The sequence below is a fragment of the Artemia franciscana genome, chromosome 4 (assembly GCF_032884065.1).
Source record: "Artemia franciscana chromosome 4, ASM3288406v1, whole genome shotgun sequence".
In the NCBI taxonomy this organism is placed as follows: domain Eukaryota; kingdom Metazoa; phylum Arthropoda; class Branchiopoda; order Anostraca; family Artemiidae; genus Artemia; species Artemia franciscana.
The window spans coordinates 44,206,251-44,494,608 of NC_088866.1; the positions used below are offsets into that span (position 1 = coordinate 44,206,251).

At 35.8% G+C, this 288,358-nt stretch overlaps 8 protein-coding genes and 2 pseudogenes across 16 annotated transcripts; 6 read left to right on the plus strand and 4 right to left on the minus strand.

Annotated features, from left to right (window-relative positions):
• Positions 1–8,767: 8,767 nt before the first annotated feature.
• Positions 8,768–16,731, plus strand: LOC136025775 (ankyrin repeat domain-containing protein 29-like). The gene is made up of 2 exons (XM_065701762.1): positions 8,768–8,874; positions 15,408–16,731. The coding sequence occupies exons 1-2, from the start codon at positions 8,768–8,770 to the stop codon at positions 16,729–16,731; spliced, it is 1,431 nt and encodes a 476-aa protein (XP_065557834.1).
• Positions 16,732–33,401: 16,670 nt separating this feature from the next.
• On the plus strand, positions 33,402–55,779 carry LOC136025660 (uncharacterized). Of its 2 annotated transcripts, none has more exons than XM_065701641.1 (2): positions 33,402–34,125; positions 55,514–55,779. In XM_065701641.1, the coding sequence occupies exons 1-2, from the start codon at positions 33,760–33,762 to the stop codon at positions 55,559–55,561; spliced, it is 414 nt and encodes a 137-aa protein (XP_065557713.1). In that variant the 5' UTR covers positions 33,402–33,759; the 3' UTR covers positions 55,562–55,779. The 2 variants fall into 2 exon arrangements, 1 of the variants encoding a protein (XP_065557713.1); XR_010617137.1 differs by lacking the exon at positions 33,402–34,125 and adding an exon at positions 37,914–38,096.
• Positions 55,780–66,979: 11,200 nt separating this feature from the next.
• LOC136026473 (protoporphyrinogen oxidase-like) lies at positions 66,980–151,948 on the plus strand. 8 transcript variants are annotated; one of them, XM_065703090.1, is made up of 10 exons: positions 66,980–67,047; positions 68,822–68,940; positions 88,427–88,605; positions 91,384–91,704; positions 108,893–108,997; positions 119,931–120,070; positions 126,408–131,149; positions 137,857–137,975; positions 142,341–142,501; positions 144,802–144,976. In XM_065703090.1, the coding sequence occupies exons 2-5, from the start codon at positions 68,876–68,878 to the stop codon at positions 108,913–108,915; spliced, it is 588 nt and encodes a 195-aa protein (XP_065559162.1). In that variant the 5' UTR covers positions 66,980–67,047; positions 68,822–68,875; the 3' UTR covers positions 108,916–108,997; positions 119,931–120,070; positions 126,408–131,149; positions 137,857–137,975; positions 142,341–142,501; positions 144,802–144,976. The 8 variants fall into 8 exon arrangements, 7 of the variants coding, with proteins under 7 accessions (XP_065559162.1, XP_065559160.1, XP_065559158.1 ...); XM_065703088.1 differs by lacking the exons at positions 66,980–67,047; positions 68,822–68,940 and adding exons at positions 77,664–77,809; positions 100,743–101,011; XM_065703086.1 differs by lacking the exons at positions 66,980–67,047; positions 68,822–68,940 and adding an exon at positions 77,664–77,809 and having other exon boundaries at positions 126,408–126,917; positions 130,895–131,149.
• Positions 151,949–177,691: 25,743 nt separating this feature from the next.
• On the minus strand, positions 177,692–210,704 carry LOC136026475 (helicase domino-like). The gene is made up of 3 exons (XM_065703092.1): positions 210,130–210,704; positions 192,936–194,288; positions 177,692–178,216 (listed from the first exon to the last, which is right to left on the minus strand). The coding sequence occupies exons 2-3, from the start codon at positions 194,253–194,255 to the stop codon at positions 177,698–177,700; spliced, it is 1,839 nt and encodes a 612-aa protein (XP_065559164.1). The 5' UTR covers positions 194,256–194,288; positions 210,130–210,704; the 3' UTR covers positions 177,692–177,697.
• Positions 210,705–225,217: 14,513 nt separating this feature from the next.
• Positions 225,218–258,334, minus strand: LOC136026476 (dentin sialophosphoprotein-like). The gene is made up of 3 exons (XM_065703093.1): positions 258,255–258,334; positions 234,226–235,897; positions 225,218–231,427 (listed from the first exon to the last, which is right to left on the minus strand). The coding sequence occupies exons 2-3, from the start codon at positions 234,562–234,564 to the stop codon at positions 231,008–231,010; spliced, it is 759 nt and encodes a 252-aa protein (XP_065559165.1). The 5' UTR covers positions 234,565–235,897; positions 258,255–258,334; the 3' UTR covers positions 225,218–231,007.
• An 11,413-nt stretch (positions 258,335–269,747) lies between these two features.
• Positions 269,748–274,736, minus strand: LOC136026477 (cyclin-dependent kinase 9-like; annotated as a pseudogene).
• LOC136025777 (cyclin-dependent kinase 9-like) lies at positions 271,004–271,432 on the plus strand. The gene has a single exon (XM_065701763.1). The coding sequence runs from the start codon at positions 271,004–271,006 to the stop codon at positions 271,430–271,432; it is 429 nt and encodes a 142-aa protein (XP_065557835.1).
• Positions 274,737–275,883: 1,147 nt separating the features above from the next.
• LOC136025778 (probable protein phosphatase CG10417) lies at positions 275,884–277,023 on the minus strand. Its single transcript, XM_065701764.1, has one exon. The coding sequence runs from the start codon at positions 277,021–277,023 to the stop codon at positions 275,884–275,886; it is 1,140 nt and encodes a 379-aa protein (XP_065557836.1).
• Positions 277,024–281,002: 3,979 nt separating this feature from the next.
• On the plus strand, positions 281,003–282,142 carry LOC136025779 (protein phosphatase 1G-like). Its single transcript, XM_065701766.1, has one exon. It carries the CDS (start codon positions 281,003–281,005, stop codon positions 282,140–282,142), a length of 1,140 nt encoding a protein of 379 aa, XP_065557838.1.
• Positions 282,143–283,210: 1,068 nt separating this feature from the next.
• LOC136026479 (cyclin-dependent kinase 9-like) lies at positions 283,211–284,705 on the plus strand (annotated as a pseudogene).
• The last annotated feature ends 3,653 nt before the right edge of the window (positions 284,706–288,358 follow it).

Here is a 288,358-nt window from a genome sequence, read left to right on the forward strand (position 1 = left end):
TTTTTTCTTAATACATTTAATACATCATTAATATTCTCCGATTCTATTTTCTTCAAGTGTTAAAGCCATGTATCGACCAAGAATAATGTCACCAAGAGCATCTGATTACTTCGAGATATCATTTAACTGGGTTCTTTACTCTAAAGCAATGTCTTCAAATTCTCTATGGTCAGAGTAGTAGAATTTAAAAGCAAAGTCTCAAACCACCTTATTTAAATTGTCTCTAAAAATTATAGGCATGTAAAAAATTAACTCTATTAGCAAAAATTCTGGAAAACTAATTGAAGCTCCAATGAACACCCTAATCAGTGAAAATACGGCTCCATAAAGCAATAATAGTCTGTTAGTCAGTACAGCTAGAATGATGTAGTACAATGGTGTAATCTGTTGCTTGCAGACGAAATGACGTCATTATAAATCAAAACAATTTAGAAGGGGGAAAACATCATAGGAGCTCAAAAGTCATGACGCCATGTTTCCTATAAATATCACATATAGGAAAAAAGTGTTTTATATGCGTTTGAGTTACAGAAGGAATGGCCAGAAAAAAAAACCAGTTGATAGATTTTTAAGTTCATCCAGCTTGAGGATTGTCTCATTGAAAGAGAAGAAAGAAGAAGACACAGAAAGGCAAATGGTAAGCACAAGTTTAATTGAAGTAGTACGTGAGGGAGACCTGAAAAGGGCAAAGGAGCAAATCATCACTTGTGGCAACCTTTGTCTTGGCTTTGCTTAATAAAGAATTAAGAGAGCAACACTTTGGTTTTGTTTCTTTGCTATCGGTTAAAAGCTGAAGTTGTCAGCCTATCGAAGCTTTTAAAATGTTATATTCAAAGAAGAACACGATCAGTAGTCACATGATCAAAGGCTATTCCTCAGCGTTGGAAAAACAACAATAACAAAAGAATATCGAAAGAAGGGACTAAATTGACTTTGCAGCCAGTTGAACTTCATCCTTTTCAATCGTAGACATGGTGACGGATCAAGATTTGGAACAATCTTCTATATATATATATATATATATATATACATATATATATATATATATATATATATATATATATATATATATATATATATATATATATATATATATATATATATCTTCTATATATATATATATATATATATATATATATATATATATATATATATATATATATATATATATATATATATATATATATATATATATATATATATATATATATTATATATATATATATATATATATATATATATATATATATATATATATATATATATATATATACTAGCTGTTGGGGTGGCGCTTCGCGCCACCCCAACACCTAGTTGGTGGGGCGCTTCGCGCCCCCCAAGCCCCCCCGCGCGCGTAAGTCGTTACGCGCCATATTAGTATATATATATATATATATATATATATATATATATATATATATATATATATATATATATATATATATATATATATATATACTAGCTGTTGGGGTGGCGCTTCGCGCCACCCCAACACCTAGTTGGTGGGGCGCTTCGCGCCCCCCAAGCCCCCCCGCGCGCGTAAGTCGTTACGCGCCATATTAGTTACGCGCCATTGTAGTTGTGTCCCTGTGTCCCACCTGTGAATATAGATAGATTTATATATGTGTTTCAAACTACGTAAAAATTGCGAATATACAACATTCTTGGCTTTCCCATTGTCTGCCCATATACAAAGCCGTATGTACTAATAATGACGTCATATGCAAACGCTCTTTTTACAAACAAACAAACATGCATACACACAACTCGTTTTTATATAGATAGATAGATAGATAGATACAATACAAATTAACTACGTAAAACTTGTGAATATGCAACAGTCTTCGCTGTCCCATTGTCTGTGCGTATAAATAGAATTTCAGGTTTACCGACCCTCAAAGATGCAACATACAATTGTACATTGGTAAAGCAATCTGTATTAAGATCTATACCGCATTTTTCTAGTGATTGCCCTTGAGCTTTGTTGATGGTGGTTGCAAATGCTAATCGAATTGGGAATTGCAATCTTTTAAATTGAAAAAGCAGATCCGTTGGAATCATGGGAATAAGAACAGCCTCACCCTCATAAGGCCCTGTCAAGATTGTGGCCTCTATTAGGTTTTCCATTGTTTTTTTTACGGCAAGTCGCGTGCCATTGCAAAGCTTTGGTGGTTTGATATTTCTTAAAAGTATTATTGGTACGCCTATTTTTAGTTGTAGCACGTGTGGTGGAAACCCGGAAGGATCTATGGAATTTAAAAATTCAGATGGATAATTAACCGCTTCATTTGGTTCCAAAATACAATTTAACTGCGTAAAACTTGCGAATATACAACATTCTTCGCTGTCCAATTGTCGCTGCATATAAATAGATCGTCAGGTTTACCGACCCTCGAACATGCAACGTACAATTGTCCATAGGAAAAACAATCAGTATTAAGATCTATACTACATTTTTCTATTGATTGACCTTGAGCTTTGTTGATGGTGATTGCAAATGCTAATCGAATTGGGAATTGCAATCTTTTAAATTGAAAAGGCAGATCCGTTGGAATCATGGGAATGCGAGGAATAAGAACAGCCTCACCCTCAAAAGGCCCTGTCAAGATTGTGGCCTCTATTAGGTTTTCCATTGTTTTTTTTACGGCAAGTCGAGTGCCATTGCAAAGCTTTGGTGGGTTTATATTTCTTAAAAGTATTATTGGTACGCCTATTTTTAGTTGTAGCACGTGTGGTGGAAACCCTGAAAGATCTATGGAATTTAAAAATTCAGATGGATAATTAACCGCTTCATTTGGTTCCAAAACTGTGTCGACTGACTTGTAAAGGACTGCCTGGTCTCGAATCTTGGTCAAAACAATATTGTTGATTTCGTGGACGTCTATATTTTTGGGTGCGAGAATCGCTCTTTCACTTAGCCATTTATTATTTTTATAATTTTTTAGAATATTCGGAAATACTTTTTCAATCAATTCATTTTTGGACGTCACTAAATTACAGAAATCAGCAGGTAGTTGTATACGTCCTGAAATTGAGTCTACTGGGAGCTTTCCGTTTCCCATTGCCAGCAATTGATCTGAAAATGTTTGACCAGAGTCATCGTTTTGCAATCGGACACGCATATTTGTAGTTAATTTTAATGTTTTTACGTGTGCCCATAAATTAGAATTTTTCAGGCAACCATTCATTTCGTCTGCAGGAGTTGATCTAGGTATTATAGGTAATGTTTGCCTGAAATCTCCCGCAAGCAATATTAAGGTGCTGCAAAAGGGTTTCGACTTCCCTCGCAAATCTTTCAAGCATTGATCCAGAGCCTCGAGCGATTTTTTGTGTGCCATTGTGCACTCATCCCAAATAATAAGTTTGCATTGCTGCAATACTTTACCCATCCCAGATGATTTGGAAATATTGCACGTGGGAGTTTCTGTAGAATGCAAATTCAGAGGCAATTTCAAAGCGGAATGAGCAGTTCTTCCACCAGGCAGCAATGTTGCGGCTATTCCGGACGACGCAATTGCCAACGCTATATCATTTTTTGATCGAATTGATGCCAGAATCAGTTTTATCACAAACGTTTTACCAGTACCTCCTGGCGCATCCAAAAATCATGACGTCAGCCGACACAGAAACATGACGTCACCTGACAACTAATTTCATGACGTCAGCCGACACAGAAACATGACGTCACCTGATCCACAGACAGACAGACAACTTATTTTTATATATATAGATAGATATATATATCTATATATATAAAAATAAGTTGTCTGTGTGTGGATCTGTGTGTGGATCAGGTGACGTCATGTTTGTCCGCATATGACGTCTGAATTATTTCACACTAATACAAAAGAAGAAAAAAACTAAAAAAGGTAAAAACTACAAAAAAAACTAAAAAGAAAAAAAAAACTAAAAAAGCTAAAAAACTAAAAAAAACTAAAAAAAAGGTAAAAATCTAGTAACTAAAAAAAAAACTGAAAAAAATAAAAAAAGGCAAAAACTACAAAAAAAATAAAAACTAATAAAAAAACTAAAAAAGCTAAAAAACTAAAAAAACTAAAAAAAAACTAAAAAAAGGTAAAAAACTAAAAAAAACTAAAAACTAAAAAAGAAAAAAACTAAAAAAAAGGAAAATCCTGAAAAATAAAAGAGAAAAAGAAAACTAAAAAAATATGAATAAATATATATAAAAATAAGTTGTTTGTGGGTTATGTCTGTCTGTCTGTCTGTCGAGTGACGTCGTGTTTGTCCGCATATGACGTCTGAATTATTTCACACTAATACAAAAGAAGAAAAAAAACTAAAAAAGGTAAAAACTACAAAAAAAACTAAAAAGAAAAAAAACTAAAAAAGCTAAAAAACTAAAAAAAACTAAAAAAAGGTAAAAAACTAAAAACTAAAAAAAAATGAAAAAACTAAAAAAAGGCAAAAACTAAAAAAAAACTAAAAAATAATAAAAAAACTAAAAAAGCTAAAAAACTAAAAAAACTAAAAAAACTAAAAAAAGGTAAAAAACAAAAAAAAACTAAAAACTAAAAAAGAAAAAACTAAAAAAAGGAAAAAACTGAAAAATAAGAGAAAAAGAAAACTAAAAAAATATTAATAAATATAAAAAATATAAATATAAATATAATATAAATTAGCAATCAACAAAGCACCGAGACACAAATGACGACCGGGACACAGGGAGTATAAATGATGACCAGGACATAAGTAAAAAAAAAAAAACTAAAAAAACTAAAAAAATGGTAAAAACTACAAAAAAAATAAAAACTAATAAAAAAACTAAAAAATCTAAAAACCTAAATAAACTAAAAAAGAAAAAAAAAGAAAAAAGGAAAAAAATAGAGGAGAAAAACAAAACTAAAAAACGAATGTATATACAGACCGGGACACCGGGATACAAATGACGACCGGGACACAGGGAATATAAATGACGACCGGGACACAGGGACACAACTACAATGGGGACGCCGGGGGGCACAGGGGGATATAAATGACGACCGGGACACCGGGACACAAGGAATATAAATGACGCCCGGGACACTCAAAGAGAAATCACAGACTGGAACACCGGGACACAAATGACGACCGGGACACAGGGAATATAAATGACGACCGGGACACAGGGACATAACTACAAAGGGGACGCCGGGGTGCACAGGGGGATATATAAATGACGATGGCGACTCAGGGAATGGTCGATTAGCAATCACCATCAACAAAGCTCAAGGGCAATCATTAGAATCATGAGGTATAGATCTGAATACGGATTGTTTTCCCATAGACCATTATATGTTGCATGTTCAAGAGTCGGTAAACCTGACAATCTATTTATATGCACAGACAATGGGACAGCAAAGAATGTTGTATATTCGCAAGTTTTACGTAGTTAAAAACATATATATATATATATATATATATATATATATATATATATATATATATATATATATATATATATATATACTAGCTGTTGGGGTGGCGCTTCGCGCCACCCCAACACCTAGTTGGTGGGGGTGCTTCGCGCCCCCCCAAGCCCCCCCGCGCGCGTAAGTCGTTACGCGCCATAATAGTTACGCGCCATTGTAGTTGTGTCCCTATGTCCCACCTGTGAATATAGATAGATATATATATATATGGTTTTAACTACGTAAAACTTGCGAATATACAACATTCTTTGCTGTCCCATTGTCTTTGCATATAAATAGATTGTCAGGTTATCCCCCTGTTTCCCCCGGTGTCCCCGTTGTAGTTGTGTCCCTGTGTCCCGGTCGTCATTTATATTCCCTGTGTCCCGCGTCCCGGTCATCATTTGTATCCCGGTGTCCCGGTCTGTATATACATTCGTTTTTTAGTTTTGTTTTTCTCCTTTATTTTTTTCCTTTTTTTTTCTTTTTTAGTTTATTTAGATTTTTAGATTTTTTAGTTTTTTTATTAGTTTTTAGTTTTTTTTTCTTTTTAGTTTTTTTGTAGTTTTTACCTTCTTTTTAGTTTTGTTAATTTTTTTTTTTACTTGTGTCCTGGTCGTCATTTATACTCCCTGTGTCCCGGTGCTTTGTTGATTGCTAATCGAACATTCCTTTTGTCCTGGTCGCTTTCTCTTTGAGTGTCGTCATTTATTTTTTTCTTTTTTAGTTCTTTTAGTTTTTACCTTTTTTAGTTTTTTTTTAGTTTTTAGTTTTTTTAGTTTTTTACCTTTTTTTAGTTTTTTTAGTTTTTTAGCTTTTTTATTTTTTTTATTAGTTTTTAGTTTTTTTGTAGTTTTTGCCTTTTTTTTTAGTTTTTTGTCCTGGTCGCTTTCTCTTTGAGTGTCGTCATTTATTAGTTTTTTCCTTTTTTTTTTAGTTTTTTATTGGTTTTTACCTTTATTTTAGCTTATTTTTCAGTTTTTTCCTTTTTTTTAGTTTTTTTTTATTTTTTATTTTTTTTAGTTTTTTACCTTTTTTTAGTTTTTTTAGTTTTTTTAGTTTTTTAGCTTTTTTACTTTTTTTATTAGTTTTTAGTTTTTTTTTGTAGTTTTTGCCTTTTTTTAGTTTTTTCAGTTTTTTTTTTTAGTTTTTTATTGGTTTTTACCTTTATAGTTTTTTTAGTTTTTTAGCTTTTTTATTTTTTTTATTAGTTTTTAGTTTTTTTTTGTAGTTTTTGCCTTTTTTTAGTTTTTTCAGTTTTGACGTCACCTAATCCAGTTTTTTCAGGTGACGTCACCTGACACATCCATCCACACATCCATCCACACAGGTGTGGATCATCCATCCACGCTAGGTGTTGGGGTGGCGCGAAGCGCCACCCCAACAGCTAGTATATATATATAAATAAGTTGTCTGTGTGTCAAGTGACGTCACTGTCCGCATATGAGGTCTGAATTATTTCATCACATACCAATTCAAAAACGAATGTATTCAAGCTGAAGTAGCTCCGTTATATAACTACCTGTGTTGGCGCAGTAGGTTTGACCTTAGCGTGGTAATACGGGACCCAGAGATCGAACCATGCTGCAGGAATGCACCACAGGGCCGAAGCAGGGACCTTGGTAGTCAAGAGGCGTTGTTAATCCGATACAAATACAAATACAGTAGTTCAGTTGGTAAAGCGTTATGTTCCAGGTTCTAGGTCCGAGAGGTTCCAGGTTCGAACCTTGGCTTTAGCGTTAATACAAAAGAAGAAAAAAACTAAAAAAGATAAAAACTACAAAAAAAAACTAAAAAGAAAATACTAAAAAAAACTAAAAAGCTAAAAACTAAAAACTAAAAAACAAAAAAAAAAACTAAAAAAAAACTAAAAAAAATGTAAAAACTACAAAAAAACTAAAAAGAAAAAAAAAACTAAAAACTAATAAAAAAACTAAAAAAACTACACTTAAAAAGAAAAAAAACTAAGAAAAGGAAAAAAACTGACAAATAAAGGAGAAAAAGAAAACTAAAAAAAATGAAAATAAAAAAAAATAAAAAAGGTAAATGTATTCAAGCCGAAGTAGCTGAGTTGGTAAAGCGTTATGTTCCAGGTTCTAGGTCCGAGAGGTTCCAGGTTCGGACCTTGTTTTTAACATTAATACAAAAGAAGAAAAAAAACTAAAAAAGAAAAAAAACTAAAAAAAAACTAAACAACAGGTAAAAACTAAAAACTAAAAAATTAAAAAACTAAAAAAAGGTAAAAACAGCAAAAAACTAAAAAGAAAAAAACAACTAAAAACTAATAAAAAAACTGAAAACTGAAAAAGAAAAAAAAAGCTAAAAAAAGGAAAAAAGCCGAAAAATAAAGGAGAAAAAGAAAAAAAAAAAAAGAAAAATAACAAAAACTAAATAAGGTAAAAACTACAAAAAATAAAAAGAAAAAAGAAAAAAAAGAAAGAGCTAAAAACTAGGTAAAAACCAAAAAAAAAACAAAAAGAAAAAAAGGAAAAAAACAAAAAAAAATATTTCATCATATACCAATTCAAAAACGAAGGGACACAAATGACGACTGGGACGTGTGTGTCGACTGACGTCATGTTTGTGTGTCGACTGACATCATGTTTGTCGACTATAAATGACGACTGGGACACAACTACAACGGGGACGCCGGGGCATAGGGGGATATATAAATGACGATGGGGACACAGGGAATGTTTGATTAGCAATCACCATCAACAAAGCTCAAGGGCAATCATTAGAATAATGAGGTATAGATCTGAATACGGATTGTTTTTCTCATGGACAATTATATGTTGCATGTTCAAGAGTCGGGAAACCTGACAATCTGTTTATATGTACAGACAATGGGACAGCGAAGAATGTTGTATATTCGCAAGTTTTAAGTAGTTAAAAACATGTATAAATATATCTATCTATATTCACAGGTGGGACACAGGGACACAACTACAATGGCGTGTAACGACTTATGCAACGGGGAGGGGAATGGGGGCGCGAAGCGCCCCCACCAACTAGATGTTTTGGGGTGGCGCGAAGCGCCACCCCAACAGCCAGTATCTAATATAATCTAGTTGGTATTATAAAGCTATACGTAACTTTTCAGGATCAAAATACCATAGATAACACTATTAATTATTACGAAACTGCCTCGTTGTTTTACCTTATCGTTTGTACCCGTTGAGTACACACTTAATTCTAGGTTACAGTGAGTATGGGTAGGCTACACAAACAAGCAAAAGTTACAAACCCCTCTTCACTAAAGATGATTGTAGCCTAAGAGACGATTATTACTTACAAGTCCTCTACATGTCTTACCACTGAAGCCAACTCGGTCTTCTCATCAAATACACTGAAAACAAATGATAGGTACACCAAATAGCAAAATTTGCAAATCCCTCACTGTCGAAGATGATTATGAGCTAACAGCTGACCTTTCATCACAAGTCCCCTACATGTCTCACAATTGGTATCGGCTTATTTTTGGTGTCACTGTGTACCCTACTACTGAAGTTGTCAACCCCTTGAAACTTTCAAACTGGTATATCTCAGGAAGGAATTTTTGTATAGAAAAATGGATGACATATACTTCGATCAGCTCATCAAGAGCTATCGATTGAAGTCGAAAAACATTATGTCTGTCTTAGTTCAAAAGTTGATTTTTTTTTGGCGAAGGCCAACTTTCTAACGTCACCACTTAGAGAGGAGCAAAGGATAAGCTCCAATTCCTTTAGCAATGACAGAACTTATAAAGTTTAAGAGGTACATCTGATAAAATTTCTCTACCTCAATCCCAAGTCCGAAAAAACAAATGATACACCTAGTGAAAATCACGGCAGCACTTTCGGACCCGTGGACAATGCCACTTTTTTGCTTCTGTAAAGTTTTTTATTTATCACTCAAAGTAGATATATTGGTTGTGGGGCCACGTTACTGCCGCATATATTTAACACTTATAGATTTTAGTCCATCTTCAATTTGAAACTGGTGCCTGCCTGCTAGAACGGAGCTTTCCACTCGTAAGCAGAAACATGGTTTGATTAGACAAAAGCTTGGCTCCACAAGTTCAGATACTCCTCTCTGACATAGGCTACATAATTCCACTACACTTCACACACCATAGGCTCTGGCTCGTGAACAAGCAAAAACCATCCTTTTTGGCCCCAGGCAAGAGTTCTGCGGAGCTATCCAAAATGTAATGCCATATTCATCAATCCGGCCTGAGGTCCACACTTTCCGTAAAAACCGCATAGTTTAGACTCTTACCCGTTTCCAGGAATAAGCCGACATCGGCGGCATAGAAAAAGAAAAACGGGAGAAAACCAAAGTGTTGCTCCCGCAACACAAAATTTTGATTGAAAATGTTAAAATCGATGTTTCAAAGAGAAGATACAGACTTCTGAAAAAATATAACAGGACAGCAGCAGATCTAGGGGAAGCATTGATCTTCTCCCCCCCCCCTGCAAAGATTTTTGTCATATCCTCATTTTTTTATTTTTTACAACCTTTTAATAAACTTGTCAATTCAGTCAATTATTGGTGCCCTTATCAAATTGCCCCTCCCCCATCCATCCTGAGATTATGCTGTAGATGTCCCTTTGCAACGGGACTCTCCGGATGGGAGAAGGAAAGTAAGACAAGGTTTGTTTTTAAGGTGGCTGAGGTAAGATAAACTTGTTGGAATCTGGTTTGTTTTGGTGAAGAAGGCTTGGATTTACCCCCTCCCCCTCACTTCAACTTTATTATCTTTAGGAAATCATCTCTTTACATCTCAATAGACTAGCTTTTCTGGTCTTAATTCTCCAGCACAGATCAGATTGGTTTTGATCAGGGGTTGGCCTAAAGGAGCTTTTCAGGGGTTAGACACTCAATTTTGAAAGGCTAGACTCACAGAAGAATACTTCTTACCATAATTAGAAACCTTGGCTTCAATTTAGTTGTCAAAAAAATGTTATCCTCACAAATGATTAATTTTTGCAAAGTTTCTAGGTTTAAAAACGAGAAATTGGAAAATGAGTACGTCATCTCCTCTTTTGTGCATTATGCTCTATGTACTACTCTTTTTTCCTGCAGAATAATCAGTGTTGAACTTATCATACAATTCATTTTTTTTTCAAATCTTTAAATCTCTGTGTATTTTTCCGTATTACAAAAATATAATTATCAGTTTACATTTGAAATTTCATCCCTAGAGACACGAAAAAACAGGGTTCCCAATTGACCCATTTCATAAAAGGTGCAATTTTCTCAACCCAAGAAAATCATTCTGATATTAAAGTTCCATATCTACGGTAATAAAATAAAAATGAGGCTCTTATACATGCCAAAAAGTGAATTGTTTTCATCAGGGATATGAGAAATTTTAAAGGAGCTGTTACTCGCCAAAATTTGGAGCAGGGAAACAATTAACTGAGAGTAGAAGAGATTGTAAGCAATTAGATACTGTAGTTTTTTATTTGAAAGTCCCTTTTCGTTGATCCAAGACATGTACGTCTTACCATGTAATGCTTGGTCATATGAAAAACTTGACATTCGCTTCCATGCAGATAAAAGAGAGGGATAGAGGGGAGAATTATTGAAAAAGTAGAGGATTCTTTTTAGGTTTTTTAAACTCTGGGTGTGTTCCAGGGACTTACTGTAGTAACCGAATGGTTACTATTTCCGTTCCTAACGGGAAAATGGTTACTGCCCAACCCGCTGGGAACGAGAATAGTTACTGCCGGCAGTAACCGCAGTAAGTGATTTTCTTACCGTGCTCAAAAGAATGGTTAGCGCAGTAAGTACATAATTCACCTTCTTCAATAAAAATCTCATTCAACAAAAAATAAATATGGACAAGAATGAAGTAATGGAATATCAAGTTATTTGCTTGGAAGAAGGTGGGACGGTGATTTTGCAAAAGAAAGAGGGATCTGAGCCAAGTTAGTAAATCACCATATTTTGGGATCAACATTAAAGGACACCCTGAGTAGTAGGCTATCTATTAGCAAGTAGGTTAAATCAATGAAAAACTTATTATTTAATTTAAAGATTTCCATGTTTTCTGGTATATCCAGGTATAATTATTACCTTAAATTGCCATTTGGAATCATTCTAAGGATTGACTTCTTCCAGGTAACATTGAGGCTCCATTAAATTGCCACATGGGAGCATTCTAAGCATTGACTTCTTTTAGGCTCTGTAAACAGGCCTAGGTGAAGTATTAAAGATAAGTTGAGGATTTATGGGCTGCCAAATCATTATTCTGAGACTGTCTTTAATCCTATTGAAGAAGTAGGCTAGGGTAGACTATTCAGAGTCTATTCCAAAGGATGGTAATTTTATCCAGTAAAATTCTAGTTGATTGACTTCTTGCTATCACTGAAAGGGGTTAGGTTAGGAAAATGAAACTTTCAGGGATGGGTCTACTGGCTAAAGTATGTCCTGGGAAGGTATTTCAAAGTACACATCTCTACTCATTCTTGCTCTAGAGGGCCCTGATCTTTGATGACCTTCAAAAATATATATAGCTGAAGTTACATGTTTCCCATTGATTCTGCCAATCTATCCCTCAACCTTTAACTCCCTGTTAATTGAAGCAACTGTGACAAAGCAAGAATGGGGGAAAAGGTAACAGGTGACAGAATACATTGGAACTACATCATTTTGGCTACATATTTGTACATTAGGCAGGTTGGAGGTAAATTATAGTATAGAGACGCATGCTTATCCCTTTGGTATGTAGGCTAAGTAGAAGGTCACTTGTACCTGATGCTGTCCGTGTTGTTTCTAGTTGAATGGGAAACATCCAAACAAAGTTTCCTTTGAAAAGGAAAGGTGAGATTGCTCAAAAGTAAGATTGAATTTGTCAAAGCTTGGAGGTTTGCCCCTTCAGTCTGTTTAAAGGAAAATGGCTTCATAATTGAAGCTTTGTTCATTTCAATCTTAAGGGTGACCTATATTTGTGACAATTAATTAAATGGTTGTAAAGGGATACGTTTGTTTATTCATTTGTCTTCTTTGTTTTCTAACAGTTTTTATTTAATCTTTAAATTGATATCCATTTCTTACAAATTTTTATTGATACCAGAGGTTCATTTGCAAGTTTTCACCTACTTTGTAATCCCTGGTCTCACAATTACATTTAAATTTACTGAAACTAGGAAACATAGAGCTACTATCTATTTAAAGAAAATCAATGGATATAAGTAGGTTTTATTGTATTTAAGCCCTAGGGCCTCGGCAATTAAAGACAAATTAAAGAAGATTAACTTTAAAATACTGGACATTAAATAAGCATGATAGTCACAAAGAAAAACAAATAACAAAATTATACTTCTGTGTCCAGTTGCCAACCTGAGCAACAGTCATAAATTTTTTTAATCTTGCAGAACATTCACCCCAATTACATTCACAAGCTATCTCTCATGACCCACACTCTTGTCCATACATCCATATTTCAGGGAAATAGAAGGACCATCATACTGGTATTCATCATTTTTACTTATATTTAATGGGTTTGAAAGAAAGTTTCTATGGCTAAGTCAGTAGGCCAGTAAAGGACCTGGTGGTCCTTTAGCCAGGTAGTGCAATAGGAAGCTAGGGACCAGCCAGCCTATGCTCTTGCATGCCCTTCCTCCTTACTGTCCCTAGATTTCCATCTGTACTCATTTAAAGTTGGGCCAGTTATAGCTGAGGATAGTTATATCACCAACCCCTATCCAAAACAAAATAAACTGACAATGCCAGGAATTAAACCTGTACCCCTTGGCAAAGCATTCCAGCCCAGAGCGCCTACCACTTAGCAAGGAACACAAATTTGACCAGAGAACAATAATAATTTAAAAAAAAGTAGAACATTGAAAAAAAACTTGCTATAGTTGTCCCACTACTATCCTGTAAATGCTATAGGCCCATTTTATTTAGACAAATCAATTTAAGACAGGTATCAACAAAACTCCATCAGGGATTGTATATGCTTAAGATACAATCAAGCTATTTGAATGCTTAGTTTTGTGATATTCTAGTCTTGAAATAATAAAAAAGAGAATAAGTATATGATCTATTTATTTTTCACCAGCTCATTTGAGCAAAATCATTTGTGACAGCCAAATGCCCATGGTTGGCTTAGAACCTCTCTAAATGCTCTGAAACAGAAGGAATACAAAAATTATACTAATCAGCATTAAACTGTCCCTTAAATTTAAACACGTGCATTTAATTCGAAAATGACGCTACTGCTAGTCAGCTTACTGTGCCGTTCCCACTGGCTCTACTGCAGTTAGAAATGGGCAGTTACCGCGCAGTAACTGCAGTTACTGAAAAACCGTCAGCTGGAACACACCCTCTATCTCACTTTAGAAATTTTAAAACTTTTATCTGTAATGAGATTCCAATATTCTCAATCTTCTTCTAATAATCATATGATTTGTAGGTTCTAATAATTCTATGGTTTGCATTTATCTTTTCTTTTTTTTAATTTTTGTCCAAACTTTTACATATAATGTCATATTTTCCAATATGACAATTAAAAAATTTTAAAAAATGTACATAATGTCAATTTTGATCTTGTGTATTAAATGAATATTTTGGCTAGTGATATGGTAAGTGAATAGTTAAATAAGCACCAAAGTGCACATTTAGAATGATTTGAATGTGGTATATGCAAGCAGATATAATCTTACTCAGGTTTCTTGAATATACATAAAATCATTCATAACGCTGAAAAGCCATTTTTATGTGGGGAATGGAACAGAGCATTTTCATTTAAGTTGACCTTAAGTAATAACGGACCAACCAGTTCTAGAACAAAAAAACTGATAGTTCATAGATTAGAATGTATACTTTTGTCAAACTAATCCTTTTTATTGACAAAAATATATTGATAAAGAATTATAACTGCCCTATACAAGCTAATCTCTGATATAAATCAGAGCTTTAACAATTAAGACTTTCAGAAATCTGAATAAGAGCCTTGAAATACACAAAGGAGCGATTGCATGTATATGGATGAGTTTTCAGGAAATTTTCTCCATTTTTACTTTCAATAGAGACCTTTGCAAGAATCCATAACTAAAAGACACAAGCGTTCATATTGCAAAAAACCACTTCTTTTTGTATATTTTTTCCTCATTATTAAGTTTTTTAAGCAATTAAGACACCTTAAACTATTTGATTATGGAAGGATAGTAAAAAAACAAAAAAACAATGAGATCTTTATAAATATTAATATATCGATTTTTCTTTTATAAGTATTTGCATTTTATAATGCATATAATTTTTCAAATTATATGCATTTGAAAAATTTGCTCTATTAGCAGAGATTCTGGAAAACTAATTTAAGCTCCAATGACCACCCTAATCTATGAAAATATGGCTGCATAAAGCAATAATATTCTGTTGGTCAGTGCAGTGAGATTGATGTAGTACAATGGTGTAATCTGTTACTTGCAGACGAAATGACGTCATTTTGAGTCAAAACAATTTAGAAGGGGGAAAACATCATAGGAGCTCAAAAGTCATGACATCATGTTTCCTATAAATATCACAGATAGGAACAAAGTGTTTTATATGCGTTTGAGTTACTGAAGGAAATGTTAAAAAAAAAACAGTTGATAGATTCTTACGTTCATCCAGCTTGAAGAATGTCCATTTTCTAAAAAGAGCAAAGGAGCTAATCATCACTTTTGGGCTATCTTACTCAAAAGAATGGTCAGATGGACATGCATTACTTTGTGAAGCTTTGATCAATAATCATATAGCTATTGCTAAATTACTTTTACATCACGACTGTAAAGAATTTTGAAACGTGTGCTGATACACCACTTCATTTGGCAGTTGTTTGTGGTGATATAGAAGTCATTAAGATGATTTTGGATAAAGGTGCTAGAATTAATGCAAAAAACAGACAAAAAGGTGGTATAAGTCCACTTGATTTAGCAGTTTCTACAAGATGCAAACAAATTGTTGATTGTCTTTTGAAACATGGGGCTGATATTGATATAAAAAAAATGATGGTAAAAGTCCACTTCATTTAGCAGCTTCTAGTGGACACACACAAATTGTTGATTGTTTGTTGAAGCATGGGTCTGATAGTGATGTGAAAAACAATGATGGTACAAGTCCACTTCATTTAGCAGCTTATAGAGGACACACACAAATTGTTGATTGTCTTTTGAAACACGGGGCTAATATTGACGAAAGAGAAAAAGATGGTACAAGTCCACTTCATTTAGCAGCTTCTAGTGGACACACACAAATTGTTGATTGTTTGTTGAAGCATGGGGCTGATAGTGATGCAAAAAATAATGATGGTACAAGTCCACTTCATTTAGCAGCTTATAGAGGACACACACAAATTGTTGATTGTCTTTTGAAACATGGGGCTAATATTGACGAAAGAGAAAAAGATGGTACAAGTCCACTTCATTTAGCAGCTTCTAGTGGACACACACAAATTGTTCATTGTCTTTTGAAACATGGGGCTGATATTGATGGAAAAAAAAACGGTAGAAGTCCACTTCATTTAGTAGCTTCTAGAAGACGCAAACAAATGATTGAATGCCTTTTGAAGCACGGGGCTAATATTGACGAAAGAGAAAAAGATGGTACAAGTCTGCTTCATTTAGCAGCTTCTAGAGGACACACACAAATTGTTGTTTGTCTTTTGAAACATGGGGCTGATATTGATATAAAAAAAAATGATGGTACAAGTCCACTTCATTTAGCAGCTTCTAGAGGACGTAAACAAATTGTTGACTACCTTTTGAAGCACGGGGCTAATATTGACGAAAGAGAAAAAGATGGTACAAGTCCGCTTCATTTAGCAGCTTCTAGAGGACACACACAAATTGTTGATTGTCTTTTGAGGCATGGGGCTGATATTGATGTAAAAAGCAATGATGGTACAAGTCCACTTCATTTAGCAGCTTCTATAGGAAGCAAACAAATTGTTGACTACCTTTTGAACCACGGGGCTAATATCGACGAAAGAAAAAATGATGGTACAAGTCCACTTCATTTAGCAGCTTCTGGAGGACACACACAAATTGTTGACTGTCTTTTGAATCGTGGGGCTCCTGCTAATGTAAGAAAAAATAATGGTGCAAGCCCTCTTCATAGAGCTGCTTCAGCAGGATGCTCGCAAAGTGTGAAATTATTGCTCAACTTTGGTGCGAGAGTTAATTCTAAAGACGAAAATGAAAGAACAGCCCTTCATTACGCTTGTTCAAATGGGAGGTCTGAAGCTGTTGAACTGCTTATGGAGTTTGGATCTGACATAGATATTATTTGCAAAGAGGGTTTTGATTACGGTATTAAATGTGTACGTGCACTTAGAAAATTATAGTACACAGATATCAGATATCCTAGATATCTTAGATATACTAGAACTATTATTCACCACATAATTAAAATGAAAGCGGCAAATTTATATATATGTGAAGAGAATCAGCACTGTCTTTGATATATGAGATATCTTTTGAGTATCTACAATATTTCAGAGCTTGCTGATGAAAGTTTCAGTGATTTTCAGTTTCAATGCGTGAGAGAGCTAAATATTATGAAGAGAAAGAAAATTCCTGACTCCAACACATCATTTCATGGAATTTTAGTAAAAGGAGAAAGCTCGTTTGCAGCATTTGTGAGGAATAAAAATTCAATGGAGTTTTTGAAAACAACAAACTATGAAATGGAATTTCCAATATATGCTAGCATACTAAGAAGTCATTTCAGAAAGGGTATGAAAAGGAATGACTTAGTTGAACTGGCTTGTAGAAGGTTTAATTATATCTTTAAGAACTTAACCGAGTTGCCGTATGTATGTATTGACAAAATATTTAGCCATCTAAGCAATGAAGACTTGGAAAATTTGAAAGATGTATTTGAGCCTCATTGGGTTAGTTAAGGAGGAATGTAAAAATTTACAGCTCCTGTTATAAATTTATGGATATAGCAATTGAACTATTATTTTAAGAGTTTAGTGGCAATTTCTGAAAAGTATTTCTGTAAAATAAAGGGACCAATGAAATTGTAAAATCAGCATATACTGCAAATTAATGTAGTTGAAAAAAATTTCCTTAATAATCGATATTATGTTTGTTTAATCTTGTATTGCAAATTATAGTAAATCTAAATGTCTTTGAAATAAACTGTTTTCTTTTTACCTGGAAGTTAGTTTCATACAAGATTTATTCCAGGGCGATTTCGCCACCATTGTTTTATAATACCGTGGTTGCACCCCACAAAAAGGCTAGAATTAATTTTAGAGTTTTGAACTCTTCTATTTTACATTACACTGATGATATCCTGAACCTAAGCATAACTGAATCTGTTGAGGATACTTTTTCTTTGCTTAGTAGGGAAGATGCCAAAATTGGTCAAACCTGGTCAATGATGCTTACATTTATAAAATTAAAGAGGTAATTTATCATCTTGTATTAAGCATATCGGTCTCCCAATAGGGAAAAGTATAAAAACAACAAAGACTCTCCTTATCTCTCATCTAAGCGAGAAACGTAGAAAAGTGTTTGGTATGCTAGTTTGCTGTAAAACTTGCTACAGCAGGTGCATTCTTGCCAGTGCATACAACGCATTTGTGATCTCTCATGTCCTCGCATTGACTCCATTTTGGAATATTTTTATGGCTACTGATAAAAAGACTATTAGATCAGCATGTTTTTCTTTGTGAAATTTCTCTTTTACATACCCATCCCTTCAAGCTAGAAGCGAAAGACTAGTGACAGCCTATGGGTTGACTGAGTCACTAATAGGAGCTGAGCAGCGTTTCGGTAACTATTTTTCTTGGTTTGATAAGACAAACAGCCTTTAACCTGCTATGTGTTTGTAGAAATCTTTGAATCAATGCTTGGTAGAATAGTTTTATTTGTGAGTGATTTTTTGGTTTTTATTTTTTAGTCTTCTTATCTACTCAATATCGAAAGCTTTTCTGTTTTTTGGATAATAAAGATATTGATTAATTGAGTATGAAATTCAGCTATTCAGAAAAGTGGTTGAAATTTAATATGTTGTAGACAGAACAATTACAAATTAATAATTTTCGTGAAATAAAAAGAAAGCTAGTGTGTGCATTAAAGCTGCCATAAATTGAATAAAAAAGACTGTATAAACATCTATTCATTTTAAATTCCTAAAACTTTTTAAGAAACCTGACAGACTATACCTTTACAGCAAAAGAGAAATACAACGGACTTTTTTATACCATAGCATGTTAAAAACTTTTGAGTTGCTCCCACAAAATTTGCAACTAGTATGCTGAATTGTCCTTGTGCTTGCCATTCCATTTTCGTAATATCTACAAGTAATTGTGCATTGATGATCACCCTGACCAATTAAGCTACGCTCATTGTTGAAAAATTTTAAATTAGTCTCCCTTTGCCAATTTCCCAATCTATCACCTTGATCGCAACTTTGCCATATTTTGTCTCAAATTTCTACATAGAAAAAAATTCTGCTGAAAATGTTAAAATCGATGTTTCAAAGAGCAGATACAGACTTCTGAAAAAATATAACAGGACAGCAGCAGATCTAGGGGAAGCGCTGATCCTCTCACCCTCCAAAATTTTTGTCATCTCCTCATTTTTTTCTATTTTTTACAACCTTTTAATAAACTTGTCAATTCGGTCGATTATTGGTGCCCTTATCAAATTGCCCCCCTCCCCCCTTCCGTCCTAAGATTATGCTCTCGATCTGCCTTTAAAACGGGACTGTCTGGATGGGAAAAGGAAAGTAAGACAAACTTTGTTTTTTAGTGTGGCTTGGGGAAGGGAAACTTATTGGAATCTGGTTTGTTTTGGTTAAGGATGAAGGTTTTGATTTACCCCCTCCCCCTCACTTCAACATTGTTATTTTTAGGAAATCATCTCTTTACATCTCCATAGACTAGCATTGCTAGTCTTAATTCTCCAGCACAGATCAGAATGGTTGTGATCAGGGGTTGGTGTAAAGGAGCTGTTCGGGGGGTTAGACACTCAATTTTGAGAGGTTAGACCCACAGATGAATACTTCTTACCATAATTAGGAGCCTTGGCTTCGATTTAGTTGTCAAAAAAAATGTTATCCTCAGTTTGCAAATATTACATTTAGTAAAATCGTATTTCTCTCCCTCCGGGGAACAGCGCATAAGGCTCTGTTTTGTTGATACGGATGACCTCTTTGTAAGAGATACAGTCCTGAAATTTAGTCGAGAACTTAACCTTACCTCAAATACACCCTATTACAGATTTTCAAACTAACCACACCCGTAAAATATCCTCATTATTATGAATAGAAAAAAATCCTCTTGAGAAACTAAAATAATAATTGGGCCGCAAGTTCTTTATCGAGTTTTCGATTGAAGGGACAAAATATTTTTGCATGGTGACATCAAGTGGGGGGGGGGGGGTAAAAATAGCAGCAAATGGGTGTGTGACATATTGAATAAGAATCGATTTTACTCCTAAGAAACTTAAAGATGCTATTCTTAATTAAAAAAATTATTAAGACCATGACTAATATGATTCGTTTAGATGATTTTAAGATATACACAATAGAAGCTATGAAGACCAGTATTTGCAGTATTAGAGATAAAATCTACGGAATGGACGACGGGGTAAAATCACTGTCCCAGAAACCTCCAAAAATAAGGGAGGTGTCTAAAAATAAGAGAAGTGTCTCTCTTATATTACAATGTAGTTTTTTTCTTCTTTTGCGCTAATGTCTTTAACATTTTTCGAGTTTTACTGTTGTTTTTTTTTTCAAAATTAGTGTTTAATTTTGTTTTAAAAAAATTGAGTTAGAATTTTTTCAAAAATAATGTTTAGAATTTATTTTTTTCAGTATTACTGTTCTTGTTTTTTATTTTCAAAAATTAATGTATGATTCTTTTTTTTTAGTTTTAGCATCTATTATTTTTTGGAATCGCAAAATTTATACAAGTTTTTTGGTTTTATCAGTTTGTTAGTGTTTGAGTTTTTGTTTTTATTCATATATACCTTTTTTAATTTCATGTATTTATAGCTGTTTGGATAACTTTTTAAGCAATAAAAATGTTTAAGCTTACCACTCCTTTTCATTGATAGTCAGTCCATAGGCCATGCACGACAGGGAAGACTTGAATTCTTAAAAATCTATATTCTATTATAACGAAAAGAGAAATCACCAATGCAACAGCACAAGCATATAAAAAAAAGAAAAAAGGAGATAGAAGGAGAAAAGGAAGACTGTTTTCCTAAATTAGTGATTAATATAGACCAGCACTTGAATGAGGCCTTAACCCTACTCGTCCATACAATCACATAGGTCAAACAGCATAGCCATACACAATCAACCATAAAGAATAATCCATGGACAGGCAGTCATGTCGTCAGTAAGTATAAGTCGTCATTTACCAAACAATAAAAACAGTAAAAAAAGAAGACAAATAATTTAGAGGCAACAACCCAACACAAGGGCTCATCAGGAGAATATACACTTGCCTATAGGGTTTCAAAACTTTAAATTCTCTACCCAGTCAAGTGTTGTGCCTACCACAGAATACCTATAGTATCCCCCTGTTAGGTATCACCCCAAAAATACATGCTTATGAAAAAAAAAAGCAAATATAGAACAACCATGTAACACCAAAACAAGCTTATCCTGTTAATATATTCCTCTGTTTAGCAGCAGTTGATAGTATTCTTTCACCATCTTATTCATCAACAGTGCAATAACTCACAGTAAATTTCCTCAAAATAAAGTTTATTAAACAGCTTCTCTAAACACGTCCCATTTCATTTTTTTATTTCCCTTTTGATTTTCCAATTCAATTATAGTACTATACCAGCTAGGTAAATGTTTCGCTCAAACCCTCAATATTTCTCAGAATCCAATTACCATGCTACTTCAAGCCCTTTGGGATACCTAATTATCAATCTATATACTCAAGATATAAATTTCATGCTCACAAGTTATATTTCTTAGAAAACAATAACTATTTTTTTACCATGCAAAAAGATAATTCAGACAGTAACATGGAACAGTTGAAAAAACATTGTCCCCTTATGGGAGTCCTCCCTAAATCAAAGCATAAGCTTAGAAAATTAAGTTTACAAAACATGGATCCAATTTCTATCAAAATTATTAGTTATCTAAGTAAAAATACTACTTGTTCCCGTATTAAGTTTTCAGAGTGTTTGAGGAAGAGCTGCCGTAAGCACAAACCTACCTGGAGAATCCTTAATTAGAGCAAATCCCCTAAACAAATAGCTTTCTGCAACTTTGAATAGACTTACTACTTTTTTCTTAAAGGATTAAAGGTGGAGAAGCGCCACCCCAACAGGTAGTATATATATATATATATATATATATATATATATATATATATATATATATATATATATATATATATATATATATATATATATATATAAATAAGTTGTTTGTTTGTGTGTCTGTTTGACTGACGTCATGTTTGTGTGTCGACTGATGTCATGTTTATCGACTGACCTCATTATAAGGATTGAGCTGTATGTCGTCATCAAGTTGTTTGTCGACTGACGTCATGTTTGTCAACTGATGAAATTACAGGCCGGGACACCGGGGCACAAATGACGACCGGGACACAGGGGCACAGGGAATATAAATGACGACCGGGACACTCAAAGAGAAATTACAGACTGGGACACCGGGACACAAATAACGACCGGGACACAGGGAATATAAATGACGACTGGGACACAGGACCACAACTACAACGGGGAAGCCAGGAGGGGGGGTAACAGGGGGATATATAAACCATGACGGGGACACAGGGAATGTTCAATTAGCAATCACCATCAACAAAGCTCAAGGCCAATCATTAGGATAATGAGGTATAGATCTGAATTCAGATTGTTTTTTTTCCATGGACAATTATATGTTGCAAGTTCAAGAGTTGGTAAACCAGACAATCTATGTATATGCACAGACAATGGGACAGCGAAGAATATTGTATATTCGCAAGTTTTATGTAGCTAAAACATGTATGGGGGGCGCCAAGCACCCCCACCAACTAAGTGTTGGGGTGGCGCGAAGCGCCACCCCAACAGTTAGTCTATATATATAAAAATAAGTTGTTTGTTTGTGTGTCTATTGACTGACGTCATGTTTTTGTGTCGACTGACGTCATTATAAGGATTGAGCTGTATGTCGTCATGAATTTGTTTGTCAACTGACGTCATGTTTGTCGACTGACGAAATTACAGACCGGGACACCGGGACACACATGACGACCGGAACATCAGGATACAGTGAATATAAATTACGACCGGGACACTCAAAGAGAAATTTCAGACTGGGACACCGGGACACAAATAACGACCGGGACACAGGGAATATAAATGACGACCAGGACACAGGGACACAAATACAACAGGGACGCCAGGGGAGAAGGGGGGATATATAAATGACGACTGGGACACAGGGAATGTTCGATTAGCAATCACCATCAACAAAGCTCAAGGGCAAACATGGTGTCATTATAAGATGACACTACAGACCGGGACACCAGGACACATATGACGACTGGGACACAGGGAGTATAAATGAAGACCGGGACACTCAAAGAGAAATTACAGACCGGGACACTAGGACACAAATGACGACCGGGACACAGAGAATATAAATGGACACAGGAAATATAAATGACGACCGGGAAACTCAAAGAGAAATTACAGACCGGGACACCAGACACAAATGACGACCAGGACACAAGGAATATAAATGACAACCGAGACACTCAAAGAGATATTACAGACTGGGACACCGGGACACAAATAACGACCGGGACACAGGGAATATAAATGACGACTGGGACAAAGGAACACAACTATAACGGGGACGCCGGGGGGCACAGGGGGATATATAGATGACGACGGGGACACAGGGAATGTTCGATTAGCAATCACCATCAACAAAGCTCAAGTGCAATCATTTGAATAATGAGGTATAGATGTGAATACGGATTGTTTTTCCCATGGAAAGTTATATGTTGCATGTTCAAGAGTCGGTAAACCTGACAATCTATTTATATGCACAGACAATAGGACAGAGAAGAATGTTGTATATTCGCAGGTTTTACGTAGTTAAAAACATGTATGCATCTATCTATATTCACAGGTGGGACACAGGGACACAACTACAATGGCGCTTAACTAATATGGCAAGTAAATACTCGGGAGCGCGGGGAGGATTGGGGGGGGGTGCAAAACGCCCACACAAACTAGGTGCTGGGGTGGCACGAACCGCCACCCCAGCAGCTTGACAATAAAGGTGAATATGAAACAACCCATTGATTATCTACTTCGATGGTGGTGCCGTTATGAAATTTTATTATTGCTGTTTTACCGCCATCTTCAGTAGATCTTCTTCTATATTGTGGGTAACCATCATTGCCAGCAATTGTGTTGGGTACTAAAAGTCGGGGATATTTCTTTTTATGCACCTTCCTTTGGCCATGCATGGTGATTTTTCATTCAGTGCACCGCAATGTCCTTGTATCAAATTTTTTATAACAATATCATATAAGCCCTTATCGACATTTTCATCAGGAATTTCAGCGGAAATCACATCGTTGATTTCATTAGAAGTAATTTTATCATGTAGCCAGATTAAAATATGTGCGTGTGGCAATCCTCGTTTTTGCCATTCCACTGAGTTCATCCAGCATCGCACTGACCCAAACACTTTAAGTTTTACTATGTAGTTTATCAGTGATTTCAACTTTTGCCGGAAGACACGGACCGTAATGTCATGTCTATGAACCGCCGATATTCCTTGAAGCAAAAGCTGCCGTATCTCATCCCAAGATTGGTTACATGTAAATGTAATAAATAAATCTGAACGACCATAGAAACGAACATATGCAATAGCATCTTGAGCATATTCAAGCATATGACGGGGACTGCCAGCATGTGACGAAGGTAAAATCGTTAATCTTCTAACGTTTGTGGTATTGCCGTCATTTACAACTGCATCTCGTAAATGAATGTATTGTTCAGAGTGGAGCTTGGTCTGATTCAGACGGATAAATAGCAAACGTTCTGATTCAATTTTTGCATACATATCAACGATGTATTGGTGAAACAATTGAAGGCATTTTAAAATATAATTGTCTTCATCCTTACGAATCATTAGTCTATAGGAATAATAATTCATTCCGCTGCATTTCTTATCCGTTTGTTTGTTAGTGGGTGGATCTTGCAATTTATTATCAAAGTGATAACCGTCGGCTCCATCCCAAAATAATCATAGGATATTGTAGGGCATCGTATCATCGATGAGTTTCAGCAATTCTTACCAACTGAGCGTTTCGCTTATGAATTATAGTATATCTAGGTAAAAACTGATCACCGACCATAACGATTGCCACTTCGTTGATAGCTGAAGCATTGTATCTACGCACATGTTGGCCAGTAGGCGTTTTGTCCGCGAGAATAACAATTTTTTGCGTATCAGAAGGCATAAAATCGATGGCTGTTTTGAACAGACGCACTAAATTATTATTTTTGCGGAAAAGATGATGCAATTGGGAAACGATAGTCCTTCCAACGTCGGGAGAAATTTCGCAACGTGCATTCAGTTCAGAATTTCTATCACTGATGAAGTACAGTTGTAAAAATTTATGATTCTTGCCTGAGAATGATAGAAGGGACCCTGCTCTATGATAAATTTGCCCTTTTACTTTTAAAGTAGGCATAAATTGATTTTGGTTTTTGATTTGGGCACCAAACAACGTCATTTGGAAACATGAGTTATATTTTCTGATGTTTAACAAAACGCTTAGATTCGGGCGTTGTTCCAGTAAGCAAAGTCTTCAATGGCTCTGGTGGTGCAGCCAGTTGAGGAAGTTTAACTTTTCCTGAGGTGCAACACATTCCCATTGTTTCACCATTAAATTTCAAGGCATTGCAATAGGGACAAATTTTAGACATAGTCTCGATTTGAACATATCTACTCAAGCTATAATCATCGACTGGGCTGTACCTGAATGCCAGGCGAAAATTTTCAGGCTTCTCTTGTGATTCCTCGGCACGCTTTATTTTGGTGATTTCTCTTTGAGACGCAAGCCTGTTTTCACGCTGTTGTTGTGATTCCTCGTTACACTTTCTTTTCATACTTTCTCTATTAGCCACAAGCCTGTTTTCACACTGTTGTTGTGATTCCTCGACACGCTTTCTTTTCTTACTTTCTCTATTAGCCGCATGCCTTTTGGCATAGACTCTTTGAGCAGCTTCCTCTGCTGTTTCTTCTGCCATTGTAGGTTCTTCTGTCATTTTAAGATCTATATTAAGAATTTCTCTTTGAAAGGCCTTCTTATATTCTTATAATGACGTCATATACAAAGCCTTTGACGTCATAACAAACATGAAGTCAGTCGACAAACAACTTCATGACGGCATAATGCTCAATCCTTATAATGACGTCAGTCGACAAACATGACGTCAGTCAACACACAAACAACTTATTTATATATATATAGTAGCTGTTGGGGTGGCACTTAAATGTATTCAAGCCGGAGTAGCTGAGTTGGTAAAGCGTCATGTTCCAGGTTCTAGGTCTGAGAGGTGCTAGGTTCGAACCTTGGCTTTAGGCGTAACTAATATGGCGCATAACGACTTACGCGCGCGGGGAGGCTTGGGGGGGGGGGCGCAAAGCGCCCCCACCAACTAGGTGTTGGAGTGGCGCGAAGCGCCACCCCAACAGCTAGTATATATATAAAATTAAGTTGTCTGTCTGTTATGTCTGTTACACTATGTCTGTTACGCCAGTTTATATCTTATCTATATATAAAAATAAGTTGTATATATTTTTGTGTTGAGGGTTTGCATATGACGTCTGAAAAATAAAGAAGAAAAAGCAAACTGAAACTAAAAATGTAGAAACTGGGAATTGCATAAATATTTCAATATATTTTGACAATAGATTAAAACAATTTGAAAACTTAAAACAGATACTTATAATTTTGAGGTTTATTATAAATTGTTGAGTTTTAGCATGCTTGGCACGTAAAATTTTTTTGAACTGTCAATGTTAGAATGAACACTGACAAATTGAAAAACATTGAAAAACATAGAATGTTACCAAAAAGGAAAACCAGGCTTGCGGTTCAAAGAGAAAGGGCCAGATTAGGGATTTGCTATTTCCGTCAACAAAGGCGTGTCGAGGAACTACCAGAGCAACGCGAAACCAGACTTGCTGCTGTAAGAGAAAGTAAAAAAAGAAGGCGTGTCGAGGAATCACAAGAGCAACGTGAAAACAGGCTTGCGGCTTCAAGAGATAATGCCAGATTAGGAATGTGCAATTTACGTCAACGAAGGCGTGTCGAGGAACTGCCATAGCACCGCGAAACCAGACTTGCTGCTGAAAGAGAAAGTAAAATAAAGAAGGCGTGCCGACGAATCACAAGAACAGCAAGAAAACAGGCTTGCGGCTGATAGAGAAAGTAAGAAAAGAAAGCGTGCCGAGGAATCACAAGAGCAACCTGAAAATTATCGCCTGGCATTCAGGTAAAGCCCAGTCGATGATTATAGTAGATGTGTTCAAGTCGGGACTATGTCTAAAATTTGCCCCTATTGCAAGGCCTTGAAATTCAATGGTGAAACAATGGGAATGTTTTGCGCCTCAGGAAAAGTTAAACTTCCTCTATTGGCTGCACCACCAGAGCCATTGAAGACTTTGCTTACTGGAACTACGTCAGAATCTAAGCATTTTTTATCACAGATCAGAAAATATAACTCATGTTTCCAAATGACGTCGTTTGGTGCCCAAATCGAAAATCCATATCAATTTATGCCTACTTTCAAAGTAAAAGGGCAAATTTATCATAAAGCAGGGTCCCTTCTACCATTCTCAGGCGAGAATCATAAATTTTTATAATTGTACTTCATCAGTGATAGAAATTCTGAATTGAATTCACGTTGCGAAATTTCACCCAACGTTGAAAGGACAATCGTTTTCCAATTGCAACATCTTTTCCACGAAAATAATAATTTAGTGCGTCTGTTCAAAACAGCCATCGATTTGATGCCTACTGATACGCATAAAATTGTTATTTCCGCTGACGAAATGCCTCCTGGCCAACATGTGCGTAGATACAATGCTCCAACTATCGACGAAGTGGCAATCGTTATGGTCGGTGATCAGTTTTTACCTCGAGATATTATTCTTCATAAGCGAAACACTCAGTTGGTAAGAATTTCTGAAACTCATCGATGCTACGATGCCCTACAATATCCTATCATTTTTTGGGATGGAGCCGACGGCTATCACTTTAATATTAAAATGATGAATCCAGCTACTAACAAAGAAATGAATAAGAAATGCAGTGCAATGCATTATTATTCCTATAGACTAATGATTCGGCAGGATGAAGACAATTATATTTTAAAATGCCGTCAATTGTTTCACCGATATGTCGTTGATATGTATGCGAAAATCGAATCAGAACGTTTGCTATATATCCACCTAAATCAGACCAAGCTCCGCTCTGAACAATACATTCATTTGTGAGATGCAGTTGTAAATGAGGGTAATACCAGAAACGTTGGAAGATTAACGATTTTACCTTCGTCATATGCTGGCAGTCCCCGTCATATGCATGAATATGCTCAAGATGCTATTGCGTATGTTCGTCTGTATGGTCGTCCAGATTTATTTTTTACATTTACATGTAATCAATCTTGGGACGAGATACAGCAGCTTTTACTTCAAGGACAATCGGCGGTTCATAGACATGACATTACGACCCGTGTCTTCCGGCAAAAGTTGAAATCACTGATAAACTACATAGTAAAACTTGAAGTGTTTGGGTCAGTGCGATGCTGGATGTACTCAGTAGAATGGCAAAAACGAGGTTTGCCACATGCACATACTCTAATCCGGCTACATAATAAAATTACTTCTAACGAAATTAATGATGTGATTTCTGCTGAAATACCTGATGAAAATGTCGATAAGGGGTATTATGATATTGTTGTAAAAAATATGATACATGGACCTTGCGGTGCATTGAACGAAAATTCACCATGCATGGCCAAAGGAAGGTGCACAAAGCAATATCCTCGACTTTTAGTATCCAACACATTTACTGGCAATGATGGTTACCCACAATATAGAAGAAGATCTACTGAAGATGGTGGTAAAACAGCAATAATAAAGAAGCGTAACGGTACCACCATCGAAGTAGATAACCAGTGGGTTGTTCCATATTCCCCATTATTATCAAAAACATTTAATACACACATAAACGTTGAATACTGTAACTCCATAAAGGCAATCAAATACATATGTAAATACGTCAACAAAGGCAGTGACATGGCAGTTTTTGGCTTGCAGTCCAAAATCAAAGATATCGACGAAATCGTACAATATCAGGCTGGAAGATACATAAGCAGTAATGATGCTGTTTGGCGAATTCTTTCATTTCTGATACATGAACTTAGTCCAGCTGCTGTTCACTTAGCGGTAAATTTACAGAATGGTCAACGTGTTTATTTCTCGGAAACCAACGTGCAACAAAGAGCCCTGAATCCACGAGATACAAAGTTAACTGCTTTCTTTTCGCTATGCAAAAATGATTCTTTTGCAAAAAAACTGCTGTATACTGAAGTGCCTTCGTATTACACGTGGAATCATAAAAATAAAGTATTTGAACGTCGAAAACAGAGTAAGTCAGTCGACGGCCAACCTACCACCTTCAAAGATACCACGATAGGAAGACTCTACACCGTTCACCCCAATCAACATGAATGCTTCTTTCTACGCCTGCTTTTGGTGAGTGTACCCGGTCCGACGTCCTTTGAGTATTTGAGAACTGTAAACGGTATTATACATGACACTTACCGTAGTACATGCCAAGCTCTGAATTTATTGGAGAATGAGCAACACTGGGATAAGTGCATCAATGACGCGTGCGAAACGTCAACTCCAAGTCAAATTCGTGCATTGTTTGGCATCATACTAACAACTTGCTCTCCATCAGCTCCTACAGAGCTATGGGAAAAATATAAATCAAAAATGTCCGAAGATATACTCCATCAAAAACGGTTGGAGACATCAGATATGACTTTTGATTTTACATCAGAAATTTATAACTACACTTTAGTTATTTTAGAAGATTTGTGCGTATGTATGGCAAACAAACCTCTTCAGGATTTGGGATAGCTTCACCTAATCGTACCGCTGCTGTTTCGACATGTGTAGAATTGGATCGTGAACAAAGTTACAGTACGAGTGATCTATTGTCGTATGTACAAAATAACATTTCCAAGTTAACGTCGGAACAAAAAGACATTTATGATACGATAATGCATTGTGTCGATAACAACGTTGGAGAAATTTTCTATTTGGATGCGCCAGGAGGTACTGGTGAAACGTTTGTGATAAAACTGATTCTAGCATCAATTCGATCAAAAATTATACAGCGTTGGCAATTGCGTCGTCCGGAATAGCCGCAACGCTGCTGCCTGGTGGAAGAACTGCTCATTCCGCTTTGAAATTGCCTTTGAATTTGCATTCTATAGAAACTCCCACATGCAATATTTCCAAATCATCTGGGATGGGTAAAGTATTGCAGCAATGCAAACTTATTATTTGGGACGAGTGCACAATGGCACATAAAAAGTCGCTCGAGGCTCCGGATCAATGTTTGAAAGATTTGCGAGGGAATTCGAAACCCTTTGGCAGCCCATTAATATTGCTTGCGGGAGATTTCAGGCAAACATTACCTATAATACCTAGATCAACCCCTGCAGACGAAATGAATGCTTGCCTGAAAAATTCTAATTTATGGGCACACGTAAAAACATTAAAATTAACTACAAATATGCGTGTCCGATTGCAAAACGACCGGGACACAGGGAAACAACAATAACGGAGACGCCGGGGGGCACAGGGGGATATATAAATGACGACGGGGACACAGGGAATGTTCGATTAGCAATCACTATCAACAAAGCTCAAGGGCAATCATTAGAATAATGAGGTATAGATCTGAATACAGAATGTTTTTCACATGGACAATTATATGTTGCATGTTCAAGAGTCGTAAACCTGACAATCTATTTAAATGCACAGACAATGGGACAGCCAAGAATTTTGTATATTTGCAAGTTTTACGTAGTTAAATATATATATATATATATATATATATATATATATATATATATATATATATATATATATATATATATATATATATAAATATATATATATATATATATATATATATATATATATATATATATAAATATATATATATATATATATATATATATATATATATATATATATATATATATGTATATATATACATATATATATATATATATATATATATATATATATATATATATATATATATATATATATATATATATATATATATATATATATATATATATATATATATATATATATATATATATATATATTCACTGGTGGGACACAGGGACACATCTACAATGGCGCGTAACGACTTACGCGCTCAGGGGGGCTTGGGGGGGGGCACCCCCACTAACTAGGTGTAGGGGTGTATATATATATATATATATATATATATATATATATATATATATATATATATATATATATATATATATATATATATATATATATATATATATATATATATACCTACAGTCTTTAAATATGTAATTGTGTATGTAACATAAATTTTCTGTTGAAAACAGATACATGTTCTTCTTTTTTAAATGGCACTAAGGGATTTTCTTGCCTAAAAACATGATATAGATATGTTATAAGTTCAAGGAAATTTGGTTAGCGCCTTATTCCTTTTAAAAAATATTTGATTGACGTCATGTTTATATACATTTCAAGATTATAAATTATACAATTTGTTCCCCAGGAGTGGTCGTTCCATTTTTAGTATTTATGATGCTTGAATATGACAGAAGATCACAAATGACCCAAAACGGCTGAAGATATATCAATGGATCAAGAAACAGCAAGAATCTACTTACTCTCTAAACAACCAAAATGTTTTGTGCATAACTTTTTCCTTGAAAACGGCTCCGCATTTTTCTTAATGGAATAAGCATATATCTCAGAATGATCGACATATTATCAAAACAAAACTACAAAGAATTTAAAAACGACTACTACTACTACTAATAACTCACTGCAGCACCAAGCCGCCTGAGGCCAACACAGCTACGCACGCTCCTCCTCCAACCCAATCTATTTAAAGCCTCCCTCTTTACACCCTCCCAGGAAGTTCCCATTTCCTTTAAATCCTTATTTATGACATCCTCCCAACCCAGACAAGGACGACCTGCTTTCCGTGTAGCCCCAGACGGTTGGCCAAAAAGGACAATCTTCGGTAATCTGTCATCCTTCATCCGTAGAACGTGGCCTAGCCATCTCAACCTTTCTTTCATTATAGCCCCAGAAAGCGGGATTGAACCACACTTTTCGTACAACCTACTGTTTGAAATACGGTCAGTCAGCCGGGTACCCAGAACAATCCGTAGGCAATTTCTCTGGAAAACATCTAGTAAATTTTCATCTGCTTTTCGGAGTGTCCATGCTTCAGAGCCATATAAATAATATCCTTAAGAATAATAAAAATAACATCAAAATAAAACCTACAAAGAAATTAAAAACCAGCTTACATAATAAATAATTTTGATATCCAGTAAAGAAGGATTTTTCTAGCCGAAATTCTGTAAATTTCAGGGCAGGTGACAAGAATTTGGGACACCATGGTAGAGAATCTACAAAACTCTGTTGAAACTGTAGACTCATCTTTGAAGTTGAATCTAAAGTTGTTGATTTCCTCCATTGTCTGAGCTTTGATCTTTGGAGGTTTTATCCGTCAAAATCCACAACTATTCCGGCACCAGTGTATGGCCTTTCTTTTCGGCAATCCATACCTCTTGTAAATTGTGAGGCAAAATTTGCTCGTTTTTGCCTCGGTGGCCCTCTTCAAACAAATAGACAGAGTAACAAATTTCAAACGATCTCGTTTAAATAATTACAGCGCAGCAAACAATAACGTAATAGTACTGAGTGTCAGGCTGTACAACCGTAAGATTGTTAAACAATCATCTCATTATATTGTTTGGGAACTTTTGTGCTGATGCTATATTGAAACCAAATCCTTTTAAACACATCATTTGAATAATCATGGTCAATACCCGCTCCAAAATGTGAGATCACAATAAAATAATATTCATTTCATGATAAAATCTATCAAGAAATTTATCAATAATCATGGTCAATACCCGCTCCAAAATTTGAGATCACAATAAAATAATATTCATTTCATGATAAAATCTATCAAGATTTTAGAAGTAGGATAAAAGTAGACAGGTATGCCTTATAATACGTAAAAATTGGATAATTAATAATTTAAATTGAAGAGGAATATCCAAATGAAAAACGGAGAAAATAGAAATAATTAAAAAACATCAACAACGAATTCCTGTATTGCTGTCTCTCTCAAATCTCTCCTGATATACAAGACATTAGAATTGTAGAATTATTAGTTTTACTTCCTCTGAAAAATAAGTGGCCAACTAATTAGTAGACGTAAGTTTGTGAACATATATTTCCATAAATATAGAATCATTTCATTCAAACGCCAAAAACACAACCTCACCTCAATTGTATTCTACTGCAAAAAAAAAAAAAAAAAAAAAAAAAAAAAAAAAAAAAAAAAAAAAAAAAAAAAAAAAAAAACTGTAAGGCTGTAGAAGCTTGATGAACATGAACCGGGCCTTTTATGTGAATATGATAAATGCTTATCGGATCAATTGTTTTGCGCAAATCGTATTAATAGGCGTGAAACTATATTAGAATAATAATGTGTTCATTAATAATTATTAATTATTTTTATAGTATTTAATTGGTTATTATTGATATATTTATTTATAGAGATATAGAATTGTGATGCATAACAAAGAACAATTAACCAATTTTTCTAGTGTTTTTCTTTGATTTTATCTACTATGAGTCATATCAAAATTTATTTTTTAGATGATGATCCCGGCTTGATATTGAAGGATCCCATACCAATAGTCTAAAAGGTGGCGTTGAGGCGTGGCTTTAATGTTTGCTTTGAGTTCATTCGTGAATCTGGACTGCACCATATAAGAAAATTTTTTACCAAGTGCACTGTTGGTGACTTGACTTCTGAAGGAGAAGGCAGAAGCAAGTCCGTAAGTGGTTTTTATGTAGATTCTGAAGTCTGTAAGGTGAAAAACAAAAACAAAATTGAAACCCACAAAATACTCTTTGTGGACTTCGAAAAGGTTTTTAATTCAGTAGATCATCTAACCCTGTGGAAAGAATTGTGGTTTTGTGGTATTCCCGAGAAGCTGATTCATGTCTAATAGTTGTCATGTACGAAGAGACGGAATGCTGTGTTAAAACATTGGACGGCAACACATGGTGCTTCAAGGTGATGTCTGGCGTCAGGCAAGGCTGTGTCCTGTCACCTCTCCTCTTCATCCTTGTTGTAGACTACATATTTAGACAGATAAATGGGCATGGAATCTTGATTGCAGGAAAACTTCTTCAGGACGTCAACATCGCCGACGATGTTGGGCTCATAGAAGCCGACAAACACAAGCTGCAGGTATTCCTGAAAAAAGCCGAAGAGAAAGCTGAACAATTCAGACAACATATCAACCCGCCAAAGACAAAAGCTATGTCTGTCTGTAGTTCACCCTTGGAAATCCAACTAGGAAGAGAGGGCATCAAACAGGTAAGAGACTTCAAGTACTTAGAGAGAGAGAGAGAGAGAGAGAGAGAGAGAGAGAGAGAGAGAGAGAGAGAGAGAGAGAGAGAGGCAGAGCTTGAATTTTGGAATTAAATATACTGGAAAAGTTGGCGTTATGGTGTACTTATGGAGGATTACTGTCATCAAATCTAAGTCATAGAGTTGCTTGTTAAATTTCTGAAGCAAGTTTCAACATTCGTTAGGTCATCAACCAAATTCCATTTTGAAGAAATTCTTCAGCCAGTCTTTTCAATCCTAACTAGATTAAATAAAAAAAACTAGTTTTTTTAACTGAAAGTAAGGAGCGACATTAAAACTTAAAACGAACAGAAATTACTCCGTATACGAAATGGGTTGTCCCCTCCGCAGTCCCTCGATCTTTACGCTAAAGTTTGACTCTTTGCCACAATTCTACTTTTTAAAACAATTAAAAACTTTAGCGTAAAGAGCGTGGGACTGCGGAGGGGACAACCCATTTCGTATACGGAGTAATTTCGGTTCGTTTTAAGTTTTAATGTCGCTCCTTACTTTCAGTTAAAAAAACTAGTTTTTTTTATTTAATTTCTGAACGTTTTTGAATTAATGCATGTTTGATATTGGCTCTCCGCACATAAATTATTGAAATGAAATTAGTATACTAATTTTTTTTTGGCTAAATGGCTTTCTCTTAGTTTTGATCAGACGATTTTGAGAAATAAGGGGTGGGGAAGGAGGCCTAGCTGCCCTCCAATTTTTCGGTTACTTAAAAAGGCTACTAGAACTTTTAATATTCAACGAACGTTTTTATTAGTAAAAAATATACGTAACTTAAGAATTAACTTACGTAACAAACTTTTATATTCTTATATTTTTATTCTGTGTACGAGGGGGTTTGTGCCCTCGTTAATACCTCGCTCTTTACACTAATTCGTAAGCTTTGTCCCAATTCTTTAAGAATGACCCCTGAATCAAAAAGGCCGTAGAATAAATAGTTGAAATCACTAAAAATATTTTAGCATAAAGAGCGAGGTATTATAAAGTATTTTTAGAACCCCTATAGTATTTTTATATTTAAAAAAAAAATAAAGTATTTTTAGAACCCCTCATATGCGTAATAATCTCTGTTCGTTTTAAATTTCAATGCTATTCCTTACTTTCATTTGAAAAAACGTTTTCATGTTTATTTTTTCATTGTTTTTTTTTATAGTAATGCTAGAAAATCCTGCGCCCTTTTCATTGAATTTTTCTTCCCCCATGACATATTCCTCAAAGGAAAGATCCTTTCCACAAAGCCCTCTCCCATCAACCCCACCCCCCAAACCAAAAAATCCCCATGAAAACGTCTGTACACTTCCCAATAACCATTACTATATGTAAACACTGGTCAAAGTTTGTAACTTGCAGCCCCTCCCTCAGGGATTGTGGGGGAGTAAGTAATTCCCAAAGACATAATTATTATGGTTTTCGACTATGCTGAACAAAATGGCTATCTTAAAATTTTAATCTGTTGACTCTTGGAAAAAAATGAGCATGGGAGGGGGCCTATTTGCCCTCCAATTTTTTGGTCACTTAAAAAGGGCACTAGAACTTTTCATTTCCGTTAGAATGAGCCCTCTCGCGACATTCTAGGACCACTTGGTCGATAAGATGACCCCTGGGAAAAAAACAAAAAAAAGACAAACAAACAAATAAACACGCACCCGTGATTTGTCTTTTGGCAAAAAATACAAAATTCCACATTTTTTAGATAGGAGCTTGAAATTTTTGCTATAGAGTTCTCTGATATACCGAATGCGATAGTGTGATTTTCGTTAAGATTCTATGACTTTTAGGGGATGTTTCCCCCTTTTTTCCAAAATAGGGCAAATGTTCTCAGGCTCGTAACTTTTGATGACAAAGACTAAATTAATTGAATCTTATATATTTAGAATCAGCGTAAAAATTCGATTCTTTTGATGTATCTTTTAGCATCAAAATTCCGCTTTTTAGAGTTTCGTTTACTATTGAGCCGGGTCGCCCCTTACTACAGTTCCTTACCACGAACTGTTTGAAAAGAAAATAATTCGGTATTTCGGGGCTTCTGACATTATTACTCCTTTGCGGAAGTTAGGCTCAAAATTGAAAAAGGATTATATTTTTTCTCTGGGCCCCTTCCACCTCTTAGTTCGTTTATTTTTCCGTTAGTTTTCACTTGTTTTCGCTTTATAGTTGTGTTATCTCTTAGCAGTTCTTTCGTTAGTTGAGTTATGGTTGTGGTATATATGCTTTATCGCTCGTATAGTTGTTTTATTTTCAAATTATACTCCATAATAGAGAGGCTCCGAACACCCAGCATTGTATATTAAGCTCTTAATTTGACGTTTTTTTCTAACGTGACCAGATTCGTCCTGCGCCCTTTTCATTGAATTTTTTCCCCCATGGCATATTTCTCCAAGGAAAGATCCTCCCACATAGCCCCCTCCCTCAACCCTACCCCCAAAACCAAAAAAAATCCCCCTGAAAACGTCTGTACACTTCCCAATAACCATTATTATATGTAAACACTGGTTGAAGTTTGTAACTTGCAACCCCTCCCCCAGGGACTGTGGGGGAGTAAACCATCCCCAAAAACATAGTTATTATGATTTTCGACTATGCTAAACAAAATGGCTATCTCAAAATTTTGATCCGTTGACTTTGGGAAAAAAATGAGCGTGGGAGGGGGCCTAGATGCCCTCCAATTTTTTGGTCACTTAAAAAGGGCACTAGAACTTTTCATTTGCGTTAGAATGAGCCCTCTTGCGATATTCTAGGACCACTTGGTCGATACAATGACCCCTGGGGAAAAAAAAAACAAAAAAAAAAAAACAAATAAACACGCACCCGTGATTTGTCTTCTGGCAAAAAATGCAAAATTCCACATTTTTGTAGATAGGAGCTTGAAACTTCTACAGTAGGGTTCTCTGATACGCTGAATCTGATGGTGTCATTTTCGTTAAGATCCTACGACTTTTAGGGGGTGTTTCCCCCTATTTTCCTAAATAAGGCAAATTTTCTCAGGCTCGTAACTGTTGATGGCTAAGACTAAACTTGATGAAACTTATATATTTAAAATCAGCATTAAAATGCGATTCTTTTGATGTAGCTATTGATATCAAAATTAATTTTTTTAGAGTTTTTGTTACTATTGAGCCGGATCGCTCCTTACTACAGTTCGTTACCACGAACTGTTTGAAAAGAGAAGGGAATCTAAGAGAGTATCTTGAGGTATTTCATTGTGGACAGAGAAAGCATTGAAATAATGATTCTGGTACTTGACTACCTCCCATCTATTTGATAAGAAAGAGGCAACCATTCTCAACTGAAAAGAATCAATATTGCAAATACTGACTATTTTCTCAACTAAGTTATTGTGATCAACAAAGTGAAATGCTTTTTGAAGGTCAATGGAAATAAAAGTTTAGCCAGTAACTCGGCTTGTCTAGGATTTTCCCGAAGTTTTTGATAAGAGAAACAAGCTAGTGGGAGTTAGAAATGAACTTCGTTTTCCCGAATGGGCTAAGGTCAGTAAGAGCTAGGATTTTTTCCTATAGCCAATCTTCAATGAATTCTTTTATATGGTTCTGAGAAAATATGAGTAAGAATAATAGTACGAGCATCCTCAATATGAAGCTCAACGTCTTTCTGTTTCAAAATGGTTGAAACCTTGTTTCCTTTGTGTTTGAAAACCACAACCTCGGAAATGTCACTGTAAAAGACAGATAAGCGGCTTAAAAGGAAGTCACTGAAAGCACTGATAAAAAGAAATAGGATATCCCAAGGCATACATTTGTTTTTCTTTGTTCTCCAATTGTTTTTTTCTATCTCTGTCGGAGAAAGAGAGGAAAAAGAAGAGGAATGATCATCTGTTGGTAATTGATAAGAAAATGTGGTAAGGCTCTGGATAATGGAAGCGAAGAATCTTTCAAGATTACTGGCAGTAATGTCAGGAGATGCGGGTAAGTCAAAGTCAAGCTGATCTAGCATCCAGCCACAGAGATTCATAGCCTTGAAACACCCTTTTTCGTTTATTAGTAAACAATTCTTTAACTTTATTTTTCTAGTGGGATCGAACAGATTTATAAATTTCTCTTTGTTTTTTTCTCAGTTAGCTTCATTAAGTTTACCATTTCTGAGAAGATCTATTTGCTTCTAATTAGTATTTTTTGGGTTTACTAAGAAGGTTCATTCACTGAAGTACTTTTTCAATCTTTTTTCTAGGAAACAAATTAGATATTTATCAGTTAGCTTGTTGCGGAAACTAGCAATTTCTCAATAAGATTTTTTAAATTGGAAATGTCAGTCCAAGCCATAGTATTCACCCACATACCCAAAGAAAGAAGGCCAGAATTTTGAAGAAGGCACTAAGAGCCATAAATTATTGAGAAAGAATGATTAAAATTTGAGTAGGGGGGTTAAAGAAGGGAAAGAGGATGATAACTCCCACCTAATGGGAGGAAAACTGAGGGTGGACTGCAAAAATTATACACCTTAGTTAGAATGATATCAAGGAAGGTGTTTCTCCTAGTAATTGGTATTTTTAATTTTGCTTTACTTTAAGGAAGGAGCAAATTAAATCTACCTTAAGGTCGTTTGCATCACCAATTGAAATATAGACCAGTACTTGGATACTTAGGAATAACGAATTCATAATTAGTCTGCAATTTCTGGATAAAAATATGTTTTGCATCAACACTTTGGTTTGGCGAGTAATAGGAGAAAGTTATTATATTAATATTAAACGGACGGGGGAATCCTTTTAGTCTGATACTTAACCAGAGGATTTGATCATATTCAAACGAACTAGGGATTCTAGTAATCTTGGAGCAAAGGTTGCTCTTAGTAAACCTTTTTCCCCAAGAAAAACGCCACCTAGTAGATGATGAAAAGGACAGAGTTTATCAAACTCTGAATAATTTGACAGACGATGTACTGTGTCTGCTGGGACTTCACTTGTGTATCAGCTGTAACATCAATCTAATTTATTCTAATAACCCCTAGAATTGGGTAAGCTTTTCAAAATTAAGACTTCTAGCATTTATAACTGAAAAATTAGGGATTTTAAAACAATTTGGGAAACGCGACAGTCGATGACTTGAGTAATTCCTAGGTAAGATTCTATTTTAATGTAACCGAACCCTGGAGAAGCAGGAGAAGATACGTACTTATCTTGGGGATTTAGAGGGCGGAAGAGGGAAAGGAATATAGAGGAAGTGTGATTTAGAAGCTGAAACTGTTATCCAGTTGACAGCAAGTGAGATCATATAGGATTTATAAAAGGACAATTTCCAAATGCAAAAGGTCTCAAACATGAGTCACATTAATAGGGTGGCTGTAATATAAGGAAGAAACGATCAAAAATGGGGTTTTTGAAGGCCAAACGATCATACCGAATATAAAAATACATAAAGCAAACATTTCGAAAGGATAACCGCCTTTCTTCAGTGCAAAAAAAAAATATTTAAGAAAAATACTCACAAATAGACAAAAAAAAAAATAACCAAAGAAAAACGTGGAGAGTCAATGCAAAAAAAAACTAATAAGAACCAATGAAAAAACCTTATTTTAAGATGAATATAATAAAATTAAAACCAACATTAGAATATTTTAAACCAAATACCTAACGACCATAAAGGGTGTCATCAACCTATATTTACGAATAGCACAAAAACAAAAAACTCTTGAACTGTCATCGAAGGATACTAGCGAACGACTTTCATTCACGCGTTTCATTAAGCGTGGCTAGCACTCATCACGCGTTTCTTTATATGAATGCGAAGGTGATTCAAGGTTTATTTCAGGGATGACTAAAGTAAAAGTTTTCATTTGAGAAAACTGAAATATGAGTAATTTTTTCTTAAATAACCGGTATCTCTGCTCAAAACTAGACCGAAATTTTGGTATTTATAGGCCTCAAAAGTCTCTCTGTAGTAAAAAAAAGAGTAAAGGATACGGTATTAGAATTTACAGTCCCTACCGGTGGTGCTGATCACCGTTTTTCGGCCCTTCAGCTAGGAAGTGCAATGGGGGGGGGGGGCGGCCATCCTGTGCTTTCGCACACCCTTCCTGTTTACCTTCCCCAGATTTCTCCAGGTACCCATTTAGAGCTGGGTTGACTCTGGCTAAGCTTACAGAGTCACACCACTGACCTCCGTCCCAAACTGAAGAATTGGGTACACCGGGATTCGAACCCGCGTCCTCTCAGACAAATTATCCCGAATCCACTACTCTCTGTAGTGCTGGACAATAACTTTGCAACATGAAATTAAGCTAGCTTGATGAAATAAAAATAGCATTGTCTGGGTGGTCATAAGTGTGTTCTGCAAAGGCAGAGTTAAAATTCTCCTTTTTTCCACTATTTAAGGATGTTCTCATTTCTCAATTGACATAAACTGTAAGCCTTTGATCAGTTCTCCCGATGTACTTAAGATCTTGAGAGCATGGAATTCTGTAAACCAGAGTTTTGCCTTCCGGTATAGGGTCTTTGGCATGATAAATTTGGAAACGGATGGTTTTACCGGGTCTATAGAGCAATTTTTATTTTTTGTTAGATCTTTTGAAATACGGTCTAAAACACGTTTTATACAGGGGAGACAAAGATGAACTGAATTTTTCATTTGATCTGTGTTTTTAGTGTCACTATTTGATAACTTATTAAAATGTTTTGTAATCACAGAATCTGTGAAACTAACTAGATAAGCATTCCCAAATGAAAGATCTCTAAGATGATTAAGCTTTGAATCCAGGACAATTGGTCAACAAACCTGCAAATAACTAGGGAAGTGACGACTCCTCATTTCACCGCAGGAGAATAATTAGAAGGATAAGAAGTAACGATCACTGTGTGTAGGTATTCTTTCGACCCCAAACTCATCACTTGTACCATTACGGTGCTCCAGGATATCCAAGAAAAAAGACGCCTTTGTACCTCTGATTCTTGAGTAAATTTTTGTTTTGAATTCAATTAGTTAAGCAAGTGAAGGATGGACCCCAGAGATTCTTCACCATGCTCCAACGAATAAAAAATATTATCTTTTTCTAAGTAGTACAAAATCTAATAAGTAGAACAAAAATTCAGGTATATGAGTACTTTGAAAAATAGTGCATTCTTCGAAATTTTCCATGAGGATAGAAGTTTCTATTGGTAAAAAGGGGCACCAATTGGAAGCTCATATTTTTATTTCTAAAAAGTGCTTCTATAATGGAATAAGAGGAAGTTCCGTTACAAAAGGCTGTAAGTGAAAGAGGTGTCTGATTCAAAAGTGTAGATTTTTCAGACATAGATGGGTTAGAATTAAGTTTTTCTTCCGAATTGAGTTCGGCATTTTGGGGATCACCAATGGTATTCATTGAATCTGCATCAAAACAGCCAATTCTTATGTTTAGTTTACTCAGAACTTGCTTTCCTTATAAACGAAATCAGCGGAATTTTTAATATAGGATTGTTGAGCCTGAATTAGTGGGCAAAATGCAACTTGAAATCCTGTGGTCAGGGGTTCGAGTCCTGCTGTGAAATTCTCCTGATATCTGCAATGTCTTGGGAGCAAAACCTAATCAAACAGTTCGTGGTAACGAACTGTAGTATAGAGCGACTCGGCTCAATAGTAACCAAAACTCTAAAAAATAGAATTTTGATATCAATAGCTACATTAAAAGAATCGTATTTTAATGCTGATTTCAAATATATAAGTTTCATCAAGTTTAGTTTTACCCATCAAAAGTTACGAGCCTGAGAAAATTTGCCTTATTTTGGAAAATAGGGGGAAACACCCCCTAAAAGTCATAGAATCTTAACAAAAATTACACCATCAGATTCAGCGTATCAGAGAAGCCTACTGTATAAGTTCCCTATCTACAAAAATGTGGAATTTTGTATTTTTTGCCAGAAGGCAGATCACGGATGCGTGTTTGTTTGTTTGTTTTTTTTTTTGTTTTTTCTTTTTGTTTTTGGTTTTTTTTTCCAGGGGTGATCGTATCGACCCAGTTATCTTAGAATATTGTGAGAGGGCTCATTCTAACGGAAATGAAAAGCTCTAGTACCCTTTTTAAGTGACCAAAAAATTGGAGGGCACCTAGGCCCTCTCCCACGCTAATTATTTTCCCAAACTCAACGGATCAAAATTCTGAGATAGCCATTTTATTCAACGTGGTCGAAAAACCTTATAATTATGTCCTTGGGGACGACTTACTCCTCCACAGTCCCCATGGGAGGGGCTACAAGTTACAAACTTTGACCAGTGCTTACATATAGTAATGTTTATTGGGAAGTGTACAGGCGTTTTCAGGAGGATTTTCTGGTTTGGGGGAGGGGTTGAGAAGAGGGGGATATGCTGGGGAGCTTTCCATCGAGAAATTTGTCATGGGGGAAGAAAATTTCCATGAAGGGAGTGCAGGATTTACTAGCATTACTTAAAAAAAAATGCAAAAATAAATGTGAAAAAGTTTTTTTAGCTGGAAGTAAGGAGCAGCATTAAAACTTAAAACGAAAAGAAATTATTACCCATATGAGGGCTCACCTCCTCCTAATACCTCGCTCTTTACGCTAAAGTATTTTTAGTCATGTCAACTATTTATTATACGGCTTTTGTGATTCAGGGGTTATTCTTAATGAATTGGGACAAAATCATATCTTTTACTAATAAAAAGATTCGTAAAAATAAAAAGTTCTAGTTGCCTTTTTAATTGACCAAAAATGGAGGGCAACAAGGGTTCCCCCCCCCCCGCTCTTTTCTTATCAAAATCATTTGATCAAAATTATGAGAAAGCCATTTAGCCAAAAAAAAAATGCAAATTTTGTTTTAATTATTCCTCTGCGGAGGGCCAAAATCAAAACATGCATTGATTCAAAAACGTTCAGAAATTAAATTAAAAAACACAAGTTTTTTCAACTGAAAGTAAGGAGCAACATTAAAACTTAAAACGAACAGAAATTACTTCGTATATGAAAGGGGCTGAGAGAAAGAGTCAAACTTTAGCGTAAAGAGCGTGGCGTTGATGAGGAAGCAGCCCCTTTCATATACGAAGTAATTTCTGTTCGTTTTAAGTTTTAATGTCGCTCCTTACTTTCAGTTGAAAAAACTAGTTTTTTTTTTATTTAATAGCTAAAAGGGTCAAGTTGAAGCTTTGACGGAGACTTAACTTTCGATTTTTGAATTGAAATCAACTTGGTGGACTGTGATAAAAAAGTTGAGACCCATGGCTGACTGGAGAAAAAACCAAGACAGATAGTTTGGCTCTCACGGCGAATCAATAATTTTTTTTTAAACATATGAAACATGATTACGAAATAATGAGCAGGAGACATGGGCTGGCACGTATGCAAAGGGTGGGAAAAGTTAACAAAAAGGAAACTAAATACCCTGGCACCTTTTTGTGAGCATTCACTTTCAGCCTTTGAAAAGTTAACAAAAAGTATAATGAAACTTTTTATTCTTAATGTTATCGAATCCCAACGGAAGTAGCTATGTAGACAGGGTGAGTTTTGTTAGGCTGGAAAATTCAAACTTATGCGTAGGTTATCTGATATGCCGATTGCATTTTTTCCTCGTTTCGTCGATGATAGCGCTATAATAGAGCATAATAAGGTCATAATAGGGCCCACTAATTTTGGCCTCGTTCCAGCTATTGATTTTGCCATTTGGGGTATACGTTCTGCCAAAAGCTTGCCAACTATGTATCCTCTTAATGCGAGCTTGGCGCGAAGCAAAGGTAAAATTGCGTCTTACGATCAATTGAACCCCGTTTATACCTATCTGCCCACAGCGCACGGATCCCCGGATGACTAAAAACTTAAGGAAGAACAATTATTCCTGAAAAAAAACTTGCTTGGCTTTAGTTTGAAGTATGGAGATGTTAAAAGTAGAATAGCCAAGGCTCAGGGTGTTTTTCACTTAAACAAAGTTTGGGAGAATAGGAAGACAAGTCCGTAAACCAAGATTATAATATTAAAAGCTACAGTAATGACAGTTGTCAAATATGGCTCTGAAGCATGGGCACTCCGTAAAGTGGATGAAGATTTGTTTGATGTTTTCCAGAAAAATTGCCTACAGATTGTACTGGGTACCGGGCTGGCTGACCGTATTTCAAACAGTAGGCTGTACAAAAAATGTGGTTCAATCCCACTTTCTCAGGCTATAACGAAAGAAAGTTTCAGATGAATAGGGCACGTTGTGCGGATGAAGGATGACAGATTACCGAAGATTGTACTTTTCAGCCAACCGTCTAAGGCAAAAGAAAAATCAGGTTTACATCGTTAGAGGTGGGAGTATGTCATAAGAAAGACTAAAAGGAAATGAGAGCTTCTTAATTTAGATCGATGGATTCTTTCGGAAAACCACCCCTTGTAGTCGTTCTGATGCATGCTTGCAGCTAATATCTCTGTGAGTATGATTATACGATTAAAATCTTAGGGGCTTCCGTGATGCTGTTCAGTTCCCAGGATAGTTTCCGTTTCCATAGTTCTGTTTCCAGTTTGAATTTCGCAGTGTAAACATTAGAGCTAGGGCTTGAAATGCCTTGAAGAACTTTTTGAAGAAAAATGTCTTAAAAAACGTTTTGAAACATCTTAAAATGTCTTGAATAGAAAATATTGATTCTTGTTAGATATTTTACTAGGTTTTTCTCTTTAGAGGAGTCTCTCTTAGGTTAGCTGCAGGTACCATCCAGTAGCTTAAGAAAGTTCCAGTTCAAAAACTGAACGGGATAGGGCAGCAGCCAGAACTGGAACCGGCTCACCATTTCAACCTGCATTTGCCATAACAATGCGCAAGTCGCAATGCCAAACTTTCATACTTTTTGGTGTCAACCTCCATACCCCGGTTTGTAATCATGGTATGTTGTACGTGAGATTTTTTGTGTGTTAAAGGTCAACTTAGCTTAAAAGTTCTGCTTCCACCTGAAAGCAGAGCAGGGAATTATGAAAGACATATCATCTAAACTTTGTTTCTTTTAATTGTTCCGATGGTGGGATAAAAACTTTTCTTTTGCTCTCAGCTTGTCTTTTGTCATTATGAAAGACATATCGCTGAACCCTTGTTTCTTTTAATTGTTCAGGTGATGGGACAAAAACTTTTTCTTTTACTCTCGGCTTGTGTTTTGTCATTATGAAAGACATAATCGCTGAACCCTTGTTTCTTTTAATTGTTCAGGGGATGGGACAAAAACTTGTTTTTCTTCCAACAGTTTATCTAGTCCAGGTTTTTGATGTGCAAGATATGGTAGGCATTGATGGCAACTTTTGTTTCTTTTAATTGTTCGGATGTTGGGAAAATCTCTTTTTCTTCAAACAATTTATCTAATCGACATTGTTGATTTTCAAAGTTATGGTAGGTTATCCATGTCAAAATCCACAGCCCAATCATCAGTGCTGTCATTTTCAATTTTTTTTTTTTTGGTTCCTTTTAGTTCGGCTTGTCTTTCGCCATCATGAAATGCTTATCGCCAAAGTTTCATTTTCTTAACACCATTAATATTGCATTAATAAGCATTGATAAGCATTGATATTGAATACTAGCTGTTGGTGTGGTGCTTCGCGCCACACCAACGCCTAGTTAGTGGGGGCACTTCGTGCCAAACAAGCCCCCCCCCCCCCCGCGTGTGTAAGTCATTACGTGCCATATTAGTTACGTGCCAATGTAGTCGTGTCACTGTGTCCAACCTGTGAATATATATATATCAAAAGAGCATATTCTAGGTAACAAGCAAAATAACAATATATATATATATATATATATATATATATATATATATATATATATATATATATATCTATATATATAAAAATAAGTTGTCTGTCTGTGGATGGATCAGGTGACGTCACCTGAAAAAACTGGATCAGGTGACGTCAAAACTGAAAAAACTAAAAAAGGCAAAAACTACAAAAAAAACTAAAAACTAATAAAAAAAATAAAAAAGCTAAAAAACTAAAAAAACTAAAAAAAGGCAAAAACTACAAAAAAACTAAAAACTAATAAAAAAGCTAAAAAACTAAAAAAACTAAAAAAAGGCAAAAACTACAAAAAAAACTAAAAACTAATAAAAAAAATAAAAAAGCTAAAAAACTAAAAAAACTAAAAAAACTAAAAAAAGGTAAAAAACTAAAAAAACTAAAAACTAAAAAAAACTAAAAAAAAAAGGAAAAAACTGAAAAATAAGCTAAAATAAAGGTAAAAACCAATAAAAAACTAAAAAAAAAAACTAAAAAAACTAAAAAAAGGCAAAAACTACAAAAAAAAACTAAAAACTAATAAAAAAAGTAAAAAAGCTAAAAAACTAAAAAAACTAAAAAAACTAAAAACAGGTAAAAAACTAAAAAAAATAAAGAATAAAAAAAAACTAAAAAAAAGGAAAAAACTGAAAAATAAGCTAAAATAAAGGTAAAAACCAATAAAAAACTAAAAAGAAAAAAAGGAAAAAACTAAAAAAAATTTTCATCTAAAAAACTAAAAAAAACTAAAAAAGGTAAAAACTAAAAGAACTAAAAAAGAAAAAAATAAATGACGAAACTCAAAGAGAAAGCGACCAGGACAAAAGGAATGTTCGATTAGCAATCAACAAAGCACCGGGACACAGGGAGTATAAATGACGACCAGGACATAAGTAAAAAAAAAAAACTATCTATATATATAAAAACAAGTTGTCTGTGGATCTGTGGATCGTGGATCAGGTGACGTCACCTGAAAAAACTGGATCAGGTGACGTCAAAACTGAAAAAACTAAAAAAAGGCAAAAACTACAAAAGAAACTAAAAACTAATAAAAAAAATAAAAAAGCTAAAAAACTAAAAAAACTAAAAAAAGGCAAAAACTACAAAAAAAAACTAAAAACTAATAAAAAAGCTAAAAAACTAAAAAAACTAAAAAAAAGGCAAAAACTACAAAAAAAACTAAAAACTTATAAAAAAAATAAAAAAGCTCAAAAACTAAAAAACTAAAAAAACTAAAAAAAGGTAAAAAACTAAAAAAACTAAAAACTAAAAAAAACTAAAAAAAAGGAAAAAACTGAAAAATAAGCTAAAATAAAGGTAAAAACCAATAAAAAACTAAAAAAAAACTGAAAAAACTAAAAAAAGGCAAAAACTACAAAAAAACTAAAAACTAATAAAAAAAGTAAAAAAGCTAAAAAACTAAAAAAACTAAAAAAACTAAAAAAACTAAAAAAAGGTAAAAAACTAAAAAAAATAAAAAATAAAAAAAAACTAAAAAAAAAGGAAAAAACTGAAAAATAAGCTAACATAAAGGTAAAAACCAATAAAAAACTAAAAAGAAAAAAAGGAAAAAACTAAAAAAAATTTTCATCTAAAAAACTAAAAAAAACTAAAAAAGGTAAAAACTAAAAGAACTAAAAAAGAAAAAAATAAATGACGACACTCAAAGAGAAAGCGACCAGGACAAAAGGAATGTTCGATTAGCAATCAACAAAGCACCGGGACACAGGGAGTATAAATGACGACCAGGACATAAGTAAAAAAAAAAATTAACAAAACTAAAAAGAAGGTAAAAACTACAAAAAAACTAAAAAGAAAAAAAAACTAAAAACTAATAAAAAAACTAAAAAATCTAAAAATCGAAATAAACTAAAAAAGAAAAAAAAAGGAAAAAAATAAAGGAGAAAAACAAAACTAAAAAACGAATGTATATACAGACCGGTACACCGGGATACAAATGACGACCGGGACACAGGGAATATAAATGACGACCGGGACACAGGGACACAACTACAACGGGGACACCGGGGGAAACAGGGGGATATAAATGACGACCGGGACAAAAAAACTAAAAAGAAAAAAAAACTAAAAACTAATAAAAAAACTAAAAAATCTAAAAATCTAAATAAGCTAAAAAAGAAAAAAAAAGGAAAAAAATAAAGGAGAAAAACAAAACTAAAAAACGAATGTATATACAGACCGGGACACCGGGATACAAATGACGACCGGGACACAGGGAATATAAATGACGACCGGGACACAGGGACACAACTACAACGGGGACACCGGGGGAAACAGGGGGATGTAAATGACGACCGGGACACCGGGACAGGGAATGGTCGATTAGCAATCACCATCAACAAAGCTCAAGGGCAATCATTAGAATCATGAGGTATAGATCTGAATAGAGATTGTTTTCCCATGGACCATTATATGTTGCATGTTCAAGAGTCGGTAAACCTGACAATCTATTTATATGCAAAGACAATGGGACAGCAAAGAATGTTGTATATTCGCAAGTTTTACGTAGTTAAAACCATATATATATATATATATATATATATATATATATATATATATATATATATATATATATATATATATATATATATATATATATATATATCTATATTCACAGGTGGGACATAGGGACACAACTACAATGGCGCGTAACTATTATGGCGCGTAACGACTTACGCGCGCGGGGGGGCTTGGGGGGGGCGCGAAGCGCCCCCACCAACTAGGTGTTGGGGTGGCGCGAAGCGCCACCCCAACAGCTAGTATATATATATATATATATATATATATATATATATATATATATATATATATATATATATATATATATATATATATATATATATATATATATATATATATATATATATATAAATATAAATATATATATACTAGCTGTTGGGGTGGCGCTTTTGAGATTGAGCAAAAGAATTCCCAAATTCGAGTTTGACGATCTTAATCGTATATTGCCCTAATTGTTTTTGTGTCCTAGGTACTATAAAACTTTTGAGCATTGTAATACCCACACCGATAGTTAAACTTGGTGCGAAAAAAAAACTACATTGCCGATTATTAGGTTCATAAATGTTATTTTATAAATGTTTTCTCCCATTGTAGGATTTAAACTAAAATTTCTCTTTGAATTAACTCTTTGAGCAGCTTCCTCGGCACGCTTTCTTTTGGTAGTTTCTCTTTGAGACGCAAGCCTTTTGCCATTAACTCTTTGAGCAGCTTCCTTGGCTGTTTCTTGTAGGTCTTAAAAAGGCCTAGTTTATATTTGAAGGCGTAGTTATCTAGAAATTAATAGATAGTTAATTTTCGAATTTTTACAGACAAGAAATGTTGTCAGAAAATTCACTAGTTTTTCTGATTTTATAGTCGTTTAAGATGGTAATGCTGATGAAAATGCAAAACTTCCCTAAAAGCTTCGTACTCTCAAAACTACCAAAAGACAAATCTAAGAAGAAAAAAGTTTTCAGGCATGAATAGACTTAAGGTGAATCAGGGGGTGAGATGCAAAAATGTTTATTCTGATGCCCACGGGACTTGTGACCAAAATGTATGAACTTTTAGAGGTTTTGCGAGTTCAGGTGGCTAGAATAGGTTTAAAAATGAATTTTAAGATGACTAAGTCAATGAGGCTAGGAATACGTGAAGATGAAAAGGTGACTTTGCGTAACAAAAATATTGATCAGGTGAACAGCTTCACTAACCTTGGTAATATCAAACAGTTCGTGTTAACAAACTGTAAGTAAGGAGTGACCCAGCTCATTAGTAATCGAAACTCTAAAGAGTCGGAATGTTGATACCACTAGATATATCAAAAGAATTGGCTTATTATGCTGATTTCAAATACATAAGATTCATTAAGTTAGTCTTACCCATTAAGTCTACCAGCCTGAGAAAATTTAGCTGATTTTCGAAAATACCCCCTAAAAGTTATAGAACCTTAATGAAAATAGCACAATCAGATTCAGCGTATCAGAAAACTCAATTGTAGAGGCTTCAAGTTCCTATCGACACGGATTTTTTTTTTTTTTTTTTTTTTTTTTTTTTTTTTTTTTTTTTTTTTTTTTTTTTATTTCATGTGTGGTTGTACCAACCCAATAGTCCTAGGATATCATGATTAGTTCTTCTGCCCCAGGAATGACGCATGGATGGATAATAGATAGGCATATCTATTAACAAATGATTTTTATACAATCCTAATAAGAGGGGTTAATGCCAGATTTGCCTCTCACTCAATCGGACTATTCGTATTGACTTTTTCGACAATTAGCCATGACTTGATGCCCACAATCGACCGAGTCTGTTGATTTTTGAATCAAAACCAAATAGTTGTGGGGATCAGGCCATGGCTAATTGTAGAAAAAGCCGAGAAAGATAGTTCAATTTGAACGGGCTCTTTTGAACGGAAATTAAAAGTTCTAGTAACTCTTTTCAAGTGACGAAAAAGATTGGAGGGGAACTAGGCCTTCTCCCCGTCACTTTTTCTCAAAGTCACCCAATCAAAATTTTGAGATTGCCATTTAGTTCGTTATGGTTAAAAGTTTCGATAACTATGTGTTTGGATGTAACATGACCCCCACAGCTCCAGAGGAAGGGTCTCTAAGTTATAAAATTTGCCCATTGTTTACGCATAGTGTTTATTATTGGGTGGTATGTATGCATTTTTGGGTGGGGTGGGGGTTAATTAGTGTTTTTTCACAGGAGAATTTCCCATGGGGAGGGAAATTTGCAGGGAGTGAACTTGTCAGGGGAAATTATACACTGGGGGAATTTGCCAGAATTCCTATACAATTTTTTTTTTTATTTCTTGCTTTCTCATTTCTGTCTCAATGTTACGCGTGGAGTTGTTAAGAATAATTTTCCGGCATAAATTTTCACCGGGATTGAATTTTCTAGATGATATTTCAATGGTTAGGGGGATTTCTCCGTGGAGGCGGTGCCAAATTTCCTGGCATTAGTTAAAAAACGATCTGAAATTAAATAAAATAACAAGCTTTTTCAACTGAAAGTAAGGAGCAACATTGAAACTTAAAACGAACAGAAATTATTACTTATATAAAGGGGATTGCCTCCTCCTCAACAACTCACTCTTTAGGCTAAAGTTTGAATTTTGTCCCAATTAAGAACGGCTCCTGAAACGCAACGGTCGTTTAATTAGAACAATAAGAAGGTTTTTTAAAAGTACTAAAATACTTTAGCATAAAGAGCGAGCTGTTGTGGAGGGGAATTTTCTCCATACACGTAATAATTTCTACTTGTTTTAATGCTGCTCCTTACTTTCAGTTGAGAAAAGCTTGTTTTTTTTTTTATTTAATTATTATTAAAGGGTGTGGGAGCATTGAAGATGTTAAAAGTAGAATAGCCAAGGCTTGGGGTGTTTTTAATAACTAAAAAGTTTGGAAGAATAGGAAGATAAGTCTGCAAACCAAGATTAGAATATCGGAAGTTACAGTGATGACAGTAGACGACCATGGCTCTGAAGTATGGGCGCTCCGAAACGTGGATGAAGATTTGCTAGATGTTTTCTAGAGAAATTGCCTACGAATGGTTTTGGGTACCTGGCTCTCTGACCGGATTTCAAACACTAGGCTGTACGAACTGTGTGGTTTATTGCCGCTTTCTTGGACTATAATGAGAGAAAGTTTGAGATGACTAGGACACGTTCTGCGGATGAAGGATGACAGGTTGCTGAATATTGTCCTTTCCGGCCAACTGTCTTGGGCTAAACGGAAAGGAGGTTGTCCATCAATGGGGTGGGAGGCTGTCATAACGAAAAATTTAAAGGAAATTGGAACTTCCTGGAAAGGTGTAAAGAGGGAGGCTTTGAATAAATTGGGATGGAGGATGAGCGTGCATAACTGTGTTGGCCTCATACGGCTTGGTGCTGCTGTGAGTTGTTATCAGTAGTCTTTTTTTTTAAACTGTGTAATTTAATGTATTGAATAGTCTTCCGACTACTTGCTTTTCGGAAAATTCTAATGTTCCATATTCCCTAGCTCACACGTTCCCTAGCTTACACGGATGATATTCATTCAATTAATCGTACACGGAAGGACTTTAGATTCTGTTAATTTTGTTGCCTCTTCTTTTTTTGATTTCGGACTTTCTCTGAATGTTGATAAGTGTGAGTTCTTCTCTTTTACTCTTAAGGCTTCTTCTAAATAATCACTTTGTTGTCAAATTTTTCTATACCTTTTATTGAATCTGTTGAACGATCAGGAATCTCGATTACAAGTAATTTATGGTTGTTTTGTTCGTGAACAGGACTGTAGATAAATTTAAACAGTAAAATCAAAATCATTCCTTTTCTCGACCATTAGACAAAGCCGGACCGAGATGCAAGTGCTCCGGAGAACATAAAGACAACTGTAAAAATAAGCGACATTAGATTTTTATCACGGGTAAAACACGCATGTGGTAGAGGAAAATAATTGGCATGGCTGTAATAATGCAAAAGGAAAACATAACGTTGGTTTACGAATGGAAAGAAAAATAAAGAATGAATCTATGAGGATAATTAAAGAAGAAAATACCACGAGATTTAAAGAAAAAAATAACACGAGCACTCCAGTATATGAATATGATCATTTTTTGCGTATTTCCTTCTCGTTTTGAAAGGAGAAATCATTGTCGCACGAAATCTTACTTTTGGAGGGATAGAAAACCCTACTCTTAGAAAACAAAGAAGCGGAAACACTACCTTTTTGTACATTCTGTGAGAAACAAAGAGGATTCCAATCCTTAAAACTGAGAATTTTTGTAAGTCCTTGAAATGGCAAATAACGGTACAAGCTCTAAATGTGGATAAGACAAAGATATTCAAAAGCAGAAAGGGGCATTATAAAATTCTGTAAGCTACCGCTCAAAGCCTAAGCGATGACAGTTTTCTTAAAAAGCAAAGCGAATTATGCTAAGACCGCTAAAGCGAGAACTGAATGTAAAGAATCTAAGAAAAAAACTCAACCCCCCTCTCTTTCTCCAAAAAATAAAGTCCTAGAAATGCGCATGATGATTAAGTTACAGCTTATTATGCAAGTAAGGCCGTTGATGGATCTAGTGAGGGGCCATGCCTCTGGCTCCAAACATGCCCTGAACAAAAAAAAATTATTAGCAACTGACAATAAACTTGATAGCTAAAATGATTAAATAATTGTAAATGCTCTTAACACAATTCTGAAACATTCCAAGTTTAATATCAAACTTGTACGTAACTCGAAACTCGAAATATAATGAAAAGAATCGAGAAGGTTAACTTATTGAGTCATAAAAAAGTGCTTTCTGGAGAAATTTTTTATTTAATTTGCAAGTTTGTGGCAGAATATTTACAACAATAATAACGAAAAGCATTACTTTGTATCCCTCTTGTAGTACAAATACGATTCTTTTGATGCTAAATTCTTTTGATGCTTCGTGAACTCACTAAGAATTTCACGAAAAACAGTTCTTAACAGGCGTTTTGTATCATATTGGATAGTGCTATTCCACCAGTTATTAGAAGACAAACAAAGATCCTACATCATATTTAGAAGAATATTTTTATGGTCCCCAAAAAAATATAAAAGAGGAAAAATTCAAGAGAATATTTTTCTTTTCCAAGAAGAAAAAAGTTGTGACGTTCTATCATGCAGCATTACTATCTAAAACCACAAATTATTGTGAAACCTAATAGATAATCTGTGCTTAAAGTACTAGACTACCCCTTTGTGGTAGAATATTTTGTGGCAAATTTCAAATAGTGTCACCACATTGCTGATCCCTCTCCCATTATTTATGAAATTCTGGCCATTTCCCTTTTGCAGTGTTGATTAGAAGTTAGCACTACAAATTTCTGTATTTGCTAAAAATTTAAATCCAAGTCCCCTTTTAAAAATCCTGGATAGGATTTATGACTCAGTTTAGTCATACCTGGAAGATGGGGCAGTAGCGAACCACTTCGCCAGCTCGCAACATTTCTTTCTGCTTTTGCAATTATAAATAATACAAATTCTCACCATTATTCAGTGACTGGTGAATATACACTGGACCGTTGATGGGAGATTGAACGGGAGGAGTTTTTTATACGTTCCAAGAATGTAGTAGACAAATATTATGGAGTATGACTCTACTGTCAAAATTTGTCTACAGTGGTGTACAGTTTCTGGCGCTAAATTTAAACTCTAGATCGGGTATTCAAAACTTGTTACTAAAAGAAGTAAAACGAAATTTAAAGCACTAGTGAAACTGTACTCGACCTATTGCGACCTCTCCGTCTTATCTCTCTGTATTTAGCTTGTTTCAAATTTTCCCAAAAAAGATATCCGAGCTCTTCGCTCAGTGTATTTTCGGTATTTGAGATTTTTACTTTATTCGCCACGATGGTGAAAGAATGGAAAAATTCTGCAGAATTTTTTTGTTCCAGATATAACGGCAAAGCTGGCCCTGCTACCTGAAGAGTTGTCCGAGTTTGCTATTGTATGTTCAAATTAGACTTCGTAACTTTGTATAATCATTGAGCGTACCGCAAAAAAGAAAATGGTCAACTGATAAATGAATTAAATTTTAAATTAGCTAAAATCGGTGGGGGTTTTTAAGTTATGACAAGTTAAATTTTGAATAAATTACATGGATTTTAATCTAAAACTTATGCGTAGATCTTTTTCTTTTGTTTTCTTTTAGTCCAGCTATGTGTTCTTTGTGTAATTTTGGCATGATATTTTTTATAGTATTAGTGAAAATGGGGTCAAAAGATTGTACCTGGAGCATTAGCATTAGTGGTTAAGATTCGTCAAGAGGGTTTTAACAGCCCCTCACTAGCTGGAGGGCTGGCTACTTTTCTCCCTGGATTATCTTACCGGAGATATAAAACAAACTCGGGGCGGGAGATGTATCTTTTACAACGGCCAGAAAACAGGTTAAAAATAAGCTAAAAAGAGTTTCTTGGCCATGATTCTTAGAATTCTTTATGGAGGGGTGTGTGTCCTCCTTCAATTTAGAAATGCTCATTGTCATTCTAATGTCTTAATTACTTGTAAGTTTTATTTATAGGGAGGGATTTGTCGGAACCCTTTATTTTTCTGGTATAGGCACCCATAGAAGATTATCAAGACATTTTGATTTTTTTTTTCTGGCTTCTTACCTAGTTGTAAATCTGTCGAAACTTGGGAAGAGACACACAGGCGGCCTTGGATTTTTGAACTACTTGGTGAATATCTAATTCCAAATCGGTGGCAACCCATTCTAGATAGGGGGTGGTAATCTATCGGGTGTACCTAAGATATATAAGCCTCTTAGCCTTCCAGACAAGGACTTAATCTTTGATTAGTAAAAGTACAGCTTGATAGTTCATAACCACAAATAGTGTTTTACTGTTTTCTAATTTTTAAGCCATTTAGGTGTGCCCATTATGCGATATCATAAGGTACAAGTTGAGCTCCGGCCAATTTTGACAATCAAAAATATCTCCAGTTCATTTGAAAATGGAATGATGATGAATATTAGTTATATCGAATGAGATACTAGCCCCTGTTAGCTCTATTAATGTAATTCACTGCGACCTGGTTAACGTGATTATTAATATATTGATCTTTTTTGTTAAATAATCTTATTTTTTTAATCCTTCTCATTAATCCTATTAATCTTTGATTGAATTATTGCTTTCTTTTTTAGGTGAAGGAATTTGAATTCTATATCCTGGTGAAATCTGACAAACTGTGATAAGGTCCGAGTCTCTTTTCTGCTGTTTCTTAAAATGTTTTGTTTCAAAGGAGTAAAATGACAAGTGTTTCCCAAAATTTTTTGTCGCTGATTTGGATTAAAGAAGTTCATGTGGATCGATTCTTGCTTAATTATGTCAGTTTTGTTGATTTTTCACTTTTTGTTGCAAGTGCGTGTATGTTTACTAGAGGATTCAATACTAAAATTAACTAAGTCTGTTTTCTCTCGTTTTCAAAGCACTTGTATCCCAACAAGACAAAAAACTAATTTTAAAGGTGCACTCTTGAAAATTCCAAACTTGCTTTAGCTGAGAAAATGAAGCAGTTGCTGTAGTGCTCTGGAAACACTTTATTACCTTCAAAGTCAGCAGTCAACCTAGTACAGTCAATGCATTAGCTGTTCTATATATATCTACGTGTAATCAGCTCTTTCCAATATTAATTTAAAAAAAAATTCCAAAAGTAAGTTTTTCAAAGAAAAGCAGAGCTCCATTGAATAAAAAATTAATAGAAATGAAGTCAAATAATCTTCTTTTATCAGTTAGAAAAACTGATGAAAATTAAAAAAAACAACATTTATTCAAAATAGTCACAAGGTCTTGTAGTTATGACCCCGGACATAGTAAATTTGCCAAATTTGTTCATTCAGGATTTATCATAGGTAGTGCTAATGCGCTGCCTATGTAAAGAACGATGTGGGCACAATTTTTTTTTTTTTTTTAGACCAGGGCACTTTGTATCGATGGAGTTGTTGTACAAACTTTGAAAAAGGCCTTTTCTACCAAAAATTGAATGGGCTATTGCTCTTTTTAAAGTCGAAAGTAATTCGAGGGGAAACTAACCCCACCCCACGCCTGCCATTTACCCAAAAACATCGAATCAAACTTTTGGGATGGCCATTTTGCTCAACGGAGTTGAAAGGGCTGGAAAATATGTATTTGAGGATGAACACCCCCCCCCCCTCACAGCCCTCATGACAAGGGTTGTAAGTTATGCAATGGGGGCGTATAAGGTTTATATTGAAACAGTGATTGTGTAAACTTCAGAGGGGGTTAATTGGATTGGTAATCAGAAATTCTAGTGCCTTTTTAGGAATTAGAGTGATCGGAGGGTGGATACTCCCCCCCCGCCCCTACACCTAGCATTTTCCCAATGTGCGTTTGATAGAAATTTTGAGATTACCATTAGTTGTCATAGAAAATTTTAAAAAGGCTCATTCGATTGTAAACACAAAGGGCTGTTGCTCTTTTTGATAGTCAAGAGTGATTGGCGGAAATAAAGCTCCTCTTCTCCCCCCCCCCCGTTCATTAGTTTCCAAAACACATTTAATCAAAATTTTGTACTAGCCATTTTGTTCAGCGTATCTGGAAGGTCTTGAAATTATGTCTTTAAGGATGTCAAACAAATCCCCCCTACCCATAGGTTTCAGCGCCAGGGTTGTAAGCTATGCCTCGAGGATACATAAGGTTTTTATGGAAAGGGTAAAAACTCCGGAATGGGCTCATTTGATTGAAAATCAGATGTTCTAGTGCCTTTTTATAAGTCAAAGTGATCGAAGGGCAGCCCCCCCTGAAATGCTGTTTTTTCCACAACTGCATCCGATAGGAATTTTTATATGGCCATTTGTTCAAAGATAGTACAAATATTATATAATAAAGTCTTGAGTTAACAGAACCCCCCCCCCCAGAGTCTTGGGGTAAGGGTTGTAAGGTTTTTATGGAAGGAGCGGTCGTGTGAACTTTAGAAAAGGATCATTGGATTTGAAATGTATAGTTCTAGTTCCCTGTTAATAGTCAAACATTATGGAGATCAACTAGCCCCCCTCCCTCCCTGACTTCCTCTTTTTCTGAAACGCATTCAATTGAAATTGTGAGATAGTCATTTAGGTATCAATAGTAGAAAAATCATGTAATAATGTCTTTCGGGTGAACACAATCCTTGGGAGTCTATGGAGCCAAGGGCAGACACAATCCCCAATGGCCCATGGGCAAAGGTTGTAAGTTATGCCCCGGGGCACATAAGGTTTCAATGGAACAGGTGGTTGCATAAGCTTTCGACCGGATTGCGCTTATTTGATTGGAAGCCAGAAGTTTTAGTGTCCTTTTTAAGAGTAAAAAATGAATGGAGGGCAATCAGTCCCCCTCCCAAGCCTATCATTCACCAAAACTTATCAGGTCGAACTTTTGAAAGGTCTATTTGTTTTGCTTTGTTGAAAGGTCCAGTAATTATGTCTTTGAGGATGTCAACCTCCCCATAGTCCTCATCAGGACAAGGGCATTTTACTAGGCAATTTTGTTCATTTTTTACACATAGTGTATGTTATTGGGAAGGGTATGCATGTTTGAACTTTGCTTTCCAAGAAGACGAAGTGCATTGAGCCTTTAAGAGAATGTTGAGGGGAGTGTTGAACTAAATCAAAACGCATTATGTGTATAAGGATCGTTAATTTTTTTTTAAGTTCAGGTTTGTTTCGGCATCCAACGGCCAGGTTCGCAAATGAGAAGGAGGCCCCCCACAGTCCAAGACTCATTATAATTGTACTCTGATCCAAAATTCCAAAAAAGGTAAAGGACTAGAGAGATCCAAAGAATTTTTTATTTTTTTTAAACCTGCTACGCTGGTTTTTAGTCACTTGTCCTGCGAAACTAAAAATCTAGTAGTCTACATGGTGGTAAATAGCCCAACCTGGCAACACGCCTGTACACGAAATGACTCAATTTAGTATCTAGAATAGTCTAGAACAATGTATGTTTTAATTTTGAATATTTTAGAATAATCAAGAAAAGCCTAGAACAATCTAAAACGATCAAGAACAATCTTGAATGATCTAGAACATTCTAAAACAGGAATGAAAAATGAACCGATGTGAAGGAAAAGTTTTAGTAGTGCCCTGACGTGACACCAACAGCATCGGTGCTGCATTGGTCTATCTATATTTAAACTTATGGTTTTGCAGTTCTTTATTGATTCGAGTTTAGATTGGCGATCCCCGCTCCCCCCTCACTACCCATAGGGCAACAATTAAATTTTGAAATTTGCTATTTTTACGCGGGATTTATCATAAGAAAAAGGGAATAATGTTTGATTCTGGGTGTGTCCAAAAATGCTAGGGGTATTAAAGTGAAACTTAGCAGATTGTTGAGGGATATGTTAAATTAAACAAACTATGTGCATCCAGTTTGAGGAAAAGGTGTATGCTATCAAATGGTAGTTCAAATAGCCTTATATTGTGTTTGGAATTGGAATTAAGATGTTGAAAAGCGGTAAGAGGGAAACCAATTCTTTTCTTAGCTGCCCTCCCCATAAACTTGCCTGATCAAAATTTTGTGATAGCCATCTTGTTCAAAATAGTCTAAAAGTCAAATAACTGAGTATTCAAGCATTGCATAGCTCCCATTGCCCCAAGGGGAAATTCTCTAAGCTATATAAGTTGCCCTTTACTTATACATAAATAGGGTTTCAGAGGGGATGGTCATATTTTATGCCTTGCTTTTAAACGCGTTTGTGGCAGGAAGTCACTATTTGTTGCTGATCTATCTCTTTGACGACTTAAAAATGCACTAGAAACATTACTTTCAATTCAAACGAATCCTCTAATGGTCTTTATTGCCCATGACCTGGTAAAATAACCTCTATGAAATGAGGGGAAGACACAACATACGCACTTATAGTCCATTATCCACTTAGCCAGGACGGCTTAATATAATAATGATATAATATATAAATAATACTACAAAAATTCCTGCTTGGACAGTTCCTTCCACGAAAAATCCCCCAGACAATTCAATCCTTGTTGAAAATTCCATCCTAAAAACTTCTTGTTGACAATATCACCGGGAAAATTTATCTTTAGCCTTCTTCCATTTGAAAGAAAAAGTTATTTTTTATTTAATTTCAAATTATTTTTCAAATCATCTCGGAAATCCCCCCTTTGTGGAAAATGATTCCTAGAAATTCTCCCCTCCCAATGGAATATTTCGCCAACAGATAATTTCTACCGTGAAAAATCCTCCACAGAGAAAAACCCCCAGGCAATTCTAGCCCCTTTAAAAAAAATTCCCGGATAATTTCCCCGGAACTTCTCCACGCGTCAAATTGAATTGGCACGGAGACGGAAATTCAAATAGAAAGAATTTCGTAAAGAAATTCTGACAAATTCCCCATGTAAGATTTCCTCTTTAAATTTCATCCCTGGAAACTTCCCTCTTTAAGGAAATTCTCCCTGTGGAAAATTACCCCATGTCGAAGATTATCTGTTTACTTCCCAATAACAAATACTACATATAAACCATTTGCAAACTTCGTAACTTAAAGCCCTTTTCCCTAGGGGCTGTGGGGGTCCTCAACTATGCTGATCAAAACGGCTAGTTCAACCTGACGGTATAATTTTCATAAAGATTTGTTTACTTTTTTGGGGTGTTTCCCTCGCCCCTTTCTAGGAAATTATGCTAATTTCCTCCGGCTCGTAAACCCTGAAGGTTAGGTTAAACTTAATGAATTTTGTATATCTGGAATCAGTGTAAAAAGCCAGTTCTTTTGCTATGTCTATTATTACCAAAATTCTGTTTTTAGAATTTTGGTTACTATTGGGCCGAGTCGCTCCTTACTTACAGTTTGTTATGACAAACTGTTTAATTAACAGATCACCTTCAAAAAACACTCTCATAAGAATGGCTGTGGCAGGTTTGGACAATAATTTCATGACAACGTCGAATAGGTGTTTCTGAGAACCATAGTATGATACTTAAACGATTGGAGTGAATAATTCTTTCTTGGAACTCATCATTCTTTCGATGGAAAATCATCAGGGCCGTGACAGATTTGGCTGCTGGTGAAGTATGCCTTGCATTGACTTCTGAAATTACGTCATGTGATTGTCACAAACTGGCTCAAATCTGTGGTGGCTGGATCACGGCACTTGCATCTGTTGATACAAATTCAGCATCCAGCAAGACCAAATCCACGTCACCGAACTATTTTATCGTTCGTCACCAATTATCAGGGGATACATTCATTGTCTCCAAATGAGGATCAAGGCATGTGGTAATCGGGAAAGGTGTGATCTGACCACTGTAGAGAAATTTAACTTATAAATTTCTCTACAGTGGATCTGACCAAGGCCTATAGGCCTAGAGGGCATTTTATCTAACCAACCACTTCGGAGGTCCCCGACAACATTTGAGGGTCCACCTTCACTAAACGTAGTTGGAGAACTGGCTATGGCAACTTGTGGATGAAACTAATTATGCTGTTTATCAGCATTTATTGTTAAAAGGATCGAATAGATTATTTTTTTTCTTCTTATGTTTGATTTTTTTTTCGCTGTATGTTCACCGTTAGATAGCAGAAAAAGTAGAAAATTTTGAAAACTTCCAAATATTTTTTTCTTGAAATTTAAGTTTCGATTCAATACAACAGCATCAATATCAAGATATTGCGCAACACTACTGGAATGATTTTATAAATTTCAACTTATAAAATCTAAAAGGGCTGTAATCAATAAAAAGGAGGTACTGATTATTGATTGACGACAATTTGATTAATTAGTTTAAATGATTGCTACAAAAGGCGGAAGAAACTGTAAAATTCTAAAGCAGGGTTGCCACCTTGCAAACTTTTGTAGATTTTCCACTCTTTTCTGTCCCGTTGCAATTTTTACCTCCAGGGATGGGAGGAGATATCAGTTCTGCTCATGTAAAAGTGTTTTCCTTGTAGTAAACCAGCGGCTCTGCAAGTTCCTTGTACATTTTTTCTTCGTTGGCGAAATTTTGTTTCGAACAGACACGATCATTGAGGGTTTCAGGCCATTTTTACTATTAAGACTAATAGAGATAATAGTCACCATTCCTCAATCAGCAACAAACGGCAATTTTTCCTGTTTAACAGTTTTTTTTAACGCATTTTCTTTTGTTGCTACGGGCCTTGGTTAATACTTTAGGTTAGAAAGACCGTTAAAATCACGATCACCACAAGAAAAATCCTAGCATCACCTGTGAGAAAAGGATTAATGCGTTACTGTCATTCCTTGTCTTCCGCTTACAAACTGGAATAAATTACGGTTTATCCTATCCTCCAAAATAGAAACAATGGTCATTTACGGAAATTTATTAATTATTACGGTACATATTTCGGAATGATCGCATAAGAACAAAAGAGCTATACATGTATTTTGAGCCACAGAGCCCGTCAAAAATCTGAATAACATCTGCATAAAACACAACTTTTGAACAATTAAATACTACTAAGAAGGATTATGTCTTTACTGTGCGTTTTCCATGAAAAATCAAGAAAAGAAAAGTTCCTTTTCAATGAAAAACAGATTCAGAAATTGACAATGATTGTGAAACTTTGCAATTAATAGTTTGACAATTAATGTCAATTTTATGATTGGTAATTAATGCAGCAGCAAGCAAGATGATCCGAATAGGCGCAAACCGAAAAAAGTTGGGTTTACACAAAAACGTAGCATGAACAAACAACCAAAATGACTTGTGCAATACAATTATATATTTTGTCCAATTAAAAAGTTCAATTACTGAATAGGTAATCTAATCTCCGATATTCTATTATTTTGAAAATTCATTCCAAAATCCTTAAACTTAATTTAGATTATTACAATAGCTGTATATTAAATAGACAAACAAAAGCAAAAGATTTTTCGTTTTAAAAGCTCCTAGGACCAATTAAAATACAATTAATGCAAGATAAACAATCAGGTATAGAAACTAATTTCAAAACTTTCGCCCAGATTTCTTCACTATTGACTTTGGATTCCCTTGCAAAATAGTTTATGCAAGGATTAATCTCTTTGCTCTCCAAAGAATTTTCCTCTACTTCAATTATTTCTGGTATGGATGATTTTCTGGTATGAGCACACCGATGTTTCGATACAGGGTATCCAAACGTGCCCAACCATTATTCCCTCATTTACGAAGTCCACCACCGGCTTCGCAAGCAGAAGCGACAAAATGGAGGAATTTTGTTCGATGTGTTGAAACTGTGGTGTACAGAAATGAAAGGGGATCACAGCAAACGACTTGAAGCTTTGCATCAAAGTTTGCATCAGTGGAATGGTACCAATTTTTTTTTAAACATTTACCAACAAAATGTTGAAACTAAAATTGAAATTCACACTACTTGAGTTAACCAAGGAAACGGAATACAACTGGAATATTATTTCAGAATTTCTCACCTGAATACCAACCAGTCTCAAAATGTAGTTATATTTTTTGTATATGGCTCGAATATATTTGTCCACAAAATTGGGTAAACTGCAATATATACCACTCAGGATTTTTATGCTTATTTTGACGCATGCCATCCAATCATATTTCCAGAATCAGTTGTTTATAAATTAAAATTTTTACCGAACAACTCTTACTTAATGCTAAAAGAATTTCTATGGAAATAATTTCTTTCTGCTGAAAGAATTTCAAATTTCCTTTTTGTGATCGGTAGACATATTAAATTGAATATCGGAGAGTCAAGATTTAAAAAAATAGAAATCTACCCCAGCTTGAAACTGAGAATTTAAATTGTCTATCTATTTCTACCAAATAGAAAAATAACAAACATATATTTTTGTTTTTGTAATGAGTATTTTGACTCATATACTTAGTTTGAAGCGCATGCCTGTATACATCTTTACTGAAGTTCATATTTTCTCTAAGGATTTCTGTCTTTATTCAGATAATTTAGGCTGAATAGAAGCGGAAATTTTTGCGAAGAGCTCTAATCTGACAGGACTATCCATTATAAACGTACACCAAAATATAGAGGTAGACATCGACCGTGTAATAAATAGATATGGCAGGATTAGAAAAAAAGAAATATACTTTTTCTTATAAAATTGTAAATTATGTCATTTGAGCAAAATATATCAAACTTTAAAAAGTTGAAAGATACGCTACGTCGTTATGAGAATGGAAATTTTGATTAATAGATTTTTTAGATTTTGTTAAATTTGACACTGTTTATTATAACTATTTAAAGAAAATAGTGATTTTTCAATGCTTCATTACCTATATTTAAAACCCTTGTTTTAAAGGCATTCTACATATTTCCATTCCTTTTTTCCATTTTTCTTGTTAAACCCCTAAACAAACTAAGTTTAATATATATTTTACTAATATACAAGTTGTATATTGATCCTAATTTCCTACTCTTCATCGCTACCAAATTACTAAGCGATACCGCAAAGTTTGGAGATATGCTAAATGGACCCCAAAAGATAGTTCAAGGATTTTTTTTTTTTTTTTTTTTTTTTTTTTTTTTTTTTTTTTTTTTTTTTTTTTGACAATACAAAGATTAACTCACTCGGTATAGCAGTCAGAAGTGCAAACGCGAATGATTATGCAGAAAATGTTAAATATAAAATATATATATATATATATATATATATATATATATATATATATATATATATATATATTTATATATATATATATATGGTAGATGACTTTTTATTTTTTATGGTGGAGTGGTTTTTATAACTTACTGTTTTTGTATCAATATTTTTACATCATTTAAATTTCAACAGATTCATTAAATCTCTTACCCTCACCAGATTTTAGATTAAATTTACGACCATTTCCACTACCTACCTAAGGTGCATAATTTTCAAGTTTCCCTTTAAATTGCTGGTCTTTCTTTGTTTGTTAGTTTGTTGAAGCAACCGATTATGCAACTGCCACCAAGAAATATCCTGGATCAACCTCTGGTTGTAGCGGGTATTTTCGGGCTCAAAAACCTTTTCCTAGTTATTTCATCTACTATGGCTTACCTCCTCATAGTATGTTATCATTTGTAGGAACGAGGATATAGTGAGCTAGAAGCAACATGCTTGAAATCGTTGAGCTAGAAGTAACGGGCTGAGGACAACTGCGACAGGGCATAAGCTCCAAATATATGGACAACAGTCTCTGTAAAGGGCTGCCTCGACCCTTTCGGGGTACCTGCAAGACTGGGGAACTTGCGGTCTTCTTTTCCCACTTGAGGAGTGGTGCCCCTTGAGAAAAGTGGTGCCCCCTTGGCTTGTTTTGAAGGGTATTTTCGGGCTGAGAAACTTCGTCCCAGCTAATTTATCTACTATGGGTTAAATCCCCGTAGTAGCATAATATTTGCAGGTTTCAGTATATAATGAGTCGGAGGTAATAGGCTTGGGACTGTCTGTGCAGGATTTGGTCTCTTGTTGATAGAAAAGCATCGCTAGCTGAAATCAATATTATGACCAGGATGAGCTTAAGATTACACAAAGCCTCTTTAGTTTGTTTTTCTAGTGATTTTGTTGATTGTTAATTATATGAATATGTTTTGTTTCTTTGCTATTTTAATATTCAGGTTTTTAGCTTTCTTCAGTTTTCTCAGTCAAAAGTCGTTTAATAACTGATTAATTTACTTACATGATTTACAAGACAACTGTTGCATCATTATGTGCCCAGGACCATGAGACATATCAAGTTCACAATGATACTCGTCACAATGACTTGCAATATCTGATCTAGCGGCAACAGGAGTTTCATAGGTGTCACTGCTCCTGTCTTAGATGGTAAAAATCATCTTTTGCCAATGATTCTGGCTGTTAGAAGATTTACAGGTTCAGATACGTTTGTCAGAATAACTGAAATGATCTTCCAAATTTTTAGAGAGTATGGCTTGGATACCAATTTGGAAAAAGTGGGAGCTATTGTGACGGACTTTGCATCAAACTTTGTGAAAGCATTCAAACGGAATGCAAAGCTTGCCATTGAGCCACATATTGAAGAAAGTGAATCAAATGCTAACACTGATATTCAGGACGGAGAGCCGGATGACACTGAGACAACTGATTTGCACAAAATCTTTGGTTTGGACGCGTTGAACGTGTTGGTTTATTGCCACCATCAGTAACAAAAGTGAATCTGCTACCACAACTTTTTCCCTTATATGTGAAGATAGGGGCAGTGTGAATCACGCTTCAGCTTCTGAAAAAACAAACAGGAGCGGAAACTAAGAGTGACAACAGTGTCCATGTTCACAAGTTTCCAGGCGAAGGGTCAGAGTATGAGCTGGAGATATATTTACCACAGTATTTTCGCTGTTGCAGCCACACGCTAAACTTGTTGGCAATAACTGATGCAAAGCGTGCCTTAAAAAAGGACCATAACTTAAGGAGAGCAGCATTGAATATCAATGCAATGGTCAGTCAGTGTGGAATTTCGAAAGGCCACAGTTCAAAGAATAACAATCTTGTCATGGAAGTTTTTAAGAAAAAGTTGATTCGGCCTAATGCTACAAGATGGAAGTCTGAATATGATGCACTGAAAAGAATTTTTGAATACCACCAAGCTAGAAAACTGCCCACAGTTTGCGACGTACTAAAGAAACCAAGATTTAAGCAAAATGAGATAGATTTTCCAATCGAATAGGTTTCTGTACTGGAACCTACAGCAATAGCCCTTGACATGCTCCGAACAGAAATTACAATAAATAATCCAGTCAAACTATAAACAAGCAGAAATTAACATGATTACAGTTTACAACCCTTATGCATTCTTAAAGTCAGAACATAATTTGCACTTTACTGGAACTTTTTTTTAATTTTTCACTCTTATAAATTTTATAAATAAAAAATTATTACGATTTTAAGGAACAAATATAAGCATACTGAAAATGCCCATTCATTTGTATTTTCTTCAGTAGAGTGCAAATTATATTCTGGCCCTCAGACGGCGTAAAGGTTGTGAGCTCTAATCATGTTAACATCTCCTCAATTTTATTCTACTCATTTTTTTTTTTTTTTACAATTTCTATTCAATTCGGGTTTCATTTATTTGATGATGCTGATTTGTGATAGTTTTACGCTTGGTATATTATTTAATTCTATTTCTCCTCATTTTTGGTTTGGTGGAAATCTGTACTTTTCCTTGAAGAACTTATTATGCGGAACATTTTTTTTTTTAAATTAATCCATGTAAATCTGGGTGGGAAACAAACCTGCATAACTCCTGAATCACCATTAAATTGACTACCAATTTCATTTCTTACCTTAACCGTGGGTATTTTAAATATATAGGTTAATAAATATGTTTAATACCCATTAATGGAAAAACAGATAGAATACAAAAAGAAAAACAAAACAAAGAAAAATAAGACTCTAATTCATCTAGCAAAAACGCAACAATCAGAAACAGTCAAGTACTGCTGTAAAACATTGGCCCACCGATGGATCTTGACGGACGAATTATATCGATCAATTTGTGACAGAATCGCTTCTTCAGTGTCTATAACACTGTACTGGCGAAAACTTAAAAACTTCCTTGATTTCACTTTTCAGCAGTTCAAGCATCTCGTGGAAACTGCCTTCAAGACGTACCTTCATGGTAAGGTAGAACATTGTTTCTGTCATGCCATCTAAAAAAATAAGCGTTCTAAGCCCAATATTCAATGTTCAACAGACGTGGTTTGGTTTTTTGGAATAAAGAAAATACCTTTTCAATCAAATTCCTTGTAAGAAGAAATACTGAATAAGATTTGATTTAAAGGAAAGAATAGGCCTACTCTTGATGTGTCTAAATAGTTTTTGCTGATGAACTGTAGGCTAAACTACTTACGTATTTCAGCTATAAAACTGAGGATGGAATGGTGCCTTAAACTAAATATATTTTGTTATACATTTATCCTTGTCATAACTTCGAGAATAGCCTAGGTCTTTGGGCTGGATAATGTTAGTGTTTAAGGGTAGGCCATTTATAACCTATAGTCTATGTAGGCCATGTATTGTTACATAATGACATGATATTTAAAGCAGGTAGCAGAACAGTTTTCCAGTTTGCAGAGATGAAATCATTGTTGCAATAATTTTAAATATGAGTCAATATATTTGCCAAAGAAAATGATTTAAAAATGTTTTCTAAGTGCAAGGAGATATATAAAAAAAAAGTTTGCTTTCTTGTGCACTAAGATTAGAAATGAACACAAAAAATGAGGTAAAATTCTAGTTAATTGACTTCTTGCTATCTTGAAAAAGGTTTAGGTAAGGAAAATGAAACTTTCAGGGCTGAATCTACAGACTAAAGTATTTCCTGGGAAGGTATTTTGAAGTAACTACCTCCACTCCTTCTCCCTCCAAAGGGCCCTGACCTTTGATGACCTTTAAAAATATGTCTGTTATAAAAGTGAAACCTTGCAAAATAGATCTTCTGCTTAACTGAAGTACAACAAAATTGTTTTCAGCTTCATAAGTTTGTTCAATTCCATTTTGTAAGGTTTTAAAGATATGCAAATACATTTCCTAAATTTTGAAAAAAACATTGATATGGCTCAAAATTCTATTCAAATAACAGGAATTGCATTTTCAGAACTAAAGGAAGAGACCTTTCATGTAGGCAAATCTCAGGGTCCTCTAGAGGGAGAAGGAGTGGAGGTGGGTGCTTTAAAATACCCTCCCAGGACATACTTTAGCCTGTAGACCCATCCCTGAAAGTTTCATTTTCCTAACCTAAACCCTTTCCAAAATACCAAAAAGTCAATTAACTAGAATTTTATCAAAAATGATGTTATACTCAGGGAACTTGCACCAGTATTTTTATTAAGAGGGCAAGAATTTTATTTAAGCACTAGCCTACTGAAGAAAGTTACCATTTACTGAAGATTTTACTAGGCTAAATTCAAAATGTTACACAATGCATAATAAAATTAAGTGCTGGTGGTCAAGCTTTTACTAAGATTATCAGCAATGAGCTGCTGCAACTGACAGTAGTATAGATTAAAAATGCTTTTGGGTGGGCTTAGGTGAATTTCATATACATTTGGCTTTTTTCACCAGGCTTCACCACTAATGTTACACAATCTATCCCCCCCCCCACCTCCACAACTTGCCATCCCAGAACAGGATGATCTGTCCTATATTAGAGCCAAGCACTATTCTAACAGCCCTGTGTATTGTGCTATTCTGTTGCATTCAATTTTGAATAGATTTTGACTCAGTAAGATTAAATATGTTGTGCTAAACTTTTACTATGCATGATTCAGCGAAATATTATTTCTTACTTTTTATTAAATTGATTTGGTTATGGGTTTGCTGCTTTTTATTATTAAACACCATTGAAATAAGCAGGCAACATAAAGCAAAAGCATAAATACAGGATAATTTCAAGTCTAATATTATATTATAACATGATTCTTATGATATTTGAAAATTAGACAAATGTTCATATAAAAGAACTTACAATACACATAGACTTATTACAAAAAATGTAGTTGTCTGTGTTTTCTCTTTCAGTTGCGAGTAGTGCAAGTGAAGATAATCTTTCTTGCCTTGTGATGTTGCAGTGGTATGTCTTCAACCATTAAAGGCAAAAAAGGTCTTTCACATGATGAAGAATTTATAGGAATAGTGAGGTACTGTTTAAATAGATCAAATATCAGAGGAAACATGTATTTCAAGCATTTTTCAGCAAAAACAGATGATCTTTCTTGAATGCTTATGTTTGTTATAGCCTTGACTCCATAAAAACACTGTAGCTCACACATGCAGTGTTCAAAATTGAGCCTATAGTATTTAAACACAAAGTTTACACTGTCTTTGTTCATTTTGTTTACAATCTAGCATAATGCTTAAGTTTTTTGTTGTTGGTGTAATTGAATAGAGCTTCCAGAATTTATTCTCTATGCTCCAGGATCTTTTTTCTTTTTTTCTTCAACCTAAAAAAAAAACTAATTCTAGATGAGTTTTACATTGACCCACCATCTTCATAATCATTCTGTGTTTTACTGACTAATCTACCACACTCAAACTAACAATTAATCTAATACCCTGTCAAATTTCATAAAATATCAACTTTACCAATTATAAATACAAAATTTATAATAGTCAAAAATTCAGAAAGTGTACAAAACCTAAGATATTACAACTAACAAATTCACTGCACTTCCTACATAAAGAGGGATGCCCTACCATCCTTAGGAAATCCATCATAGTAGTTACATCGAAAAACTACTAAAAAAATAAATTCAAGAAAACAAAAATCAATACACTTTCATCATATATATAACAACAACATAATAAATTACTAATTTTGAAATATAATCAATTTCAACAGACTGACATCTTGCTTTTATTGATAAAAATATGTAAAAACAAGTGGTAAATCCAAAACCAATTAAAAATAAAATTAAAACTTAATTTTACACCCTCAACAAATAGTAACTAAACAATGTTATATATATAATTTGACTATTCATTCATTAAAAAAAAAAAACATTAATTAGTACAATATCCAATAATTCAATGCTTACTTACACAATTTTATATTTAAAAATTTAATTTACAATTTTTTAACAGGGAAGGAAGAACCAGACAATGTTTACATTACAATTCATGCATTGCCATAGACCCACATATACTACACTATTCATTATTTTACAGAACATCAATTAGTCCAGTATCCTTCACATATTGTCCTAAATATTTAACTATATCTTTTTGTTTATTTTTCACAACCTTTCCTAATAGTTCTTTTATTCTGAACTGAATACCTCTCTTTTCTACTTGTGCCTTTAGTTATGACCTAGCAGTCTCATACTTTTTACATTCCATAATTGTATGTTTTAGATTTTCCTCCACTCCACACACACTGCAGTTAGATGAGTCTTTCATGTTCCATCTTTTCAGCATCTTTTTTGTCTTTGCATTCCCAGTCCTCATTCTGAATATTATGTCTGCTACTTTTTTTTTCTTGATGCATCATTTGTTGATTTATGTATCTGTATTCAGTGATTTCTTGGTACATGTTCAGTGATCTTTTCCTGAGTTCTTCCAGTTCAACTTCTTTTAGCTTCTCAATTATCTTTATTGCAGTTTGGATATGAGGTAAAGGTGGATTTTCCATTGTGTCTTTCTTAGTAGCATCCTTGCCATTTGGTCTGGTCTTTCATTTCCTGATACACCTACATGGGCTGGGATCCATATGAGTAGGACACAGCTTCCTGTCTCCTCAGTCATTTTTATATTTTGGATAATATTCCTTGCCATTATTGGGGCTTGCTTGTGGGCTACTTTGAGGTACTTTAGGCAATGTAAGGAGTCTGTACATACTAGATATTTTCCTTCTTTTCTCTCTCTGAACATTTCTTTTATTGTATATTGCTGTATCAATAGCAAATAGCTCAGCCAAGTAAACACTTATGTGGTCTGATAGTCTATACTGGGTTCCATTTTTTATAATCATCCCATATACCACAACCAGTGTAACTTCCTATTTTGGATCGATCTGTAAAAAAAAAATCCTCTAGTCTCTGTAGTTTTTTAAGTTAACTCAGTGCAAATTGCAGCAGGGACTCCTCAGACTTTCTGATTTTTGTCCTATTTCTTCATGGATTTTCCATGAAATATTTCTTTCTAGTCCCTTGATTTTTTTGTCTTGTCAGTTGGAATTATGAGAATTGACATGTTTGTTGGAAAGTCCTTTTTTGGCATCTCTAGTTTGACTAGAGATGGGGTGTTGTGAATTTCAAATATCTAATCTGTGAGGTATGAGTCCATTAGGATCTCATTTTTGATAATGTCTTCTTATCCAGTTCCCCTCTTCTTTAATAAATATTTTGCCATAAGTATTTTTCTTCTTGTGGGTAGTAAAATTGTTGATGTTTCAATATGTAAAGCTGGGATTGGTGTTGATTTTAGTACATTTGATGTCCTTCTTGGTGTCTCATTCCATTTTGTATTTAATTTTGCAAGGATTGTTTTCTTAGCAGATGCATATACCAGATATGTATAATCAGTTTTTCTGAGGATTATTTGCTTTAGAAAACTGCATAAGAACATCCTGTGGGACTTCATTCTTTTTGTTACATATTGTATTAATAAGCATTTGCATTTTGTCTACAGCTGTTGAGTTCTTCTATGGGTTTTTCCTAGGTCAACTGACGGTCAAGGGGAACTCCATGGTAGCAGACACTCTCTGTGCATCTAATTTGCAATCCATTCAGGAACATATTTGGGTCTGGTGCTTATCTTTTTTCACTGGTGAACATCATCATTGTTGTTTTCTCTTCTGAAAGGATAATTTCTTTCTCAGCTTCCCACTATTCTAAGAAATTTGTTGCTTTTTGAGCACATGTCTGAATTTCTTCTCTCTGTCTGCCTTCAACTGTAATAGCCAAGTCAGCTGCATATAGGTATATTTTGGCTCTTTGAAGGTTATCTGCATTGAGATCACTTATGTATAGTGTAAATAACAGGGCATACATTATCCTCCCTGAGGGACCCCCCTTTTTATTTTCCTTACAGTTGACAATGTCCTTTTTATTCTTACTGAAAAATTTCTACTGGCTATCCACTTCTGAAGCCACATACTGTACCTTTTATCTACTTTTAGCTCTTGAATTTTTTCCTCAAGCTTGTCAATATTTACCTTATCAAATGTTGCTTTAGCATCAAAAAAAATTCCACAAGTGTGCCTTTTCTCCAAGAAGGCTTTTTTTACATGATGCTTAAGCCTTATTAGGGTGTCAATGGTGCTCCAGCCTTCATAGAATCCACATTGTTCAATTTGAATATTGCCTTTCAGAGCCTTCATAATCTTTAATTTATTGCCCTTTCAAGTAATTTAGTAAGGTATGTTAGTAGAGACATTGGCCTTTAAGAAGCAGGGCCTTTAGGATCTTTTCCAGGTTTTAGGATTGGATGGATTACAGCATGTTCCCATATTTGTGGCACAACTCCTTCATTTAAGGACTTGTTAAATAATTCTAAAACTATCTGCATGGTCTCAATGGGAAGAGCTTTTAACATGTTATTGTGGACATGTGTTATTGTTATAGTGTTTCCTGTCACACCTGACTTTAGCTCAGATATTGCTCTTTGGATATCCCTTAAGTTAAGCAAAGGTTCTTTTTCATTGTTATTGCAGTGCTTGTGATTGTGTGGAATAGCTTTATTGGGTTATCAGTTCTTTGTCTTTTGCTTCTTTGAGATGTATTTTCAAATTGACCAGCTAAGATCTCTGTTTTCTCTGCATATCCAAAAGCTTGTTGTCCATTTGGAGAAACTTTGGTTCACAAACATAAGTGTTTCTTTATATGTATATCTTAAAATTCCTCCACAAGCTTCTTGCAGGAATGTTTCCTCTGAATTTTTCATGAATTACCCAAGTCCAAGCTTTGTTTCTCTCCTCTTAGACAGTCCCTTATTCTTCTGCCCACCTAGAACCCCTTGAACTATTGACAATGCTGAAAAATGACAATTTTTATTAAAAATAATCCTTCCATTTGAAATAAGTGACTTTGGCTTAACCTTGATTTTTTTTTAATCAAAAAGTATGTTTTTATTAGTTTAACTTGCAGGACAATAAATAATAAGTAACAAGGTGTCATTTGTAAGGATTTAAATAGAATTTACAGTAGCTGCTATTACTCTCCATCTTGGTGAAATTCATGCCAAGGGGCATGTTTATTTTTTAGCTAGTAATTTAATGCACAAACATTAAATTTACTCAATTGTTTTAACTCTCCCTTGGTAATTTTTGGGTGCAGAATCCAAATAACAAATATATTTTGTCTATCAAATCTAGCTTTTCAGATAAGCTAAATTAATTGCTTTGTTTTTCTATTGATGTGCTTAAACAGCTAGTAGGCTGGTCAAAACATCAAAAATAAGCAATTTTTTTACAAGTATTTCCAGCACTCAAGGTCTTATTATTTCTTAATCGTTTTATTACTTTCTCTATCTTTGTCGCTTATTATGTAGGTATTTTATCTACATTGCGAATTAAATTTTCCATTACTTCCTAATTGTCCCAAACTTTTTCATTTTTTTTTATATAATTTGCTGTTACTTTATCATAGTTTAGGACACTGACAAAATGTTCTGCCTATGTCTTTTTAACTCTTTCCTTATCACTATTTGAGGCTCCATTCCTACCTTTAAGTGGGACGAACCCAGAATGACTACTCCCTTTGACTTTTCTAGCATGTCAATGCAATATTTTTCTATTATGGCTACATTTTTCAGATCTTTGGCAATTTTATCCATGGCCTCCACTTTACACTTCCTGAAGCCACCACAGCTCAGCATACTTTTCCATCCCAACTTATTCAAAGCCTCCCTCTTTACATCTTCCCAGCAAGCTCTCATTTCCCTTAAACCCTTCCTTACAACATCCTTCCCTTCCAACCAAGGAAAGCCTTGTTTTGGTTTAGCCCTAGATGGTTGGCCAAAAAGGACAATCTTTGGCAATCTGTCATTTTTCATCAACAGAATGTGCCTTAGCCATCTGAAACGTTTTCAGAATAAGCCCATCAAAAATATTCTAAGCCAGTTCTTTGTTCTTCTACAAAAAATACCTTGTTGGGTTGTGTTGAGGATGATTGCGGTTTTTTTTTTAGACAGAATTGGCCTGCCTGAATATGAAGTTTTAATTGCCCTAAAAAAAACTTCTCAATTCCTCCAAAATTAGTTGGCCTATTTGTTCGCTTATGCTTACATATTATTCACTAAGGTCCATTTATAAATCTTAACACATGGGACATGGGCAAATTGAGTTAAAATAAATAATTTATTTTTTTGAGTATTTTATTTCAACAAAAATGGAGTAAGCCACTGGTGTGTCTTGTTGCAAATTAACAGAAAACAAAGCAACAAACAACAATACATAAAAGACATTATATAAGAATTGAACCCCTGGGTATTGATTGTTACCAAAATTAACTAATAAACTCCTTAGGTTGAATACATTTTAAAAAATAAGCAAATACATCAGAATACACAAAGAGATAAATTCATCAAACTCTTTTTAGGGGTACTGAGTACAAATTATACAAATGCCATAAATATTATGGTTTTATATGTTACCCTTCATAAAAAGAAATTCCAACCAAAGCTGTAACATTATTTTTTCAAACAACATGATCTGGTGACATGTTTCTTAATCTAATGGACCGATTTACAAAAGAACCCTGTCCAACCTTTCTTAAAACTCTTTTCTGATACAATTTTAATGAATTTTGTTGTCAAATGCCTTTTGACAAATTCTTTGTCAAATGCCTTACAAAAATCAACATAAGCAAAATCAAACTTTTAACCTAAGTCAGCTATTATTTGAAAAAATTAATTACTTCCATTAGCAGAGTATTACAAGACAGGTGCTTCCTAAAACCATGTTATGCTATATGCCACAGGTTATTTTTATAAAAATAATTTTGGACCCAATCAACAATTACTTTTCCCATGAATCTAGGAAAAATTAAATTGTTTGAAATAGGTCAATAGTTAGTGAAATCTGATCTTAGTCCACCCTTATCAAGTTGTTTTTATCACTGCCCTTTTCCGTGCAATAGGGTATTTACCAGAATCTAAACAAATATTAATAAGAGAAGCAAAATGACTGGCCAAGCAGGAAGTCAATTCATGCATGAGAGCATTTGAGACATTATCTGTATCAGGGGTTTTATTGACAGAAAGATTGTGTATGCAGAGATTAATTTACCATCAAGCACTTTGTGAGAAAAGAGTGTACTAGCAGTGGGCTTTAATGTAATGTTTGTGTAGCAAGGTCAGTAATCTACCACAACCATCCCCAATAAGTTATAACTCTGTGATGGCCACTTTTTCCTGGCCACTTTGTATTAAAGAAACGGTTGTAGAAACTTGGGAGATGGTCAATATGATCAGTGATTGAAAGTTCTAATGCCCTTTTTGAAGGCAAGGTGATTGGGTGGGGTAGTAATCCCTCTCATGTGTTGTTTTTGGTCCTTAGCCTCTCTGTAACCTCACATGATGTTCGATCAAGACTTGGAGATATCTATTTCGTTCAGAATGCTTGAATGACTTAAAAAATGTGTCTCCAAGCAGGATATTTGTACTATCTTTCGAGCACACTACCTTTTGATTAACTATTAAGAAAATGCATAAAAATGAACATACTTTTCAACAATTCCTCCATAGCCTCTCTGAAAAATTTTACCTACTTTTTTATATTTTCGTTTTGTTTTATTTGTCATGGAGGGCATGGCTCATACAGTCCTGTAGGCTAACTCTCCAAATTGTACAATTGACATATATATATGCATATATATATATATACATATATATGCATATATATATATAGCTGTATCAAATTTCATATTAATCAAATATCAAATAATAAAAACATTAATAAATCTCATCCAGGAATGCGAAGCTCAAAAAATATGTTTTTAATTATTTGGATAATTCATAATTTTTCTTTTTTTGTCAAAAGCAATTTGCTTCAAATTTCCAATTTTTTTAATCATTTTGATTATAACATGGATTCCTTTCAAATGTGGGGCCTGATTGGGTCCAATCGCTTGAATTACCTTTTATCTGGCCCTGCTCATAGGCTATGTCCGATAATATATGCTGCTATGTAGGCAATGCTTAAACTGCTTTTATTGTACACATTTTGCCACGAAGGGTTTTTTCTGTAGCCCAGTCGTGTCGAGAAACTTAGCAAATAAGCTATCTTCTTGGTGTGGGGTCTTCCAGGGTTTTTATTATTTTTTAGAGATAACATTTTTACTGTTAAACCTGTCGGAATAATATTTCCATTTCAGAGTCGCTTACAAATGACAATTTTTCCTCAATGAACACATTCTTAAATACGGTTTTAAAATTTTGGTTACTGTGAGTTGAAATTCATTCTTTACATAAATTTTAATTTTACTGAATCTTATTTCACTTTTCTGTTACTGTTTTTATTTACCTGTACTTGCTTCATTTCGATTCAATTTGGTTCGGTGTTCCGTTTTGGCTAGTTCCTGTCTTAGTAGGAGCAACTTCAACAGGGGAAGGTCTGGAGTTCTTGAATTTCAGCAAGTTATACTCTTCTCTGAAACTAATTGCTGGAGAAGTGAGGATGACGAGTGGATGGAGGAACTGACTCTCTGCCTAGATGGCTATTTTTTATAAATAGCAGTATCCAAACAGCCCTCTTGTGGAGAGCTTCGTGTCAAAATTAAGATCGGCTGAAGAATATCTTCTGAGCTGAACAGCTAATTGTTCCTTTAGGCCATTGATTTAATTGGCCATAGTACTAGTATCCTGAATTGAAAAATACCACTGTAGTTCCTTGACCATCAGCATAGCTTCGTTTGCCGAAACATCATTATACCCTCTAGCTGTCATAGTTTGTTTGTCCAAACGAGTGAAGAACCTCAATGACAGCTTCCAAAATGGACCGCTCATAGCTGTAAAGCTCGAACCCTCTGGTTTTAGTATTCTGAAAGTCTCGATCGATGAAGTCGCGCGTTGGCCCTTTTTGGTTACAATGTGTTTCTATCATGGTAAGTTTGCTGTCCCATCAAATATTCATATCCTTTGTGATGGATGGACTGGGATTCTATGTCTTGTAGATGGCTTCAAAAAGATCATGGGATTTTGAATGTACTTTCAGGATTCTAAGCGGCATTTATATTTTTACCAGTGCTGCTCCCAGCTTCAATACTTCGCTAGAGACGGCTCTTTGTCTAGGTACTGAGTTCTTGCTATTGCTGTCGAGGTCATGATTATTTAATTCTGAGCTACTATCATCATTCTTACTGCATTCAGTGTACTCCGTTTCTCTGAAGATTTATCTACTTACCAAAACTATTCAAAACGTCAAAACCCAACTAGACTGCTTTAGTTGATATAATTGTAAGACCACTTTAATGTTAGAGTAATTTTTGAAGTAGCAAATCTTTCCTTCAGAACAGTTAAAGATAGTAGTATTCGTGATTTGGCAAGTATCGTGAGTACAAGAAAACTCGCTAGTTTGTGCTATGATGTTATTTGTAATCAAAACAGAGAAAATAAAAAAAAGTGGGTCTGAAAAATAGAAATTGCAAAAACGATAAAAAAAACGGAACAAAAACAGAAATAGCACTGAAAAAATCCCTGCCCGTCTTCTGCATATTTTTTTTAGTTTTCTCTGAAAAATAACAGAACAAAAAATTGTGGAAACAAAACAGAAACGGCGTCGAACCCTATTTAATAAATATTTGGCTTACCATCTACTGCAAAAGCAATTAGTTAACATTCTATTGCTGGACTTCAAGATAAGGTTATGTCTGTCTCAAAATGGCACCCCTTTGCCAAGAATCGCCTTATTTATGCAAACGGAGAACTTCATCGCTTACCTAGTAGTATTTCTTCGGTTTTTGAGAAGATGCAGCCTTTCCAAAAGCCATTATATTATGCTGGACTCAGAGATATTTTTGCCAAAAGAGGACCAATGGGTGATGAATCTATGCATTCTTTTGTTAAAAGAAGGTAAGGTATTTTATAACAGTTCTGATAGCAGGGGATGTTTTTTTCTTCTCAAGATTCTTTTCTGATCCATAAAAAGGGCCTCTCTGTAAAAATTTCCTAAGGAACCAGGAAACTCTTGGTGGCAAGTTGCGCCCATAATTTTGCTATGCACCCTTATAAGTAATATATAATAGTAATATATATATAATTAATATATAAGTAAGTAATATATTATATATTATAAGTAATATAATAGTAATATATTATAAAGTATATTATTATATTATATGTTATATTATATATTATTATTAATATATGTTATATTATTTATGTTATGTTATTATGTTATGTTATATTATATATTATTATTATTGTTATATTATATATTATATGTATATTATATATATATATTCATTATAAGTATATTATAAGTAATATAATATATTATATAGTAAGGAGCGATCCGGCTCAATAGTAACCAAAACTCTAAAAAATGGAATTTTGATATCAATAGCTACATCAAAAGAATCGCATTTTAATGCTGATTTTAAATATATAAGTTTCATCAAGTTTAGTCTTACCCATCAAAAGTTACGAGCCTGAGAAAATTTGCCTTATTTAGGAAAATAGGGGGAAACACCCCCTAAAAGTCGTAGGATCTTAACGAAAATGACACCATGAGATTCAGCGTATCAGAGAACCCTACTGTAGAAGTTTCAAGCTCCTATCAACAGAAATGTGGAATTTTGTATTTTTTGCCAGAAGACAAATCACGGGTGCGTGTTTATTTGTTTTTTTTTTTTTTTTCTTTTCTTTTCCCCAGGGGTCATCGTATCGACCAAGTGGTCCTAGAATATCGCAAGAGGGATCATTCTAACGGAAATGAAAAGTTCTTGTGCCCTTTTTAAGTGACCAAAAAAATTGGAGGGCATCTAGGCCCCCTCCCACGCCCATTTTTTCCCAAAGTCAACGGATTAAAATTTTGAGATAGCCATTTTGTTCAGCATAGTCGAAAAGCATTATAACTATGTCTTTGGGGATGACTTACTCCCCCACAGTCCCTGGGGGAGGGACTGCAAGTTACAAACTTCGACCAGTGTTTACATATAATAATGGTTATTGGGAAGTGTACAGACATTTTCAGGGGGATTTTTTTTGGTTTTGGGGGTAGGGTTGAGGGGAGGGGGCTATGTGGGAGGATCTTTCCTTTTAGAAATATGTCATGGGGGAAGAAAAGTTCAATGAAAAGGGCGCAGGGCGCAGGACGAATCTGGTCACGTTAGAAAAAAACGTCAAATTCAGAGCTTAATATACAATGCTGGGTGTTCGGAGCCTCTCTATTATAGAGTATAATTTGAAAATAACACAACTATACGAGCGATAAAACATATATACCACAACCATAACTCAATTAACGAAAGAACTGCTAAGAAATAACGTAACTATAAAGCGAAAACAGGTGAAAACTAACGGGAAAAAAAACGAACTAAGAGGTGGAAGGGGCCCAGAGAAAAAATATAATCCTTTTCCAATTTTGAGCCTAACTTCCGCAAAGGAGTAATAATGTCAGAAGCCCCGAAATACCGAATTATTTTCTTTTTCCTATAAGACCGGGGTACATGAAATAGAAACTTACAATAGCGGAAATATAATATACACAATTCAGCCAGATCTTGTCTTTTTTTCAGGATAGGTGAAATACCAGATAGGAAAAGTATTGAATGGTTGCAAAAACTAATGTATAGCAATGCAAGCGCTTTTCGATAATAATGACCACGATTAGCTACTATTTTACCATAACCCGCTTTAAGTTTCTTTAATATGTAGTACAATATTGATCCTAAAAGCTAGTAGATTCCAATAAATATGAATGCTTGACCGCCGCAAATCAGAGACACAATGGATGGAGAAGTTAGAACGCGGATTTCAAATGGGCATAGACTTTGCATTAAAGACAAGGTACTCACACTTATCAATATTCAATGACAGACCAACAGTTTTGAAATGTTTTGAAATAGATGATACGGAATTCGAGAGGCTAGATCTAGAACGGCTATATCTAGAAGTATATCATCCGCATATGCAGTACAAGAGACAATTACCAAATTACAAAAAAGAAAGGGCATAATTTTGTATAACACACTGCGGATCCAAATACTGAAAAGATACGGTGAAAGAACACCACCTTGACGCACTTCCAAGCGGGTTGGAATATTCCCATAACAATTAGAGTGAAACTTAACCGAATATGGGAATCAAACAGTTCGTGGTAACGAACTGTAGTAAGGAGCGACCCGGCTCAATAGTAAACGAAACTCTAAAAAACGGAATTTCGATGCTAAAAGATATATCAAAAGAATCGGATTTTTATGCTGATTTTAAATATATACGTTTCATCAAATTCAGTCTTTGTCATCAAAATGTACGAGCCTGAGAAGATTTGCCTTATTTTGGAAAATAGGGGCTAGCACCCTCTAAAAGTCATAGGATCTCAACGAAAATCGCACCATCGCATTCGCGTATCAGAGAACCCTATAGAAAAAATTTCAAGGTCCAATCTACAAAAATGTGGAATTTCGTATTTTTTGCCAGAAGACAAATCACGGGTGCGTGTTTATTTGTGTTTTTTTTTTCCCCAGGGGTCATCGTATCGTCCAAGTGGTCCTAGAGTGTTGCAAGAGGGCTCATTCTAACGGAAATAAAAAGTTCTAGTGCCCTTTTTAAGTGACCAAAAAAATTAGAGGGCACCTAGGCCCCCTCCCACGCTCATTTTTTCCCAAATTCAACGGATCAAAATTTTCAGATAGCCATTTTGTTCCGCATAGTCGAAAACCATAATACCTATGTCTTTGGGGATGACTTACCCCCCACAGTCCCTGGGGGAGGGGCTGCAAGTTACAAACTTCGACCAATGTTTACATACAGTAATAGTTACTGGGAAGTGTACCGACGTTATCAAGGGAATTTTTTTGGTTTGGGTGTGGGGTTCAGGGGAGGGGGCTATATGGGAGGATCTTTCTTTGGAGGAATATTTTATGGGGGAAGAGAAATTCAATGGAAAGGGCGCAGGACTTTCTAGCATTACTATAAAAAAAAACAATGAAAATATAAACATGAAAAAGTTTTTTCAATTGAAAGTAAGGAGAGGCATTAAAACTTAAAATAAACAAGAGATTATTACGCATATGAGGGGTTCTAGAAATACTTTAGCATAAAGAGCGAGGTATTTAGGAGGAGATAAATACTTCGCTGTTTATGCTAAAAAAATTTTAAGTAATTTCAACTATTTATTCTACGGCCTTTCTGATTCAGGGGTCATTCTTAAAGAATTGGGACAAAACAAGATTTAGTGTGAAGAGCAAGGTATTAACGAGGGGACCAACCCTCTCATATATATAATCAAAAATATAAGAATATAAAAGTTTGTTACGTAAGTTAATTCTTAAGTTACGTATTTTGTTTACTAATAAAAACGTTCGTTAAAAATTAAAAGATCTAGTTGCCTTTTTAAGTAACGGGAGGGTACTTTTTAAAAATTGGAGGGCAACTAGGCCTCCTTCCCCACACCTTATTTCTCAAAATCGTCTGATCAAAACTAAGAGAAAGCCATTTAGCCAAAAAAAGAATTAAAATGCAAATTTCATTTTAATAATTTATGTACGGAGAGCCAAAATCAGACATGCATTAATTCAAAAACTTTCAGAAATTAAATAAAAAAAAACAAGTTTTTTGAAATGAAAGTAAGGAGCGACATTAAAACTTAAAACGAACACAAATTACTCCGTATATGAAAGGGGCTTTTCCTCCTCGACTCCCCGCTCCTTGCGCTAAAGTTTGATTCTTTCTCGCAACTCTACTTTTTAAAATAATAAAAAACTTTAGCGTAAGGAGCGGGTTGTCGAGGAGGAAAAAACCCTTTCATATACGGAGTAATTTGTGTTCGTTTTAAGTTTTAATGTCGCTCCTTACTTTCATTTCAAAAAACTTGTTTTTTTTATTTAATATAGTAGTGAGTCTCTCCACTTCTATATGAGCTATAACAGTGTATTAAACTATAGTAATTAAGGAACACGTTTTGCTGCTACAAACTAGGAGCATCAGATGGGGAAGTAAAACTTCCCTGTACTAAGATTATGCTGATGATTTAAGCATCCTAGATGAAAGTGATCGGAAAATGAATGAACTTTTATTGATTTTGTGAGTTCAGGGTGCAAGAATAGATTTGAAAATTAATGTTAAGAAGACTAGACTATAATCTTAAGACTTAAAAAGACTCAGCATTTAGCCTAAGAATAAGTAAAAGTGGATGAAGGTTTGTTAGATGTTAAATTGCTTATGGATTGTTTTGGGTACCCGATTGACTAACCGTATCTCAAGCAATAGACTGCATGAAAAGTGTGGTTCAATCCTGCTTTCTAGGGCTATAATTAGAGAAAGGCTGAGATAACTAGAGCACGTTCGGCAGATGAAGGGTGACAGATTGCCAAAGATTATGCCTATACCCAATATTACCAGAAATCTTCTTTGTCTGAAATGGATCTGGTTGGGAGATTAAATAAAAAAACTAGTTTTTTTTTAACTGAAAGTATGGAGCGAAATTAAAACTTAAAACGAACAGAAATTACTCCGTATATGAAATGGATTGTCCCCTTCGCAATCCCTCGCTCTTTACGTTAAAGTTTTTAATTGTTTTAAAAAGTAGAATTGTGGCAAAGAGTCAAACTTTAGCGTAAAGAGCGAGGGATAGTGGAGGGGACAACCCATTTCATATACGGAGTAATTTATGTTCGTTTTAAGTTTTAATCTCGCTCCTTACTTTCAGTTAAAAAACTAGTTTTTTTTATTTAATTTCTGAACGTTTTTGAATTAATGCATGTTTGATTTTAGCTCTCCGCACATAAATTATTAAAATGAAATTTGTATATTAATTTTTTTTTTGGCTAAATGGCTTTTTCTTAGTTTTGATCAGACGATTTTGAGAAATAAAGGGTGGGGAAGGAGGCCTAGTTGCCCTCCATTTTTTCGGTTACTTAAAAAGGCAACTATAACTTTTAATTTTTAACGAACGTTTTTGTTAGTAAAAAATATGGGTAACTTAAGAATTAACTTACGTAACAAACTTTTATATTCTTATATTTGTATTGTGTATACGAGGGGGTTTGTACCCTCGTTAATACCTCGCTCTTTACACTAAATCGTAAGTTTTGTCCATGACCCCTGAATCAAAAAGGCCGTAGACTAAATAGTTGAAATTACTAAAAATACTTTAGTATAAAGAGCGAGGTATTTATCTCCTCCTAAATACCTCGCTCCTTATGCTAAAGTTTTTTTAGAACCCCTCATATGCGTAATAATCTCTGTTCGTTTTAAGTTTCAATGTTACTCCTTACTTTCTATTGAAAAGACGTTTTCATGTTTGTTTTTATGGCACTTGGTATTAACCAAGTGACATATAGCAATCGCCAATTCTGTCGGTCTGTCTGTCTGTCGGTCCCGGTTTTGCTACTTTAGGCACTTCCAGGTAAGCTAGGACGATGAAATTTGACAGGCGTATCAGGGACGGGACCAGTTTAAATTAGAAATAGTCGTTTTCCCAATTTGACCATCTGGGGGGGGGGGCAGTGGGGGGCCGGTTAATTCGGAAAAAATGGAAAAAATGAAGTATTTTTAACTTATGAATGGGTGATGGGATCTTAATGAAATCTGATTTTGGAATGATATTGTGTCTCAGAGCTCATATTTTAAATCCCGACCGGATCTGATGACATAGGGGGGAGTTTGAGTGGGTGAACCTAAAATCGTGGAAAACACTTAGAGTGGAGGGATTGGGATGAAACTTGATGGGAAAAATAAGCACAAGTCCACCTCTTTTTGGGGTAGTTGGGGGGGGGGGGTAATTCTGAAAAATTTGAAAAGATGAGGTATTTTTAACTTACGAACGGGTAATCGGATCTCAATGAAATTTGATGTTTAGAAGGGTATCGTGTCTTAGAGCTCTTATTTTAAATCCCGACCGGATCTGGTGACATTGGGGGGGGGGAGTTGGGAGGGGGAAACCTAAAACTTGGAAAACACTTAGAGTGGAGGGATCGGGATGAAACTTGGTGGGAAAAATAAACACAAGTGCTAGATACATGATTTACATAAACGGAACGGATCCGCTCTCTTTGGGATAGTTGGGGGGGGGTATTTCTGAAAAAAATGAGGTATTTTTAACTTACGAATGGGTTATCAGATCTCAATGAAATTTGACATTTAGAAGGATATCGTGTCTCAAAGCTCTTATTTTAAATCCTGACTGGATCTGGTGACGTTGGGGGAAGTTTGGGGTGGGGGAACCGAAAATCATGGAAAACGCTTAGATTGGAGGGATCGGGATAAAACTTGGTGGGAAAAATAAGCAGAAGTCTTACATACGTGATTTACATAATTGGAACGAATCTGATCTATTGGGGGGGGGGGGGGTTAATTCTGAAAAATAAGAAAAAATGACGTATTTTTAACTTACGAAAGAGTGATCAGATCTTCATAAAACTTTATATTTAGAAGGACCTCGTAACTGAGATCTCTTATTTTAAATCTCAACCGGATCAAGTGTAATTGGGGGGGAGGGAGCAGTTGGGGGGGGACCGGAAATCTTAGAAAATACTTAAAGCGGTGAGATCAGGATGAAACTGGAGGGGAAGAATAAAAAACTGTCTAAGATACGTGATTGACATAACCGGACCGGATCTGCTCTCTTTGGTGGAATTGGAGGGGGGGGGGGGGTAATTTTGAAAATTGAGGTATTTGTAACTTGCGAAAGGGTGACCAGATCTTAATGAAATTTGATATTTAGAAGGATCTTGTGCTTTAAAGTTCTTATTTTAAATTCCAACCAGATCTTGTGACGTTAGGGAGAGTTGGAGGGGGAAACCGGAATTCTTGGAAAACGTGAAAATTGGGGTATTTTTATCTTACGAATAGATGATCGGATCTTAATGAAATTTGATTTTTAGAAAGAAATAATGTTTCAGAGCTCTTATTTCAAATCCCGACCAGATCGTTTGACATTGGGGGTAGTTGGAGGGGGAAATCTTGGAAAAACACTTGGAGTGTAGGAATCGGGATGAAGCTTGGTGGATAGAATAAACAAATGTCCTTGATTCGTGATTGACAGAATCGTACTGGATTCGCTCTCTTTGGGGGAGTTGGGGGAAGGGGTTCAGTGATTTGGGGAGTTTGGTGCTTCTGGACGTGCTAGGACGATGAAAATTGGTAGGCGTGTTAGGGAGCTGCACAATTTGACTTGATAAAGTCGTTTTCCCAGATTTGACCATCTGGGGGGCTAAAGGGAGAGAAAAATTAGAAAAAATTTGGTATTTATAACTTACGAGTGGTTTATCGGATCTTAATGAATTTTGATATTTAGAAGGACATCGTGACTCAGAGCTCTTATTTTAAATCCTGACCGGCATTAAGCCTTTTATTTTCCTTTTTAAATCAATCTATTGATTCATAGAATTTTGTTAGAGCTCATACCATATGATCTCTTGGCTTTTAGCTCTCCTCGCCTCGTCACAAGTGCCATATGAGCTCTTAGCTCTTGTTTATTTTTTTTTTTTTATAATAATGCTAGAAAATCCTGCGCACTTTTCATTAAATTTTTCTTCCCCCATGATATATTCCTCCAAGGAAAGATTCTCCCACATAGTCCCCTCCCCTCAACCTCACCCCCAAACCAAAAAAATCCCCCTGAAAACGCCTGTACACTTCCCAATAACCATTACTATATGTAAACACTGGTCAAAGTTTGTAACTTGCAGCCCCTCCCCCAGGGATTGTGGGGGAGTAAGTCATTCCTAAAGACATAGTCATTATGGTTTTCGACTATGTGGAACAAAATGGATATCTCAAAATTTTGATCCGTTGACTTTGGGAAAAAATGAGCGTGGTAGGGGGCGTAGGTGCCCTCCAATTTTTTGGTCACTTAAAAAGGGCACTAGAACTTTTCATTTCCGTTAGAATGAGCCCTCTTGCAACACTCTAGGACCACTTGGTCGATACGATGACCCCTGAAAAAAAAAAAAAAATAAAATAAAAAAAAAAATAAACACGCACCCGTGATTTGTCTTCTGGCAAAAAATACGAAATTCCACATTTTTGTAGATAGGCGCTTGAAATTTTTGCTATAAGGTTCTCTGATACGCCGAATGCGATGGTGTGGTTTTCTTTAAGATTCTATGACTTTTAGGGGATGTTTTCCCCTATTTTCCAAAATAAAGCAAATTTTCTCAGGCTCGTAACTTTTGATGACAAAGACTAAATTTAATGAAACTTATATATTTAGAATTAGCATGAAAATTCGATTTTTTTTATGTATCTTTCAGCATCAAAATTCCGTTTTTTAGAGTTTCGTTTACTATTGAGCCGGATCGCTCCTTACTACAGTTCGTTACCACGAACTGTTTGAAAATGCAGCTCAGATCAATTTGTTGCAGGACACAATAGTTATAACGGCTAACCCTTATCAACTAAGTGAGAATCCCATATGCAATCAATCAAGGAAACTGGCTCTAATTTTCCTTTCGTTTAAATTCTATGATTTCGTAAATATAGGCCTACCAAATTTAAAAATATTATGTTGTTCTTTTCTTCTAAACGGTCATATTGGTCATTGAAAGAAACGGAAATTGTTTATTCATTCCCACATTTTTTTTTTCGGTAGCACATATCAATATAAAACTTGTTCATGCAATAGTTCAGTAAGTCCTTTTGCTTCAGGATCTTTTTGTATATTAGGATTTCTTTGTTCAATGTGTTAGAAGATTTGAGCTGGTGAATTTCGTAACGCTTTACCTTTTTCGTTTGAGGAATTTGATTACCAAGAATTTTTTTTATTGTATGTCAGTTAAGCCTTAACCTGGTAATATTTTTTTAGTCACTTTGATCTACCTGGTTTACATTATCGTGGCAATACTTCCTTTGAGAAAAACCTTAATATAGGATTTCTGACATAACTTCAGAGTTATGAAAATGTCTGATATGACATTTAGGCCTAAAAGCAATGCTATTCCCCTGTTCTATATGTGCTATAAGCTTAAAGGATTAAAGCAGTGCTTGAAATATTTGGTGTATCATGTTGAGTAACAACCATGAAAGGACTTTATTAGAACCACAACTCATTTTTGGAAAATTGGTCAGTTATACCCTTCTTTTGTGAGCACACTATATAGTACTACTATCTCTAGTAAAGGGATTTGAAAGCACAAACTTGAGGAACTGTACACGGAAAACAGAAAGATAGTTACTCACTACTTTTAGCAGCTACTCTACAACTTTAAAGTAGTTACTCACTTTTAAATGTTAGGCAAAAGAGCTATGCTCGTTTCATTTGTCTATGTAACTGCTAAAGAGTAGGATATAATATTTATGTTTCAGTATGTTATCATGTTTAACTTTTTAAATATGTACTTAGTAACTATCTGACTTCCGATGTTTTGTGACGTTAACAAAAGTAGTAACCAGTTTGGTCATGAACATGTTTGTTTTGTGGTCACGAAAATTGAAAGTGCCCACGTAAAAAGCTATAGCGTAACCTAAACCAAAACCGGTTTAGGAACCAATATTTAAATGATGTGTTTTCCATTCAATCTGCAGCCACATATCTCCTGGGTCAAATAAAACCATATTCTATCGTGTACAACAATGGCTATTCAGGATATATTGGGACCAGCTATTGTCTGAGTTTCAGTAGTTATATTATTTGTAGTATTTTGTAGTTTATTTGTGAAGTAATATGCTTGTGAATGTTTATGGTTTAAATTTAAATTTTTAATATGACACGTTGTTGATGTAAGATGTTCTACGTAGTTTCAAATTATTGGTCAAACAATTAATAACCCTGCAAACTTCGCCATAAAAGAAAAAACAAATAAACACAATACCAGATATTCTCTTGGTCAGGGCTGTCACCGAGCATTTTACAGTATCCAAAGAATCACTTGAAAAAAAACCTAAGGTTTGAAAGATACTAAATAATAATGCTACTGCAACACTATGCAGCCTGAGTCCAACGCAGTCGCGCCGCTCTTTCTCCATCCCATCTATTCAGAGCCTGTCTCTTTGCGTCCTCCCAAGAACTATCAATTTACTTTAAATCTTTTTTTACGACTTCTCCTCATCCCATTCGGGGACGATGTTCTTTTGGTTTTACTCTAGGCGGACAGCTGAAAAGGATGATCTTTAGCAATCTATGACCCTTCATCAGCAAAATGTGTCCTATCCATATCAACCTTTCTCTTATTATAGCCCTAGAAAGTGGGACAGAACCGCATTTTTGTAGATCTGACTCTTTGAAATATGGTTAGTCAAAGGGGTACCTCAAATGATCTCTATACACTTCTCTTGGGAAGCATGTCTTGGAGAAAAATGTAATGACTGGTAGTCCTGCCTTCACTGATCATTGGAATTGTCAGGAGAAACCTCAACTTTTCTCCCACATCTTAAAATTCTATATAAGAGATTTTGCACCTTTTCAATAAACATTTGAAAAAAATGTTCTAACCGTAATAGGGGAGCGAGAGGTAAAAGTAAATTAGTTATTTTTTTAGTGCTATTACAAGTTTATTTAGTTTTGAAAAAGATTAAATATTACAGGTTCGGACCCGATGTGGCTGAATATTTGATTGACCCGCTAGTACGTGGTATATGCGCTGGTGACTGTCGGGAAATTTCTGTCAGCTTCTTGCTCAAAGAACTGAAAGAGACAGAAATGAAGAGTAGATCAATCATGCTATCAACGGCAAAGAAACTTTTTATGAAAAAGAAAAGCGAAGGTTTGTTTAGGAATTTTTTTTTTCTGCTGCTTAACCATTACTATCCTTTTGTAGCTAGCATAGATGATGTAATGTAATAAGCTCGGTTGTTTCGGCGGGTTAAATGATCTTTGAAGTAAAAAATATTTATTATTTATTATTAATCGTTGCTAAGTGAGATATGGGTCTCCAATTTGAGTTTAGGTCTCCCAGTATTTGGGGAATCAGGGTGTAAAAGAAGTTTTCTGTAATATTATACTAGTATATAGTTAAAGAAATTCTTTTTAGAGTTAAGTGAGTTCTTAATAGGGGTTGAATGAGAAATTTGAGACCTTTTATGAAAATTTAGGGTTTGTGTACATTTTCTCTATATATGGGTTTTTGATTAAAGTTTAAGGTCAGTTGTTTCATCTACTAACTTTAAAAGGAGAAAAAGCACTTTTCAACAAAAATATTGATTTGCTATTTGTATTTTAAGGAAGTGAAGTAGAATATCAATTTTAAATCTGTTTTGTCAGTAACAGTTTGTCCCTTCCTGGAGGCGCTGATACTCCTGTTTTCCCATTTGTACACTCTTGGATATGTTGTTGCAAACCAAGAATGTCAGAACTGCAAAACACTGTAATATTCAGGAAAAATATTGCTTTCTTGGCAAAAAAGGACCGTCTTTTAAATCGTTAGCGTCGCTAGGAAAGACTTTTATTATTAGTAGTTTTGAATCCAAGTTAGATATGGCTTCTATTCAGGAGTGACTTAGATTCACTCTGTAACGCTTAAAAGACGTATAAGAAAACAAAACACTAAAAGATCCCATATGTCTTATGTGCTAAGCAGTGCAATATTGCTATTGTCAAGAATAGATGAAGAAACGATAAGTACCGTCTTATATTGTAATGCTAACATTTAGATCAGCTGACTTGAGCGCCTCTTACAGTAAATAGTATTAATAAAGATAGGAAAAGACCTTTAGGCTGCATTTTGGGAATTAATAAATGTTTCAAGACATCTAATTGTCTTCTATAGAATAAACGCTAAGAACTTTATTACCTCATTGCAACAAGGCATTTTAACGTTACTACCTCACTTTCTTTTGAAATGGTAGGTTACAGTAGAATGTATAAGATTGCTACTATCTCTTTGTGACTAACTTACTGAAGAAAAGGCACAGTGCTTCTCAAAATTACTCTTTACCGAAAATGCCCATGCAAAAAATGTTGATTTTGTTATCCGTACCGCAGTAAGACACGGTAGTTGCCAGTAGTAGCCTATCTGCAAATATACGTTTTTTTTACATTTTCATTAGTTCGGGCCATCGAAGCGGGTCCAGTGCGAGTTTGACCGTCAGTTGGTATTTCATACGTTTAAAGCGGAAAACATACTCTAAATACTTCAGTTTCCTCCATCACACCATCCTTGTGGGCTATTTTTAGTATTCCCTGGGTTTCTGTGGCTGTTATCCCGAGCTGGAGCCAAACTTCATTGTCGCGCTGTTCTCGGAAATTAGCTATCACAAAAAACGACGAGCACCCAAATGAATAATGACGCTAATTTTTATACAAACAGAATGCTGCCTTCTACAGAGACAGCAATCGGAGCATTGATTGATGAAAAGTGGCTCTGTACGCTCTTACCTCTGAAACCTGGTACTACAGATACTCCGTCCTCTACAACATCAGTTTGGTTTCTTTTGGGTACCCCCTCGTAGTTTGTTGACCCATGCCGAGCAATCAAAAAGAAAAGAAAAGATAATAAGAGGTTTTGATAAAAGCGATCATCAAAACACATATCTTACGTTCTGCTTAAATACGAGGAATATCTGTGCGGTTCCTGTCACATAATTGGCCACTGACTATTCAATAATATACCAAGATGGATTTACTAAAAGCCCTAAGGTTTGTATAGATACGAATAATATTCATATTGATTCTTAAGTATATTTATTTTTCATATACTTTCCGATAGCAATATTTGCTGTAAGTAGTTTGCCTATATTCCTATGCTCAGGACTAAAAAATTAAATGTCTTGGGGAAAATCTCAGCTCACATTGCAGCTAACGGTCGATTTTTTTCTTTTGATATTGTTGGTGCGTGAACAAAAATTCTGCAAGTTGATTTATTTTTATAATTTTCATAACCAGGAGACAAAAAATAAATACAATAGACAATCATGTCATTCTTTCTACAGAAAGAGAATAAAATTTGACATTTGCCTGCGTATGAGACATAATAACGAACATGATATTACAAAGAATGAACATTTTTTGTGAAACGAATTTGGGTTGCTGTTACTTTTAGAGTCAGTGCGGAATGACAGACTTAGTAAAGAGCGATTCATCTCCTTTATATATCATTTTTTTTCTTTCCGTCCACTCTGTATAGAGTAAATTCTGTGTTAGCCATTTCACTCAGAACGATATACCTCTAAGGGGGTGGGGGAAGCCTCAGGAGAAAGGGCCCAGGCTATGAAATATGCTTGTTCATAATAGAAATACATAAATTGGATAAGTGGGTATGTTGCAACTTCTTATAATTGGAGTCATGTAAAGAATCCAGATCTTTAGGATTGGTGGTATAAATTTACAGTATATCTAAATTAATCAAAAAGGAAGCGAAATTTCTAATGGTCTTTTGTTTCTTAAGGTTGTCAGTGCTTTATACGATAATGGACTTTAAGGTAACAATTACCCATGAATACCTACAAAAAAAAGTTTTTATTCGTCAACAGAAAACTTGACAAATTCTCAGAATAAAATAATTATTTGTAAATGTGAAATTTATGCAGCAGTCTTATTCTTTTAGAAAAGAAGTCCAAGCCCGAGCTTGCTCGTAAAGCTGAACATGAAGGGTGGAGTGTTTGGAGCCTACAAGGTGGCCTTGAAACACTTACTGACTCAATGGTTGACCACCTGTGTAACAATGGAGCTGAAATCAAGTACGACACAAAAATTACGTCAATAGAACTGCAAGGCAAGAAAGCTCGAATAAAGATGGAGAGTTGGGAGGAAATTGAAACTGAGCAGCTTATTAGTGCAATACCGGCTATTTCATTAGCTTCACTTTTAAAGAAGAGTCACCCTGGAGTATCTAAAATTCTTCAAGATATTAAATGTGTTACCGTTGGTAAGTTTTTATATTCCAATATAATGCTTTTGGAGAAACCAACAGATAAATTTTATGTCAAGGAATTTACTTTGTGTTGTTTTTCGTCTGTATTGACTACTAGTTGTAGACTGTAAGGCAGTGTTTTTTGTTTGAAGCAAAGTCAACTTTTTATTTGGGGGGAGGTTCAACATGCCCTTATTAAGTAATTTGTTTACTCTTATAATTTGTTTGCTTACTCTCATATATTGCCCGACATTGATCCTTACGCGGAGCACCTCCCCTCGTTTGATTTGTTGCATGCTCATTGATTTAGGCAGCGCAATGGCGCTGCCTAAGTAAAGGACCATCTTTGCACAACGTATTATTTATTTATTTATATTTTTTGTTTTGTTTTAGGCCATTGGTCTAATTTAGAAGGAATTGTAGAAGAAACTTCAAAAAGGGCTCATTCGATTGAAAATTGAAAGTGCTAGTGTCCTTTTAATAGTCAAAAATGATTGTAGGGCAACCAGCCCCTCCCACTCCCATCATTTCCCCTAACACATCCAATCAAAATTTTAAAATATTTTGAGATAACCATTTTGTTATAGCCATTTTTTTCAGCGTAGTTGAAAGGTTCGGAAATTATGTTTTGAAGATGACCACCCCATCATCGCCCTCGGGGCATGAGTTGTTAGTTATTCCCTAGGGGCATATAAGAAGGTTATGGAAAGAGTGGTTGTATAGATCGCGAAGGGGGCTCATTGAATTGGTAATCAGAAGTTCTAGTGTCCTTTATAATAGTGACACTGACCGGAAGGCAGCTCTCCCCTCCCCCCTTGCACACACACACACACACACACACACACGTCGTATTTTCCCGAAATACATCCAATTGAAATTTTGAGATAGCCATTTTATTCAAAATATTCGAAAAATCATATAGCAAGGCTTTTGGGTTGAAACAATCCCCCAGAGCCTGGGGACAAGGGTTGTAAGTTATGCACTGGGGACATTTAAGGTTTTTATGGAAGGGATGATTGTATAAACTTTAGAGGAGTCTTATTTGGTTGAAAATTGGAAGTTTTATTTCTCTGTTAAGGGTCAAAAGTGATGGAGGTCAATTATCCCCAACCAATAACTACCCCTTTTCATGAAACGTATCTGATGGAAATTGCCATTTTAAAGCGAATTACTCCAATGAACATATAACAATGCCTCCAGGGTTGACACAACCCCCCAGAGCCCTGGGGCAAGGGCTGTAAATTATGTCATGGGGGCATATAAGGTTTTTATGAAATGAGTTGTTGTATAAACTTCAGACACCCAATAAACTAAACAATTGATTATTCAATTATTCCTGAGTATATTTTCTCATATGCACTGGAAAATTTGAGCACATGCAAATTTCCATTCTCCATAAAAGGGCCTAGTAAAAAACCCTCCAACAAATCGTTATGGCTTTCAGCAAAACAGAGTGTGTGGGAACTGGGGATAGAAGTTGAGTAAATAGTGAATGGACTCAAAAGCAACATCTTTCTACTGATAATTCTAACATAATTTCTTCATTTTCTTTTCCTTCTTGGAGGTTGTAGTCACCATCAGTTGAGCCTAAATAGAGACCACTAGGTGTATAATTTGACCCGGAAAAATGCTATCTAGTCTAGGATGTAATAAATGGTCAAATATTTAAAATCATTACATGCTATAGAGTAAACTGAGCTTTACGTCCTAAGGTCATCAGATAAGAGAGGACAGTTAATCAATCATCATAAACTAAGCTTTTTATTGGCTCTACAAATTATACACTATGCAAAAGTCTTTCAAAGACACACTTTTTTGCATCTTTAGGAAAAGAGGGATTGAACTTTTAAGAGTAGCACAATTTTTAAGAGGGAAGTATAAACTTACTGGTATAAACTAAATGTATAAACTAAATGTTTAAACTAAATGTTTCATTTCTGGTTGACCCTCCTCCTCCATGGGGCAAAATAAAAATACATAAAGTGGGCAGGGTTCTGAAGCCAAGGATAATGTTGAGGTTGTACAATATGAATAAAATTTTATTTTAAATGCTATTCCAGTCATCATTGGTAATTTCTTCATAGTAAGAAGTTGAAAGATAATTTAAAAACTTACACATCCATTAATGCTAATTCTCTGCTTTCACTTTTGAGTTGAAACTACCCAGTAAAGTGGTGAATCAGAGTGATTAGTTAAATATTATGTTAATGCTCTGTTGATTTGAAGAAATGCCTTCTGATGCAATAAAGATTATACAGTTTTTCTGTTTGAGATTAAATTTGTTTTAAAATATGCTTTGGCTATGGGAAGGCCTTGGTGAAACAAATTTGGTTGAATAGTGATTCTTGCAAGTGAATATTACCTATAAGGCAAAGCAAATCAGTCCATGAGCCCTGCAGGCAGCAGGACAAGGTCTGTATTCTGATTGGTTGAATTGTTAGTTCATATTTATGACATACTTTTTGTTTGCTCTTTCAAGCTTCAGGCCAAATAATTATTCAATAAATATAGAATATATGCCTTGCCCTGCTGTCCACAGGGCTTATGGACTAATTTGCTTTGCTCTATAGCAAAGCAAAATATTCACTCACAAGAATCACTATTCTGCCAAATTTGTTTCACCAAGGCCTTCCCATAGCCAAAGAATTTTAAAAACAAATTTAATCTTGAACTGAAAAAACTATATTATCTCCACTTTAGACATTTTTAGTTTGTTAAAGAGGGATTTTCAAAAGGTAAAAAAATGGATGCACTTCTAGAATTAGCATTTCTAACTAGAAACTATGTTTCTAGTATCTTTTAAGAATATTAGCTCTAAACTAGAAACTATGCTGCTTTGTAGTATAGTTTCCAGTTGAGACAGCCTGTGATGAAACTAAACATTTACGATAGATCTATAGACTATAGTATGTTCTGGGAAGGTAGGCTATTATGAACAAGTTACAGTAAATATTTTGTTGCTCATATTATTGACCTACAAATAAATTGAACATACCACTAGATACTATCTTTTATGCTCTTTCTAAATATAATAATCACTTTTCCTGCAAATTTAATTTTAAGCCCTTTTAGGACCCTTGAAAATAATAATTCAGTTCTACATTTTTTGGATATAAAAATGAGTTATAATTTGTTTCAAACGTACTATTTCATTATAAATCCATTTTCTAGAAGTTGTATAATTCACAAAAATTTATTTGTCAAGATTAAGTTGATTAAAAAAAAACAAAATAATTTAACATGTTTTTTTCTTGTTCTATTCAGCCCCTTAAAAACTGCCATTTCTCCTATTGGTAAAAAATTATTGAAGCCCACTGAAGAAACTTGGTAGACAGAAAAATGAAGAAATTGTTATTAATATTTTTCAGCTTAATTGTGATAAAAATCAATGTTTATGAATTATATTACTTTAAAAAATGGATTTATAATCAAAAATTAAGTTTGAAATCCATGGCTTGAGCCTTTTTTATACCCCGAAACAATTTTTTTTGTCATTTTTAAGGGTTCAAAAAGGGCTTAAATTTGAAAGAGAAGCAATTATTGTATTACCTTAATTACCTTAATTCGCACTTCGGAGCGAATTAGTTGCAAGAACTGTGATGCTCCGTAGTTGATGATGGCGATAGATCTGGTTGCTGTGCTAAGGTCAAGTGACAAACCATAGGGACTAGAGAGTGCTGGAGAGATGCAATTTAAGCCCACTCGGTAACGGTGATCACATGGCAGGTATGGTTCAAGGACCATTCTCCAGCGATTTAGAGTTGGCACCGCCGCGCAACAGCAACTTCGGATAGAGTGTGTGAGATGGTTGGGTATGACAAGCCGCATCATCCTCCAAGCTAACTCTCTATTTTGTTCCACGACTGTTATGGTAGTGAGGGCTGGGAGGGGTTTTCCCACCGGAATCTCCATGGTTTGGCCTCCCATTCCTTGTCGAGCCTCTTTTTGAATTCCTCGGGCGAGGTTGCCGAAACTGTCTCTTGGCTTAGTTGGTTCCAATCGTTCACCACTCGCTGGCTGAAAAAATATAGTCGGACTTTGGTGTTAACGCTGGATTTGAACAGCTTTTTGGAAAGTCCTCGTGTTTGCTTTTGGTGGGGAGAGAAAGTGAACAGCTTCTGATCCGCTTGCTGGAGGTACCCGTAGGTGAGCAGCAAGTCGTTACGCCTACGCCGAAAAACGAGTGTTGAGAGGTTAACAGATTGTATGTTTCTGCAGTAGGGCTGACTGCGTAAACTGTCGATGTATTTGGTGGCTCTCCTCTGGACTCTCTCAACAAGCTGGATGTCACTCTTGTAAAAAAGACCAGCAAGACATGTTCCGAAATCTAGGATTGGCCTGACCAGAGCTTTATATAATTTCAGAAAAACTGTGGAGGATCGACTACTGACGGTTCTTTTCAGGAGTCCCAAATTTGCATTTGCTTTCGAAACTGCTCGGGCGGTGTGCTCGTGGAGTTTTAAGCTGCCATCCAACAGGACTCCCAGGTCTCTACCACTACTAGAAGTAGGAATCAAGACTGTCGATGACGTTTTGACGTTGTACATAGTGTACTGGTGCTGCAGATTACTACGGCCGAAATGAAGAGTGACGCACTTTGAGATGTTGAAGGACAGAAGCCATTTATCTGCCCATGCTTGAATTTGGTTGAGATCGGCTTGTAGGCTAATGTTGTCCGCGGTACCAAATAGCTTGGAGTCGTCGGCGTAAAGAGTCAAGTGGTTTTTTGTTTCAGCTACCAGGTCATTGATATAGATGAGGAATAAGGTCGGTCCGAGCACAGCTCCTTGAGGGACACCGCTCAGAACTTGGCAAGGTGTTGAATAGATCTTTTCTCCGTCCGTGGTAAAGAGCCGAACCTTTTGCGTTCTGCCACCAAGGAAGTCCATTAGCCAGTCGACTAGTTTTTTATCAATGCCCACGGCTGTAAGTTTGGAGCGCAAACGACTATGGGGGACTTTGTCGAAGGCTTTGGCAATGTCTAGTAGAATTAGGTCGACAGGAAATCCTCTGTCAAGAAGCTGAGTAATTAGCTCATAAGTTTCGAGTAGGTTGGTTTCGACTGACTTCCTGGGAAGAAAACCATGTTGTTTGTCCGAGATAATGCTGTTGGAAACTAGGTGCTTGAGAACTGCGTCGTTGATAATTCTCTCTAAAACCTTAGCGACAGCAGACGTAAGGCTTATAGGTCTGTAGTTTTCAGCTTTAGACCGGTCACCCTTTTTTGAATATGGGTGTAACATAAGCAGTCTTCCATTGTGAGGGAACAACTCTGCAATCGAGAGAAAACTGAAATAAATGGCACAAAGCGGGAGAAATCTCGGTGGCTGTTTCTTTGAGCAACCTCGGGTGGATTCCGTCGGGGCCGGCTGATTTGTTGGCATCGAGGTTTTTAAGCCTCTTTTCCACCATAGGTACAGTGATAACAACTGTACTCATGAGACACGGTATGACGTATTTAGGAGGGGGTGGAGACTCACTATCTGGTTCTGTTGTGAAGACGGAAGTTTGCTAGTTTCTGGGTGTCAGTCACTTCTCCTCCATCATCAGTAGTGAGGCGTTTAACACAGCGCCTAGCGTGGTCTTTACTAGAGACGTAATTCCAAAACTTTTTTGGGTTACTCTTGCATTCATTGGCAAGTCCAAGCTCAAAATTTTGGTATAGTTGTTTAGTTAAGTTTCGTAGTCTGTTCCGCAGCTTGAACGTACTTTTCATAGTGACCAGGCTTATCTCCTTTTTTCTAGTGACGCAATTTGCGATTTCTTTGTCTTTTAATGCTAGGGGTCATATACGGTAATGTCTTCGGTACAGGAACCAGCCTTACTGTCGTGTTTCTACTCTGAATCTCGGTGACAGCTGTCAGGAATTTCTCCCACTGGTCGTCGACATCGCCCTGAAGTAGATCATTCCAATCGATAAGTCTTAGCTCCTTTCTAATCGCCTCGTAATCCGTGTAGACCTTTCTTTTGTATTTACTTTTCACTGGACGTCTAGAGGTGATAATTTCTATGGCAAGATGGTCGCTTTTCCCAACGGGTGGGAGATAATTTACCTTCTGAATCGCTTCGATTCTATTTACAAACACCAGATCTAATATCGTGGGTTATTGGGAAGGGCGAAACCGAGTTGGTTGGTCAATTAGTTGGTAGGCAGAAAGGTCGTGTACAGTCTCAATGAATGGTCTAGCGTTAATCGGGCTATTGGCAGTAGGGTTGTGAGGGTGCCCATCTTTCCAGATCAGTTCTGTGAAATTGAAGTCACCTGCGACAATAAATTCGCCTTTAAAGTTTTCAATGGCTAGGCGGAACATTAACGAGAGAGTGTTCTCAGTCTCAATGGCTGAGGGTGAGGACGGGCTTTGATAAATACAACCGACTCTGAGAGGGCGTTGGCGCTGGTCTTCATCAGTAAGGTCAAACCATACAGATTCGATGGAGGCTGAATTTGCCTCGATGCTTAGCTCACGTACTGCATAGGTATTTTTGATCAGAGCCAGAACACCGCGTTTGCATCCTGTACGAGAAAGGTTGGAGACGACTCGGTAACCAGGCATATTAATATGAGAATCTTCTAGCCTTGTTCTTGAATTCTTAGGACACACTTCTGTAAATAAGACCAGGTCATAGTCTTTTTGATACATGAGACTCCTAAGCTCCTGTAATTTATTTGTTAGTTGATCAACGTTAGATATGAGAATAGAAAAATCAGGACTTGCTTGGTGACTGCTTTTTGTACCTGGTCCCAGCTGATCTTCTTTAATCGGCTCAAAAGGGGTAGCATCCGACTGAGAGTCTAGAGACGTGATACTGGAACTGCCGGTTAAGGATATCAAGGATGCATCCGTTACAGTCGAGGATAGCCCATCGTCGCGCAAGAATACACAGGAACTGTGCCGTAGGTCGTGGACACTATCACTTAGTTCTAAACTATGCTCACTATAACTAGACACTTTATTTACAATGCTATATACAGGTCCCCTATTATGCAGATTTAGTGGTGCATTGGCGCCGACTGGGATGGGGGTACTTCCCTTTGGCTTGGTCCGTTTTTTGACACAATTTGAAAGTCACGAATGGCTAGGTTTATCTCCCCTGTGGCTTTTCTGGCTTTAAGCTCTTCTACAAGCATTTTATGGCAGGCGCGGTCTTCCCTTGAGATGTCGTTTCTGAATTGTATTTCACCTTTCTTCTCGAAGGATTTCTGAAGAATTTGCTTTTTTAGTGCAAAGGAACTAACCGTGAATATGACTGGTGGTGGGCGACTACCCGATGGCTGCACCGTGGATCCCTCTCTGGTGCGAGGCAGGAGTCTTCGCACGTTTGTTACCAAGTCGCATTTTATACCAAAATCATTATCTAAAATCGAAAGAATAGCTCTGCTGTCATCCTGGGAGGGTTGTATACCATAAGGAAATGACATTATTTTTTCTATTTTCTCTGTCTTCTTCGGCACGAACAATAGGACGAACATCCGACTCTAATGACTGTTTAAAGTTGAACTGCAGAGAAGAGACTTCACCCCGCGCAATTCGTCTGGCGTCATCAGCGCTACATTTGCTCGAAAGAGACGATTCGACCACATTAACTTTTTCACGGATGGTCGTTAGCTCAGTTCTCAGACTCTCCGCCGACTGTGCAATAGACTGATTTATGCTTAGTTCTAGCGTTGTTAGTGCATTGCCCACAATAGATGTGATCTCGGCAGCTGAAGCACCTTGATGTGAAGTGTTCTGGGGACTCACTTTGCATGCTGGGCACACCCACTTAAGACTGATTTTCTCCACCATTTTGCTAAGTAGGTCATATTCAGAGTCAGTCAATTTTAGGCAAGCTGCACAGACCCAATTTTCACAGTCATCACAGTTTAGTGCTGATGAACTCTCATCCAAATTTGCACTGCAGGTTACACACTTATCAACATTTTTCTTAGGGCTTTGCCTTGGACGTTTCTGTTTTGGCGGCATTACTGTTTCTATTCACACCAGGAGTACGTTTCCATTCACTGTCACTTATTCTATGGTCTAATTTAGGGTCTTATATTTATGGTCTAATCTATGGTCAGAAATTGGGGGACCTGTGGGAAGCGCGGATACTCAAATCGCCTATCCCCAGCAATTTAAGGATGGATATCCCGCCGGTTCCAATACGGCTCTTCGTGTTTGTTAGCGCTCTCTTCTGCACAGGTTTCCTCAAATGCAGAAGATAAACGATTCAGCAAACGTAATCTGTGGCTTTATCAAATAAACAGATACTTCGCAAATTTAGACCGGCAACACTGTGTAGGTAAATAATGAAGAACGGGAAGATGTGTAATTCCCTGGAGAATTGAAAATAAAATGAATTGCCCAAAGGTCTAAATATATCAATCACAGCACTGAGATAGGTAAGGTCCCTTAAATCAACAAGTAGGGTAACACAAGACAAGGGAAAATGTAAAAAACAAAGAAAACAGTTTTATCTCACAGTTTAATACATATATATCCAGGGTTCAAATCTATGCAGCCACATAGATTTGTTATTGTTATTGTGTGTTATTCGTAATTATTTGTAAAGAGCATAAAAAAGACATTGAGTGGTATATTTGATTTACTCATAATTCAGTAATATGAACAGCAAAATTATCCTAGTTACTACCACTCCTCTCTATAGAGGGTACTGACCCTTGATGACCTTTAAATATTTTGGTAAAATGGTTTAGCTACTTTTTGCTGTCTTGGAAAGGGGTTAGGTTAGAAAAGTAAAATTTTCAGAGATGGATCTTTAGTCTATTTGTGTCCTCTGAAGGTATTTTGAAGTATCTACCTCCACTCCTTTTCCTTCTAGATGGCCTGACCTTTGGTAACATTTACAAATTTTTGTGTTATAAAAATGAAACCTTGCTAAATAGATCTTCTGCTTAAATAAAGTACAACAAAACTGTTTTCAGCTTCACAACTTAGCTCAATCCCAATGTATTAGGTTATAAAGATATGCAAATACAGTTTTTTTTTATTTAGAAAAGACCCATTACCTTAAATTGCAGCTTTGAGCAATTTAAGTATTTCTCCTTGTAGAGCTCCAGAGTTGACAAATTGAGTTGAATTCAAGGCTCTTTAGTGACCAGGTTCCTTTAGTGACCCAGTTGAGTGATATGGTCATATGATTCAATGGGACTGGTATCAACAGATCTTCCAGAACAAAAGCCATGCTGTGAGCTGTGCAAGAGATAGTCCTCCACAAGAGTCTAGTCTAACAGTCACAATCTACACCAAACAAATCCTTTTTTTCATGGAGCATCACAAGGATGGATAATCCTTATATTGCTCCAAGCTGCAAATTTAAGGTAAAGGTAATTAAGGTAAAGATATCTGATAACTGCAGAATTGATTATTCTTTTAAAAACCTTAACAACTGCTGATGTCATGCTGATAGGTTGGTAGTTTTCAGCAAAGTTTTTTCTATCTTTCTTAAAAATTCGAATGATATGGGCTGTTTTCCAATCCAGAGGTAGTCTTGAAATATTTGATGATAACTTGAACAGTAAGGAAAGAGGTTGACACAAGACTGTTCAATATTCATGGAGGATACAAGGATGAATACAGCCTAGCCAATTTAATAAATTTTAGTGACATAAGTTCCTTTAGAACTGTTGAATCTTTAATCAGAATAGGTTCCATAGTATACAATAACAATAACAAATCCATGTGGTTGCATATTTTTGAACCCTGGATATATATGTATTAAACTGTGAGATAAAACTGTTTTTCTTTGTTTTTTGCATTTTCTCTGGTCTTGTGTTACCCTAGGTGTTGATTTAAGGGACCTACCTCAGTGCTGTGATTGATATATTTAGACTTTTGGGCAATTCATTTTAATTTCAATTCTCCAGGGAATTGCACATCTTCCCGTTCTTCATTAAGCGTTATCAGTGTTGAATTTTTCCGCCCAGCGTTGCCGCTCATTCTGAAATTATGGCGTCTCTGGTTGTGTTCTGAGTGAGTCCTCGCCAGCCATTCAGTGTGATGAATGTGATAAATGGCTCTGTGCAACATGTCTAGGAACGAGTACAGCCGAATACAACATTTTCTGCAAAATGAATGAAAGACTTGGAAGTATTTGGACATGCCCATTATGTAAAACAGGTTCCAGTAAGCCTGATGTTCCAAATATAGTGAAAAGCACTCTCAAATCCCATTGTAGTGAAATGCGTGACATGTTTGCTGGTTTCAGATCTGATATGCAGACTTCTTTGGACACTCTGAGGGCTCAGGTGGAAACGCTTGAGACGGCTATACAATCAAAGGTTTCCATAGATGATGTGCAGAAACTTGTGGAAAACTCTATAACCACCTGTCTCGAAATAGACGTCCGCAAAATAGTGAGACAAGAGCAAGACAGAAAAAGAAGACGACTTAATCTGATTGCCTATGGCGTTCCTCTGCAAACCAACGATGCTCAGTTCATCTCAACTTACTTAAAAGATGAATACTCAATTAATGTCGGGGCTATTACTAACTTGAAACGTCTACCTAATGGTAAGAATGCAAGTACCATAGACAGACCCAACCCAATCCTTTTTTCTATAAATGATTACAAAATAAAAATGGATATATTGAAGGCCTCAAGAGAGAGGAGAGGGAGTATCTTATTCTTTGCTGATGCATCCAATGAAGACCGCCAGAGAAGGAAAGAACTAATTGAAGAGATAAAGAGGCGTGCAGCAGCCGGTGAAAAAAACCTTGTCATCCGTGATGGCGCCATCGTGTCAAAAAACGTGATCCCCCGGCGGGAGGGAGTCCTTCCCCCCCCTCGCTCGATGGTTCACTAGACTTACCCATATCCCTTGTAAATAGTGTAAATAATGCATCAAGCCTAGCCAGAAAGACTTCTATAAGTTCAACCTTTGTTTCCGCGGCTTCGGTTTTGAGCTCTGTCTCTCCATCAAGTGCTGCATCTGATTCGTCTGAGACCAACTACGTCACTGCTAGTTCGGGCGACGAAAATCCATATCAGAGTTCAAAAGCCGGAACTAGCAACAGCCCAGTCGGCCAAAGAAAACGGACGCAACTAAGAATATTATATACAAACATTGATTCTTTAGTGCCAAAACTCTTAGAACTAAAAGTGCTACTTTATGAAAAGGATGTAGATGTTTTCTGTGTTTGTGAGGCGTGTCCTAAGAACTCTTTGACCAAATTGGATGACGCACATATTCAAATCCCTGGATACTTACTCCTGAGCAACCTAGATAGTAACCTGTGTCAAAGAGGAGTGGCTATCTACACTAGGCTTGGAATTAAGGTAGATAAAATTGATTTTTCTATTTCTCAACCTACTAATACTTGGGTGGAACATGTATTAGTTAGACTTCTAATTGGATTTGAAATTGTGAATATTGGTGTGCTTTACCGTAGCCCATCAGCTCCAAACCAACTAGTATCTCACCAAGCAGTTTCTAACGTAATACAGATCTTATGTAATCTAAATTCATCACTTGTGCTTTATTGTGATTTTAATATGCCAGAAGTTCGTTGGTTTGAAGGTATTGGGTACTCACCCCCTAATAACCCCTCCTACACAACCACCCAAACCCTTGCTGACAACTTCCTAACTCAGATAATAATGCAACCCACTAGATTTAGACATTCACAACAACCATCATTACTTGACCTCCTTATTACAAATGACCCTGAGAGGATTACTTCCACCTGTTACCTCCCAGCTATTGGTGCAAGTGACCACATATGTATAATGAATGATATTAATATTAACCATAGTCGTAATGATAAACTTAAGAGAACTTTTACCAATTATGCTTTAATCTGTGAAAAACTAGCTAATATAAATTGGGATGAGGGATTATCAGATGAGACAGACATTGAATCTAGTTGGAATCGTTTTAAGTCTACTTTACTAGGTGCATGTAGGAAGCATACAAAGGTTTATTGGTCAGATAAACCAAAGACTCTTCCATACCTTCCCAGGAATATTAAGAAAATTATCAGAAAGAAAAATAGAGCATGGAATAAATACCTAAAATGCAAGTGTGACAACCATCACAACAAATTCGCCATACTCCGAAACAAGCTGAGAAACATGACAAGAAAAGTTATCCAAGACCATGAAGAATCTATTGCAAATGAGTCAAAGAAAAACCCAAAAAAGTTCTGGCGCTATGTTACAGCTAACAACCCTTCCCGTCGACGCACTAACAGGCTAAAAAAATCAGATGTCTCCAGTACTACTGACCCGAAAGAAATCGCTGATTGCATGAATGCCAGCTTTTGCACAAACTTCACCTCTAAGCCACCTGACATTACACTCCCAACCATACCTCCTGTAACAGTACGCAACCCAATGTCCCCTGTAATCATTACTCAAGAAGATGTATTTAAAATACTAAGAAGTTTAAACTCCAACAAAGCTGCTGGACCTGATAATCTCCACCCTCGGCTTTTGATAGAATCTGCTGCTCACATTTCCCTCCCCCTTTCCAGAATATTCAACATGTCCCTGGCCAAAAAGTCAGTACCAAATGATTGGAGAACAGCAAATATTATACCAATTTTTAAGAAAGGTGACAAGGATAACCCAGGAAATTATCGACCAATAAGCCTAACCTCAGCCATTTGCAAGATCATGGAAGGTATCATTAACCATGCTCTTATAAATTATTTAGAAGAAAATACACTTATTAGCGATAGACAACATGGATTTCGCAGGGGCAGGTCAATCGACACCAACTTTATTCAGTCATATGATCATGCAACTAAAATTTTGGATATGGGTAAACCGGTAGACATTATCTTACTCGACCAAGCCAAAGCCTTTGACAAAGTTGAACACTCATACCTGTTGCTGAAGCTTAAAGCTTATCAGGTGCATGAGGATGTGATTGATTGGATTGGAGCATTCCTAACTGGCAGATCTCAACGTGTCATGATCTACACTGATAATGGCGATCCAGTTTTCTCCTCCACTTCCCCGGTTATAAGCGGCGTCACACAGGGAACCATCCTTGGGCCAACGTTGTTCAGCATATATATTAACGACTGTACAACTTATCTATGCAACCTTTTAACATTATATGTTGACGACTGTAAGCTCATTGGGCCTGCTGAAACTGAAGAAGAAAGAGCCTGCATTCAGCTGGACCTTGACAGGCTATCCTCTTGGTCATCAACTTGGGCCCTACAATTCAATGCAACAAAATGCAAGGTACTGCACTTAGGGCACAATAACCCCCACCATCCCTACCATATAGGGTGTGATCAGTTGGAAGCAGTTGCCGAGGAAAGAGACTTAGGCGTCATTGTGGACAAAGATTTAAAATTCCACAGCCACACTCAGGCTCAGGTTGCAAAAGCTAATCGAGCTCTCGTACTCATTAAGCGCTCTTTTGTAGCCAGAAAGTCATGTGTGGTTATAAAACTTTATAAATCCCTTGTCCGTCCCCACCTTGAGTTTGGCCTTTCCCCAAAATAAAATGGACACAAGAGCCCTTGAAAGTGTCCAAAGGAGAGCAACCAAACTGGTCCGTGGCTTAAATAATGTCCCTTACCAGGATCGCCTAGGATCTCTGAGACTTCCAACCCTCACCTATCGAAGATATAGAGGAGATGTGATCATGGCACGCAAAATTTTCAAATCCGGTCACCTGAACCAGATTTTCACCACCTCTTTGGCTAACAATTCAAGAGGTCACAGTCTTAAGCTTCACCTGCCTGGATGTCGGAGAAGGGAACGATGTGGTTTCTTTTCCGTTCGGGTGGTCCCCCTCTGGAATAGCCTATCCGAGTCTACCATCCAAGCTGAGACTCCCCACTCCTTCAAGGCTGGAGTCGACAGGGACTGGGAGAGGGCCGAGTGGAGGCTGGACTGGGAAGCTAAGCCAACATAATTATATCACTCACCACCAGCGAGAACTACAGGAGGATCTACCACCTTATCTCGCTGGCAAATGCGATTTAAGGTAATTTAAGGTAAGGTAAGGTAATACATAATATATAGGAAGTATGGGAAAAACAATGCTGGAATTGGAGGAAACTTGGATGGAAATTGCTGGTTGAAAATTTCAGCTCAGGATCAGCAACTGGTTGACTATTGTACAGGATATCAGGAACAGTGCATCTGCTCTCAACATTTCTGATATGCATATCACCAGAAAAATTTAAGATTATCCATAACATCATCAGCCAATTGTTTCTCAAGCCTTCTCTTCAACTGCTTGATATGGTTGGTTGTCTGGTGATGCAGAGTTGATAATTTTTCTTGGGTTTTCTTTTTCCTGTAAGCAATCCATGCTTGATGTTTTCCATTAAATAGCTTACTTGTTTCAGTTGTTAAAAACGGTAGACTTTTCACCTGTTCAGCCTAAAAAATTTTGGTGTACAATTTTTCAGCATGCAAAATTACAGTTTTCACTTAAGACCAACTCTCCACAATATCATCAGTAATAAGCTGCTCCCAATTGACGCTGGCAAGTCTTACAGAGACTAATTTGTAATTGGCATATTTTTGCTGCTTGGAAGAGGATTGTTTAGTAGGCAAACATATCTCTGAAATAATTACAACATGGTTGCTGTTACTAATGGGTGTGGTTATTTCATTCTTAATAAGAAGATCAGGATTACTGAGAATAAGCAGATCAAGAGTGTTGGATACTTCCCCTTCCCTGAAATGATTTGGCTGTGAAATGGTTTGACAGAGGGAATTATCAGAGAGGGCATACAAAAAGGAGAATCTCTAGGGCAAAAACTAGATCCATCAATACATTGGATTTCAGGAAGGTAAAAGTCCAACAGAAGGACAAGATCTTAACTTGCAGAATTGGACATAACATATGACAACATAGCAGCCAAATTAGATTCAGGGTCCAAAACACAGGGAGCACTGGGGCGTTTATAAACAACACCCACTACAATTGACATTGTTTGATTATGTATTTTTATCCAAACAGACTAATTCCATCATTAACATGGCTTAAAATTCTACTAAAATAACAGGAATTGCATTTTCAGAACCAAAACCAGAGAAAAAGAAACTGATAACTGAAAATTAAGGGAAAACATTGTTTTGTTGAAATTTCAATAGTCAAGTAGGTAGATTTCTAAGACATAGAAAACAGAAGAGGGTTAACATGGAAGTGTGGCAATACCTCTCCAGAGTATGTTTTTAGACCTGGACTCATTACAGAAAGTTTGATTTTCCTAACCTAACCTCTTTCCAAGATAGCAAAAAGTAGCTAAACTAGAATTTTACCAAAATTTTGTGTTACTAAAGTGGAGCCTGGCAAAATAGATTTTCTGCTTAAATGAAGTAGGCCTACAAGAAAATTGTTTTCACCTTCACAGCTTTGCTTGATTTATAAGTTTTCAAAGATCTACAAATGCATTAGCTTAGGGTTAGGTTTCTATCTATCCTTGTGAAAGGCAGATGACTGGAATGCATTGTAACAAGTAAGCTGCTAAGCCTTGTTTATGTAGGGAAGGTTATTAAGAGTTAGAAGCACAGCTGGGATTATTAATGAAGATTATTTGTGTTTAATAGAGAGCAGGAGGGCTTGTACAAGAATTTTTCTAGTGATGGACCAAATGAAAATAAGATAAATGTAAAGAAAATGTGAAAATCATTAATGTACAAATTAAGGAGGTGTAAAGTGGAAGCCATGGTTAAAATCGCTGAAGATCTAGAAGACTCAACCAGATAGCATAATAGTAAAGTATTCTACTGGCAAGTTAATAAATTGACTTGCCATTCAATTGGCTCCCTCTTTACACCCTGACAAGAAGTTCAAATTTCTGTTAATTCTTTCCTTACAACCTCCCCCTAACTCATAAGCATAATTTGACTATTGTTTTTTTCAAAGTTAAGATCAGTAAAAGATAGGCTAAGATAAGAGAAGACAGGTGGACTAGGGTGTAAATGTGGGCAGATGGGGCCGGGAGGGCAGTGAGGGGGATTTGGAGTATTAATGAGTTATGATGACATAACTTTTTATAACTATTTATAATTGTAATTAGCTATTATTGTTTTAAATTCAGTTTTACCTTAAATTGCAGATAGGAGCAATATAAGAATTTCTCCCCTGTAGAGCTGTTCGAAAATGACTTGAGTTGTAGGCTATAAAAATTTCTTTAGTGACCAGGTGCTGTATGATCAGTAGCATCTCAATTGAGCTTACACTCTCTGTAAGACTACTCAGCATCCAGCCTTTGTTCAAAAACATCAATAGATTCAGCAGTAACTGTTTCATTAGATATTTTGTTCCAATTGTTGACAATGCATGATGAAAAGAATTGAGTGTAGACTCTAGATAGTGTTGACTGCTTGCAAAGTTTCAAGCGATGACCTCTAGTTCTTGAGTTGTTACCAACAGTAGGGAATAATGCTGGGACGTTCAAGAACTTTTGTGTCTTTTTTAAAATATAGGGAGGCAATAGACATTCCAACTTCAAGCTTAGGATGAACAATTTCCTTATAATTAAGGGCCTTCCCTTTTATATATATTTCCTTATATTTAAGGACTATTCATCTCTCTGGATAGATCACTTGTTGTAAAAACACTGGCCTTGTTGAAAAGAAAGAAAGATGCATAGAAATGTGTTCAATACCTTTGTTTAGAAATTTTTCTTTAAGAAATTTAATCACTCTGTAGATTTATAAAGGTAGCAAAAAAAGAAATGGTTGACAAGAATTCAAATCACAAGAAACAATTGTCTTCTTGTATATACCATGGTATATGGGCCACCATGAAGGTATTTCCACCTCTTCAGAGTGATCTGTAGAATATCTATTATGGGAGGTATGTGCATTCCAGAAACTAACAGATTTTGATATTCCTCAAGATGTAAATAATATGTTTACAATAATCATAAGCACAGTTGCTCCTTTGAATCTGCATAATTGTCTTTGATATTGTTCTAGTCATACCATAGGAAGTTGTCATGTATGTGATATGTATTTTTGGTCTTGTAAGAATACCCACACTCCAGGAAGGGATAGTGGGAATCCTCTCCCAAAATTAGTCCAAAGAAACCCCCTAGAAAAATGGCAAAAAGTAGCTCAGAGTTGTGAAAGTATAGAGTGGTTTAAAATGGAACTTTCTACAATTGAACTGATGCTGAATGATAACCCTGGATAACTAAAGGATAACAGTACATGTTCCTATTATATGGACTCCTAGCTTGAAATTTTATATATATTGTTGATATTTTTTTTCCAGGAATTGAATTTAAGAATGTCTAAAGCAAAGAATTTTTCTACTTGATCACTCCACAAAGACAGCTCTAAATCCAGGAAGTCTTGTTGACCTTGAAACAAGAAGCAGGTTATTTTGTTTTTGAATTATTATTATTATGATTTTCTATTTTCGTTTGTCAGAATCTTAATTACCTTTGTCTCCTTATCGCAGTAACTTTGTGCTCCTCTGTTATATCCAGAAGAAAAAACAGTTTTTTTGTTTTTTTTTTGTTATATCCAGTTATGATTTTGATTGATGTTTTTTTTTTTTTTTTTTGTTGGGAGCTCAGACTAATATGTCTTGGGGGATATTTATTTATTTCCCTCAAGATTGAAGAGGATATAAAATACATGTAAAAATACTTCAAAAAACAGAACAAAGCAATGATTTACAATACACTAAAAACATGACTGAATAAATTATGTTGAATAGAAACAAAAATATTACTTAATATCTCAAGCGTTTCTTAAATTGTGGGAAAAAGGGAAAAGGTTAGGTATAGAGATAATTTTTTTTACGTTTATGTGTAAAAGTTATCTATCTAAATCGTAGCTAATTCCAAGAACTCGTTAGTTTTAAATCTAAAAAATAACTCAGTGCCAATAAAACAAATGAGAAAACTAAGTAAAAACCTACAACATTTAAAATAGTTAATTTTCTTTGCTTTAACTTTGCTTTTTAATCATATATAATAAACATGCCAGATGTCCTAGTTATGTACAGAAATAATCGGACACGAATCGAATTTTTTCTTAGTGGAAGGGGGTGGGGTACAATGTATAAGGGGAGGATGGGCGTTTGTCAGTCATGGAAAACTATTGGTAATTACGGGTAAATTGCTTTAAAATCTGATATTTTTGGAGTTTGGCTAATAAAATAAAATGCAATTTTTGACAAAACTATCTATTAAGCTCCCATCCTCGTTGGCAAATTTTAAAACATGAACGCCAAAGTTCAGATATTTGCTCTTAAAGGTATACACTTTCCAACATATGAACCCCTCTCTTAGAAAACTCTTTGATCCCCACGCTTCTGAAAGATCCTTTCATCCACCTTCACTGCTCGGAAAATCCTTGGACTTCCCTCCCCTGCAGTTACGGCTGTACATACCTGTGGTTTGCAAGGCTGGTTAGATCAAGAAAAACAAATTGTTGACAAATAAACAAGGAGAAAGTCTTTGCGCTACCCCAACACCTAGTTGGTAGGTGCGCTTCGCGCCCCCAAGCCCCCCCGCGCGCGTAAGTCGTTACGCGCCATTGTAGTTGTGTCCCTGTGTACCATCTATGAATATAGATAGATTTATATATTTGTTTTGAACTACGTAAAACTTGCGAATATACAACATTCTTGGCTTTCCCATTGTCTGTGCATATACAAATCCTTATGTACTTATAATGACGTCATATGCAAACGCTCTTTTTAAAAACAAACAAACCTGCATACACACAACTCGTTTTTATATAGATAGATAGATAGATAGATACAATACAAATTAACTGCGTAAAACTTGCGAATATACAACATTCTTCGCTGTCCAATTGTCGCTGCATATAAATAGATTGTCAGGTTTACCGACCCTCGACCATGCAACGTACAATTGTCCATGGGAAAAACAATCAGTATTAAGATCCATACCACATTTTTCTAATGATCGACCTTGAGCTTTGTTGATGGTGATTGCAAATGCTAATCGAATTGGGAATCACAATCTTTTAAATTGAAAAGGCAGATCCGTTGGAACCATGGGAATGCGAGGAATATGAACAGCCTCACCCTCAAAAGGCCCTGTCAAGATTGTGGCCTCTATTATGTTTTCCATTGTTTTTTTTTACGGCGAGTCGCGTGCCATTGCAAAGTTTTGGTGGGTTGATATTTCTTAACAGTATTATTGGTTCGCCTATTTTTAGTTGTAGCACGTGTGGTGGAAACCCTGAAATATCCACGGAATTTAAAAATTCAGATGGATAATTAACCGCCTCATTTGGTTCCAAAACTGTGTCGACTGACTTGTAAAGGACTGCCTGGTCTCGTAGCTTGGTTAAAACAATATTGATGATTTCGTGGACGTCTATATTTTTGGGTGCAAGAATCGCTCTTTCACTTAGCCATTTATTATTTTTATAATTGTTTAGAATATTCGGGAATACTTTTTCAATCAATTCATTTTTGGACGTCACTAAATTACAGAATTCAGCAGGTAGTTGTATTCGTCCTGAAATTGAATCTACTGGGAGCTTTCCGCTTCCAATTGCCAGCAATTGATCTGAAAATGTTTGACCAGAGTCATCGTTTTGCAATCGGACACGCATATTTGTAGTTAATTTTAATGTTTTCACGTGTGCCCATAAATTAGAATTTTTCAGGCAAGCATTCATTTCGTCTGCAGGGGTTGATCTAGGTATTATTTGTAATGTTTGCCTGAAATCTCCCGCAATGCCAGAATCAGTTATATCACAAATGTTTTACCAGTACCTCCTGGCGCATCCAAAAAGAAAATTTCTCCAACGTTGTTATCGACACAATGCATTATCGTATCATAAATGTCTTTTTGTTCCGACGTTAACTTGGAAATGTTATTTTTTACATACGACAATAGATCACTCGTACTGTAACTTTGTTCACGATCCAATTCTACACATGTCGAAACAGCAGCGGTACGATTAGGTGAAGGTATTCCCAAATCCTGAAGAGGTTTGTTTGCCATACATACGCACAAATTTTCTATAATAACTAGTGTAGTTATAAATTTCTTATGTAAAATCAAAAGTCATATCTGACGTCTCTAACCGTTTTCGATGGAGTATATCTTCGGACATTTTCGATTTATATTTTCCCCATAACTGTGTAGGAGCTGAAGGAGAGCAAGTTGTTAGAATGATTCCAAACAATGTACAAATTTGACTTGGAGTTGACGTTTCGCACTCGTCATTGATGCAGTTATCCCAGTGTTGGTCATTCTCCAATAAATTCAGAGCTTGGCATGCACTACGGTAAGTGTCATGTATAGTACCGTTTACAGTTCTCAAATACTCAAAGGACGTCGGACCAGGTACATTCACCAAAAGCAGGCGTAGAAAGAAGCATTCATGTTGATTGGGGTGAACGGTGTAGAGTCTTCCTATCGTGGTATCTTTGAAGATGATAGGTTTTCCGTGGACTGACTTACCCTGTTTTCGACGTTCAAATACTTTGTTTTTAGTATTCCACGTGTAATACGAAGGCACTTCAGTACACAGCAGTTTTTTTTGCAGAAGAATCATTTTTGCATAGCGAAAAGAAAGCAGTTAACTTTGTATCCGGTGGATTCAGGGCTCTTTGTTGCACGTTGGATTCCGAAAAATAAACACGTTGAGCATTCTGTAAATGTACCGCTAAGTGAACAACAGCTGGACTACGTTCATGTATCGGAAATGAAAGAATTCGCCAAACAGCTTCATTACTGCTTATGTATCTTCCAGCCTGATATTGTACGATTTCGTCGATATCTTTGATTTCGGGCTGCCATGTCTCTGCCTCTGTTGACGCATTTACATATGTATTTGATTGCCTTTACGGAGTTACAGTATTCAACGTTTATGTGTGCATTAAATGTTTTTGATAATAATGGGGAATATGGAACAACCCACTGGTTATCTACTTCGATGGTGGTACCGTTACGCTTCTTTATTATTGCTGTTTTACCGCCATCTTAAGTAGATCTTCTTCTATATTGTGGGTAACCATCATTGCCAGTAATTGTGTTGGGTACTAAAAGTCGAGGATATTGCTTTGTGCACCTTCCTTTGGCCATGCATGGTGAATTTTCGTTCAGTGCACCGCAAGGTCCATGTATCATATTTTTTACTACAATATCATATAACCCCTTATCGACATTTTCATCAGGTATTTCAGCGGAAATCACATCATCAATTTCGTTAGAAGTAATTTTATACTGTAGCCAGATTAGTATATGTGCGTGTGGCAATCCTCGTTTTTGCCATTCCACTGAATACATCCAGCATCGCACTGACCCAGCTTGCTCTTGTGATTCCTCGGCACGCTTTCTTTTGGTGATTTCTTTTTGAGACGCAAGCCTAATTTCACGCTGTTGTTGTGATTCCTCGGCACGCTTTCTTTTCTTACTTTCTCTATCAGCCGCAAGCCTGTTTTCTTGCTGTTCTTGTGATTCCTCGGCAAGCCTTCTTTTTTCACTTTCTCTTTTAGTAGCAAGTCTGGTTTCGTGTTGCTCTGGTAGTTCCTCGGCACGCTTTCTGTTCTTACTTTCTCTATCAGCCGTAAGCCTGTTTTCTTGCTGTTCTTGTGATTCCTCGGCACGCTTTCTTTTTTTACTTTTTCCTTCAGCAGCAAGTTTTTTGGCACTCTTTTAGACTCTTTGAGCAGCTTCCTCGGCTGTTGCCATTGTAGGTTCTTCAGTCATTTTACAATTAAACATTTTTCCGTGAACGAATGTCTTAAATACCTTTAATGACGTCATCGTCATAACAAACATGACGACAACTAACTTCATGACGACATGACATGATGACATGACGTCACTCGACACACAGACAACTTATTTTTATATATATACTAGCTGTTGGGGTGGCGCTTCGCGCCACCCCAACACCTAGTTGGTGGGGCGCTTCGCGCCCCCCCATGTCCCCCCGCGCGCGTAAGTCGTTACGCGCCATTGTAGCTGTGTCCCTGTGTCCCACCTGTGAATAGAGATAGATATAAATATATATGTTTAACAACGTAAAACATAGGAATATACAACATTCTTCGCTGTCCCATTGTCTCTGCATATAAATAGCATTTATATTCCCTGTGTCCCGGTCGTCATTTGTGTCCTGGTGTCCCAGTTTGTATTTTCTCTTTGAGTGTCCGGGTCGTCATTTATATTCCCTGTGTCCCAGTGTCACGGTCGTCATTTGTGTCCCGGTGTCCCGGTCTGTAATTTCTATTCAAACAATCCCTGTGTCTCAGTCGTCAATTATATATCCCACCTGTGCCCCCGGCGTCCTCGTTGTAGTTGTGTCCCTGCGTCCCGGTCGTCATTTATATTCCCGGTCGTGATTTGTGTCCGGGTGTCCCAGTCTGTAATTTTTCTTTGAGGTTCCTGGTCGTCATTTATATTCCCTCGGTGTCGGTCGTCATTTGTGTCCCAGTCTGTAATTTATCTTTGAGTGTTTTTTCTTTTCAGTTTTTTTTTAGTTTTTTACATTTTTTCAGTTTTTTTTTCTTCTTTATTTTTCAGCGTCACTATGAAGTACATATCGCCGAACCTTTGTTTTTTAACTTAAATCTGGTAGGCATTGATGACCTTATCCAAGTCAAAATCCCAAACCCAATCATCATCGCTATCATTTTCAGTTTTGATATGTTTTGACTCTCGCTTTCCAGGTGGATTTTCATCTAACTGCGCGGTTTTGCGTTCTTTAGCCGCAAGCCTGTTTTCTTGCTGTTCTTGTGATTCCTCGGCACGCTTTCTTTTCTTACTTTCTCTATCAGCTGCAAGCCTGTTTTCTTGCTGTTCTTGTGATTCCTCGGCACGCTTTCTTTTCTTACTTTCTCTATCAGCAGCAAGTTTTTTGGCATAGACTCTTTGAGCAGCTTCCTCGGCTGTTGCCATTGTAGGTTCTTCAGTCATTTTACAATTAAACATTTTTCCGTGAACGTATCTCTTAAATACCATTAATGACGTCACCGTCATAGCAAAAATGACGACAACTAACTTCATGACGTCTGTCGACACAGAAACATGACGTCACCTGACAGACAGACACACAGACAGACAACTTCTTCATGACGACATACAGCTCAATCCTAATGACGTCAGTCGACAGACAGACAAACAACTTATTTTTATATAGATAGATTTCCTGGTTTTTGGTGTGACTAAATGTTTCCTCGTCTAGTTCTTCTAAAAAAAAGATAGGAAGAGGAATAGCGGCCGGAGTATCGTTAAGTTGAATAATTTAATCCACAGTTCTATAGCATAGATCCCACTCTAAATGCATAAAGTGATTTGCGTTAAGGGCGAAACATGACTGCAAACTCTTGTAGAGTCTTCCTTCTATTCTTTTTTTTTTTATATCTGAGGTTCTACTTTTTTTTCCTTGCGACATGTTCAGCCAGTTTGGTGTTAGACCTATTTACAGGGGGAACTTGGAAACCCGGCAACAGATATCAAATATGGGCAGTTTTCATGTGTGCTTATTTATATTAAACTAAAGTGAAACTAAATTAATTCATAAAAATACAAGAAATATTTTTTTTTAATTAATCAGAAATATCATCAGATTTTTCCACTAATAATTTCATTCTTTCTCTTTTCTTCCGTCTTTTCCCAACTCTATTCCTTTTATTTTTATTTTTCTCAGTAAATGTGCCCCTATCTTCTTTTACTTCTACCATTGTCCCACTTTTAGATTGTTGAGATTTGTCCGTATATTCTCCTTGAATAACTTCTCCTTGCTTTTCTCTTCCGTTTCCATAAACCCCCTTTTTGGCGATTATCCAATCATAATCTACCATAGAAGTCTTGATGTTCTCCTCTTCACTGTATCTGTTGTATCCCAATTTATCTTCCAGAATTTTCGCACGTTTGAACGGATCTGTCAAAACTTTTGCTTGCTTTCTAACATCTCCCTTAAAGTTGTTTGTTATTTTAACTTTCGAGTGGGATAATAGTACTATTCCGTCTTCTTCTTCTTCTTCTGTCAAAAGCTGAGGGTCATTTTTTGTCGCATTAATTTCGATTTTCTTGCAAAAGAAAATATGGTTTAAATAAATATCGTCGCCTGAAAGCACTATCTTGTGTAAAAAATTCTCTTTTTATTTGTCTAATTGACATTGCTGCAACAATGTCTCTAACAGCCTCTATTTTGTAGTTTTCGTTTGCCAAATTGCATATTCTTTAAAGCGGTTTTGCCAAACCAAACATTTTGTGGTAATGAACTGTAGTAAGGAGCAACCCGGCTCAATAGTAACCAAAACTCTAAAACCTTTTTGAATTTTGATACCAATAGTTAGATCAAAAAAATCGCATTTTAATACTGATTTTAAACATTCAAAATTCATCAAGTTTAATCCTACCCATCAAAAGTTACAAGCCTGAGAAAAGTAGCTTTATTTTAGCAAATAGGAAAAATATCCCCCAAATATTCATAGAATCTTAACGAAAGTCACACCATCAGATTCAGCGTTACAGAGAACCCTACAGTAGAAGTTTCAAGCTCCTATCTACAAAAATGTGGAATTTTCAATTTTTTGCCAAGAGTCAGATCACGGATGTTAGGACGGATGTTATTTTTTTTTTCAGAGGTGATCGTATCGACCCAGTGGTCCTAGAATGTCGCGAGAGGGCTCATTCTAATGCAATCTAAAACTTCTAGTGCCCTTTTTAAGTGACCAAAAAATTAGAGGGCGCCTAGGCCCCCCCAATGCACACCTTTCCCCAAAGTCACTGGATCAAAATTTTGAGACTACCATTCTGTTCAGCTTAGTCTAAAACCTAATAACTATGTCTTTGGCGACGACCTAATCCTCCCCGGGGGAGGGGCTGCAAGTTACCAACATTGACCAATGTTTACATACAGTAATGGTTACTGGGAAGTGTGCAGACATTTTCAGGGGGGACTTATTCGCGTTGGGGTGGGGGTGGGTCGGGGGAGGGGGTTACGTGGGAGGATCTCTCCATGGAGGAATTTATCACGAGGGAAAAGAATTTCCATGAAGGAGGCGCAGGATTTTCTAGCATAATTAAAAAAAAATGAGAAAATAATTTTTTTTCAACTGGAAGTAATGAGCTGCATTAAAACTTAAAACGAACATAAAATATTATGTATATAAGGGGGTTAGTCTCCTCCACAATATCTTGCTCTTTACGCTGAAGAATGTTTAGTAATTTCAACTATTTTTTCTACGACCTTTGTGATTCAGGGGTCATTCGTAAAGATTTGGGACAAAATTCAAGCTTTAGTGTAAAGACCTAAGTATTGACAAGGGGGCGAACCCATCATGTACGTAATAAAAAATACACAAATAGTTCGTACGTAAGTTGATTCGTAAGGTACGTACGTTTATTACTAACAAAAACTTTCGTGAAAAAATAAAAAATTTAGTTTCATTTTTAATTAACCAGAAATTGGAGGGCAACTAGGCCTCCTCCCCCACCCCTATTTTTTATCAACCAAAAAAAAATTACTATGCAAATTTTGTTTTAATTATTCGTGTGCGGTGAGCCAAAATCAGAACATGTATTAATTCAAAAACGTTCAGAAATTAAATAAAAATGGGGATGGTGTGTGACCTGTCCAAAATAGGGTAGGAATGCCCTATTTTGAAACCTACTTGATTAACACCAATATCCAAATATTCAAAAAGATCCTTTATACACAACTCAAAAAGCTAACCAGTCATAGAGCCCTTCTTTATTCTTCCAAAAGAATCACAAGATCAGAGATCTCATTTATCCGATTTTGGGATATGAATGATGACCCCAGCCTAAAGAGAAGAAGGAGCATTACTAGATTTGAGGATAAAAGTAAAAAAAAGTGCTTCTATGCTTCGTCCCTTTTCTAAGTTTTTATTTTGTGCTTTTGTGAATAATTGAGATGTATGACTCTAGATTCATAAACGATGCTTTAAAGTGCAGACCCAACATAGGTCCAGACATCTTAGAGCAGGACACAACAGGCTTGTATTTTTCGAAGTACGCACGTATTTCGTGGGAAAAAATGTGACAAAGTTGACAAACTTATTCTAAAAAAGAGAGTAAAAAGTAAAAAAAGGGATAAGAGTGTGCTAGAAAAAATATTTCTTTTGGGGGGGGGGGTTCTCCCCAGATCCGCCAGTGCAACCCCAACAGCCTTTCCTTGGTGGGGAAGGGTCGGACAGGCTTCGCTGATACTCAGGCCGCCACAACCGTTCCTTGGTGGGAAAGGGTTGGACATGTGTTGCTGATACTCGTGGCGCCTTGGCTTAGGGGGTACCGTAGCTGGAGAATTGCCTATTATGATCAATTTTTTCACCTTGATTCGGCCTCTTTTGCTTATATTTGAGTCAGGAGGGAGGCTTCATTATTACTACAAAGAAGCAAGAGAACGATATTTTAGCATATAAACAATTGAACATTCAATTATTCCTGACTATATTTTCTCATATGCACTGGAAAATTTGAGCACATGCAAATTTCCATTTTCCATAGAAGGGCCATGTAAAAAACCCTCCAACAAATCGTTATGGCTTTCAGCAAAACAGAGTGTGTGGGAACTGGGGATAGAAGTTGAGTAAATAGTGAATGGACTCAAAAGCAACATCTTTCTGTAGATAATTCTAACGTAATTTTTTCAATTTCTTTTCCTGCTTGGAGGTTGTAGTCACCATCAGTTGAGCCTAAATAGAGGCCACTAGGTGTATAATTTGACCCTGAAAATTCTATTTAGTCTAGGATGTAATAAATGGTAAAACATATCTAAACCCCATGTTTCAAGAACATCACTTGACCTTTATCATTGCTTTGTCTTCCAATACTCTAAAACTTATTTTGCAGAGTTGCCTTCCTTTTTTTCAAACTCCTTTCACCTTCTAACAAACACGGTGCGCCTTGGCTACACTGTTCTTGGTCTACACTTGGCTACACGGTGCGCCGAAAACTACACTGTTCTTCTCTCAAAACTATGTCGATAGTATCTCTTAAAGACCATATTCATGTTAATTTTCTATTTTTCCTAAAACAATTGAATAAATAATTGAAAAAGCAATCAAGGTTATTTTTGGATTTCTTGAATATAAATATTGGCTCTTATTTCTTTCCTGGAAATCTGTACTGAGTTTTTAATATGAAAGCAGGTCTAGAACTTTACAAAAATCTTACATTTTTTTTTAAATTTTAGAGTTAACCAGGATTAAGAGCATGCCTGCATTGTAACTCTCCCGAAAACTGGTGCAAAGGATACTTTCATCCCTTTTTCATAAAAATCGGAGTCCGATAATTGAAATTGGAAATCGGATTAACCTTAAATGTGCTGATAGTTTTTTCAGCTGCTTCCCCGAGAAATCCTTTATTTCTGATCTCCACGGGATCTTCCTTCCTCTGTGAGTGAGTGTGCTGTGTAGTTAATAAAGCTTGTTAATCATATAATATGTGTTCTATTTTTGAAAGTTTAAGTTGATCTAGAATCTAGTCGCCACTTAACATCCCTCAGACGGAGATTAGAAGATTTATCTAGGAAGAGGACAATATCCAGAAATATGGATTTTAGTCATACATGTATGGGTTTTCAAGGATTGTCAGCTCAATGTTGTTCGCTTTTCCTAATAGGTCTTTTATACTCCTAAGCTTGAATATTTTCCCTAAAATTATACCGTGAGTGCGGGCCCTTGGATCAGTCTTAGGTAGGATCATGTTTAATTACGGTAAAACACTGTTTTTGTATTAGTAACGAAGACCACACTGCCTTTCCATCACAAAAAGCAAGATATATTTAGAACAGCTACTGTTTGCAAAGGCAGTGACTAGAATAAAATTTGAGTGAATATTTCGTCTGTATGTCATGCTGCTATTTTCAAAAAAGACAATTTTTGCATATATATTTGCTTAGGATTTATTTTAGCTTCTTTCTTTTCAATTAGCTCCTATAATGTATAATTTTATCTTTCTATGCTCTCATAAACTGTGAAATCTAATTATCTTTTTTTTGTACGTAGTTCTGTGCTGCTAATATTGCAAAAGTGCCTAATATGATGCTAATGCCCACGACTAATGCCCAGTTTAATTGCCATGCTTTATGTTTCTAGTGAATTTCTGAATAAAGGAACTGACAGATGTATTTGATGCAATATTTCTCCCCATGGAAGATGGTTTAGAATACCTTTACAATGCCAGGAAGTATACCTTTCTAGGCTTTTATTTCTTTAGCTAACTCAATCAGGTATTTGCACTTCACGTTATTAAACTCCCACTTGTAAAAAAAACCTTTTCTCAGCCTTTTCTCCCATGTGTAGTTCTGTAATTTAAATATGTATTGCTTTCTAGGTTAGGGTGAAACCAAATCAAGACCTGACGGAGTTGCGCCTTGATTTGCGACAAGAAACGCAGTATTTTAGCTTAGAAAAAGCTCAAGAAATTGCCGACACTTCAGGACTCTTTAAAAAAGAAGCAACACCCGATGAACAGTAAGTTAGCTTCCTTGAAAGACTTTGGCCCCTTTCTTTCCCTTCCAAAGATTAAAAAAAAAACCTAATTAGCTAGGAAATAAAAGAGAGAAAAAAGACTAAAGTAGGCCAGTGTAGTAGGCCACCAAACAATAAACTAAAAATAGATTCCGAAAATTTTTTTGTATTAGTCATGCGACATTAATCTCTCAGTAAGGGCATAGCCAGTTTTTTTTAAGAGGGTAAGGAAAAACCACGACGAATGTATCTGTTAAGCCATGGAATAACCAAAGAGGAGTGATTTCGCATAGGTACTTTTTTGTCAAGATTTTCCAAACACTTCGCTTAGTTACGTGACCGACCGTCAAAAATAGTGCCGATGGTCAATGCTGAAAGTATTGGAAGTTAAAAGTGATTGACAATTTTTCCCTCCCTAAAAGGGATGAGAACCACTAGGTAATTATAAAGAACTGTTTCTAAATTTTTGGTTGGAAATTATCTTAAATTGTGTTAGGCTGTCTCCAAAATTTTTGTAATTTTGACAAGATTAATTGAAACTTGATTAGATATAGGTTTGATATCTCAGTTCAGAAGATGAATGATGTGGCTTACATTAATGCTATTTGAGATTGTTTGTCACGAAAATACTGTCATTGTTGTTTTTCTATTTATTTTTTAGATATTCTCAAAATTACTGTTGTTTATCTGTTATCTCCAAAAGGGTCGTAGTTTTACCTTAGACAAAGTAACATTGTCTTTGCCTGCCAAGGTAAGAACTGTAACTTCTTTTTCGTTCTTTTTCGGTAGTAAAACTCTTCTCCAGGAAATAATTTAAGGCGTGATTATATCTAATCAATGATTTTAGAAGATGGAGGAAAGGCTCATTCAAACAAAATTCAAAGACAATTTAGTGGCCAATAATTTAGTGGCCATAAGTTGCCTTAATTTGCCATACCCTGCCTGTACCACCAATGGCATCCTGGGAATTAAATAAGAGCCTACAGTCACTATAATTATACCCTTTAAAACCATATGTGCTATACATTGCTGTAGATCTTAGCTCTGCCTAATGACAGCCAGGGTGTCAAGGAAAAGCCTCCAATCATCTTTGAAGTTTACCGCAGCTATGATGTCATCCTAACTTGTTTGGATATAGATATTAAGGTGGTATAGGTCTGCCTGATAATTGTACTGCACTTCATTCTGGGGGCTTCCCCTTTTACGGGTGTCCACCGGATGCCAGTGACAAACAGCACTCGGAAGCTTTTGATCGTTCATTCGACAAAAATGTATCCTCATGTCCTAAATATCTCATTCTTGTACTGTGATAGAGTAGTTTATAAGTGAATATCTTGTATCGATTAATTAGGCTTTTTCACAGTCCAGTAAATATTTAATATTCAAGTTAACATTTTCGAACGCTTTGACTTGTTTTTCTTGCTGCTGGTTTAAGTGCCATGTCTCTGAAGCATATAGTAGCACAGGCAAGACTTTCTATTAAAAAGCTGTAGCTTTCAGCGAAGGAAGAAAATATGGGATCGCCGTACTTTGTGGAGCCTATTGAAGGTGTCATTTGCGTTTCCTATTGTATTCGATACTTGTTGTGCCGGTGAAACAGTGTCCTCAATTACCCTTACTGGGAATTGGAACTGAACTGCTCGTTCTATGTCCTGGTCCTCGTAGTCCAATGTATCTGAGAATGTAGTCTATTGGAATCATAAGCACGAGTGGTGAAAGAACCCTATAAAAGAAGCCTTAAATTGAACTATAAAGTAACTACTACTAATACTACTACTACTTCTTTTTTCTTAAACTTCAGCGATTTTCTTAAGCTGAACATTAAAGCACCGACGTCTTTTTGGAAATTAATTTAAATACCAGGAACAGAAAAAAATTTTTACAAAACAAGACATCATTTACAAGGGCAGGGGAGAGGGCATGTCTCTCGTTGATTTTTCTAGACGATTGGTAGGAAAGTTTTCGAACACAACAACAAGCAAAAGAAAATCTAGTTAAAACTGGAAAAGAAAATCCCACCCAAGTTATACCTCTCTAAAAGGAAAACTCTTACCCTTCTGCACAAAAGTTCAAATCTTAGGTTTCAGTCTTATTCCCTCGGTTCTTTTTTGCATTGTCTATTATTATTTTATAATTATTTGTGTATTGATTATATTGTGTATTGTTAGTTTGTGCATTATCTGTGTATTGTTAGTGTAATTTAATATTTAACACTGTATTGTTTTGTCCCTAAAGACTTCGAATTAAAAAGTGCATTCTGACTATTCAATTTGATGATTTTGTTTGATAGAGAAATTTTCAATTTGAAAATAGAATCCCACATAAATAATGTCAGTAAAAGCCAGATTTTAGCAATTATCCGGAAATTAAACTTGCAATATCCAATGGTCAATTCTACAATGAGCTATCAATAAGAAGTGTCTTAATATTAACTTAAGACTGGTTTTGGTATTTAGATGTTTTCTCCCTGTCTTATAAAACGTCCATTTCACAGCTAAGCTGAGGCTATGAGACGAATTCTGACGTTCGGCAAAAATCAACAGAGTTCGGAAAACACAGCCATTTCTATAGTAGAAGATGTAAGATAAGACTCATTTCCGAAGAAATGGCTATCACAATCGCTGATGGGGTGAATTTTTTGTACTCGATTAGCACCTTATTACACTTCCTCTTACATGAGAATTTGCTTTACATTGACTTATGTGATTTGCGTGTCCCTGTGCATGATTTTCGGGTGCGGCAGTCACTCCCTAATTGATAGAGGGCCTTGACTAGATTTCCTTATAGAGTGTTTAACACATTCTTAAAGAGGGTGAAGGCAAGACTGAATCTAGTTACTGAATCTAGGAATAATTTTTCTTATGCCAAACTTACGATTCATATTATTCTCATGCGATGTGCTTTTCGTGAGTTTTTATTCTTGGGAAAAATATGATATGCAAAAAGTATTTTGATTTAGTATTTTTTTTTTAACACAAAAAAAAATCGCTTTCTAGTTCACATCTAAAAGTAGGAAACAGTTTATTTTTGAAGCAATCCTCCCTCCCCACCATTAGACGTTTTGTCATTCAATCCGTTTTTAAAAAAAGCTTTCCTTTCCATATTTCTTTGTTGGAAAAAAATTCCCGGGTGTGGCTCGAATTCGTCCGCGTTCGATTTACGAGACAAACGCCTCTACCGACTGAGCCACCGGGACTTATGTAACGCATATTTCTTTGTTGAAATTGGTACTCGCCATGTCAAATTGCAACTTCCAGAAAACAATTATTATAGATGGCAATTAATTACTTGCAACTGTCTCCTGCCTTTAACAATTTTAGACCCCACAATAATTGTAATGCATGAAAGGTGCTAATATTTTAGTCTGTTCAGTCAACAGACAGTGACCGGAATTTTATACCAGTTGCCTAAGACCGAAATAATGCATTGATGATACCTAAATTCTGGGCTTTGTAAGATCATTTGGTATTTTATTCTTTTTCAATATTTATTTTTGTATCATCTTATTAAAGTCAAAAATCAAATTTAATGAGTTCGAATAACGGGGTCATAATTTGTTTCTTGTCAAAGAGAGCATTTCTTGCTGAAAGCAAGCACCATTTTTAAGGCACAGCACTTTTAGCTAAAATCTACTTATCTGATAAAAGTAGGAAGCAGTTTATTTTTTACAAATTTTTTGCCTCTCGCTTTTGATTTTTCGGAATTTAAAATAACAGATGCCTTGTTTTATGGTTAGGTGGTAGTACATTGTTATCAAACAATTCGTGGTAACGAAAATAAGTAAGGGGTGACCTTGCTCAATAGTAGCCGGAACTCTAAAAAAAAGAATTTTTATACCAATAGATGCATCAAAAGAATCAGATTTGTATGCTGATTTTAAATATATAAGTATCATCAAGTTTAGTCCTACTTATCAAAAGTTACGAGCCTGAGAAAATTTCCTTTATTTAAAAAAAACGGGAAATACTCTCAAAAAGTAGTAAAATCTTAATGAAAATCATACCGTCAAATTCAGCGTATCAGAGACCCTTATTGCAGGGGTTTAAAACTCCTATCTTTTAAAGTGTGGAATTTGTATTTTTTGCCAGAAGAAAGATCACAGATGCGTGTTTATTTCATTTTTTTCTCTTTATTTTTTTTTTTTTTTTACCAGGGGTGATCCTATCAACTCAGTGGTCCTAGAATGATACGAGAGAGCTTGGGAGGATCTTTCTATGGAGGAATTTGTATGGGGGAAGGGAATTTTCCATGAAGGGGGCATCGGATTTCCCAGCATTATTTAGAAAACAATCAAATATAAAATAGGATAATCAGTTTTTTCCCTTCGTGACAAATCGTCATTCCTTCATCCAAATCAGGGAAATTCTAGTATATTCTTACTCATTCTCGATTTTCCACTAGTTCGTTCACCGTCTGCATAATGAATTATTTCAGTGAAGCAGTGCTGATCTAAACATTTATTATGGTTGCACTGGCATCTGCAGCCTAGTAAAGAACAAACCACAGCCCGTTGCAATCAAAAAATAAAAATAAAAAAAGATTCTTAATAAAAACTTAATAAGGGAAAACAAATTACCATTAAAATATGATTTAGGAATGGTAGCTATTATTTCGACTAGTCTTGACAGTAAAATTAATTGAAAAGCCCGTCAAATTAACACAAACCTACACGGAGCACTTAAGAGAAAAAAAGGAGAAAAGAAACAAACTCTAAGAACAAAACTGACAAAAAACGAAAAAGGGGCCAAAATGCAAAATAAAATAAAAAAAATATATAGATAAAATAGTTGAATCCAAAATGGGACCAGTCGGATAAATGACCTTTCTTTTGTGCTTTGCTATCCGTCTAGCGACGGTGACGTCAGGTATAGTGACTGTATTTGGCAGTGACTTGCGCATTCCTGTACCACGGAGGCAGATGAAGCAAATGTTTCACAAAACGGGAATATATTGATCCAATTCTGTTAGTCATTCAGAACTTTTATCTATTCCTTACGAGAATCTTCCCTACTGAAATTGCCTTAAGATGGGAAATTATTATCAATGGGGAAACATTATCCTTGGGCATGTGTAGGTCCTCTAACTGAAGCAGAAATGAGTCACAAGCATCCACAAGCTCCATGGATACCGTGGCAGTTCCATGATAAACTGAGATGATTATTAGGCAGGCTAGTGTTTAAGCTCTTCTCAAAGAGGTCTGTGGGTTTTAGTTTGACTCGAATCGAATTATATCCACATGGTATCCACATGCCTACTGATCTATAATGTTTTTCGGATCTTTTTTACTTGATTAGCTTTGGGCCGAAATTGTTGTTTTGCACTGCAAGATGACAGAAATGCCATAGCAGAAACGACAATGCACAATGTACAATTATTGCTCATTATTGAAAATAATAATAATCGTTCTTGCACGCGTGAAAGAGGGCTGAACCACCCCCACCCCCCTCTTCCCATATCCCTTGGTTTGTTCAAAGGGCCTGAATAATTGAACATTGTGATCTTAAAAGTACTCTTTTATTTGACCCTTGAGCCACTTTGTGCCCAAGGGCACAAGGTGGCCTTGTGCACCTCTAATACTAATGAAGCAAATTATGCTTTGTTCTTTTTAAGAAAAAAGTCAAGTTTAAGCTAGTTACCAATTGCTGTCCCAGTTTGCCCGGAAGTAATATCCTCGCAGAAGTTTGTGTGCGAGTGGGGAGAGGGTCTTACTGGAAAACTTCTAGACGCTAATCTTTTCTTTTTTATACATTTAGGGAGTTTTTACTAAAAAAAAGTCATAGTCATAGCTCCATGGATACTATGGTAGTTCCGAGACACGCTCAGTTTATTATTGAGCAGGCTAGCCTTTGTACCCGTTATCAAAGAGGTCATGCGGGTTTTAACTTGGGTCGAATTGACCCAGACTCCAGCACCATGTGACAGAATTGTTCTTATTTCCGTCTTATGTACATAAATAATCTTATTTGTGGGTGGAATCCCTCTTCCCCTCAAATTTGTCCGAATTATCGCCCTTAGCCCCAGAAAAAGCAAAGAACATTGCGAACAAAGAAACGCTGGTTCTGTTTTATTTTTAGTTTATTTCACTTCTTTTTATCTCTTAATAAAGACGCCTTGAGCGAATTCTTGATAAACCACGTTAACGTAGTGTACTTGTACGAGTAAAAAAGCCACTAAAGCGTTAAACCTTCTTCCAAAAAGCCAAGCCTTTTTGTTTCTTTTTATGTATTAATTGTTGGATTTAATTAGAAAATGTGATCCATTTATTTATTATTTGTATTATATTTTCCTTTGCGATGTTTTATCTTAACCTTTCTTTTCTAACTGTTCTTTGCTTTTTTAGGGAGACAAATTCGTCGTCAGAGCTGGAAGTTTAAGTTTTGGAGTTGTAGTTTTCACTGTATGTGCTATACTTACTATCACTCTATTAGTGTCTCGGCGGAAACTCAATATCTTTGGCAGAGCTGAACTTGGAGGACCTACGGTTACTAAATATATAAGTTGTTCAATCCTTTTTCTCTTGTGGATTATATACATTCTTCTATCTTCCTTCCAGGCGTATGGTTATATTCCTGGATTCTGGACTAAAAATATTTTAAAACTTTTGCGAATGATTTAAACTAGTGGAACTATCAGTGAGTTTTACTTGAAGCTAGTAAAGAGTTCTTCATCTTTGGTTCTTTGGTAGCTGGTTTTGGCTTAGCGCTGCCAATGTGGTAGAATTGTACCGTTTTGGTACAATTTAGAGGTCCTATTACAATATGGTACATTTGGATTTTTTTGGTGGCAAAACCAAATTTTCCGACACATTTTGGATTTACTTGCTCCTTATTGGCTCGGATATCTGTTTAAGGTTTAGTCTTTCGAATAATTTCTTTTTGGTATGGCAAATGTTTAACCTGCTATTCGGATGGTACAAATTAATCTCTCGTGGTACAATCTTCATTGAAAAACTGGTACAGTTTATCTTAAAGTTTTGGCAACGCTGGCTGGACCCCTTTGAATCTAACGTCGGGCCAGAGCCTACTAATTTAACAAGAGAGTTGTTAGTTAATTAAATTTTGTTAAATCGAACAAAACTCAGTTATACTAGGAAATCACTTTCAATAATATGGAAAGAAGTAAATTGAGAATAGACCTTCGCTAATTTACTACCTTTACCTCCTTCCTGTAAGAACGAAAATTTTAACTCACAAGATTTATAGTTCTACTCTTGCTATAAAGCATTTATGATTGCCCTGACCGAGAAAAAGGAATCGGAAAGGATTTCCCAGAAGCTCTACCTCGTGGACCCAAATTTAGAACTTATGAGGGTCGAAAACTGATTGTTTCTAAGTTACAAACAGTGTTCCTTTACACGGAGAAACTATATTAATTAGTTAGATTTCCAGAGGTACCTAAATTAACAAGCAGCTATTCCGACCAAAGGTACCTGCAGGTCTTGAAATTATTAAATTGATACTGAGACTCTAGATCCTAAAGTGAAAAGGTTTTGGTACCAAAGACCTGATTTTACTGAGAACTATAATTAGTCTTTTTATCATTTTTCCATCATTATTTTAGCCTTTATCTTATTTGTTTACTGATGCTCAGTGACTATTATATATTAATGTTTTTCAGTTATTATTTGCCAATTGACTACATCATCAATTGACCTGAATTTTTGCGTTTCCTTTATCAATACTTCTATTTTCTTTTTGTTTATCTGCTTTTGCATTTTAGAAGAATATCCCGTTAAAAATATTCCCATTTTACCTCCTCAAAAAGACATCACCGTGTACTTATCGACTCCGTTAAAGCACACTATTAGCCAAGACAAAAGTCACAATAACTTAAATTCCCCGGACGGAGGATACAATGAAGAAAATGAGTAACATTTTCATAAAGAGTAGAATTTTAAATAGTATAATTTGGTGCCTAACATTGAAAGATCTTTGACTATTACCTATAAAGCAAAGTAGAATTCCAAGTCCGCGAGCAAAATTATGTAAGAAACCGCACATGAATAAATACGTGAGCGTATACTTATTCATTGAACCTAAATAAAAAGTACGCAGGAATGGAAAATATAAAAGCAATAAAAGCTGTTTTCGAGGCACCAAGCAATCCTCCCTCCCCTCCATTCGACGTTTTGTCATTCAATCCGTATTTAAAAAAAGCATTCGTTTCCATATTTCTTTCTTGGAAAAGTGCCCCGAGTGTGGCTCGTACTCACCCGAGTTCGATTTACGAGACTAACGCCTCTACCGACTGAGCCACCGAGGATTATGTATATACATATTTCTTTGTTTAAATTGGTACTCTCCATGTCAAATTGCAACTTCCCAAAAACAATTATTATAGATGGCAATTATTTACTTGCAACTGTCTCCTGCCTTTAACAATTTTAGACCCCACAATGATTGTAATGCATGAAAGGTGCTAATATTTTAGTCTGTTCAGTCAACAGACATTGACCGGAATTTTATATCAGTTGCCTAAGACCGAAATAATGCATTGATAATACCTAAATTCTGGGCTTTGTAAGATCATTTGGTATTTTATTCTTTTTCAATATTTATTTTTCTATCATCTTATTAAAGTCAAAAATCATATTCAATGAGTTCGAATAACGGGGTCATAATTTTTTTCTTGTCAAAGAGAGCATTTCTTGCTGAAAGCAAGCACCATTTTTAAGGCACAGCACTTTTAACTAAAATCTACCTATCTGATATACTGAAGTGTGCATGCAACCCTGTTTTTCAAATAACTAATTCCTGCCTTTTTAGGCAGGAATTCTGTACAATCTGGACGATTCTTAGTGAAAAAACCGTTTTTATGCTCTGTTCTTATCTCAAACAACGATAGATAGGCATTGAACATGAGCTTAGCTAGAATTTAACTAGTTTGGGCTCCAATATTCATCTTATTTATTGGGAGGAGTTATACCTCGAAAACCTCTTTTATGCTCGTTTTTTTATCTCAAAATAAAGGTAGGGAGGTATTACAACAAAGAGCTTACCTAAAATTAAACTATTTTGGGTACCAATATTCTTTATTAATATAAGGGGGTAGTCTCAAAATCTTTACTTTCAGAATATTATAGAGATAGTATTATTACTAGAGCATTATTATAGAGAGTATTTTAGAGTATTCTACTGAAATCGTATAAAAAATTCGAAGTCCAATGAAACTTTGTGGAAGAGGGTAAAAAGGTAGTTTTCAATAGTATGGGGCAAAGAAGTTGTTTCTGAACTTAAAGCCTTTTTTTTTACAGTGATTCTAAATTATTAGTATCTTTAGTGATTTAATATCCATTGTATCTAGAAAACAAAAGTTAAATCCCGAAACACAAATCTTTAAATTGTTGAGAATGTGTAGGCTTAACACTGATAACAGCACTTAGGGTAGAAGATTTTGGAACCATTTCTTTGTCATAAATTTAAATATAAGCTTGTTAAAGAAAGAATTTATTTATTTGATAGAAGCAAACAACTCACATCATTCTTTACGGGAGGTGTTTAGATTATACGTAAAACACAATATCGAGCATATGACCCGTCATGCTAACCCTACAAGCCCTTGTTCTGTCCAAGAAATTAACCATCACTCGATCACACATTTCTTCATCAACTTTGTCGAGGACCCGTTGAATTTCTTTTTTGAGTTCCAACAGATTACGAAGTCTATTTTTGTAAATTTGGGACTTTAGTGTTACTCCATTCGAAAACGTCAAATTCGATTGCTTCGATGCTAGCTCCGACTCCTCCTCACGTGTCTTCCTCTGAGACACCCTGCTTGAATTTCTAATTGAATAAAGACGTGTATTCTATTTGATTAGAGAGTCATAGAAGCCCCCCCCCCAAAAAAAAAATGAAGTTATATAGCGGTGAGGCAAGCAAGCTGCATCTTGTTTGAACCAGATCGTACAAGGATTCAAGCTGTATTATCGGTGGAACAAAAGTAGATCCGGGATCTGGCTTTTCAAATCCGGCGTCACCTTATTTTTTTATTTCGTGAACAAATTGGGAAAAAATATTAAAGTATTATGTTCCCTTGTATCTATTGTTATAAATGTCCCTGGCAAACCCTCGAAGTATCCGTTAATTAAGATCGATATTCCACTTGTTCTACGTGGAGATGTTTAATTTACTATTTAAATTTTTCTATTTGTACGATTCTGCTACCTTGATTGAAACAGAGACTTACAAACATTTTTAAAAATAGTTCAAAAAAGAAACTAAGAAAAAACGGTTCATTATAGAAAATCGCAATAGACGAAAGCCAAATTTTAGGAAGGTTTTGGACGTCCTCCAAATAGATGTACTACTGTGGCCTTACAATAGCGTCATAAGAATGAAATTTCCAAAATTATTAAAATTCTCTTTTCTTACATTGAATCAAAATTTTATAGAGGCACAATAAAAAGATAATTTAATTCCAGGAAATAACTTTTATTTCTTTATTTAATACTATATATACCGCAGATTCTTTAACGGTTGTTCCCATAATAACGCTAGTAATAAAATTAGGTCACCCATTACTTCAAAAGCTTTTTTAACTACTCAGAAAGTTAGTGTGCTTTGTTAATTCAAATCTGTCTTGTTTACGACTTTAAGGATGCATCTAGACTAGAGTACTCAAATAGAGACTTCCAGTAAAATTCTTTACTTTCCGTATAGCTAAAATTAGTGAAGACTAATAAAAGTAAAAAAGCGAAATAATTTTCTTGTAGATATTCGCAGTCTGTATTCAGCCCTAAACAAGAAAAGAAAGAAAATGAGGAAATATCCTGACAAAAAGAAAATACTTTTAAAACTTTACTTTTTGTTTCGACTGTGTTTTCTTTAGATATACTGTTGTTATATCACCGGCCTCGCTGAACCCTTCTAGCTGGGTTCCTCAACTCATGGAAGAGACGCTTAAGAGGACAGAGAAAACTGGTAAAACTTGGTTAGATCAGATCTTGAACCTATTGGGATGTTCAGAATTCTTGGTCATAAATGGACAACCCAATGGCTTCCGCTTGCGAAGAAACTGGCAGCAGACCACACTACATGGTCCAAACTGGTGTCAAAGATTCTTGATGACGGTTTCCCCCCATAAGTAAGAAAGTAGAGCCATTAAACAGTCATTTATATATCCAGTCATTTATATAATAAGTCATCTTCATTATTTTAATTTATTTATTTTAATTTCTCTATCTTGTACTCGATCCCTGTGAACTATTCCTTGCTCTAAGAAAAACAAGTAGTTTGCAAGAATACAAAGGAACAATATTATTATTGATTCAAATTAAAAAAAAAAAAAATATTGGAAAAAAAATGGTCTTGAATTAGGAAGGGGTATCTTGGCAGGAGCAGAGGCCACATAATTGCACAGCTTCAATGAGCAGTAAATTCGTTAGGTGAAGGAGGAGCAAAAAGGAAAATTTATTAAAAACAATTTTGAGGGCTCTATTTTTTTTTAAATAAAATATGAAAAGGGGAGAGGAAGAAAGATATACGCATATTTTACTGAGATTCTATTAAGCTTGACGTTTAGAGCCCTTGATTTTTATTTATTTAAACTTTAAATTTACAAGAAACCTGTTCTGTTGCACTGTCTTTTTCTGTCAAATACAGCACTATGACACAAAAAGACGAATGCAACAGATAATAACAGGATTATACAGAGTGTTCGAAAATTACTGCCCAGCTTTCCTATTCTTCATTTTACCTAGAAAAGAAAAGGAAAGTTAATCATTTGCAGGCAATAGACACTATAATTTAAATAATAAAACAAATAATAAAAAACAAAAACTAAAACAAAGAATGTTATCCCACTCCCGACAGCACTCCTTTAAAAGTTTCAGGGATATTTCAAGCTAATATAGAGCGACACTGCCTATGATATTGCTTAGTTGCCTTTTGAAAAAGACAACATATGGTTTTTTGTTTAATTGAAACTCTCTCTCTAAAACAAACTCTACTTCCCTTTTCAGTCTTCATTTAGATCTTGGCCTGTCAAGACGTCTCTTTTTTAATAAATGACACCTGTGATTTTTAAGTGAAGACGCGAGATCAGCCTTGTTGAACTTTTCTCTAGCAAGTACCAGTGCTAATCCTGGCTTAGGCAACCAGGTTTCAGTTGAAGATATAGTTTCCAATTCAAGGTCTGTGTCTCGTTTTTGTTCCTTAGCCTAGAATGTCCCATCCTTGTAATGATTGCTACAGAAAATGTGGAACTGGGTCATTCCAGTGTTCTAAGTGCAATGCATGGTTGCACCCAGCTTGTGCTGGCATCACAAAAAGTAGTCGCCTAAAAAACCCTAAATGGTTGTGCGTACAGTGCCGATCAACAATGGTCGTAAATGACGAGATTATTACCAACGATAACCAACCTGAAGTGATCCAACCACCCGAGGTTAAAAAGCCTCACCTTATTTCTATTGAAGAAAATTCAACTAATTCCAAGGATAATCAACTGGAAGTGATCATTCCAATTGGTATTGTTAATTCCCCATCCATACCTCGTGTTTCGAATAATGATAAAAATAGTTCCCCTGGATCGATTGATTCTCCAAAAATTACCACCTACCATCAACCCCAAATTACCCCACAAATTTCTTGCTCCAGTAAAGATGAAGTCACGTGCAATGCAAAAAAGGCTAGTGTGTTTGAGCCCCATACCTGTGAAGATTGCCTACAAAAAGATGCAGAAATCGTCAATCTCAAGAAACTGATTATTAATCTCGAATTTCTTTATGATAGCTTGTCTGATCTTTACGAGCGCCAGAATAGTAATCTCTTTAAGGACAAAGAAATCAAATTGTTGAAAGTCGGTTTTCAGCTCGCAATTGTTGAAGCTTTACATACTTTAAATTCCCCTACACAGCCCAGAATTCCTCATTTAGCTGATACTTCCGCAAATATTCATTACCAAAATTCTTCGGTTCATCAAGCAAGGGCGAGTGAACTTCCTTCGTCAGAATTTTCTCAAGGGATTAAAAAGGTTACGCAACCTAATCATACTGACCTCGCTTCAACCGGAGATAATTTATTGTTGAAATCCAGTGTTAACGACACATCTTTGAAAAGTAACAATTCAGTTGAACTGACAAGCGGAAATTCTTACACAATGCAATCAAATATTCAAAAAAATGAGCTTAATGATTTTACGCGTAATAAACCTAATGTGTGTTTTAACTTCTTAGATAGTAGATGTATTTCTAATAATTGTAAATATTTACACATTTGTAATTTTTTTGTTTTTAGCCGTTGTACAAATAATCTGTGTAAATACCCCCATGTTGATATTTGTAAAAAGTTTTCAAGTGGAAGGTGCTTTGGCTGTACAAAAGCTCATATTGAATCGCCAATTAAAGGTCGTAGTAGGCTCCACAAAACTGGGCTGCCCAGAAGCCACCTTAATCCTGCTAAATCTACTAAGCATTTTAAGTCGTGTAATTTTGCTCATGTATCATCAGACGCGGGGGTAGGTTTAAAACCCAACCTTTTTTAGGGCAGCGTCGAAGGCACTCACGACCCCCTCCTCCCCTTGGTCAGGTTCCTGTCGACTTTCATTCTTATCCCCCTGCATTCTCAGATCAACAATTAATAAACCCTTCCCGATTACATACTCCCCCCCTTACCCCTTGTTATCTCCTCTCCCTCTCCGTATACAGAAGTCATATTTCCTTCCCCCTTACAGTATACTTCCCCATACCCTCCCTACTCCGCCGCAAACCAGTAATTTCTTGACGGACATGAATCACTATTCCCACCCAGCCCCCCTTTCCCAGCACCTTACGAAACCCCAGCCCATTCGTTTTATACCTCGTGCCTACCCTGTAAACGTGACTCAGGTCTGAGGCTTTTTCCGTCCAATAATTGTCATATAATAAGTCCTCGTGCTTCGTCCATATCCTTGCCCGTCCCCCCATATCCAAATCCCCAAATCAAATCCTTCTCTTACCTCTCTTCTCCAAAGCATAATAAAATTAAATTAAAACCCTACCCCCCAGGAAATTCTCAAACCCATCAAGTTTCCCTGTCGCGATTCCCCAATCGGTTTGTTTTTCCTAAGCTTTTAGTTACTAATGCTGAAAGTCTTAATTTTGAAAAGCTTACTGAACTCGAGGTGGTTTCAGAATCACATTTGATAGATATTATAGCTGTTACTGAAGTTCAATCCCATGACCCAGGGTCCCTACACCTGACAAATTATTCAGAGTTTATTAAACTCCGTCCTTCAGACCACCCACTCGGGAAAAAAGGTGGCGGAGTTCTGTTTTTTACTAAGAGTCACCTTTACCCAAAGGTTATTCAAGTCCCTAACTTATCCGAGTATGATGAAATCCTCTGGCTAAGTGTTAGACCAAAAGTACTCCCTCGTCCATTTAGTATTATTGTAATAGCTGTTTTCTATTACTCCCCAAACCAAAATATCGAGTCAAAACGTAATTTTATCCAGCAATTACAGGCAATAAGTACCCCAATGCAGGCCTTTTTTAAGTTGGCGATGCCAATGACCTTAAAATGGATTCCTTTTGTGCTTCACTTAAAGTAAAGCAAATTGTTAAAACACCGACGACTCGGGGAAATACCTCTCTTGATGTTATTTTAACTAATATGTATAATTTTTACACCCCTCCCTCAACTTTGCCCCCATTAGGTGGGAGTTATCATCTTTCCATTCTTTTGTCCCCCTCCTCAACTTTTAAGCATACTTTCTCAAAGACTTATAGCACTTACCGCCCCCTTCAAAATTCTGGTCTTCTTTCTTTTGGTATGTGGCTGAGTACAGAAGATTGGTTCGACATTTATAGCTTACAAAACCTTGATGAGAAAACAGCCATGTTTCATAAAAAGCTAATTGATAAATATCAAATTTGTTTCCCAGAAAAAAGAATTAAAAAGGTGCTCAAGTGACAAACCCTTTATTAATCAAACAATAAAAACACTAATTAGAACCAAATTGAAGCTGTTTAAGAATGGTAAACTCGATCAAGCCAATATATTAAGAAAATCAATTAAAAGAGAAATTCGTAAATTGGCACGATCATACTACAAAAATAAGATCGAAGAATTGTTCACTAATAAGCCAAAAAACTGGTATTCCGAGGTTAAAAAGCTATTTGGCAGGAGTCTTGACCAGCTTAATTTCAACTTACCAGAGCCCCCTGATGTTACTGCAAATAGTCTAAATAAATTTCTCGCTTCCATTGTCCAGAGCCTTCCAGCATTGCCAATCCAATTATCAACAGGAGCCCCATCCCCTCTTTTCCCGACTATTTCCCCGTCTGAGATTGAAAGAAGAATTGATAAACTAAGAAAGACAAGTGTTTGTCCTTTGGATATCCCATTTCCTCTTATTAGAGCCTTCGGTGACTTCCTGTCTAAACCCTTGTCTGTCCTGTTTAACGAAATTACTAAGTCTGGGCAAATTCCAACAATTTGGAAACAGGGTTTTATTACCCCTTTGAAAAAGAAAAACGGAAAGCCTGGCTTTGATGGCGTTCGACCTATTACGCTTACTCCTATTTTTTCAAAATTGTATGAAGGATTCCTTGCAGATTTGCTAAAGGAAAAAATCCTACCTCTTACTGACCTGAAACAATTTGGAAACCTAAAATCAACTTCTACTTCCCACTACCTCGTTTCTCTTATTGACCACATCGGGAAAATCCTCGAAAAACCTGATTCCTGGCTAAACTTAATTTCTATTGACCTTCAGAAAGCCTTTGACCTTGTTAACCACAATATTTTAATTGAGAAACTAGAAAGCGAGTTCAATATCGATCCCTTACTGGTAAAATTGGTTGCCTCCTTTTTAACAAATAGATCACAGGTGGTTAAATACCAGAACCATTACTCAAATCCTCTCCCTATCTACAATGGCATACCCCGAGGAACTCTCCTAGGCCACCTCCTTTTTTTAGTCATGGTTAACAGCCTTGCGAAGGAAGTTCCTGACCGTTTTAAATTTGTTGATGACCTAACGATTGTTGAAAGTTGCTTCAGAAATTTACTAAGTGACCCTATGAGTATTCTCAATGAAATTGGAAGTGAGGCTTTGTACCTAGATATGACCGTAAACCCCTCTAAGCCCATGATAATGCCGATTTGTTTCCTCAAATCCTCGCCCTGTTTTCTTAATCCTATCCCTCCTGAAATTTATGCATCCTCGGTTAAATTACTTGGAGTCACAATTTCTTCAAATTTAAAGGGGTATCCACGTTAAAGATATCATCCATAAAGCTAATGCGTCTATCGCCCTCCTTAAGCTCCTAAATAAATATAGCGTCTCCCCTTCTCACTCCTTAAGGTTGTACACGTCTTTTGTCCGTCCGCATCTTGAATATGCTTGTCCAGTTTGGCCCCCTGGCATCTCCCGTGAAGAATCAGACAAAATTGAGTCAATCCAAAATCTTTTTTCAAAGATTTTTTTCTTTTTTCAATTTTCAAAGAAGGCAAGGTGCCTTACTCTCTGCTCCTAAAAAAAGCTAGTTTGGAAACCCTTGAGCGAAGGAGGTCGTCGTTGTGCCTCCGTTTTTCCAAAAATGCAATAACGAACCCTCGGACGGCAAGTATTTTCCCCAAACGTCACTCACCATCCAGATTACGACAGCCTCGAGCTGTTTCTGAGCCTATCCCAGTTTTGTCTCCCATTCGCTGCGTTACTTCCAGATATGAAAAAACCTTTGTCCCCTTCATCACAGAAAAAATAAATAAAATAGCCAACTAGTTTCTCCCCCCCCCTTCTTTTTTTTGTGAGGTGCTTTAGGTCGTTACACTAATTTGCTTGCCTCCCGCTGTTTTGGTTTAGTTTCCCTTTTAATTCATATGTGTTTTTCGTGTATTTTATGCTTCGTTCTTTTTTTTGTGAGTTTTTGGACTTTTTTTTAGTGTCCCTTTTAATTTGTAGATATATATGTTTATTTCTTGTTCATTTCTGTGTTATTATACTTTTTTGTCCCCTTTCCTTTTTTTCTGACTTATATATTTTTTTATTTATTTTTTTGACTCATAATTTGATTATTTATTATTATTAGCTTTGTGTTTTTTGCTTTGTTTGTTTTATTAGTCGACTCCGAAGCCCGAATTCGGCCCTTTGAGGGCTTGTGATAGTGATTTTTTTGAAATAAGTATCTTATCTTATCTTTTTTTGTTAATCGCTTTTAACACTCTTTTAACTATACTATATTATTCAAATTTTCAAATTATAGTATTCAATATCTTCAAAATCTAATTATTTTGGAGTTTAATCTTACTCTTTACTTTTATAATAGCATTTTAGACTGAAAATATTTCCAGCAAAAGGGATTAAATTTCACATTCTACCTACAACCAACCCCGCCCCTTTCTTAGAAATAATTTTGTATTTACCAGAATTACCCAACACAATTTCAAGCTGCTAGAAGCTAATAATGAGAATTACCTAACACAATTTCAAGCTGCTAGAAGCTAATAATGAGCCAAAACGCTGTATAATATTGTACGAGATGAAGTTGGCAATGAAATACTGGTTGAGTACCCTGGGTTCTGGCCACCAAATGTACCTAAGTAAGTGGTAACTGTTCATCCAAATTACTTGAACAACCATAGTTAAAGAGAACTTAGAATGATTAACATGTTGTATCTACACACACTCAAGCATAATCTAATCGAAATTAAAATTTCACAATGATTTAAAATAAATAGCTATTGGTGGTTTTGAAAGTGCTCAAATATAGGTATAATTGACTGTATCCGCAGCTTAACATGTTATTGGTCACTTTAGAGAGGTTGATGTTAAACAGGATTTATCACTGATTACCTTTCTTTTTACAGTCCTTCTGGCTACTATTCGATAGCTGTCTTTGAATTGTTGTATTCTTTGGTCGACAGAGCTTTAAAACTGCATCCAAGAAATCACACATGGCTAAAAATAATGGGAGACCTAAATTTCAGTAAGTTTTTCTTAGTTTCTTAGTTTTTCTAAGTTTTTCAGTAGTTTCAAAGTAAGTTTGAAACTCTCTCTCTAAAACAAACTCTACTTCCCTTTATTTTTTATTCCCACCTATCTTTTTTTGTTAATCGCTTTTAACACTCTTTTAACTATACTATATTATTCAAATTATAGTATTCAATATCTTCAAAATCTAATTATTTTGGAGTTTAATCTTACTCTTTACTTTTATAATAGCATTTTAGAACGAAAATATTTCCAGCAATCAAAAGGGATTAAATTTCACATTCTACCTACAACCCATCCCGCCCCTTTCTTAGAAATAATTTTGTATTTACCAGAATTACCAAACAATTTCAAGCTGCTAGAAGCTAATAATGAGAATTGCCTAACACAATTTCAAGCTGCTAGAAGCTAATAATGAGCCAAAACATTTTTGGTGTTTTATTCCAGTAGAAATCCTAGATTGAATTTTTCCCGCTTTTCTGTCAGTTAATGATAATACTAGACATTCCTTGAGCTTCAAACCAAGTTCATATAATTTTTCCCGTACTAGTTTATCAGTTTCTTTCTACATCTAATGACCAAGCAAAATATGTGAGTATTTCTGAATGTAAGAATCTGGGAGCTGAGATTAAAAAAAAGAAGAAAAAGAATATTATCCCACTCCCGACAGCACTCCTTTAAAAGCTTTTTGTTAATCGCTTTTAACAATATTTTATTAATCAATATCTTTCTCCCCCCCCCAAAAAAATGTATTTCTCCCAAAAGAAAAAAATAGACCCATCTGTGTCGCGTCTGTTCTTTAACTAACATAGCCCTTCCCAAACTTACTTCTTCTACCACCCCTTTTCATGAAAAAATATCACTCAGTGCTCGCTGCGGATTATTTACTTTCAAATTTTAGTACCAAATAAAAAGAAAAGAGTATACAATAATGCATCTACCTTTGTGTAAATCATAGTAAAGAAAGGAGGAAATTAAAAAAGCTGATGCTATTATTAAAACAATTTTTATTATAAAGAATAACAAAGTAACAAAATTATCTACAATGAAATTTGTTAACAACAAAATTGCTTTGAAAATGTTGAAACGTTAACAAAGAGCGAATAATGTAGCAATTATTGTTTTCTGCACCAATTGGATGTAGAAACCGAATGCAACGTACAATATTTAATTGATAAAATTTTGACACTTTTGCAAACCAAAATCTGTTACTTGCGCCCTTGAACAAGCAGTGATTTAGTTGTTTCAACATGCAACATCGCGTCATAAGAGACACAATTTTTACTGTTTTCTTAAAGGAATAGTTCAAAGAATATTGCTAACTTATAAGAATAGGAACTGGCACAAGTGTCGACAAAACAAATATTAATGCCATTTGGCGTTTGGTGTTACTTGAAATTTTTTGTGTAATTATAAGAATAATTAAATTAATTAGTATAATTGCTAAAATTAAGGTACCAATAAGCATTTACTCTCAGTTCCCGACAATGAAAATAAATACAAAGCTTAAAAAATGCCAAGTGTCGCCAAACTTTAGATGGCGTGGATAGTTTTTTTGTAGACAGTAGGGCCAGTATCCACTCTTCTAAGAAAATTTGTTTCCACGATAAACATTTGTAATTAAGAATTATTTAAATAATAGATACCATTCCTGAATCAGCATTAACAGCAATTTTCTTTATACGAAGATTCAATAGCACAAGAATTTAGCTGCATGAAAGTTCAGTTGAATGGGGATGAGTTGCACATGGGGTTCAATTGTATGATGGTTCAGTTACAGGAGGGTAAAGTTACACAGGGGTTGAGTTACATGTGCGCTCAGTTAAACAGGGGCTTCGTTTTCCCTGGGGTCAGATGCACGAGGGTTCAGTTAAATGGGTTCAGCCACAAGACTTCAGATACATAAGGGTTCAGTTGCAAATAGAACCAAAAAAAGGTTTGAAACAGATAGATACTTTGCTTTTTTTCAATCGTTTTCAACAAAACACAAAAAGGATATTTTTTTAAATATCCTTAAAACTTAAAATTAATCTAGAGTAAATGAAAGCTAATAAAAGGAGAAAAACTGTTATATTACATTATAATGTGTACACAAGAAATTATACAAATCAGATAAATGTCGCTAGCCCGTTTAATAATTTACTCCTCAAAGAATACTTTGGAATAGTGGCATTAAAAGTTGAAACTCGCTTTTTTGCCAACTTTCGTTGAACATTTTATTGAAGTAAACATGCAGAGACTAAGCTGAATAAGAACAGTCAAATCAGGTTTTGATTACAATTTTAAACTGTAAATAAAATGTTAGAAAATAGCAGGCAGTAATGTTGGGAAAGCTGAATTAAGCACTGATTAAGTTGAGAAGCATGCACAGACAAAGGGTGCCAATTGAAGAGGGCAAAGACGAAGCAAGGGGCAGAAGGCAGAATACTGGCCTCCAAGATTTAACAAAAATCTATTTTCGGTATTTTGTCTACACAACCAATTACTCATAGATTAAGCTGCTTCAATCAACGGGCACTAAGTTGGAACGAAAGAGTGACGTATAGTAAAATCAATGGGAAAAAATATAATTTGGGCTACATATCTGCAAATTAGAAGGGTGGGGTATAATAAAGTGAAGCGGAATTAGGGATTATACAAGTAATCCTGAAAATTCTAAAATACTTATTCCTAAAAGCACTTCACTTTACTTTAACCCCAATTACCCCTTCCTAATGTGCAAATAAACGACCCAAATTATATATTTCCCATATGCTTTCCTATATATCACTCGTTTCAGCTTAGTACCCGTGAATAACTAAAAATACATTTTAAATAGTGGTATAACTTTATACATTTTAGAAATTTAAGAAACCCTCGCCCATTTTTTTTTTGTATTTCCATTTTAAGAATCCAGAAACCCAAAACCACCCCCAGGCCCCCCCTGATTTTGAGAATTACTTTATTATCTTCATTAAAAACTTAACCCCTGCCTTTTCGTGAATTAGCTTTGCGAATATAATGTTGGGAAGCTCGTAGTAATTCTAGAAATTTGTATGAAGCACAAATTAAGTTTTAAATTAAGCACAATCAGTAAGAGGAATCAAATCGGATTTTTATTAAAATTTTAAGCATCAAATATAATGATAGGAAATAGTGCGCACCAAAGACAAACCATTAGTAACTCTCGAAATTTGTGCTGTTTCTGTGATTTCTGACCAAAGGAAACAAAGATAAATTATTACTATTAAGTAGTTTCAACAGTGATATATGTTTGTCCTGTTTTTTTTTTTGTGATGGCTAACTGGCATTTTTCAACAACGCAAAGTAATTTTTAACAGATTACAATAGTTTAATGGCCTATTATGTTGGCTAAGATTATATACAAAAATTGCAGCTGAAAAAGTATTGAAACTACCTTTTGACACTGATTATTTATTTACACTCTATTTTGTAGAAGTTATTTTTCAAGCATCAGGCACAACTTAACCCTACTATGTGCAAGAACTAAGAAAAACCCATATATGCTCCTTATCTTAAAGTAGCTCTTGGCAGAAAAGGGCAAAATTAGAGCTCATGTTATTTTCCCCCATCAGCAACTCCTGGCTACAATCTAACATTGCAATCCTTTCTAAGGCCCAGCATGACTCAAGAAACCACGAAAGTATGTGCTAAGTTGTGTTTTCGAGCATATTTAGTTAAGGATGGTACACCTCTAACCAAGTTAAAAAGAATTGCTAATACGCTACAAATAGACACACATTTGAGCGTTTTAGAAGCTTTTTTTCGGAAGGGGTGGGGGATTTACCCACTATATTAACCTCTATCAACAATATTGTACACAAATTTTAATAAATTGCATTCATTTTTGTAGTAATAACTTAAAACCAACATTGATATATTTTGCGTACATTAGCTTTCTTTTTCTTATACGATGATTTATTCTAAAACCAAAATTCCATAAGAAAAAGGCCTAAACCACAACAAGACCTGCTTTGCGTCTAGGGACCCAAAATAATCCTACACATTTTCTCTAATAAAAAGTCTTTACATGTGTTTTTTGAACCTGGGCTAAATCACCCACGGAAATATTTATGGAAAATATATTAAGAGCATTGAGAGGAGTGAACGAATCTGTGATCGAGATCCAATCCAAATCTGTGGTCATTTTTTCATACCAGAAAATATTGATATGCCAAATTTGAGAAAAATATAACACCATTTTATACCATATATATATATATATATATATATATATATATATATATATATATATATATATATATATATATATATATATATATATATTAGCAATTATTGCTCGTTTACTAAGATGAATAAATTCCTAGATTTTTCATACCGGTTCTTCCATAAATTTCAGAAACAGCTGAGAGGAAACAAGAGGTAAAATGTGGAGAAAGTTCTACCCACTCGGTCAACTCCGCTTTATTTGGTGATAATACAAAATGGTTATCAGATACAGTCTTTGCAATGCCAAGTAAATGCTCCTTGGAACAGCCACGCTGCTAAAAAAACAAAATGGTAAATTAACCTTTCTAACAAAAACCAACAAAGTAGCTTATAATTGGTAACGTAAAAGTAAAATTTAACAATACAAAGAGAAAGTGATAAGTAGGGTTGACAACATTTTGAAATTCAGTTTCTCCAGGCAATGTTTCAATATGTTACATTATCTCAATATTTTGCTCATATATTTTGGTGGGTGATAAATATATCACCCATCCCCAAGATTCTATGGTGGAGAATTCAGAGAGAAGAAAAACAAAAACAAAACCAAACAAGAAAAAAAACATACATACGACATCAGCAAAAAGTTTTAACATTAAATAGCTCCCTGCAAGGCTCTATGGCCAGAATTGTGGGAGAAAGAAAAGGAATAACAAATTATAACAGAAAAAAAAGAAACTCAAACAACCATCCTTGACTACCGTAAGAACACCCAGCCAGTACAGGCATCCTCAGTGGCGTCAATTTATAGATATAGGGAGGAAGACAAAAATGTATCTATTAATATCTAGGGAGGAGGGATTTATTTCTAATTTTTCAATGAAAATCTATATAAAAATACACTGTTTGTTTTTGACAAAAAAAAAACTAAAAAAAAAAAGAAAACAAGAAAAACTAAAAAAAAAAACAGCACAGAAAGAGAAAAAAAAAACACTAAAAACAGTGGGTTTTTAGGGGGGGATGGCTGATACTCCATGTGTTACTGGGGCACGCAGCAGCCCAACAACGCGTGGCAGGGGTCAACTAGCATAAAATAAAAACATCCTTGGATAAAAACACCAATAAAAGCCGTTTTTTATAAGGGTCATTCAATGTCAAATCACCCAGTAAATAATTAATTTGAAACCCACCTCTTTAGATTTTGATGAAACTTGGCACAATTATTGCATTTACTATCCTAATGATAAATACCAAATTTTATTTCTCTATCTCTTATAGTTTTTTTTCTACAAATTCTTTAATTTTCTTAATTTAACGTGATTTTAGGCCTTGGATTTTGCATCTTGCAATGTAACTTGTAGCTTAAAAAATTAATATCTTGAAAACTATTTGAGATATCACCATGAAAATTTGCATAATATTTTAAAAATATATTTAAAATAAAGAAAAAATACATTCAAAAACCTATCTCAACTCCAAAAAATAATAAAAATATTATAATCAGAATTTTTTTTTATTTGTAAACCATTGTCGGGATTTACTAAAATCGCAATATCTCAGGTCTCAGACCTTGTAGAGTGTTCATATTTTTTTTTACAAACTTCTAGATACATAGGCTAACAAATAAACAAAAAAGATGTATGGCTTTTTCACATTATTATTTGATCTTTTTCAAAAATTATTCAATTCTTTTATTATCTACTATATTCTCAGGTACGGATCTCTTTTCCGACCTGTCGGCATATATCCCGTGTGTGGAACTCCTTTCCACCATGTCAGCCCTTAACTCTCCCAATTTGAACCCACGCTCACTTTTGTGGACCAGAACCAGAAAAAGAACTGAATAAAGCACTCTAAAACGGTGGGTTATATTCACTAAATCAAGGAAATAAACATCAAAGCATGTGACAGGAACTGACAAAGCCACTTCCCCATGCCCAATCTCCCTAATAAGGAATAAATTTTTTTTAATTAGTCACTAAATATTATATTTTCTTTATGTTTATTTTCTCTTTAGAAACCTATTTTGAAGCAAGATTATAATCTAAAAATTACCTTAAGCTACGTGGCAGCGAAGTATTTTGAACATTTAGGGTTATTTAAGACAAGACTTTTCACTGAAAACCTTCTTTTTTTCTTGTCACCTAGTTTTAATTAACGCGGCTTTCAGCGAATTCTTAGTGCATTGACATCGTAATAGAAAAAAAAAAAAAAAATTCACGAGTAGCAGAAAACGCAATGAGATCTCTTCAATAAGCAAAATAATTTTAGTGAGCAAAACAGAATCATGACCAAAATATCACAACTAGAAATGCACAGGCTTAATTACTTCTTTGGATAGAATGGTAAAATGCAAAAAAAGAAAATAATTGAAGCTTGAAATTCTGTATCACAAAGGAAAAAAAACTTCTAAGAGAATCAACGTAATAATTGAAAAGCTCACAATACTTTTGGTACATTTTCTTAATACCTCAAGCAAGAAAAGTTAAAAATAATTTCTGAGACATGAAATAAAATGTACAGCTTTTGACAACAAAAAAAATGCTACAACAACTAAAAAGCTAATTGCAATTTCGAAATTCAGTGTCATCACCTTAGGAAAAATATGCATAATAAAAGCTGATTATTTTGTAATTCAGCATTTTGGTTTTTAGATGCAGCTTATCAATCGGTTTCTTCAACCAATCAGGCTCCAGTCCAAAGACTCCTAGTTTTGGCTCCACTGAAGGAGCTCATTTTTATATGAATTTCACAGAATCTGAAGAATTCCGACATTTGTTTTTTCTTTTTAAAGAAACCGATGGTTTCTTATTCAATTCCTATCCGTACCTTGAGGTGCAAACTGCAAAAAATTCCTATTAAAAAATAATTTTGTATTTTATTTTCAACATTATTTGCTAGAATAATAAGGAAAACGTAGAATATTAAGCTTTTTCGTTGGATTTTCAACTTTTTTTTGGAAAGTGCTTGGGGATTATGAAGTCTATCTCCATCTGTTTCAAACACAACTGCAAGGTATTGTTTTGTAGTACTTTGAATGTTCCATGCTTAAGGGTTATGAAGTCCATCTCCATCTGTTTCAAACACAATGTCGTATTTGGCGTCTTACCTTTTGTAGATGATTAAATAAAAAAAACTAGTTTTTTTTTATAATGAAAGTAAGGGGCGACTTTGAAACTTAAAACGAACAGAAATTACTCCGTATATGAAATGAGTTATCCCCTCCGCATTCCCTTGCTCTTTACGCTAAAGTTTTAATTGTTTTAAATAGTAGAATTGTGGCAAGGAGTCAAACTTTAGCGTAAAGACCGAGGGATTGCAGAGGGGACAACTCATTTCATATACGGTAATTTCTGTTAGTTTTAAGTCTCAATGTCGCTCCTTACTTTCAGTTAAAAAAACTAGTTTTTTTTTAACGTTTTTGAATTAATACATGTTTTATTTTGGCTCTCCGCACATAAATTATTGAAATGAAATTTGCATATTAATTTTTTTTTTGCTAAATGGCTTTCGCTTAGTTTTGATCAGACGATTTCGAGAAATAAGATGTGGGGAAGGAGGCCTAGTTGCCCTCCAATTTTTCGGATGCTTAAAAAGGCAACTAGAACTTTTAATTTTTAACGAACGTTTTGTTAGTAAAAAATATACGTAACTTAAGAATTAACTTACGTAACACTTTTATATTCTTATATTTTTATTATGTATATGAGGGTGTTTGTCCCCTCGTCAATACCTTGCTCTTTACACTAAATCTTAACTTTTGTCCCAATTATTTAAGAATGACCCCTGAATCAGAAAGGCCATAGAATAAATAGTTGAAATTACTAAAAATACTTTAGCATAAAGAGTGAGATATTTATCTCCTCCTAAATACCCCGCTCTTTATGCTAAAGTATTTTTAGAACCCCTCATATGCGTAATAATAAGTGTTCGTTTTAAGTTTTAATGTTACTCCCTACATTTAATTGAAAAACTTTTTCATGATTATTTTTTCATTGTTTTTTTTATAGTAATGCTAAAAAATCCTGCACCCTTTTCATTGAATTACTCTTCCCCCAAAACATTTCTCCAAGGAAAGATCCTCCCACATAGCCCCCTCCCCTCAACCCCACCCCCAAAACCCAAAAAATCCCCCTGAAAACGTATGTACACTTCCCAATAACCATTACTGTACGTAAACAATGGTCAAAGTTTTTAACTTGTAGCCCCTCCCCCAGGGACTGTGGGGGAGTAAGTCATCCCCAAAGACATAGTTTTATGGTTTTCGACTATGCGGAACAAAATGGCTAACTCAAAATTTTGATCCGTTGACTTTGGGAAAAAATGAGCGTGGGAGGGGGCCTAGGTGCCCTCCAATTTTTGGTCACTTGAAAAGGGCCCTAGAACTTTTCATTTCCGTTAGAATGAGCCCTCTTGCGACATTCTAGGACCACATGGTAGATACGATGGCCCCTGGAAAAAAAAAACAAAACAAATAAACACGCACCCGTGATCTGTCTTCTGGCAAAAAATACGAAATTCCGTATTTTTGTAGATAGGAGCTTGAAATTTTTGCTATAGGGTTCCCTGATACGCTGAATGCGATGGTGTGATTTTCGTTAGGATTCTTTGACTTTTAGGGGTGTTTCCGCCTATTGTCCAAAATAAGTCAAATTTTCTCAGGCTCGTAACTTTTGATGACAAACATTAAATTTGATGAAACATATATATTTAAAATCACATGAAAATTCGATTCTTTTGATGTATCTTTTAGCTTCAAACTCCCGTTTTTTATAGTTTCGTTTACTATTGAGCCGGGTCGCCCCTTACTGCAGTTCGTTACCACGAACTGTTTGAAATGTCTCTATTCAATAGTTGTAACTGGTAATCTGCCGTAATACATAGTTCTTTGTGACTCACTTTACTTAGCTTCTTCTTGTTTTTTAGCGAATCGTAGGGTATAGTTAAACTCTTCCTTAAATCCATTCGCTTTCTTTCCTCGAAAGTTTTGTAAAAGAATAAACTTGAACTTGAAAAAAAAAATTATTCTTTTGAGTAGAAAAAGCCCAAAACAATAAGCCCAGTTTCCCGCCGCAAGCCCGCAAAAAAAAAAAAACGCCGGCCCCAGCCCAGAGAAATAAACCATCGGGGCTTGAAATTGACAACACTGGACCAGAGTTGCAACGTTTTTTGTCTATGAATATGTTCCCTGAGTATCGTAAATGTCACACTTAAGCCCTGTCTTAATTGATGTGTCGGCTTGCCTTTAATTGGTAGAATAAATAAGCCGTGGCTTTTTGACTTAAATATAAAGAATTGTCAATTCATTCATATCAGCAAAATGAATCCTTGTCAATTCTATTTTCTTTGATGCCATCCAATCCTCTTTGTAAATAACGAGTGAGATTTTTTATTTACGGTGAACTAAATTTCAGCACCCATGCTAAGAAATCTGTGGCTAGTTAAGTATAACCTTTCCAATCGATCTCCTAAAGCCATAAGCCTTCCGTGTGATGGACTTGTTGGTTTTAAGCTCGAAGCTATAATTTCTATATCCTCCCAATATTAAAAAAAAGCATACAACAGTTTTGAAAGACGTGCCACCAAACTAATATCCTGGAGGTAGAAGCTTTTCTACCCTTGAACACTAGCTAACCTAGCTCTCCAAACACTTGTATAAAGGAGAAATAGATATGATTCCATGCAGCCAATAATAATCTATGAGCTCAGTTATGCGAGAAACGGACAATCAAGATAAACTGATAATTTCCCCGATGCTGAATTTTGTTCAAAGGAGTTTTAACACGGGAATCAATAAAGATGACATTATCCGTTATGGTTTGGCCTCTTTTGATAGCACTGAAATTTTCAAAGTGAAGCATAATCTTTGAAGTAAGAATTTAGCAAATGCCTGGGTCTTTAAGTGGTTTGGAACTAATGCAAAACTGAATAATCTGAAAACATTTTTGACCCTTTCAGCAAATGTCATGCTAATACTACCTATGTCCCCAATTTTGTAGTTTACCACCCAGCCGATGTACCCTATATTCCAGAAGTGACTTACTCTCACCCCTCACCTAAAGGTAATACGTTTGAGCAACTTCTTTATGTCGTTTCGACTCAGCTGGCTGGTTACATTGAATAATTTCCTAAGCTTTCATCAGGTGCGAAGGTGAATTCTATACTCTCTGATGACGTTACTTGTTGCAATAAACAAGTTACCTGCTATAGTGAAAAATCCAGCAAGGTGCAAAAAATTACTTGATAGACTTTTTGGTCATGATTCAATGACTAGTGTCTAGGCAAATCGGGAAAAATTAGTGATTAAGCTGGATAAAACCGTCTCCAAAGATTTCTGTAATGCCATACCAAACATATTGGAAAATGTTACTGTAAAAGTCATCGTTTGTAAGTACCTTAGCTAGCTGTCTATTTAGACACTTACTTTGATGTTTTGCTTTTTAAAGAGTGCCCAGGAGTCGAAGAGACTGTGAGGTTCAGGAGCTCTTGTGCTGTAAAACAAAGTTTTGCTTATGCTCCATCGCTGGAGCTATTACTAAGAGATGGTGTGAAAGTCAAAAAATTATTTTCTGCAAGTGACAATCATTACAATTATGGGTAGCATAAATAAATTGAAAAAAATCATTGAAATTACACTCTAAAATATCATAGCAATGGATTTATTGTTGCCACATCCGATTTTATTTATTAGAATTTTTTGAGTATATATAGGTTAGAAAAGTCATAGTGAAAAAAATGTAGGATAACTGTAAGAAATATATGATGGCAACAAATTTATTTTCCATAAAAGAAAAGAAAGAGGAAACATGGAAGGGATTTACATTTAGATTATCTCAGAATAGAACAATCATCACAGGATAAAAGAAAAAAAAAAGAATTAGACAAGAAGTAGAGTAATTTTTTTTTGAATAATATACCTATCTATGAAAAAATCCTTTTTCAATGATCATTTTCGGCAATAGGCTACTTAAGAGTACTTTGCAGGACACTCCTAGTTTTTCGTTAAAATTCTGTAGCATAGTTGAGATTCTTCTATAGTATTTTCATTAGCGTTTCTATCTTGGAAATTTGCTCTGGCCTTTAAAACAGAACTTAGAGATACCCATCAAAAAACAACAAGTATTCTAGCTTCGAACACTTCTCCGTCTACCCGATTCTATCACCAACATAAAAGCACTGTATACACAAATACGATGTTATTTCAAAAAGAAAAAATCAATCAAATTAAAATTATGCTTTCTTTTCAGCATAAAGAAGACACAATTTTAAAAATTACGAGCATAAATGCACTCCTGTAAGTAATCAAACTGAAAGAATCGATTGACCAATTAACTGCACTATAATTATATTTGAAGTAAGAGACTATTTATTTATTTTATAATTATTAATCTATTAATTTAGCAGTATAGATTAAAGAGTGCAAAGATACTGCACTTCTTTTTCTAAGATAAAAAACAATGACGAATTCTAGGATTAGGATAATGAGCAAGATTGTCCTTCCAATTCATTCAATCTTTTTATCTAGGTCTCTTCTATAAAACCTAACTCTAAGAACGTGAAGTAGTAAATATATAATAAGCTATAAGAAAACGATATAATAAAGTTCTGCTTAAACAAGTTTTTCAATTATTATTAAAATAAAGGAAAAATAAAAAGTCCTGGATTCTTTATTTTTACTGTTTGTTGAATCCAAAAGCGGTTTCTTAGCTTAGGAAGGCCAAACAATGAACAAAAGGAGCATACAGGCCATACAAGGAGCAAAAGGAACATATAGGCCATATTAGGATCAAAAGGAGCAAACAGGTCATAAAGGATGAAAAGAGCTTGGATGAGCAGTAAATTCTTTTAGTGAGGGGAGAGCAAAAAAGATAATTTTTTCCAAAAATGTAAAGAGTTCTGTTTCTTTTAAAATATGAGAAGGGGAGAGAAAGGAGCAAAAACAAGAATTTCACGGATAATTTAATGAATTTAAGATTGAAAACCCTTGATTTTTATTTGAATTTTACAATTAGTTGATGCCTGTTATGTTGCAACGACTTTTTATGTAAAAATAAACGCCACAACACAAAAAGACAGAAACAACAAACAGTTTTCCACAGAGTTCGTTATAAATTACTGCTCAGCTCTAGAATTCAACATAGAAAAGGAAAAGGGGGTCAATCGATTAGACATAAAAGACAAGAAAAGAAGTGATAAAAAAGAAAAAAAGAACAGCTCTTAAACATAAAACTGACCCTATATATAGAGGACAAAATTAAAATCTGCGTTTGTTTTAGCCATCCTTCGTTTTAGTTCTACTAAGATGTCCTCACTAGTGGATCATTGGTTGATACTAAACAAGAATGGAGGACAATAAAATCGTCAAAAAGATCTTATTGTCTTTTTCTAGGCAAGAACAAAGCATTGGGCAGCAAACAGATCTTTACTGAGTTAAGTGACTGGTAGATGAAACCGAGAAGTCCTAGAAAAGTACATTATAATCTGTATTTAAGACAAGAAAAGGCTAAGGAATTCCGGTCAGGTTAAAAAGCTTAGAAAAGATACACAATTTCAAAGGCGGAGCTTTAGAACATGCAAATAGCTAGAAGAACTCATGATATAGGGAACGGAAACCGCATAGTTAAGAAGTGGGTAAGAATTTTGCATCGTCAAGACATTTAACATAAACAAAACTTAACCTGTGATAACATCAATATTAATTAGCACATTTTCAAAATAGAACAAAAAAGCACCATTAAGTAACAGCATGAGTTCATTTGATCTGCAAAAAAAAAATAATATCGTTAGTCATTCGCTTGGACGGTGAAAGACTAGAAAAGAATTTTAGCAAAGCAGGATCAAAAATTATCTCGATTCCACAGAGTTCATTAGGAATTACTTCTCAACTCTAAAATTCAACCTAGAAAAGAAGCTCATTTTGGTCATCCTTCGTTTTTAGTACTGCTAAGATGTCCTCGCTTTTATGCTTATGATGTGTTTTATTTTAGGAACGTTTAGACGGACGCTGAAATAAATCAAAACGAACATTGATCATGAATATTGTCAAAAGGTTGACAAATTAATATCTCAAAAACGGCTCAGATTATTAAGTTAAACTTTTCAGGGTAAGTTTTGGCAGTTTTTGAACTCAAAAGAAGATGCTAAGTGTATACTTTTTAAAATCGTCCGATATTTCAAACAACTTCTTATATTTGAAAAGTTTACAGAAAACATTACAAGAGAAGAAAGGAAGATGGTGTAGTAAAGCTGACTAATTAAGTAGGAATTTGATTTTAGTAAAAATATTAAGACACAAAATACAAAATGCAACATTTTGAAATACCACTTTTATTATGATATAAGCGCACATCCTTGTAAGTATAGGCTTGTAAAGGAAATTGAGAAATAACTGCTTCTTTGCTTATGTACGTATGTAATCTGAAATGACACAGTTGACCTATGCTATAAAAAACACATTTTATGGGATCAAGCAATGTTTTCTATTTAAATTACCGGACTGACCTCTGTTGCGTTTAATTAGGAATACCTTGGACTTTTGTAAGTGTTTTGATGTTTTATGTTTTGTAACTGGAATATTCTATTTGTTTTACACTGTGGGACGTTTAGTCCCAGTGCCGTACAGATAGCCATTTTCCTTATGCCGTTTGAGTTGAGTTAAATGAAGTAATTGTATTATACCAAACTTCTCTATGAAACATTATTTAAGCTTCTAGTCAATTCCCAGTAGGGAGTCTTCAGATAATAGATCAGGCCGTCCCTATGGAAACACTAGCCAAATTTTTATCACCTTAGGATCTTACTCACAACACCTCCAAGGGCAAGGTTAACAACCGTTACAGTAACACAGAAAAATCTACCACAACTGGTGTAAGACTAAATAAAGTTGTAGATAAAAATGTAAATGACTCTACCAGAAGGCAAATTGACTTAAAAAACAATGCTACTTGACATTGCAAAAATTATACCAGAATACGCGAGAATTTGAGATGTGGATAAATTCATCGAAAAATTGAGAATTTTTGACGATTTAACATGAATAATTGACGATTAAGTGATAATGCGTAGCAGTTAGATTAAGGGGAAGTGTGCTAAAATATTTTGAATCAATTAAAGAAAAGAAGCAAAAGACATTGAAACTATAATTGAATCCTTTAAAAATTAAATTTAAAAAAACGAGTTTTTTTAACGGAAAGTAAGGAGCGACATTAAGACTTAAAACGAACAGAATTTACTTCGTATATGATAGGGCTGCTCCCTCATCAACACCCCACTCTTTGCGCAAAAGTTTGACTCTTTCTCTTAACTCTACTTTTTAAAACAGTAAAAAACTTTAGCGTAAAGAGCAGAGCGTTGATGAGGAAGCATCTCCTGTCATATACGAAGTAATTTCTGTTCGTTTTAAGTCTTAACGTCGCTCCTTGCTTTCCGTTACAAAAAATTGTTTTTTTATTTAATTTCTGAACATTTTTGAATCAATGCATGTTTTGATTTCGGCTCTCCGCAGATGAATAATTAAAACGAAATTTGCAATTTTTTTTTTTGCTAAATGGCTTTATCATAGTTTTGATCGAATGATTTTGAGAAAAAAGGGAGCGGGGGAGGAGGCCTAGTAGCCCTCCGAATTTTGGTTACTTAAAAAGGCAACGTGAACTTTTAATTTTTTTACGAATGTTTTATTAGTAAAAGATAAACGTAACTTACAAATTAGCTTACGTAGCGAACTTCTGTATTCTTATATTTTTATTACGTATACAAAGGGGCTCACCCCCTCGTCAGAACCTCGCTCTTTACACTAAAGCTTAAATTTTGTTCCAATTTCTTAAGAATGACCCCTGAATCACAAAAACCGTAGAATAAATAGTTGAAATTACTAAAAATACTTTAGCTTTAAAAAGAGCGAGGTATTAGGAGGAGGTGAGCCTATCATATACGTAATAATTTCTGTTCGTCTTAAACTTTAATGCTTCTCCTTACTTTCATTTGAAAAAACTTTTTCAAATTTATTTTTTCATTATATATTTTTAAATAATGCTAGATAATCTTGCGCTCCCTTCATGAAATTTTTCTTCCCCCATGACAAATTCCTCCAAGGAAAGTTCCCCCAGCATATTCCCCTCTTCTCAACTCCTCCCCTCCCCAACCTAAAAATCACCCTGAAAACGTATGTACACTTCCGAATAACCATTACTATATGTAAGCACTAGTTAAAGTTTGTAACTTGTGGACCCTCCCACGGGGACTGTGGGGGAGTAAGTCGTCCCCTAAGACATAGTTATAAGGTTTTGACAACTTTGAATAAAATGGCAATCTCAGAATTTTGATCTGGTGACTCTGGGAAAATAATTAGCGTGGTAGGGGCCTAGGTGCCCTCAAATTTTTTTTGGTCACTTAAAAAGGGCACTAGAACTTTTCATTTCCGTTAGAATGAGCCCTCTCGCAAGATTCTAGGACCACTGGGTCGATACGATCACCCCTGGGAAAAAAAAACAAAAAAACAAACAAATAAACACGCATCCGTGATCTGCCTTCTGGCAAAAAATACAAAATTCTACATTTTTGTAGATAGGGGCTTGATACTTCTACAATAGGGTTCTCTGATACGCTGAATCTGGTGGTGTGATTTTTTTTAAGACTCTATGACTCTTAGGGTTTTTTTGCCTATTTTCTAAAATAAGGCAAATTTTCTCAGGCTCGTAACTTTTGATGGGTAAGACTAATCTTGATTAAACTTATATATTTAAAATCAGCATTAAAATGCAATTCTTTTTATGTAGCTTTTGATATCAAAATTTCATTTTTTAGAGTTTTGCTTACTATTGAGCCGGGTCGCTCCATACTACAGTTCGTTACCAAGATCTGTTTGAAAGGTTCATAGATAAGAGTGATTCTGAGAGGCTAAGAGCGGAGGTAGTTACTTTTACAACTATACTAGTATTCAGGAGTATGCAGACAAGATTTGTCGGGCTGTAAGCTTATAGTTAGGCAAAAGCGGAAGTGACGAAACAATAAAAAAAGTATAAGTACAAACTTTTACACAAGGGATACCAAAAAACTGCTAAGACTAATATTATCGCGTTAGCCTGAAAATCTCAAGCAGGCTATAAGTTTTGCAGAAACGGAAGCGAAAATTGATGAAGCTATGACAAAAATTTCATCAGATGTCAATAAATAACACAGTAAACATATATTATTTTTACCATGGAAGAGGGCAAAAACGTGTCAAATTTGGGGAGACAGATCGTGAACCTAAGAGGCCCGAAGGGGGCCAATGCTCATCTCCTAAGGAAATAGCCGACTGATTCCACGACCTTGAGTCCTTAGCGGCATGGAACTATAGAAAATATGGGTGTCCACCACCACGGACAGTATTATAATCAATAATGATGGGTAAAAGACATATAAAAGTAATAATACACTCCGTAGAGGTCAGAAGACTAACGAACAATATAGAAAAGATTTCGTTGGCATTATTGTAGCAAACCAAATCACCATACGGCAATTTTTGGCAAAGAATACATAAGGAAGGGCCAGCATATAAAACGAGACACCAGTTCGGAAAACAGAGTGGTATAAATTAAAATAATGATTTACTTTAATGGTTAATGATAATGATTTAATAATGATTAATGATAATAATGATTTATTGATTTTACGCTGTTTTAAAATTGAGTGTTTCCAAAACATACCGTGTTTACTTGATACAGGTGAGTCAAAACGTTAATTAGAAAAAAAGGTTCTTAAGAGGTTTCCTTCTATTGTACAAAATCTCTATTTCTGTTAAGCTGTTAAGTTTCTGTTAAGCTACATTATCACAGATGCTATATATGCTAGAGTGTATAGATATTCAAAGCTTACTTATCTAGATGCTCCCAACCGACTTTTACCCAAGTAATCATTTATTGTCGTTTCAAAAGAATACCATTTGAAAAAAAATTGAAAATAGGCATTAAAAAAAGAAAGAAAGTGAAAAGTGTTGAAAGTCTAAGTAAAACAAGCCAAATTTCCAAATTATTCACTCACAATAAAAAGACGTTCAAAAATTTCTTGTGAGTAGCTAGGGTGTCAAATCATGCAAATAGAAGGGGGGGAGGTAAAATTTATTATCAAAAACCTAGGTGGGGCAAAATTTATTATATAAAATATAGGGAGGAGGTGGGCAACAATGCTCTACCCTTTTCTCACAGAGCTGAAAATATTTTGGTTGATAAAACCACTTTACCAAACTACCAAACTTTGACAACAAAGCAAAATGAAATAATATTATAATGTACCCCTAAAAAAAATAATATTTTAAATCTATTAAGAGCAAAATTTCACTGTTATTTTATATTAAATTTTGTAATAGGTACAAAAGATAATATTTGTAATTCAGTTCAGTTCCTTTCTTTATTACAACAAATATTTACAATAGCACTATAGGCTCCATGGCCCATAGAAGGGGGGCTGAATAACACAAAATTTAAAACAAAAGAATTCACTTCATTAAGTTTATACAATAATAAAAAAAACTCAAGCAACAATAGAAGACACCACTCCCTGATCGATCCCAACATTTAAAACCTATCGATCCTTTGACCCCATCCAGTGCATAGGGCAAAAACAGCTGCTATCCATCCCAAAAAATTGCTACCCCATGATTCCTTGTTGAAAAGCATTTCCCTTGTTGAAATAAGGAATAACCCTTATTTCTTAAATAGGAAATAGAAATAAGGAATAGAAGAAACAGAAATAGGAAAAATAAGAAGTCGAAGAAGAAATAAGAACATTCAGTTCTGGAAGATGAAAAATCCTGCACCTCATTACATAATAATATTTTCCTATACCATATTACATGAATAAAACCTCAAAATTGACGTCTAAAAGAATTTCTCTGTGACAAAAAGAGGAAATGGTAAGAGAAAATAAGAGCAATAAGCAACGCTATCTAGCTAAAAAAAAAAACATCATACAAGTTTCATCAAAATACTTATTTTTTAAAAGTAGTCTTTTCGTTTTGCCTTAACCTTGATCAAGGATGATGGAGGTATTTCTCCAAAAATAGACCAATCCGTGCCACGTTTGTTCTTTAACTAACATAGTCCTTCCCAAATTTACTTCTTCAACCGCCCCTTTTCATGAAAAAATATAACTCAGGACCCCCCTGCGGATTATTTATTTTCAAATTTTAATAGCAAATAAACAGAAAAGAGTAAAAAATAATAAATCTAACTTTTTCGTAAATCATACCAAAAAAAGGAAGAAATCAGAAAAACTGATGCTATTACTAAAAAAATTTTTATTATAAAGTATAACAAAGTGACAAAATTATTTACAATGAGATTTGTTTTTCGACAAAATCTTTAAACTAGCTGTCGAGATTAGAATAGAAAAGTAATGCAAAACAGTTCAAATATGCAAAATCGTCTCATTGAGGAAGATGAAACTTGTTTGCTGCTAATTTAGTTAGCCTTGGGACAATAGTAGTCTTATGACACCAACCCTATTCTGAAAAATCATTTTCTTCTGTTTGAAAAACAGACAATAAAATATAATTACAAAAACAAACAAGGAGCGTTTTCTCACCTCATCAGAAATTATTAGACCATTATAAACATGAAAAAAAAAAATCTAAAATTTGTAATTTCATATGCTTAATAAGATTTATTATTTAAATCTGTATTGTTTAGGATAAAACTAATTTATTTATTTGGTTGCATATTGTTTTTTTGGGTTAGACAAGGTGTGAAAAATAGCAACAGACAAAAGTGCTATAATAAAGTTATGATGGAAATTGTAAGACGAATTTAGGTTGAGTAACAGGGGAGTCTGAAGTTATTATTATCTCACCATTATTTACTTTTAAAAAACCAAGACATTTCTTAAAATAAACTAATAGTTTTAAAGGGAAATGAAAAAATAAAAAAGGCTTAAACAATGAATAAAACGCATCATAATTTTAATTTAAAAACTAGGCTTTTTAACTTAATCTAAACTTTAATTTACGATTTTTTATGGGAAAGCCAAACTATTTGTTTAAAATGAAGTGCATTTTATGGTAAAAATCAAATGAAAAAAACAAGTTTTTCCACCGAAAGTAAGGAGCAACATTAAAAATTTAAACGAACAGAAATTAATAGGTATATGAAGGGGATTGTCCCCTCCTCGACACCTTGCTCTTTACGCTAATGTTTTTTAGTTCTTTGAAAAAGTCGTCTTCCTGCTCTAATTAAACGACCTCAGTATTTCAGGAGTCATTCTTAAAGAATTGCGAAAAAATTCAAACTTAAGGGTAAAGAGAGGTTTTGAGGTGGCAACCTCCTTCACATAGAAAAGAATTTCGATTTGTTGAATTGTTAATGTTACTTCTTACTGTCAGTTGAAATAAACTTGTCTTTTTACTATATTTTTGATCATTTTATGACCCCATCTTCACGGAGGAACCCCCTTACCATGGAAGTATCCTCTAGATAATTCAATCCCAGTGAAAATTTACCCCGGACAGTTACTTTTAACCGCTCCTCGCGTAAAATTGAGACAGAAAAGAGAAAGCAAGACATATAAAAAGAATTTTGTATAAGAATTCTGGCAAATTTTCTTGACAAGTTCACTCCCTGGAAACTTACCTTCTTATGGCATATTCCCCTGTGGAAAAACCCCCAGCAGAAAATTCGTCCCCTCTCCACCTGAAAATGTATGCATGTATCTTAATAACACATACTATGCGTAAACAATAGGTAAATATTATGACTTAAATACCTTCCCATGGGGCTGTACGGAGGAGAAGTTCATGTTATACCCAAAGAATCAGCTATTAGGTCTTTCAACAACGATGAACAAAATGATTATCTCAAAATTTTTATAGGACGATTTTGGGAAAAAAGTAGGGGGGAGATGGGCTAGTCGCCCTTCAATTCATTTGCTCACTTGAAAAGGGTACTAGTACGTTTAACTTTCGCTCGAATGAGCCCTCTTCCAATATTTTAGGACCACTGGGTGAATACGATTACCCCTGGGGAAAACAAACAAACCAAAAAAAAAACTAAACACGCATCCGTGATTCTTCTGCCAAAAATACAAATTTCCACATTTTTGAAAACAGGAGCTTGAAACCTATGCATTAAGGGTGTCTGATACGCTGAATCAGAGTGTGACTGTGCTGCGAGAGCAACACTTTGGTTCTGTCCCGTTTTTTTTTTTTTTCTATACCGCCGATCTCAGCTTATTCCTGGAAACTGGTAAGAGTCTAACCTGTGCGGTTTTTACGGAAAGTGTGGACCTCAGGCCGGAATGATGAATATGACATTACATTTTGGAAAGCTCTGCAGAGCTCTTGCCTGGGGCAAAAAGGGATGGTTTTTGCTTCTCCGCGAGCCAGAGCTTATGGCGTGCGAAGTAAAGTGGAGTTATATTGTCTATGTCAGAGAGGAATATCTGAAGTTGTGCAGCCAAGCTTTCGATTCATCAAAGCATGTTTCTGCTTTCAAGTGAAAAGCTCCGTTCTAGCAGGCAAGCAGGCAGGCACCACTTTCAAATTGAAGATTGACTAAAATCTATAAGTGTTAAATATATGCGGCAGTTACCCGGCACCACAGCCAATATATCTTCTTTGAGTGATAAATAGAAAAATTTTTCAGAAGCTAAAATGTGGCATTTTCCCACGGGTCCGAAAGTGCTGCCATCGATTATTTCTACCCATTTCTGGTCGTAATTTCAGCTGAGTTTATCATTCGGTTTTTTGGACTTCGGATTGGCGTGGAGAAATGTTATCAGATGCGCCTAATAAATTTTAAAAGTTCTCTCATTGCTAAGGAAATTGGAGTTTATCCTTATCTCCTTTCTAAGTTGAGAAAAGTTGAAAGTTAAGCCTAAGTTGAGTTGACGTTAGAAAGTTGGCCTACGGCAAAAAAAAAATCAATTTTTGAACTAAGACAGATCGAATATTTTTTCGACGGCAATCGATAGCTCTTGATGAGCTGATCAAAGTATATGGTATTCATTTTTTGGTACAAAAATTCCTTCATGAGGTACACCAAAACCAAGGTTTGAAAGTTTCAAGGGGTTGACAACTTCAGTAGTAAGGTACACACTGAAACGAAATCTAGGTCGATACAAATTGTGAGACATATAGAGGACTCGTCACCAGCAGGTGGCTGTTAGGTAATAATCACCTTCGGCAAAGAGGGGTTAGCAACTATTGCTAGCTGGTGTATCTATTATTTGCTTCCAGTGTATTGGATGGTAAAAACAATTTGGTTCCAGTGGTAAGACATGTAGGGGACTTGTAGGGAATAATCTGCCGTTAGGCTACAATCAAATTCAGCGATGAGGGGTTTGCAACTATACTAGCTGGTGTACCCACTTATTTGTTTCCGGTGAACTTGATGCCTATTATGGGAGAGGGACTTGTAAGTAAGAATCTGTTCACTTTTGGCTGGAACTTTGTATAAATTGGTGCACATTGTTTTCGATCTCTTTAATTCTGACAGAATTAAGTGTTTACGCAACAGGTACAAACGAAAACGTAAAATAATGAGGTAAATTCGTAAATTAAGTGTTTACGCAACGGGTACAAACGATAACGTAAAATAATGAGGTAAATTCGTAATAGTTAGTGTCACCTATGGTATTTTAATCCTGAAAAGTTACGGATAGCTTTATAATACCAAATAGATTATATAAGATATTGATCCAAGTTTTCATCTGTCATGATGTCTACAATTGAAAGGATAAAGTTCAACTGGCTGCAAAGTCAATTTAGTCCCTTCTTTCGATACTATTGTTGTTGTTTTTTCAACGCTGAGGAATAGCCTTTGATCATGTGATTACTGATCGATAGCGAAGAAACAAAACCAAAGTGTAGCTCTCGCAACACTTAAGTCGGCAAAGCCGGACAAAGGTTGCTGCAACACTTCACGTTGCCCAGGCAACGTAGGTCTAGTTTTTATTAAGATCAATCGATTTTTAGGGACCGTTTCATTCTTTTTTCGACAATCAAGAAAATATTCCCAGGCTCGTAACCTTTGATGGATAAGACTAAACTTAATGAATTTTTTAAATTTGAAATCAGCATAAAGATTTGTTTCTTTTGATATATATTTTTGTATCAAAATCCGTTTTTCTATAACCGTTATTTCGAGTTTTGGTTACTATTCAGGTTACTAATCATTCTATGATTTTTAAATGAAGTGTATTTAATGGTGGAAATAGCGGTTTTTAGCAGTTCTTAGCCATTATGAGATGGCCAGAACCCTAATTTAAGGGCTTAGAAACCTATTTGTAGGTACGTTTTGTTTAGAATGTATTATATGGTATTAATAAAACATTTAGCATTCATTAGTCATTACGAGACACCCTGACCCTCTAAATTAATCGCCGATAAAGTTATTTGTAAGTACGATTTGTTAAAAATGAATTGTATTTTATGTTAAAAATGAAGTTTTTTTAAGCAGTACTTGGCCATTATGAAATAGCAATATCCCTAAATTAATGGCAAATAAACTTATTTGTAAATACTATTTGTTTAAGATGAAGTGTAATTTATGGTAGAAATTATGATTTTTAACTGTTCTTAGCTATTATGAGATAGCCAGGTCCCATAATTAAGGGCTTATAAACCTATTTGTATATTTGATTCATTCAGACGAAAGTATATTTTATGAAAGAAATAAAAAGACTTAGATGTCCTTGGCTATTACTATATAGAAAGACCCCTAAATTACGGGTCTATAAACTTATTTGTAAGTACAATTATATAATTGAAGTGTTTTTTTCTGGTAGAAATAACAATTTTTTAGCAGTCCTTAGCTAATACGAGATAGCCAGGCCCATTAGTTAAAGGCCTATAAACTTATTTGTAAGTATGATTTATTTACAGTAAAGTATATTTAAGGTAAAAAATAAAGATTTTTAGCCGTCCTTAGTCATTAAAAAATAGCCAGGTCCATAAATATAGGGCCAATAAACTTATTTTTAAGTACGATCTGTTTAAAATGAAGTGTATTTTATGGTAAAACTAAAATAAATACAAATTTTTTCTTCACAAAACTGGAAGTAAGGAACAGCATTAAAACTTAAAACTAACAGAAATTATTGCGTAAATGAAGGGGGTTGCCCCCTCCTCAAAACCTCGGTCTTTACGCTAAAGTTTTTCAGTACTTTTAAAAAAGCCATTTTGTTCTAGTTAATGTTTTTATGTTTCAGGAATCATTCTTAAAGAATTGGCACACAATTCAAATTTTAGCGTACAGATGGAGGTCCTGAGGAGAGGGCAACCCCCAACATATTAGAAATTATTACTGCTTGTTTTAAGTTTTAATGTTGCTCCTTACTTTCAATAGAAAAAAACTTATTTTTTTATTGAGCTTTGGTTATTTTTAAATAATTTCAGGAAATCTGATCCCACCTCCACGGACGGAACCCCCCTTACCATAGAAATATCATCTATATAATTCAATCCCGGTTAAAATCTACCCCAAACAATTATTCTTAACCACTCCACGCTTAGGATTGAGACGGGAAAGAGAAAGCAATACATATAAAAAGAATTTTGTATGAGAATTCTGGCAAATTTCCACCGTCTATAATTTCCCTTGACAAGTTCACTCCCTGGAAACTTCAACCCCATGGAAAATTCCCCCGTGGAAAAAGCCCCAGCAGGAAATTCCCCCTCCCCCCTCAAAATTTATGCATGCATCTTAATAGCAACTACTATTGGTAAACGATAGATACATTTTATAACTTAAACACCTTTACCCAGGGGCTGTAGAGGGGGCGGGTCATGTTATACTTAAGGGCATAGTTTTGGGCCTTTCAACTAGGATGAAGAAAATGGCTATCTCAAAAAATTTATCGCAGCATTTTGGAAAACAAAATTTGGAAGGGAGGTTGCCTAGTTGCCCACTCAGTTTTCTTGAAAAAGATTTTCTTGTCATACATTTGTCGTGGCCATCTTATTACCCCGTATTATATTCAGCTGCCTATCTGATTTGAAAGTCGTGGCCAATCGTAGTAGTTGCGATAACAATCTTACACAATTGATTTAAAGCGTTGATTGGGGTAGTTTTTGATGCTGGGTTCTTTTTCATAGTCAAACATGGAGAATTATTCAAAATATCTGTTACCTCAACAACACCACCTGATACTGAAAAAGTGCCAAATCATGGACAGTGCAATAGATTCTATAGATAGCTATAAAAATCTTAAGAGGATTGATTTACCTGTACTACTTGCTAGAACTGTAGTAATAAAGAACAGTCTTCAAATTAAAAACTTCGGTAGGAAAACCAACTCGATTCTACATTTTGAGTAATAGGTGGGGATGAGTAAAAGAAAGTAGAGATAGGAAGGAGGTCCGAGTAGAATCGTTCTTTAAAAACTTTGATCTTGTGACTGACAAACGAAGCAACAACATGATTTAAGTTAAAGTTGAGAAAATTAGCTCAGTATATGAAGTTATCCTTCTTAGGCCACTTTTTTAAGAAACCTGACTAAAAGCTTGCACACAGACGCAAATCGTCAATAAGATTGTTCTTGTTATAATTTGTAGGCATATACACGTTAATTACTACATGAGCTTCAACCTTTGCTGAATTAACCTTTTAATCAGGGTTCCTTAAGTAATTATAAATATAATTTTTTTTTTTTTTTAACTGCCAGTAAGGAGCAACATTAAAACTTAAAATGAACAGAAATTATTCCGTATATTAACGAACCATGGCAAACTTTTTTGAGCGGTTTTAAAGTTTCCCTTCTTCAGTGATACAAAATAGTTGGTCATTATTTTAGAGAATTATAGAAAATAAAACTTGAAGAAGAGGATTAGAAATGGTTGAGTCTCCGGATGTCAGTTTTTGTATGGTGAATTGAACGTTGAATACGTTGATAAGTGGGCTCTAGAATAGTAAAGCAAGGAACTTATTTTGATATTTTTTACACTTCAAATAAAACTACCATGGCTGTGGAATCGGTAAATTATGAATATAGGTTCCAATTTTATCGAGTTTTCAACTGTTATTTTTAAAAGACAGACTCTGACTTTCCACCCTGAATATTTTAGGGGCAAAAATCATATCTAACTTGTAAAAAAAAATTTGTAGCACAGAATATTTCAATACTATTTTTTCTTTTACAATTCTATGTAATGTTACAGATAAGATCTGAGGATAAAACTGTGAATACAAGTCCTAAGTTTTTGAATGTCAAAGTCGAACTCCAGCTTCAGCCAACTTAGCCTTTGGGTTAGCCATTACTCTATAAGGTGCGAAATATCAAATTTTATAAGCATTTGATTCAATTCCCTTCAACAAGGGGATTCCCAGCGGCAATAAGTAAGCAAAGGAATGGCAGGTGGTCTTAATGGAAGTTGGGTTAATAAACACTAAACGATCACAAATAAAGTGCCAAACTTACAGTAATCATTAGACGATTCTTGGCAGTTACCTCCCCCCTCCACCGCGGAAAATTGAGTTTTCTAAATTTGAGATTTTTTTTTTTTTTTTTTTTTTTTTTTTTTTTTTTTTTTTTTTTTTTTTTAGTTTCGTTGATAAGTCTTAAGGAAAGAAATAAAGAGGAATTAAAAGAACTCACCATAATCATGTTAAAAACTTAAATGAACAGAATAAAATATGTTAAAAAGAAAACGATCAAAAATGGGGTTTTTAAAGATCCAATACAAATACTGAAGAAAACACAGAAAGCTAATAATTCTAGAGATCAACCGCCTCTCTTCTTCAACACAAACAAAATAATATGATAAAGGAAAACACAAAAACTAAAAAACGAACGCGGAAAGTACAAGAAAACCATTGAAAAAGAGTCTAAAAGAGGTGCACATGAAATGCAATGGTTAAAATCAGAAATCAGGTGACCTAGTTCTCAAATTTATTCAATTGCTGATTCGTTTGTTTGAGTGAATTAATTTTAGGATTTTGTGCAAATCGCATATATTGGCGAATCATTCACTTTATTGTTGCTAGGTATTAGATTTCAATTCTTATAATTTTTGGTCTTTTATTTAATTTTTTGGCGGTTTTCTTCATTAGTTTTGTTGTATTTTCCGCGTTCGTTTTTTGGTTTTTGCTTTTTCATTGATCATATTATTTTGTTCGCGCTGAAAAAAAGAAGGGGTCGTTCTCTTGAAACGTTCGCTTTCAGTGTTTTCTTCAGAATTTTCATTTGGCCGGTTAAAAACCCCATTTTTGATTTTTTTTTTTGTTTACGTTAAGGCAGGTCGATCTGGTTTAAGAAATTATCAACAAAATATGGGTGAAAATTCATCAAACTTAAGCTAAAAACATATGACCACAAAATTTTTAGGAAAGTTCATCTCTTTTGAAAGCAAAGTTGGCTATGGGAACCAACAAATTCTTATTGTTTAAGTTTTTGCAGACGAAAGCGTTTTCAAATTTTACAAGCTAGTTTTTCTTATCTTCCAAGTGTAAAACTACCACAAATCACACAAATCACATAAATAAATGAAACCCAAAACGATCCAAAAATTACATTAGATATACTACTCAAAGTCAAGACGAGCAAATATTAAACAGAGTAGGGCTCATAATGTCCGCCGTTCTTACTAGACAAATGACCCAGATCTACAACCAGTTAGATGTCTTTATGAATCGTGAAAATTCAGATATGCCCTCCCTGGCCCCTAATATAGATGACCTTGAAAAGCCGTCGTATGCAGTTATAGTGAAAAGCCTCCTCATAACCTAGACAAGCCCGGTCTTAGAAAGGAATTTTTTGAAAAAGGTGTGTAGGAATACTTGTGATAAAATTGTCGAGCTAAAGCCGAATAAAGTAAACTGGCATGTCCTCACTACTTTAAAAGCTGATGCAGTAGTTGTGGTACGGGCACTCGCGAGCAGTAGCCTGAACGTCGAGGCCAAGACTAAAAGCAGTGCCTACTTAGGAATCATCAGAGGTATCCCGGTTGACTTTTGAGAAGATGATACACGATCGCCAAGTTCAAAATGCATTATTACCGAGCAAATTGGTCACTCCCGTTTGTTCTAGTTACAGTTCGAGTCAAAAAGTGATCTAATGAATATGGTTGTACATCCACAAGCGGTTGCTTTCGAGAAAATCCGGCTTTCAGAATTTTTGTTTCTTCCTCCAAGGTGTTACAAATGTCAAGCCTATGAGCATATTTTTGGCACGTGCAAGTTATCGTGTTTTTGTTAAATTTGCAGCGAAGGAGGAAACTCTAGTTCTAAAGATGATCTCTGTTCTAGACCGACAAAATGTGCACTATGTAAGTCTACTGATCATCCCTGCTATAGCTACAAGTGTCCCATAGCTAAATCTCTGCTTAAACAGATTTCGAAATAATGCTGCGACCCACTTCGATTCTATCATGGAAAATTAAATATAAAAAGAACAAGTATTTTTTGACTGCGAGTAAGGAGCGACATGAAAACTTAAAACGAAAAGAAATTATTCCGTATGCAAGAGGGCTGTCCCCTCTTGCACACCTCACTCTTTACGCTAGTGTTGGACTCTTTCTCACAACTCTACTTTTTAAAATTAGAAATATATACCGCGTATATAATACGGTTATTTAAGTCTTCTAAGTATCTGTTTGATCTTTGTGCTATAGAAGTTCGATGGCTATTGTGAAATTCAAAGTTGCTGACCCAGAGGTCACGTTCTCACCAGACGGATAGCGAAATATCCAATCAAAAATTCAGGAAAAAGGATTTTTTTTTTTTTGGGGGGGGGGTACAAAAAACAACATTTATCTGTTATAGCAACAACACTTAAGAACTGAATTTATGTTAATCTTAAAGGAATATAGCCAAGTATGATGAAGATAAAATACTTCAGCAACGAAATTATGGAAACAACAATAGAGAATTACGGAAATTAGGTCCCCCAGAACGCGTTATATAAAAGGCTTATAATCTAAACTAATCTAATCTAACCGAACCTCATACAAACTAGCCTAACAAACACAAACAGAAGTTATTTTTGCTCAACAAACATACAGGAAGAAAGTAAAAAGAGACAAGAAGCGATTTTCGCTCAACAAATATACAGGAGGAAAGTTAAAAAAAAGACAAGAGGTAAAAAAGCACTTGCACTAACAGATTTCATTTTAATTTGCCCCTTTTGAATATTCTACAAAACTCCTTCTATACAAAATGCCTTAGGAAAAAAATTAATAATAGGCCTACACTGTGCCCATTTCACTGGTTAGTTAGACAGCGCTATCGCGCTGCCTATGATATGGGGTTTTCCGTCTCATATAAGGAGGAGGAATGCCCTGGGCAAGATTTCTTTCGGGAAATCTTGAATGATAACCAGTACACTCTACTCGCAACTGTTGGGCCGGGTTTGATCCCTTTCCCAAAGCATGGCATTTCCAAACTCAAGTCCTTGTGAAATACTCTATCCCATTACCAATCTTTAGTTATCCACTCAATGCCTTTACCCAATGGCTCTATATACTATTCGTAACCTAAATGGGATTGATACTCATTTCCTCTAAATCTTATTCCCTAAGCCTTATTAAATTAGTTTGTATTATAAATTTCTTCTTACCATTCCGTCACAGATGGCTTTCTCACGTACATAACCATCTCTTGTTTCATCATCATCACTATCATCAATGGCTTCAGCCTTAACCTTAAAAAATAATAAAATAATTAAATAAAGGGATAGAATGCATCTTGTTTACAGAATGATGAATTCTGCATATGTTTAATTCCGAGAAATTAAACATTTAATTCCGGTATTCTTAAAAATACCACTGCTACTAGCAACAACACATTGCCACACCCAGCCACCTGAGGCCAGTACAGCACACAAAAAAACGCAAAAAACCAAAAATGTTTTGTTTTTGTTTCCATCAATAAAATCAATAAAAATGAATTTTATTGCGGTTGTTTTTACAACCACAAAAACAAACCTCCGGACGATAGGTAATTATAAAAAAAGGGAAAGAAAGCAACTTTAAATCCTCGACTTCAAGACGTTAACCCATTACCGTTAACTTAGTAACCTCAGACATGTCATTGTGTATCAATTTCACTTTTTCCGAAGTTTCAAAGCGTTTTAAGTTTCCTTTCAAAACGTAATTGCGCCAAATGCTATTGCATGAGATAAACTAAATATTAAATAGTATTAGCAAAGCATGACTTATACCCAGGCAAACCTAAGCACCCTAAAATTATGATTACAAGAAAACATCACGTACCGCTTTCATTTTGGCAGTGTCAGCCCTTTTCTTTTGAAAATTTTTACTATCTTTCTTCTTTTTCGTTTTTTCACGCTCCATCTTCTCCTAAAACATGAAATAATAATAACAAAACACTAAACCTAAAACCGTTATCTATTTTTCGCATATTCTGGGAATGACAAGTTTTTAGTTTTTAAACTAATAGGCGAACGTTTTCAGTTAGACTTTTACCTTTGCTACTATTTTTAATGCTTTTGAGACAAAATGGTTAGATTTTAAGGAAATAAGAAAGTCATTGCAAAATAGCACTTGAACTTAAGGACAGAAAGAAAGAAAAACAAAGAAAAAAAATGGAAGAAGGACAGTAAAATTAGCCTTTCCAATCGAAAAACTTTTGATATTTCCTGAAGGACTTTACCATACACTGAAATGGGGTTTCAGGATATTACAAAGAAACTTAGATTAATATATTTACTTCAAAATTATGACTTACATCAAAGACAGAAAAAGAGAAGATGAAAAAGAGACAAGAATTGCTACCTTTACTCTATTCAAGAGAACATCCAATTAGCCTTAATGATTCTAGAACTCGCTAAAGCGCTAGAAATCCCATCAACTCCCCCGAAGAGATGGGATCGTGTTATGTCAGTAGCATATCTAGAACTTATGCTTATTCTTTCCATCAAATTTCATCCCAGTCCCTCCACTCTAAGTGTTTTACAAGATTTCCGTTTCCCCCTCTAGCCTCCAATGTCCCCAGATCCGATCCAAATTGAAAATAGGGCATCTGAGGCGTGACATCTTTCTATATATTAAGTTTCATTAAGATCCGATCAGCCATTTGTGAGATAAATGTACCTCAATCACGTATCCAGAACTTCTGCTTATTCTTCACACCAAGATCATCCCGATCACCACTCCAAGCGTTTTCCAAGATTTTTGGTTTCCCCCTCCAGCTCCCTCCAATGTCACTCAATCAGGTCAGGATTTCAAAAAAGAACTCTCAGAGGCAAGGTCCATCTCAATATCAAATTTCATTAAGATCCGATCACCCGTTCGTAAGTTAAAAATACCTCATTTTTTTAATTTTTTCCGAAATATCCGCCCTTCAACCGCCCTCTTCCTTATGGTCGAATCGGGGAAGGAACTATTTTAATTCAATATGGACCGGTCCATGATACGCCAGCCAACTTTGAGCGATCGCTATATTGATCATGTATCTAGTTTCAGATCTTCTTCATATAGAAATTAGAGTGGTTCGGGTTTCGAACCTAAGAGCTCTCGCATCCTAAGCGAGAATCATATCACTAGAGCAGCAAGCCACCCTTAAGAACAACAATTATTGGTTTTATTGGCAAATAAAATTCCTTTTAACTATCTCGTGCACTTGACCCCCCCCCCCCCCAAGATGGTCGAGTCGGGGAAGAGACTAGGTCTAATTTAATCTGGTCTGGTCCCTCTAACGCATGCCAACTTTCATCGACCTAGGTAATCTGGAAGTGCCTAAACTAGCAAAACCGGAACCAACAAACAGACAGATAGACTGACGGACAGAAATTGCGATCGCTATATATGCCACTAGGTAAATACCAAGTGCCATAAAAACCTTCTATATGCCAGCGAAATAATTCCTAACTTTTTAACTATGTTGAACATAATGGCTATCTAAAAATCTTGATTGGATGTGTTTGGGGGAATGACGGGTGTGCGAGGGAGTTTAGTTCCCATCCAATAACTTTTTATTATTAAAAAGGGCACTAGCCCCTTCAATTTCCAATCAAATGAGGCTTTTCGAAATTTCTACGATGGCAAATGGCCATCTCAAAAGTTCTATAAGCTGCATTTAGGGTAAACACAAGGTGCAGGGAGAGGGGCATCTACTTTCCGATCAATCTGATTCTTAAAAAGGGCACTGGAACTTCTGATTATCAATCCAATAAGTACACTTCAAATTTTACACGATCACTCTTTCTATTTAAACATTTTATGCCCCACGGCAAAAATTAAAGCCCTTACCCCAAGGGCTGTAGTAGGGGTCTGTCATCCTCAAAAGCATAATTTCTGGAACTTTCTACTGCGTTACACAAAATGGCTATCTTAAAATTCTGATTAAATGGGCTGGGAAAATCGTGATCATGGGAGGGGGGTCGGTTACCCTCCAATCACTTTCGACTATTAAATAGGTACTACTCCTTTTAGTTTCCAATCAAATAAGCCCTTTTAGAAGTTTCTACCCTTCGATACGAAGTGCCCTGGTCTAAACAAAACAAAAATAAATAATGCATTGTGTCCACATCGCTCTTTAATTGGGCAGCGCCCTACAGGGCTGCCACAGGTTTGGCGGCACAAAAATAGGGACTTCGTAACTACCAAGCCTATAATACACATGTACCGCATGTCCTTTGATAGCCAGGATCAGAGGCCAGGGATGCTAAAAAAAAAAAATAAATCACCTGGAATTTCATCACACCCCAGAAGGGTTATAGAGCAGATTCGTCCTTCCATAACACCCTCCAATCTTTCTTTCCATTTTTAATTTTGATTCTGCATTTTTATTTTAGATATATACGTAAAATATATAAAAGTAAAAATAAATCTGAAACTGGATGAAACATATTTCACACTTTTCTGACTGTTTCAAAAGACTAGTTATGAGCAGTTGCTTCTTCTTCTGGATTGCCGTCTGCTTGGTTTCAAGATCTTTGGATAATTTTTTTTTTTTGTTCATGGCGGAGTGCTAATAATCCATCTAGCATTGACTGGGCGAGCTATATTTCTACCATATTGTTCTTATGAATTCCTTTCTTCAGTTGATTCCTTACTTCTTGAAGCATCTGATCAGTAGCTTTATCCTTAGTCCCGAATGCTTTCTTTTTCTCTTTCAAAGTTTTCTCAAGAGTCTTTATCATTTCTTTGTTCTACGATATTTCAGCGATTAGCTACTGCTTTTGCTGTTCTTCTTTTTCCAACTTGTGTACCATTTTTTCTCAACTCTTTCTCTCGTTTCAGATAGATTTGATAGCTCTTCCGCACTGACCTGGTAAGCTTTATGAAATCTTTAGTAATACAAACCTTTGGAGCAGTATCACCAGCTCAACACAACCCGTCAGCAACAAAAAGCTTGAAATTCAATATGCGCTCATTCATGGACACTCTCTGAGGATCCTCCCAGACAGTGAAAAACCGCGCTCAACATTGGCCGAACCATGAGAAATAATTAACGTATTCTTCACCACAACAGCCAAATTTAGATATTTCCCATCTTCTATTAGTCTATTCCATCATTCATATGTCCTGGGGAATGTGTAACAGTGTCAACGGCTTTGGAGAGATCCAAAGCACATAAATGTAACTCGAATCCCTTTTAAGTAGCCTCAGTAAGAACATTAGCCAAAACTTGATGCGCCTGCTGGCAACATACCCCAGCTGAAAACCCAACCTGATTTTCCCCAAAATATGCCGAAAAATTAACTGATGGGAGAAGATACTAAAAATTTTGCTTGTATTGCAGGAAACCATTATTGGCCTGTAAGATGCACACTCAGTCAGAATCTTTCTTTTTTTCAGGATCGAAGTAACTGTTCCGCACAAAAACTTTCAGGCACAACCTAGGTGCATAAACACATTTGAAACAGAAGTTGTAAACTAGGACTGGACATTCAACATTTAGGTGTTTGGCACTTAGAACAGAATATATTTATTCACTACAATAGCCGGAGCTAGCACTAGCATGTCATGACAAAAAAAATTTAAACAAACATTATATTAATCAAACATTAAATATTAGTCGCGTCAATATTATTAAAATGACGGGTAAAAAATGGAACAAATGATTTGCGATATCTCTCAGTACTATAGGCTGAGCAAGTCAGTAACTGTGGACAATTCTTTTTTATTTGTTGGAGTCTAGTAGCTGGTCCTTCAGTTGGGGGGCTCTCAAGGTTGGGTAGTAGACGACAATGAGTTGGGGAATTGAAACAATTTAGTCAAAACCTATATGTTAAGCCATGTCTACGACTATCAATGAGTCCAAATTGATTAGTTTCAGTGCATCCTCGTAAGTTGAGTAGTTTTGTCCCAGTATAATTTTTGCAGCTCTTTTTTCTATCGTCTTAAGTCTATCTGTTTGATCTTTTGTCAATCCCGGATGCCAAGCAGGGAATGCATATTCAAGAGAAGGTCTAACATAGCTGCAGTATACAGACTTTAAAACCTCAGTTGGTGTACCAAATCTTTTTAGGTTGGAAAATGAATGTATAAGCGAGGCGCCTTTTTTAGTCAGATAGTCAACGTGCGAATTCCATCTTAAATCATCGTCCAAAAGAATCCCAAGTATTTAAACACTTTTCTTTGTTGGCAGTATGGAATTATGAGAAGAGTGGTTGTTACCCTTTAGGAAGGAAAACGTCGCATAAAAGCTTTTAGTTTCACTGACCGTCAGTTTTACCTTTCCTAATTCAGCTTTTAGATCATAATAGATTTCGATCAAGTCAGACTGTTCAGTAGGCGGAGGGCTTAGTCACAGTGATAAAACAGTTAAATCATCAGCAAATTTCAAACGCTCACGAATTGTTGTTAAAATATGGTTAAAAACAATAAGAAAAGAAAGCGGGCCTAATTTAGTCCCTTGTGGCAAACCACAAAAAATATTTACAAATTCAGATGGATCATAATCAGGAAGTTGGACACACTGAGATCTTTCAAAAAGAAAACTAGCGAGCATTCGTACACCAAATGGACGGGCACCCATAGCCTTTACTTCTTCTACAACTACATTATGATCAAGACTATCAAAAGCCTCAACTATGTCTGCAAATAATGCATCAACATAGGCCCCATTATTTTATAAGTGCTTAAGGATAGTATCCAACAATGCAACCAAATAACGAACAGTACTATGCCCGGATCTAAATCCAAATTGTTGGGGATCGATATTATCATTTATGTCCTCAAATAAACATTGAAAATAAAACTATCAAATACTTTTGAGAGAGCTGGAGTTTTCAAAATCAGCCTCATCTCGGTTATATCTTTAGGTGCCTTGCATTTGGGGACTGGCGTTACATACGCCTGTTTAAAAATACATAGGAAAACACCATCAATAAAACATTGGTTAAAAATTGCCATTAAAAGAGTAGATAAAAGATCAGCACATTCAATAATCAATTTAATCGGTATCTCACTAGGATAACTAGATTTACGAGAATCAAGTGCCTTCAACTTTTTAGCAACTGAACAAATCTTTAGTATAGGGATATTTGAAACTGAATCATTCGGTGGTAATTTTCTTAGTTGCGGATGAATTTTACAAATTGATGCAAAATTCATTAATTTCACTAGGTAACAGGGGTTTACCATTGACATCTCTCACTTCAACTCTGGTTACTTTTTTGCCAATAATGTTCTGAACTAAGTCATGGAACTTCCTTGGGTTGGATTTATATATTTTACTTATTATTTTAGACCAATGCTGCTTACGTGAACATCTTATTTTATATACAATTAAATTTCTTACTCTTTTGAAATCTTTTACGGGTCCAGTTAAATTCAATTGATCAAGCGCAAAAAAGCTCAAGCGGAAAAATATTGCAAGTAAGGTTGAGCATCAGGCAAGAATTATGGAGTTAAATACTCCTGTTAAGTATCAATAGAATAGACAGTGGTATCATTTCAACTGCTTATTCTGTTATTCTTTTTTCACACATATTCCATACATGCTTCTACATATTCGATTCCATGCATACTTCTACTCAAGCATAAGAAATAAAACAGTTAAAAACAAAGTATATATTTTAATTTGACACAAATGAGTTTACAACTTAACTCAATTCCTAGAATTGTACAAAAACAAACTGCGAATAAGTGGGAAACCAACAAATTGTAAATGTATTGCGACTAGAACAAATAAAAGAACTGGCCCCCAAATTCAAAATCTGAAATCTGTCGCCCTGATTTCACAGTTGTTATTTAATGTAAAAAAATTGAGATTATGTAGTTTTAGTTTTTGAAATTTTTTCAGTGTTTTCACAAAAGAGTGCGCGGAGCTAAATCTTGAGATTTATGTGAACAAGTCGAAGAGAGTGCGCTTTAACCCCCTAAAAAGTGATGCTATGGAGCCAAATGTTCCATTCCCTCTAGCAAACAGTATCAAGATCCTTGGAGTTACTTTTTCCAATGACTTCAGCTTTGCCACACATATTGAAAACGTGGTTAAAAGTGCAAACGCTAGTCTACAGACTTTAAACGGTATGCGTAGGTTCAGTGCAAACACAGAGAGTATTAAGTATGCATACATAGCTTATGTCCGCCACATTCTGGAATATGCGTGTCCTGTTTGGGTGCTCTCAGCACTGAGAACAGTGTATCTTTGTCAGGACATTGAATCGGTTCAGAAGCGAGCGGTATCGATCATCTTGGGCCGCCGTGACATCCCCTACGAAAAGGCTCTGGAAGTGCTAGGACTGTCGTCACTCCAAAACCGATACGAAACTCTGATAATGAGTTTCGGAAAGTACTTGCTTTCTAAATCTCAGCACTGTGACATTCTACCTGATCAACCTCTACCATCAAGAACGAGAAAGCAAGATAAGTTAGTTCCCGTTAAAGCAAGAACAAACCGATATGGTAATTCTTTCGTCCCGGTTTTCGTCAAATTGTATAATAAGAGTTAATATTTATAGTTTTATTTATATTTACAAGTGTAGCTTGATTTTGTATATGTTGTAAAAAAAAAAAAACACAAATCAGCGACAGCTGTCAAGTTTTTGCTATCAAACCAGTCTACTACTACTACTTAGGCCACGATTTGTTTCCTCAGCAGGTTTTTGGGACCTTGTAGAGGCTGCACATAATGAATGCTAGATAGCATGAAAAAAAAATTATCTGATTTAATAAGCAAATACAATATACACTTTTTAGCTTGCTTGAACTCAGGGTCAAATATCTTCCTTTGCTCCCCCTCAACATTAGTCATGGCCTATCCCTAGAAAAGTTGAAAAATTAGCACCCTAAAAACAAACTTCTCGACTTTATCCTCTCCCCCCTCACAGGAGAAATGCTCAGAAACTTAGCCGAGGTTGTTACTTAGGACTGCAAGTGACAATTACAAAATGCTTTAATAATAATGCTTTAATGCTTAAAGTTTAGATAATGTAATATCGTAATTTTAAGTGGAAGTCTAAGATGCTGCCGCACTACTCAAATTATGTCAGCATTACACATTTTGAGCACGCAGCTTAATTATCACTACACAACCAGGTTCAATAGGCCCCTAATCTAGTCTAATTTTGGAATAGCGAATTGGGTGCACGAAATGAGCTGAATTGCTGGCAGCACTGTGGCTAGTTTTGTGGCTTTTCATAAAAATCTGAAGTTAATATTGCAATACAGAAGAATGAAATTAGAATGTTGTAAATATATATTTCACACATCCTACACTATTAAACGATTTTTTTAATCTACATCCTTAATTAATTTAATTAATTAATTATTTAATTAATTAATTAATATTAATTTTTCACTACATCCTACACTATTAAACGATTTTTTAATAAGAGATACCAAGAAGTTTAGGATTTCATGGATACGAATTCCCCCCTTCCCGCTTTGCACATTCCTTATAAGAAGTTATGACCAATTTATCCTCAAGTTAGTGTCAATCCTCGTGCATATATATGAACCTGGAATTGGTTCAACAATTGGATCATATTTTGGTAGCTGGTTTAGTTTAATGTGGCGAAGCTTTTACTGAGAGTTATATATAAAACTTAACTTTTTTTCATCATTGTTTTAATTTTTCTGCGATTGAATTATTCATTTAACCAGGGGCGTAAAAATTGCAGCTCGTGAGCGAAGCTCAGAGCAGGTAGACGCTACGCCTTCAAGGAATGATTGAAGTTAGAATATTGGTAGAAAGTACGATCTTTTCCAAAATAAAGAAACATTCTGGTCACACTTTGGGCAACTCCAGGGGCTTATATTCACGCTAGTATTTAAATAAGCATATGCGTTCATACTTCTGGTATATAATATAACATAATATCTATAATAGTATAAACCAGTACACACTTTATTGTCTTAAGCCAAATGTGGCTTTAGTAGAACTGCTTTTGCTCTGCACACGTGTGGCATATTAACTTATAAACATATGAAATATCAAATATAGTTCAAATACATGAACTTAAATTCGTTTTTTTAAATTTTTTAAAATTCGGAACAATGTGGTACTTTCATCATTAGCCGACCAAATGCCTTCTTTGCTTGAATACAAGTGAAATTTATGTTGTTGTTTTTTGGAAAATAAGACACCCCTTGGGTCCAAGCTTTCTCTCTGAGGATTGATCTCATGAGGAGTTCCACCTACAAATATTCTTCTTTTCTGTTTATCTAAAAGTTGTTCTCGGGCAGTAAGGATTTGTTCAATTTTTTTTTGGTCATTTAGTGGTTGAAATCAGGTCGACAGATTTCAGATTATGAATTTGGGGGTCAGTTCTTTTATTTGTTCTACTCGTAAACCACACATCATAAAACACAGTACAGCTAATAATATATCCTTGTAATATATCCTAATAGTATATCCTGATGATCAAGAACAACAGATACATATATGTGTGTATATATTATGTATTACATGTAAATTCTAGAACACACTTTAAACTTTAAAAATGTGATAAGAGACACAAATCAAATTCTTGATTGATCTATATAGCTAAGTCCCCAAAAGAGATTTTGCTAATTAACGCTTTGTTCTTTGACCAATTCACAGACAAAAGAGATTGAAAATGCAGAAGTTTTAAGTAAACATTCATATATATATATATATATATATATATATATATATATATATATATATATATATATATATATATATATATATATATATATATATATATATATATATATATATATATATATATATATATACCAAAGACTTCAATTTCCGATCACTCAGCTCCTCAAATCAACACGTAAAGTGATATACACTCTCATTTAAACCTCCACAAATAGGGAAAAAATAAGGACCAGCCTTTGACCTTTCCCTCCCAATAAATTTGGCCCAGTGGCAAACTATTTGCCTTCATTTCATTCAAAATTGTATTTCATTTTTGTTCAAACCCACCTTAAAAATAAAACGTAAATGTGTATATAAGAGTGTGCAAGTTTCAACTGGGTCAGTTCAAAGAAATTCATATGGAAATTATGTTTTACAACCAAATACAATCTGATTCACAACAATGATTCACAACAATTATGCACTTCAGCAAGCCGAAGAAAATACGTTTCATCTACAGTGCGGAAATTTTCTTTTGTCATTGAAATCATTGGCACAGATATGTTATGATAATGATGTGGGTGGAGATACACCCCACACACTGCATCATTAAAAGCGTGGTCATTTACCCGAAGCACTAAATTTTTCAACGATTTGCACAGTTGAAGGACTTGGATTGCTTCAATTATTTCTTTTCTACTAAATCTCCAACAGTCGAGCCACAAAGAGCAAAGAGCTGAACAACTTTGCAGCACCATAGAAAAATTCATCAAATTTTCTGCACTCATTTTATCGATTCCCATTAATTTTAAACTGACAATCTGTGCCTGAAATGCAGCAACAAAATCAGCTAAATTGCCCTGGTAGGTTGGACGATTGATATGAAAATTGACCCAAGAGACTTCAAGTGCTATTATAGATTTTGAATGTATAGACTCTGAAAGATGAATCAGGTCATCATAAGTTAGTTCACATTCGCTTAAATTCAAATATAGGAGGCCTGATTCTAGGTTAGAAATCCAACTGTTTAAGTAGCCGCGTAGTTTGTTACTTGACAAATCTAACAGCTGCAAACACGGTAGACTAGCGATCCATCTGCCAAACAGATCAGCAGTTACTGGACAGCTATTAAAGTCTATACAACTTTTTGCAATACTTACAGCCTTAAGATTATGAAATTTCTGAAGTTTCAATTCATCAAGTATATTTGTCATGGTTGAAAGGTTTTGGGTTTGTATAATAACACTCTCAAGTACATTTGCTGAGAGGCATTTTGAGAGACTTGCCCTCTCCCTATGCGCTATCCCATGACTGTTGAAAACAATGTCACGTCCAGTATAGTGTTTTACCCTAATAGGTATATAGGTATCTTCTGTTACCCTAAACGACGGAGTTTCGTAAACAATGTCAGATCCAATAAATATATCATTAAAGGAGTCGTCCAATTCTAAATGACATAGATTTAGTTGCAACTTACTTGCAGAGTCACTGCAAAGTATACCATTGAGGTTCATATACTCTTCGGAAATCCAAATACCCAACTCCGATCTTTTTAACGAAAGATCCAGCGATATCTGGTAAATCAAATCACTATCTTCAGCGCGTATATTCGATATTTTTTTTAAAATGAAAAAATATCCACAATATTCAACACAACACCTCTTATATCCAAAATGTTAACTAGAATACTTTCTTTTTCTAAAATAAGATTGATGAAAGAAGAAAGCAAATTTGTGGCAAAATTAATTGAGCTAAAGCACTGTAGCTTATGGTCACGAAAAACCGAGGTAAGAGAAATGCTTTTTGAAGGCCAGATCTTCAGTAGATTTTTGACTGAATGATTTTTGACAAGAACATTTTGCATTAATTTCTCATAGAATTCCACTGGCAAATCTAAAGAAGATATATGTTCTAAAAGAGATTCTAGAGAAGATATGTCCTCTGATTCAATTAAAACTCTCAGTGATAGACTTTCAAGGCTTGGGATTCTAAATTTGGAATGAAATTCACAGGTTACACAGTTCTTGTTCCAGGAAAGAGGATATGATGTCTGAAGACTCCCATATTGTGACAAAGTCTCAAGACGAAATCTTGCGTCTGAATTTTGTGGTGTGCTTTTATTCATCATATGGGCTTGATTCTAAAATAGAACAAAATTATTAACAATGAATATGACGAACTGCCGAGCCACTTTGAGGAATATTTACGAGGGCTTCAGGCTTAATTTTTCAACCTTACAGAGCAAAACAAGCAAAACAGGCATTTTACCATGGAAAAAAACATCATGGAGTACACTAAAATGAACAGTATATAAATACAGTACTTCTAACTAGTTAGATATCATTACAGAGTTACACAGCATCTAGTGGATGGAGGAGTTCACCGTGTTATCTTTAGGGAAGGGGGAGGTCAAATAGGTTAAAACCTCAAATAGTGCATTGATAGTCCTAATTTTTTCTGACTTCTTAGGAGAGATCAATATGAGAACCCTTATTCTCTAGCCTATCTTTATGTACAAGAGTATATTTCTATAGTACAAACATAAGTATGCTCAGCAGTAGCAATACCTCCTCTCAGATTAAACAAATATTTACAAGATAGTGTTTAGATAATAATTCCATTCCTATGCATACCGACACAAGAGGGTGGGTGAGACAGCCCCTGGAAACCTCTTTGCATTCAAAGAGTCTCCCCTCCTTTCTAAAAAGCCTATTTATTGGGAATCTGAAAGCTTTCTCTGCATTTCAATCCCTCCCTAATCACTCAGAAAACAAAATTATGGATTCTAGCATTGTCAGGGTTGTAACAAATCTCTAAATGTAACAATGCACATGTTGAACTTTAAAATTGGAGCTCCATTACAAAGTGGAACTTCAAAATTACAGTTCTATTACAAAGTGGAACTTTAAAATTGCAGCTCTATTACAAAGTGGAACTTTAAAATTGGAGTTCCATTACAAAGTGGAACTTTAAAATTGCAGCACTATTACAAAGTGGAACTTTAAAATTATAGCTCCATTGCCAGCACTATTACAAAGTGGAACTTTAAAATTACAGCTCTAGTACATAGCGGAACTTTAAAATTGCAGCTCCATTACAAAGAAGAACTTCAAAATTGCAGCTCTATTACAAAGTGGAACTTTAAAATTGTAGCTCCATTACAAAGTGGAACTTTAAAATTAGAGCTCGATTACAAAGTGGAACTTTAAAATTGCATCTCCATTATAAAGTGGAACTTAAAATTTTAGCTTAAAATTGAGCTTAAAATTATAGTATTTATTAAGGATCAATATCCTCTAAACTTAAAAGAAATAGAATCAAGAGGAAAACTTTTGATGAAATACGATTTTTTTTCAAGTAATATATTCTATTAATTTGATTTTCATCTTCTTCCTGGAAGGAGCATCCCTAGCCTCATTTCATTTGGAGGGGGGAGGATCTTTGTAAATTTTACCGAATCACTACCTCGTTTATGCCGAATTTTCTGCATAATCAGGAATCTTGTTAAATGGTGTTGCACTGTTTAGGCCTGCATACCATGCTATTATAGTTTAGTTTGTTTGTGTGTCAGATATACTTATATTAAAGCGACAATAATTTCAAACACTTATACAATGACTTTGTTACTACAAACATCTAAAAACGGCAGCAGAAAAACCTGACGTTAGCCTAGAAAGCATTCTGAAAAGTAAGCGTTTAAATTCTGACCGCTGGCACCATGTATTACCGAAATTCTCATTGCAAACCAACTAGAAACATTATGAAGATGTCACTACTGTTCAGCTTAAGCCAAAAACGAAATGACACAAAAAGCGCACATGTTGAAGAGTCCGAGAGCGCAGAGTACCGTGTACTTTATAGCAGTAAATCAAAGTATTCCAGTAATCAGTATAGTTCACAATGACAGGGGAACGAAAAAGTCAAAGACTTGGCTGCCCTCAAGGAACAAAATTAGAGGCTCTTTTATTTCTTGCTGTTATCAACCCCATCCTTGCAGAATTTAAAGAGCATTTCAAGTTTGTTGATGACTTGTCTACACTTCTCAAATATATAGTCAAAAATGCAGTAGGAAAGCAGCAGCTTCACCCGACTTTCTTCACAGACTTCATTAACCAGTGTAAGTCAAATAGTCCAAAAGTGAATGAACAGAAATTAAAAGTTTTACGACTTAATCCACTCAAGCGAGATATCAAAATCCCAGATGTTCCGTTTTCAATTGTTTCCTCTGCAACAATCCTAGGGGTAACATATACAAGTGACTGCTCGTTTAAGCTGCATGTAGACAATATTATAAACAAAGGTCGCAACTCAATCTAGAGTTGAACAAGTATGTGAAGGAGCCAATGATTCCCTGAGCGTCAGCTCCTGTTGGCGTATACAATCTATATCAGGCCTATCCTCGAGTATTGTTGTTCCATTTGGGGTTCCCGAACACAGAACACAGCTTACATGGCAGCTGAACTAGAAGATGTTCAAAAATGTGCTACTAAGAAAACACGGATCCCATTTCAGACGCTGCAAAATGCTCTTGAGCTCTTGAATTTGCCCACCTTATTCAATCAAAGACATGAGCTAATTAAGAAATTTAGGAAATCACTATTAACAAACAAGAAGCACTGATCCATTCTTCCACCATCCACATCAATCAGCAGACATACTAGGCATAACAACAAATAGAACCAGTCAAGTGTCAAACAAACAGATTCACAAACTCCTTTGTACCATATTCCCTAAGTGCATTTAAAAAGTGAATTGAAATCCATATTTCGTAAGTGTATCTAACTAACGACCATTTTGTGATTGTAAAAGCAGTGTTATTTGGCATTCATTTTTGAGCGCTACAATAGCTATTTCATTAAACAAATACCAATAAATATCTGTGGATTATGCAAATTTTCTGCCTAAATTTTAGCACTTGGCAAATTTTTTACCATAAGCCAAGATATTTGAGGGGCGGTGTGCACCCCCCTCAAGACGCCTCTGCTTGCTGCTGACATTTTGGCAAACAAGATATTAAAAATGCATTCGGTATTGTTTCTAATATATCACAAATGAAACTCAAGTCTTGGTTATGGTTTGAGATGGACTCCCAACCCCCTCCCCTCCCTGAACCAGCTAGTCCTGAAAGGGCCTGCAAGCGGACTGACCCCTGCCAGGCATTCCTGCAGCACTGCGCGCCACAGCAATACGTATGCAAGGTGCTAATTTTTAACTGTGTAGTAATTTTTGTACTAATTTTTTCAACACACTTGCCATGTGTTGCTGTTTTTTTTAGCTGCAGACAATTTCCTGTCTTTTCCTAATACAACCTTTTCAAAAATATATGACTGTTAAAGCAAGTCTGATTTCTAAAAATGATGTCTAATAAGCTTATAACTTTTGGTTTTCTTTTTAAGGTTTTTGAAATACTGTAATCAGTCGTCTTTTATTTATTATTATTTTTTGACTATAGAATGGCTTTGCCTTTCTGATTATGTTGTTTTTTAAATTGCCTAGCCAGTGTTTTAGTTGCTGTACTATCTTTGATTTTTATTTTTATGGTTTTATGACTCCAAAATGCGAATTCAATCCTTCGGAGCTATTGATAGTCATTTTTTAAAATTAAATATCTTATCTTATTTAAAATAAATACGAAAATTTTTGCAATTTTCCACTTTCTTTTTGCAATTTAATGTCTTTTTGTACAGTCTCTTTTCAAAGATATTTGATTATTAATACAAGTCCAATTTCTAAGAACGATTTCTATTAAGCTTCAAACTTTTGGTTCTATTTTTTAATGGTTTTGAGTTGTTGTGATCCTTTGTGAAAATATATCCTGTACAAATATTTTTCCAATTACCAGTTTTTTGCTCTTTCTACAATTTAAGGTCTTTTCATACTATAGTCTGTTAACAGCAATATGTACTAAGCTTCAAACTTTTGGTTTTCTTTTTTAAGGCTACTGAACTGTTGTAATCCTCTTTTCAACATGGAAAATCATCATTTCTAATAATTGCAAATTTTGCGGTAAAAAAGGTTTCCCTTTTTAATGTTTTTGAGTTGCTGTAACCCCTTATTAAAATATATACACATATTTTTGCAATTACCATATTTTTGCAATTACTGTAGTAATTTCAATAATATTTGATTATTGAAGGTAGTCTGATTTCTAACAACAATATGTACCAAGTTTGAGACTTTTATTATTATTTAAGAATTGACGACGCTTCTTGACTACTAAGGTCCCTGCGTCAGCCCTGCAGTGCATTCCTGCAGCGTGATTCGATCTCTGGGTATTGTATTGTATCGGATTAACGACGCTTCTTGACTACTAAGGTCCCTGCGTCAGCCCTGCAGTGTATTCCTGCAGCGTGATTCGATCTCTGGGTATTGTATTGTATCGGATTAACGACGCTTCTTGACTACTAAGGTCCCTGCGTAGGCACTGCAGTGCATTCCTGCAGCATGATTCGATCTCTGGGTCCCGTATTACCAAGCTAAGGTCAAACCCACTGCGCCACCACAGGACCGATCTCTGGGTCCTGTATTACCAAGCTAAGGTCAAATCCACTGCGTCACCACAGGATGCTTGAAACTTTTGATTTCTTATTCAAGGTTTTTAATTGTTTTAGTCCTTTGTCAAAATAGGGAAACATCATATGTATCAATTGCAAATTTTCAGTTTTTGGACCTTCCTACTGACATTATATAACCGGTCACGTAAGTTTAATCACATAGCGAGTTGATTTGATTTTATCAAACAAAAAAACAGATTAAAAAATTTTCAGGTTTTTTTTTCTAGTTTGAATTAAAGCATTAAAACTATTGCTCATTGACTGGAGTACAACAAACCCAAGTGTTGTACTCCAACAAGGAAGAAAAGAAGAAATCAATTGATGAAAATTTATATTATTGATTATATTTATTTTCTGAGTGAAAGGAACTAAAGCTCTTGCTACTCCTTTTGTTTGAGAAGTATTCTTTTGCTTTTTCATATAAGTTTATTGTATGGTCAGAGTTTCTGGAATTTGCCTCTCCTGAACTCAATGTTTTCTAGCTCTTCTAGCCCCCTCAGGGAAGGGGGCCAATCATCTAATTGGTTATCAGAAGCAGATATTCCTATTGTTGTATCTCCAATAGCCAATGATGATAGCCTGAATGAAACCATGATTACTGTCTCTGAGTCACCAATCCCTGAAACTGATAACCTGCCAAATGAGGATTTTCAGACAGTGGGCAGAAAACAGAAACAAAAAAAGCCTTCTATGAGTCCTCCTGAAATAATTGGACTCTCAAACTCAGTCCCAGCTGTGGAGATAAAGGACAAACCCATTATCCTTTTTACTCCAACAGTAAAAGATCAATCTTTCTCTATCAAAAATATTGCCAATATTAGAATGAATCTTTTCAAAGCTTTTAGATGCAGCTTCACTGTGAATGTGAACAGAGATGGTTCACTAACGGTTGTGTTTCTAGACAGAAATGAAGCCTGCAAAGCACTTAGCCTACATAAAATTGGCAATATCCCTGTTACACCTGAATGGTGGAAACCAACCCTGAAAAATTCTCAGAAAATAGTGCTGTACAACATACCACTGGAACTGTCAAACGATGACTTGAAAGATGGACTTATGAACAATAAGGGGGAAATGCTGGACGTTCTGGATGTTCATCGTATGGGCAAGCTAGATTCTAAGGGAACAAGAAGTAGTAAGAGTGTCCTCTTTATCTTACCTGCTAGTTCCCAATTTGACTCGGTTTTCCTGGTCAGCAAAAAGCTCATAAAATATACCAAGAAAAACCTATTCAATGCTCAAAATGTTTTAAGCTTGGTCACTCTTCTAAGTATTGTTCTTCTTCTGAACCAGGGTGCCCTAATTGCGTTGGTAAATATCGGCTTCTTGTCTACAGAAAGTAGATGTACTGAAGTGCCTAAATGTACAAACTGTGATGGTAGACATCAATCAACAGATCACAATTCATGTCCTAAATATGTTCAATGAGCTAAAGTTTTAAGGATTGCTCTTCAAGAAAATGTCCCTTTCCCTATAGCTGCAATGGAGATGGCCAAGCTCTCCAAAGTACCATCAGGTCCAAGAGTTAATGAGGCCAAGGAAGTGAATTTAGCCCTTCCTCAAAAACCCTGGCTACAGGCCCTCAAGAACAACCAAAATCAGGCACTCATACCTCCTACTGAGACTTCTTACCCTCTGTTGGCTAAGCAGCATCCCAAGGTGGCTGAAGCAAGTCCATCCCTCAACAATACTAGAACTAATCCTAAATCTTGGTCCTAAAGAGTGGCAGCTTTTCCTAATATTTCTACTCAAGCCATCACTATTCAAGATAGAGTTGGACCTCATATTACTTATTTAATTAAATACGTTGCATCAGTGGACCTAATCTTACAATCAAATACGGCTAAAGATAAAAAAGCCAGTAGCCTATAACAAAAGAAATTGCAGAACACTGCTTTTCCAATTCTATTTTCAATGAAATAGGAACAGAATTATCATCCATTCTTTCAAAATATCATGCATGTCACCTATTCAACTCTTCCTATGTTAGCTAAGCTGCAGATCCTACAATGGAATTGCATCTCTTTAAATTCAAATAAACTTGCTGATCTTATCCAATGTGCAAATGATAATAGAATTGGGATTATTTGTCTACAAGAGACTAATCTTCATCAGTACAAGAAAATCAAAATGCCTGGGTACAAGTGCTACAGGAAAGATAGATCAACTAATAGAAAGGGAGGGGGTGTTGCAATCTTTGTTCATGTTTCAATCCAACACTCCCCTCAACCCTTAACAGGGATGAAATAGATGTTGTAGGTATAAAAATTACCTTAACCAATGGTAACCATCTTGCCATAAAATCCTTTTATAATCCATGTGGGAGTAAGGACATCCAAAGTATCTTGGAAGCAGAATTATCAGGTAATAATACTTTTATTTTTGGTGATTTTAATGCCCAGAGTCCTCTCTGGGAACAATCAGCTGGTAGCAACAAAGCAGGAAGAGGAATAGAGTACATATTGTCCAATTTTCCAGACACCTTGATTTTCACTCCATTTGACTTTCAGACCAGGTATAATATTTCTTCTAACTCTTTTTCAACTATAGATTTACTTCTAGGTCCTTCTTCATATTATGATTTAGTTCAGATGGTAAAGGTGTCGTCTCTCCAATCTGATCATTGTGCAATTCTTACATCATTTCAAGATTTATACAACACTCCCAAACCCTACGTCCCTACATTTATTAACTCCAAAGGTGATTGGTCCCTTTTTCGTGAGATATTAAATAAAGTAGATTTTTCCTTCGTTTCTCCTAATTCTGATATTAATGCCATTGAGTCTAATTTGAGATCAATCCTGCTGGAGTCAGCTAAATTGACAATTCCAATGACTAGGGTACATTTTTACAATGGCTCCAAAAGACCCAAGAATTGGTGGAACAATGAATGTAGGGTTGCAGTTCTGGCAAAAAGAAAGGCTTGTAAAATGTTTCAAAAGCACAAATCTCAGTCAACAGAAATCTCTTATAAGCAGTCATGTGCTAAGGTGAAACTACTTTGTAGGAGAGCTAAACAGAGTACATGGCTGAATTTCAGCTCAAGTATCAGTTTTAGAACCCCAATTTCAAAGGTCCACAATTTCATTAGCCAACTAAATAGTGGAAAGCAGCCTAATGATGACCGTAGATATGATATCATTCAGGATGGTTATCCAATTGTCTCAGATAAAAAGAATGCAGAACTGTTTACTGATATTTTCAAAAATGATTGCTCAGATTTTCATCCCATCCGACCTCCTTTTTGTAATCTCCCTTTTAGCTGTTTTTATAAGGGTACTCTGATGAAACCTTTTTTCCCAAGATGAATTTTGTGTAGCACTTAATTCTCTTAACATCAAGTCTTCCCCAGGTTATGATGGTATTTATATGAAGTGGATTCTTGAGTCCCAAAAGGTGGTTCATACAGCCCTCTTAAGTCTTTATAATCTTATTTGGTCAAGTCAAAAGTTCTCAGATGCTTGGAAGATTGCTCAGGTATTTAAAGCTTTAAATCCTTCTTATTCATCTAGTGATCTTAAGTCTTACCGTCCTATATCGGTATTACCTTCCTTTAGTAAAGTTCTGGAGATGCTTCTTATCAAGAATTGAGTGGTTTGCTGAAGTCAACAATCTCTTTCCTAGTGAACAAAAAGGTTTCAGAAAAGGACATAGCTCTTTAGACAACATTACCCGGCTAGAAATTGATGTCTGTAACTCTCTTAAAATAAGACATGTCACAATGGCTATTCTGTTTGACTGGTCGGATGCCTATGGAAATGTAGTTCACAATAAATTATTGGAAATCTTAATAAATCTTGACTTCCCGTATTCTTTTATAAGTTTTATAAAGTCTTTTCTAACTGATAGATATTTTTACACTCAAGTAAATCAGTCTAGAGGTGAGCAATGCCCCATTACGAGAGGACTTCCTCAAGGTGCAATATTGAGCCCTCTTCTATTCAACTTGTATGTTTCTGAATTTCAAGTATCTCATGCATCATTTGGCCTTTATGCAGATGATTTGATCATTTGGAAGTCTTTCAGTAAAACTAAAGCCATTATATTTACTAATGGTACTCTAGATCCTCCTAATCCACTGACAATTTTCTCAAGGGAGATCCCATATTGCAATTCAGTGAAGTTACTTGGTATATTAATGGATTTTAAAATGTAGTGGCATGAACATATTAATTCTTTGAAATCTCTGATTATTCAGAGACTTTGTATTTTAAAGAGACTTGCTGGAAGTAAGTGAGGATGTCACCCAAAAATTATTTTGGATTTTTACAAATTATATATTCGTTCAAATATAGAATATGGGATTCAAATTTTTTCAACTCGTCCTCCATCCTCATTCAAAATCCTTGAATCTTTAGAAAATTCTGCTATTCAAATAGCTTTGGGTGTGCATAAGCATACTCCTCTGTCAAAGTTAAGAATACTATCGGGATTGGTGTCCCTAAGTGAAAGAGCATCTAGTCTAAGGATAAAATATTTCTCGCAAATCCAGGCTTATGGAGCCAAGCATGCTGTATATGCACATACCTTTGCTGAGAAGTCAGCCTGTCCCAATGCCCATTCATCATGGAATCAGTTTTAACTGGAGGTCCCAAATTGGAATCAATGTTCGCTTTATGCATATCCCTTTACTGAGTCCCCCCCCATGGGAAATGAGTCCTCCAAGCTGTCATGTAGAACTTATCTCTATTAGTAAAGATTTGATTCCTAATTACGAGATCCAGACTATTTTGGCTGAACACATCTCAAAGGCTTACCCCAACTATAGAAAAATATATACAGATGGATCTGTCCAGATAGAAAGAGCTGGAGCAGGAGCATGTATCCCATCCCTGAATTTGAACATCTATTCTCCTCTCCCATTGGGATCTTCTATCTTGTCTGCTGAATTATGTGCCATCCACCTGGCCTTGGATGCACTTATAAATTATAACATGGAATCTGAAAATATACTCTGTCTCTCCAACTCTAAATCAGCATTACTATTGATCCAAAATATTAATAGAATTGCTAATGACAAAGATTTATATAACATTAGAAGACAGCTTCTTAATCTTAAGATCAAAGAAAATGAAGTTTATTTTCAACATGTTCCTAGTCATAAACACATCAAATATAATGATATGGCTGATTCTCTAGCAGCAAACGCTTCCATGTTATTTCCTAGTTCTTCCTCTGACCTCAATTCACGAGATATTATCAGGCAAAGATCCAAAATTAATCATAGTAAATTAATGTTATCTCCATTTCATACAAGATTAAATACAGTGCTACCAGCTAATCATTACCAGCTGAAATCAGGTGCCCTACTTCTAAATAGCTTGTTATTTAATTGGAAGCTACATCATTCCCCTTTATGCCGAATCTGCTTTCAGCAGAGGAAACAATCCAGCATATTTTATTTGATTGCCAGGCTCAGAGTGAGGAGACTGTTGCTCTTAAGCGTTTCTGCTCCTTGGCTAAGATTCTAAATACTTATACAGCTATCCTGGATTCTAACCTGCCATGGGAAATTGATCGTAAGATATTTAAGGCAGCAATTGATACCTTAAAGAAGAGAAATATTGTTTAATAAAGATTAAAGCTTGAAGAAGTCAATTTTTAGAGGGGCGCAATTTATCCATAGTTTTTGATTGTGCAGAAGAGAGCGGGAATGAGCAGGAAGAGCCGTATTGGTACCGGCCGGCCTAGTGGTCTTAAACTGCTGGGGACAGGTAGCTCAGGTACTCACACTTCCCACAATCAATAACAGTGTATTATTGTTCATAATCGTATATATCCATTGTTTGCAGACTGGAGGAGAATAGCGATTCCAGTAGCTAGTTTTTCTGGAGAAGAAGTCAAAGAGGTGAAAGGACTTGTTAGTCCATATACCTCCCTACAATTTTTGGAACTGGAACTGCTCAGGTACCATAGATATTTTTGCAGCTTACATAATAACTTTTGCTATTCTGAACTGAACTTATATTTTGAGCTTTTTCCATGTCTCAAAAAGACATTGCTCATACTTATAAGAAAAGAAATTTGGTAAAGATATTTTTCTTACAATGATTCTACTAAGCTTAAAACTTTTGGTTTTCTTTTTTAGGGTTACTGCAATCCCTTGTTAAAATATATACCAATATTTTTATAATTATCAGTTTTTTTGTTCTTTATGCAATTAAATGTCTTCATACTGAATCTATTATAAGATATTTGATTATCACAGCAAGTCCAATTTCTCACAGCAACTTATACTAAGCTTCAAGCTTTTGGTTTATTTTTAATTTTCATTTTAGCACATCCTTGCAAGCTCTTCTTTTGTTGTGCTATTATATAAAATGATTATTTACAATAAAATGGTTCTACTACTACTATTACAGTTGGAAAGGACAAGCTTTAATCAAACATATATATATACAAGCAGCTCTATGACATGGGTAGACTATTAACGTTTTTTTTGGGGAAAGGCCAGAATCAAAACCGATAGTCTTAGTTACCAATTCTTTAAAATTTTCCTGAAGGGTCCTCTATAGTAGCCTTGAAAAATACACCTTCTAATCTTCTGTGTGCATGCATGGTCTAACTAGGTTATATAAATGCAGAGGATAGCTTTTATGTCTCTTATGCTGCAGTAAGATAGAAAAAAAAATCCCAAAATGTTTATAATATTTCCTATTCTACTTATGTTTTTCATAGAATAGAATTTTTTTACTTGAAAAAATTTGACCAAACTTATGAGTAAACCACAGACTGAAATCTGAAAAACCAAAAAGTGTATTTTTAAGATACTACTTTCCAGAATTTGGGAAAAGAAGGGTCTTTTGTAACAACTTTAAAGGAATCTATTTAATTAATAAGTTAGGGGTAAGTGGTATATGCAGGGACGGGGTATAAGGTGGGACACGGTACTTATCTGCCATCTAACTTTCTTTAAAAAATCCAATAAATCCACCTAGTATAGTTCATTCAATGGCAGACATGACAGTTCTATCATTTTGGCAAGTTGTTATTTTCGTTTTTGAGAAAATCGACTTCAAAGTTTCGGCTATACCCCCCAAAAAATATTTGGGCAATAGTTTTTTGTGCTTTATTTTGTAACGGTTTGCAGAAATTGTGTGTGTAAGATAGCAAACGAAAGCTAAAACATCAGGCCACGTCGTTTGGTCATCTGCTGGAAAAAATGCAACAGTAAAAAAAAATCGGACACAATTTGCAAGTAGAGGTCACATGGTATATACTGGGACAAGGACAAGTGGTATGTAGTGGGACATGTTCCAGTATATACCACATGAATTCTTACAGTTCAGTCCATACATTGCGTCTTTTCTTATCTGTTTTTACTTGTATCCTAATGATAAAAATAGCTTATAAATCTTTTTTTTTATCAGATTTGACATCAGAATAGAAGAAAATGCCACAATTTCCAAGAGCTAAGTGGGAGGAATATTCTAATTCGGTTGCTGAAAAGAAAGTTGACCAGCATTTCATGATTAAAGCAGCTATTGTAGACCTAGAGAATGGCTTACCAATTAGGGCAGTGGCGGAGAAACACGGAGTGTCACGTTCAGCCCTTCAGACACTACCAAAAGTATTCAAAACTCAGTGATGACGAAAAAGCGAATTACAATGGTTGCTCAAAAGTTCGGATTTGCTACTATTTTTATGCCTGAAGAAGAAGCATCGCTCTCTCAATACCTGCTGCAAGCGAGCAGAATGTGTTATGGTTTGACCAGTCGAGACACCAGAACCCTTACTTACAACTACGCCGTTGCAAACAACAAGACTGTCCCAGACAGCTGGATAAACTCTAAAGAAGCGGGTATAGACTGGTTAGCTGGATTTCGGGCTCAAAACCCAGAGCTTTCGCTTAGAAAGCCAGAGGCAACAAGTTTGGGGCATGTCACAAGCTTTAACAAGCACAATGTACAGGAGTTTTTCTCCAACTTGCAGTCAGTTTTGAAGAAAACTCCATTTACAGCAAGCAACATATTCAACTGTGATGAAACCTCAGTCACCACTGTTCATGTTCCTTCAAAGGTTTTTGCCGAGAAGGGTAGAAAAACACTGGGCAAAGTAACCTCAGCTGAGCGTGGCGTGCTTGTGACTATGCTTGGAACCATCTCTGCCAGCGGGCAGTACCTTCCCCCCTACCTTATATTCCCATGCAAGAAATTTCAGCCTCACATGCTGACTGGTGCTCCTGCTAACTCTGCTGGAGGAGCCTCGCCTTCTGGATGGGTAAACCAAGAACTGTTTCTGGAATATCTCAAACATTTCAAGACTTACTCGCATGCTTCCCCTGAAAGCCCAAAGCTTCTGATAATGGACAACCACGAGTCCCACATCTGTTCTGCAGTTGTGCAGTTTGCAAAAGAGTCTGGTATCACTTTACTAACAATACCACCTCACTGCAGCCACAGGTTGCAGCCATTGGACATTTGCGTGTATTTTCCCTTCAAATGCCAATACAGCAAGGCTATGGACAACCGTGACGATATACAAGATTGCATCTCTTGTTGGCCAAAGCCTCCCCGTATCTTTCACGCCAAACAACATAATGAGGGGCTTTGAGAAGACAGGGATATGGCCTTACAATCCAGACATCTTTACAGAAAATGATTTTCTAACCTCTGCTGTAACTGACAGACCTGCACCTGATGCTTTGGATCCAGTTGAACCTGGAAACAACCTGGCCGAAACCCCAAGTACAAGTGGGCCTGAACAATCCTCTACACCCGTTTCAGTTCCTGTGATGCCAGAACAAGTTCGGCCATACCCTAAAGCCAAGCCGCATGTACTGAGTGGCAGAGGCAGGAAGAAAGGCTCTATAAAGATTCTTACTGACACTCCTGTGAAAAGACAGATTGAAGAACAAGAAGCCAAAAGAAAAGATAAGAAAGCACGGGGTGGCAGGGCTAGAGGAAAAGTTGGGACTGTTGGAAGAGCTGGAAAAGCAAAAAAAGACCAGACAACAAAAAAGCTATTTGTGGATTCAGAAGGAAGTGATGATGAAAAAATGATTCTTGATGATGATAGTGATGACTCAATGAAACTAGGTGAATTGGAAGATGAAAGTGAGAAAGAGGAAGAGATCTTTGACAGTGTCTCTACAGGAGATTTTGTTAAAGTTGTTTACAAAGGAGAGTATTTTCCTGGGTTTGTCCAAGAGAAAAACGAGAATAGTGTCAGAGTGAGTGTCATGTGCATGGCCGGTCTAAGAAAGTAGAAATGGCCGGACCAAGAAGACTCAATACTTTATCCAAGGGAAGACCTTTTGAAAAAGTTGTTGCCTCCTACCCCAGCATCCGGTACAGCTTCCAGAGCAGCGTCATACTTTGTGTTTGCTGACTGGTAGTTTAGTCTTGTGCCTAAGATATTTTTACTTTTAATGTAGTTTTTATACAATGAATAGTCAAAGTTTTCTACCAATACATGAATCTTTTTACTATGTCCCAGAGTATACCACCCCGTGTTCCAAGATATACCACCCCCGGTCCTTAGTGGGACAAATGGTATAAGCAGGGACACCCCCCTTTTTTCTTCTAGCTATACAAGAAAAATCTGAAAAAAATCACAGTTTATGCAGCAGTTCTGGGGCTTTCATTTGAGCTATAAACCATTTTTCTACTCCAATGTTAACCATGCATTTTGGAGGTTTTCCAAAATCCGTCCCTGCATATACCACTCTCCCCTAATTCCAAAAGAATAACTGCTCATATTGTTAGAATGTTTGGTGGACCAAGCTCATCTTGAACATTTACCCAAAAGTAAGCACATTCTTCCTTCACCAAGACTAGGCATGAAGGTGATCCTTCACCAAGACTAAGGATGAAGTAGGGGATCACACTGACTAGTTAGTGAGATTCCCAAATTCTTCAAAATACATGACATCTATATATCAGTATTCAAAAAATGTATATCCCCAAAGCACCAAATCCTACATGTGCAAATTTTTTTTCGATCCTTCCTCTTAAGGGGGCAGGGTTTGTAACAGTATTTCTTTTATTTTAAGTTTAAAATAGAATAGTAAAGTTGTAGGGGAAGAGGGTAAAAAGAAAAGAAATACTACTCACATCAATTAAAAGTGGACAAGTCCAAAACAAGAGTTGTTAGGAGGTAATTTGTCACAAATTTGTAAGTCAAAACATTAAACTTTGGGTTGGTTGTAAGTCTTGGTAGTATCTATACATGGATCTTTTACTTATTCAACTGGAGCAGCTAGTTTATTTTGTAACATGAATAGCTAGTTAGTTCAAGTTACAATTAGTTTTTAGTTCAAAGCAAAAGTGAAACACAAAGTAACAGATAAATTTCAAAACAAACCTCATCAAAAGCTAAAGTGTTTCCTTTTGGCTGGAAAGCTTCAGGAAGTTCAAGAGCCTCTGATAACTTAGTCCTTCTCTCCTTTGCACTATCATCAGTGTTTGCACTATCATCCGTGTTTGCACTATCATCAGTGTTTGCAGTATCATCAGTGTTTGCACTATCATCAGTGTTTGCACTATCATCAGTGTTTACACTATCATCAGTGTTTGCACTATCATCAGTGTTTGCACTATCATCAGTGTTTGAACTATCATCAGTGTCATTGATACCAAGCATAGCTTCAAGGCCAACATCTTTGCTTTCAATTTCCGTTTCTGGAGTTTCATTTATCAGTCCCTCCACTAGTTTAGATTCACTATCTGAATCACTCATTTCTGGTTCACTTTCATCAGCACTAATAAGAGCACTGATGTCTGCCTTTTGATACTCGTCACTATTAATATCACTGTATCTCTTAAGAAGATCTTCTATGGGAAGGTGTTGTTCAGCTTCCAACTCTTCAATTTCATCTTTAAGATCAACCACTGGTTCATTTTCTTCTTGTTCATCTAAAGTGGACTCATCATCATCAGAGCTTTCATCTGCTTCAATGTCACTACCACTGTCAAATGGTGTTTCAATTTTATGATCAAGATATCCAGGTGGTAATAAATTTAACAGATCTTCAAGGGGTATTTCAGATTCTTTTTTTAAATAGTCAATTTCCTCAGCTACACTTGAAATGTTCATATCTTTTTCTTCTTTATCAGTAGTCTCTTTATCATCAGTGGAGCCATCTTCAGGCTCAAATTCAATGTTAGATTCTCTTTTTGAAGATGGAGGTGTTTCTTGAACTTTGCCTTTCATTGTTTCAGCCAATGGAAAAGAAAATTCTTCAGTTTGCTGTACAATCAAGTTTAACTGCTGATTTAACATTTCCTTTTGCTTTTCTTCAAGCAACAGATTCTGCTTGTATTCTGAGACTTCTTCAGGCTCAAATTCAATGTTAGATCCTGGAGTCTTTAGAGAGACTTTTAGCAATACAGGCGTCACTACTTGCTCAGTCTGAAGAGCTTTGGGCTTTTGAAGTGCTGGCAGAGATTGTTTGTCAAGGTATGTCTGGAGGTCTTTGTTTGGTTCTTTAGACCATTCAAAAAACTGTACAAAGTCACCTTCATTTTCCAAATAAAATAACTCGGAATGTGACTTAATGTATTCTTCATAAAGGGTCCTGAGCTGATTATTCTTATACTCAAGGATTTTCTTCAACAAATCATCATAACTTTTGAAAGTTCCATCAATTTCCAGTTTAGACTGCTTTTTCTCTGGTTCAGACATTTTGCATAAAAATTATACTAGGTCTTTGTTGACCTGAAAATAATACAAAAACAAGTTTCAATTTGTAATGTGACTAAAAGACAATTATAATTACACTAGCGCCAGGTTATGAGGAGGGGGAACATTTGACATAAACTGACCTCTCCTTGTCATACATATATAATTGATTTTTTAAGAGCATTTTATTGACCACTTTTTGATTGAATAATTACAATGAAATTCAATTAGAGCCCTTGAAACAAGGTAATAAGAAACTAGATTCTCATCTGGATGGAATATACACAACTCTTTTGCCACAACGGGAGAACAGATGTATCCTATAACGGATGTGAACCCTTCTAGTGCTGCATTGTTTTTATAAGCATTCTGCAAAAGTCACACTTCTATAGTCCATTGTTAGACATTATCTTAGCGTCTTGTATAATATTTCCCTTTCTGATTTCCCCATTATCTCTCATAAGTAGTTTGAAAGGAAATAAGAAAACCTTAAAAAAATCATTTGTCCCTTAGATATCTATTTTTCTGTTATAAGAGTGTTTTCCAACAGAATTCCAAGACTGGTCTAATATTACAATATAAGATAACTACAGGGAGTGCTCCCAAAGATTGATACTGGGATTCATTATGTTGACAAAGAAAATTGAGTAAAGGCAGTGACGTAATTTCGTTAAACTCTAGGGTTAGGGTTGGCAAAGTTAAAGCAACAGCTTTGAGGTTTCCCAAAAAACCTGATAGATAATGTTTATAAACACTGGTTGGAACTGAGGCTGAAAAAGCCTGCAACTGAATATAAGCTGCTTTCAAAATGACGAAAAGAACAAACTGCAAGTGGATGTACAATTTCTGCAAAAGAACAGAAACCAAAGACAAAATCTCAACAAAAAATATAACAGCAAGTATAGCCAACAAATTTGTATCATTCAGTACTTTCTAAAATGATATTTTTTTATTATTATTATTTAAGAATTAACGACGCTTCTTGACTACAAAGGTCCCTGCGTCAGCCCTGCAGTGCATTCCTGCAGCGTGATTCGATCACTGGATGATATTTTTTTGAAGATGATGTTACCATAATTTGCACTTTACGCCAAAATTAAGGTCCATACTGGATCTGTTGTGATGAAAGGTTAACAGAAGTAATAAAAGAAAAAACAATTAGTTCAAAACAAAATAAAAGGGCATTTAGAAATAGACAGAGTGAAAAACAAACAGTTTTAAGTGCATCAGATGACATTGGTTACAGAAGATAGATTGCAAATAATCTAAATAAGGAGTAAAAATAAGTAGACATGAAATATGACTTTCAACACTAAAAAGACTAGCTAGAAGTAAGTGGTGTTACCAGCCAACAATAGTATTCGATTTTAAAATTCTTTATTGAATAAAAATTAGACTATTAGTTTCAATTTTTCTCTAATTTTACCCAATTCACTTTGAAGATTCTTGAATCTTCATAAAATGATGTCATTCACATAGCTACAGGACAGTACAAATAAACAAGCTTGATCTAAGCTCAAAGTTGGAATGCCTCTAGTGTCCCTGTATTTTAAAGAAGACATGAACGTTTTGAAAGACATGCTACCAAAATGATATCTTGGATGCAAGAGCTTTCTTACCCTAAAAGACTAGCTAAACTGAAACTCCCAGTACAGGAGAAATAGAAGTACACAGGTAAAACAGAGGTGATGTCATTTTACCCCATAAGCTAATGAAGGTCAACACCCTCCTAGCAATATTTTCTACTTTTTGTCCTAATACAAGAACTAGAGGTGCTGTCCTGCAACCTGAAACTTGTTAAGGTGTCTACCCAAACCTGATTCCATACAATTATTTTCTTCAAGAATTGTCAATAATAAGATCATACTCTCTGAAGACAAAATTACTTCCGAGTCTGTTGACATTTTCATAAAAAAAGAGCTGCATGCTGAGTGGTCCTTGGGGGAGTGTAAACCCATCTGGGAAGCTACTGATCATCCAAATGCACCTGGTCACCAAATAACAAAGTAACGACTTCAATAATCAACTCTGGAGCTTCACAAGGAAAAATCCTTTGATTGCTCCAAGCTGCAATGAAAGGTATTTAGTTTTCTAACAGTAAAATAGAGTTGTAAACCTGTTTCAAAGGGGGAAGTTCAACGGATAGGGAGTTTATGCCTCAAAACTGTATTTTCAGACCCAGCAAATGATCAGTAACATACCCTTTAGATAAATATAATTACTTTAAATTGCAGCATGGAGCAATCTAGAGATTTTCCTTGTGAAGCTCCAGAATTGATGTTTGAAGTTTGTTCCATTGCTGTTTAGTGATCAGGTGCAGATGGATGATCAGTAGCTTCCTAGTTGAGTTTACACTTTCTTGAGGACCACTCAGAATCTAGCCTCTGTTTAAATATTGACAGGTTCATCAGTAACTCTTCTTAACAGGTTTCAGCTATTGACCTATGGTTTTTAAATTAGGACCAACAATAGGAAATAATGCTGGAAGATTATTAGCCTTCATTGACTTATAGATTATAATGGAATTACTGCTATATCTCCAAAATACAAGTTTTGGGAGTTTCAGCTTAGCTAGTCTTGCAGGGTAGGAAAACATCTGCAAGTCTAAATATCACTTTGTTGGCATGTTTCTGTTTTGTCTTTATTTTAAATGCAAGGGACTAAAGACATTCTGATTTCAATCCTGGGATAAACAAGTCCCTCATACAGCAGACCAATGACTTTTGGGGAAGTAGTGGAAAGGGTATGCTTAATCAGTCCCAGAGTTGAACTAGCACCAACAGCAGACTACTTAGCATGGTTACTGAATTTTCAATATTACTGGTAATTCACTTGTTATTTTTAGACAATATTGAGTGACAAAAGAGAAAATAAGAACAACAAGGATTTGTTTAGCCAAAGTGAATAACATGGTACTTAGCAACATTGGATTCAAGTTGCAAAGCTACAGTCCATTGATTAAGCAGTCCAAGATTATTTAGTAGAAGGGCATGATCTTAGCATGATAAAGCTGGTCCAAAAAGCATTGAATCATCAGCATAGTGGTAATTTATTACTGATAGTAATTGAGGGCACTATCTTCCCTTCTATGTTTGGACTAGGCATTTAAGATAAATATTAAAGGGTGACTCCTTTAAAAAAAAGCTCATGTTAAACATTAGAAATCAAAGACATTTAAAAAAAGAGGGCTGGTGCATCCCTTGAAATAAGATTTCCCCAGAAAGTCCCCTTATAAAATATGAAAAATTTTGCAACAATTAAACATTCTTTAATTAGGACCAACAGTATGAAATAATGCTGGGAAAGTATTAGCCCTCACTAACTTATAGGCTAGAATGGCATCACCTCTATTTCTCCTGGATTGAAGTACTGGAAGTTTCAGCTTTGCTAGTCAGGTAGGATAGCAGCCACTTGCTAGATATCACTTTGGTAGCATGTCTCAGCACATCTTCCAAAATGTTTATGTCTTATAAAATAAGGGAAGGCTAGAGACATTCCTGCTTCAAATTTTGGATGCACAAGTTCTTTATGCAGAAATCTGATGATTTTAGCAGAATGAGAAGAAAGAGTGCTCTTAATCAGCCCTATAGTTGAACTATAGAGTTCAACCCTCTTTAAAAAAAGAGCATCACCAGCCCTCTTTAAAAAAAGAGGTCTGGTGCATCCCTTGAAATAAGATTTCCCCAGAAAGTCCCCTTATAAAATATGAAAAATTTTGCAACAATTAAACATTCTTTAATTAGGACCAACAGTATGAAATAATGCTGAGAAAGTATTAGCCCTCACTAACTTATAGGCTAGAATGGCATCACCTCTATTTCTCCTGGATTGAAGTACTGGAAGTTTCAGCTTTGCTAGTCAGGTAGGATAGCAGCCACTTGCTAGATATCACTTTGGTAGCATGTCTCAGCACATCTTCCAAAATGTTTATGTCTTTTAAAATAAGGGGAGGCTAGAGACATTCCTGCTTCAAGTTTTGGATGCACAAGTTCTTTATGCAGAAATCTGATGATTTTAGCAGAATGAGAAGAACGAGTACTCTTAATCAGCCCTATAGTTGAACTAGCACCATCAACAGACTTCTCAGCATGAGTGCTGAATTTTAGTTCCTTGTCAATAGTGACTTTTATGGAAAAATCTGGCATGGATGTAACTAGCAGAAGATGAAGGAAAATTAGAATTCCCCTTTCATGTGGATACAGGATGTTTCCATTAATCAGATTGACAAGTTTCCTTCTTATGTTGCACAATTTTTTAAATCATTAAAAAAACGTTTTATCCCAATTCCATTTATTCCAATAAAACTAAATGAGTAACCTTAAATTGCAGCTTGGAGCAATCTTAACATTTCTCCTTGTAGGGCTTCTGAGTTGAATTCAGGATTCTTTGGTGACCAGGTGCACTGTGCAGATCCATAGCTTTCCAGTTGAGTTTACACTCTCTGGAGGATCTTTCAGCATCCAGACTTTATTTAAAGATGTCCACATATTTGGCAGAAACAGTTATTTTTTCAAAAAGAGTTTATTCCAAGTGTTGATAATTCTTGAAGAAAAGAACTGAGCACAGACTCTGGATAGGGTAGGCTGCTTCACAAGTATCAACTGATGACCTCTAGTTCTTGTGTTAGGACCAACAGTGGAAAATAATGCTGGGACAGTATTAGCCCTCATTAACTTATAGGTTAAAATGGCAACACCTCTATTTCTCCAGTAACAGTATAAATTTACCATTCTTCTGAATGAAACATTATAAAAGAAAAAAAAAAGTATCACTATTAGATTCTATTAATTCTAAAAACTACTTTAGCTGTTTTTAAATACTGAATTCACTCCCAAAGACACCAATTTATTCTCCCCCCCCCTACTCTTATGGTCAAATGTTTAGCCCAAATTATATATTCTCTCTGAATACAGCTGTTGCCTGTTTGCTGATTCTTCCTGTCACTCTTACTTGTCTGCCATTATGTCAATTTAAACACAAGAGTCACATAAAAAATTCTGGTAGAATATGTAATTCGGGCTGAATATTTAACTTTTATGGAATTAGGGGTAAAACAAAGTACTTTTAGGAATGAGGTAAGTATTTTAGCATTCTTAAAAATAGTTTTCAGAATTGCAGTGTTTTATCCTGAAGAGGCAAACCACTGAACTTGATTCTTTTCTTTGTATTTTAGCCTATAATATTTATTACAGAAATTGGGAGCTGTGTACTGTTACCAAACTAAATTTCATTGAATTCAAACAGTAGAAACTTAAACAAAAAGTGTTTATGTAAAACAAGGTTCAATTAATGGTAAATTCTTACTGACAACAAACAACAACTTGGTGGTGTGAAAATTGAATACAAGATTATTGGCCAAATGTGTACAATAAAACATTTATTTTGACTTAAATTTTTCATTTTCTACTTATATTTACCCTTAAGTGTAATTTTAAGTGGCTTTCCTTGGAGTGTGACTACATACATGGACTATGAAGCTAGTGATTTTTTTTTATCCCCATGGGGATTAGCCTTTGTTTGCTTTGGGTTTAAATTCTAATTCAAACAAACAAAAAAAAGGTAATATATTCCAAGTGCTTCTTATCCTTCTAAATTTGGGCTGAAGGTATAAGATTCCCCCTTGAAAGTAGCCTCTCCTGTGTCACTTCTAAATCCCTCACTTAAAACAACATAATTCAGGCACCAGCAACAACCCTCCTTACTAGACTTAGGTGTGACAAATGACCCACGAACAAATCATTCTGCTTCAAATCACACTGCAATTGGAAGCAGTGACCATATTTGTATCTTTACTGGGATACAGGTTGAAGTTCAAGAAGAAAAATAAAGCAAAAAAAAAAATCCTTTACAGATTATGAATTGATACAGTAGGACCTGCCAAAGGTAAAATGGGAAATTATGGTTGACAGTGGTAACACAGAAAAAAGCTGGGAAGCATTTAAAACAGTAGTCCTAGTTGCAGGGGATATACTGGTTGCCCCTGCCAATAACACTCCCCTTCCCACCCAAAGAAATTAAAAGGGCTAGAAGGAAGAAAAGAGTATGGACTAAGTAAGTAAAGTGCAGATGTGATAACCACTATGACATGTTCAAGAAGTGCAGAAACAGGCTAAGAAATTTGACACAAAAAATCATAAAAAACCACAAGGAGGCAATTTCAGCTGACACAAACTACTACTATTAATAGTAGTATATAGTAGCACCAAGCCACCTGAGGCCAACACAATTATATACACTGCTCCTAAGCCCAATCTATTCAAAGCCTCCCTCTTTAAACCCTCCCAGAAAGTTCCCATTTCCTTTAAATCTTTATTTATGACATCTTCCCACTCCAGACAAGGATGACCTGCTTTCCATTTAGCCCCAGATGGTTGACCAAAAAGGAAAATCTGTCATCCTTCATCCACAGAGCATGGCCTAGCTATCTCAACCTTTCTTTCATTATAGCCCTAAAAAACAGGATTGTACCACATTTTTTTGTAAAACCTACTGTTTGAAATATGGTCAGTCAGCCAGGTACCCAGAACAATCCATAGGCAATTTCTCTGGAAAACATCTTCTCTGGAAAACATGATGTATCACAATAACAAATCCATGTGGCTGCATAAATTTGAACCCTGGATATATATATATATATATATTAAACTGTTTTTCTTTATTTTTAGCATTATCCCTAATCTTGTGTTACCCTTAGTGTTACTTTAAGGGACCTACCACAGTGCTGTGATTGATATATTTAGACTTTTGGGCCATTCATTTATTTTCAATTCTCCAGGGAATTGCACATCTTCCCGTTCTTCATTATTTAACTATATAGTGTTGCCGGTCTATATTTGCGAAGTATCTGTTTTTTGACAAAGCCACAGATTATGTAAGCTGAATGGTTGATCTTCTACATTTGGGGAAACCTGTGCAGAAGAGAGTAATAACAAACACAAAGAGCCGCATTGGTACCGGCAGGATATCCATCCTTTAACTGCTGGGGATAGGCGATTTGAGTATCTGCACTTCCCACAGGTCCAAATTCCCCCCCCCAAGTTCTGAAAACCCCGTGATAAATTGATATCTGTTGGCTGAAAGTTTTTTTTTCTTCCCTGCATTTAAAAAAAAAAGAAAAAGAAAAAAAGGCAGCGCTTTTTTCTCATATTATGCCGCCACCTAGCGAAATTAAGGCCACATCAAGTAGAAGACCAAAAAGGACTCATATAAGTCCAAAAAAAGGATCCGACAATTGTCTTGCCTGCAATATTGCATTAGAAAATGATTCTTATGCCATTCTTTGTGATGGGTGTGACAGGTGGATATGTACCAAGTGTCTAGACATGCCTGAACCTGAATATCTGCCTATCACGAAAATCTCCCGACGTGTAGATATTTGTATCAAGTGCCCAGCATGTAAATACGGATCAACATCTGTTAATACTCAAAATCCAAGTGTTGAGAATATTGTACAAGCTACAATAAATAGCATGAAAAATGAGATCATTGATAAAATCCCATCTCAAGCGGCCTTTCGAGAAATTGTCCAAGCATCTTTAAAAGACTTGGAAACATCACTAAAAGCTGTCAGTGAGATAAAATCACAAGTGTCAGCACTGGAAACCCAGGTGTCCAAACAAAGCTCGCTCTCTGAAATGTGTTCTGAAGTCCAGACGGTAGTTCTTCAAGAGACAACAAGCATCAAAGCCAATCTTACCCAGCATCTTGATAGTGAGATCCAGCGCCACTTTTCTGAAGAAAGGGACAGACAACATAGAGCCCTTAACATTGTTGCGTTTGGGATCCCTCCGCAACCCAATGACCAACTATTCATCAAGTCTTATATTGATCAAAAGTATAAGCTCAGAGACGTTCACATCAATAATGTGAGAAGACTTCCGATCCCTACTAAATCTCTGCCATCTGCACGCCCTCCTCCTGTCCTTTTTACTGTCCCAAGCCTGGACATCAAAAGGTCAATCATCAACCACTCCCACGAGCTCCATGAGGATATACAATTTCGTGGTGATGCATCCTAGACAGAGAGAAACAGGAGAAAGGGTTTAGTTGAGGAGTTGAAAAAAAGAATAAGTTTGGGTGAGCCCAACCTCGTGATCTTCAAGGGCCAAATCATTCTAAAAAACGAGGCCGCTCATTGCAGTTGGGAAGCACCACCCCGGCCCCCTCCAAAGCAATCCACGATGGAAACCTAGTTATATCATCGCATCTTCATGTAAATAGTTTTGTTTCCACAGTGCTTTGTTTTGATAAACTGTCAGTTGATATTTCTTGTGAAGCTTCATCCATTCCTTCTTCAAATGTTTCCCATGTTGATTTAAGTGCTATTTCTGCTAATGTTAATTTAAATGTTATATCTAATAATTTACTCGTGTCATGTCAGAATTCAGCAGATTCAAGTTTTTCAAGTACTATATCTGATCTTACCTCTGAGTCTCAACAGCCAAATTTCCCGAGTCAGAAGCCCCTTTCTGGAAATACTTTCCGTTCTTTCAAGCAATGTTGACTGTCCGACAAATAAGCTTCTAGAGTCCAGAGTGCTTCTTAGGGAAGAGGCAGCAGATATTGCGAGTTTTGTTGAAATGTTGCATGAACCTCCCACATACCAATCTACAGTACGCTGACGGTCTGGTATTATGGGCAACTGGCAATACCTTCGAGATTGCGCATTCAAAGTTGCAAAATGCACTTTTCCAATTTGAAAAGTTCTCCCAAAAGTCCATTTTACCTACTGCACCCACAAAGTCAAAAATTATCCAATTCCACCATAAGCGAAATCATTATGATGCTAGGCTAACATTAAATGGAATACTTATCCAAGAGGATAATCAAATTAATTATCTAGGGCTCATACTTGACCAGAAATTAAATTTCCACCTCCACATCACAAATACAATAAAAAAGTGCTATAGAAAAATAAGAATAATTAAAAGGCTACTAGCCACACCTTGGGGCTGTAATGAGAAAACACTACTCCAATTTTATAAATCATATATAAGACCCCATATTGATTATGGCCTCATAGTTTATGGTGCTTGTGCTAAGACCCACATGCAAAAAATCGAAACGACGCAAAATGATATAATTCGTCTTATATTTGGTCTTAGGAAACCAACAAAAACTAAGTTTCTGCTTACTGAGAGTGGACTATCACCAATAAATGAAAGAAGAAGATCTCTACTAATTAAGTACCTTACAAAAATTGAAGCCAATGATTCTCATACCCTCCATAACTGGTTAAGAAATCCATCTATGTTTAGAGGCGTTCCAAATGAATATGCAAATATCCAGAAGAAGTTCACAGTGCCAGTAAAATCTATTGCACCCACACAATACACATCATGGACCACACATCATGGCATTAGATTTCCTCATGGTTAATGAATATATGAAAGTTAATATTAAAATATTATAATATATTCTGACTCTTTGTCAAGCCTTGAGCTTCTTTCGTCAGCTTCTCAAAATAAGATGGATATTGACACATTTCTTTGTCTTGGGATTATTGATATTTTTGCTTCAAAAGGTATTTTAACTCATATACAGTATATTCCAAGCCACTTTGGTATAGGTAACCATAAGGCAGATGAAATAGCAAAAAATGCTTTAAATATTGACCAGCCAAGTAGGAGACCAATCCCCATTAGAGATATTTACCGCTGGAGACTTACAGAGGTACTGATAAATAATAAGAATCCTACACTATCACCTTTCCCAAGTAAGCAGCTTTCCAAGATTTATCATAGAATTTGGTCAGGTTCAAATGGGCTAAATTTTCAGACATTTTTATATCAGATCCCTAATTCAAGTGGCGAAGTCCCCTCGTCCCCCCTTTGCAGGTCATGTATATTAAGAATAAAACAATAGATCACTGCCTATTTGAATGTAATATGCTGACGTCTGCACAGTATACCCTGCGATGTAAAATGTTAGAATGCTACAAACACCACAAAATTCCACTAACAGCCAAGAGTCTTGCTGACCATACTCTCTCGCAGAGCACAGAGATCAATTATACTCTCTTATAATTCAACTGCTGGTATCAAAAGATATACTTCAAGAAATCTGAGCAGATACAAATCATATAAGACAAACCAGCTCCATAGCTCTGCCGATCTCACAGAGTGAGCCAAAAGGAAAAGGGCTAAATAGTATCAACTGAAAAGCCCGTCTGCTGACAAAGAAGATTGTTACCAAAACATAGTTTTTTGGCGGTTACTGGAACATCCCTACAGATCTCGGGATATCAACTATTTAGCAACTTGGAGCACTCAAATTGTCAAAGAGGAGTTGGTGTTTATGTAAAAGATGGTATCCAGGTTAGTGTTGTAAATCCTACTATGCTTGATATATCTTTGATAGAAAGTGTATGGCTTGATATTTCCATTGCTAATAAAAATTTGCGTCTTGGGTGCGTTTATTTACCTCATTTGAGTTAATAATCACTGGAGACTTTAATTTTACTGCAATTGAGTGGGTTGAAGGAACTGGACATATTTCATCTAATAGTAGAGACTCACCTTTTTTATCTTGCCTATAAAATTATTTTCTTCATCAGAGTATTGATAAGCCTAAACGCTATAGAGCTGATCAGAATCCCTTGCTGTTAGACCTCATCATTTTGCGTGATACTGATTCCCTCATTTGTAATGATTATTTACTGCCAATTGCTACTAGTGAACACCTAGTTATTCTGTCTGTGTTGTCCCTAAATAGTCGTCCTCAACCTAAATTTCGTCCTCAGACTTTCACTGACTATGAGGCAATACAGCGGGAACTTTCATCTGCAAGCTGGTCAATGCTTATCACCAGTGACATCAATGAGTCATGGTTAAATTTAAAAAAGAACTCTTCTTGCTCTTGAAAAGAAACATTCCAGGGTTATTTTTAGGAAACAGCCCAAAACACTTCCCTTCCTCACTAAGGAAGTTTAGAAGCTGATTAACCAGAAATCTAGAGCTTGGAAACGGTATATGAAGATTTGGAACCAGGAGACCCTGTCATTTTATAACACAGTACAGAATCGTGTAACAGATTCTGTAAAAAAAACTGAAATCTGCCTACGAGGAAAAATTAGCTTCTGAGATCAAGTTAAACCCAAAATCTTTTTGGAGACATTTCTCTTCTAAAAACCCAAATCATCATACTATTCCTGACCTTGTTGACTACAGTGTACTACACTCATCTCCAATAGATAAGGCTGACATTCTAAATGCACAATTTGCTTCAGCCTTTACCCAAAATTCAGGCACCTCCTTGCCAGATCATCCATCGTATGAAGTGCTTTTCCCTATGCCTGATCTGTCAGTAAGTGAAGTAATGTTTTCAATAGCCTTGAGAAGCTTGATGTAAATAAGTCAAAGGGACCAGACAGTGTTCATCCACGTCTTCTTAGGGGGTGTCAAAAAGCTCTCAGCTACCCCCTGTGCATGCTGTTCCGGTTATCTCTTCGAATTAGAGAACTACCGCATGATTGGAAAACATCTTATATAACTCCAATCCATAAAAAGGGATGAAGAGACTCAGCACAAAATTACCATCCTATAAGCATCACCTCTGCAGTTGTTAAGGTGTTTGAGAGATTTGTTAATAAAGCTCTAATTGAACATCTTGAGATCAATAATATCCTTTCCACATCACAACATGGATTCAGATCTGGTAGATCTGTGGACACTAACCTTATCCAAACATATGAATTAGTGACTACACTGCTTGATGAGGGTTTTCCTGTCGACATGATTCTTCTTGATCTGTCCAAAGCATTTGACAGAGTTTGTCATGAATTCCTCATAATCAAATTGAGGGCTGCAGGTGTCAACAATGGTGTTGTACAGTGGATTATGGGCTTCCTTTCTGAAAGATCACAGTGTCAGAGTTTTTAATTTGCAAGGAACTCCTCATTTCTCTTCTCCCACAACTGTATTAAGTGGCATGCCCCAGGGCACTATTCTTGGACCAACACTTTTAAACTTCTATGTTAATGAACTACCCACCCTCCTTTCAAATCTAATTACCCTTTACTCTGATGACTCAAAACTAGTTGGAAAAGTTGTTACTCCCTCTGACCAGCAATCAATTCAAACAGATCTTGATAGTCTAGAAATATGGGCTAACATGTGGCTTCTGACTTTCAATGTTGACAAATGCCATGTAATCCATTTTGGCAAAAATAACAAGCATCATAAGTATTTCCTTTAAGACAACTTCCTTTCTATTGTTTCTGATGAAAGAGATCTTGGGGTTATTGTAGATCACCAATTACAGTTTAGCAGCCATGCTAAGTCTGTTTCATCTTCTGCAAATAAAACCCTTGGTATCATAAAAAGAACCATCTCCAGCCGACACCCTAGAGTTCTTATGAAGTTATATAAGGCGCTTGTACATCCACGCCTGGAGGTTGGAATGTCATTGGCAGCCCCTTTCTTAAAAAAGATAGGAAGTTGCTTGAGGATGTCCAGCGTCGTGCCACTAAGATGGTTACCAACATGAATAAATTTCAATACAAAGAACGACTACGTCGTTTGAAGCTGCCAATCGTGACATACCAACGGAAAAGGGGTGACATTATTTTAACCAAAAAAATCCTCTCTGAAAATACCCTTCTCAGTCTCTTTGCACAGCCCTTGCATTCTAGTACTAGAGGACATTCTTTGAAGCTCTCCATGCACCGTTCCACAAGCAGACATAGAAGCCACTTCTTCAGCCAAAGAATCATCAATATGTGGAACCAGCTCTCTGAAGAAACAGTTTCTGCTACTTCAACTGACATGTTCAAGTCCCACCTTGATAGGGAATGGCTCTGCCAGGAGTTCCTTTACAATTGGGAAGCTGCAGAGTACTCCACAAGAGTCTAATCTAGCAGCCACAATTTACACCAAACCAATTCATTTTTCTCATGGAGCATCACAAGGATGGATAATCCTTATATTGCTCCAAGCTGCGATTTAAGGTAAAGGTAAAATTAAGGTAAATTTTCATCCTCTTTTTAGAGTACCCATGCTTCAGTGCCATATTTGACCATTATCATCATTGTAGCTTCCATTAATTCTAATCTTGGTTTGCAGACTTATCTTTCTATTCTTCCAAACTTTTTTTATCTTTGAAAAAACACCCTGAGCCTTAGCTAATCTACTTTTAACATCTTCACTCCTCCCATCATCTTTACTAAAAATATTACCAAGGTAAGTGAAGCTACCCACCTGATCAATATTTTTGTTACACAATGTCACCTTTTCATCTTCAGTTATTCCTATCCTTAGTGACTTAGTCTTCTTAACATTAAGTGTCAAACCTATTTTAGCACCCCAAACTAAAAAAAAATGTATAAATATTCATACATTTTGCTCACACTTTCATCAAGTATGCTTAAATCATCCGCATAATCTAAGTCCAGAAGAGTTTTTCATCCCCATTTGATTCCATGGTCTCCAATTGCCTTTCCTGTGCTCCTTAAGACAACAACACAAAGTAGAATCCAAAGAGGTTCTGGCACCATGTCTCAGCAGCTAATGCCTCTAGACATGATATCCCAGACCTCATGAAAGAGGATGAAACAAGTCTATGAGGCTAAAGAAAAAGCAGATTTGCTCAAGTCAACCCTCCACCCACTTTACCAGAGTAACCAATCCAAGAACTAATGAACTATGCAAAGCTGCTGGACCAGAAAATCTACAACCCAAACTATTAAAAGAAGTAGCTGGACAAATTGCTGAGCCAGTAGCAGTGACATTTGGGACATCATAGTGGAGTTTCACAGGGCACAATCCTGGGGCCCATGTTGTTAAGCATATATATTTATGACTGTAAAACTCATCTAAAAAACCCACTGATACTATATGTTGAAGATTGCAAGCTCTTAGGACAGGCCCAAATTAGCCCCAATCACTCAACAATGTAAGCAGAATTAGATAAACAATCTAGATTGTCATCAGAGAAGGGGGTTTGCAGTTCAATGTGTCAAAACACAAAGTCTTGCATCTTGGACAAAACAACCCTAGATGACCTTATCATATTGCAGAAGACCTACTTGAAGGTATAAGTGACAAGAAAGACCTAAGGGTTATTGTTAATGATAAACTCAATTTCCATAGCCACACATGAGCTCAAGTTGCAGGAGCAAACCAAGCCCCAGGGGTTATAAAACAAACATATACCACCAGGAAGCTGTGTGTGGTCAAAAAGCTATACAAAGCACAACAAGAATTAGGAATGACCCTAGCATCTCCCTGTTATAAAATGAACCTTAAAGAACTCAGGTGTCCAAAGGCAAGCAACAAAGCTCATACCAGCTTTGCAAGACAAACTGACTTAGAAACCCCTTGTGTCTTTCAAGCTCCTTATCTTTGTCTATCAAAAGAAGAGAGGAGATGCAATTGCTACTCACAACTGCTATGGAACAACCTTTCAAGTCAAGTTTTCTCCTCATCCCTTGCAAGTACAACAAGAGGCTAGACAAAGAAGCTGCAAGTCCCGTATTACCATCAAGATGAGCACCAGCACTTCTTCTCTGTATGCACTGTCCATCACTGGAACAGCCACTCCAAAGCCACCATCCAGTCCTAAACCATAGATACATTCAAGAAAGGAATCAATCAGGAATGGGTAAGTGCAGAGTGTAGGGTAACTTAGGATGCCGAACCATAGGCATGTTACACCACCAGCAAGATGTTCCACAGGAGGCTCATCACCACATTATTGTGCTGGACATGTTATTAATTATAGTATAGACTTTTTAATATAGTTACCTTTAAAAATACTTTATACAATCAAGTACAAAATATATCTGCTCAAATGAAGCACAGGAAAATTGTTTTGGGCCTCATACCCTCACTCATTCACAACTCACAAAGTTTTAAAAATCTGTAAAATGATTAGTTGAATTTTCGAATTAGTGCACAATTGGTGCTTTTGGGAAGTTGAAAAACAATTTTTACTTAAAAACATTTATTTATTAATACACCAAATGGTAAGCAACAATGCTTGTCACCATAGACACAAAACAAGAAATAAGCTAATTAGCAGTACTTATAAATGTTGGAAAAAGAAAGGAAAAAAAGCAACCCATATCCAAAACTATTGTAAAATTCTAGTTAATTGACTTGTTGCTATATCAGAAGGGGTTTAAGTAAGGAAAATGAAACTTTCAGGGATGAGTTTAAAGGCTTAATTTATGTCCCTGGAAGGTATTTTGAAGTACCAATCTCCACTCCTTCTCCCTTCTAGAGGCCCCTGAAATTTGACTACATGACAGGTCTACCTATTGAAATTTTGACAAAACAACATTTTACCTTAATTTTCAATTACTAGGCCTAGTTGCTTTTTCTCTGCCTTTAGTTCTGAAAATGCAATTCCTATTATTTGAGTAGAATTTTGAAACATGTCAATGTTTTTTTCAAAATTTAGCAAATGTACTTGCATATCTTTAAAACCTTATAAATTGGGATTGAGCAAAGTTATGAAGCTGAAAACAATTTTGTTGTAGGCTACTACAATTAAGCAGAAGATCCATTCTGCAAGGTTTCACTTTTATAACACATATTTATAAAGATCATCAAAGGTCAGTGCCCTCTAGAGGAAAAAGGAGTGGAGGTAGATACTTCAAAATACCTTCCCAAGACATACTTTAGCCTGTAGACCCATCCCTGTAAGTTTCATTTTACTAAACTAACCTCTTTCCAATATAGCAAGAAGTCCATTAACTAGAATTTTACCGAAACTATTACCTCAAACAAGATTTCATAACCAAAAGATCAAATTATAACCAATAGCTAAAAAGTTCATCCATTTCCATCGTCCTAACAATCACGTGTAATACTCTCTAAGAGTAGTATAATCTGATAATCACATCGATTCACCAAGCTAATTAACATAAAACGATTACCTTCGTAGCAATGTTTCAGTAATGTTATAAAATTACATAAATATAATTTGTATCGCCATTTTTCTTGAGAAGGCTGATGATAATGCAGCATTTGCAAAAATACTGAATAGATGTCGATTACATCGCACCGACAGGGAAAAGTAAAGTGGCGGCCAAAAGCTGGAGTCCACAGCCCAAACTTTTGGAATCTTGAATAGTCCCAATGGTGTTGAGTCTTAAGACTTAATTCCAAGGCCAAGCGTAGCGTCCGAGTGCTATATTAAATTTCTAGCTTATTTTTGCAAAAGAAAAGGCATATTTCTCATCATGAAGGCAAAGAGCAAAAATATTTGACGCATAAGGGAGGGGCTTCCACCGCTTTTAATCCTTCATTTTACCCCTCAAGTATCAACCTAGTTGTTTTGGATAGTAATTAAGAATAAAAATAAAGATTATTTATTTAGTATAAAGAGTGGGTTTCATTGCTGAGGGATTAATAAACCCGTTAGTATATAAAATAATATCCAGTTGTTTCAAGTTAATATGCCCCCACCCCTGATATTTATTTGAGAGAGTATTTATGTTTGGTTTGTTTTTTATTTTGAAATGTTGAAAAAATCAGGGAAAATTGAAGACTATTATTTTGAAACAAGTAGAAATACAATCGAATGATATCTCAAGAAAAGTAAATCCAAACTACCACAAATGAAGTTAACGTTACCACCCCCTTAAGTTTTCCTGAGGGAAAAGTGTCTTTTGTACTTTACTGAGGGCAGTAAATATTACCATCAATTTTTCATATTTATCTTAGCACTGAAGAAGCAAATTAACCATACCCAGCAAGTTTAGACAACAGAAAAAAATCTATATAAATAGTAACGTAATTTTCAATTTAATTTTGCCATATTCTAATAACACATTTATGTCAATGTTTTTCTTTTTTATTTCATTTTATTCAAAATTTGTGTGCAGTTTGTCAAACGAGTGTCTGAAATTGTCCTCAAACAATTCCTCCGAATACAAAATTATATATCTTTCTAAACCTTTCGAAGCACCCATGTTTAAAAACAAGAGTGGTCCACCATTATTGCCATGGCTTCTAATCACTGAAAAAATGTTTGTAAAACATAAGTCCAGCTAAAATAATGTTGTGGCACCAAGTAATTTGCTGTTTCTGCTCGTCTATCTTCAGTTTGTTAGGCTTCTAGCACGCAAGAGCGTCATTAAATATAGCCTAAAGGACATCTTTATTATGATCTTCCAATATTCTAATCATAATTTGGGGTATCATCCTTTTATCCTCCTAAACTAATTAACTAAAAAAGATTACTATACTTCGATTATTGTACTTTTTATATCCTAACTGTATTCATTATCCTTCCTATTAAATATTATTCAGATTATATTAATTTTTCCACTTGATCTAGTTTCTCGTTATCTAATTTCCCCTCTTCGCCCTAATTTATATCTAGTTCAAGGAGATCAGCCTTCTGAACAGCTCTCAAAGCTTCCAAAAATTCATTCATATCGGATTTAGAACTCAAATCCTTTGCATAAGTCAAGTCAATATTTTAAGTCTTAATAAATTAGTCAAACTAAAAACCAGCAGAAACTAAGATGAGTGTCATCTTAACCAGCAAGAGCACAATTTGCACTTTACTGAAACTAAAGAACCAAAATGACTTTTTAACTTTAATAAACTCAAAATTATTTAAGCATTAAGAATTAAACATCAGTATATGCATATTAAAATGTCTATCCAGATTCGCTTGTTGTTTTGATCAATAATCTTGCTTATGAATTTTTTTTTCGATATTATGAGAAATAGGAGCATTCTGCTCAAAATAAAGATTGTTTTCAGTAAAGAATAAATGATTTTCTTGTTTTCAGAAGGAATGAAGAGGAAGATCTTCAAGTGGGGGTATGTAATAAGGGCACTTATAATTGACCTTTTTTATTTAAAAAAATATGGTTAATTTATGTTTGTTTTTAGGTTTCATTTATTTATTGACGGCTTTTTTTGGTGGTTTACGGTGGAAACTTATTTGACTTTATTTTTGCTCATTTTTGGTTTAATATAGCCCTTTAGTTTCCTTTAAAAAACTTATTTGGTGGAAGTTTTTTTTTTTCAATTAATTCACATAAACCGAGAGATGACACAACCCTGCTTATCTACTGGTTCAATACCAAACCAACTTCAAACATCACCTTCTGATTTAACCACGGGAAAAAATACTCCTGTTCTTAGCACATGTACTTGTCTTGTGGGCCAAAGAAGATTAGGACACATGTCAAAGCTTTTCCATCAGCCGGATCAAATACCTATTGATGGGTCAGATAATTAAAAGTATGCTACATTGTTAATACCATAGTGAAAATTTAGCAAACATATCCTCTCCCTTTCTTAAAACCACGAGGATCTTTTGTTAAGAACTTTGTCTACAGCTGCTTCAAGTTTAATAATTATCATATATGTAATATTTATCTTGCACTTCTTGGCTGAAGGGCCATGAGACAGAGCACATGAAATTGTCTGGCGGGCCGAAGGAGATTAGGATAATTTTCGAAGCTTTTCCATCAGCCAGATTAAATTGCTATTGATGGAATAGATAATAAAAAGATTTCTAAATTGTTAATCTCGGAGTGAAAATTTAGCGGACAAATCCTCTCCCTTTCCTAAAAGCACAAGGATATTTTGTTAAAAACTTTGTCTGTAGCAGCTTTAATTTTAATAATTATTATTTATACATTTTTCAAAGCCTTTCGATCAGCCAAATTAAATTATTATTGATGGGTTAGATATTAAAACATGCCACAAAATCATAGCATCAAAATTTAAGAAGTACAATACTGTTACTAACAATAATAAAACCAACCAAGCCAAAAAAATGATCAAAATTCCTTATATACCATAACCAGTTTGAATATTCACTCTTCCTCCGATAAACTTCTAAATTCCTTTAAATCCTGTCTTAAGATTTTTCCCGTTACATTCAAAAGAAGTCATGCTTTTGTTTGGTGGCAACTAGATTGCCAAAGAACACAATTATAGAGGACGTATAATCTTCATCTAGATTTATGAATCTATTTTCATTCCATTATAGTGCTAGAATGTAGGATCGATCCACAGTTTTTAAATGTTTATGACCAGCTTCACTAACAGTTAGAAGAATATAGTCTACACATTTCATTTTAAGAAATTATGTACATCTTCCTTTACCCTTGGAAGTCCCCACACTTCATAGCAATAACCTAATGCTGCCATTGCAATGGCTTCAAATATTGAAACCTTAGTTCTAAGACTTTTTTTTTCTTTTAAGCTTGTTCGAAAGTAAAAACAAACTCCACAATACCTAGCTATTCTAAATATTATCATCATTGCTGCGTTCACCGACTTTATCAATAATTTACCTTTACTCATTACGGCTTTAATCATTAATTACGTATTAATCACTAATGAATCACTATTTCTAATGATACTTTATAATGCTTAAACAGAAAAATCAGTACATGATTTATTAGATTATTGAATCAAATCACCAAATCAACCAAATCAACGCTAAAATCTACTGATTTTTTTTCTCTCACTGGGTTGCATTCCTGAGTATAATGAGTGGGTTCGAGTTCTCTGCTTTTCTGACCATAAACAAGGCCAAAATATTTTAGCAAAGTACACTCTTTATTTTTTCTGAACCGGCCACATTAACAGATAAAGAAGCAATACCTCTTCCAAGGGCATTATAAACAAAGAATCCACTTTTTATAGCGTTTACTCTAGGCCCTAAGAAGTCTTAACCCGAGATAAAGATTCTGGATCAGCCTGGATAAGCAGAAAGAGTGCAACAAATCAACAGGACGTCATCAGCGTGACAAATCAAAGTAAGATCGTAAAGGTCAATGTAGACTCCACCATTGGTTGTCCTAGTCACAATTGTTGTCAATGCGTTAGACATCACAGGAGTCAAGATTGAACCGTGTCTTAATCTACGAATCAAATATATAGGTCTGCTTAGATAACGCTTTTCTATCTTAAATCGTAAATAACTGTACCAAAGCCTGTAACACTGTAGGGTAACCAAACGGGACATAACACTAAAATCAAGCAGGGCCATAACAACCAGTGCATTAGCTTGGTAATTTCGGTACCAACGTATATTCTAAAGTGTCTAAAAACGGGGAGAGGATTTCTAACTTCGTTGCTCAGAAACATCGGTAAAGTAATGCTGATGTTCCTTCAACTATCTATGTTGATCTACCACTAAGATATTACCTCCTTCTATTACATAAAACCAGCAGGATATTTATTTGCTAAAACCATTGCGCTAGGAATATAGATCTTTTTTGAGATATTACTGCATATACATTTTTGGCCTGCTTAAAATACCTTTTCTATCTTAACTCGTACATAACTGTACCTATACCGGTAAGACTGTAGGGTAACCACATGGGACATTACACTAAAATCAAACCTTTTTCTAGCTTAATTTGTACATAATAGTATATATAGGTTTTCTTCGGTTAGGTTTCCTACAGATCTATAAAAACAACGCTGTGATAAAACCCTCAATTTAAAGGTTTACGGAAACCTAACCCTTAATTCTATAGTCTTAATATTATTTACTAATTAATTCAGGCAGAAGCAATAAACACTGAAACAAATGAGGTCGGCACTTGACCTGTATCATCACACGTGTGATATAAAATGTGAGATGTTCAATCAATAGAGCACTAGCATTTTGGAAATTATGCGCTGTTATGTCGTCCAGACGGAGGTTTAACGTCGTTAGTGACCCGACTCATGTACGATGCGTCATTTTTCAGACAATAAATATGCTACATTTGCCCAATAGTGGGTCTAGCCTTTCTTTTATTTCGTTCTGCACAATTGTTTGGTATGTTGCTCTTTCTTTCTTTTAGTTTAATGAATTAGAAACAACAATTCAAGAGGCATTTTGTTACGCTTCACATGAAAGCGAAAAAAGTAAAAGAGTTATTTTGGGCATTTTGTTGGCTATGGTTTTTCGACTTCGGCTATCTCGAATGTTATGGTTTTTCGTCTAGTTACGCTTTACTTAAATAATATGAAAAAAACTTCGTTTTCTTAAAGAGTTAAAGAGGCTGCGTCCCAAAGTCGAACCTTAAAACGTACAGGAATTAGAAGAGGCAGTTGGGGGGCTGCCGCCCCCCAAACCCCCAGCTTTTAAAGACTCTTTTGTACAGGTTTTTTGTTTTTTTGCTAACCCCCAGCTCTTGGCTTCGGAAAGGCCCTCTTTTAATTAACAAAAAATTGAAATGAATGAATAATGGAATAACTTCGAAAAATGTTAAACACAAGAGGACAGGAGAACCATTGCGCCGAAACTAGTAATTAGTAACAATGAAGTCCCCCCCCCAAAAAAAAAAACCTGTACAAAAGAGTCTTTAAAAGCTGGGGGTTTGGGGGGCGGCAGCCCCCCAACTGCCTCTTCTAATTCCTGTACGTTTTAAGGTTCGACTTTGGGACGCAGCCTCTTTAACTCTTTAAGAAAACGAAGTTTTTTTCATATTATTTCTGTACGTTTTTCTACAATCCATGGTGGCTGTAATTTAATAATTAGACTATTAGGACTATAAGAAGACTATTAGGAGAGGCAAACCCCCCGCTTTTAAAGACTCTTTTGTACAGGTTTAATTTTTTTTCATATTAATTCTGTACGTTTTTCTACAATCCATGGTGGATGTAATTTAATAATTCCTGTACTCCTCGTACAGGAATTAGGAGAGGAACCCCCCCCCGCTTTTAAATCATTATATAAAATAGAAAAAAAATAGATAGAATGACCGAAATGTTTCTTTTGCTCATAAGAAGTTGTGAAAAAAAATCGCCCGTAAGGGACTTGAACCCTTGACCAGAGGATTAAAAGTCTCACGCTCTACCAACTGAGCTAATAACTTACATGTGTGTAAATATAACTTCTCAATAGCTTTTAAAAATTTCAAATTAACATGGGCTCTTATGGAGAGAAATCCGTTAATTTAAATAGCTAATGGGTGGTTTCTGGAAAACAGGGAAGGAGTTATCGGATCAAGCTGAAATTTCGCGGATAAGCTCCTGGGCCGTAGGGGACCTTAACTTGTGAATTTCAGCCCGATCGGACAACGTTAAAAGGGGTGGGGGGGGGGGTTGGAGGGTCGAAACTTTCGGGGGGTTAAGATTTTCCTACGAAACTTTCATGGGCACTTACTCGGAGAATTCCGCATCGAATGAGTCTTCGTACACCCAGATCCGATGTCGGATGTGACCTGTAGGCGTGGCGAAAAAAAAAGTAAATGAATTTTAAGTGGCTATGCGTGGTTTCTGGAAAACAGGGAAGGAGTTATCGGATCAAGCTGAAATTTCGCGGATAAGCTCCTGGGCCCTAGGGGACCTTAACTTGTGAATTTCAGCCCGATCGGACAACGTTAAAGGGGGGCTTGGGTTGACAGGTCGAAACTTTCGGCCAGATTTTCCCCATGAAGAAAAAGTTGGAGGGGGATGAAATTTTGCAGGTTTCTTAGTTGGAGCTCGGGCTACGAAATGCATCCCTCCCCATCCGTCTGCGACCACTGGAACCGAAGATCGCTTAACATTGTCGTGTGTCGCCTCTTTATAGAGGCACGAGTGTGCCTCCTTGAACCAGAAAGGTAAAAATGTATTTAGGGTTTTTCGGCTGTTATTATCGACTAAACGATTATAAATGTAGGGTTTGTCCTGGGTATTCGTAGAATGGTAAATGAATTTTATAACAAATGATTTATTTGTTAACCTGACAACTACTCCTACTGCTAATAGCTCAACGCAGCACCAAGCTGCATGAAGCCAACATAGCTCCTCCTCCGTCTTATTCTGTCCAAGTTCTCCCTCTTTATACCCTCCCAAGAAGTTCCCATTTCCCTTAAATCTTTATATACAAAATCATCCCACCCCAACCATGGACGACCTATTTTCTGTTTATCCCTAGACAATTTGTCGAAAAGGACAATCTATCATCCTTCATCCAATAAAAACAAATGTTGGTAAGGAATGGGACCGCAAAACCTGCCCAGGCTATCTCAACGTTTCTCTCCTTATAGCCCTAGATAGCGGGATTGAACCACACTTTCCCTACAGCCTACTTTGCAAAAACATATTAAGTTAGAAAAACATGTTTATAAGACATACTGGGTATAAGTATTTTGAATTAAAATAATCAACTTGGTGAAGATGGATAAGTGTAGACTGATGGTCTATCATCCATTGCTGTCCGAATATGGCCTTTATTATTGTTATTTTTCTTTTTTAACTTCATTACACAAAGTTTAATTGAATAATTATCCATCAAAATCTAATACGTCGATGAAATCTACCCGGTTTTCTAAAAAGGGAAGAGACATTCTCAAAAACCCAAGTGATATTCACGAAAATCTTACGATCAAATTCAAGATATTTGAGAATCTCCTATAGGTTTCGAACTCCTATCTATATGAGCGTGGAATTTTGTGTTTTTTGCAGGAAGGAGGATCACGCAAGCGTGTCTTTTTTGTGACATTTTTCCCACGAGGAATTGTATTCAGCCAACAGTTTTCGCTCTTTTTAGGGGAAAAAAAAGTTTCTTTAACTGAAAGTATCGAGCGACATTAAAACTTAATACGAACATAAATTATTCCATACATGAAAGGGACCGTCCCCTCCTCAACGCCCCACTCTTTACGCTAATGTTTTTATTGTTTTTAAAATAAGATTTGTGAAAAAGAGTCAAAATAAGGTCTGCTCAACAGGGGTTAATGTACTACTTGATGGCTCAGCTAAACAAACGGTAACCGTTTAGTGTTCGTCTCCCACAACTTTATAATAATTTTCCAGAAATACACCATCTTTTTATGAGAATTCAAACGATTGTGCTCTTGGAACGACGAAAGAAAACACTAAGTCTGTCTCGCCCTTAAATTCTGTGTTGCACAATTGTTTGATACGTTGTTCTTTCTTTCTTATAGTTTAATGAATTAGCAATAACAATTCAAGACGCATTATTAGAAAATTCAAGACGCATTATGTTACCCTTTAAAAGAAAGAAGAAAAAGTAAGGTTTTAATGGTGCTCCATACTTTCAGTTAAAAAAAAAACTTGTTTTTTCTATTTAATTTCTGAGCATTTCTGAATTAATATAGGTTTCAATTTTGGCTCACCGTAGATGAACAATTAAAACAAAATTTGCATAAAAATTTCCCTTTTTTCACGAAAACTAATAAAATTTTCTCCGGCTTGTAACTTTTGATGGGTACTACTAAACTTGATGAAGTTTATATATTTAAAATCAGCATAAAAATACGATTCTTCTGATATATAATGGTATCAAAATACCGATTTGTAGGATCAGTAATGACCTTGATCAATTACAACCCCCCTATGGAAACAGTTTGTCCTTAAGGAAATGGGCTATGGAAGAAGTGGAGAATGACACTGTGGAGAAGTAAAAACGATTTTTTGAGTAAGAAATGCCCAGAAGTTTAGGATTTCATGGATAATAATTTCCCCCTTCCTCCCCCTTTGCACGTCCCTTATAAGAAGTTATTCCCAATTTATCTTTAAGTTAGTGTCAATCCTTGTGCATAAATATGAACCTGGAATTGATTAAACAATTGGATCATATTTTGGTAGATGGTTTAGTTTAATGTGGCGAAGCTTTTACTGGGAAGTATATATAAAACTTAACTTTTTTTTCTCATTGTTTTAATTTTTCTGCGATTGAATCATTCATTTAACCAGGGGTGTGAAAGATACAGCTCGTAAGTTAACCTCAGAACAGGTATACGCTACGCCTTCAAGGAATGATTGAAGTTAGAATATTGGTAGAAAATACGATCTTTTCCAAAATAATGAAAAATTCTGGTCACACTTTGGGCACCTCCAGGGGCTTATATTCACGCTAGTATTTATATAAGCATATGCGTTCCTACTTCTGCTATATAATGTAATATAATATCTAATAGAGTATAAACCAGTACACACTTTATTGTCTTAAGCCAAAAGCGGCATTAAAATTTAAAGATTATTTTAATTATTGTCTTAAGCCAAAGGTTGCAAAACCCCTCATCGCTGAAGATAATTGTAGTCTTATAGCCGATTATTATTTACAAGTCCCCTACATGTCTTACCACTGGAACTAAATTGGTCTTACCATCAAATACACGGGAAACAAATAATAGGCACATCAACTAGCAAAAGTGACGAATCCCTCATTGTCGAAGATGATTATGAGCAAACAGCCGACTGTTGCTTAAAACTTCCCTATATGTCACACAATTGGTATTGGCCAATTTTTGGTATCAGTCAAACGTGGCTTTAGGGGAACTGCTTTTGCTCTGCATACGTGTGGCATATTAACTTAGAGATATATAAAATATCAAATATAGTTCAAATATGTCAACTTATTTAAAGTTTTTTAAATTCAAAACAATGTTTTGCTTTTATCATTACCCGACCTATGCTTGAATACGAGTGAAATTTATGTGTTCTTTTTTTTGAAAATAAGACACCCCTTGGGTCCAAGCTTTCTCACTGAGGATTGATCTCATGAGGAGTTCCACCAACAAATATTCTTCTTTTCTGTTTATCTAAAAGTTGTTCTTTGGCAATGAGAATTTTCTCAATTTTTTGGTTCATTTAATGGTTGAAATCATGTCGACAGATTTCAGATTATGAATTTGGGGGTCAGTTCTTTTATTTGCTCTAGTCGTAATACATTGACTATTTGTTCGTTTCCCACTTATTCGTATTTTGTTCTTATGCAATTTGAGGAATATGAGTTAAGTTGTAAACTCATTTGTGTCAAATTTAAATAGATACTTAGTTTTTCACTGTTTTATTACTTATGCGTGAGTAGAAGTATGCATGAAATAGAATATGTAGACGTATGTATGGAATATGTGTAAAAAAAAAGAATAACAGAATAAGCAGTTTCAGACAAGGGAATCCATATATGGATTCCCTTGAGAAAGGGAATCCATTGAGATACAATTTACTTGTTAAGCTTGAAAAAATCTTAGAACATTGCAAAATCAAGCTATCCCCAAGTAAACTTAAATGACTGACTTTTCCGACGAAAATTCTAAAAAATTAATAGGTTAATGTGCTAGCCGTTAGGACTAAGAAGTCTTGGATAAAATATTGTTTTCTTAAAAAAGAATTTAAGTCCACCTGGGGGCACTTTTCCCTCTGTTGAAAAAAAAGTGTCCTATTTCTTATATTTAAACTACCAGTATAATTTTAAACGTTACAGTTAGTGCTATTAACAAATTAAAAGTTGTATATTTAATTCTAGTGTCCTTATTCTGTCTTTATCTAGCTACTGGACGCACTCCAAATTTACAAAATACTTTAATAAAGACTAAAAAAAAAAAAATTCAACAGGAAGTCTAAGAAAAAAAACTCTAGGTAATTTTTTTCTTTTATGTTACTTCAATCAATATACAAAAAAGAAAAAAAATGCACGGGTGGCGATAAAAAAAGAAAAGAAAAAAAAAAACACCAGAGACACATTAGGCATGTAAGAAACAATTTTAAGAAATTTTATTGGGATCCAAGCCTCCTTAGTTAAATTGGCCAATGCGTTTGGTTATAAAAGGGTGACAGTCTTGTTCTTATTGCTAAGTTATTCAGGTCCAAAGACTAAAAAAAAAATTCAACAGGAAGTCTAAGAAAAAAAACTCTAGGTAAATTTTTTCTTTTATGTTACTTCAATCAATATACAAAAAAGAAAAAAAAATGCACGGGTGGCGATAAAAAAAGAAAAGAAAAAAGAAAACACCAGAGACACATTAGGCATGTAAGAAACAATTTTAAGAAATTTTATTGGGATCCAAGCCTCCTTAGTTAAATTGGCCAATGCGTTTGGTTATAAAAGGGTGACAGTCTTGTTCTTATTGCTAAGTTATTCAGGTCCACCTGCGGATCCTTTTGTTAAAGTTAGTTTTCAGAAAAGTGCTAGTTTTTCAGAGTTCTACTAACTCAGTGCAATACCACGCCTTAGTATATTTGACCCAATTTTGCAAATATATTCTGCATAAACTGTGCAGCAATAATTTATGTTGGTTTTGAATTTCATCCTCACTAAAAAAAAGTACTAGCTTCTGTCAAAACTTTTTATTATTATTTAGATTAAAAAACAAAACTTATAGCCTAACACAATTGGCCTCCTTTGTAGAGACGAAACATAATTTATTAAATGATAGTATTTTCAACTACTTAGACTGTTGTTTGCTTTTTTGATCTATATATTACTGTGTCAAAAACAAATTTCTTCTTTGCGTATTTACCAAAATAAAGGTTAAAGCATCCAAGTGTTTCAAAAGCACTCTTGTGGACTTTTATTTTTGTATATCGGTCAAATATCGGGTAGTAGAGTATTTTGAGAATACTGCTTCTATATTCCATCAAAAGTTACGAGCCAGGGAAAACTAGCCTTATTTTAGAAAATAGGGAGAAACATCCCCTAAAAGTCATTGAATATTAATAAAAATCACACCATCAAATCCAGCGTATAAAAGAACTCTATTGTAGAAGTTTCTAGCTCCTATCTACAAAAACGTGGAATTTTGTATTTTTAGCAAAATAGTAGTTATTAACACCGGCACCCTAAAATTAGCTTCTTCTAATTTTAATCCTACCCCACCTCCAGAAAGAGAAACTGTACATAACCCTACTCTGTATGTTAAAGAAAACACAATGTGTCGTTTTTGTCTTTTTTTATTATAATAATTCCAGAAACTTATAACAATTTTACAACTCATAATCGAATTGACCAATAATTTTAGTTGTATAAATTTTTGGACTCTTTCCTCTCAAATTGGATAATTGAAGAGCAGCATAACAACAATCAGGGCTCTGCCAATTTCTCCCAGTACAAGAGCATTCGCAGCAGGAACTGTCTTGTTTGACCAGCTGGTTCACGCCGCTTATTTTTATAAAAACTGAGCCAACAGGATCCTTTATGTCAGGTCGAGTGCAAGTCACTGTTTCTCCTTGTAATAATAATAGTCATTAATTTTTAGCCCAATAAGAAAGAAAGCTGTAACGAGCCCAATCTGGTATTTCTTGATTTCCGCGCAAATACCAGCCATCCAATTCAAAAATCAATTTGTACACATCATTAGGACCAAAGGAATATTGACTGCAAATTGAAAATCTTCCGGAAAGACAGGTACTATACCTTTTGGCTCGGCTGCCCTTCTTTTTCTTTCGAGGGCTGCCAAATTTCGCTGTTGAGCCCTTTCAGATGTAACAACCTTATCACCACTGCAAGGGTTGTACCTCTTCTCTTTTTGCCAATAAACTTCATTTTTGTTTCTGTCTGCCTTGTATACATTGTCTCGGGGATGAATTGAAATTTTTTCTTCATATCTTTGCCTTTGAAGTAAGGTTTTTCTTCCTTGGGCCATATATTCTTCCCTTTCAAATATTGGCAGGTATTCCCCTTTTTTACGCTCATCAGCCACTTTATTCTTTTCAGTATATAAACTTCTTTGGCTCATTTTTGAATAGCCTCTTGCTCCAATTCGGAAAATAAACTCTTTTTTCTTCAACACAGGCTGGAAACCTTTCATGTCTCCCTTACCAACTCCTTTTAGCTCTTCTGCAGCTAACTTAAAGTGCTTTTCAGAACTTGATCCTTCAGTTTTCATAATACAGTAGTATAAAAATTACGATTGATGTTTTGCAGTCCAACTCTGAAATGTGTGTATATGATAAATCGAAGGGTCCCACTCGTTTTATGCTTTCAATGACGTCATCTTCTCGTTGAGATCTTCTTTATGCTTTATCTGACGTCATCTTCTCACTTGTTTGTTGTTGAAACATGACGTCATTTTTTCTTGTCGATTTATGGATATATATATATATATATATATATATATATATATATATATATATATATATATATATATATATATATATATATTATTAAGGAGTAACACAATTCACTAGTAACCAAAATTCAAAAAAAGGAATTTGATCGCAATTAATGAAGTGATACTAACGAAAATCATTCCGTCAGATTCAGTATACAAGAGTAGCCTATTGAACAATTTTCTGCTCAGCAAAAATGTAGAATTTTGATTTTTTTTTCCCCAGAAGATAATGGAATTTTTTCTCATTTGTTGTTTTTTTCCATTGATGATTGTATCGTCCAATGGTCATAGAAAATTGGGAGAGGACTTATCCAAACGGAAATCAGCCAAGTGCCCTTTCTAAGTAACCAAACATATTGAAGAGTAACTAGCCAGAGGCAGACATTTCCAAGGGGGAGAACTTTCCAGGGAGAGATTTTGATGAAGGGAGGGGAGAAGGAATTACCAGCAAAATTTTTTTCCCAATTCAAACAGCTTTATTAACGAAACAAAATGTGACAGCAAATCACATTCAAACAAACACAAGTAAAAATATTCTTTCAAACACAACTGGTTGGAAATTATTCATGTCAATTCCCAATCGTGAAATGATTATAAAAACGATCAAAGATTCACTAAAAATATACACTATCGTTCGAAAAATAGACTAAAATACGAATAATTTTCTGGGGGCATTTTCAGCGATGAGGGAATGGTCTAGACGGAATTTTTCAAAAAGAGGAATAGTTTAAGCAGGATTGAATTTTTCACTATGGAAGTTTTTGTAGGGGACGAAAACTTCAAGAAAATTTTTTACGGAGAGGGGAGGCCAAATTCCCGACTGGATTTGAATAACAATCAGATATTAAATGAATTTTTTTTTACTGAAAATGAGGAGCAATTTTAAAACTTAAATTGAAGAGAAATCATACCGTATATGAAGGGAGCATCCGCTTCCTCAATTTTTTTTGTGTTAAAGTTTTGCTTTTGGCCCAGTCCCTTAGGAACGATTCCTGAAAAGCAATGATTCTTCAATTGAAACAAGAAAGTTGCAGTAAAATAATTGAGGATTTCAAAAATTACAAAATGATTTTATATGTCAGATTGTTTATTTCGAATGTGTGTCCCTGCTATATTTACACCCAGGGCAAGTGCCCCTTAATCAGCCTTCCCTAAAACGATCTATGGGGAAAGGGGTATTGGAAACTTGTGTAAAACACAAGCCTAAAATGTGTTTTTGAAATATATTTTCTGATGATTCTTTTCCGAATTTTCTTCAGCTAGTCTAAGGGGAGATAAAGTCTCTTTGTTCAGAGGACCATAACAATTATGAGCAAAAGCTGAGACTCAACCATTAACTGGATCGCATTTGTTAATCAATTTAGTCAAAGTTGAGGTGCTTTCTCTATTAAAATTGTCTTCACTTTCTGTTATTGTGTTGCTACAAGAAAACATAAATGCAAATTGATCCCTTTTCAATAATTATTCTTGTTCCACTTTCTGTTGCTTTTTTAAAGTTTGTTTTGAGCCAAAGAAAGGAAGTAGATCTGCCCTTTAATGGTTATTATAGCCTGTTACAACCAAATAAAATAGTTGGGATGCTGTCACTGCAGGGGGGGAAACTGTCGCCCCTCCCCCAAACGATTAAAATAAAAAAATTTCATTTTTAAATTGGAACTGCCAAGGAATGTTTAGGAGATCAAACAGTTCGTGGTAACGAATTGTAGTAAGGAGCGAATCGGCTCAATAGTAACCGAAAATCTAAAAATAGGAATTTTGGATACCAATAGTTACATCAAAAGAATTCCATTTTAATGCTGATTTTAAATATATAATTTTCATCAAGTTTAGTCCTACACATCAAAAGTTATAAGTCTGTGAAAATTTGCCTTATTTGAGAAGATAGGGAGAGACACCCCCTAGAAGTCATAGAATGTTAACGAAAATCACATCATCAGATTCAGAGAACCTTACTTTAGAAGTTTCAAGCTACTATCTACAAAAATGTGGAATTTCGTATTTTTTGACAGAAGACAGATCACGGATGCGAGTTTATATTTTTTTTTCCAGGGCTCATTGTCGCAAAAGGGCTCATTCTAACGAAAATTAAAAGTTTGTGCCCTTTTTAAGTGACCAAAATAATTGGAGGGCACCTAAGCCTCCTCCCGCGCACATTTTTCCCTAAAGTCCCCAGATCAAAATTTTGAGCAATTCTGTTCAGTTTAGTCGAAAACCTATTAACCATGTCTTTGGGGAGGACTTTGGGGAGTCAAGATTGAACCGTATCTCCATCCTCGAATCAAATGTATGGGCCTACTTAGAATACCTTTTTTTATCTTAACTCGTACATAAATGTACCTATACCATTAAGACTGTAGGGTTACCACACGGGAAACAAACACTAAAATCAAGCAGGGTCATAACAATCAGTGCATTAGCTTGGTAATTTCGGTACCCAAGTTTATTCTAAAATGCCTAAAAACGAGGATAAGATTTCTAACTTCGAAGCTGAGAAATATCGGTAAAGTAATGTTGATGTTCCTTCAACTGTCCATGTTAATGAACCAACATGATATTACCTCCATTGATTACAAAAAACAAGTAGGGTAGTTATTTGCTAAAACCGTTGCGCTAGCAAAATAGATCTTCTTTGGTATATTACTGCATATATATTTTTGGCCTGCTTAGAGCACCTTTTTCTATCTTAACTTGTACATAAATGTACCGATACCGGTAAGACTGTAGGGCAACCACACGGGACATAACACTAAAATCAAACCTTTTTCTAGCTTAATTCGCATATAACAGTATATATAGGTTTCCTTCAGTTTCATTTCCTACATATCTATGAAGACTACACTGTGAGCAAACCCTCAATTTAAATATTTATGGAAACCTAACTGTCTATTCTATAGTGAAGAAAACATTTACTAATTAATTCAGGCATAAGCAGTAAACACTGAACCAAATAAGGTTGGCACTTGACCCGTATCAATACACATCTGATATAAAATGTGAGATGTTCAATCAATAGAGCACTAGCATTTTGGAAATTATGCGCCGTTGTCGTCCAGACGGAGGTTTAACGACGTTAGTGACCCAACTCACGTTGGCGGCGTCGCTTTTCAGACGATAAATATGCTACATTTGCGCAATAGTGGGTCTAGCCTTTCTTTTAATATCATCTTGCACTATTGTTTGGTATGTTGTTTAATGAATTTTTAGTTTAATAAATTAGAAACAACAATTCAAGAGGCATTATGTTACGCTTCACATAAAAGCGAAAAAAGTAAGAGTTATTTTGGGCATTTTGTTGGCTATGGTTTCTCGACTTCGGCTATATCGAATGTTATGGTTTTTTGGCTGTTTACGCTTTACTTAAAACCAAAACAATAAAAATGTATTAAGGTTTTTCGACTGTTATTATCGACTAAACGATTATGCATGGAGGGTTTGTCCTGGGTATTCGCAGAATGGTAAAAAATTTTTATATCAAATGATTTATTTTTGAACGTGACAACTACTCCTACTGCTAATAACTCACCGCAGAACCAAGCTGCATGAAGCCAACATAGCTTCTCCTCCGCGTGCTCCTCCTCCGTCTTATTCTATCCAAGTCCTCCCTCTTTATACCTTCCCAAGAAGTTCCCATTTCCCTTAAATCTTTTCTTACGAAATCCTCCCACCCCAACCGTGGACGACCTATTTTCTGTTTAGCCCTAGTCAATTAGCACAAAAGGACAATTTATCATCCTTTATCCAATAAAAATAAATGTGGGTACAGAACGGGACCGCAAAACCTACCCTGGCAATCTCAACCTTTCTCTCCTTATGGCCCTTGAAAGCGTTATTGAACCACACTTTCTGTACAGCCTACTTTGCAAAAATATATTAAGTTGAAAAAAACGTATTTATAAGACATACTGGGTACAATTATTTTGAATTAAAATAATCAACTTGGTGAAAATTAATAAATTTAGACAGATGGTCTATCATCTATGGCTATCCGGATATGGCCTTTTATTTTTAAAACTTCTTTACAGAAAGTTTGATTGAATAATTATCAACCAAAATCTAATAGGCCGATGAAATCTGCCTGGTGTGACATTCAGGGGAGAGACATTCTAAAAAACCCAAGTGATATTCACGAAAATCGTACGATCAAATTCAAGATATTTGAGAATCCTACTGTAAAGGTAAGTGTAAAGTTACTACATGAGCGCGGAATTTTTTTTTTTTTAACAATGAACGTCACGCATGCGTGCCTTTTTTGTCACCTTTTTTCCCACGAGGAATCGTAATTCACCGAATAGTCCTAGAAAACAAGAAGAGAGCTCATTCGATCGGAAAAAAATTTAAATAAAAGTGCTCTTTTTAGGTGAAAAAAAAAAGTTTCTTTAACTGAAAGCAAGGAGGGACATTAAAACTTAAAACGAGGCTGCTTCCTCCTCAATGGCTCTTTACGCTAAAGTTTGACTCTTTCTCTTAACTCTGCTTTTTAAAACAGTAAAAAACTTTAGCGTAAAGAGCGGGGCGTTGATAAGGAAGCAGCCCCTTTCATATACGAAGTAATTTCTGTTCATTTTAAGTTTTAATGTCGCTCCTTACTTTCAGTTAAAAAACTTGTTTTTTTTTATTTAATTTCTGGACGTTTTTGAATTAATGCATGTTTTGATCTTGGCTCTCCGCACATAAATAATTCAAAAAATATTTGTTAATTAATTGCAATTAATCGGAAGATTTTGAGAAAAAAGAAGCAAAGGAGGAGGCCTAGTTGCCCTCCAAGTTTTTGATTACTTAAAAAAGCAACTAGAACTTTTAATTTTTAACAAACGTTTTCACTGGTAAAAAATATGCGTAACTTACGAATTAACTTACGTAACGAACTTCTGTATTCATATGTTTTTATTGCGTATATGAGGTGGTTCAACCCTCGTCGATACCTCGCTCTTTACACTAAAGCTTAGATTGTGTCCCAATTCCTTAAGAATGACCTCTGAATCACAAAGGCCGTAAAATAAATAGTTGAAATTACTAAAAATACTTTAGTGGAAAGAGTGAGGTATAATGAGCAAGTAAACCCCTCATATGCGTAATAATTTTTGTTCGTTTAAAGTTTTAATGCTGCTCCTTACTTTCAGTAGAAAAAACTTTTCATATTTATTTTTTCTTTGTTTTTTTTTTCAAATAAAGCTAGAAAACCCTGCGCCCCCTTCATTGAAATTCTCTTTTACCATGAGAAGTCTCTCCATGGAAATATCGTCCCACATAACCCCCCCTCCCTAATCCAAAAAAGCCCCCTGAAAACGTCTGTACACTTCCCAGTGTAAACACAGGTCAAAATTTTCAACTTGCAGCCCCTCCAACGGGGACTGCAGGGGAGTAAGTCGTCCCTAAAGACATTGTTATTAGGTTTTTCGACTATGGTGAATAAAGTGGCTATCTCAGAATTTGTATCTGGTGACTTTGGGGAAAAATGAGCGTGGGAGGGGGCCTAGATGCCCTCCAGTTTTTTCGGTCACTTAAAAAGGGCAGTAGAACTTTTAATTTCCGTTAAAATGAGCCCTCTCGCAAGAATCTAGGACCACTCAGTCGATACGATCACGCCTAGGAAAAGAACAACAACAAAAAACAAGAAAACAAATAAACACTCATCCGTGATCTGTCTTCTGGCAAAAAATGCGAAATTCCACATTTTTGTAGATCACTGTCAGTCTGTCTCACCCTTGAATTTCATGTTGCAGAATTGTTTGGTACATTGTTCTTTCTTTCTTTTAGTTTAATGAATTAGCAACAACAATTCAAGAGGCATTATGTTACCTTGTAAATGAAAACGGAAAAAGTAAGATTGTAATGTTGCTCCTTACTTTCAGTTGAAAATACTTCTTTTTTTTATTTAATTTCTGAAAATTTTTAAATAATACAGGTTTCGCTTTTGGCTCACAGTAAATGAACAGTTAAAATGAAATTTCCATATTAATTTCACTATTTTGGCGAAATAGCTTTCTCAAATTATTGATCGGACGATTTTGAGAAAAAAGGGGTAGGGGAGGGGGTCTTTTTGCCCTCCAGTTTTACTTACTTAAAAAGGCCACTGGAACTTTTAATTTTATTTACAAAGGTTTTTATTAGTAATAAATATACGTAACTTACAAATTAACTTACGTAACGAACTTCTATATTTGTATATATTCATTACTTATATGAGAGGATTCACTCCCTCGTCAATGACTTCTGAATCACAAATGCTGTTTAATTAAAACAAATAGCTTTTTCAAATTGTTAAAAATAAATTAGCGTAAAGAGTGAGGTATTGAGGAGGGGACGAACCCCCTCATATATACAATAATTTCTATTTGTTTTAAGTTTTAATGTTGCTCCTCACTTCCAGTTAAAACAACTGCTTTTTTTTATTATTTAATATCTCATTGTTTTTTAACTAATGTTGTAAAATTCAGCACCCCCTTCATAGAAATTCTCTTCCCCCGTGATAAATTTCTCCATGAAAAGATCCTCTTATGTAATCCAATCTCCCAACCCCCCACCACCAGAAAAGTCCCCCTGAAAAAATCAGTATACTTCCGAATAATCAATACTATATGTAAATTTGAGCAAAGCTCATACCTTGCAGTCCTTCCCCCGGTGACTGTGGGCGATTAAGTCGCCCTCAGAAACATATTAATAAGATTTTTCGATTATACTAACAAAATGGCTATCTTAAGATTTTGATCCGGTGACCTTGGGAAAAAAATGAGCGTGGGAGGAGACCTAGTTGCCCTTCAATTTTTTCGGTCACTTAAAAATGCCACCAGAATTTTAATTTCCGTTGGAATGACAAACTTCCGTCTAAGAAACTTATTTGTTTGAAGTAGTTTAAAAAACAAAACTTATATCTTACATCAACTGGTCTCTTTTTCTTAGAGACGAAATATAATTTCTTAAATGATAGTATTTACGCCTACTTAGAGCGTTGTTTGCATTTTTTTTATCTACATATTACAATGTCGAAATTAAGTTTCTATTTTGTATATTTTTTTGTATATGAACAACTTTGCAGCACCATAGAAAAATTCATCAAATTTTCTACACTCATTTTCTCGATTCCCATTAATTTTAAACTGACAATCTGTGCCTGAAATACAGCAACAAAATCAGCTAAATTAACTTCTTGATAGGTTGAACGATTGATATGAAAATTGACCCAAGAAACTTCAAGTGCTATTATAGATTCTGAATGTATAGACTCTGAAAGATGAATCAGGTCATCATCAGTTAGTTCACATTCGCTTAAATTCAAATATAGCAGGCCTGATTCTAGGTTAGAAATCCAACTGTTTAAGTAGCCGCGTAGTTTGTTACTTGACAAATCTAACAGCTGCAAACACGGTAGACTAGCGATCCATCTGCCAAACAGATCAGCAGTTACTGGACAGCTATTAAAGTCTATACAACTTTTTGCAATACTTACAGCCTTAAGATTATGAAATTTCTGAAATTTCAATTCATCAAGTATATTTGTCATGGTTGAAAGGTTTTGAGTTTGTACATTAACACTCTCAAGTACATTTGCTGAGAGACTTGCCCTCTCCCTATGCGCTACCCCATGACTATTGAAAACAATGTCACGTCCAGTATAGTATTTTACCCCAATAGGTATATAGGTATCTTCTGTTACCCTAAACGACGGAGTTTGGTAAACAATGTCAGATCCAGTAAATATATCATTAAAGGAGTCGTCCAATCCTAAATGACATAGATTTATTTGCAACTTACTTACAAAATCACTGCAAAGTATAGCATTGAGGTTCATATACTCTTCGGAAATCCAAATACCCAACTCCGATCTTTTTAACGAAAGATCCAGCGATATCTGGTGAATCAAATCACCATCTTCAGCGCGTATATCCGATATTTTTTTTTAAAATGAAAAAATATCCACAATATTCAACACAACACCTCTTATATCCAAAATGTTAACTAGAATACTTTCTTTTTCTAAAATAAGATTGATGAAAGATTAAAGCAAATTTGTGGCAAAATTAATTGAGCTAAAGCACTGTAGCCTATGGTCACGAAAAACAGAGGTAAGAGAAATACTTTTTGAAGGCCAGATCTTCAGTAGATCTTTGACTGAATGATTTTTGACAAGAACATTTTGCATTAATTTCTCATAGAATTCCACTGGCAAATCTAAAGAAGATATATGTTCTAAAAGAGATTCTAGAGAAGATATGTCCTCTGATTCAATTAAAACTCTCAGTGATAGACTTTCAAGGCTTGGGATTCTAAATTTGGAATGAAATTCACAGGTTACACAGTTCTTGTTCCAGGAAAGAGGATTTGATGTCTGAAGACTCCCATATTGTGACAAAGCCTCAAGACGAAATCTTGCCTCTGAATTTTGTGGTCTACTTTTATTCATCATATGGGCTTGATTCTAAAATCGAACAAAATTATTAACAATGAATATGGCGAACTGCCGAGCCACTTTGAGGAATATTTACGAGGGCTTCAGGCTTAATTTGTCAACCTTACAGAGCAAAACAAGCAAAAAAGGCATTTTACCATGGAAAAAAACATCATGGAGTACATTAAAATGACCAGTATATAAATACAGTACTTCTAACTAGTTATATATCATTACAGTGTTACACAACATCTAGTGGATGGGGGAGTTCATCGTATTATCTTTAGGGGAGGGGGAGGTCAAATAGGTTAAAACCTCAAATAGTGCATTGATAGTCCTAATTTTTTCTGACTTCTTAGGAGAGATCAATATGAGAAACATTATTCTTCAGCCTATTTTTATGTACAGGAGTGTATTTTCATAGTACAAACAAAAGTATACTCAGCAGTAGCAACACCTCCTCTCAGATTACACAAATATTTATAAGATAGTGTGTAGACAGTAATTACATTCCTATGCATAACAACACCAGAAGGTGGGTGAGACAGGCCCTGGAAATCTCTTTGCCTTCAAAGAGTCTCCCCTCCTTTCTAAAAAGCCTATCTATTGGGAATCTGAAAGCTTTCTCTGCATTTCAATCCCTCCCTAATCACTCAGAAAACAAAAATCATGGGTTCTACCACTGTCAGGGTTGTGACAAATCTCTAAATCTAACAATGCACATGTTGAACTTAAAAATTGCAGCTCCAATGCAAAGTGGAACTTCAAAATTACAGCTCAATTACAAAGTGGAACTTTAAAACTGCATTTCCATTACAAAGTGGAACTTTGAAATTGCAGTTATATTACAAAGTGGAACAAACTATAGCATAAGTGATATAGCCTTTCATTCCTATAGCTCTTCCATCACACTTTACAGTCAAGACACTGATTACCATGTGGAAAACACAACAGGCTGAACATCAATACAAGAAAGAATATATTTTGCATAGAAATTAAGGGAGATAGCTAAGGGAAATAGAAATTAAGGGGGGCTAGACTCTTATGCAGCAGTGTAATTATTTTCAAACCATACCTATTTATAATATTTCATTATTTTCTGATAATATGGCTCTTTTGTTTTTTTTGCTTCAGCAGTTGCCAAAGTTCATTTTCAGACTATTTATTAAGGATCAATATTCTCTAAACTTAAAAGAAATAGAATCAAGAGATAAAGTTTTAATGAAAGACAATTTGTTGTTCAAGTAATATATACTATTATTCGGATTTTCGTCTTCTTCCTGGAAGGAGCATCATGAGCCTCATTTCATTGGAAGGGGGAGGGAGATCTTCGTAAATTTTACCGAATCGCTACCTGATTTATGCCAAATTTTCTGCATAATCATGAATCTTGTTAAATGGTGTTGCACTGTTTAGGCCTGCATACCATGCTACTTTAGTTTAGCTTGTTTGTGTGTCAGATATACTTATATTAAAGCGACAATAATTTTAAAAACTTATGCAGTGATTATCTAAAAACGGCAGCAGAAAAACCTGACGTTAGCCTTGAAAGCATTCTGAAAAGTAAGTGTTTAAATTCTGACCACTAGCGCCATCTGAAATTCTCATTGCAAACCAACTAGAAACCTTACGAAGATGTCCCTACTGTTCGGCTTAAGCAAAAAACAAAATGACACAGAAAGCGCACAGGTTGAAGAGTCCAAGAGCGCAGAGTACCATGTACTTTATAGCGGTAAATCAAAGTATTCCAGTAATCAGTATAGTTCACAATGACAGGGGAACAAGAAAGTCAAAGCTGCCCTCAAGGAACAAAATTAGGGGCTCTTTTATTTCTTGCTGTTATCAACCCCATCCTTGCAGAATTTAAAGAGCATTTCAAGTTTGTTGACGACTTGTCTACACTTCTCAAATATATAGTCGAAAATGAAGTAGGAAAGCAGCAACTTGACCTGACTTTCTTCACAGAATTCATCAACCAGTGCAAGTCAAATAGTCTACAAGTGAATGAACAGAAATCAAAAGTTTTACAACTTAATCCACTCAAGTGAGATATCAAAATCCCAGATGTTCCGTTTTTAATTGTTTCCTCTACAACCATCCTAGGTGTAACATATATTTCTGCGGATTTTACAAAATTTCTGCCAAAATTTTCACATTTGGCAAAATTTTTAACAAAAGCCAAAAAAATGGAGGGGCGGTGTGCACCCCCCTCAGGACGCCCCTACTTGCTGCTGATATTTTGGCAAACGAGATATTAAAAATGCACTCGGTATTGTTTCTAATATATCACAAATGAAACTCAAGTCTTTTTTATGGTTTGAGATGGACTCCCCCCATCCCTGAGCCAGCTAGTCCTGAACCAGCCAGACGGCAAGCGTTCGAAATACATGACATCTATATATCAGTATTCAAAAACTGTATATCCCCAAAGCACCAAATCCTACATGTGCAATTTTTTTTTTTTGGTCCTTCCTCTTAAGGGGACAGGGTTTGTAACAGCATTTCTTTATTTTAAAGTTTAAAATAGAATAGTAAAGTTGTAGGGGAAGAGGGCAAAAAGAAAAGAAATACTACTCACATCAATTAAAAGTGCACAAGTCCAAAACAAGAGTTGTTAGGAGGTAATTTGTCACAAATTTGTAAGTCAAAACATTAGACTTTGGGTTGGTTGTAAGTCTTGGTAGTATCTATACATGGATCTTTTACTTATTCAACTGGAGCAGCTAGTTTATTTTGTAACATGAATAGCTAGTTAGTTCAAGTTACAATTGGTTTTTAGTTCAAAGCAAAAGTGAAACACAAAGTAACAGATAAATTTCAAAACAAACCTCATCAAAAGCTAAAGTGTTTCCTTTTGGCTGGAAAGCTTCAGGAAGTTCAAGAGCCTCTGATAACTTAGTCCTTCTCTCCTTTGCACTATCATCAGTGTTTGCACTATCATCCGTGTTTGCACTATCATCAGTGTTTGCACTATCATCAGTGTTTGCACTATCATCAGTGTTTGCACTATCATCAGTGTTTGCACTATCATCAGTGTTTGAACTATCATCAGTGTCATTGATACCAAGCATAGCTTCAAGGCCAACATCTTTGCTTTCAATTTCCGTTTCTGGAGTTTCATTTATCAGTCCCTCCACTAGTTTAGATTCACTATCTGAATCACTCATTTCTGGTTCACTTTCATCAGCACTAATAAGAGCACTGATGTCTGCCTTTTGAAACTCGTCACTATTAATATCACTGTATCTCTTAAGAAGATCTTCTATGGGAAGGTGTTGTTCAGCTTCCAACTCTTCAATTTCATCTTTAAGATCAACCACTGGTTCATTTTCTTCTTATTCATCTAAAGTGGACTCATCATCATCAGAGCTTTCATCTGCTTCAATGTCACTACCACTGTCAAATGGTGTTTCAATTTTATGATCAAGATATCCAGGTGGTAATAAATTTAACAGATCTTCAAGGGGTATTTCAGATTCTTTTTTTAAATAGTCAATTTCCTCAGCTACACTTGAAATGTTCATATCTTTTTCTTCTTTATCAGTAGTCTCTTTATCATCAGTGGAGCCATCTTCAGGCTCAAATTCAATGTTAGATTCTCTTTTTGAAGATGGAGGTGTTTCTTGAACTTTGCCTTTCATTGTTTCAGCCAATGGAGAAGAAAATTCTTCAGTTTGCTGTACAATCAAGTTTAACTGCTGATTTGACATTTCCTTTTGCTATTCTTCAAGCAACAGATTCTGCTTGTATTCTGAGACTTTCTCAACATTTTTCCAAAACTGTCTATCTTCTCTTGCAACAAATGAAGCTATTTTTCTCAGCTTAGTTTCTTGCTCTTTCTCAGCTTTTAATGCAGCCTGTTCTTTCACCTGAAAATTTTGAATCATTCTTGCACATTTTCTGGCTGCAGCTAACTTCCATTTCCTTTCTTGGACAAAATCAGCTGCAAGCCAATGAACTTCTTCAATAATCCCAGTGTGTTTTTAATCTCTGGGGCTCAGCTACCTTAGGTAAACGTTTCTCACTCCATAGCCCTTCTCTTTGAAGCTCAACAATTCTTAGGAAAATAACAGCTTCATGTTTAGCCCTTTCTGCAAGCTGATCAGATGTAAGAACAGATGGCCTACCAGGACCAGAATGTCCTGGAGTCTTTAGAGAGACTTTTAACGATGCAGGTGTCACTTCTTGCTCAGTCTGAAGACCTTTGGGCTTTTGAAGTGCTGGCAGAGATTGTTTGTCAAGGTATGTCTGGAGGTCTTTGTTTGGTTCTTTAGACCATTCAAAAAACTGTAGAAAGTCACCTTCATTTTCCAAATAAAATAACTTAGAATGTGACTTAATGTGTGCTTCATAAAGGGCCCTGAGCTGATTATTCTTATACTCGAGGATTTTCTTCAATAAATCATCATAACTTTTGAAAGTTCCATCAATTCCCAGTTTTGACTGCTTTTTCTCTGGTTCAGACATTTTGCATAAAAATTATACTAGGTCTTTGTTGGCCTGAAAATAATACAAAAATCAGTTTCAATTTGTAATGTGAATAAAAGACAATTATAATTACACTAGCGCCAGGTTATGGGGAGGGGGAACATTTGATCTAAACTGACCTCTCCTTGTCATACATATATAATTGATTATATAATTGACTTTTTAAGAGCATTTTATTGACCACTTTTTGATTGAATAATTACAATGAAATTCAATTAGGGCTCTTGAAACAAGGCAATAAGAAACTAGATTCTCATCTGGATGGAATATACACAACTCTTTTGCCACAACGGGAGAACAGATGTATCCTATAATGGATGTGAACCCTTCTAGTGCTGCATTGTTTTTATAAGCATTCTGCAAAAGTCACACTTCTATAATCCATTGTTAGACATTATCTTAGCGTCTTGCATAATATTTCTCTTTCTGATTTCCCCATTATCTCTCATAAGTAGTTTGAAAGGAAATAAGAAAACCTTAAAAAAATCATTTGTCCCTTAGATATCTTTTTTTCTGTTATAAGAGTTTTTTCCAACAGAATTCCAAGACTGGTCTAATATTACAATATAAGATAACTACAGGGAGTGCTCCCAAAGATTGATGCTGGGATTCATTATGTTGACAAAGAAAATTGAGTAAAGGCAGTGACGTAATTTCGTTAAACTCTAGGGTTAGGGTTGGCAAAGTTGAAGCAACAGCTTTGAGGTTTCCCAAAAAACCTGATAGATAATGTTTATAAACACTGGTTGGAACTGAGGCTGAAAAATCCTGCAACTGAATATAAGCTGCTTTCAAAATGACAAAAAGAACAAACTGCAAGTGGATGTACAATTTCTGCAAAAGAACAGAAACCAAAGACAAAATCTCAACAAAAAATATTACAGCAAGTATAGCCAACAAATTTGTATCATTCAGTACTTTCTAAAATGATTTTTTTATTATTATTATTTAAGAATTAACGACGCTTCTTGACTACTAAGGTCCCTGCGTCGGCCCTGCAGTGCATTCCTGCAGCGTGATTCCAGTTCCAGTTCCAAAAATTGTAGGGAGGTATATTCGATCTCTGGATGATATTTTTTTGAAGATGATGTTACCATAATTTGCACTTTACGCCAAAATTAAGGTCCATACTGGATCTGTTGTGATGAAAGGTTAACAGAAGTAATAAAAGAAAAAACAATTAGTTCAAAACAAAATAGAAGGGCATTTAGAAATAGACAGAGTGAAAAACAAACAGTGTTAAGTGCATCAGATGACATTGGTTACAGAAGATAGATTGCAAATAATCTAAATAAGGAGTAAAAATAAGTAGAGTTGAAATATGACTTTCAACACTAAAAAGACTAGCTAGAAGTAAGTGGTGTTACCAGCCAACAATCGTATTCGATTTTAAATTCTTTATTGGATACAAATTAGACTATTAGTTTCAATTTTTTCTCTAATTTTACCCAATTTACTTTGAAGATTCTTGAATCTTCATAAAATGATGTCATTCACATAGCTACAGGACAGTACAAATAAACAAGCTTGATCTAAGCTCAAAGTTGGAATGCCTCTAGTGTCCCTGTATTTTAAAGAAGACATGAAGGTTTTGAAAGACATGCTACCACAATGATATCTTGGATGCAAGAGCTTTCTTACCCTGCAAGACTAGCTAAACTGAACCTCCCAGTACAGGAGAAATAGAAGTACACAGGTGAAACAGAGGTGATGTCATTTTAACACATAAGCTAATGAAGGTCAACACCCTCCCAGCAATATTTTCTACTGTTTGTCCTAATCCAAGAACTAGAGGTGCTGTCCTGCAACCTGAAACTTGTTAAGGTGTCTACCCTAACCTGAGTCCATACAATTATTTTCTTCAAGAATTGTCAATAATAAGATCATACTCTCTGAAGACAAAATTACTTCCGAGTCTGTTGACATTTTTATAAAAAAAAAAAAAAGGCTGCATGCTGAGTGGTCCTTGGGGACCACTCAGCATGCTACTGATCATCCAAATGCACCTGGTCACCAAATAACAAAGAAAACGACTTCAATAATCAACTCTGGAGCTTCACAAGGAAAAATCCTTTGATTGCTCCATGCTGCAACGAAAGGTATTTAGTTTTCTAACAGTAAAATAGAGTTGTAAACTTATTTCAAAGGGGGAAGTTCAATGGATAGGTAGTTGATGCCTCAAAACTGTATTTTCAGACCCAGCTAATGATCAGTAAGGTACCCTTTAGATAAATATAATTACTTTAAATTGCAGCTTGGAGCAATCTAGCGATTTTCCATGTGAAGCTTCAGAATTGATGTTTGAAGTTTGTTCCATTGTAGTTTAGTGATCAGTAGCTTCCTAGACCACTCAGAATCCAGCCTCTGTTTAAATATTGACAGGTTCATCAGTTACTCTTCTTAACAGGTTTCAGCCATTGACCTATGGTTTTTAAATTAGGACCAACAATAGGAAATAATGCTGGAAGATTATTAGCCTTCATTGACTTATAGATTATAATGGAATTACTGCTATATCTCCAAAATACAAGTTTTGGGAGTTTCAGCTTAGCTAGTCTTGCAGGGTAGGAAAACATCTGCAAGTCTAAATATCACTTTGTTGGCATGCTTCTGCTTTCTTTTTGGGGAATTAGTGGAAAGGGTATGCTTAATCAGTCCCAGAGTTGAACTAGCACCAACAGCAGAATACTTAGCATGGTTACTGAATTTTCAATATTAATGGTAATTCACTCGTTATTTATAGAGGATATTGAGTGACATGAGAGAAAATAAGAACAACAAGGATTTGTTTAGCCAAAGTGAATAACATGGTACTTAGCAACATTCGATTCAAGTTGCCAAGCTACAGTCCATTGATTAAGCAGTCTAAGATTATTTAGTGGAAGGGCATGATCTTAGCATGATAAAGCTGGTCCAAAAAGCCTTGAATCATCAGCATAGTGTTAATTTATTACTGATAGAAATTGAGGGCACTATCTTCCCTTCTATGTTTGGACTAGGCATTTAAGATAAATATTAAAGGGTGACTCCTTTAAAAAAAAAAATCAAAAAAAGCTCATGTTAAACATTAGAAATCAAAGACATTTAAAAAAAGAGGGCTGGTGCATCCCTTGAAATAAAATTTCCCCAGAAAGTTCCCTTATAAAATATGAAAAATTTTGCAACAATTAAACATTCTTTAATTAGGACCAACAGTATGAAATAATGCTGGGAAAGTATTAGCCCTCATCAACTTATAGGCTAGAATGGCATCACCTCTATTACTCCTGCATTGAAGTACTGGAAGTTTCAGCTTTGCTAGTCAGGTAGGATAGCAGCCACTTGCTAGATATCACTTTGGTAGCATGTCTCAGCACATCTTCCAAAATGTTTATGTCTTTTAAAATAAGGGGAGGCTAGAGACATTCCTGCTTCAAGTTTTGGATGCACAAGTTGTTTATGCAGAAATCTGATGATTTTAGCAGAATGAGAAGAAAGAGTGCTCTTAATCAGCCCTATAGTTGAACTAGCACCATCAACAGACTTTTCAGCATGAGTGCTGAATTTTAGTTCCTTGTCAATAGTGACTTTTATGGAAAAATCTGGCATGGATGTAATTAGCAGAAGATGAAGGAAAATAAGAATTCCCCTTTCATGTGGATGCAGGATGTTTAAATTAATCAGATTGACAAGTTTCCTTCTTATGTTACACAATTTTTTAAATCATTAAAAAAACGTTTTATCCCAATTCCATTTATTCCAATAAAACTAAATGGGTAACGTTAAATTGCAGCTTGGAGCAATCTAAACATTTCTCCTTGTAGAGCTTCTGAGTTGAAGTCAGGATTCTTCAGTGTCCAGGTACACTGTGCAGATTCATAGCTTCCCAGCTGAGTTTACACTCTCTGGAGGATCTTTCAGCATCCAGACTTCATTTAAAGATGTCCACATATTTGGCAGAAACAGTTATTTTTTCAAAGAGTTTATTCCAAGTGTTGATAATTCTTGAAGAAAAGAACTGAGCACAGACTCTGGATAGGGTAGGCTGCTTAACAAGTTTCAACTGATAACCTCTAGTTCTTGTGGTAGGACCAACAGTGGAAAATAATGCTGGGACAGTATTACCCCTCATTAACTTATGGGTTAAAATGGCAACACCTCTATTTCTCCAGTAACAGTATAAATTTACCATTCTTCTGAATGAAACATTATAAAAGAAAAAAAAAGTATCACTATTAGATTCTAAAAACTACTTTAGTTTTTTTTAAATACTGAATTCACTCCCAAAGACACCAATTTATTCTCTCTCTCCCCCTACTCTTATGGTCAAATGTGTAGTGATTATAATTGCTTTGCTAGTGCTTGTGTTTATTTTTGCTGTGTGTGCTATGCTTGCTTATATTGCTTTTTCTTTATAGGAGCTTGGGTTAAATAAATGCATTAATAACAATTGTTGCATGGTGTCAGAAGTGGGATCTTGGCATTGAAATATAACAGCACTATGGAAGTCCAACAGCTATCCATCAACTGGGATGCCAGCTCCTTGGCAGATGAATGGAATCAATTTGAACAGCATGCCTGGTTGATGCTTATAGGACCGCTGGCAGAAAAGACAGAAAAATCTCTGTGTGCCTACCTGCTTATCTGGATGGGAGAAAAGGGACAAGAGATCTTCAATACTTTCGAAATGGAAAAGAGTAAAGCCAACACAATTGAACCCCTTATCAAATACTTTAAAGACTATGCAAGCCCAAAGAAAAACACTGTGTTACAAATTGTCTGTGGAATTCGAAACCAAGCTGTCTGAGAGAAACTGCTAGCGGAAGGTGACTCATTAACTCTTGAGAGTGCAGTGTCAAGATGTAGAACCTACGAAACAACCCAAGCTCAGCTAAAATCATTCAGTGGTAGTAAACCAATATCTGTCAAGCAGGAAGTTGATGCAATCACACCTGGTCCAAGCCAGAATAGCTTCAAAAATCAGAAAGCTACTGTTAATAATCACACCAAGCATAGAGAATGCTATTTTTGTGGTGGATCTTACTCGACTAATCATGCATGTCCAGCGAAAGGGAAAATATGTACACAGAGCAAGAAGCCAAACCATTTTGCAAGGGTCTGTCGCAGCAACAAAAACGTAAACACCATTGATGAAGATCGTTAGTCATTCAGAGAGGCAGTCAATGATCAAGAAACAATGTTCCTGTATGCCATTGACAAAGGTAGTGGCAAAGATGAAGCCCTTGTCCCACTGACCTTAAACAACCAGCTTTCAGTCAACTTTAAAATTGACACAGGAGCCCAAGCAAATGTCCTTCACAAAAACATTTTCGACAAGCTTGACCCAAAACAGAATCTGCAATCAACTAATCAGCAACTGACCAGCTACTGTGGTGCTAGGATCCCTGTCATTGGCACTTGTGACCTTACCTGTAGCCACAAACAGTATCCTAGGGGTGCTCACAGATTCTATGTGGTCGACTCAGCATCGACCCCAATAGTGGGATATCGATCCAGCAGACTTGAACCTCATCAAACTAGTACTCAATGTTAATGCAGAACAAACCAGCATAGACGAGAAGTACAAAAGCCTCTTTCAAGGCATTGGTCAACTTGAAGGGGAATGCAACATCCATCTAAAAGATGGGTCCATACCAACCGTCTATCCGGCCAGAAGGGTACCAGAGGCACTAAAAGACAAACTTAACAGAATGGAAAGAGACGGAATCATTGAAAAAGTCACAGAGCCCACAGAATGGGTAAATTCAATGGTGATGATTGAAAAGAAGAACGGAACTGTAAGGCTATGCATAGACCCAGTAGACCTCAACAAATGCATAAAGCGCCCTTACTATCCCATACCTACCTTAGAAGATGTTACAGCCAAGCTGCATGGTGCAAAGGTGTTCAGCAAAATGGATGCTCGGTCAGTGTACTGGTCATTAGTCCTTTCTGCAACTGCATCTGAGATAACAACATTCAGCACTACATACAGCCGTTGTCGATTCCTAAGAATGCCCTTTGGCTTACTTTCAGCACAAGATGAGTTCCAACGCCATATGGAAGAAGCATTCAAAGGGCTGAAAGGAGTAGCCATCATTATTGATGACATTCTAGTGTATAGAGCAAACCAAGAAGAGCATGATGAAAGACTCCAAGCCATTATGGAAAGAGCACTAGAAAAAGGTGTTAAATTCAACAAGGATAAATGCAGCTTCAGTGCAAGCAGCGTATGCTATTTTGGAAACGTAATTGGAGCTGATGGCATGAAACCTGACCCAGAAAAACTGAGAGCCATCAAAGAGATGCCCAGACCTCAGAGTCACGAAGAGCTGCTTACCCTCCTTGGAATGTTGAACTACCTTGCAAAATACATTGCCGACCTGTCTACTAGAAATAAAAGCCTTCAAGGCATACTCAAATGTGAGCCGTTCTCTTGGAGTCCTGAAAATGACCAGATGCTGGTAGAGCTCAAGCAGTCAATCATGTCAGGCATCTCCTTCTTCAACTACAAGAGCTTGAATGTGGAGCTGAAAATCGACGCATCCAGCCATGGCTTGGGAGCAAACCTCTGTAGTGATAGAGAGGTAGTAGCGTATGCATCCCATGCACTTAGCAAAACCAAGCAACAGTACTCCCAACTTGAAAAGGTGCTTTACGCTATTGTCTATGGATGCAAACACTTTCACCACTACCTCTATGGGAGAGGCGTCAACGTAATCACTGATCACCACCCACTTGAGACAATAGTCAGAAATCCTATCCACATGGCCCCTCCAAGGGTACAGAGACTAATGCTACAACTCCAACCATACAATCTTCATCTGCAATTCTGGCCAGGTTCAGAAATACCAATTGCCGACACTCTTTCTTGTCTCTACCTTCCGGATATCGATGAGAAACTAGCAACATAAATAGACGTGTGTGTTCATCAGATCTCTAGACATCTTCCTGTAAGTGATGAGAGAATCCTACGAATCCAGGAAGAAACTTCCAAAGCTAGCCAACTCAGGATTCTGGCAAAAACAATCCATGAAGGCTGGCCAAAAAGCAGAAAAACATGCCAGTCAGAGCCACGTCCGTTCTGGAATATCCAGCATGAACTGTCAACAAACAAAGGGATCATCTTCAAAGGCAAGAGATTGGTCATACCCAAGATATTACAGCCAGATATCCTGAGACAACTCCACGCTGCTCATCTTGGAGTAGAAAGACCAAGCAAAGAGCCAGAATGCTGGTTTATTGGCCTGGCCTGAATGCAGACATTGAGCAGTATGTCCGTAGTTGGCAAACATGTGCTAGAAACAGGCCATCAAACCAAAGAGAGCCTATGATCAGTCACGAAATACCATGTCTTCCTTGGCAAAAAGTCGCATCCAACCTATTCATGCTCAACAATAATGACTATCTTGTAACAGTGGACTATCATAGCCGTTTTTTCAAAGCAGACAAACTCTTTTGTTGGCTAGTAGCGTATGCATCCCATGCACTTAGCAAAACCAAGCAAAAGTACTCCCAACTTGAAAAGGTGCTTTACGCTATTGTCTATGGATGCAAACACTTTCACCACTACCTCTACGGGAGAGGCGTCAACGTAATCACTGATCACCACCCACTTGAGACAATAATCAGAGATCCTATCCACATGGCCCCTCCAAGGGTACAGAGACTAATGCTACAACTCCAACCATACAATCTTCATCTGCAATTCTGGCCAGGTTCAGAAATACTAATTGCCAACACTCTTTCTTGTCTCTACCTTCCGGATATCGATGAGAAACTAGTAACATAAATAGACGTGTATGTTCATCAGATCTCTAGACATCTTCCTGTAAGTGATGAGAAAATCCTACGAATCCAGGAAGAAACTTCCAAAGCTATCCAACTCAGGATTCTGGCAAAAACAATCCATGAAGGCTGGCCAAAAAGCAGAAAAACATGCCAGTCAGAGCCACGTCCGTTCTGGAATATCCAGCATGAACTGTCAACAAACAAAGGGATCATCTTCAAAGGCAAGAGATTGGTCATACCCAAGATATTACAGCCAGACATCCTGAGAAAACTCCACGCTGCTCACCTTGGAGTAGAAAGACCAAGCAAAGAGCCAGAATGCTGGTTTATTGGCCTGGCCTGAATGCAGACATTGAGCAGTATGTTCGTAGTTGGCAAAGATGTGCTAGAAACAGGCCATCAAACCAAAGAGAGCCTATGATCAGTCAAGAAATACCATGTCTTCCTTGGCAAAAAGTCGCATCCGACATATTCATGCTCAACAATAATGACTATCTTGTAACAGAGGACTATCATAGCCGTTTTTTCAAAGCAGACAAACTCAGCTCCACTACGTCAAAGGCTGTCATCTCCAAACTCAAATCTCATTTCGCCCGATATGGCATCCCATCTATACTAATATTGGACAATAGCCCTCAGTACTCCTTGGTTGAATTCCAAGATTTTGCCAGGACATGGGTATTTACTCACAGAACATAAGTCCAATCTACCCCCAGTCCAACAGCCTTGTGGAAAAGACTGTCCAGACAGCAAAGAACCTCATGACAAAGGTATCAGAAAACGGTGAAGACCCATACTTGGGACTACTCGAATACAGGAACACACCCATGGATGGACTAGCCTCGCCGTCCCAGCTTCTGATGTGTCATCAATTGAGGACACTTCTGCCATCTACTACTGACCACCTAAAAAAGAAAGTGGTCAGCAATCGCAAGTTTTTTGAGAAACACACAGCTCTCCAGAGACAACAGAAGTGTCAGTATGATGCAACGTCTAGGCCTCTTCTGTCATTAGAAGTAGGGAAATCAGTATACATGAAGAAGACGCCAGGTGGCGAATGGAGCCCAGCAAGAGTAATTGCCCAGTCTGAGGCCCCTCGATCCTACGTAGTTGAGACAGACGACGGGTCTGTCAAAAGACGGAATAGAGTTCACCTCTCAAGCGGCCTTGGCATTGACTCAGAGACTAGAGACCTTGCCGGGCCAACTGTCATATCTTTGACCCCATTCTCTACTCCAAACAAAGAAATTCCGGCTCAAAAATCACTGTCACCACCCCGAAATCAGCTCAGCAGATCACCGCTGCGCTCCTCAGCACCACTAGACTGAATGGAGACAGAGCTCACCTCATCTGAAGCCTCAATTCAGCCATGTGGAGCAGCACCTCTCCCCCAAGTCAGTGTAAGAACACGATCCACAAGTGTAATCAACCCGCCAAAGAGATTGAACCTGTAAATAGTTGTGTGAAGTGAGAAGTATGTAATGTGCATACCAGGAGTACATATGAGAGAAGTGAGCCTAGCACCTTCTTGTACTCATAAAAAAAAGAAAAAAAAGAAGTGTTAAGCGTGATAGTAGATTTTACTAGTGAAACAAACCTTATGTGTACCTAGAATACAGTTGTGTGAAGTGAGAAAACAAATACAACGTAGAGACAATAAAGAAAATTTCAAGACAGTGGAAATTATTTCCGTAGATATTTCGGCCCTATGTCCAAGGGCTGTCTTCAGCACAATACAAGAATAAGAGAGAAATTATATATAAAAGAACTTACATCAAATTGTGAGGATTAAAACTGAATAATTAAAAACACTTTTTAAAACTTTTTTTAAACAAGAGCTAAGAGCTCATATGGCACTTGTGACGAGGTCGGAAGAGCCGAGAGCTCATATGGTACGAGGTCGGAAGAGCCAAGAGCTCATTTGGACGAGGTCGGAAGAGCCAAGAGCTCATTTGGCACTTGTGAGAAGGTCAGAACCTAACGTTAAACTTTATAGCACAAGATCCTTCTAAATATCAAATTTCATTAAGATCTGGTCACCCTTTCGTAAGTTACAAATACCTCAATTTTCAAAATTACCTCCCCCCTCCCAATTCCATCAAAGAGAGCAGATCCGGTCCAGTTATGTCAGTCACGTATCTTAGACAGGTTTCTATTCTTCCCATCCAGTTTCATCCTGATCTCACCGCTTTAAGTATTTTCTAAGATTTCCGGTCCCCCCAACTGCCCCCCCCCAATTACGTTTGATCCGGTTGAGATTTAAAATAAGATATCAGAGTTACGAGGTCCTTCTAAATATGAAGTTTCATGAAGATCCGATCACTACTTCGTAAGTTAAAAATACGTTATTTTTCTTATTTTTCAGAATTACCCCCCCCCCCCCGCAATTGAGCGGATCCGTTCCAATTATGTAAATTACGTATGCAAGACTTTTGCTTATTTTTCCAACCAAGTTTCATCCCAATCCTTCCAATCTAAGGGTTTCCCATCATTTTAGGTCTCCCCACCCCAAACTTCCCCCAATGTCACCAGATCCGGTCAGGATTTAAAATAAGAGCTTTGAGCCACGATATCCTTCTAAAAATCAAATTTCATGGAGATCCAATCACCCATTCGTAAGTTAAAAATACCTCATTTTTTCTAATTTTTCAGAATTAACCCCCCCCCCCCAACTACCCAAAAGAGAGCGGATCCGTTCCGTTTATGTCAATCATCTATCTAGGACTTGTGTTTATTTTTCCCACCATGTTTCATCCCGATCCCTCCACTCTAAGTGTTTTCCAAGTTTTAGGTTTCCCCCTCCCAACTCCCCGCCCCCATCACCAGATCCGGTCGGGATTTAAAATAAGAGCTCTAAGACACGATATCCTTCTAAACATCAAATTTCATTGAGATCCGATCACCCGTTCGTAAGTTGAAAATACCTCATTTTTCTAATTTTTAAGACTTACTCCCCCCCTCCCAACTACCCCAAAGAGAGCAAATAAGTTCCGATTATGTCAATCATGTATCTGGGACTTGCGCTTATTTTTCCCATCAAGTTTCATCCCGATCCCTCTACTCTAAGTGTTTTCCAAGATTTTAGGTTTCCCCCCTCCAACTCCCCCCAATGTCATCAGACCCAGTCGGGATTTAAAATAAGAGCTCTGAGACACAATATCATTCCAAACATCAAATTTCATTAAGATCCAATCACCCGCTCATAAGTTAAAAATACTTCATTTTTTCTATTTTTCCGAATTAACCGGCCCCTTCTCCCCCCCCCAGATTGTCAAATCGGGAAAACGACTATTTCTAATTTAATCTGGTCCGGTCCCTGATACGCTTGCCAAATTTCATCGTCCTAGCTTACCTGGAAGTGCCTAAAGTAGCAAAACCGGGACTTTAGGTTTTCCCCCTCCAACTCCCCCCAATGTCATCAGATCCGGTCGGGATTAAAAATAAGAGCTCTAAGACACAATATCATTCCAAACATCAAATTTCATTAAGATCCAAATACCCGCTGATAAGTTAAAAATACTTCATTTTTTCTATTTTTTGCGAATTAACCGGGCCCCCACTCCCCCCCAGATGGTCAAATCGGGAAAACGACTATTTCTAATTTAATCTGGTCCGGTCCCTGATACGCTTGCCAAATTTCATCGTCCTAGCTTACCTGGAAGTGCCTAAAGTAGCAAAACCAGGACCGACAGACCGACCGACAGAATTGGCGACTGCTATATGTCACTTGGTTAATACCAAGTGCCATAAAAATAGCCCTAGCATCCTTACTTCAACGAAGTTCAACCAGGACTCAGGTCTTCGTCGCTATTTTCGTGAAGTGAGAAGTATGCAATGTGCATACCAGGAGTACATATGAGAGATGTGAGCCTAGCACCTTCTCGTACTCATAAAAAAAAGAAAAAAAAGAAGTGTTAAGCGTGATAGTAGATTTTACTAGTGTAACAAACCTTATGTGTACTTAGAATACAGAATAGAGAAGCAAGCCTAGCGCCTTCTCAGGATGTAAATAAATTTACTGATATCTCAGATAGTGATGATAAGGTGCAGTACTGGTGTATTGTGAACCAACTAGTTTAAAGTGAAAAGAAGGGAGATGTAGTGATTATGATTGCTTTGCTTTGCTAGTGCTTGTGTTTCATCTTGCTGTGTGTGCTATGCTTGCTTATATTGCTTTTTCTTTATAGGAGCTTGGGTTAAATAAATGCATTAATCACAATTGTTGCAAAATGTGTAGCCCAAATTATATATCATCTCTGAATACAGCTGTTGCCTGTTTGCTGATTCTTCCTGTCACTCTTACTTGTCTGCCATTATGTCAATTTGAACACAAGAGTCACATAAAATATTTTGGTAGAATATAAAATTTGGGCTGAATATTTAACTTTTATGGAATTAGGGGTAAAACAGAGTACTTTTAAGAATGAGGTAAGTATTTTAGCATTCTTAAAAATAGTTTTCAGAATTGCAGTGTTTTATCCTGAAGAGGCAAACCACTGAATTTGATTCTTTTCTTTGTATTTTAGCCTATAGTGTTTATTTCAGAAATTGGGAGCTGTGTACTGTTACCAAACTAAATTTCATTGAATTCAAACAGTAGAAACTTAAACAAAAAGTTTTTATGTAAAACAAGGTTCAATTAATGGTAAATTCTTACTGACAACAAACAACAACTTGGTGGCGTGAAAATTAAATACAAGATTATTGGCCAAATGTGTACAATAAAACATTTATTTTGACTTAAATTTATCATTTTCTACTTATATTTACCCTTAAGTGTAATTTTAAGTGGCTTTCCTTGGAGTGTGACTTTACATACATGGACTATGAAGCTAGTAATTTAATATTTTTTTTTCCCATGGGGATTAGCATTTGTTTGCTTTGGGTTTAAATTATAATTCAAACAAACAAAAAAAAAGGTAATATATTCCAAGTGCTTCTTATTCTTCTAAATTTTGGAGATAGTCTGTGCAGAAGAGAGTAATATCTAACAATCAAGAGGTCATATTGGTACTGTCAGGATTTTAATGCTTAAGCTGCTGGGAACAGGTGATTTGAATATTGTACTTCCCACAGTTTCTATCTACCTTAAAAATTTTCAAGGCAATAATTATTTGGGCTATCAATAGTGTTGTTCTGAAAAAATTTCTGAGAAAATCTTTGCCAAAATAAGATATTTCTAGTAACTTTTTACTTGTACATATATATGCAGCATTGCCGTATAATGCCGACAAAAAGCACAGGAAGTAGCACTATGAAACAGCCAAAAAACCTCAGCCCCTGAAAAAGGCTCTGATAAGTGTGCAGTGGATGGGTGTGCTTTGCATGAAAGGTCAAATGCAGTAAATGAGACAAATGAGGTTCCTGGCTTCGTGCTGGGTGCCTCTTGATGTCTGATTCTGAGTACAACATATTCAACAAAATGAGCCATAGCCTTGGAAGTGTTTGGGTATGTCCCTTGTGAAAAACCAGCAGTAGCTAACAAACCATCTCAGATGCTGTAACAATCACATTACAAGAAAACAGAAATGTAATACTAACTATGTTTGACTAATTCAAACATGATATGAATGCTTTTCTGGACTCTGTCAAAGCCAAAATCAATGATCTTGAAGAGAGCATAAAAACAAAAGTTTCTGTGTTGGAAGTCAATGACATTGTAAACTGTGTTTCTGCCAATAAATTAGAATCCAATGATCACAAAATAGTCAGACATCTGAGCCTCACTGCTTTTGGTATACCACCTCAGACAAATGATGCCAAATTCATACATGTGTTCCTCAAAAGTGAGTTCAAATAGATGTGGGTTTCATTTCAAACATATGGCACCTGCCAGAAGGGCAAAACCATAATGTACCTGGATCCTTAGCCCCTGCAAGGCCAGATCCCATCTTATTCTCCATCATTTCAGGCAAACAGAGAGCAGTAATCTTGATGCTTTCCAAAACAAAAAAAGGAACTATTGTCATTTGTGTAGATAGCTTTTGAGAAGACTGTCAGAAAAAAATTAGTTAAAGAGATTAAAAGAAGAGCTGCTGCCAGTGATCAGAATCTGAGAACAAGAAAAAGGGTCATTGTGGCAAAAAACAGTCCACCCTTGGGACCCCCAGTCCCAAGACAGATGGAGCACTAGATGTGGCACAATTTAACGTAAATAGAGAGGAAGAGGTCATTTGCAGTGAAACAAACCCAAGCTTTGCCAGCACTGAGTCACTTGTCTCAACACATTAAGTTTTCAAAATTGGGCAATGAGAGCAAGCATGACAACACTGGCAGTGAGAGCAACAGCAAAAGTGAAATCAAAATCAGATACTCTTGCAAAAATGGCAACAGTGCTAAAATAATAAACAGAAATAAAAAACGACCCTTAGTGTTGGAGAGGAGCAGCAATATATTGCAGAACTTGACTGAAAGCTGAAACTGTGAGTTTCTCTTTTATTTATTCTGATAGTAGTTGGATTGAATATGTCTGTTTGAAACTTTATGTTGGACCTAAATCATTTATAATAGGTGTTGATTGCTGTTGTGTGTCTGTCCCTGATCAATTTATTTCACACCTAGTTGTATCTGAGCTGCCAATGAGCATTCAACAATCTTTTTGTTTAAATAACAATAACAATAACGATAATAACAATAACAAATCCATGTGGCTGAATAAATTTGAACCCTGGATATATATGTATTAAACTGTGAGATAAAACTGTTTTTCTTTGTTTTTTGTATTTTCCTTGGTCTTGTGTTACCCTAGGTGTTGATTTAAGGGACTTACCTCAGTGCTGTGACTGATATATTTAGACTTTTGGGCAATTCATTTTGTTTTCAATTCTCCAGGGAATTGCGCATCTTCCCGTTCTTCCTTATCTACCTATACAGTGTTGCCACAATACATTTGCGAAGTATTTATTTTTTTTGATAAAGCCACAGATTACGTAAGTTGAATCGTTTATTTTCTGCATTTGGGGAAACCTGTGCAGAAGAGAGCGATAACAAACACGAAGAGCCGTATTGGTACCGGCGGGATATCCATCCTTAAACTGCTGGGGATAGGTGATTTGAGTATCCGCGCTTCCCACAGGTCCCCCAAGTTCTGAATCCGTGCCCACAAACTTGACACTCTCATCTGCGTACGAGTACGAATTAATTACAGACTTTTCGAGAAAGAACCACAGATGGCATCGCAGTCATCTAAGCGGAAGAAAGACAGTCCGATTAAAGGCCAAGACAAATGCTCAGCGTGCGCGGTAGCATTAGACCCTAACTCATCTGCCCTTGAATGTGATTCTTGTGAAAATTGGCTATGTATAAAGTGTTTGGAGATGCCCCTAGCTGAGTACAATCTTTTCACAAAGATGACAAGGCGAATTGGTTGCCAGTGGGTATGCCCAGTGTGCAAACTCAGGGCACCGCAGTCGTCCAATCAAAGTAACATTGGTAACCAAGTAAAAACCCTCCTTTCCGAGTTTGAAGATCGAATCGCAAAAAAGTTTGATGATTCGTTCGACTTATTTAAGGACAGTATCACAAAAGAAATAAGCGAGGCAGTAAACCCACTCAGTGATCGGATCTCCAACATTGAAAGAGACATGGCATCTAAGTGTTCTGTTGCTGATGTCGATAGCAGAATCTCTAAACTAGTCGCGGAGGGAAGAGTTGGTACTGACCTAGAGGACCAAGTCCTAAAAGTGATGAGGCAGGATAGGGACAGACAACGCAGGAAACTGAACCTCATCGCTTACGGTGTCTCACCTACAGACGATGATACAAACTTTGTGATCCAGCACCTAGCCTCAGATTATAGTCTCCCCGGCGTCAAAATTCTGAACCTGAAAAGACTCGGTGCAAACAAACCACCCACCCAGCAAGTCCCACACCGCCCTCCCCCGATTCTTTTTAGTGTTACAGACATTGCCACCAAGGTAAAGATCTTGAAAAAATCCGTCGAGCTGAAAGCAGACATACAGTTCCACAGCGATGAGTCCCGAGAGGACAGAGCTAAACGTAAGAGCGCTACAGAGGAACTTAAAAGACGGATTGCAAACGGTGAGACTGACCTCGGAGTACGGAACGGCAAAGTCGTCTCAAAAAACGGTCAGCGAGCTCCACCCCCAGCATTGGGAGCGATGGAGCACTAGATGCACAGCCAGACGAAAGACATGTAAATAGTAGTTTAGTGTCATTTAACAGTGTATTATATAGTAGTTCCATATCAGCTCAAGAACATTCATCGGAATGCAGTTTTGAAACTGCCAAATCTGACACTAGCTGCGTTCTTTCTGTTGAATCGGAATACAACTCGCCAGATTCTTATTCAACTGACGCAGCATCTAGCGAAGCAGACGAAAGTCCGTCATCCAACGATGACGTGCTAGTTCCAGCGGGCTCAGGAAGAAGAAGAAGCAGACAGAAACAAGTGATGAAAGTGTTGTCAACAAACATTGACTCCTTGCCAAACAAGCTGAATGAGCTAAAAGTGTTGCTGGCTCACGAAGATATAGACGTTGTGTGCTTAAGTGAAATTTGCCCAAAAAACTCTCAAAATAGACTGGAGGATAGCCATATTCAGATACCAGGATACACAGTCATTTCGAATCTGGACAGACCCAATGTGAGGAGAGGAGTTGCCATATACATCAAGTCAGCCTTGAAGGTAAATAACTTTGACCTTTTCACAAGTGCCAATTATTTTTGGGTAGAGTCTATCCTGGTTGAATTGACAGTAGGGTCTGAAAAGTTTAGAATTGGTGTGATTTACCGTAGCCCTTCCCCCCCCAGCTCCGAAGAATCATTTCAGTATGTGGCAAATATTATAAATGAAATGACAATATGTAACCCCAAAAATGTCATCATCACAGGAGACTTTAACATGCCGGACACCAGGTGGGTCGATGGTTTAGGCTTTACTCTTCAAAACAACTATACCAATCCAACTCTTGAAGCCTTTGCTGATAACCTGCTGGTCCAGACAGTTGAGTTCCCTACCAGACATAGAGATCATCAAACTCCATCTCTCCTTGATCTCGTTCTGTCAAACAACCCCGAAAAAATTATGTCAACAGCAAACTTACCCCCCCTTGGAGCAAGCGACCATCTTTGTATCCTGAGTGCAATAATCTTGAATCAGATACCAACCAACAAAATCAAACGAACGTTTGTTGATTACAAGAAAATACGCCAGGACCTACAAGAGATTGAATGGGAAAACTCCTTGCAACAAGACACTGAAGCATCCTGGGAGCTTTTCAAGGACATACTACTGAGTCTTGAGTTGAAGCATACGAAAACTTACTTCTCAGAACGTCCCAGAACCCTTCCGTATATGTCACCACAGCTAAAAAAAGTCATTAATAAGAAAAAGAAAGCTTGGAAAAAGTATAAAAATTGTGAGAGTGCAGCCCATCTAGAGCAGTACAAAAAGGCCAGGAACAAACTGAGAAATGCGACCAGAAAAGCAACCATAAGATATGAGGAGTCGATAGCACTAGAGGCAAAAACCAATCCAAAAAAGTTTTGGAGATATGTCACTTCAAACAACCCAAGCCGCAGGTCGATCCATCATTTTACCTCCAGCGATGGAACCAAAATAACCGACCCATTGGTAATGGCAGATACCCTCAATCAATGCTTCTCGTCAAATTTCTCTAAAGACCCTGGATGCCCCCCACCGGATATGCCAACCACCCACATCAAACACCCTATGCCATCGATCCAGTTCACAGCTTGTGATACTTACAAGCGCCTAAAAACTTTGGACCCATCCAAGGCAAAGGGACCCGATGGCATCCATCCTAGGTTGCTGAAGGAGACCGCAGCTGAAATAGCGGAACCCCTGACAAGAATATTCCAGATGTCAATAGCTTCCAAAACTATTCCCTCTGACTGGAAAACAGCAAATGTCATGCCAGTTTTCAAAAAAGGACAGAAAGATAAACCACAGAATTACAGACCCATCAGCCTGACTTCTGTCCCATCAAAAGTCATGGAAGGCGTCTTAAATGATGCAATCATTGCACATCTGGAAACTAACAGCCTGTTATACGATGGACAACATGGTTTCAGGAAGGGTCGCTCTGTGGAGACAAACCTAATCCAATCATATGACATAATCACCAAGATGATTGAGGAAGGCCTTCCAGTTGACGTACTCTTGCTGGACCAAGCCAAAGCTTTCGAGAAGGTAGTACACTCGTACCTGGAAAGGAAACTAGAGTTCTATCAACTCCACCAAGATGTAAGAGAATGGATTATCCAGTTTCTCAAGGATAGAATACAGAGGGTGATGATGTATGATGAGGAGGGGAATCAAATCATGTCAAACCCAACTCCAGTGCTCAGCGGAGTTCCGCAAAGGAACTAAACTGGGACCTACCCTCTTCAACATGTTCATCAATGACTCAGCCCAGTCAGTGCAAAATGACCTTAAACTGTTTGCAGACGACTCGAAATTGTTTGGCCCAGTCGCAAACAACCAACAGTGCGCAGCTCTGCAGGCAGATCTGCACACCCTCAACAACTGGTCCTCTTCCTGGTCCCTCGAGTTTAATGCTGAAAAGTGCAAAGTCCTACATCTTGGCCCTAAGAACCCAGGAATGACATATACAATGACAGATCGTACTGGGAAGCTCATAACTTTGGAAACTGTCACCGAAGAAAGAGACCTTGGGGTCATTGTTGATGACAAAATGAAATTCCATAGTCACAGCAAATACCTAGCTGCAAAAGGCAACAGGTCCCTTGGTCTCATCAGACGTAATATCACCAGTAGATCTCCCAGGACAATCAGGAAGCTATATACAGGACTGGTCAGACCGCAACTTGAGTACGGAGTCTCTCTTGCCGTTCCCCACTATGTCGTGGACAAGATGATCCTTGAGAGCGTTCAGCGGAGGGCTACAAAACTACCAACCAAATGTAAGAACCTCTCGTACCCTGAACGCCTCAAGAAACTCAAGCTCCCAACCCTGACGTACAGGAGGAAACGCGGAGATGCAATCCTGACCCACAAGCTGCTGGAGAATGGTGTCACACCAGGGCTTTTTAATAAGTCGCTCTCTAGCCACACCCGGGGCCACACCAAGAAGCTCCAGCAACAAAGAAGCTCACGGAGAGAACGTTCCAACTTCTTCTCAACTCGTGCTGTTCCACTGTGGAATTCCCTTAGTGAAGTAACAGTTCAGTCCAAAACTGTTGACAACTTCAAAAAAGCAATTGACCGAGACTGGGCAGCGATGGAGTGGAAACTACACTGGGAGGCCAGTGGATCTACTCAACGGAACTAGACAACGCACTTCCACCTCCATCACTCAACCGGCGAATCTACAGGATGTTCACCCAACCTTATTCGCCGGACAGTGCGATTTAAGGTAATTTAAGGTAAAAGATTTAAATGTTTGATGTTAAGTGGGCTGAAGGTATAAGATTACCCCTTGAAAGTAGCCCCTCCTGTGTCACTTCTAAATCCCTCACTTAAAACAACATAATTCAGGCACCAGCAACAACCCTCCTTACTAGACTTAGGTGTGACAAATGACCCCTGAACAAATCATTCTGCTTCAAATCACACTGCAATTGGAAGCAGTGAACATATTTGCATCTTGACTAAGATACAGGAGAACTTCAAGAAGAAAAATAAAGTAGAAAAAAATCCTTTACAGATTATGAATTGAAACAGCAGGACCTGCCAAAGGTAAAATGGGAAATTATGGTTGACAGTGATAACACAGAAAAAAGCTGGGAAGCATTTAAAACACTAGTCCTAGCTGCAGTGGATATACTGGTTGCCCCTGCCAATAACACTCCCCTTCCCACCCAAAGAAATTAAAAGGGCTAGAAGGAAGAAAAGAGTATGGACTAAGTAAATAAAGTGCAGATGTGATAACCGCTATGACATGTTCAAGAAGTGCAGAAACAGGCTAAGAAATTTGACATGGAAAATCATAGAAAACCACAAGGAGGCAATTTCAGCTGACACAAACTACTACTATTAATAGTAGTATATAGTAGCACCAAGCCACCTGATCAATATTTTTGTTACACAATGTCACCTTTTCATCTTCAGTTATTCCTATCCATAGTGACTTAGTCTTCTTAACATTAAGTTTCAAACCTATTTTAGCACCCCAAAATAAAAACAAAATGTATAAAAATTCATACATTTTGCTCACACTTTCATCAAGTATGCTTAAATCATCAGCATAATTGAAGGCCAGAAGTTTTTCCTCCCCATTTGATTCCATGGTCTCCAATTGCCTTTCCTGTGATCCTTAAGACAACAACACAGAGTAGAATCCAAAGGGGTTTAGGCACCATGTCTCAGCAGCTAATGCCTCTAGACATGATATCCCAGACCTCATGAAAGAGGATGAAACAAACGCCTATGAGGCTAAAGAAAAAGCAAATTTGCTCAAGTCAACCCTCCACCCACTTTACCAGAGTAACCAATCCAAAAACTAATGAACTATGCAAACAAAGCTGCTAGACCAGAAAATCTACAAACCAAACTATTAAAAGAAGTAGCTGGACAAATTGCTGAGCCAGTAGCAGTGACATTTGGGACATCATAGTGGAGTTTCAAAGGGCACAATCCTGGGGCCCATGTTGTTAAGCATATATATTAATGACTGTAAAACTCATCTAAAAAACCCATTGATACTAAATGTTGATGATTGCAAGCTCTTAGGACAGGCCCAAAATAGCCCCAATCACTCAACAATGCAAGCAGATTTAGATGAACTATCTAGATTGTCATCTTAGAAGGGAGTTTGCGTTTCAATGTGTCAAAACACAAAGTCTTGCATCTTAGACAAAACAACCCTAGATGACCTTATCATATTGCAGAAGACCTGCTTGAAGGTATAAGTGACAAGAAGGACCTAAGGGTTATTGTTAATGATAAACTCAATTTCCATAGCCACACATGAGCTCAAGCTGCTAGAGCAAACCAAGCCCCAGGGCTTATAAAACAAACATATACCACCAGGAAGCTGTGTGTGGTCAAAAAGCTCTACAAAGCACAACAAGGATTTGGAATGACCCTAGCATCTCCCTGTTATAAAATGAACCTTAAAGCACTCAGGTGTCCAAAGGCAAGCAACAAAGCTCATACCAGCTTTGCAAGACAAACTGTAGGAGAAACCCCTTGTGTCTTTCAAGCTCCTTATCTTTGTCTATCAAAGGAAGAGAGAAGATGCAATTGCTACTTAAAACTGCTAAGGAACAACCTCTCAAGGCAAGTTTTCTCCTCATCCCTTGCAAGTACAGCAAGAGGTTAGACAAAGAAGCTGCAAGTCCCCCATTACTATCAAGATGAGCACCAGCACTTCTTCTCTGTATGCACTGTCCATCACTGGAACATCCACTCCAAAGCCACCATCCAGTCCTAAACCATAGATACATTCAAGAAAGGAATCAATCAGGAATGGGTAAGTGCAGAGTGTAGGCTAACTTAGGATGCCAAACCATAGGCATGTTACACCAACAGCAAGATGTTCCACAGGAGGCTCATCACCACTTTAAATATACTTTATATATTCAAGTGCAAAATATATCTGCTCAAATGAAGCACAGGAATATTGTTTTGGGCCTCATACCCTCACTCATTCACAACTCACAAAGATTTAAAAATCTGTAAAATGATTAGTTGAATTTTTGAATTAGTGCACAATTGGTGCTTTTGGGAAGTTGAAAAACAATTTTTACTTAAAAACATTTATTTATTAATACACCAAATGGTAAGCAACAATGCTTGTCACTATAGACACAAAACAAGAAATAAGCTAATTAGCAGTATTTATAAATGTTGGAAAAAGAAAGAAAAAAAAGCAACCCATATCCAAAACTATTGTAAAATTCTAGTTAATTGACTTGTTGCTATCTCAGAAAGGGTTTAGGTTAGGAAAATGAAACTTTCAGGGATGGGTTTATAGGCTAAAGTATGTCCCTGGAAGGAAGGTATTTTGAAGTACCCATCTCCAGTCCTTCTCCCTTCTAGAGGCCCCTGAAATTCAACTACATGACAGGTCTACCTATTGAAATTTTTACAAAACAATATTTTACCTTAATTTTGAATTACTAGGCCTAGTTGCTTTTTCTCTGCCTTTAGGTCTGAAAATGCAATTCCTATTATTTGAGTAGAATTTTGAAACATATCAATGTTTTTTTCAAAATTTAGGAAATGTACTTGCATATCTTTAAAACCTTATAAAATGGGATTGAGCAAAATTATGAAGCTGAAAACAATTTTGTTGTACTTCAATTAAGAAGAAGATCTATTTTGCAAGGTTTCAATTTTATAACGCATATTTATAAAGGTCATCAAAGGTCAGTGGCCTCTAGAGGAAGAAGGAGTGGAGGTAGATACTTCAAAATACCTTCCCAAGACATACTTTATCCCGTAGACCCATCCCTGAAAGTTTCATTTTACGAAACTAACCTCTTTCCATGATAGCAAGAAGTCAATTAACTAGAATTTTACCGAAACTATTACCGCAAACAAAAGTTCATTCATTTCCATCGTCCTAGCAATCACGTGTAATGCTCTCTAAGAGTAGTATAATCTGATAATCACATCGATTCACCAAACTAATTAATATTAAACGATTACCTTAGATGTAATGTTTCAGTAATATTACAAAATTACATAAATATAATTTTAATCGCTATTTTTCTTGGGAAGGATGATGATAATGCAGCATTTGCAAAAATACTGAATAGATGTCGTTTACATCGCACCAACAGGGAAAAGCAAAGTGGTGGCCAAAAGCTGGAGTCTAAAGCTCAAACTTTTGGAATCTTGAATAGTCCCAATGGTGTTGAGTCTTAAGACTTAATTCCAAGGCCAAGCATAGCGTCCGAGTGCTATATTAAATTTCTAGCTTATTTTTGCAAAAGAAAATGCATATTTCTCATCATGAAGGCGAAGAGCAAAAATATTTGACCCATAAGGGAGGGGCTTCCGCCGCTTTTAATCCTTGATTTTACCCCTTAAGTATCAACCTAGTTGTTTTAGATAGTGATTAAGAATAAAAATAAAGATTAATTATTTAGTATAAAGAGTGGATTTCATTGCTGAGGGATTAATAAATCCGTTAGTATATAATTAATATGCAATTGTTTCAAGTTAATATGCCCCCACCCCTGATATTTATTTGAGTGAGTATTTATGTTTGGTTTCTTTTTTATTTTGAAACGTTGAAAAAATCAGGGAAGATTGAAGACCATGATTTTGAAACAAGTAGAAATACAATCGAATGATATCTCAAGAAAAAGTAAATCCAAACTACCACAAATGAAGTTAACGTTACCACCCCCTTAAGTTTTCCTGAGGGAAAAGTGTCTTTTGTACTTTACTGAGGGCAGTAAATATTACCATAAATTTTTCATATTTATCTTAGCACTGAAGGGGTAAATTAACCATACCCAGCAAGTTTATACAACAGAAAAATATCTATATAAATAGTAACGTAATTCTCAATTTAATTTTGCCAAATTCTAAGAACACATTTATGTCAATGTTTTTCTTTTTTATTTCATTTTATTCAAAATTTGTGTGCAGTTTGTCAAACGAGTGTCTGAAATTGTCCTCAAACAATTCCTCCGAATATAAAATTATGTATCTTTCTCAACCTTTCGAAGCACCCATGTTTAAAAACAAGAGTAGTCCACCATTATTGCCATGGCTTCTAATCACTGAAAAAATGTTTGTAAAACATAAGTCCAGCTAAAATAATGTTGTGGCACCAAGTAATTTGCTGTTTCTGCTCCTCTATCCTCAGTTTGTTAGGCTTCTAGCACGCAAGAGCGTCATTAAGTGTAGCCCAAAGGACATCTTTATTATGTTCTTTTAGTCTGCTCTTCCAATATTCTAATCATAATTTGGGGTATCATCCTTTTATCTTCCTAGACTATTCAACTAAAAAAGATTACTATGCTTCGATTATTGTACTTTTTATATCCTAACTGTATTCATTATCCTTCCTATTAAATAATATACACGTTATATTACTTTTTCCACTTGATCTTGTTTCTCGTTATCTGATTTCACCTCTTCACCCTAATTTATATCTAGTTCAAGGATATCAGCCTTCTGAACAGCTCTCAAAGCTTCCAAAAATTCATTCATATCGGATTTAGGACTCCCAAGTCCTTTGCCTAAGTCAAGTCTAAATTTTAAGTCTCAATAAATTCGTCAAACTAAAAACCAGCAGAAACCAGCAAGAGCACAATTTGCACTTTACTGAAACCAAAGAACCAAAATGACTTTTTAACTTTAATAAACTCAAAATTATTTAAGCATTAAGAATTAAACATCAGTATATGCATATTAAAATGTCTATCCAGATTCGCTTGTTGTTTTAATCAATAATCTTGCTTATGAACTTTTTTTTCGATATTATGAGAAATAGGAGCATTCTGCTCAAAATAAAGATTGTTTTCAGTAAAGAATAAATTATATTCTTGTTTTCAAAAGGAATGAAGAGGAAGATCTTCAAGTGGGGGAATGTAATAAGGGCACTTATAATTGACCTTATTTATTTAAAAAAATATGATTCATTTATGTTTGTTTTTAGATTTCATTTATTTATTGACGGCTATTTTTGGTGGTTTTACGGTGGAAACTTATTTGCCTTTATTTTTGCTCATTTTTGGTTTAATATAGCCCTTTAATTTCCTTTAAAATACTTATTTGTTGGAAGTTTTTTTTCAATTAATTCACATAAACCGAGAGATGACACAACCCTGCTTATCAACTGGTTCAATACCAAACCAACTTCAAACATCACCTTCTAACTTAACCACGGGAAAAACATGTACTTGTCTTCTGGGCCAAAGAAGAGTAGGACACTTGTCAAAGCTTTTCCATCAGCCGGATCAAATACCTATTGATGGGTTAGATAATTAAAAGTATGCTACATTGTTAATACCAGAGTGAAAATTTAGCAAACATATCCTCTCCCTTTCTTAAAACCACGAGGATCTTTTATTAAGAACTTTGTCCACAGCTGCTTCAAGTTTAATAATTATCATATATGTAATATTTATCTTGCACTTCTTGGCTGAAGGGCGATGGGACAACATGAAATTGTCTGGCGGGCCGAAGGAGATTAGGATAATTTTCGAAGCTTTTCCATCAGCCAGATTAAATTGCTATTGATGGAATAGATAATTAAAATACTTCTAAATTGTTAATCTCGGGGTGAAAATTTAGCGTACAAATCCTCCATTTCCCAAAACCAAAATGATATTTTGTTAAAAACTTTGTCTGTAGCAGCTTTGAGTTTAATAACTATTATTTACACATTTTCAAAGCCTTTCGATCAGCCAAATTAAATTATCATTGATGGGTTAGATATTAAAACATGCCACAAAATCATAGCATCAAAATTTAAGAAGTACAATACTGTTACCAACAATAATAAAACCAATCAAGCCAAAAAAGTGGTCAAAATTCCTTATATACCATAACCAGTTTGAATATTCACTCTTCCTCCGATAAACTTCTAAATTCCTTTAAATCCTGTCTTAAGATTTTTCCTGTTACATTCAAAAGATGTCATGCTTTTGTTTGGTGGCAACTAGATTGCAAAAGAACACAATTATAGAGGACGTATAATCTTCATCTAGATTTATTAATCTATTTCACTCCATTATAATGCTAAAAAGTAGGATCGATCCACAGTTTTTAAATGTTTATGACCAGCTTCACTAACAGTTAGAAGAATATAGTCTACACATTTCATTCTAAGAAATTGAGTACATCTTCCTTAACCCTTGGAAGTCCCCACACTTCAAAGCAATAACCCAATGCTGCCATTGCAATGGCTTCAAATATTGAAACCTTAGTTATAAGACTTTTTTTTTTTTAAGCTTGCTCGAAAGTAAAAACAAACTCCACAATACCTAGCTATTCTAAATATTATCATCATTGCTGCGTTCACCGACTTTATCAATAATTTACCTTTACTCATTACGGCTTTAATCACTAATTACGTATTAATCACTATTTCTAATGATACTTTATAATGCTTAAACAGAAAAATCAGTACATGATTTATTAGATTATTGAATCAAATCACCAAATCAACCAAATCAACACTAAAATCTACTGATTTTTTTTCTCTCACTGGGTTGCATTCCTGAGCCTAATGAGTGGGTTCGAGTATTCTGCTTTTCTGACCATAAACAAGGCCAAAATAGTTTAGCAAAGTACACTCTTTATTTTTGCTGAACCGGCGACATTAACAGATAAAGAAGCAATACCTCTTCCACGGGCATTATAAACAAAGAATCCACTTTTTGTAGCGTTTAATCTAGGCCCTAAGAAGTCTTAACCCGAGATAAGGATTCTGGATCAGCCTGGATCAGCAGAAAGGCTGCAACAAATCAACAGGACGTCATCACCGTAACAAATCAAAGTAAGATCGTGAAGGTCAATGTAGACTCCACCATTGGTTGTCCTAGTCACAATTGTTGTCAATGCGTTAGACATCACAGGAGTCCAGATTGAACCGTGTCTTAATCTACGAATCAAATGTATAGGCCTGCTTAGATAACCCTTTTCTATCTTAAATCGTACATAACTATACCAATACCTGTAATACTGTAGGGTAACCACACGGGACATAACACTAAAATCAAGCAGGGCCATAACAACCAGTGCATTAGCTTGGTAATTTCGGTACCAACGTTTATTCTAAAGTGTCTAAAAACGGGGAGAGGATTTCTAACTTCGTTGCTCAGAAACATCGGTAAAGTAATGCTGATGTTCCTTCAACTATCTATGTTGATCTACCAATAAGATATTACCTCCTTCTATTACATAAAACCAGCAGGATATTTATTTGCTAAAACCATTGCGCTAGGAATATAGATCTTTTTGAGATATTAATGCATATATATTTTTGGCCTGCTTAAAATACCTTTTCTATCTTAAGTCGTACATAACTGTACCTATACCGGTAAGACTGTAGGGTAACCACATGGGATATTACACTAAAATCAAGCCTTTTTCTAGCTTGATTCGTACATAACTGTATATATAGGTTTCCTTCAGTTAGGATTCCTACAGATCTATGAAAACAACGCTGTGATAAAACCCTCAATTTAAAGGTTTACGGAAACCTAACTGTTAATTCTATAGTCTTAATATTATTTACTAATTAATTCAGGCAGAAGCAATAAACACTGAAACAAATGAGGTCGGCACTTGACCTGTATCATCACCCGTGTGATATAAAATGTGAGATGTTCAATCAATAGAGCACTAGCATTTTGGAAATTATGCGCTGTTATGTCGTCCAGACGGAGGTTTAACGACGTTAGTGACCCGACTCATGTACGCTGCGTCATTTTTTAGACAATAAATATGCTACATTTGCGCAATAGTGGGTCTAGCCTTTCTTTTATTTTCGTCCTGCACAATTGTTTGATATGTTGTTCTTTCTTTCTTTTAGTTTAATGAATTAGAAACAACAATTCAAGAGGCATTATGTTACGCTTCACATGACAGCGAAAAAAGTAAAAGAGTTATTTTGGGCATTTTGTTGGCTATGGTTTTTCGACTTCGGCTATCTCGAATGTTATGGTTTTTCGTCTAGTTACGCTTTACTTAAAACCAGAAAGGTAAATATGTATTTAGGGTTTTTCGGCTGTTATTATCGACTAAACGATTATGCATGGAGGGTTTGTCCTGGGTATTCGCGGAATGGTAAATGAATTTTATACCAGATGATTTATTTGTTAACGTGGCAACTACTCCTACTGCTAATAATTCACCACAGCACCAAACTACTTGAAGCCATCATAGCTCCGCGTGCTCCTCCTCCGTCTTATTCTATCTAAGTTCTCCCTCTTTATACCTTCCCAAGAAGTTCCCATTTCCTTTAAATCTTTCTTTACAAAATCCTCCCACCCCAACCGTGGACGACCTATTTTCTGTTTATCCCTAGACAATTAGCCGAAAAGGACAATCTATCATCCTTCATCCAATAAAAACAAATGTTAAAACGAACAGAAATTACTTCGTATATGAAAGGGGCTGCTTCCTCCTCAATGCCTCGCTCTTTACGCTAAAGTTTGACTCTTTCTCTTAACTCTGCTTTTTAAAACAGTTAAAAACTTTAGCGTAAAGAGCGGGGCGTTGATAAGGAAGCAGCCCCTTTCATATAAGAAGTAATTTCTGTTCGTTTTAAGTTTTAATGTCGCTCCTTAGTTTCAGCTAAAAAACTTTTCTTTTATTTAATTTCTGGACATTTTTGAATTAATGCATGTTTTGATCTTGGCTCTCCGCACATAAATAATAAAAAAATTTTGCATATTAATTAATTGCAATTAATCGGAAAATTTTGAGAAAAAAGAAGCGAAGGAGGAGGCCTAGTTGCCCTCCAAGTTTTTGATTACTTAAAAAGCAACTAGAACTTTTAATTTTTTACAAACGTTTTCACTGGTAAAAAATATACGTAACTTACGAAGTAACTTACGTAACGAACTTCTATATTCATATGTTTTTATTGCGTATATGAGGGGGTTCAACCCTCGTCGATACCTTGCTCTTTACACTAAAGCTTAGATTGTGTCCCAATTCCTTAAGAAGTGTCTCAATTCCTCTGAATCACAAAGGCCGTAGAATAAATAGTTGAAATTACTAAAAATACTTTAGCGGAAAGAGTGAGGTATAACGAGGAGGTAAACCCCTCATATGCGTAATAAATTTTGTTCGTTTAAAGTTTTAATGCTGCTCCTTACTTTCAGTAGAAAAAACTTTTCATATTTATTGTTTCTTTGTTTTTTCAAATACAGCTAGAAAATCCTGCGCCCCCTTCATTGAAATTCTCTTTTACCATGAGAAGTCTCTCCATGGAAATATCTTCCCACGTAACCCCACTCCCCCTCAACTTCCCTCTCCCCCCCCTAATCCAAAAAAAATCCCCCTGAAAACGTCTGCACACTTCCCAGTAACCATTACTATATGTAAACACAGGTCAAAGTTTTCAACTTGCAGCCCCTCCAACGGGGACTGCAGGGGAGTAAGTCGTCCCTAAAGATATATTTATTAGGTTTTCCGACTATTGTGAATAAAGTGGCTATCTCAGAATTTTTATCTGGTGACTTTGGGGAAAAAATGAGCGTCGGAGGGGGCCTAGATGCCCTCCAGTTTTTTCGGTCACTTAAAAAGGGCAGTAGAACTTTTAATTTCCGTTAGAATGAGCCCTCTCGCAAGAATCTAGGACCACTCAGTCGATACGATCACGCCTAGGAAAAGAACAACAACAAAGAAACAAGAAAACAAATAAACAAGCATCCGTGATCTGTCTTCTAGCAAAAAATGCGAAATTCCACATTTTTGTAGATCACTGTCAGTCTGTCTCATCCTTGAATTTCATGTTGCAGAATTGTTTGGTACATTGTTCTTTCTTTCTTTTAGTTTAATGAATTAGCAACAACAATTCAAGAGGCATTATGTTACCTTGTAAATGAAAACGGAAAAAGTAAGATTGTAATGTTGCTCCTTACTTTCAGTTGAAAAATACTTCTTTTTTTATTTAATTTCTGAAAATTTTTAAATAATACAGATTTCGCTTTTGGCTCACAGTAAATGAACAGTTAAAATGAAATTTCCCTATTAATTTCACTATTTTGGCGAAATAGCTTTCTCAAATTATTGATCGGACGATTTTGAGAAAAAAGGGTAAGGGGAGGGGGTCTTTTTGCCCTCCAATTTTTGCTTACTTATAAAGGCTACTGGAACTTTTAATTTTATTTACAAACTTTTTTATTAGTAATAAATATTCGTAACTTACAAATTAACTTACGTAACGAACTTCTATATTTGTATATATTCATTACTTATATGAGAGGATTCACTCCCTCGTCAATATCTTGCTCTTTACTTTGTTTCATTTCTTTAAGAATGACCCCTGAATCACAAATGCTGTTTAATTAAAATAAATAGCTTTTTCAAATTTCTAAAAATAATTTACCGTAAAGAGTGAGGTATTGAGGAGGGGACCAACCCCCTCACATATGCAATAATTTCTGTTTGTTTTAAGTTTTAATGCTGCTCCTTACTTCCAGTTAAAACAACTGTTTTTTTTTTATTATTTAATATCTCATTGTTTTTTAACTAATGTTGTAAAATTCAGCGCCCCCTTCATGGAAATTCTCTTCCCCCATGATAAATTTCTCCATGAAAAGATCCTCTTACGTAATCCAATCTCCCGACCCCCCACCACCAGAAAAGTCCCCCTGAAAAAGTCAGTATACTTCTGAATAATCAATACTATATGTAAATTTGGGCAAAGCTCATACCTTGCAGTCCTTCCCCCGGTGACTGTGGGGATTAAGTCGCCATCAGGGACATATTAATAAGATTTTTCGACTATACTAACAAAATGGCTATCTTAAGATATTGATCCAGTGGCCTTGGGAAAAAAATGAGCGTGGGAGGAGACCTAGTTGCCCTTCAATTTTGTCGGTCACTTAAAAATGCCACCAGAATTTTAATTTCCGTTGGAATGACAAACTTCCGTCTAAGAAACTTATTTGTTTAAAGTAGTTTAAAAAACAAAACTTATAGCTTACAGCAACTGGTCTCTTTTTCATAGAGACGAAATATAATTTCTTAAATGATAGTATTTACGCCTACTTAGAGCGTTGTTTGCATCTACATATTAGAGCGTTGTTGTTTTTATCTACACATTACAATGTCGAAATTAAGTTTCTATTTTGTATATTTGCTGGAAAAAAAGATAAAGCCTCCAAGTGTTCAGAAGCCTTCCTGTGGATTTTTATTTTTGTATATTAATCAAATATCGAGTATTAGAGTATTTTGAGAATTTTGCTTCTATATTTTCAAGAATTTCACCTTCTTCGTATTCTTCTGGTTAAAGGTTTTTGTGATGACTGTAGAGAGTGATGTTAAAACTGATAACGAAAAGTTTTAATTTAAACTAATTAAACTGTAACATAGAAATTATAACTAGCATACTTGATCCTTAGTGCAGTACCTCCTGTCTATTTGAAGAAAAAACTGGGAGGCCAGATCCAGTCATGGCAGATCATCATGAAGAAGGACATTGAACCACTAGGCAGTTTCCCGAGGTCACAGCTTCCACTCATTTGACTGGAAATAGAGGACAGATCATTTTGGCAAGACCCAATCCAGCAGTTCCTTGATGCCTAGTTGGGTTGAATAGACTGTGCTTAGTCTTGAGTAAGTAAATTTATCTTGCATAGATAATATGACTTTTCAAGAACAAATGCAATACCCTGTGGCATTACTTCCTGTGCCACTAAGAAATTCAACATATAGATTTTTGATCATTTTAAATTGATTGACTATCTCAGAACTTTCAATTGATAGCAACTTGGTCCTCTTTAGGGCAAAATTGTAGTTTGATGCTGCAAGATAGCAGACAAGCCACTTTCCAAAAAGTTGTAGTCTGATGCTGCACAATAGTAGAAAAGCCATTTTCCATGGCGCAGCCTTTTTGGTCACTTAAAAAGGGCAGTTGAAATTTTAATGATTCAAGTATTCTAGTGTTGCAGTTTAACTTGATCCCTGATCAATTGTAAAACAATTGAGTACAAAAACGGTGCCTTTTCATTGCCTTATCCTTATAAAATTAAACAGAACCTAATATGAGGGGACTAATAGCACTTTGATTTCCCTAGAAATTTATACATGAACATCATCAAATTATTGATCGACTCTCTTGTTTTATTAGTAAAATACGACCTCAGTCTATGCTAAGGCATATATATATATATATATATATATATATATATATATATATATATATATATATATATATATATATATATATATATATATATATATATATATATATATATATATATATATATATATATATATATTTATATATATATATATATATATATATATATATATATATATATATATATATATATATATATATATATATATGCCTTAGCATAGACTGAGGTCGTATTTTACTAATAAAACAAGAGAGTCGATCAGTTCCGAAAGATTTTCCATCAGTCTCTGCTCAAAAATATATGGGTATTTGCCCGATTCTTCCATAAAACAAGAGCTAAGAGCTCATATGGCACTTATGATGAGGCCGGAAGAGCCAACAGCCCACAGCTCATATGGTATGAACTCTAGCAAAATTCTAAGAATCAATAGATTGATTTAAAAGGAAAATCAGAGGCATAATGCAGGTCGGGATTTAAAATAAGAGCTCTGAGTCACGAGTTCCTTCTAAATATCAAAATTCATTAAGATCCGATCAGCCATTCGTAAGCAATAAGTACCTCATTTTTTCTAATTTTTCCTCTCCCTTCAGCCCCTTAAATGGTCGAATCAGGCAAAACAACTTTATCAAGGCAATTTATACAGGTCCCTGACACGTCTACCAATTTCCATCGCCCTAGCACGTCCAGACGCACCAAACTCGCCAAAGCACTGAACCCCACTTCCTAACTCCTAAAAAGAGAGCGAATCCGGTATGGTTACGTCACTCACGTATCTACGACATTTGCTTATTCTATCCCCCTGGTTTCATCCCAATTTCTCCACTCTAGCGTTTTCCTGGATTTCCGGTTTTCCCCTCCAACTTCCTCCAATGTCAACAGATCTGGCCAGGATTTGAAATAAGAGCTCTGAGACATGAGTTCCTTCTAAATATCAAATTTCATTAAGTTCCGGTCACCCGTTCTTAATTTAAAAATACCTAACTTTTTCCAAATTAACACCCCCCCCCAGCTCCTCCAAAGAGAACGGATCCGTTCCATGTCAATCACGTTGTTACTAGTGCTTATTCTTTACATCAAGTTTCATCCCGATCTCTCCACTCTAAACGTTTCCAAAGATTTCTTTCTCTCCCTCCAACCCCCTGTTCCCGGATCCGAACTGAAAATGGAGCATCTGAGACATAAGATCCTTCTATACATCAAGTTACATAAGGATCCGATTACCCATTCGTAAGATAAAGATACCTCAATTTTCACATTTTCCAAGAATTCTGGTTTCCCCCTCCAACTCCCCCCAACATCATGTGAGAGCTCTAAAGCACAAGATCCTTCTAAATCTTACAAATACCTCTTTTTTCTAATTTTTTCTAATCCCTCCGCTCTAAGCGTCTTCCAAGATTTTAGGACCTTCCCCAACTCCCCCCAATGTCACCAAATCCGGTCGAGATTTAAAATAGGAGCTCTGAGATACGATATCCTTGTAAATATCAAATTTCATCAAGATCCGATCACCCGTTCGTAAGTTAAAAATACCTCATTTTTTCTAATTTTTCTGATTCAACCGGGTAGATACTTGGTAGATACCTTTCAACTTGGTAGATATCAATTGCCAAAAAAACTGAAAACGAAACTTATTTTTATTATTCTACACTGAAGAAGGTCATTCGGAAGTCTTAGCCGAAATATTAATACTTATACTTGTCTCATATGACAAGCTTTTCAGGAGAGGATTGAGTGCCGAGCTACTCGGTCTTCAATGTCTGGTGTAGTGATCTCCAACAATTCTTTATCCGATCTTCACACCTGGCGCCCAAAGATCGAAATTGGCTCCGAATCAGTCTAGTGGCTGTTGTAAAGTCTAGTGGTGAAAAATCAGTGGCAGACGATACCTTTAGTAGCGTTTTGAGTATGTTACAGTCTCCACAGAAAAATGAGAAGCAGCAAATTACTATGAATATTGGTGACCTAAATGAACTGATGTATTTGAAAACCCCAGTTAAAAAGCCTGATATACAAGCAGTAGATAATAGTACTGGTTTTAGTGAAATTACAAGATACATTGATAATATTTAAGTACAACCGTTTTCAGGGGGTTCATTGCCCTTTGTTGACAGGGTTGAAACTGGTCTGATTCCCTCAGACAAGGATGGTCAACCTCAAGCGGAAAAATATTGCAAGTAAGGTTGAGCATCAGGCAAGAATTCTGGAGTTAAATACTCCTGTTAAGTATCAATAGAATAGCCAGTGGTATCATTTCAACTGCTTATTCTATTATTCTTTTTTCACACATATTCCATACATGCTTCTACATGTTCCATTCCATGCATACTTCTACTCAAGCATAAATAATAAAACAGTTAAAAACAAAGTATTTATTTTAATTTGACACAAATGAGTTTACAACTTAACTCCAATTCCTAGAATTGTACAAAAACAAACTACGGATAAGTGGGAAACGAACAAATTGTAAATTTGTACCACCATCACAGCGGACATTTACTTGACCATCGCCAAGCTGTCGTCAGGAAAAATGTAAAGTGCGTTTTTATACAAATAAGAATAAGAAAGCTCATCGATAAGGTTCTTCAACGTAGTGAATTTGATGCTGCAGTTTTGCCAGGGTCTTGCCCCTTTTTGCTGAATCTAAGCATAATTTTGTCAGGATTGTGGAAGGTGGATGAAATAAGTTTTGGAAAATAGTTTGCGAAACAGCAGAAGATGTCTTAGGGAGGAAAATTAAAATAGCAGCTGGGAACATTAGAGAACAAACTTTAGCGTTTTAGAAAAGACAAGGGGAAGCATTTTCTGAATAATAAATTTTACGAGAATGTAAAGAAAGTAGAAAATTTTATTTATTTTATTTTACGATTATATTATTTTATGTTATATTATATTATATTACTTTACGAGAAGTGAAAAGGAAGTAGAGAAGGCATTAAAATATGAATTGAGGAGATTTGAGAAGAAGGCCACATATAAAATTGCTGGGACCGGAATGGTGCAAGAAGATCATAGTAAGATTAGAAAGGAACTTGAAAGGAACTAGTCAATGTGGACTTGTACCTTCTAAAAATGGGGACGGGACCCCAGTTAGTGACAAGGAAAGTATTAAGAAGAGGTGGACAGAACATGTTTCAATTGTCAGCAGGTACACATGGTTCTGTCGTCTATTCTAGTCCAGACTTCGAAAAGTGGTTATGGCCTATATATATGTAATGTTGATTTGTCAAAAGCTTTTGACTCTGTTGTGCATGCTCAAGCCCTTTATTTTCTTGTTTCAAATGGTATGAATTTTTCTATTAAAGTATAGTACTGGAATTCTTTTCTCTGGGTTAAAACCAGTGATGGTCTTTATTTAATTTCTATAATTCGTGTATTCAATGTATCGAATAGTCTTCCGACTACTTACCTTTTTAAAATTCTAATGTCTCAAACCTAGCTTACACGGATGACATTCTTTTAATTAGTGTACACGAAAGGGGCTTTCTGATTCTGTTAATTTTGTTGCCTCTCCTTTTTTTGAACAAGTCTTGATGAACAAGGTTAGGCATCAGGTTAGATGAACAAGTCTTGTGACATCTGTTTGGCTTCCAGGCTTTAAGACTACATTATTCAAATATGAGTCAACCTCTTCCAAGAAAGGAAAGTTATAAGTTTATAGAAGATTTGGACTTTCCATTCCGTGAAGATGTAGCAAAATATGAAAGAATGGCAAAAATTGGACAAGGTACTTTTGGAGAAGTATTCAAAGCCAGGCATAAGAAAACAAAGAAAATTGTTGCCCTCAAGAAAGTTTTGATGGAAAATGAAAAAGAAGGGTTTCCAATAACAGCACTTAGAGAGATACGAATCTTACAACTGCTCAATCACGAAAATGTAGTCAATTTGATTGAAATATGCAGAATTAAAGCTGCTGCTGTCAATGGCTTCAAATCAACTTTCTATCTAGTTTCTGATTTTTGTGAGCACGACCTTGCTGGTCTACTTTCTAACGCTAACGTGAAATTCCAGTTGGGTGAAATCAAAAAGGTTATGCAACAACTATAAAATGGACTCTATTTTATTCATAGTAACAAGATATTGCATCGAGACATGAAGGCAGCCAATGTTCTGAAAGTTGCTGAGGCTAAGGAGAAACTGATTGAGCTTTTTCAGGTTTCACATCATTTTCTACCACTTTTTCTTTTCTTAGTATTTGTACATGCTTTCTGCCGCCAACTTCGGTTCTTGATCAAACTTCACTTGTTTTAAAAATTGAACTGATAACTGTGGCTCTGAAGTAGTAACCGTAGCAGATTTTTTTTGATCAATTATTTCTTTTGCTTTCATTGGACCAGACAAATTTATTAGTTCTGGGGATATGGGCACGGCTCTCTCCGTGTCAAAATCTCGAACCATTGATTGCTCATTGTTGATAACCTGTGGCTGTGAAGTTATAGCCATGATTGGCTCAGGCCAATATGACTCCAAAGCGATTTTTCCCTCAAATTGTAACATCTTTATTGGCTCTTCCTTTAATTCTAAATCAACGGCACTAACTAAAGCAACATTTTTAGCCTTTTTCGTGTCTGACACCTTAGCATTTGACTGTAGTGGAGATACTAAATGTAAAGTGTTTTCTTTATCAGAAATTGTTGTTTCAGTTGTGTTTATTGCGTTCTGAGGGATTGTAATAGATCTTGCTTTCTGTGGTGTTTCAGTAGCTGGGCTAGTTTGAGCTTCTTTTTGGAGTGAAATAACTTGAGAGATTTCTGGAACCTTGGATGTGGCTTTTGTCATGGATGTCAATGCAATTTTTTCATTTAGATTATCAGTTTTAATTTCACTTGGACCTATAAGAACGGAGTGAGATGTTGTTTGTATGTGATCGGACGGTAATAGTTCTGCTTTTGCTACTGCTTCCATGTTTGAATCTCTTCCATTCTTGTCACCCGATCAGGCTTACAATACATCTTAGTGTCTTTGTAATCTCCGACGCACAACAAAGACAAGACCGATCTCACACCGTCTTTACCCGATATTTCACACACAACCTCACCCGAATCTTCTGTTAGAACTTCATTAATTTTAAAACACTTTTGCCGTTTTTCATCAAGATCTCGAACTCGCTATTTGGTCGAACTTCTCTGTTGTTCAAAAACCAAAGAATATTCTCCGGCTCTGCATCCCCAATATTCTACCCATATGGAAGGTAAAGCTGCAATAGCAAGTGTACAAAAATTATTGAAGTCATTGGGGACTTAGAGCTACCCAAATTCAATTTTTCAAAAGGCAAGGCTACCGTGCAAGCAGTTTTTAGCACTATTTATTGTGTATCTCAACTGCAACTTCTACAAAAAGAAGGGTATTTCAGTGTTGAAAATATTCCGAATACCCTAGTAACATCAGAAATTGTCGAAAGTCAATCCTTCTCAGTTACTACCCACACTGACTTAGAGAACTTGCAGCATGTAAATTTTGTAAATCCAGATATTGTTGCCGCATAGAAAACAACCACGCTATATGAAGGATCTGCTGTTTTTACGCTATACCAGCAGCCACTGCAAGGGATGCAGAATTTTACTGAAGCCACACAACAAAAAGAGAATATATCTCTCGCTGGTGTCCCAGCTTATAATCAAGCCAAATCCATTGAATATGTTCTAGTATTAGATAGAGAAAAAGATCTTTTCTTAACTGAACTTTATCAAGCTCGTGTTGAAGACACGATGCTGGGCAATATGCCAAATATAGTATGCATACAACAAGACATAGAGAATATTGACACTTGTTTTGAATCCAAATCGAAGGATAGTTCTATAGCTAAGACTACAGTTGAAGTTCTTCATAAAATGATTCCAGTGATTGAAGAGCTAAAAGCTGCCGACTCGTTCTGTTTTATTTTCACCCTTAAATTCTACTTGGACTTTTGGTTTACAACCATCACTGATCACGTCAAAAGGCCAGTGTTTCATATCTGACTGGACAGTTGCATCCTCGAAGCACCGTCCAATCAATCTTTTGGCATCAAAAATAGTATTGTTTGGGCTCATTGCCAATAGTGATTACCTGACGATCAGGCAGCTCATAGCTCTTTTCAAGAGACGTTGAGCTGGCCGCAGTTGCCATCTCCTGCTCAAAGTCCAAAGCGACATAACAAAGTTTTTCTTTGATATCACGAATAATTTCTCTTTCAGCAGTGGTGGTAAAGGAATATCCTCGATCGGTTAGGATTTTCATCATATAATCGGTTAAATCTCGACCACCAAGATCCAATCTCAAAATTGCGTGTGGAAGAGCGTAGCCTTCGTAGATGGGTACGGTATGTGAGACACCATCGCCTGAATCAAGAACGATACCAGTAGTTCTACCAGATGCGTAGAGGGAAAGCACGGCTTGGATGGCAACATAAATGGCAGGGGTATTCAATGTTTCGAACATGATCTGAGTCATTTTTTCTCTGTTGGCTTTTGGGTTAAGAGGTGCTTCTGTGAGTAAAACTGAGTGCTCTTCTGGGGCAACGCGAAGTTCATTGTAGAAGGTATGATGCCAGATCTTCTCCATATCGTCCCAGTTGGTGACGATACCATGCACAATGGGGTATTTGAGGGCGAGGATACCTCTCTTAGATTGAGCTTCATTGTTTCCCTCCATGATTGGTGACCTTGTCCACATTTCGGCCATAATACATCCAGCTCCCCACATATCAACTGGTGGTCCATAGTTTCGTTCTCCTAAAAGCAGTTTCGGCGGACGATACCATAATGTAACTACTAAATTTGAAAACCTATTAGGTTGGTAGGTCTTTGTGACACTAAATGCTCTTGCCAAGCCAAAATTTGCAAGTTTCAAAACTCCATTTTTGGTGATCAGAACATTGGCTGCCTTCATGTCTCGATGCAATATCTTGTTACTATGAATAAAATAGAGTCCATTTAATAGTTGTTGCATAACCTTTTTGATTTCACCTATCTGGAATTTCACGTTAGCTTTAGAAAGTAGACCAGTAAGGTCGTGCTCATAAAAATCAAAAACTAGATAGAAAGTTGATTTGAAGCCATTGACAGCAGCAGCTTTAGTTCTGCATATTTCAATCAAATTGACTACATTTTCGTGATTGAGCAGTTGTAAGATTCGTATCTCTCTAGGTGCTGTTATTGGAAACCCTTCTTTTTAATTTTCCATCAAAACTTTCTTGAGGGCAACAATTTTCTTTGTTTTCTTATGCCTGGCTTTGAATACCTCTCCAAAAGTACCTTGTCCAATTTTTGCCATATTTTGCTACATCTTCACAGAATGGGAAGTCCAAATCTTCTATAAACTTATAACTTTCCTTTCCTGGAAGAGGTTGACTCATATTTGAATAATATAGTCTTAAAGTCTGGAAGCCAAACAGATGTCACGAGACTTGTTCATCTAATTTTAGGATTCAATTTATTCCAACACACTCCAATGATGATGGAGATCACTCATGCTTAGAATTATAGCTTGGCGACGGTCCAGTAAATGTCCGCTGTGATGGTGGTACAAAGTCAACCAAGGAATTTCCAGCTGGCGAGGCGTGTGATATATTGACTGTCAATGAAAACAAACTTCTTTCGTCTACACAGCAATTAATCGAATCTGTTGGGGCTCATAAGGGAACAAATTCACTTGTTATTAAAAATAATGCTAGTATAACTCAGTCTAGAAGTCAGGCTGGCACAGTGAGCGAACATCAAGCTTATTACTGTGAGGAATTACTATTGCGCGAAAGATCTTCATCTCCAAATGCAAATATAATACCTAACGAAACGATTGCTTTATGTGTGAAAGATAATGAGAGTTTTGAGTCTTTGGGATCGGGTATAATTTCTGATGTTTCAATAGCTATGGTAGAAAAAGTGAATGAAAATTCTACCCACATGGAAGGTAAAGCTGCAATAGCAACTGTACAAAAAACTATTGAAGTCATTGGGGACTTAGAGCTACCCAAATACAATTTTTCAAAAGGCAAGGCTACCGTGCAAGCTGTTTTTAGCACTATTTATTATGTATCTCAACTGGAACTTCTACAAAAAGAAGGGTATTTCAGTGTTGAAAATATTCCAAATACCCCAGTAACATCAGAAATTGTCGAAAGTCAATCCTTCAACAATTACTACTTTATTGTGGGCAGGGACAATTCTAGAGCTTAGCTTGTTCTCAAGCGACATATCCATCTTTAGAATACAGAACGAGTCAGCAGCTTTTTGCTCTTCAATCACTGGAGTCACTTTATGAAGAACTTAAACTGTAGTTTTAGCTATAGAACTATCCTTCGATTTGGATTCAAAACAAGTGTCAATATTCTCTATGTCTTGTTGTATGCATACTATATGTGGCATATTACCCAGCATCGTTTCTTCAACACGAGCTTGATGAGTTTCAGTTAAGAAAAGATCTTTTTCTCTATCTAATACTAGAACATATTCAATGGATTTGGCTTGATTATAAGCTGGGACATCAGCGAGAGATATATTCTCTTTTTGTTGTGTGGCTTAAGTAAAATTCTGCATCCCTTGCAGTGGCTGCTGGTATAGCGTAAAAACAGCAGATCCTTCATTAACGGCATCATCTGAACTATGATCGCTTTCATCTTTTCCTGCGTCAAAATCAGCGTCACTCTCGTCGGATTCACTCTCATCAGCGTTACCGTTAGAATTTGACACTTCAGTTACTGATTTGTATAGCTCTTTGGCTTTACGTGGGGAAACTCTTACGGGAAGCTTATCCACCTTGACAACTGGCTGTAAGTCCATCACTTCATCTTGTCCAATGTCAGTTGACGTTTTCGTGGAAATTATGCTCTTTCCTTTGCCCTTGCCTTTACCCTTTATAGACGGTGTTTGAGGCAAAGTGACGTCTGAGCCTTCAGAGCTAGTATCTTTTTCTTTTTCGAGTGTTCCATTGACTTTAGTAACTTCCACTCTTTCTTCTTTACACGATTCTTGAGCTTCACTCTTTTCATTATCGCCTTTCGATTTTGCCTCTTCTTTTTTTTCAGAGTTACTAGTTTGCCCTTCACCTGAGGACGATTCTCCCTCTTCTGTGTCTCCCTGGCTAGTAAAGGACGAAGGTCTTTTTGGCCTTAAAGCAGGTGATGAAGGCTTCCTTTTACTCTGTCCTTTCAAACTGTGTATTTTTCCTTTGGGTAAAGTTGTGTCTTCTTTCTCAGGTTCATCCTCTTTTCTTTTCGGCTTATATGTCTTTAACAGTTCATCTAGGGACATTATCGCCTCTTGATACAGTTCAGATACCTCCTCCTCTACTGATTCATAGTCGTCAGCTGCCATTTTCTTCAATTTCTTCACTATCTCTGGTTCCGTAAGTGTTTTGTCAAAGACAAGAAATGCATCTACAACAGCTTTTTCAAAATCTCTCTTTTTGAACGATTCTAATTTTTTTAGAAACTCTGGTAAGTTGACAGAACAGTATGCAGCTACCTCTGAACCACCATGCCCATCATAAACCACAAAATATGAAGTATTTTCATCAAAGTACATTATCACATTGTGGACATTTTCCTGGGATGTTCTCCATCCTTGCATTGATGAAGAACCACATACAATTCGCTTTTTTGCAGATGTTTCATCATCTGATATTTTTTGAGTGACTGGTTCAGCAAGGTATGCTCCCATTTTGCACGTTTTCTTATAGATCTGAACAAGCTAAGATCTCGAATTTCCAGCTACCGTTTGATTGTATTAAAGGGCCGCGTTTTCATCATCAACAAGTAAATTAACTTCTTTAACGTTGATGTCTTTTGGCATATCCTGATTACCAGCAGGTAGTTTATATTTCAGATTGTCTTCGTTTCTTAGCAGCACTTCTGAATCCATTTCTTCACTGTATCCATCTTTTGAATTTTCAACAAAATTATAAACCTTTTCAACTTTCTCATCTTTACGATTTTCCAAATCTTTGGTTTCAACAATTTCCTCTATTTGCCCAATTTCTTTGTTTTTAGGCAATTCTTCTAAAACAGTAGTATTTACGCTTGGGTTATTTACAGAGTTATCAACTTCAGCGTTTTCAGTAGTACTAGCTACTCCACTTTGTATGTTACTATTATTCATTGAATCTTCTAAGGCCTTCTCAACAGAAATTTTCTACTAATTTTTTTTTCAGTGTCTCATTGTCATTAAATGCCATTGATTCTATATTTGTTTTCAGATTTACATCCTCTATAGTTTTTGGTTCAAATGATCACCTGCTTTCTTAAGTGCAACTAAAGATTCGTCTAAATATACATCCTTTTCAGCTAAATTACCAGAATTTAAATATTGTTTTACATCAGTTGGACTGTTATCCACATTTGGTACTTCCATTATATTCAATTCACTACGACCGAGCTCTTTGTCCATAAGAGGTTCACCCAGTACTCTGATTTTTTGAAATGTATCGATGGAATCATCGGAGAGTCCTCTAGCGGGGGTAGCAGACTCTGAAGACTTGTTTTTCGACTCCGTCACTGATTGGTAAGGTGCGAGTAACGACCTTCGTTTCGTGGACGAACGAATTAGGCACACAACCAAACTTCTCACGAATCTTTACTTCCCAATGTCCATCAGCCTTACTAAAAACAGTAACTTTCTCACCACTTTGAAATGACAAAACATTCTTATGATCAGCAAGATAATTCAGGGTTGTCTGTCCATAGCTTATAACCTCTGAACAGAAGGAAAGGGAGTGAGAGCTGCAGCTTTTGTTCCTCAGAAGAACTTAGTGGCATCCAGATCTCTAGGACAATACTCAACAGTCTTTGAAGCAGAAATTGAAGCAATAGAGATAGTGCTTGATTTAATCCAAAAGGCCACAATAAAGGACAAAGAAGAAAGAAAATTTGCTATTTGTAGTGACTCTAAAGCTGCTATACTGAGCTTAAAAATTTTACTTCAAACCAAAACCAAGAAGTCAGCTTTTGTTACAACACACTTCTCCAATTGCTCCAAAATAGATATGAAATTCAGCTTGTATGGACACCAGCACAACCCCTTGACTGTGTAGAGGGAAATGAATATAAGGAATTGAAAGCAATCAGAGGAGGATTGAGAAAAAGAAGATTTGGACTTTTGAAGGATTTAATCCATGGTCAGCTTGTAGCCCAGAAAAAAAACATAACCACTTTGATAGTAAAATTTATAGTAAGTTGAAAAAGAGAAATTGTAATTTGCTATTCCGTTTTCGATCAGGTCATGTAAGTACTAATGATAGACTATTTAGGATTGGGAAAATTGATAGCCCTGCTTGTAAAGCTTGTAATTTGCAGAATGAGACTGTACATCACTATCTAATTGAGTGTCCTTTTTATGAGAGACTTAGAAAGGATATGAGAATTATATGCCAAAGAGAAAAGCTTGGCAGTCTCAATGTTAGTCTTATGCTTGGGATAGGGATCAATGATGATGTTATAAGACTAGAAATGATAATGATGTTTTTGAAATTTGTGAAATTAAGTGGCAGAATGGATGATTTTAGCTAGGATTATACATTATTTTAAGTATATATATATATATATATATATATAAAAAAAAAGGGAAGGATTTTTTTTTATATGTTCTAGTATTAAGGAATAAATATTGAAGAGGGTGGAAAGGAATTATTTGCTTGTTGTGTGTTATTTATGTATTATTGTTTTAAAAAAAAAGGAAAAAAAAAAGAAAGAGGACTGAGAGAAAAGAGATTATGAAGTTTGTTTCAGATTACCGCATCAAGAAACAAAGAGAAAAGTGTGGAACAAGGAAGATCGTCTCAACAGAAGCTGGATTCTAGAGGAGACGTTAATAATCAACAACAACAACAACGTTCAACACAACACCTCTTACATCCAAAATGTTCACTAGAATACTTTCTTTTTCTAAAATAAGATTGATGAAAGAAGAAAGCAAATTTGTGGCAAAATTAATTGAGCTAAAGCACTGTAGCCTATGGTCACGAAAAACAGAGGTAAGAGAAATGCTTTTTGAGGGCCAGATCTTCAGTAGATCTTTGACTGAATGCTTTTTGACAAGAACATTTTGCATTAATTTCTCATAAAATTCCACTGGCTAATCTAAAGAAGATATATGTTCTAAAAGAGATTCTAGAGAAAATATGTCCTCTGATTCAATTAAAACTCTCAGTGATAAACTTTCAAGGCTTGGGATTCTAAATTTGGAATGAAATTCACATGTTACACAGTTCTTGTTCCAGGAAACAGGATATGCTGTCTGAAGACTCCCACATTGTGACAAAGCCTCAAGACAAAATCTTGCGTCTGAATTTTGTGGTCTGCTTTTATTCATCATATGGGCTTGATTCTAAAATAGAACAAAATTATTAACAATGAATATGACGAACTGCCTCAATTTTGAAGAATATTTACAAGTACTTCAGGCTTAATTTGTCAACCTTACAGAGCAAAACAAGCAAAAAAGGCATTTTACCATGGAAAAAAACATCATGGAGTACATTAAAATGAATAGTATATAAATACAGTACTTCTAACTAGTTATATATCATTAAAGAGTTACACAACACCTAGTGGATGGGGGAGTTCACCGTATTATCTTTAGGGGAGGGGGAGGTCAAATAGGTTTAAACCTCAAATAGTGCATTGATAGTCCTAATTTTTTCTGACTTCTTAGGAGAGATCAATATGAGAACCATTATTCTTCAGCCTATCTTTATGTACAGGAGTGTATTTTTATAGTACAAACAAAAGTATACTCAGCAGTAGCAACACCTCTCAGATTACACAAATATTTATAAGATAATGTGTAGATAGTAATTACATTCCTATGCATAACAACACCAGAAGGTGGGTGAGACAGGCCCTGGAAACCTCTTTGCCTTCAAAGAGTCTCCCCTCCTTTCTAAAAAGCCATATTTATTGGGAATCTGAAAGCTTTCTCTGCATTTCAATTCCTCCCTAATCACTCAGAAAACAAAAATCATGGGTTCTACCATTGTCTGGGTTGTGACAAATCTCTAAATCTAACAATGCACATGTTGAACTTAAAAATTGCAGTTCCATTACAAAGTGGAACTTAAAAATTGCAGCTCAATTACAAAGTGGAACTTTAAAACTGCATTTCCATTACAAAGTGGAACTTAAAAATTGCAGCTCCATTACAAAGTGGAACTTTAAAATTGTAGCTCCATTACAAAGTGGAATTTCAAAGTGATATATTTCTCCATGAAAAGATCCTCTTATGTAATCCAATCTCCCGACCCCCCACCACCAGAAAAGTTCCCCTGAAAAATGATTTGGAAAATCATAAAGATGAGAAAGTTGAAAACGTTTATAATTTTGTTGAAAATTCAAAAGATGGATACAGTGAAGAAATGGATTCAGAAGTGTTGCTAAAAAACGAAGACAATCTGAAATATAAACTACCTGCTGGTAATCAGGATATGCCAAAAGACATCAACGTTATAGAAGTTAATTTACTTGTTGATGATGAAAACGCGGCCCTTAAATACAATCAAACGGTAGCTGGAAATTCGAGATCTTAGCTTGTTCAGATCTATAAGAAAACGTGCAAAATGGGAGCATACCTTACTGAACCAGTCACTCAAAAAATATCAGATGATGAAACTTCTGCAAAAAAGCGAATTGTATGTGGTTCTTCATGAATGCAAGGATGGAGAACATCCCAGGAAGATGCCCACAATGTGATAATGTACTTTGATGAAAATACTTCATATTTTGCGGTTTATGATGGGCATGGTGGTTCAGAGGTAGCTGCATACTGTTCTGTCAACTTACCAGAGTTTCTGAAAAAATTAGAATCGTTCAAAAGGAGAGATTTTGAAAAAGCTCTTGTAGCTGCATTTCTTGTCTTTGACAAAACACTTACGGAACCAGAGATAGTGAAGAAATTGAAGAAAATGGCAGCTGACGACTATGAATCAGTAGAGGAGGAGGAAGATGAGGAGGTATCTGAACTGTATCAAGAGGCGAAAATGTCCCTAGATGAACTGTTAAAGAAATATAAGCCGAAAGGGAAAGAGGATGAACCTGAGAAAGAAGACACAACTTTACCCAAAGGAAGAATACACAGTTTGAAAGGACAGAGTAAAAGGAAGCCTTCATCACCTGCTTTGAGGCCAAAAAGACCTTCGTCCTTTACTAGCCAGGGAGACACAGAAGAGGGAGAATCGTCCTCAGGTGAAGGGCAAACTAGTAACTCTGAAGAAAAAGAAGAGGCAAAATCGAAAGGCAATAATGAAAAGAGTGAAGCTCAAGAATCATGTAAAGAAGAAAGAGTGGAAGTTACTAAAGTCAATGGAACACTCGAAAAAGAAAAAGATACTAGCTCTGAAGGCTCAGACGTCACTTTGCCTCAAACACCGTCTATAAAGGGTAAAGGCAAGGGCAAAGGAAAGAGCATAATTTCCACGAAAACGTCAACTGACATTGGACAAGATGAAGTGATGGACTTACAGCCAGTTGTCAAGGTGGATAAGCTTCCCGTAAGAGTTTCCCCACGTAAAGCCAAAGAGCTATACAAATCAATAACTGAAGTGTCAAATTCTAACGGTAACGCTGATGAGAGTGAATCCGACGAGAGTGACGCCGATTTGGACGCAGGAAAAGATGAAAGCGATCATAGTTCAGGTGATGCCGTTAATGAAGGATCTGCTGTTTTTACGCTATACCAGCAGCCACTGCAAGGGATGCAGAATTTTACTGAAGCCACACAACAAAAAGAGAATATATCTCTCGCTGATGTCCCAGCTTATAATAAGCCAAATCCATTGAATATGTTCTAGTATTAGATAGAGAAAAAGATCTTTTCTTAACTGAACCTCATCAAGCTCGTGTTGAAGAAACGATGCTGGGTAATATGCCACATATAGTATGCATACAACAAGACATAGAGAATATTGACACTTGTTTTGAATCCAAATCGAAGGATAGTTCTATAGCTAAAACTACAGTTTAAGTTCTTCATAAAGTGACTCCAGTGATTGAAGAGCAAAAAGCTGCTGACTCGTTCTGTTTTCTAAAGATGGATATGTCGCTTGAGAACAAGCTAAGCTCTAGAATTGTCCCTGCCCACAATAAAGTAGTAATTGTTGAAGGATTGACTTTCGACAATTTCTGATGTTACTGGGGTATTTGGAATATTTTCAACACTGAAATACCCTTCTTTTTGTAGAAGTTGCAGTTGAGATACACAATAAATAGTGCTAAAAACAGCTTGCACAGTAGCCTTGCCTTTTGAAAAATTGTATTTGGGTAGCTCTAAGTCCCCAATGACTTCAATAGTTTTTTGTACAGTTGCTATTGCAGCTTTACCTTCCATGTGGGTAGAATTTTCATTCACTTTTTCTACCATAGCTCTTGAAACATCAGAAATTATACCCGATCCCAAAGACTCAAAACTCTCATTATCTTTCACACATAAAGCAATCGTTTCGTTAGGTATTATATTTGCATTTTGAGAGGAAGATCTTTCGCTCAATAGTAATCCCTCACAGTAATAGGCTTGATGTTCGCTCACTGTGCCAGGCTGACTTCTAGACTGAGTTATACTAGCATTATTTTTCATAACAAGTGAATTTGTTCCCTTATGAGCCCCAACAGATTCAATTAATTGCTGTGTAGACGAAAGAAGTTTGTTTTCATTGACAGTCAATATATCACACGCCTCGCCAGCTGGAAATTCCTTGGTTGACTTTGTACCACCATCACAGCGGACATTTACTTGACCGTCGCCAAGCTATAATTCTAAGCATGAGTGATCTCCATCATCATTGGAGTGTGTTGGAATAAATTGAATCCTGTAATTAGATGAACAAGTCTTGTGACATCTGTTTGGCTTCCAGACTTTAAGACTATATTATTCAAATATGAGTCAACCTCTTCCAGGAAAGGAAAGTTATAAGTTTATAGAAGATTTGGACTTCCCATTCTGTGAAGATGTAGCAAAATATGAAAATATGGCAAAAATTGGACAAGGTACTTTTGGAGAGGTATTCAAAGCCAGGCATAAGAAAACAAAGAAAATTGTTGCCCTCAAGAAAGTTTCGATGGAAAATTAAAAAGAAGGGTTTCCAATAACAGCACTTACAGAGATACGAATCTTACAACTGCTCAATCACGAAAATGTAGTCAATTTGATTTAAATATGCAGAACTAAAGCTGCTGCTGTCAATGGCTTCAAATCAACTTTCTATCTAGTTTTTGATTTTTGTCAGCACGACCTTACTGGTCTACTTTCTAAAGCTAACGTGAAATTCCAGATAGGTGAAATCAAAAAGGTTATGCAACAACTATTAAATGGACTCTATTTTATTCATAGTTACAAGATATTGCATCGAGACATGAAGGCAGCCAATTTTCTAATCACCAAAAATGGAGTTTTGAAACTTGCAAATTTTGGCTTGGCAAGAGCATTTAGTGTCACAAAGACCTACCAACCTAATAGGTATACAAATCGAATAGTTACATTATGGTATCGTCCGCCAGAACTGCTTTTAGGAGAACGAAACTATGGACCACCAGTTGATATGTGGGGAGCTGGATGTATTATGGCCGAAATGTGGACAAGGTCACCAATCATGGAGGGAAACAATGAAGCTCAATCTAAGAGAGGTATCCTCACCCTCAAATACCCCATTGTGCATGGTATCGTCACCAACTGGGACGATATGGAGAAGATCTGGCATCATACCTTCTACAATGAACTTCGCGTTGCCCCAGAAGAGCACTCAGTTTTACTCACAGAAGCACCTCTTAACCCAAAAGCCAACAGAGAAAAAATGACTCAGATCATGTTCGAAACATTGAATACCCCTGCCATTTATGTTGCCATCCAAGCCGTGCTTTCCCTCTACGCATCTGGTAGAACTACTGGTATCGTTCTTGATTCAGGCGATGGTGTCTCACATACCGTACCCATCTACGAAGGCTACGCTCTTCCACACGCAATTTTGAGATTGGATCTTGGTGGTCGAGATTTAACCGATTATATGATGAAAATCCTAACCGAGCGAGGATATTCCTTTACCACCACTGCTGAAAGAGAAATTATTCGTGATATCAAAGAAAAACTTTGTTATGTCGCTTTGGACTTTGAGCAGGAGATGGCAACTGCGGCCAGCTCAACGTCTCTTGAAAAGAGCTATGAGCTGCCTGATCGTCAGGTAATCACTATTGGCAATGAGCCCCAACAATACTATTTTTGATGCCAAAAGATTGATTGGACGGTGCTTCGAGGATGCAACTGTCCAGTCAGATATGAAACACTGGCCTTTTGACGTGATCAGTGATGGTTGTAAACCAAAAGTCCAAGTAGAATTTAAGGGTGAAAATAAAACAGAACGAGTCGGCAGCTTTTTGCTCTTCAATCACTGGAATCATTTTATGAAGAACTTCAACTGTAGTTTTAGCTATAGAACTATCCTTCGATTTGGATTCAAAACAAGTGTCAATATTCTCTATGTCTTGTTGTATGCATACTATATGTGGCATATTGCCCAGCATCGTGTCTTCAACACGAGCTTGATAAGGTTCAGTTAAGAAAAGATCTTTTTCTCTATCTAATACTAGAACATATTCAATGGATTTGGCTTGATTATAAGCTGGGACACCAGCGAGAGATATATTCTCTTTTTGTTGTGTGGCTTCAGTAAAATTCTGCATCCCTTGCAGTGGCTGCTGGTATAGCGTAAAAACAGCAGATCCTTCATATAGCGTGGTTGTTTTCTATGCGGCAACAATATCTGGATTTACAAAATTTACATGCTGCAAGTTCTCTAAGTCAGTGTGGGTAGTAACTGTTAAGGATTGACTTTCGACAATTGCTGATGTTACTAGGGTATTTGCAGTTGAGATACACAATAAATAGTGCTAAAAACTGCTTGCACGGTAGCCTTGCCTTTGAAAAATTGTATTTGGGTATCTCTAAGTCCCCAATGACTTCAATAGTTTTTTGTACAGTTGCTATTGCAGCTTTACCTTCTATATGGGTAGAATTTTCATTCTTGTAACCCAATCAGGCTTACGATACATCTTAGTGTCTTTGTAATCTCCGACGCATAACAAATACAAGACCGATCTCACGCCGTCTTTACCCGATATTTTCGTAAGTTACAAATACCTCAATTTTCAAATTAACCCCCCCCCCCCCAATTCCACTAAAGAGAGCAGATCCAGTCCAGTTATGTCAGTCACGTATCTTAGACAGGTTTCTATTCTCCCCATCCAGTTTCATCCTGAGCTCACCGCTTTAAGTATTTTCTAAGATTTCCGGTCACCCAACTGCCCCCCCCCCCCAATTACGTTGATCCGGTTGAGATTTAAAATAAGATATCTGAGTTACGAGGTCCTTCTAAATATGAAGTTTCAGGAAGATCCGATCACTCCTTCGTAAGTTAAAAATACGTAATTTTTTCTTATTTTTCAGATTACCCCCCCCCCCCCCCAATTGAGCGGATCCGTTCCAATTATGTAAATCACGTATGCAAGACTTCTGCTGATTTTTCCAACCAAGTTCCATCCCAATCCCTCCAATCTAAGCGTTTTCCATCATTTTAGGTTTCCCCACCCCAAACTTCCCCTAATGTCACCAGATCTGGTCAGGATTTAAAATAAGAGCTTTGAGACACGATATCCTTATAAATATCAAATTTCATGGAGATCCAATCACCCGTTCGTAAGTTGAAAATACCTCATTTTTTCTAATTTTTCAGATTTAACCCCCCCCCCCCCAACTACCCCAAAGAGAGCGGATCCGTACTGGTTATGCCAATCATGTATTTAGGACTAGTGTTATTTTTCCCACCAAGTTTCATCCCGATCCCTCCACTCTAAATGTTTTCCAAGTTTTAGGTTTCCCCCTCCCAACTCCCCCCCCCCCCAATGTCACCAGATCCGGTCGGGATTTAAAATAAGAGCTCTAAGACATGATATCCTTCTAAACATCAAATTTCATTGAGATCCGATCACCCGTTCGTAAGTTGAAAATACCTCATTTTTTCTAATTTTTAAGAATTAACCCCCCCCCCAACTACCCCAAAGAGAGCGAATCAGTTCCGATTATGTCAATCATGTATCTGGGACTTGCGCTTATTTTTCCCATCAAATTTCATCCCGATCCCTCCACTCTCAGTGTTTTCCAAGATTTTAGGTTTCCCCCCTCCAACTCCCCCCAATGTCATCAGATCCGGTCGGGATTTAAAATAAGAGCTCTGAGACACAATATCATTCCAAAACATCAAATTTCATTAAGATCCAATCACCCGCTCATAAGTTAAAAATACTTCATTTTTTCTATTTTTTCCGAATTAACCGGCCCCCCACTCCCCCCCCCAGATTGTCAAATCGGGAAAACGACTATTTTTAATTTAATCTGGTCTGGTCCCTGATACGCTTGCCAAATTTCATCGTCCTAGCTTACCTGGAAGTGCCTAAAGTAGCAAAACCGGGACCGACAGACCGACAGACAGACAGACCGACAGAATTGGCGATTTCTATATGTCACTTGGTTAATACCAAGTGCAATAAAAACCGTGTGATATATTCTTTAATGAAGATGCGGTAAGAATATTTCCCTCTTATCAACAAAGGATGCTATCACATCCCCTCCCTCACTTAAAAAACCTGTCCCTAAAAGTTGAAGCTTTATCTTCCAGCCAATAAACACAATAATTACCATATCTATAACTTTTGATATTCTCATTGTTTCTAATACGTTTTCAGAGAATATTTGTTATTTAGTAGTTATTTATTATTCAAACTAGTACCCAATCTCATTGGATGACAAACATAAAAAGATTTATATAATAATAAAGAGTGAGGATCAGTCAAAAATTTTTCCCTCCTTAAAAATTAATCCTTAAAAAAAATCTTCTCTCTCTGGCAAAAAATTCCCAAAAGCTGAAAGCTGCACCTCCATCCAACAGCGGAGGGACAAAAGACTCACCGTAGACATAGAAAAGTACCTTTATTTTTCCTTTTTGGACAAAAAAATAAAAATCAGAATCTTTTTCGAAATAAGATGTTGAAGATACCTCTTTTTTGTATCTTTATCTTAAAAAAAAAAAAAAAAAAAAAAAAAAAAAAAAAATGTTGCAACCCCCTTAAGATGATCAACAATATATATATCGTGTTACCGTTCGTGGACTTGAGAACGTTAGTTTTCATAGGGATTTTTGAGATTCCAATATTGAGAAACGTGTGAATTTTGATGTCCTTGGTAGCTTAAGGAACATCAGCACTTGACAGAAATAGTCTCATAAATGGGCACACCAATTAAAAACCTTCAGTGTATTATCTGTCTTCAACCGATCTTATAGTCACATCATTCAAATATGCCAGTATCTTTATCTCTATGAGTCCCTTTTTTCCCAAAAAGTGGTCTCTGCAAACTGAAATGTCCTGGTGTCGCTCTATGTAAAAATAAATGAAAAAAGCACTATTAGTGTCTCTTTGGTAATCATTCTAGGCTGTTCTAAACCCTAGAGACCCAATGCTGAAATTAACTCACGAGGAGCTTTCTAGGTGCTTTAAGGGAGTCACCAATTGGCTGCACATTTTTGGCATGAAAAATGCTGTCTTCCCAGTGGGTAAGGTTTGGGCTATTTGGTGTTTAAAGAGTGCAATTAACGTCACTCGAGTAAAGGTCAATACGAACAGTTAGGCTAGCCATATTGATGTCTGAAACTTAAAAGAAAAAACAAATGAAAAAATCTCAATATTCAAAAACAAAACAAATCAGTAATTTTGTATTTTATTTGTCTTAGTGCCGCTGGACCAAGCTTAGCTCAATTAAGTGATTTTAACCATTAAAACTGTGTCCGGAATACATCCCTGTATACCCTGATTCACTCAAGAAAAAAAGTGATACTAAGATACTAAGGGGAAAGTATTTTTCAAACTCCAGAGATCAATTCCAAGGGCATGTCCAGAATTTCGCTGGGGGGAGGGGGGTTAGGGTTGTATTCTGTACAAAAGACTCGAGTGGGGTTCAAACCTGGTAA

What these genes read in the sequence shown, in the direction of transcription:
- LOC136025775 (XM_065701762.1), top strand. Translation starts at nt 8,768, where the DNA reads ATGATAGGTACACCAAATAGCAAAATTTGCAAATCCCTCACTGTCGAA. An exon ending in CCCTACATGTCTCACAATTG is followed by an intron (nt 8,875 to 15,407) that starts GTATCGGCTTAT and finishes TGATGGTAAAAG; the next exon opens with TCCACTTCATTTAGCAGCTT.
- LOC136025660 (XM_065701641.1), top strand. Translation starts at nt 33,760, where the DNA reads ATGTACGAAGAGACGGAATGCTGTGTTAAAACATTGGACGGCAACACA. An exon ending in GAAGAGAGGGCATCAAACAG is followed by an intron (nt 34,126 to 55,513) that starts GTAAGAGACTTC and finishes TTTCTTTTTTAG; the next exon opens with GTGAAGGAATTTGAATTCTA.
- LOC136026473 (XM_065703085.1), top strand. Translation starts at nt 77,706, where the DNA reads ATGCAGCCTTTCCAAAAGCCATTATATTATGCTGGACTCAGAGATATT. An exon ending in CATTCTTTTGTTAAAAGAAG is followed by an intron (nt 77,810 to 88,426) that starts GTAAGGTATTTT and finishes TAAATATTACAG; the next exon opens with GTTCGGACCCGATGTGGCTG. An exon ending in TATGAAAAAGAAAAGCGAAG is followed by an intron (nt 88,606 to 91,383) that starts GTTTGTTTAGGA and finishes TTATTCTTTTAG; the next exon opens with AAAAGAAGTCCAAGCCCGAG.
- LOC136026475 (XM_065703092.1), bottom strand. Translation starts at nt 194,255, where the DNA reads ATGTCTGAACCAGAGAAAAAGCAGTCTAAACTGGAAATTGATGGAACT. An exon ending in ACACTTTAGCTTTTGATGAG is followed by an intron (nt 178,217 to 192,935) that starts GTTTGTTTTGAA and finishes GTTCTATTTTAG; the next exon opens with AATCAAGCCCATATGATGAA.
- LOC136026476 (XM_065703093.1), bottom strand. Translation starts at nt 234,564, where the DNA reads ATGAGTGATTCAGATAGTGAATCTAAACTAGTGGAGGGACTGATAAAT. An exon ending in ACACTTTAGCTTTTGATGAG is followed by an intron (nt 231,428 to 234,225) that starts GTTTGTTTTGAA and finishes GTTCGATTTTAG; the next exon opens with AATCAAGCCCATATGATGAA.
- LOC136025777 (XM_065701763.1), top strand. Translation starts at nt 271,004, where the DNA reads ATGAGTCAACCTCTTCCAAGAAAGGAAAGTTATAAGTTTATAGAAGAT.
- LOC136025778 (XM_065701764.1), bottom strand. Translation starts at nt 277,023, where the DNA reads ATGGGAGCATACCTTGCTGAACCAGTCACTCAAAAAATATCAGATGAT.
- LOC136025779 (XM_065701766.1), top strand. Translation starts at nt 281,003, where the DNA reads ATGCAAGGATGGAGAACATCCCAGGAAGATGCCCACAATGTGATAATG.